The sequence below is a fragment of the Genypterus blacodes genome, unplaced genomic scaffold (assembly GCF_046128005.1).
Source record: "Genypterus blacodes isolate CSIRO-AG114 ecotype Tasmania unplaced genomic scaffold, CSIRO-AGI_Gbla_v1 ptg000110l_1, whole genome shotgun sequence".
NCBI lineage: Eukaryota > Metazoa > Chordata > Actinopteri > Ophidiiformes > Ophidiidae > Genypterus > Genypterus blacodes.
This window is the reverse complement of record NW_027466914.1, coordinates 1-238614: the sequence shown is the minus strand read 5'-3', so window position 1 is coordinate 238614 and position 238614 is coordinate 1. Positions and strand designations below refer to the sequence as shown.

Sequence of the window (238614 nt, the reverse complement as noted above, 5' to 3'; positions counted from 1 at the left end):
TACACACAAACACGTAGGAGTCCCAACTGTCTCTTTTTTGTGCACTTGTTGAAAAGTTTGCTTTATTTCTCACACACGAAGAGGGGGTGTATGACTTTTAAAATGCTTTGCTGTCTTGATTGACTTTGATGTGCTCAGTCAGAATCAGTGAAAACAGATGGCCGAGGAGAGGGCTAACGGTGAGGTCTGTCAATCCGGGGAGTCCTCTAAGAAAACAAAGTGAAGACCTGGCTCTGGGAGAGGAGGAAACCCCTGGGCTTCTCAAGAGGCTGCTGCATTCTTGAGATTAGGGCAAGAAAAACGCAGACCACTGCTGGTAATGCCCCAGACAAAGGCGTGGAACAATTTATTAGTTAAGAATTCAAGCTCAGAGCTCAATCAAAGGGCTGTCGTCCACAATGCCAGACTCGGGGCTTTGGTTTGTTTTTTTAAGTAAATAATCACGCTTAAAAGATACGGCAAAGATGGGGCTCAAGTCCCTCATAAAGCCTGCATTCTTCCAACTGTCATCAGAATGGATTTCAGCGTGCACTTTTATTTTCAACAGGGACACTGTTTGTCTTTTTCTTTATGAATACCATTTTAAAGAGCTTTTTATTTAACTTTCTTCCCCCCGGACCTCTTTACCTGCTCTGTGGTATTTTTGAAAAGACAACTCACATTGACGTGCAAAGAGCTGATGACTTAAGCGAAGGGTAAAAAAAAAAAAAAAGGAAAGAAGAAAAAGAAAGGCAATGCGATGGAACTTTGCAACAAAACCTTTTGCTGAACTGAATTTGCACCCAAAACAGATTGGAAAAGAGGAATAATCCCACAATTCCATAGTGCATATTGACATAAGAGGATAAAACATCCGGGAGGATCAGAAATGTGATTTTATGTAACGTAAACATGGTGAATGAGATCATACTTCCAATACTTTCATCACTATGATTCATCTTAATGCACCTGCAGATCATATGAGGCAAATGCTGCACGATCATAATCCTATTTGATACAACAGAGCATCTAGACATGTGAGTAAACACGTAACATGTTCACAATACTGAGTCAGTTGGTACTCATGAACCTGGTCCGTGTTCATACATCATACACAGTGAAATATTGCGTTGTTGTCAAATGAGTAATTGCCCCGAGATATGGATGAGAGAGGGCAGCTCATAACGGTTAATTAACAATTATGTCAGCCGGTGAGATGACCAGGAGACCAATCACTTTGATAGGAGACAGTGGAGGGGACAGAAATCTAATTATTTTATGACTTGACCCATAATGCATTGCTAACAAGACTTTAATCGCTCCGTGGTGAATAGTCCCCCCCCCAATGGCTCTCTGGGATTGGACCTGTCAGGGGCAGAGGACAGTGAGGCCAGACTGTTTGCTGTTAGATCCTGCATCAATGCTGAGTAAGTAAACTATAAGAGAACACAGGCGTCATTACAGCCGTTTGGTTGCTTTTCAGAGAGATGGAGCTCCTAATGATTAGACATGTCCTTTGTAAATGAAATACAAATCACCCCAGGCTTTTGGTTTTACTTCATTTACTAAGTGCTACATTACCTCATACTTTGGACCTAACAATGGATTTCCTATAAATCTCCGGTAGTCGAAATGATGAAGGGGCTCACATATCACGAAATGTGCCAGTGCTTATTAGCACTTGAGAAGTTATTGATCGGGCATTTTGATTAATGTCCGCCGGGGGCTCCGGTGGTATTCAGAGGCCTGTGGAGGCCCCCCAGTGCAACTGGCTGGGACTTCTAAATTACCTCGACTTTGTGCTGACTGCCAGCCTGAACTCTGGCGACGCGGCAGCCACTGCAGTGTCCCCATGCCAGGAATGAGAAGAACTCTCCCCCCCGTTTCTCCATTTTTCCCATTATTCATGCATAAACATATTCAAAGGAAGAGGATATGGAGAGGGCTTGCTTATTAGATAAAGTGTACGGGTCAGCACCTGTGTGGGAAAACCACATTTAGCAATTTTATGAAGACAGTTTATGGCCAAAAAACAAATACAGAGCAGTGCTGGCCCTACATATTAAGTGACATAAGCAGCTGCCTGGGGGCCACATGGTAGTTCAGCCATATGAAACACCTCTAAAGCATTTAGAAACATTCAAATTCTCAAATATAATTTTTGTACAAAAGGTATGAATCGTTTTGGTAAACAATTTAAAATGTATTGCAAGATTTTCTGTGGTTTCACAATAATCATCATTGATTGAGGCTGATAACAAGCTTATGACACTCTGTAAACAATGTAAACAACATGCATGACTCACTACAAAACACTTCATGTATATTTTGTGTTCCGATTAGTAGGATTGTGATCATTTTCTCAATTTTCTGGTTTGAATTTATTTCAAAATATCTTATTATTGAGGTACATATTTTTTGATGTGTTCAGTTATATGTGATATGTTTAGAACATTTCACTTGCACTAAATGTCTGATAAATTCATATCAAAGTACAATGTTGCTGGCAATAATTTGGTTGTGACTGGGTTTTGACAAAGTAAGAGGATCAATAATGGCTGTAGCTTATTCAACTGTCAGTGTGAACATCTTTATAACTGCAACTTTGAAGAGTTTGTAAGAAGATCTACAAAATATTCACTCCAAAACTGAGATACAAGGTTTACCATGCTGTCTGGTGCGATGACCTCATATCTACAGTTTTGGCGATATTCATTTAGTAAGTAGTCGAGTGGAGTGAAAGTATTTAAATTAAATTAAAAAACCCTCAAAACTATACATAAGTAAAGTAAATGTACTAAGTTACATACCATCCCTGAAGATGGAATTTTAAATAAGATAATAGTCACACTAATCACAATTACTACAGCAGCAGCATCCAGGCGGACAATTAACCTCGCAGCAAGACACGAGTGGCACTCAGTGATTTCCACAGTATGCTAATGAGATAAACCACTTGCCAAACTCGATCAATCAGCAAATATAACAGGATGGAGAGTCCATAGAAGTGTCTGAGATGATATTTTCAACACTTATCAGAAAGATGGAGAGCTCAGGCAATCACTCAAAATCACAACCGTAGAGGGAATTAGCCACGTCTCAGTCTTCTGCGGAGGTAGAGGGCCAGAGATATGGAGGAAAATCGATTCTACTTTATTCTACCTCAGCTTTTACCTACCCTGTGACTACCCTTGCATCTACCGCACCACCATCACAAATTGCCCCCCTAAATATGTGAATGAATGCGTGTCAGCTGTTGGTGAACGCACAGCAAGGATTTCAATGTCACTGCAGCAAGAGCCGATCATTTCTGGTGTGGTTGCGCGGCCATCTTTCTCCATAATGGACAATAATTGAGCTGAATCCATCACTATGGCTAGAAATAGACCTTCATAATGGCCATAAATTGTGCCCTGTGAAGGCACGAGCACTGAAAACCCAACCGCCCCCGCTGTGTCTGAGAGGCAATGCAACTTCCACATCCTTACATTCTGACTCCATGCTGATTACATACAATGCACACCCAGTAGAGTCAAATCACAGCTTTTATTCACAGAGTGGGTTGACCTTTGGAGGATGTTACAGTGGCAACTCCACCAGGGCCGGATGTAGGGATTTGAGGGGGCTCAAGTCAAACCCAGGTATCAGGCCCTTTTCTCTCAGCCTTTATCTGAATCTAAGGTGTAGACGTGAATAGAAAGAGCTTCACCACAACCAAAATTAAAAGGATCAGAACCTGCTATCCCAAACTGATTTACGAGTCTTAAATGATACTATTATAAGGACTAACAGTGCATCTGGACGATATTGCTGAGACGAACACAATAAACGCCTTGTTGTCACGTCTGAGGAGAGTTACAGATGCATTCATGAACCTTGTCAAAGAAAGGTAAAAGTAATTAAATGATTTCAGTTTGCTTTATATAAAGGAGCACCTGAATTAAATACGCAGGGCAGGAGACTTCCTTCCAAACGCCGCCATAAATCAGCTGCAGCTATTTCATCTGATTGAAGAAGAGCGAGAGCCTGAAGTTTGCCTGTGCTGTGGGGAATGTGTTTGTGGTGAGTCTCATAAATGCCAAGTTCTTTGGGCAATAAGAATAAATATCACAACCACTCTCTAGAATTACCACATAATTGGGGACTTTCCGCTGTCTCCTCCCACCGTGCGGATGAATCCACGCTCAGGTGCTGAGGGGGTGGGGACCTGGTGGGCCCAGATCACATTTAGCATCAGAGAGCTAAAGCGGCCGTCTGGAAGGTTGAAGGGGACTCCACAACTCCTCCCACTCCACAATGTTAGACATGATTGACAACCAAGGTAGCGATCCCCCTTGTGGTAAATGTTGGTATTTTTTGGGCTCAAAGAATCAGAATTCCGAAGCACTAGCAATAGGTAGCGCTGCAGAGATTTTCCACTCAATTGATAATGGATTCGTACGAGGTTGTAATGAGGACTTGAACATATCCTACAAAAAATGTTTCCACGTAAGTTTCATAATTTACATGACGTGGCATTAAAACAGCTGACAAAGGTTCAGGCCCATTACAATGCTGGGCCCTGATTGGCTGAGTAAAGTCCAGGTTGGGGGATGGAGGGTGACAGTGGATGGTGTCAATCAAGACAACAACCAGAATGGATGGTTCACTTTTACAAGATTTCATGATTTACAGGTTATTTATGGTGATGACTCTGGAGATGTTTAGTGTTCTGTTGGCCTTTGATTGGACCCTTATGGATTCTGACAAAAAAGAATGTCCTAGTTTGGACGTAAATCTCCTGCAAGTCAAACATACCTATGCAACGTATAGCTTCTGTAACACCTTACACAACATCCTACTTGGCACGGGTCACGTCTCACTGTCGGCCCCGGCGTTCCACATTAAGCTCTCAAACATTTCTCCTATGAAAACAACCCCAAATGATTTGATTGTCAAAAGCCGAGCCAATCTTTAAAACAACACGCGGCCCCTCCAGCCTGAACGACACGTTGCTTCACCAGTCAGAGGGCGAGTCATTCGCCGTGGCTCGCACACTTCAAAGCGCATTGTGATGGTGCCAAACAAGAAGTCGTCTCTCGGTTTCTTGTTGTAATTTTAGCGCGCGATGAAAGCTAAAGTAGCAACACTTATTTACCTGTTACTCCGTGTGCCAAAGGTGCAGCCGCAGATGTTTTCCTTTCCACTATGCGCCTCAGCAAATCTGTTCCTCCGATCATATGGTGGATGCACATACCTAAAATAACTAACAGTACAATGACTTATAAGCAAGATGTTTTTCTGTTAATGAGAGATTATGGTTAATTTGAGGGTTTTTCCTGCGGCACAGAATCAATTTGTAACTCAGAACGCTGTTGTGATATTTGAGTGTCATCGAGTAATTGAATTTCCCATGATGCATGCAGAGCACAGGCCTTAGAAAGATGGAGAAAGGAAGAAAACAATGATGGAATGTTGTGCGTCAGGAACACAATCTGAGCCATAGCAATATCTACTGGTCTTTCATTGATCAGTCAGAATTGAAGTTTGATCAGCTGATGTCAGTAATCAATATACTATTTCATTTACATAACCAGGTGGGACCGACCCCGTGATGTTCCCTCCCTCCCCCGGTAACATTTCTTCATGAGTTCCATTGATTTACTCACATGTGAGGGGACATTACGGCAGGATGCAGCGGGAGACGTGACAGGCTACTGGCTGTTTGCCTGCTCAGTCTGCGGTGCCAAAGTAAACAGGTGAGCTTCTCATCTTTTCACACCTCTGCCTACTCCTGCTCCTCTGACAGCCTGCTGGAGAATCACATGGAACGAGACCAAGACCAAGCACATCAGACGCTTTCTGCATATCCCGGACGGACAATAGTTTGGCCTACTTACAGGATTGGAAGCTGTTGTGATTGCATGCATTATCAAGCTGGATCTGTTAGATTAATATGTCGCTTTCATGTTGATTTTGAAGGAAAAAGGGCCGGAGAGCAAATTTACTCATTTACTTGAATACCACTGAAGTTTCTTACTTGCATTTTTTAAGTACTTGCATTGCCACTTTGCACTTTACGACATCCGATGAGTGGATTTGTCATCATAGAGGCGTTGCAGACTAAAGACTTTAAATTCAACATGCCTCAAATTCTCAAGATGTTACTGTCGTTCCATGAAACTCTCCTATCTGAACTTTGTTTTGGCTTAATGACAAAAACGACTTTCAACCCGCAGAAGTTCATGAATTCCTTTAAGTGATCGCATGAAAACAAAAACAGGTTTACAGTTTTTTCAGAAACCTTGTATCTCCAATTTCGTCAATTTCAGTGATTCAGAATGAACAGAAAGTACTTCTTCTTGATATAAAGTTTGATATTTTTATATTGTTGTTATTGCTTTTACTCTGGTAAGGGATTTGATTACTTCATCGAGTAATCGGAGTAAAAGAATCCCGAAGTTGCAGCTTGCTGGTTGCATTTCTCCTTTGTTGCTGTAAATGTAAGGATGTGTCCCTCTGCAGAAGAGCTGAAATGGAAGATCAAGGCGGGCGCGGCACGGCAGCGGCTTGTTTACATTCCTACCTGATGCCCCACTCAACATATCTCATTTGACACCACAAATCAATATTAAGGAGAGATGAAGTGGGGAGGAACTCGTGAAATTCAAACACTTCTCTGATGCATATTCCAAATCGCTTGACCTTTTGATAGGGTCAATAGTGCCATGTCAGTCAGGACGAGGCGGCTTTGTGTTTATTTTCCCCCCCGTTTGTCACGTACTTGTGCTGAAAACAGGCCCACCACAGCTGGCTGCTGGGAACCCAAGATGTCTGACAAGCCGCACAATACCAGGACTGACAACCTTTGAACTGTCACTCCACCAAACGACCGAATCTGCTGAGGCTAAACAAGACGAGTCAGCCCAAACAAGCTGGCGTGTAAGCAGACATCCTCAAGGTCATGCAACATGGGAACTACAGGCTTAGACGCTCTGTGACCACATACAACCACACTCACATGCACACACACACACACACACTCACACCTTCCCCGTGCAGCAGCGACTTCAAAAGGAACATGGAGATAAAACAAAATGAATTGCAGACACATCAAGCCTCCCGTGCCCTTTAAAGCTTAATTATACCTGTTGGGGCGATGAGAGACACATCACAGAACCTAGTGATTAATAAACAAACGGCGCATCCCATAAAGCGTCCGACAAGTCCCTGCTCATCGCCCTTCACACTCACAGTCTGGGCTCAGGTGGAGTGTACATATCAAAGTGTATCAAACAGGCATGAAGATGGCCCAACCCTGGCCGAGGCTTAACCCCCCTTCCTGCCTCTCTCCCTCCCTGCCTGCCCTCGTCTCTCGGCCCGGTCGCCGCGCCCGCTTCCTTCCACCTGTCCCATTGAAGGCCGATGAGAGCATCACCCAGACACGTGCTGCGGAGCGCGAGTCCCGGTCTGAGCTTTCATCTGTCATTGCCAGGCCCGGATCACTCGACCGAAGGGGCTTTGTACCCGCCGACTTGGTTAAGTGTCGCGTTCGCCCGGGGTTTTGTAAACAAGACACACCTTTTGTGAAAGACGGCATGTGAACGAGATGAAGTTACTCGCTGCTGGAGCTGAGGGAAGAGGCTGACCCCGGGGCTGAGGGCGTATTAGATTGCCCCTTTGAAAGGGGCCGAGTGTCGAGTGAGATTCAAAATTAGAGCGACCGGCGAGCACTTCAAGGAACGGCCAGAAAGTGTGCAACATGGCCGCTGTCATCCTTCATTCCTCCACTGTCAACATGCACTTTGAAAAACTTTGATTATAAGGCGACTAAGGCAAGAAATCAGCATTTTCAAACATCAGGTAGAAAGAAATTGGTAGATATCAAAGTATGCTTATGTCCATGATGTGAGATTAAGTACTCGGAATGCTTGGAATACTCGGAATCTGCTGACGTTTACGTTTAGCGTGGAGAGTCGAAGAAGAAGAAGAGAGCAATTTTCAACTGGGGAAATTCTCACGTCTGCCTACGAATGGAACGCAGCACAAGACTTCCGTTAGTGCAGCAGTTTTTAGCCACACTCCATTTTCAAAACAGAGCGCTAATTATCACTGTAAAATGTCTGGGAGCCCTCCAGCTTCATTACAGTTTGGAAAATGTCATCTCAAATGTCACTCAAGCTAAATCGGGAAACAAATTGCTCGTAATATTATAGAACGTAGCTTCCAAACTGCCTGGAAGAGGAAGATCTGCTCTGTGCATAAACACACAAACACACATCTCACTTGAACTCGCTGGTTCTACTGAAGCCGTCACAGAGAGAATAAAGCAGCTGCAGCTTTGTTTTTGCTGTTTTGTCAGACTTTTGGCATTTCTTAAGCCCCTTTCCACTCACTGTTGCTTTTAAGCCGCTTTAGCCTAACAAATGTGATTCAGCCTAATCATTTCGCTCAAACAAGTCGGTATTGTTTGAGGTGTTTTTCCACTCGACGCCCCCCCGCCCCCCAATTTGCGTGACACACCGTTGATACCCACCTCATTAAAGTAGAGACGGGTCGACCTTGAGACCGGAACAGGAACGTGTGATACAGATATGATGGTTGGAGCGTGACAGCAGAGTTCTGACTCTGCAGGTGTTTAACACTTTCTCTCATTGATGAGGCTGAATGTGGGCGGAGCTATCGGGGAATATTTGGTGCATTCAAGTTGCAGGTCAGAGGTCGGTTGTTGCAAGTTAGTGTGTCCCACCTAAGGGACTGTTGTGTTGCACTTTTCCATGTAGAAGTTGGATTTTCTTGAGTTCTTACTGCAATTGAAGGCAGCGTTTGTCCCACTCTGACAGGTGCAGCAGCAGGCCAGTCGGGGAGCTGTCAGACAAACAAACACACACAATAAAGTGACAATAAAGGACATTATATTCTTCTGGATGTATATTTTGAAGAAATATGTATCTTAGACGTGCATTCGTCCTGGTTGACCCCTGTGCAGATACTTTAATCTATGAAATCCAGATCAATATCTAATCACCTGTTGATTGTCTATCATAAAATACAGTTGAGGAAATGCTGTACAGGACGAAATGATGGTTACAAATGTACTGCGGTGCATTAATTTGCATTCTCCATACATTCTCTGATACGCAGCACGTGCTTCAGTCTACGAGGCGTTGGGTGACAGCTGATGTTATAACTGAACCTATTAGGAGAGTGTGTGTGTACCTGCTGATAGACCGAGGCCAAATGAAAGGGCTGACAGAGACACTGGAAGTGTGGTGGAGTATAAATGATCCTTACCTTACTATTGATTTAACTAATGATGAGTGCTCCCAGTGCAACAATAGTAATTTTGCCATAAAACTGTCAGCAGTTAATCAATCTGTTTAAGGGTTTTCCTCCTTCAATGTAAGATTTATTAAATGTCGGTGCAGGCCTGTCCGGGCTTGCTCCGCTCTGTCTGCGTCAAAAGCTTTGATGTTCATATTTGTCACAGTCTCCATCATTATTTCATACTACTACTTATATCACAGAATTAAGGTGACATAATTGTGCAGTCTTTACATGCCTCATGGGCTGACAAGACAATTTATGTATCCTCTGTAACCGTGAGTGAGTGATGACTTATTTTGTATCTGCGTTCCGTATGTTTTGTCTGAGCTCCTGAGGCTCTGTCTCGCGTAGCCAGGACTTGCACGTTAAGATGCCTAAAGGACTTTGTAGGCCTGCTGGTACATCTGCCAACAATAGGAATTTCCCCAGTTTACACAACTGCAGCACAAAGTGAGTGAGTGAGGTTATCTCCCCAAAGGTTTAACCTCATTGTTTCCTCTTTGAAGGGTTCATGCCACTGAAGTGTTTGGCTGCCGTTGCTCAGTATCCATTAACCGAGCCAAACTTAATCCTGACTGATTAATGTAATGAAGATAATTCACAGGGCTGCTTTGTAATTACCTCCCCTCCCATATATATATAAAAAACAAAACAGCGTAAATCTCTCTCAGGTTTAAAAATAACCGACAGGGGTAAAAACACAGAAAAGGTTAACGTGTTTGTTCTCGACCTATTTTGTCTGATCAAAAGGAAAAATACCGTCTGGTTGTTACATCTACTGAAAGAAATGTGTATAATTTGCAGATAATATGACTCAAAAAATTGCAAGTCTCAGATGGAATGCCTCGTCTGAATCTGGATAAGGGCGAGACCCGGCGTGCTGGGGTCACATCCTTTCCTCTACTGCCTTGTATATGATCATCAGTCACTCTGCTGAAGTCGCATCTCCCACTCAAATAACTGTGTCTGTGAGTAAAAGCCTCTGATTTGATGATTGAATGCCTCCCTGATGCCTCATTGCATTCACACATGCTACCTTTAACAGAGATCCAGATGGATTTGGATCGATACCCTCACATACTACATTTCCTAAGTCAAGGTGTGAATAGGTCAGAATGTTATGATTCTTTTTGCAGCTTTGAGCTTATTTCTACTTGGCACAAATCCGCCAACTCAACCACATGAACCGATACGACAATTAACAAACTCTCCAATCTGAACTGAATATCAATCCCCCTTCTCTCCCCCCACATCCATCACCTGAACCTCTTATAACACACAGTAAACATAATAAAAACCCACTTAAAAGCAGATTTGAATTTTAACTAATATTTATCATGATGTGTTAAATTATTGTTTTTGCTGGCTGTCTCTGCCTCTTTGAAGTCAAATATTAAAGTGCTGTTTAATGTGGTCGTGGGCTGCTCATGTTGCCCTGTGACTGCGTTCAGCTTCACTTAAATACACAGTCAGGGCTGTAATTTTTACAAGTTAAGGCAAAATGCACTCTAAGTACAGTATCGTTGTTTCAAATGGCTGAGATAAGCGTCTCATTTCGTATATATCACCACTTGATATTCGGTGAGGAGCTGGAGGAGCAGCCATCCTTTCTCCGCTGCAGTGGCACAGTATCATTAAAACCTCTAATCATAGATTTTGTGAATGAAACGACTCGCTGTGGAGTCAAAATGGCAGGTATGGAGGCTCACTTATGGCAGGCCGGCGAGCCTCCAGGTATGTATGCGTCGTTTTATAGGCACGGGGTCGTTTGGCTTCTGTTCCGACTCGGGTACACGACACACACACACACACACACACACACACACACACACACGCACAGGTCTGATTCTACCAGCAGCACTGATACTCTGCAGGGTTAATCCTCCTCTGGTACTGATGTTTGTCTGTATGCAGTACCTTTGCAGAGTACACACACACACACACACACACACACACACACACACACACACACACACACACACACACACACACACACACACACACACACACACACACACGCTCTAGCTCTGTTTACTGGGATTAGTGTTGAAGTTTTCTTGTGTTGCTTCGTGTTTTACATTACATTACATTACGATCATTTGGCAGACGCTTTTATCCAAAGCGACTTACAATACATTACATTACCACCCTTCGCAGAGGGGGGAGCAATTGAGGGTTCGGTGCCTTGCTCAGGGGCACCTCGGCAGGGGCTCAAACCGGCGACCCTCCGGTTCCCAAGCGGAAGCACTACCAACTGAGCTACTGCCTCCATGTTTACAGTTCTCCTGCTTGTACTTTCCATTTTGTGAGACCAGTTTACTCCACACTGTATATTTGATGAGTGAAGTTACTATACAGATTAATATTCTATACTTTTATTTACACCTTTTTCCCTTCCTTTCCTCAAATTATTACTTTCCTGTTATTCATCAACTTTTTTCCGACTGAAACTTTACCTGTGATACTCTCCTCTATTACCTTGTTTACGTTTGCGTTGCGTCTGTTATGATATTGCAGTATTGATTTTGTGACGTCACTTCATTCACTCCTGGTTGCTTTTATTTCATTCTTTCAGTTAAATGTTTGTAGTATGTAAATTGATGCGAACACTTGATTTGACTTGAAATACTTTCAGCTTCAGGTCTTCAAATTCCTTGTAAAGTATTTCAGGCCTGCGTCTGGAGTATCTGGCTGCACTGGGACCTCCAAAATAAAGTCCCTCTTGAGTCGCGAGGCCTTTCTGTCTCCTCTGAGGTTTTGTCTGGGGGTCTTGTTGTCCGAGCGGACGCTGAATAGGACGCCGTCTCTCCTCCTGCAGCATGAAGTGCCGTGGTGTTGTGAGAACAGGATCTCCGCTCTCCAGCCGCTCGCCTTTCACTCCCGAGATGGTGCGTAAACAGAACGGGGGGCCGACAGATGGGCCTCCGCAAACTGGTCCCGTTGACCTCTCAACCCCACTGTCCAGCACTCCCTCGTCCCCTCTATAAGAAGACGCAGTGGAATTCCAGGGAGATTATCATCCTTTATCCTTTATGTCCCTTGGTTTCCTACTCACTGCGAGCGGTAAACACGGGAAACTCGGCTCCCATTCCCAGGATCCAAACACTGGGAACACTGTGTTCTAAGTTGAGGCGCAGGGTAACATAAGGTAACAAAGTGTAAATCCAAAATAATGCAATCTAATGTATAGATAAGTGCTTCACTTATTATTCTTAAACTGAAAATGCACATTTTGCTCTGTCTGAGTGCTGGTTTTAAGTGATGTTTTACACACACACACACACACACACACACACACACACACACACACGCCCAGTCATACACTGGCCCGGCCTCATCCGCCGCTTTTGTTATATTACACACAGCCGCTCACTTTTTGACGTTCACATACAGTCTCACTGCTGCACCGCTACTGTTTACCTGTTCACACCACACGCACAAACACTCACACACACACACACACACACACACACACACACACACACACACACACACACACAGAGGTAATAAGAGAGCTCGTCTGTCTGAGCGAGGGATTTCAACTCGTACGCTGAGACAGAAGAAAGAGGAGACTAGCAATTTGGAAAATTATCGCCTGAGATGGCCTGGAGCTATACTTTTGTATATTCTTGTTCTTATTCTCAACTGATTTCCTGGTATAAGCAGGACCTGCCCACGATTTAAGATGGAGGAAGAAGCTTCATTCATCACTTCCTCTGCGCTTCTTCTTCTTCTTCTTCTTCTTTATGGAGATGCATCCACTTCGTTATGTCTTCTCTACATGTCATCTACAGGACACACACCATAACAAACACCACTAATTCCCTGAGTTGAACAGGAGAGAAGGCTGGTGGCTAAACCTCTTACTGCATACCTGACATAGATTTGGGGTTTTACTGTGTGTGCTCTGTATTTCTGATGCGGTAACGTGGCCTTAAATCAGCGATTACTGTGTTTTAATAACTTTTCCTGGTACATGTTGAGTCTGGTGTTTGGTGTTTTGTTTCAATGATTGATCGGTTTGTTGTGATTCATTGTGCGTCAATACACCTGAATCATCGTTCTCTCTATCTCTCCATATTTTAGGTAAGAAGATGCCAGATGAGGAAGACTGCGGCCGCATTCCAACTCTGATTGCTGCCTGCGACGATATTAAATCGACGCAAACACTCAAGAACAACTCAGGAACACAAAAGTCCATATTTGTGATTTCTTAGCTCAGGTTTTGTGGTTTTGGCTTTGGATTGTGAGTTTGGAACAGATCTGTGCACCTGTAACTTTGGCTTTTACTACTTGGCATCTCGGGATTGACGTCAGTCATTTGTCTTTGGACACACACACACACACACACACACACACACACACACACACAACCACACACACACACACACACACACACACATATACACACACATATTAACTGACACATTTGGCGTTCAAATCAAACGCACTTGTCAAATAAAGTCTCCACTCTCTCCCTCAGTGTGTCTGCCCTCTGTGTGTGTGTGTTGTGTTGTGAAACAAACACACAACGTTTAGACTGTAGCTGATCCTCGCAAAGTAGCATTTTTTACATTCCTCCTCCAATTTTAATCTGCTTTGCATTTGTTAGAGGTAGAGGGAAACAATTTAGTATAAGCTGGTCAGCTCAGTGCCGCGGTTTGTTTTCCATGCCAACTGCAGGGAATTAAACTGCCGTCTGAAACGACTAATTGATCCAGTTACACACACACACACACACGGTGAGTGACAGAAACGGGCAGACGGATGAAGAAATGTCATATTTGCCCCCGCGAGTTCACACACGTTCCCTTTCCCAACCTAGATTACTTCCAATATTCCCTCCTTCAGCATCAATATTTTCCATCCGGCTCCGTGTGAGGATCCTTCAATCAGGCGGAGTTTTGAAGGAAAGCACACTTACTTAAACAACAATGCTGATTAACAGAACATTTCCCTTTTGTGGACGGCCACAAAGAGCAACTCTTAGCGTCTCCGCGGCTGAGTCACCGCGCTGTTGGGACCCATTCATGTTTTTCCCATGTTGCAATTTACTCACTGAATTAGGCCCGGACCAGGAAAAAAAGTGTTTCAGTCCCAATTACCATCGGGCGAGGAGGAGAGGCGGCCTGACGGGGGCGGGGGGGGGGTTGGGGGTGAGATACTTAAGCCTTTTCACTGGTGCTGCCTTGTTTCCCCTGTTCCTCTCCTTGAGCGAGTAATGTGTTTCCTCACACAAAAGGAGGATCTTCAGAGATATGCCAAGAGTCTGGAGAGTGTGTTTGCCGGACCTGTGAAGAGACCTCTTTAGGAGGCTTTGGGGACAATGGAGCATGGGCACCGGCCATGGTTTACTTTGTCCACGCCAAGCATTTCACACGCACCCGGGGCAACAGCCGGTCTGAGCAAAGGGACAACATTAGTCTGAGTTATTGAAAAGGCCTTTTTCATCTTTGTCACCCAATCAGGGCAATGATCGCACCCAGGGAGTTACGTATGTTTGGCCAACAACTTTCTCTCCGCTTCTTCACACTCCCTGAATTCCTCACACAAGAGCTGTTTATTGTGATTTCCCGCCTCGGTTGCATTCAGAAGTGAACGTCATATTTATGTTTTCAGCTTCTGTAGCCGCTCGGTCCGTTTACGAGATCCAGGCAGTAAATCGATTTGTACAAATGTCACATTAATAGAAGCATCAGTTTTATATCGCATTTCTTTCTACAACCGATGAATCAATCAATCATGTGCAGTAAACACAGCAGACATCTACATGCATGTCTGCCTTAATCTTGTTCTGCCTGTGTTCATCTGGATATCAAAAGTAATAAACTAATACACATTCAATCAAACCTGACTGCAAATATCTACGAGTGATTGATGTGACGATCAATCAAATCGTTCCCTTTGCAGTTTGGTGAACATTTGAAGGATCTGCTGCAGAACGGAGAGGGAAACACAATACATCTTCATTACAGCTGAAGTTTCCTCTCTCTCCTCTGTCTCTGCCTGTCACATTGTTCATATCTCAATGGCTGGCGGTTGCTATAGCGATACGTGCATCAGACGAGGGCCCGCGGTCGCTCTGAGGTACCTGGCGAGTAGATTTTCTGCCTTTTGTGTCTGCAGATTTCATCACATTGTGGTCCATCTACTGAATTATGACGTAAACATAAGGATATAAGTTGAATCTGTCTTTCCGTTCTCTCCTTATTGTTTGTGTGAGCAGGATCTATTACTGTACATCTAGTTAAGACTCGTGACTGAACAGTTACAGCTTTGTTTTTTTTTATTGTGGTTATTTTGCTGAACATACTAAACATAAAAGAATTGACAGAGCTCTCATAAAGCTCAGTATCTGCCTGTGCCCAGACATATATGAGCACACTGGGAAACCGTGGCTGTGTTTGTTTTACCTGTCTGAGGAACAACACACCCACCTGTGCATCAATCATTGGAGCCAACCCATAAATACTTTGTTATGAACATGACCCTGATAACAGCAGCAGCAGAGCTCTTAAGAAAACACCACCATACAAATCGCAGACCGCGTGCAGCATTTCCAACCAATATCGTGTTAAATATTAATCTCACACACTTTGAGAGCAGCATTCCTGTGAGATCACAGTCGAGGCAACTGGTGGAATGCAACGCTAAGCCCTGAAACTGTACTTCCTGGCTGCGAACTGAGGCATGCTGGGTAGGCCACAGATACCTTTTAACCTGTATCTCTCAACAAGCGGCTCTCCCGGCTGATCCCTAAATTACGGCTCTTCGGCGAGACCCTCCATAAGGGATGGATCTGACAAATATGATGGTTGTTGTGTTCTCCCCCTTTCATTCAGCGCAACAAAGGCGTCGTGACAGCTCGCTCTGACATTTGGACTTTAGCTTTTGAAGACCATTAAGTTCACAGGGTGAAGGTGTGACTGTATCCCCAAACAAATAATATCCTGAGCAGTCACATGGTCTGAGTCCTGACTGAGCATGTGCAGGCAGATCTGTGGTAGTCCTTGTGAAATATCTTGATATAAGCCGCACTTGCCAGACCACATAATTAGCTTTTGACCTACATTTCTGCTTAAGCTTTCTGTGCACAAGCTACAGGTCAGTTTCCCTGGGAGGGCAAGGACACCATTAGTGTCTGGACGGCTGCTGATGGATTATAATTCAGCTGTATATGAAATGTAATGATTATTTTTGCTTTAACTGTTTTAACAACTTACAGGTTTAAGGACAAACAGAGCCGCTGTCAGATCAGTGTGACAATGGGACATAATAATATATGAGATCACATAAATGCGATAACGTGATAGACAGTTGAGCAGCGATGCCCCTTGTGATGAATGGTGGTATAGCTTGTGCTTGAAGGATTTTCCCAAACATCATAATTGTCACAGATATTTAAGAATTCCTGCAGAAAAGTGCACATATTGTACCTTTGATGCTCAGACAACAGCTTCACACAGCTATACACACCTTTTCACCCCGTGTTTTCTTATTGTGTAAAGTCAGAATCTAAATCTAAATGATTCATCTGGTCGTGTTTCTAAGACATGAGACAGAGGAACATGTGTAAATTTCATTTAGACGATAACAATGATGTCACTGGAGTTCATTTAAATCACCAGGCTCCACTTAAATTGAATTAATTGCACACTAACTCTTGTCTAAACCATTTTAATATTCAAAATGACTGACGCAGCTTTTCTCGTGTTAAATTTGATACGAAACGACGACAAAACTTCGACCTTTGAACCGCCCGGTTGATGCAAAATTCAATATTACCTCAACCCCGCTTGGAGAACAGGATTGGCTGGCTGCGTTTCTGTGATTGATTTATAAATTCATGATGACACCGGAGTATCCGCGCTCAGAGTTCATGCAGTAATCTATTCACGCAAACCAACGCTGATCGTGTGTGTAATCCCTGCCCGAAATTCTTCCCGCTGAAAGAGGCTGCGGGGCCTTACAGCAGATTAACGCCACGACAATGTGTTCCGCTGGCGATGAGAGAGAGAGAGAGAGAAGGGGGGGTGTGTGTTGGGGTTCCCTGCTCGGGCAGAACGAAGGAGAGGGGCGGTAGAGAGGAAGGTTGGACATGCACTGCAGAATTTATAGTGTTTCTTAATGTTCTCACCACAGAAAGTAAAGGATTTGAAAAAGAAAAGACAAAGTAATTGAAGCTTCTTTTTTTCCTGTGTGTATAAAATCCTCCCGAGAGCTCCTCAGACCGTGATTTCATTATCAGGCCGCCTTACGCTAATCCTCCCAGAGTGGAGTTGGCCCTTGTTAGGTCTGATACTCGGGCATCAGAAAACCCCGGGTGTGGATGAGTAAGAGGGAGGGAGGGAGGGAAGGAGGGAGGGAGGGAGGGAGAGAAGGAGAGAGAGAGGGAGTGTCCAGCGTGCCCGAGCTCTTACATGTGCGTGCATGACATGGTGTGTTTGAGCGCAGGTGTGTGATTCCGTGTGGGTGTGGGTTTGGGTGTGTAAGTGCGTGCGCGCCTGTGTGTGTACGTGTGCGTGTGAGGGGAACACGGAATGCTTGAGATCATCCCGGCTGTTTTGGTTTCCCACTTCACGGAGAACGTGAGGGTAATCCCCTCAGGATTCCCCCTCTAGAGGTCTTTAGCTGCCATAAGCCACCATTCAACAGGCAAAACCCCAACATGGGCTCTATACAGCCTGATGGTATTACCGCATGATTTGGGGAGGGGAGAAGGTTTAATCTGCCCCGGTGGCTAACCTCTGCCTGAAAGGAAACCTGCAGGGAAGCCAGACTGGGATTGGTGATCTGACAAAGTGTGTTTTCAATCCTCCGTCTGCAGCCAATGAAACGCTGTACCACACCGCAGCTCACCAAGGAAGGATTTGTAAATTGGGTATTGAGCTATAAATGACGTAATTAATTATAAATTGAGCTTTTTTTTATCACCCGGAACAAAGAAATGTGCAACTACCACGGGAGTCTTTGTGTGTGTAATCGTATTTCAAATCTCATATTCAAAATTCAAACTGTGTCCAATCAAGTCTGTTAAATGACCCAGAGTGAACATGATTACATTAAAAATACATTTGGACACTGGCAATGAGGATAAAGGCTCAATCCTGTGTAATTTAAACTCCATTATCTGGGGGAGTCGTCCATCTTGAACGCAGTCCAGTCAAAGTTGTGGGCCTGTTGGACACAATCCAGGGAAGGACCTGGTCAAAAACTTCAAAAGCTTCCTTGGGTGATCATGGTCTAATCAATAACCTGATACATGGACAGAAGCCTCTTACTCCCTCCACTAAGCCTCAAAGAGTACCTGAAGGACCTGGTTGCTGTAGGATCTCCATATTCAGGTGTGATTGTAGGCATTTCTCCACATTCTGGCCTGACACCTGCACCCTAAACACAGAAATTCAGCTTGGATTGAGGAAGATTATTGGCTAAAGAACAACCAGTGAACCAGGGTGTGATACATTAACACCAACACCTGGTGATCTCACTACAGAGATTAGGGAAACTGTGGATTGACTGACTGACATTTCTGTTCATATCAAACGGGGGGAATTAGTCAGGAGAGAGAAAGGCCAATGATTCACACTCTGCTCCTCTCTAAAGGTGCTAGGAGGAGAATATGATGCAATCGGCGGCAAAACTAAATAAAAATGTCGCTGTCAAAATATTTTCAGAGTTCTTTCTGGCAATGTGCACGTTGATATATTTGCCAAATTCTTCTGCCATTCAAGTAAATCCAGATGATACACACACTCTCCCTTTCAAGTGGCTGATCTGAAAGCCAGTATTGTTGGGAATAATAACATGGATGTGGGATGGATAACGCTGACAAGGAATTAGGTGACCTGAATGCGATGCACGCCCTTCTTTCCATCCAAAAGATTCATGTCACACCGCACATATTGGTGGATTACTGGCGAGTTTAAAGAGCTTAAGACGAGTTCCTCCGCTGTGCAATCAAGTCTGAGCAGTGTGCGTTATGGGAAGAAAAGGCCCTGTCACACTGGCTCTCCTTCCGTCTGCTCTCAAGGTCTCTCGTCATTCGACCGCCTGAATGGCTTTGTACCACAGCCGCAGCTACGCCGCACTGATTGCAGACAAGCCAAATGGCGTTACCATGGAAATGGCACTCAGGTTACTTCTTTTGTACAACGCTTTGAGGCTGAATCTATAGCAGCCATACCTGAAATAAATAATTCATATCTGTCGGTTCCAACACAGTAACACAGCCGGGGTGTGAAGATATGAAGGAGCGCTGCTTTCTGATAACACACTTTGTAGATTTACTCATTTATAAATCGTATAGATAAGTAATGAGCCCTAAGGAATAACTTTCGGGTTGCCAGGTTGTGATTAAGCTTTATTAATATACTTGATCTACATTTCATTATAGCAGAGGAACCTTTTTTCTTTTTTTTTATAACTGCTGATTATTATAATTGGATCCATTACAGATGGATTTTTCACAACCTGGCAACCCAAAAGGTGTTTTACAATGATTTTTACTGAATACTTGCATGTCATTAAGTCCTGACTGTGTGCTGTAGGTTTATTGTGATGAACATTTTCTCAGGCAAAATGATTAGTTAGAACACATGACGGCGTCTGCAGGTCTTAAGTTCACACGTTTGTGTGTGTAATCCCCATATTAATCATTTGCATTCCAGACAGTGTGAATATTTGCCTTTGGTCTGAGCGATGCGTCACCCAGGCGGCCACTCACAAACACAACAAGGTGTCATCGTTCAGAGCCTCGTAAGTCGTCGCGAAACACAACATCGAATTTGCCGCGTTTGAAGTTGCCTGTGTGCGAGACGAAACGCTGAGGGACAATTATCTTGTATGTCCTCGAGAGGTCTGGAACGGCAGAGGAAAGGCTGAGTAAAGGAGATCAGAGGACGGTACACACAGAATTACATCTGAGGGCGCCGTAGATCCCAGGTATTACCAACTGTCTGAATTAACAGGATACACATACTTGACTAAACAGTCAACATGTCACGTCTTAACAGCGTTTGGCTTCACCTATGAGCCAAAATTCTTACATGAAGCCCCATGAGCCCCTTGCTGTTTCGCAAGCTTAGACGAGGTCTTAAGCTTCAACAGAAGATGAATGCCGAGTGCTAAATTAATTTGAGGCATTTTCTTTTGTGCGCTGACAAAAGCGACCGGGTTGGTGCTGGTTTCCATAGCTGATGACAGATCATTGGGCTGCAGTGTTTGCCCAGGTGTCAGGCCTCCCCGCTGCAGACAGCAGAGGGTTTGTCCAGGTCTTCCAACTCCACGCTTTGCGAAGCTTCCCCCGTGCACTAATTGTACAGATCGCTTCATTCAATATCCTCCACCCCCCCTTCACCCCCCCTCCCTGTGAAAGACCTCGAAAAAATAAAGGTGACCGTGCGCGTGTGACAAAAAAACAGCCGAACGTTGGAACACGCCCTCTATTCAAGAGGTTTCAAGCTGCAGGAAATAGGAAGAAGTCTGTTCAAGGTGTCGTCTTAAGCAAATGCGGCAACACTGAACTCTCACAAACTGAAACGTGTTGAGATTCCACTTTCTGTGTCGTATCTGTGCTACTTTTATTTACATATCACATTACATTACATATCTATAAACAACATTAATAAAAGGACACCAGCGTTGTTAATCTGGACTTTAATTGCTCAGTGTTTAAAGAGCGACGGATGCCCTCAGGTCTTTGGCAGATCGCTGGAGTGTTTGGTGCGGTCAGGAATTTCTTAATATATAAATATACCTGGAGAGGCATATTAGTGATTATACGTTTTGATCTGCGAGTCATTGAAGTAGCGAGTGTTTGGTTAAGGTTAAGCTCGGTGTGTCAGGAATACAGAGGCCGGTCCAAAACCTGTATCCCATCACTCAGGAAGCTTGTTATGTCTGCATTTGGAGGATTGGGGCGGAGTGATCGCTGCACAGCTGGCAGGTTCAGCACGTCTGGATCTATAAATTACCGCCGGCTGCCACGCATGGAACACAGCCGCGGACGTCCCCTCGGCTCACTGTTGGGATTTTTCATGCCGGGATTTTCAATGTTTTGCTACGAAAGGGTCAAAATTGGAGATACGGGGTTTGTGGAAAACCTTGTATCCCCAATTTTGTGGATTTTGTATTTGAAAATCTTTGGCTATACAGCAATTAAGGCAGTAAATCGACTCAATAGATAAATTAAAGTGCTTTTGACCAGATTTATGGATCTCACAACAAAATCAATTGTTGCCCCACCACTACTTCTTCTTAAATGAAGGATTTGAGTTCTTGTGGTACAGTGTGAGTGATCGCTGATGGCCTTTGAAAGCCTTGCTGAGCTCCTCTGTAGTGGAATCACAGGTGCTCTAAATCAGACTCAGCTCCTGGTTTGAGGGAGTGTCACTGCTCCCACAGTCGGTCTCTCCTATGAAGTGTTCAACCTTTTGAAAAACACTCACCCTGGACCCGATCATGTGCTCACACGCTGCGGCTGCAAGTTTATATTTGTCCCTCGTTTCCCTCTCAGAAGTTGATATAAGAGGTGGGGGGAAGAAAAAGAAGAAGAAATTGACAAAGTTGAGAAAGAGCAATAGTTTCTCCACATTGACGCGGCTTTACCGGACAAAAGAGAAAGGGGGGGGATTCCTTTTTTCCACGGGGCGAGCGGCGAAGAATTAGAAGCCTCCGCCACTTAATTTGGCTGCCGAGACTTAGCCTGCAAAGTTTTGTTTTTCTAAGCCTCCAACATAACAGAGTGTGCCCTGCCGTCAGCACCTTAAGCAAGTAAAAGCGCTTCCTTTATGAGCTAAACCCGCCAGATATTTGCTTTGCGAAGCCCAGCGAGAAGAAAAGAGAAGAGGGCTCGCAGTGAATAACTTTTAAAACACTATGTGTTCGAAGGGGAAAGCAGCAGGAGACATGAAAGAGCAGGAGAAATGAATTGAATGTTGTTTTTTTCCCCACTCTATGAAAAAGAGGGAGATGGGATCTGAAGGCTTCTTTTCCAAAGGCCTTAGCCAGGTGATTCATCACAGCGCTCTGTCAAAGGAGCTTTCCACAACATGAGGCGAACAATGACACTGTGATTGCAAGGACGGGAGAGCTCTTGATTGAAAGATATCGGCTATACGTTTGGGCTTCCCGGGGAGGAGGAAGAGTGCACGAGGTGGGGCGAAGAGGGGGGAGGGAGGGGGTGTGAGGGTGAGGCAGAGCTCGCAGAGGAACACGGAGGATCTTAACCCCTCGACATGGGTGTCAAGAGAGATTCTGCGTAAACGACAGCTTCCAGATCGAAATTACCCCAAACAATTTAACAGCTGCTTAAACGCGAACAGAGGAGCTGCCAGGCAGATTGATTGGCGATGTAGCAAAGTGAGGCGATGTTCAGATGGGGTTGCGCTCCTCCGTGACGCCGTGGAGCCGAGCTGAACCGATGGTGGAGCTCTGCCAGAGCGACTGATCGCTTGGTCAGATTCACAAGCAAACTGCAGAAAACTACTGAAACAAACAAACAAACAAACTATCCAGGAATTTACCTTTAAAAACATAAAAAATTATGAAGACAACACATTTACATGCATGTTAGCACTTAGATTCTAATCTGATTAAGTCAACCAACCACCATAATCAGATTGAAATCAACAACAGATTGTAACATGAATAATTCAATCAGGTGAACGCTCCATCGTCTTATAATCACGCACAACAAACCAACACAATCCTTTTAATTAATTTATACGCACTTCTGCATTAATCAACTAGAGACAAGAACTGAAGAATAGTACAAAGTTAAACATAATAGGAGAAAATAAGACCTAAAACTAGGATTCAAACAAAATATGAGCTGATTTTTCCTGTTTAGTTAAATACTGAATAAGAACAAAAACAATAACAAGGCTCAAACTAGCATCTTAGAAACTCAAGATTAAGATGTAATATGTGTTTTCTCTCTTAATCACATTTTAATCTTGTATTTTCAGAGTAACAAACCTTGATGATGCCGCTGTAAATCAATTTATTCCGGCATGTCGACGTCTCAATCAGAGTAAATCTCCTCAGGCTGTGATTACGCAACACCTTCATATTCAGGAAACCACGGAATTCTGTCCTAACGTGGATTTTTGCCTTAAAGAAATAAAACAAATAATGAAAATACTGAGTTTGTTTGGTTCATAAATGCCTAAAAATATATGATAACTGTGTACATTTAGTTCTTTGTACTATAATATAACCTCATCTTTGTATACGTTACATACTGAAGGTTTGGACAGACAAGAGTCCCACATGGTCTCAAATATTCCAGTCTCTTTCCCAAGCCACTTGCCTCCCCAGGTTCTTTCCCCTTCGCAAGATAAACGAGTAATCACCTTAGATACTATTTACACTCGGGGCCGAGAACTACCATTACCCTTCCATCAATATCAGCACTTAAAGTTCATAAAACTGGGAAGCAGACCTCCAGCCTGTAATTTTCATAGTCCTTAATTCATGGTGAGAAGAAATAATATTACAGGGTGCTCAGCTAAACAGTGATGACACCCGCACGTAATTGTGAGAATTCCCAAAGCGCAAATACATTAACGCCAATCAGGAAGTCTATGCGTCATGGCGATGTAGATATGAAATTCATTCTGTGGGTGGAGACACACACAAACAAACGCCGCAAACAAACTTTTCCCCACTTTTGTATTTACACTGTGGCTGCGATTAGGCGCATCTTCCTGTTGACACACTGGCGTTAATCCTCCAGACATCCAGTCAGCACTCGCAGCAAACGCAGACAAGTTTGAGAGGTTTAGTTAGTATTGTTTTTAAATGTTACAAACACCAGGGGGGAAAGTTGTCATTTGGGCAACTTGGGACACGACTGCTGATGCCAGACGCGTCCATTTCCAGCCAGTGAGCGGCGGCGGTGGCTGCGGCGGGGGTTTTCTGAGGCTACGCTGCCCAGAGATGGTACGTCCAATCCCAGGGGTCATCTTAGGACACAGAGCTGGGAAAGAGAACTCACGCCGGCTGGAGACACACTCAGGTGAGAAATGAGCTCCAACACCACCGATCCATACAACCAATCAACAGTGCGGGCCATGCAAGTGGATGAACGGCGTGAAAACGTATTAGAACCAATTGAGAAGCATTTACCTCCGTGACCTTCACATCGATGCTGACTGCATTCATCCCTCACGGCTGCAGGCAAACTGTTTTCTAATCGATATTCACCGAATTAACACGGTTCTGTTTCTAGGCAATTTGCTCACAGTGGAATTCAGGCTCAATATGCTGACGCCACACACACACTACAACCCATATATACCATAAACACAACACACACACACTTTTATAAGGGACACACCAGAAACTTGAAACTTCAAACTACCAACAACAACGATGACAACAACTAAAATCTTCATCCATTCATCCAAACTGCAAAGGAACACGAAAGTGGTCCAATCATTTAGAAAGCACAGTTTCATCCCAGGGACAAACTCCATCTCCTCTCACAAAAATGACTTTTGTTCTTTCCTCCTGCACTGAATAAGAAATGATGTTCCGCCTTCAGTCAAAGAGGAAAGGAGTAGAAAGGTGTTGTTGTTATTTATGTGTGTATGAAAGTCCTTCCTGGCTGTAATGCATCAGAGTGGTCAAATCAATGAGGGAGCAACAACGACTTTGTACGACAGGTGAAAGCAAAACAATAACATCTTCATCCTCGACCTTGTGTGTTAATGATTATTACTCAGTGGAAGCGCCGATAAACTCCAGGCGGCCCTAATGAATGCGTATCAGTGTGTGTCTGTGTGTGTGAAGCTACTCCAGACGGACGCAGGCGAGTGTGTCTGGGCTCCGAGTGTGTGAGCCGCGGATATGAAACTATGCTGCAGGCTCGGACAAAGATCCCAGGAATGTCTTATTGATCCCAAATCCTAACCTTCTCGATTGATAACATCTTAAATTACACAGTAGGAATTTAGATTGTGATTTAGGTGTTTGACTGTCTGTGTTTCTTTTCCAAGGATGTAACTTTAACGGACTCCAGTGTGTGTGCGTGTGTGTGAGTGTGTGTGTGACCCTAAGGCGACTCACCGTGTCAGGAAATACTATTTACTGATTGAGCCAAATGAGTCTGACAGCCAACTGAACGCCACAACAGCCCCTGAAACATTCAAGCAATAAAAAAAAGCGATATATAATACTCAGGCTATGACATGAACTCAACAAGCACATCACAGCTTCGGTTACAGCCCGAGACAAATGGTGCAGATATATGACTGTAGACTTTCATGAGAGGTCGAACTTTAAGGACCTTAAGAGAAACAGCAGAGGAGAGAATCGCTATCAGTTTTACCTCTGAAGTCTTTTAATTAAATGAGTTACTGACTGAACTAAGTGTAATAATGCTAAAAGAGTGAGATCACAAACAAATATAGTGAGGAAGCAGCATTACGTCATAAGACTCATCAGTCAATATTTGCTGTTCCTGTCTCCTATGTGGAAAATTCTCCTTATCCCTGTGTAACCCTACGTTCATGTCCTCCTTCAGAGTCTGGAAAGATACATAAAACAAGACGCTTCATTTTAAATTTGAGCAAAGAAATCAGCTGACAGTGTTTAAAATAAACTACAGATGCCATTAATTACATTTATTTGTGCCTAAATCTTATTTTAAATTGATGAAAACTCCCTCCCCTACTGCCACAACTCCTCCCGACCGTGATTGACAGCTGAGCTAATGAGCCCCCTTGTGGTAAGTTGTGGTATTTTTATGTGCACGCTCAAAGGTTTTCCCAGGAGGTTATTACTTCACACTTGGAATCCTGGATCACAGAAACAAGAATCCCAGCTTATCCCAAGTTACGTAATGCAGCTTTAAACGTTTCACCCAAAGTCGTATTAAAAACAATGAAACAACGACAACATTTCCATCCACGATATTCCCCGATTTCCAAAGCATAACATCAATTAGTGAGATACGTTTCAGAGGAACTAATGGCTCTCTTTTCCCTCAGACAGATGTCGATATGCAGGATAGAGAAACTAGACGTTGCACTATAAAACAGTCAAACAACTCTTCAGGGGATGTAATTGCTCCTTCCTGCACCCTGGTCTTGTCATTCCCACCCTGAGTGGAGACACATTGAAAGCTTCCCTCATTTCCCCCCAAAATCCACCAACTTACCAAACTCCTCTAGACTATCCTGAGACTCTCATTTTCCTCGCAGCGTTACACATGATTGAAAAGCATCTGCGACATGATAAAAGGCGCCGGCGTTGCCAAATTAGCACCACATTCAAAAGTTCTGAAAGGCTGCTGAATGTCAACAATGGAGGCTGAGCAGCAAAAGCTTAATTATCCGAAATATGTGTGTGGGTGCGTGTGCGTGTGCGTGTGTGTGTGTGTGTGTGTGTGTGTGTGTGTGTGCGCGCGCCCTACCCAGGTTGAGTAGCGATGATGTAATATCGTATATCTGCGTTTGTCCCTGGATGAGCATTACATCACCGGTACCTCTGGCTGGAGGCAGACGGAGGCAGAGGCGAGACGCTCAGGCTGCATCAGCAGGCAGACAGAGAATCCATTTGCTCTGTAAATCTGCCACTTACACACACCCGCCGGTTACCAAAGTGGGGATCGGGGGCCGTTACAGGGTCTTGAGAGGATTCATGGGGGTCCGACAAGAAAAATGAGGATTTGTTGAAGGAAAATGAAAAAAATGTTATTTATAAAGATTGAGTTGTTTGGATGTTATATATGTTTCCTCGGATCATCATTACTTCCAGAGAAGAAGAAGAAGACGATACTCCTATACTTGCAAAATATAGGAACCCACTGATTTGAGCAGAAACCCATCGGACACACTGAGGGAAAACAAACCGAATGAAATGAACCCTAAACTATATTGAAATCATAACTTGATCTATTATGTCGTATTTTGTGATGGCAGCTAGTGGATCATTCCTGTAACCGGGGGAACATTGTGAGCTCACACAGGCGTCGCTATGACTTCATCTGTCAGGATGTTATAAACGACACTGACAGGCGAGTCGCTGCTGCAGACAGTGACTAAGTTGGAAATACGCGGATGTCAAATCTCTCACATCTCTATTTCTGTGATTTAACATCGGTGTATCTGGAAAGCAGACTGACAGTTTTATGACATTGTTGGTTATCTTGTGTGCTCATCATACAAACACACACACACGTACAAATCCTGAGTCACTTTGGTGGTAGATTGCAGCTGTCACTCGCTTTTATAACCAAACTGCAGCGTAAACGTCAAAATGCCAACGAGAGAGAGAGAGAGAGAGAGAGATGCCGAAAAAGAGAGGAAACACGACCCCTGTGACATATTACACAACACACACACACACACACGCTCTCTGCAAACGTCTGCATCACACCCTCAGTGCAAAATCAAACAAAAAAGAGATGCGACAAGTTCAGATCTCACCGCATCGCTACAAGGCAGATGCTTGATAACTACATAAATACACAACTAAAGATCAGACACACACACACAAACACACACACACACAGAGAGACACACACCCAGACTAAACTGAGCCGCGCACAAACTTTTGCTTTGTCATTTATTATTTCGGCAATTTATTATCCTTAATATACTTTCCTCTTTGGGAAATACAGAGCGATGGGGTTTAACGGAGGCGTGGCTGAATTATGAGCCGAGGCAGAAGCGGCATCAGAACTTGGCTCGGGTCGAGTTCACTTCGATGACCTCATTACGCAATTTAAGTAATCACTGCAACCGAGCACATTCGCAATAATGCAGGAGGGGGGGGCTGTATCGATCGTTTCCGTGCGTTTTCATCCTTTTGCAACTTTGCTCAGACAGACACTCAGGAGGAGGAAGAGGAGGAGGAGGAGGAGGAAGAGGAGGAGGGGGAGGAGGCCGATGAAAACGTCCGTGGCTCGGGTTTTAATTGCGCCGCTTGGAAACACATCCTGTGTTCAAAGGTTGCAGCAAAAGGACATAAAAAAAATCAGGCATGATCATGTATGTAAAACTTCACAGGGGCCCTTCATCTCCGACAGCAGCCAGCTCTACTTAGTCAGCCACAAGAAAGTGTGGCTGACAGTGTGCAGCAGCCCTCCTGTAATTCCTCCTGATACCTGTGCATTAAGCTCCCCTCTGCTGCGTGGAGGAAGACATCAAAAGAAGATTAAAATTAAAACTAACAACAAGGCCATCCAGCGTCTGGTTAAGTCTGGGCAGATGAGAAGCTCTCACCCGGAAACTCAAAACACACAACTGAAGACTTGAGACACGGCTCCATTACCACAATGGAAACGAGGCCCGAAACTCTTTGTGATCTGCGGCGTTGGCGTTCTGTGCCGTGCAGGTGCTGGGGCGGTGATGTCATGCGGGACGACCACGAAATATCAAGTCGCCTTATTATCGCCGGGGCGGATAATAATAGCGGCGATACGGGATTTAGAGATGATGCCTCGTTGTTGTGTAATGTCAGGAGATCAGAGAGAGGGTGAGGAGAGAGAGGGGGGGAGGAGGGGGGAGGAGGGGGGGTCAGCAACAACATGTTTGTCTGCTGTGGTAAATTGATCACGGTGTGGATGTCAGAAAGCGGGCGTCACACCACAGAGGGGGTCATTGTTACACGCCGCATACATGAATACAGATGTAAAAGCTTCTTCCTCAGACCCTCTGTGCAGCCTTGGCGACGTGCGACGTGCCCGGTCCTGCTGCAGCGCCGCAGCTCAGACAAGCGGAGAGTTATGAACGGGGGCAAAAGTTAAGATGTGCCTGCCACGCTGATACCCCAGACGCAGCGCGACCGCACCGCCATAATGAATACGCTACTCCTCAGCTGGGGAGAGAGAGGGAGGGAGAGAGAGAGAGAGAGAAGATGACCTGAGATCGGGGGAAACCACATGTGAGGAAGCAGCATGGAGGCACCATATCGTGTTTACTGTCATAAATATGGCAATCTCCCCCCCCTCCACCTCCACACACACACACACACACACACACACACACCCTCCACACCCACTCCCCACCTAGCAATTACACCCTGTTACAGATTCCGTGAGTCCCGGTCTTCACAGGATACTCAACCTCCAGCCATGGACCGATAATAACTATGGTCTGCAAGCGTTTCAGCCATTCATTTCATAAAGTCAGTTTCACCTTGTAGCTTTCATTATGTTTGTGTGTGTGTGTGTGTGTGTGTGTGTGTGTGTGTGTGTGTGTCGTCTGCACGCTCTCACCTCACACGTTTCATGTTTTCAGTTCTTCAATTATGATTTTGACTCAACGTTGAACTCGGAGCGGCACAGAGGGTGAGCAGGAGGAGAGAGAGAGCAGGAGGAGAGAGAGAGAGAGGGAGAGAGAGAGAGGGAGAGGGAGAGAGGTTTGTCTCTGCGTTTCATGGCTCCTGTTGACTGAGATGACCTTGGTTCATAACCCGCCGTGTCTGCTAGCAACAGCTTAGCTGCTCGGCTGAGGCGTCCGTCCACACGTCTTTTGGGAGATCTTTAAAGGAGGTGACTAAAGCAGAAAGAAGGAGGGGAAAAATGTTTATTGTGATGACCTGGCTTGACACGGCGCGGCTGCTTGGATGGCAGGAAAACACGCTACTCTGCGGCTAAACTTCCAGGTGACCTGCGACCTCTGAAACGCCACAGGAAGCAGAACCGCCGGCTCCTCCGTTTGAAACTTATCGATCTGAGCTCACGGGCGGGAAGCAGAGCTGAAAAGAGTCGAGCTGAGTCTGAACAAAACAAGCTGCTACCTTTCATTCATGATCACAGAAAACCTTTGACTCACTGAAAGAACCAAATCTAAAAATAAGACTCTATTATAAAACTACACACACACACACACACAAAACTTCAAATTTTAAGAGATTTTTCCTGTACACGTAACATGCACACACACACACACACACACACGCACACACACAATAACACGGTTCAGTGACTTGGTAGTGACCTTTTCCTAACCAGCTATCACTATGGCAACCAAATTGATTTATAGGTCAAACATATCAACATTTGCGGAAATTCAAGGATGGTTAGTTTTTGGACTCACACACACTAAAGTAAAGTAAGAAATCAACATTTTGTGTGACATCGTCTCAATCATTTGGGACAGATTATTGGGTTAGAGCCCAAAATTTGAAAGAGCTGTAAAGGGTCAAGCACATATTAGCAAATAACCTGTAATATTGTCACTATTAACGCTAATAGGCCCCACACATACACACACACACACACACACACACAAGCTGCTCATACATATTCACCTCACACATTCCCTTCACACACACACACACACACACACAGAGGACGTATTTCTCCCGAGACATATTGCACACTGTACAGGCATGAGTTAGCAAATAATTGCCAGTCAGGGGAGGAGGCAGCTTATAATATGCATAGGGAATTTTAATCTTGACTTTTAATAAGCTTTTGACCTTCTTGCGTCTGCGGCCTATAATTAGAAATTGTGGCTGGTCTAGATTGACAGACTGCTGCGTCTTAAGGGAGGTAAAACCCTGCGCCACTGTGGTCAGCAGACCTCACGGGTCACGTGACCGCATGAGAAATGTTTAATCTAACAAATTGGTTTCTGTTTCCGTCTCCTTTTCTTCCGTTCGTTCCGTGCAGTCGGTATTCTGAATGTGGAGGTGATGTCATCGTCTCATCCTTGTAAGAGTGACTGTGCACCGTATATTGTGAGGGGAGGCAGAGAGACTCAGGACCTTAATGCTCTGTCCTCCTCCAGCCAAATCTAATTGTGCCCTTATCTCTCTCCAAGTTTAACTGCCACAGTGAGGAGGAGAGAGTGCTCAGTATGTGTGTGTGTGTGTGTGTGTGTGTGTGTGTGTGTATGTGTGTATGTGTGTGACCTTTTCTGTTGGGATACGCAGGGGCTGAATGGAGAGGAGACACATCTGCTGCAGGAACACCTCCAACTACCTGCAGCAGCAGCACACAAACTGCCTCGCTAACAGCTATATGTAAGCATCAAACATACAGTGTGTGTGTGTGTGTGTGTGTGTGTGTGTGTGTGTGTGTGTGTGTGTGTGTGTGTGTGTATGTTTGTGACCTTTTCAGGTGGTAAATGTTGGTTTATGCAGGGTCTGCATATAAAGACCAGCAGGTAAAATGCAGGAGTCAGCTCTGCGTAAACACAGGTTTGCTATCAAGGAGCAGCAGAGAGAGAGAGAGAGAGAGAGAGAGAGAGAGAGAGAGAGAGAGAGAGAGAGAGAGAGAGAGAGAGAGAGAGATAGAGAGAGAGAGAGAGGGGTCTTGCGTAGTCAAAGAATGCATGTCCCTATGCCTGTGTCTTCCTGTCCTTATCTTTCCAGTTGGAGTCATGTGCCGCACACAAACAGCCTCACTGAACATCGCACATCTTGAACTGTCACAAAACATTACACATATGTCGACCTGATGGTGGCGCTCTGACAACTACTGTCATAAGTGTAGGACTACTCTGACTTGGAGGAGGTGTGTGCTCTCTGCGACCTCCACCTCCACCAAACATGTGCCTATATGTGCGTGTGTGATCATATTGCTGCTATAGAAACAACGTAGGCAACCTGGTTTGAACCTCCAGAGAGCCGCAGCAGCAGCAGGGTGATGTCTTGTGGTATCTGAGCTGAGGCGGTGGACTCTCTCTCTCTCTCTCTCTCTCTCTCTCTCTCTCTCTCTCTCTCTCTCTCTCTCTCTCTCTCTCTCTCTCTCTCTCTCTCTCTCTCTCTCTCTCTCTCTCTCTCTCTCTCTCTCTCTCTCTCTCTCTCTCTCTCTCTCTCTCTCTCCCTCCCTCTCCTCCTCGCCCAGCAGTCGGCCGCTGCATCTGTCAGGCAGCACTAAATTTAGCGGCCGGCGTTTATTTACTTTATGTCCTTGCTCGTGTGTCCTTGCTAAATGAAGGCGAACGGGACTGTCACCATCCAGAGGACAGCGCTGCCCGGCCCCTCGGGAGTTGATGGATAACGTGGGGATGCGTACACGTGTGTGTGTGAGTGTGTGTGTGTGTGTGCCAGCGCGCGTGCTCACATACTAACAGAAACAAGAATATACATGCGCCTATGTCTGCAAATAAGTTATGCATGCATGCACACATAAACACGTCTCTTTGCACAATTGCTGGTTGCAGTAATCCGCTCGGATAACACGGCACAGACCCACAGAGGCAGACAGGAAGCTGCTGTGTGAGCCGCCATCGTAGATCTGCTTTGAACAACAGGCCCGTGTGTGTGTGTGTGTGTGTTTAAGTCTGCAGCCCGTGGAGGTATTTGGGGGTTCCTGTAGTGCATAGTGGTATTTGCACCTTAGCAGTTTCGGTGTGTGTGTGTGTGTGTGTGTGTTGAGTCGTATGGATCAGTGCCTCTGTATGCAGCCGCCTCTTGTTCCTTTAACATTCCAGGTACGTCCTCGCCAGCTCCTTCCTGTCGCTCCCCCTTTGCACGGCCGCTGACTGACAAGCGTCCGCTCCTCTCAGGCGCGTAATCAATCTGCTAATTGGTGTCGGAGGGTCGGCGGCTGCTGAGGCGTCCGAGCGCTCCGCCTGAGGATAATTCATCTCTGTCACGGCCGCACACTCGCCAGATACATTAGTGAGGAAAGTTCAGGCTTTGCAGTGCTCGCTCTCTCGCTCTCGCTCTCTCTCTCTCTCTCTCTCTCTCTCTCTCTCTCTCTCTCTCTTTCCCTTCACCCCTCACTCTGTCCCCCCTCCCTCTGCCCCATGTCTCCCTGTCTATCTCTCTTTCTCCCCCACTTTCTTGCTCTCTCTCTCACTCTCTCTCTCACACACACACACACACATTATGCTCCTGTGCTTTGTTCATTTCTCTTTTTTTTTCATCACATGTAAGAGTGAGGGAGGACAAACGATAGCCTTGCACCGTTTCCATTGGTAACCACTGCTCAGGAGGCAGAGAGGGAGAACGGGTCACACACAGCTTCTCTCCCAACCGGTGACGCCGACGTTCCTCCTCGTCATTCACCACGGCAACTTGGAATAAATCACCAAAAGCAGAGTGATTACGTTCAGCGGCGGGCTGTTAAAATGGAGCGTGGAGACATTAATGCAGATCTAATGCACAGATTTCCCTGCATGTGATTTCTGTGTGTATGTGTGCGTGTGTGTGTGTGTGTGTGTGTGTGCGTGTGTGTGCGCGTGTGTGTGTGACGGAGCCCTTGAAAGCAGCACTTCACCTCTGATTGATTCACAGGCCGCCTGCACCCCGGGGTGCCAATCACGCTCTGATTAGACAACAGTGACTCGCGTGTGGAATCTGACTCGTGCCATCAGACGGGGGCGCCGAAGATTGATTGCACTCGGGCCATTCTAACCCAGATTCCACTCTGCACATGACACACACACACACATACACACACACCGCGTCAAAAGTGTCTCATCTTCCGCGGTATAGACGTGTCGTCATATCAGAGGGAGAGTAATACGTGTGTGTGTGTGTGTGTGTGTGTGTGTGTGTGTGTGTGTGTCACTTTAACCACTGCTGCTCACTCCTAAACTTGTGGATTAGGCCCCCAGTGCCCCCTGTTGGCCCCCAAATCATCTGTTGATCCTCTCACACACTCTGTGCTCTGAACAAACCTCCACATTCAACCAGACTCAGTGAGAAAGTGAAAGTAAAGCCACTAAGAATCTGATTTCATCCTATTTAATGAACATCATATACATGTATTTGTACTAATAAGAAGCTTTTCATGCATTCCTGCCTCTCTTGTTCCTCTCTCTCTCTCCTCCTCTGATTTATGGAGGTGCAGACGTGTGCCTAGGTGTTCTGATGACAGGGAATTATGGAAACCAGCATGAGGAGAATAATCCATACTCCTCCTCTGCCTGCCTGCTCGCTCGCCCGCTTGCTCGCTCGCTTGCATTACAAGAACAGCCGCTCCACGCTGATCACACCCTCATTAAAGTTGTTCGCTCTCCCTTTTCTTGCTCTCATTCTTCCTCTGATGGAGTCGCCGCTCTGTAAGTGCTTTGCAGCGCGGCGGCGGTCGCCTGTGTGAAAGTCTAAAGAGCTTTTAACGGCCACCTTTTCAACAACGTCTATCAGAAAAAAACAATTTCACGCAGACGTCTTATTCTGCGTCAATTACTTCCACTTTGAGTCATTTGCTAGTTTTGCATTCGGGGGCCTGATGAGTCATTTCATGAAAAATGTGGCTCTTCACATAGTTTAGGGCTCTGAGTCGAGCTGAGGAACGCAACAGATCTTCAGTTTGAGGGATTTTGGAGTGTTCAGCTTTGAGTTTATCAGAGAATTGAAGTTAAAGTGTACAAACCATTCATTTCCATTCTTGAGCACAAATTTTGAGGTATTTTGGTTTGAAAGTCCATCATTTTATTCCATTTTTACTCGGGTAGATATTGAGTGTTTTGGTTTTTTTATAGCAAAAGCTAAAGGTGCAGAGTTCCATCAGATGGGATTGATAAAGGTGTATCTAATCTAATCTAATCTAATCTAATCTCATTTGATCTAATCTAAGGTCTCAGACATCGACCCGCGTGTGTGTGGCAGAGAGCCGGTGTCATTTTAATGAGAATGGATGTCAGAGGGAAGTCAAGGTGCTTCTTGTTCCACATCAAAGGGACGAGACACACACTCGCTCGCTCAGACCCCCGACAGGTCAGCGCCCACGTCACCGGGCCAGATCAGTGTGTGCGATCGGCCCGTGTGCAGCATCGCTTCCCGTATCGGCCTGCTGTGCGTCACGCCGCACGTTGTTTTAACCCTGACCCTCAACACACGCACAACCAGACACACACACACAAGCCATGTACAAGCTGGAAACAAATCAGGAAAATCACAGTTTTGCCTCCAGTATTTATATCACTGATTGTACTTTAAAGAGGTCTTGTAGTTTGTGTTTATGGTATATATGGGCTATAAAACATGTCCTGACTGTGCTATCCAGCTCCCAGAGAGTCTGAGCGGCCGTGGGGACAGCGAGTCGTCCCTCTGTGCCTCCCGCTTTTCTATATTTGAAGAAGAAAAGCATTCAGGGCAGTAAATTCAACACATTTCTGAGCGGCGAGTTCCAGTCTGCCCGGGCGCTTACTCGACAATGTAGCGGCTGGGTGAGTTTTTACACACTCCCGTGTCAGTTTTCGGGGAGCTACGCAAGCAGAGGATGTGGGGAAGTCTCACGCCGGCCCCCCCGACCTTCCCAAGCGGTGGGCGATGACCTCTGAGAGTTTGGTGAGAGCGCTGGAACAGAGATAGGTTGGAACTTTGAACGCCGATTGTATGAGGAGAGCGATGTTGACTTTGTAGGAGAAATTATAAACAATGGAGGATCTGAGACAAACACGTCTTCCAATCCAGAGATAATAAGTGTTAGAATTACAAAATAAGAGCCCTGAGTAGAGTGAGATCGTCTGTGTAACCGCTTCCTGCACTTTTTGATCTGCACGACGCCACATCGCCAACGCGTCGCACCTGCACGTCCTCCCCTGTGATCCCACTCACCTGTGTGATCTTCACCTTTTATAAGCCTCACCTCCGCCCTGCAGCAGCCCTCCACGCTCCAAACTCCTCCCTCCGTCTCGCCGGCCTCAGCTTTCCCCGTTTCCAGGCAGTAAACATAAAGGATGAGGTGTTTCCCACCTGCACACAGGAAGAGGGGAAGTTCACCACAGATGTCGTCTAGCGTCTAAAACAATGTCCAGCTCAACTTGAACTTTAAAGGGATTTTACTAAATGTCATGATTTTGATGGAATTTACCTCCAAACTTGGTCACTGACGTTGCTTTTTGGGATTTTAACACTGGAAATCATGAAGTTTGGTGAAATCGCCCCTGTAAGTTCAGCTGGTGCTCAGGCTGATACACTCTGACCCCCTGTGATCACAGCAGACATGTCCTGACACGTTGCCTCCTCTCCTCTAACAGGACCCAAAGCAAAGCCCCACCAGGTACTTTGACTCTAGTAGCATCATTGCAGGTCGGATTCAACGTGAGAGAACTTATTAAATACTATCAGTGTCAGATATCACGTTCTTTAAACAGGAATTTGGGGGATTTTGACTCACATATCCATCACTTTTGTTCACATTTTGAGAAATTAGATTGGACAGTGGAAGGTTTTCAGAGGACTTTAAGGACCTTAACCTATGATTGAGTATTATGCTTTTATACTTTTTACTCAAGTACTTCTTCTACCTACCTACCTATCAACCTACCTATCAACCTATCTATCTACCTACCTACCTACCTACCTACCTATCTACCTACCTACCTACCTATCAACCTACCTACCTACCTACCTATCTCTCTACCTACCTACCTATCTACCTACCTACTTACCTATCTTCCATCCATCCGTCTCTTTTGTGTGTCTGTCAGTTTAATCTGTCTGTCTCTGAGCCGACATCAAAGGAGTGTTTAATGCAGGTCAATGCTCCATATTTTCTCTGGGGGGACGTAAACAGAAGCCTCCTCACAGCCACGCCGGCTTAAACAAATAATAAAAACAGGGATGAGAGCCCAGCGGCTGATTGTTTGGCAGCTTTTTATGAAGAACCATAAAGGGATTCTTCTCTTTTTTCCCTCAGTCGAGCCGATGATTCATTTGAACTTTTCTGAGGGACTTTCTGTCTTCAGAGCTCGTTAAGGTGAGGTGAAGCTTTGCCCTGGGCTCCTCTGTGTTGTTTGCAGCGCTGCCGTGCGGTTATACGAGTGGCGGGGGGTCACCGGCGAGGTGCGAGCTCATATCAGACTCAGTCCTCCAGAGCGCAGTTTTGACATTTCCCATCATCGCCGGCTCTCCTCACCTGGGCTCTATACGCTCGACTCCCAGCCAGACTGTGTTCCATACGGTGTTGACACAGGCGAGCCGCTCCCGTCACTCACTCGCCTCATTAACTCCTGTTTAGCTGATATTCTTCGCTATAGTCACACTCTCACACTCTCTCACAGACACACACACACACACACACAAATACTCAAGTCTCAAGATCTTATTTGAAGCCACTTAGAACATTTGCAGTATTTCTTGTTCAACAAAGCTCATTCTGACAGTCAGCATCTCATATAATACATCTTTTTTGCTTAAGAAAGCCGCCGTAACAAATCACAGTGAAGATTGATTTAACAGGCGAAAACTGAGATTGAAAACTGAAATTAACTGAGTTTAGCATGGCTGAAATGGTAGGGAGGGTCGGGACATAGCTCTGGGTAAGGAGAGTAACTATCCCCCGTCCTATCCTTTCCATTTGCCTGATGCCAGAGCGCCTCGTTATGGACGGTTGGGGTTAGGATCTCCACGTAAAGGAACCTGGAAGTCCTGGGGAGTTTCATTGCTCATATGAAGCCAAACATCAAAGTATTGATTACCAATTGTAAGTAAATGTCAACATATTATGAAATGACTTGTTTCTCTAGCACGGTAAAACAATAACGGACCTCTGAAAGCTGCGAGGACAAAGTTTTATTAGCATCATTTGTTCTCATCTCTACTCAGGCTGCATAATCTTCACACATCACAATTTGGTCTGACGCTCAGATGCTCAGATTCATTCCTGACAAAGATCTGCGTCCATCCAAATCCATAATCCCTAATAAAATATGATGGCGTGTCACTTTTGTTCGAGCTTCCTTGTTCCTTTCAGGCAATGACTTCTGTGATCTGTGGCGGTAATTTCCTGGACTAATCAAGTACAAATGATCGCACAAAGCGGGAAGGATATTGGAACCGATCGCTATCAACACAAACTGTGACACCAGAACTTCCTGTTTGTCACATCTGCAGCAAATGAACTGAAAATATGGCCAAATGTGAAGGTTTCGGTTCAAAAGAATGAGTTGATAGAGGAGAGGTGGGTTGCGTTGTCGCCCCCTAATGGCGAGCGATGAAGCTTTCCCCGACGTTTGTGCGTTCCCAGGTCTGGTTTTGGTAGCCTGAGGTGAAATGGCTCCCACCTTTAACCACTCGGGGCTCATTAGAGCGATACAATCAGAGTCCTCCGTTTAATGAAAACATCCTTCAAACTTTTCACATCAAAGCAGCAACAACACAACTGAGAAGATCCCGTTTTTACGCCAATGTGTCAAATTGTGGCCGAAACAGTTTGTTGCTCTCCTCAACTTGATCAAACTTGAGACGCAACTTTCAAAATGCATTTTCCAACATCCCCAAAAAAAGAGAAATAATGAGCTAAGTAGGTCATTTGAATCACATTCAGACATCTAGACCACAAATAAAGGACCTGGGGTGAAACCTTGCACCTTTCTTGAGTCTCCCTCCTCCAAAAACATGCAGCTCAGATGAATGAAGAAACTCTAAACTTATGATAGAGCGCAGACAAAATAAATGTTTCACTTATTCATTCATTGCCTTCTTCCTGTCCCACCGCCTCATTCTGCTGATGGCTTTGCATGCCTCTGATTCACCTGGTGAAATCTCACACTCACTCACACTCACACACACACACACACACACACACACACACACACACACACACACACACACACACACACACACACACACACACCCCCTCCCTGTGCTCTCCACTCCACTCCGCACTCTCGCCTCCTCCTTCCCCTCCCGCCGAGTTCACCCCGCGCCACAGTTCAAAGGGGTTTTGCCTGTCTAGCCTCGGCGTTTAATGTTTAAGTATTGGGAGCGGCTGGAGAGTGCAAATAAAATGCCTTTACAGACTGCGGGGCACGCTGAGGGCTGCGACTCCTCCGCGTACTGTATTGTGAAACCTCCATTGTGCGTTCGCCGAGCGGCCCGGAGGCGTGTGAATCTGTTCAGCCCCGTCTTGCTCTTTGCCTCGTCGCTATGTTTGATGCGTGCGGCTTAGATAAACATTTAGACGGACATAACTCAAAAAGTTTACAACGCCGACAAAAGGGTGGGACATGCGTTCGCCCAGGATGCACGGCGGCCGCGTCTGCTGCTCCAAACAAAGTGTTTGTCAGGCGTTCAGAGGAGGATAAAGGTTTGAATGTGGACCCCACCTGCAAACAACACAATGTCTTGCGGTAGGGCCTGCGTTCCTATTGGCCGCCAGAGAGGAAACGGGGAAGGAAAACAACACAGAGCCTGACACCGCTTCTATGTTTGTGCGTGATTATTCTGTAGTCCTAATCCGTCCAACAATGTTACAAAACATTCAGACAGGAGGAGGCATTAAAGCCGTAATTGAGGGACTTAAACCTGGCAGAACTCCGCTCAGCCGCTTCTAGTCGCGTCTCGCTCGTGCTTGATCGAGGCCGCGGTGCGAGAAATCAAACATGGGCGTGGATTCTATAAGTGTATCTTTTAATTCCGCACGTCAGCACGAAGAGTGAACTCTTTAGACAAAAAAAATAAGGGGGGGGAAGGTGAAAACTGATGACTCACTGGCCGTTTTTCACGCCTCACGCCAGGATTAGCCGTCACATGCAACAGGCTTTCTGATTGTGTGTGTATGTGTGTGTGTTTGTGTGTGTGTTTGTGTGTGAATTGAGCAATGCCCTCAATCCCCTCGGAACGGTTTCCTAAAATCAGACGTGTGTGTTTTTCTGCTGCGTCATCGTCGAGGCCACGTGGGGCTGAAAGTACAGAATGGAACGGCGTTAGATTGGGATCTGGGGCAGGTGTTTAGAGTCGTAAAATGCCTGAAATAATCTACTTCCTGTTTGAAATTATGAACTTTAAAGGGTTATTACACCACAGAGGTTCATAACAAATGCAACTGTATCATGTTGCCAGGTGAGAACACACAGTTTTAAGGCTAAAACGGTGTGAAACATTGAACTCGGCGCTTTGTTTTGATCTGACAAACACACACTTCCTCGCATTCAAACGTAGCCTGCAGTTGATTTCTTGGCCCAGCTTGTATCAGATCTAGGTCCGTGTGTGTGTGTGTTGTGTTCCTCTGCTGGGTGGGGTGTTACCACATCAGGGCGATTCACACAAGTTTGAACCACAAATAGCTAACAGAAACGTGTCCCCGGGTGCTTTTATCAGTTGTATAAAACTGTCTGCTGCTTTAATTCGCCTTACGTGCAAAGCTCCGCCCCCTCTGGCACCCAAGCAGGCCAACAATGAAATGTAATATCTGCTGCAGGTCTGATAGAAGGCTGCAAGTTCAAATCCACTCCTATTTGTGTTATTGTTGTCGTGCCACAGATGAGGACTGAGGGCTCGGAGGTCCCTCACCTCCTCCTCCCCCCGCCCGCTCGCCGTGGTTTTGAGGCGTCCGTGTTGCATGCCAAGGTTTTATCTCAGAGCTGTGATAGCTGAACCTGAAGGTACCCGTGACCTCGGGGCCAAACCGGAGCCTCCCGGGGTCCCGCGGCCGCTGTCAAACCCCGTGTTTGAACAACACCTCTGCAGAGAACGACGGCGGCTGAGGGAAGACAGCTTGCGAACGGCCAAGACATTTAGCAAAGGGAGAAAGAATTCAAGTGCGACGGAGATGTCCGGCGAGCGTCTGAGCCCCGGCATCTTTGTTTGGCCCAGACTGGATGTTCGCAGTGTCAGCGAGCGGCGGGGGAGCCTCACCTGCCCGGTTGAGGTGCTAGAAGCTTGGCACGGAGCCAACGCCGGGCTGGAGGTCAGCCAGGATGAGCCCTGATGAACCCAAACACACAGGTCGGCCCCTCAGCTCAGAGCGGCTGAGCCTCACTGTCAGTCTGAGACGAGCTGGAAGGCTGGAATCATTCAAAGAGGCGATTTGTTATCGCATGGGACATTTGCTTATGGTTTTCCTGTTTCCTGGATCATTTTAGACTGCCTGTAACTGGTGTGTGTGTGTGTGTGTGTGTGTGTGTGTGTGTGTGTGTGTGTGTGTGTGTGTGTGTGTGTGTGTGTGTGTGTGTGTGTGTGTGTGGCGTTTATGTGAGTCATGTGTGATGGTTCTATCCGTTTGTAATCGACATCAAATCACTTCTGAACAAACTTTGATCACTTCAATATAAATGTGGGAATCAAAGGAGGCTAAAGGAGACAGACACACACACACACACACACACACACACACACACACACACACACACACACGCGCACACACACACACACACACACACACACACACACACACACACACAGGTTTACAGTGGTTACCATGGCTTAATCTGCTGAGTGGACTTTGGAAGGGTGGATGTGATCCTTGGCTCGTTACACACTCACACACACTTCGCTTGTTTACGCTAAACAGGCCGAGGCGCTGTGGGAAGATTCGGTGAAAGGGGACTGGAACACATCGCCACCTGAAAGAGGCGCAGCCTGCCGAGTCCTGTGAGCCAAACACTCCTACAGTTAAACTCATCGACTCGTACTGGGCTGCAAGTGTTCTTAGAATACAAAACGGGACGGAGCCGTGACGCACGAAACGCGCAACGAGGGCGCACAAACAAAGACAGATTCGAACGTTTGGCTTAAGCGACATACTGTGATTCACTCCAAATGAGGAATTCTGTTCAAACTATAACACTTTAATTCATTTTATAGACTTTTGCGTGCGTTTATGAGTCACGTGTTGGTTTTGTAGAAGAGTGAAGTGTCTTAGAGTGACGTGACGGGAATTCACCTCCACCAGTCTTGATATAAAGTTTAGATTCTCTGGTTGGGGACTTATTTTGCATGTTATACGGTCACTACCCGGCACAGCTTTGCGCACTGCGCGTCCTCCCTCCGCGTCTGTGTGCGGAAAAGTTCACACACATGTCCACACATACACACGTCCACACGTCCACACACAGACACACAGACACACAGACACACACAGACACACACACACGCAGGGGAAAATCACTTCACCTAACTAGCCGAGCTCCTCCGCACTCACTGCCGCTCTCGTGTGAGCTCTGGAAGCCGGGAGTGAGGGAGGGAAAGACGGCGTATAATTGATGTTTTCCCATGGAGCGGCCCCGCCTCCCCGCGACACAGGCGAACCCTCAGGTGGAAGAAATCTCTTAAGATTTGGTGTGTGTGTGTGAGTGTGTGTGCGTGCGCGCGCGTGTGTGCGTCAGAGAGTGTGTGTGTGTGTGTGTGCGTCAGAGAGAGAGTGTGTGTGTGTGTGTGTGTGTGTGTGTGTGTGTGTGTGTGGGATAACATCAGGAGGTTTGTCTAGGCGAGCCAATGAAGACCCACCCCTGCTATAGATCGCTGCTATAATACCAAAGCAGAATAAGCGGTCGGCTCACACAGGCGGCAGCAGCTTCGGTGCTCTTGAGACCCCGTGGCTCCTTTTTTTTTTTGAATCCCCCCGCTGTACTTTTGGTTTTCCCGGGGTAACCGCTCCTCCTTTTCGATGCGCCCCGCAACCGGCGTCTGTCCGAGGCGATCATTTCCGCACCTGCCGCGGTAGAGGGAGAAGAGCGAGAGAGAGAGAGAGGGGAGAGAGAGAGACCACAGGCAGCAGGGCGAAGCAGAGGAGGAGACAAGGACGTATAGAGAGAGAGAGAGAGGGAGAGAGAGAGAGAGTGAGCCGGGAGAGAGAGAGAGGCGCAGGCGGCGGAGATTACACACAGCAGCGACCGACTCGGCTCAGACACACACACACACATACACACACACACTCACACACACAGACACATATATATATATATATAAATATATATAAATTACAACAACAAACAACAACAATAACAAGAATGTCGCTGTGGACCCGAATCGCGTTGGTCAGCCTCGTCTGCTTGTCCTTGGCGTCCTCCGGGATGGGATGCGGGCCGGGCCGGGGCTACGGCCGGAGGAGGCACCCGAAGAAGCTGACACCTCTCGCGTACAAGCAGTTCATCCCCAACGTGGCGGAGAAGACCCTCGGGGCGAGCGGCCGCTACGAGGGCAAGATCACCCGCAACTCCGAGCGATTTAAAGAACTGACGCCCAATTATAACACTGACATCATCTTCAAGGATGAGGAGAACACCGGCGCGGACCGGCTCATGACTCAGGTAAGGAGGCGGAATCACCCCGCTTTCTCTTACGCCGCTCGTCTCCTTTAACGCACCATCACTGCGCACCGCAACAGCCTCCTCTCCGGGGCTGATTGCGCACCTTGTTTTATGAAGTAAAGTCTTGTTTTAAGCTGCTGTCAAACTCCCTTATACACTAAGAAACTTCCCTGGGTTATGTTTAAGGGTTTTGTTGCGTTCTAAGCGGATGTAGAGATCCTTGTGGAGACGCAGGACAGTCAGGACACTCGGCCTTCATGATTGTGACAGTCTGTGTGAAATATTAATGTGCTCCTCTGCTCATATCTATATTTGTATCCGCGTTGAGGCTGTTTGTTGTTCGACAGGCGCACATGCAGGAGGATCTCGTTGCGTTTGCGCTATTTCGCCTCTTTTAAGCGCGTTTTTCTTCATCCCAAAGCCGGGGGATGCGCACCGCTTCAACCCAGACCTTCAGATTTAAAACACTGACATTTATCTGAGAGTGTTTCCCCCCCCTTTTTCCGTTATTTTGTATTATTATTATTATTATTTACAAATGGCCGGGACTCGAGCCTGCATGGCGCACAGGACTGAGCGTAACACCTTTTGCATGAAAGATGGCATCGTCTTCTATACGCTCCATCCTCGCGTGGTCGCTGGGTTAGTGATGCCTATAGGATGATGCACACACTCCGGAGAGACGCCTCGATTCCTCTCGGTCTCCTTCCCCGGGCAGGCAGGCAGCGTGACTTTTAGCACCGAGGATGCTGGTGAATTATTAATGGCGCTTGGGTGATATTGGCTCAGGAAGACTAAAATGCCGCGGTGGTGGAGGTGATGGTGGAGGTGATGGAGGAGGTGATGGAGGTGGAGGCGCGCAACCCACCGGAGCCCCTGAACCCTCGGAGGCACCGTGCATGAGCTCGGATCAAATATTCACTGTGCGTGCGGGTCTCTGCGTCCCTCCAGCCCCGCTCCCCTCCTCCTCCTCCTCCTCTTCCTCCTCTGCTCCACCACACCGATGGGCTCCTCCGCCAGACACAAAACGAGTGGCTAGGGGCTGCGATCGAGCAAATCAGAGAGGGTTCACTCGAGGAGGCTCCAGTTTAGAGTCATTTCACTGTGAATTCTCTCCTTCCTCTCTGCACCAACACGCTGCTGGGGATCAAACCTGATCACAGAACCAAGATGGGAGTTAGAGTGGACGCGGGCGTCTGTGGCCTATTTATGGGCTCTAATAAAATATTTAGGAGTATTTCTATAATCTTTCTCTGCTTTTTGTTTGTCCGCGTTTATAAGAACTCGGATTGTTGTGGCTCATTGTGCACGATAGGCTTCTCATGCAGCGTAATGTACACGGAGGCGCTTTAAGGGAATCTCTCACTGCGAGCCATGGACCGCAGTTTGAACTTATGACCTTTAGCCAGCGGGAGTCGATGTTAAATTAAAACACGGCAGATTGCTTTGGACATATGTGAGGTTTGTCTTTTGGCGTTATTTTAAAGCTGAATTCGTGTTTGTATATGTGGGCAAACGTGAAGGCTGGAGCCGGTGTAAGTGTCGCCACATGGGGGGTTCACGCTGTGCCAAAAACGGCTTTACGCACACGCTTCCAACTGACTTTTACGCACGGATGTTGTGGGGTTTTACGCACGGATTTAACACGCCTCATTAGAAACCCTGCTGATCAAAATATACAAAACAAAACGACTTGATATGTGTCTAGTCTAGACTGAGCGGATTTGAACGAACGAGCGCGTAAAGCATTTGAACGAACGAGCGCGTAAAGCAGGGGGAAAGTTACCACACACCTGACGTGAAAATGTGACGGTTTGGAGGCGCAAACATGTCCAATATGACCCAAATTCATCCCTGAAACATATATGTTTTAAGCAGAAAGTTTTCGATGAAGTCTCACTTTGTTTCAGAGATGTATATCATGGCGTTTAAGGAGTTAAAAGGTGATGAATTATGTAGAATTGCACCTGGGATTCTTAGAAGTGGCAGTAAGAAAATACGACCGAGCCTCAGGACTCTTTAACTGGCTCGTCATAGTGTTGTGAGGATGTGTTTTGGGGGGAGAGCAGACGAGCTTTGGGGGTGCTTGTTTGTGCTGACAGGTAGCTGAGAAGTGGTTTCCTCCGACTCGCTCGTTTGTGTTGGAGATTAAGAGGGAGGCTGTCGAACAACTTCACCCCGTGAGCGCACTGATCTCCCGCTGGGCTTCACGGTGGCTGAGCAGAATTTGGCTTGATTTGCGGCACACGACCTAATGAATTAATAAATAGGTTCAAGCAGCTTTACGGCTCCCGGCTCCCACACAGTCGCACTCGGCAATGAGGGAGGTTTGTGTGTGGGTTTCTTCTTTTTTTTGGAAGGGGGTCGTTTTTATTCATCGCAAGTGTGAGATCTTTATTCTTATTAAATACGCGCTTATCCTGCGGGTTTTTACGCGCCAGAATGCGTAAAAACCTATGTTTGTGGCGTAGGAATAGAAGCTTTCTGTGTGTCCGTGGATGTTTCACAAGTCACTCAAGTCAGCGGGCAGATCACCTCCACTTAGGGAGGCGCGTCACGTCCCCGAGACTTTGAAGGGGGGGTGGGGGGAGAAGAATAATGAAAGTTTCCCTCCGCGGTCGCGCTGAAAAGACTCTTTGTGATGTTTTATTTGACATATTGGTGGAGTTGCTGAGAATAGTTGTCGTGGAGAAGGCCAAGCATCTTCCCCGGGAGCGCGCGGGAGGTTGTTGGTGCGAGGATTTATTCGCATGAGGACAAACTCCAGATTATCTTCCTATCATCTGCATATCAATTATATATTGAAAGAAAGCAGACTAAGTGCAAACACAAACTATACACCCCGTTAATTCAAACTCATTCATTGATTATGTATGTATTTAATGTGCGCAGCTTGTATAGTAAAGGACGCTGCAGGTCGCACCTTTCCAGGACCGAAGACTCCCATATGTTATAGACCAGTGAAGCGAATGCGGCCCCTTATCAATATTTCATTAGCAGCTCTCTGATCCGAGATGCGCTCTGACGCCGCTGCTTTCACACACACACACACACACACATACACAAACACACACACACATACAGCCCCATGCGAGCTCATATGCACCTCGCTCACCGTGCGTGTGCAGGGGGGGTCAGGTGCGTCAGGTGGGGATGGGAAGGTGCCCGGATGTGTATAAGGGTTCGGATGTGTTAGGTTTGATGAAAACACTCACATGTATGTCTTTGATGGCGCCATGTGGCTGATCGATTCCCCTCCCGCTTTGTTCCGTCCGCAGAGATGTAAGGACAAGCTGAACTCGCTCGCCATCTCGGTGATGAACCAGTGGCCCGGGGTGAAGCTGCGGGTCACGGAGGGCTGGGACGAGGACGGGCACCACTTCGAGGAGTCTCTGCACTACGAGGGCAGAGCCGTGGACATCACCACCTCGGACCGGGACAAGAGCAAGTACGGCACCCTGTCCAGGCTGGCGGTGGAGGCCGGGTTCGACTGGGTCTACTACGAGTCCAAAGCCCACATCCACTGCTCTGTCAAAGCAGGTAAGGAGAACCAGAGGGAGTCTAAAGGAAACTCAAAAGGGGCAACACAGTGTAGATTAAAAGTGAAGTAATTCCTGCATTGATCACAGAAACACTGGGAGCAAGTCAGGAGATCAAAGCGAAAATTACAAATTGCGTTTCTGACACATATGTGGGTCAATCATCTAATCATCACCAGTGAGGAGAGAATGAATCATCGACTAATCGCAGCGATTAATCGAGCGTCACCATCATCGGGGGACAGAATGTTTGGAGTGAGTTTGGAATCAATATGAAACCCCTGGCGTGTGTGTGTGTGTGTGTGTGTGTGTATGAATGATGTATGGGAGCATCCCTTCCTCCCTGTGAGCGTCTCCCTCCCTGCATGCAGCTCGTTTCCTGATCTTACATCGCCCCACACTGTCTCCTGGTGGGAACCACGACCGTCATCTATGAAGGCTCCTCCGCTTGTGACCTAGAAACACAAATGATCTCCTATAATGTGGCGGGAGTTGAACTAAACGGCACAGATGCTCCAGAAGACTCAGACTCCGTTTTTAAACCTAAAGAAACAACATTTAGTTTCTCTCATCAGACAGAATGAGGCAATGAATCAGAATCAGAATTTGAAATTATTCCTCCAATACTGATAAATTAACCATAGCAGATTTTTCCTTCTACTTCTTCATCTGGCCTTATTGATAAAATCCCTTATTTCAAATTCAACACACACTCCTTGAGATCACATGTAAGCCCGCGAGTCTGCGTGTCATTAGGGGTCACGCGCCTTTACCGAGAGGATTTGGCCGAACAATGTTGACTCTCTCGGGCTAAATCTGGTTCGCAGTTGTCACCTTATTTCATGCTCGGGAATCTTAAAAGAAGATTAAAGGGGGGGAAAAGCCTCAAATTCGGAGTAGGAGGAAGCCCCCCCACGATCCCCTCCCCTCCTCTTCCTCCCTCCTCCCCGCCTCCCTCCACCCCACCGGGACAGTGCCGAGCCTGGAGACCGGTATGTGAAGAGCTCCACACCAAGGCCAAAATTATTGTCATCCAGGCGGGCAACAAAGCAAGGGGAGAAGGTGGAGGAAAGAGGGGACATTGATGTTGCACAACACGGAGCATTTAAGAGTCCCGGGGCCCTCATTTAAATTCAAATCTACAACTTGGAGAGGCTTGGAAAAGTGGCTCCGCTGGGTAAATAGTAGTTGTGAGTCGCCTATTTGTGTGAATTGTCACATGGAGGTTTGTGCACCTGAGTAAATATGGAGAGAGGAGAGGAGCTGGGAAAAGGGGTAAGTGTTCTTTACCGAGAGGGACTCGATCCACAGGCTGATTTAGAATAACAATGCGAGCTCTTTATTGGGTTTTTTAATTAAGAATAGATGAGCCGAGGCTTTCAGACACGCAGGGCCGAGCCAATACGCATTTGGCACCGGGGAGGCAGGAGGCAGGAGACGGGCAGCATTATGTTAAATGCATATGGCCCCGCCGCGGTGCAGAGGCAGGGAGGAACACAAACACTGGGGGGAGAAAGAGTGTGTGTTTGTGTGTGAATGGGGCCTGAAAGGGGCCACACACACACATACCATCTGACATCAAGGGGGGAATAAATGTTGTTGTTGTTGTGGCGCTTTTTTGTGCGTTTTAACACATTTCTGTCTCTGTTCAGTTCACTAAGCATCTTCATCTTATTTCTACAGAAAACTCAGTGGCGGCTAAATCAGGCGGTTGCTTCCCGGGATCCTCCACTATCACTCTGCAGGGCGGGAGTAAGAAGCTCGTTAAAGACCTCCAGCCTGGAGATAAGGTCCTGGCCGCGGACCATGAGGGGAGACCAGTCTACACGGACTTCATGATGTTCATAGATCGAGACTCGGCGACCAGAAGGCTCTTCTACGTGATCGAGACCCTGGCGGGGGAGAAGATCACCCTGACGGCCGCGCACCTCCTCTTCGTCCGCCACAACTCCACGCTGGACCGGATGAGCGCGATCTTCGCCAGCCAGGCACGACCCGGACAGGAAGTGTTCGTGTTCGACCAGGACTCACGCCGCCTGCAGCCCGCGGGGGTCAAACGGATTTACACGCAAGAGCTCCAGGGCTCCTTTGCCCCCGTGACCGCGCAGGGGACCATCGTGGTGGACGAGGTCCTCGCGTCCTGTTACGCGGTGATCGAAGACCACGACCTGGCGCACTGGGCCCTGGCGCCGGTCAGGCTCGCCCACTGGGTGTCCTCGTTGTTTTTCCGCTCCCAGCGTGACGTCAGTGCGCAGCAGGACGGGGTGCACTGGTACTCCAAGATCCTTTACCAGTTAGGAACGTGGCTCTTGGACAGCCACTCGATCCATCCACTGGGGATGTCGGTATACCCGAGTTGAAAACTCAACTCCAGGAGACAGAATGAGACTAAATGTAGGACACACGAACAATCCAGTAGATTAAAAAAAGGTTAAATAATAATAATAATAAAAAAAATGAACGAACAAACACGACAAAGGCCCCCAGCGGAGTTGGGATATTTATTTCAGTGACTTTTCCATGATGTGTCCCCTTTCAAAGAATGAACGGAGCCTTAAAAAAAAAGTTTCTCTTTGAATAATTTATTCTCATGTGAACTCGCTGCTGCTGAGACGGTGCGCGCGGCAGAATTGTGCATAATCTATTTTTGTATATCTCAAATATAAAAAAGAAAAAAAAAGGAAAAGAGGAAAAAAATGTCAAGAGTGAGCGAAGACCGTGTAGAGGAGCTGAGTGACGTCATGTTCATATCCAGTATATGTGCAGCTGACTGGTCTATTTTGGGGGAGTTCAAGCTTCGTGGGGTTCCATAAATTATATTTTTATACACAGAATTGTAAATTAGATTTTGACAGATCGCTACCGAATCACATTTCGTTATTTGAAATAGTGTAAGATATGAGAATATATTTTAATTTAAATACAGTAGTTGGGAAAGTATTGGAAATCTTGTACTGCTTTTTGGTTTGATTCAGATTTTGTATTATTTCGGAGCCAGTCATGGTTCCAGTTGTCGGAGAGGGGCAGATATTCTGCCTCGTGTCTGCATTTCTCTGCTTTTTTCGTTGCGTTGTGTTTTCTATTTTGTGTGTTTTCTCCTGAGGAAATATCAAATGCAGATTCTGACAATTCAGTATAACAGTTAAAGAGTAGTACTGAAACCGTTTTTCGTTAAATAAATTAATAAGTAACTCCTGTAAATGTACTAAAAAATGTATTTTTCTTTTCATATTTTGTAATAGGGAAATAGTTTTATAGAGATGACTTGCGGCAGATGCACAGTTTGGATAGTAGGCCTATATAAATATGGATGTATATATACAGTATATACATGCATAGCCAGACCGTAACTTTCATAACAGGGCGATGTGTCAAAAATGTCTAGAGTTTATTATTTATATGTTTATTACAAAATGAGATAAAGAAACTCTTCAAACTTGCAGTTGTTACATGTCTTTGTCTCAGTTAGACCCACACGTGACCGAGAACACACAACACCAACAACACGCCAGCCAAATCTGCTGCTTAAGTGCATTTTAACGTCTTGTAATCTTATTTTATTTGTAGTATTTTAATGTTAGGACATATTCAGTGGGAGCAGATGACTTGGTTTGAGTAGAGCGGGAGATCTGAGGGATGTTTGGGCCTGTTTGGGGGAGAATATTGCGCTTTGAACTGCCTATTGCGTGCTTGCGAAATGTTGAGAGCTCATGTCAAATTTAACGAGGTTTGCCCACCGCAAATAACTTCCAAACCTGCAGACAAATTAAACAGAAGTGTGTTTGTTGGCCTCTAAATGTGCTTCCCGGTGTCTACTGCTGCCTCTGCCTCATGCTGCTGCTGCTGAGGTCACATTGCTCCGTCAGTCCTTTCACACGCCGCTACAAGAAAACGCACTTTTGATATTCTGCCCACACACACACACACACATTATATAATCCAGACATGTTAAATGTTCAAATACTTTCACCGAGACTCGACATCAACTATTTCTCACCTTGTGTGGTTTCATTTGGGACTGTTCTCCAAACGTGCCCTTTTCCCCACTTTAGTGATACAAGGGCGACATCTAGCGGTCAATAAGCGGTACCGCAGATCAAAACCTACAACGGCAGCTGTGCATGAGTGGATTACTACTGATCAAATCTATATTCATTGATACATTGGGAGGAGTAGGGGTTAGATTGAGAGATTGGGGGCTTTTATTTTGAAAGGTATTCAGCATTTGAAGTTCCATACTACACTGGTTGATACACTAATCAACTGCAGAGTGAGGAAGAAAAGAAGTTGCAGAGTGAAGAGTGTACTAACCTCTCCATGGTAGTCTCGGCGAAACGATAGAGCTGCCCGTCTCCCAGTTATCAAAGGCAGGACGAGGCGTTGAACGTGGCTTTCTGAAGTGTTGCAACACGAGCAGGAATTCCATTTCCTTCTCCCAGGTCACCCACATTGTGTTTAGCTGTTGATATTGCGAGGTGGAAACTAGGGAGGGACAAAGCGGCCCATCTCTCCCAGCGCTGTGACCTTGGGTCCCTGACAGATACAAAGGCGTCCGTGCGGGGCAGCATTCCTCAGAGCAGGTAAACAGAGCCTCCGCTAATCCCTCCAGGGGCCCTCAGTCTGCTGGAGCTCAACAACGGCTTTTACAAATGTTGACATTTGCAAACACGGCACAGTCTGGCATTCTGGAAAACAAAAAAACTCTGTTTCTATGCGAGCTCTGCAAATGGCAGCCGCCGGGGCCTTTCTGGGCTGTTCCACCATGAGAGCGCTCCAAGCTGAGAGTGGTGAGAACATGAAAACACACGAGGGGTCAGAAGACACAATGACGACACAATCACAACAACACATCCTCAGACTGGACGACAAAGACAAGACAAGATATTCAGATTTTACAAAGACTCACAATGGACAGAGACTAGACAGACATGAGAGAGACAGGTGGACAGACAGCAGACAGGTTTACTTCACACAAGCGTAATGCCAGAAAAATCCGAATGCAACATAAATGCAGATTGTAACACACACTATGGTATGAGAGATCCCACCAACCTTCCCATTTGTTGCTTTGGATGAGACTGTGACTGCATAAGTGTACATGGCCACAATGCGGAAGATCAATGATGGCCTCTTGTACTTATTCTTTTAAGCGGTTCTGTGTATCTGTCTCCACTTTTAAGTCGAGACATAAAACATAAATGTCTTTATAAACCTGTCAGCAGACTTCAGCTAACGGTCAAACTTCACCTTTACTCTAGAATCAAAGGATAATAAAGAGTCAAACATGTTTCAACACGACACACTAACAGTTTCTACCATTGACAATGAAAAAAATAACAACTCAATGTCATTGTGTAGATCAAAGTTTATTTCCAATTCACTTCTGGCATCACTTTAGGAAACATTCCATCTCTTTGAGACGTTACATCATAAACAGCATCAAAACAAATGAGGCACAATGCTTTCAGATTTTTCCAACACAACACAGATGACTTCATGTCACACAGCAAACTGGCAGCTACCGCACACAAAGATCCGTCAACAGTTTCAGTCAAAACTCAAGCGGTTGGATTTTCAGCGATCTGAGTCACTTTATGGCCGCAGCGTACTGGAAACCCCGCGGCTGCGTCTGTTTCAAAATCCAACCAAACAATGAAAAGTCAAGAAGCCGGAGTGACCTTTGGGCGGAGTGAAAGCCGTAAAAAAAGCGACTTTGGAGTTACACGTGTGTGCGCGTATGAGCTCAGTGAACCCGGCTGTCGTCACAGAGATGGAAACCTCCATCCACCGGGTTAACAAACAACGGCGGTCCAGGTAAGGCCACCCTGCTCGATACAGAAGCTTTCAGTTCATTCAACAACGGCAGCATCAAAGGGGGGAAAGATGAGGAGCCGTCAAACAATCAGCGACGGCAAGAAAAGCAGTAATGAAAAGGCAACATGGCCGCCGCTCTGCTCCCCTGCTGAAGCTAAGACATTAAAGGAAGCAAACACAGGTTAAAGCACGGCTGCACTCCGGGGTCACGCGTCTCTGAAAGAGGACCACAACTGTTACACCAATCACACCCAAATCTGAGGGACGACTCTCACAACACACACCAGCATGTGGAGGAAGAGTTCAACCAGAAGTTTGTCTATTTTAGTAGTTTGGAGGATCACAAGCACATTTTATTTACTATCAAACCCAAACGATTGAATCAACAAGACAACTCAATGAGCCCAGAGGTGAAGTGTTTTGGATTGAGAAACCAAAATCAAATCAAATCAAAACCCCAAAACCAAACCAGTGCTTCCAGTGAAGACAAACCAGCCTGTGACAAACACTGAACTGTGCACGTGTGTGTGCACGTTAATCTGGAATACTGAACGCTCCAAACAAAAATGGGAAAAGGGAAACAGAGAGGAAATCACAATAAATGCAGAGGGTAGAAAAATCAAGAAAACAAGATAAACAGTTTACACACATTTAGTACTTTCATCCTAAAGGACCATAACAGTGACTTTACATGTTTAACCTCAATGAACCAGCAACTGCAAACACAAAGCTCGCCAATCAATCAGTTTCAAACGTCAGGATGCCAGTAAACAGTTTGGAGTTTGATCCTAAGTGTAGTCAGCTGTGAGGTAAATGTGACATGTAGCTATCAGCCAATACATGCAAAATCTACGGTATGGTCCTTTAAAGGATAACAAGTATTAAGTTAGGCAGCTGGGTGAAGTCTGCAGTGAGACGCCGCTCTGGATTCAACCTAAGAGACGGAGAGAGGGACGTTATTCCTTCAGCCATCAAAGGGACCTGCTCAATAGAGAAGAAGGTGGCAGTTAGTGTGAAGGGGGGGTGGCGGGGGGGGGGCAATGATTAACCAAGGGCTGGAGTGACCACCGTCACATTAGGAAGGATGAAAGTCTCCACAGATCACTTTGAATCAAGTACACCAATAACCTCCTGAGGCTATGTCAAAGAGAGAACTTTAAAGTGCATTAGTGGTTTGTTACTCATAGAGAAGCTACTCCAAGACACAGAGCAGCATGTTGCAGATGTACAGTAAGTATGTACGTCTTAAAGTTAAGGTACAGAGAGATCCAATGTGGATCTGTTCAGGTATTATAAAACTTTTATGTCTTATAAGTCATTAAACTAGCATAGCAGATACTTTATCAAAATCCATAGGATTTACTTTAGAGCACTAAACTCCAATAGGAAGTGCAGCAGCAGTGGATACACACGGTCAGGCAACACACACCTCCACATTAGAGCTCAGTACTGAACAAAAAAAGTACAAAAACAAACAAAAAGTCAATAGAGAACAACTGTACAACATACAAAGACCCACACAACCTCAGAATGTACAAAGAGTTTAGAGGCACCAGGGAACATAGAGGGAACACTTTGACACATCTGTGCTCAAACCTTTGGTACAAACCCAGACTCTCCTCAAGAGCGAGTGCAGCTCTCAAACCCTTCTTTTACTTTGCTAATTTCAAGTAATTTTAAAAAGGAAATACCACTAAATTTCAAGTTTTTAGGTCAAATTAAAGCCAAATGTGACTATGGACAACTGTATCCCAAAGCTCCGAGCCAAGAGAACCAACAACCCAACCCATGATGTCATCCAGACGCACAGCCAGAGTCAGGACACATGGTCAACTCCTCCACGGTCACTATAAACATTATCCTGCATTATAGGGGGTGGGGTTAGCTGTTAAGGGTGCTGTTGCGATTAATATACACTATACTGTATATTGGAAGCGGTACATTGGTATGACATCACAGTTTCATGGACAGGACCAAACGTCTCTGCTTCCTGACTGTGGGAGACAGTTGTGAACGTTAACTCAATTTATACAAAACAAAACTTGAAGACAGAAACACCAAAATTCAGTGGCAGTCCTCTCAGAATCGTAACCGGGCAGCGAGAGAAACCCTTCAAGAGCTACGAGGTGTTAAGATCAAGTCAAGTCAATACCCAGGAACTTTAAAAATACTGGTATCAAAAGCATTAAAACCTGGCACAAATAAAAAAAGGACCCTTTGCCTTAAAAGCACCACACACACGGACATGACACACAACCACACACACATCTTTGGACTAGAAAGTTTAACCGGCTTCACATACCTGAGAGGTTCACGGTATATTCGCCATTTTTTATTTTTCTCATTTCCCCTTGGATTTTTCTCAAACGTCTTTATAAACAGAAAAAATGTGATCCGGACATTGGCTTCCATTTTGGTTCTATGTTACAAGTGATTCATGTCTGGACACGTCAACAGGTTCTTACACATTAAAATGTTGAATACAACACGAGTTAACTCAAAAAACATCTAACAAGGATAAATATAGAAGTGAAGGTTCTGTTGTTAGGTACACATTTGCTAGAGATAATGGTTGCCCCCTCGCCTCGCTACGCCTCCTACTGAGTGATAACGTACAGCAGCCGCAGCTCTGGATGGGAGTTAATAATAAACACGAATAAAACCAGAACTTTTCTCTTTTTAACAGATCTGAAAGCTGCTATGGATTAATATGTCATGTTTGAGGGAGAAAAACAAAAAACGTCACCCCTTGTCGGTCGTCTAAAGAGCTTGTTTGTTACGTCTCTCAATAACACAAAATACTATGAGGCGTCAAAGAAAAGGTGACTGTTCCTCCCTCGATGTTTAAACTTTGATGATGCTTCACCAAATCAAAACTGACACTCATGCACATCAAGTACTTTAGTAAGTCATAAAGTATTGGGCAGTGCGATAAGACTTCCCTAACGAGTGTGTGTGCAAGGAGAAAAAGAAACGGGAGTCATTAGACAGTAGTAACGACAAACAGCCCAAACACTGGACGTCTGAACCATCAGAAGGGGGCGACACGGGGGGACGAAGCATTTAGAGAACGTTTCCCTTTCTCATCGTAAAGCCGAACACCTACAACACCAGCTTATTGTTTGCAATTAAAAGTGCCATGTCAGCTGAAATCGACTGGGTGATAAAGGCACCGCTTCAACTTATAGTAACACAAACTCAGATGGATTATTAAGGATGGGACTACATACGACGTTTATAGCAACTCTGAAAATGTCACGGAAACGTGGGCGTGAACCCTGAGAGGAATTTGGGAGCCGATCTCACCGATCTATCGCTAACAGGAAACAGTTTGGTGTGTTCAATTCCCCCAACAACAATACATATCCTTGACGCGATTATAAAAAAAGCCACAAAACACACACACACACACACCAACATACACACACACACACACACACACCCTCAAAGCACACTCGGCACAGATTAGAAACCTAAACTACTTCTTAAATCAGATACAAACTAAAAAACATGCGTCAAAAACACCTGAAATATTTTAACCCAGAATTCACTTCAGGTGACAGTTAAAAGACCTAATGACCTTTAGGACACGGGGCTTTTTAAATGACTCTACGAACTACAACCAAAGATACTCTGACCAATTTGTCAGAAAAGCACCACTTTAACTGACAGCACTGTGAAACTCAGGGACGTTTACATTTCCAAACCCTTCTGGAAGTATAGAATAACCTTAAATGTGTCGCGGCCTGATCAGGCTCTCTCTGGAATGTGTCAGATGTTTAACCATCACACTGAGTTGACAGCGTGTAGCCAAGTTCTCCACGGGTTTGTGCCGTTCAACCCAAACTCCTGATCCGATGGACTGGGGCTCTATCTGAAAGTGGCCAGACGGAAACGATGTTAAGTGCCAAAAGTGAGGAAATGCTGCCATCTACAGGCCAAAGACGGGAAGAGCAGCGCCACGACCGCAAGCACAACCTGCATTCACACCATGCAGCCAAACACCAACACTAAAAAGAATGACTACACTACAAATGTGAACTTTCAATCTTTTTCATGGCATTGTATATCTGACTGTAGAGGGGAGCAACCATTATCCTACAATAACGGTGGCTTTAGTGTCCAGGTAAGATGCACAAAACATTCTTCACAAACTACACCAGGGTTAATTGTTCCATTAAGCCCCCCCGGTGCCATTTAACGCCACCGGTCAGTGGTACGGCGACTTCAACCACAGGCATGATTGCAGGTAAAAATCGATGTGTTCAGTGTTCCACGGTGATGGGCGATGAATGAAGATTGACGCTTCATGTGCAGAGACGGCGGCTGTCAGCGAACCCCAAAGAGACGAGGAGACGCTCCCGTGCGCAGGATGTGGGCGGTGCCTCCCGCATCACCAGAACGTGACGTCTTGTGAGAGGACTCTCCCTTTGTTTTGCGCACTCCTCATCCGTCGATCAGTGACACATCAATGTGGGACAAATCAATCATGTGCCTGTGTGGGGTTTGCAATGACAACGTTTGAGCTGCTGCATCGGTGGGGCCAAGGTACAAATTTGTCAAAGACTTTCAATTCAATGGCAAAATGCAGAGGGCTACCGCGGCCGTTTAAGTGAGATAAGAACCTAATGGATAGAAAGAGGTATTGATTACCTGTGGAAGCTCATTTGAAAACTTGCCGCATGCTGGGGAGTGGAAAATTTGGCAACAGCTTTCCTCTGCTGGGGCATCATTTTGAACATCTGCAATGAGAGACACATATAAAGATAAGACACAAATACAACCTCTACTCCTTCCACAAGAGGGAGAGGGGGTGGGGAAGATGATTCCATTTCAATCATGTTTGTCTACCTACACAATGCCTACAGTAGAGGGCGCTGTAGGATCACAGGAAAATGCTACTACTCAGTGCACAGAATTATCTAGTAATTTAGTATTATTACATATAAATAGATGTGGTAGTACATATACATGCTTACTGTTTAAACACTTGACAATGGGGTTATTGTTATTACAAAGTGAAATTTAAAAATAAGTGTTTAAAAGAGTTCTTCATGCAATAAGCTGAATCTCAATGTGACGTACCTCGATGGGGCCGATGGACTTGAGCAGGTTCTGCAGCTGAGCGTCGGTGGTCGATGTGGAGAGACCCTCGATGGACACGGTGCAGCGTTCCCTCTCGGCGCTTCGTGGGCTCTGTCTGGTGGCCATCGCACGACCTCTGCCCATCTGCCCACCCCCTGGCCCAGCAACCCCTCTGCCGCGGCCCCGGGCCGAAACGACAACCTGCACCAAAAGGCATGTGCGGGAAAAATGAACCCACATGCGGGGAAAATGGGGCGGGATGGGAAGAGAGATGAGAACGCAGATTGAGCCTTTTTCCTGCTTGAACAGGCGTGTTGATGTTTTAATCCTGCATTGAGCCGTGAGGAGGGGAGCCATTTTCTCAGCAAAAACAAAAATATACACAGACGTTTTTTAGTCTTTTACCTCTCATACACGGCATGCTTTGACTTGATTGACTTATCATATCGCTACATAGAACATCAATGTCAGTCCATGAAGCATACGTGGCATGTGCATAGGTTGCATCTTCATGTGAGCTTGCGACTGATGTTTCTACAGCTGCAGACGAAGTGGAGGGGGGAGAGGGAGCATGGAGGAAGCAGTGGGAGAGATTTTGTGTGTGTGTGTGTGTGTGTGTGTGTTGGGGGCGGGGGAGCATAAAGGGAGAGGAGCCAAGCAAGCGTTATGGTGGCTGCCTTACCCTGTCAGCGTCAGTGAATATGGTAACTGTGACAGCAGCCTGGTGGTGACAGGCGTGCAGAGAGGCCAAGGGACCCTGTGTAGCCTCCCGTGTTACACTGCTTTCAGCTTGTCAATACTCCTGCACCTGGCACACTGTCCTGTCTTATTACCACCACTGCTCGATTGGTATGTCTAGTGAATGCCAGGGCAGGACGACTCTACAGGAGGCGTTTCAGCTGCTTTTATTTCTGAACTGCCTTTACCGCATGGTGTTATTACACTCTTTAGGTGCAGGCATCTACTGCACCGACAAGTCGGCCTCAAATTTATTATGTACCCTGTTCTGCTGCGCGTTGCCCACGCCTCCTCGGCCAGCCTGGGGTGTCGCACCGAGGGCCTGTGGCTGCTGTCCGGTCAGGGTGTGCGGCATGGTGACCTTCCTCTGGATGCCGTGGTTGGCCTGGTTGGTTGGCCATGGACCCTGCTGCTGCTGCACTGGTTCACTGGTGGCCTCAGGCCCGATTCCACTCTGGACAGGGAAGATTGAGAAAAAAACATTTTAAACCTCAAACTACATTTCAGCTCTTAGCTCTGCTCACATGCATCACAAACCTCTATTCAAATGAAGCAATTAGGGAAAAAAAACCATCAAATTCATAGACATCAGGGAGACAAAGCAAAATGAAAACGTGCCAGCCTGGGAGCCGGATCCCCCTCCAGAGAGGCTGTGGGGAATAAAGAACAACCCAACAAGGTGATGGTCTCATTATCAAATAAAGTCACAGCTCAACTGTGTTGACGTGCGGGGAGGAATTGAAGGTCGTCTCTTCTCCCACTCTACAGAGAGATGTGACAGATCAATACAGGGGAAGAAAAGCAGCGCTATCTCCGACCTGTCCCCAGTCGAGAGTAAATGGATTAATCCCTGCTATAGAAATCACAGCTCCTGATTGCATCCCTCAAATGCTAAGCTGCATTACACTGGAACGACAGCTTCTCGATGTGTACCCAATCCCCCCTGCTCCCCCCACAAGCTTTTGTGTCTTGCGCTGCTTTGTATTATCCCTGATGAAAATATAATTTGCCTCTTATCTGTGTGCCTAAGCCATACAAATCCAAATCCTCAAAAGTGGTAACTTTCTTACACAGGTATTATTGTGCCCCTCCCGACCAAGAAAGATTAATTACAAGGGTCTTGGATTGGCATTCTTTTGTTGCCGCACACCTGAGAGATGGGTTGATGGAAAGACAGATGGGGGAGACAACACGCGGGGGAGAGAAGACAACACTGTCAAGCACCCGTTGATAAGAGAACAATGTGGAAGAGGGTACGACTAGATAATCTTCTTTTCAATGCATCTACAAGCCAAAGCCATTCCTCTCAGTTTCTATCTCTCTCTCTCTCTCTCTACCTCGCTGCCATTTTTTCCCTCTGACACATCAGGTAGGTCTGCACAGGTTTTCTAATAGTACACTGACACCTAGTTATCTTCATCTGCAGCTAGCCTGCAATTTTGGCTCTGTAGCACGATCCTCCGGGATGGAAAGCAGCTTATTTCAAATACTATTACATCTTACCAACTCGGCAAGTATGATTGTTTCAGCTGCACGTCTTTGTAATTTTTGTGGTTCATTTGAAATTAAGGCTGCAACAGTTACTTGTCAAATAAGACTAAAATTGCATGACAGTGTAAAAGAAAAATCCCGTCCAGACTTTGTTATGCAGCATGAAAACAATGTGTTTAGCTCCATCAATGCTACTAAATTAGTACTTTAATAATCTTTATAGGATTCTAACTATCACAAACCATCAAAATTAACCAAAATCGTACCACTTACAGCGAAATTAACTAATAACTTTTTCCTCTCGTCAAAACAGCTTAAATATACTGTAATGCTTAGGTTTTTCCAAAAAAGAAACAAACTATGTATCAATCCAATGCAGCCACAAGGGGGCACTAACCCATTACTGTCCATCATTCACCCTACATAGGAAGAATCATTCCAACTCTCTGCTCATCTGACATTACATGAAGTTGTGCACGTAGCATTTGTCACTCTTGTTCCACCCTCTTCAAGACCTCCATCTCTGAAGCAATTCTTTGTTGCTCTTAAATGAGGATGTCAACCTTTAAGAGCACTGATAAGGTATCCAACACTACAGATAAATGTCATACTGTCCCGCTCTAAAGGTAGATGTACCTGAAGGCATCGTGGCTTAAATACCAGTTCCCAAAGCTTAAGAGAGGCAAACTCTACACAGATCAATTTGCCAAAATGACACAGACATCAGCGTGTCATTCCCATAGGTTAGACATGTTTTAGATTACAAAACAGATACTCTGGGGGAAATCAGTGGCATTTAAAAAAGGTGCAAAAGAATCTCTAGTTTTAAGTCATTTCACTTGTGGGTGAATAAGCTGTGGAGTATCAAATGCATGCCGACACAAAAACAAAAGAAGAAACAGAAACACACTCACTGCTCCTGAAAGTTTGACGACTCTGACTTTTTGCGGCACCTGTGGACCCGCTTGGCCACTAGAACTTCTGGTCCGCTGCATCACAGTTCTTTTGACGCCGGGTTTGGGTGTTTGAGGATGGGTCTGGAAAGAGCCCACTGTGGGGATGTTTTTTTGGGGGACTGGCACGGACTGATTCTGAGGGCCGGGCCTGTTTTGGTTCTGCAAAGCAATGTTCCTTCGCTGTTGCAGGGGATTTTGTTGTTGTTGTGGTGGTGGTGGTAGTTGGTGCTGCTGCTGCTGCTGCTGCTGCTGCTGCTGCTGTTGCTGCTGCTGTTGCTGGTTTGGACCAGGCCCGAGCAGCTGTTGCTGCTGGCCACTTCCCCTGCCCATTTGCAGGCGTGTTTTGACATTGGGACGTAGCGTTGGGGTCTGTTCCATGCCGTTAGGAGGAATTTGCATTCCTTGATTAGGAGTCTTTAATATTTGGTGAGTTTTGGGAGTAAACTGTCTCTGCTGTTGCTGCTGTGGTGGTGGCTGCTGTGGTGGTGGTTGCTGTTTTTGTTCTTGTTGCTGTTGTTGTAGGGGTTGTGGCGTTAGCGGATGCTGCTGTGGAGGTGAAATGTTTGGTGGAGCCGGGCCTGGGCTCTGAGTGTTTGTCTGAGCATTCAGCCTATCGAGCAGCTCTTTCTTTCTGACGCCCGCCTGCATCTGCCGTCTCATCTCCTTCCTCTTCAGGATCTCCTCTCTCATACGCTTCTGCTCCTCGATCTTTTTACGGTACTGCCGCGTCTCCTCGTCCTCATCAGGGTCCTGTGCACAAAACACAAATTGATAAATCACTGTCTACACAGATTGGAAGGGGAGTTGTTAGCCACTGCTCCTTTGAACCACATTGGTTGGTATGACAGCTGTAATGAAAGTCAAAACCCTAGAGAAATAGGTGATGGAATTGATCTTTTCAATGGACTGCGACTGCTGTCATTACAACCCTATAACGGTGAGATTAATAAATGCGAGTCCTTTTCAGCACACTAATATGCTTGACTGAGCTCTACCATTTCTGCGTCACTGACTTTGACAAGGATAATGGGGGAAAAAAATAGAAAATGTAAAAGTAACATACACTCTGAAGTACGAATTTTGATTACGATAACAAAAAATAAAAAATACAGGCACATTTGCTCTGGTAACATGTCAGTACACAAAATACATTTTCATTGTTATTTTTAGTGTGAGGGCTAAGAGCGGACCTGTGGTACCGTGCTGGACTGTGGGGTTTCCTTGTGAACCACTGTCCTCCCTGCTCCTCCAGGCTGCGGCGCCGCCTTGGCAGCAACTTGGCCTCTTCCTCTGCCACCGCCAAGCACCGGCTGAATGTTCTGCCCGGGTCGCACCCCCTGCGTTGCCCTGGCAACAGGCCTGACATTGGAGGCAGGGGTGGCAGTGGGGCGGGGACTGTGCATGTTTGCATTGCCAGGTGCTACAGGGAGCTCCCGGAGGTTGCTGTTGCGCTGAGGAAGGATTTGCTTTGAGGCAGGTGAGTTCTAACAAACGGGCAAAACAGAAGCATTTGATGAAGTCACAATAATCAGGAGCATCTTAACAGGGATCAATGGATCAATTTGATAATATGCTTTAATTGATGAGCTCATTGAGCAACCTGTAGTAAATGAAGTCAGTCGAATGCAGCTTGTATATTACTACTAAATTAATCAGCGTGAGCAGAAAATAGATCCGTCTATCAGCTCACCATCCTCTGTCTGTTGCTAGCGTTCCGCAGTAGGGAATTCTGAGGGCGGGGAGTCATCTGCCTTGGGCTACCATGCGTCTGTTGATGGAAGGGATTCTGGCCATGGTGCATCATGGGGTGCGGCTCATTGAGATTTAAATGTTGCTGCTGATGATGTTGTGGCAAGTCCTGCCTATGATGTTGCTGATGTTGGTGCATGGGCTGATGAGGGGGCAGCGGTTCGTGGCGTGGCAGCTGGGAGACAGGAGGGCCGTGCATTAAACCCTATAATATTAGAAAATGACAAATTAACAATTTATTACCACAGATATGCCACACAGTGCAAAGTGTTCAAGACCTCAATATATTAGTCCTTATGTGCCCTTTCACAACACTGCATGGCACGTGTTTGATATTATTAACCTCTCATTGGTGTGCTTGTGTTTCCACGCAACACAATAATGACTCCATCACTAGGGGGAGCTCTTGTCTATGTCTCTTGACAAAATGTGGAGGTTCATCACAGTCTCTCTCCTTCAGGCTTCACTAGCAGAAAACGTGGGTTTTCATATGTATACAAGTCTAGTTATTACTGTAGTAAGAATCTAATCATCAAGAGGAAACCCAGGAAAATTGATACATTTGTGGTAGCACAAAAAAACGAGACCAATTTGACAAGAACTGTGTCAGGTATGAAATATGTTAAGTAAAAATATAAAATATTTATCAGGCAAATATGGGCATCCTTTGGGAGGAAACACACATTTGCACAGAACATACAGGCACAAAGGCAAACATCTATTAGTTGAAATTATCACTTACTCTAAGTCGTACCTGCATCCCAAACTGGACTTGAGAGGGAAAACCCTGCTGCTGGCCATAGGGCTGACGGGGGCCCATGAAGGGCCTGGGCTGGTTGGGGGGACCACCTTGCTGATTCAAGCCAAGCATTCCCTGGTGGCCTTGGTGGGGTGGGAGGTTTTGTCTTGGAGGTTCTCTCGGAAAAAGCCCCATCGGCCCCTGGCCGGGCTGGTTGAAGGCCGGCCCTGGTGGGCCAAAGCCCATGTGCCCCTGGCCGGGCATCTGCTGCTGCTGCTGCTGCTGCTGCTGCTGCTGCTGTTGGTGGTGCGGGGGGTGGTGGTGGTGGTGGTGGAGGTTGTTGTTGTTGTTCATCAGAGGACTGGGGCCCTGGTGGTCAAACATGTGCTGCCCAGAAAACCGTGCCGATTCCCCACGCTCTGTGCCCACAGGAGAAAAGAGCAAACAACAAGGAGTGAGATGTGAACTTCTTGTTTGTTGCCTTGAAGAAATATTCCACATGTGTAACAATCTGACAAGGGACAAGGAAGACACAAGTTTATATCTCTATCTGTGTAAGAGGATAAACTACCAACTGGATCGTATTTAATTCTGCATTAAATCAGTAAATGAAAAAAAAAAACTCAGGATATAAATCTTGAATGTAGTTTCCAAGGCTCATTCAGATGTATGTATGTACACATACATATAACATGAGTGTTGCTAATAGAGCAGCACCAGAACGCTGGCAGCATACCCTGTAGGTATACTGCCAGAGGTGATGCCGAGTCGGGTTAAGTATGCTAAGAGAGCTTTTTAACAATTGTAAAGGCTGTGTGTGACACTCACCTCCCATAAAGAGGGGCTCTCTGTCTTGAGGGCCTTGAGGTGGCTGGTTCCTAAAGGGCTCCATATGATGAGGGGGCCGCTGGGGCTGACCAAAATTACCCGGCATGTGCTGCTGGAAGTCTCCTGGACCCTGGAGACAGACAAAAAATAAAATAAACAACAAAACAAAAACACACAACTCATGAATTATTAGACATACTGGGAACTCAATAATCACAAACTAACTAATAAATTGGGAATTTGAGGTTGGGTATTGTATCAGATGCAAAGTGCGAGCAACATACAGGCTAGGATGACTAAAAAGAATCTTTACCTGTAATATATGAAAGCTATTATTTAAGAAAGCCTTCAGCATGAATTTCAGAGAATACCTGTATTAACCATCGTGGAGGCATTGTTGATAAATCGTCTAAAAGCCTAAGTCTCTAACAAGGAAAGGGCATTTCAGAGGGGAATGAAGTGCCCTCATCTTTGTTTCACCCATTTTGCATGTTCGACAGCTTTCAACTCATTGCATTCGCGCCACCTGCTCATCTACCTTCCAAGGAAAACTAGATAACCCCATAATCCCTTTGTGGAATTCAAACCCGCCCTCATAACCGTCTCCTTTATTCTTTTAAACATCCATCTCTGTTGAAAAATTAACCTGCTATTCAACACATGGCACTTACACAAATAGGCTGCTTGCCTCCTCCGAGCCTATTGTAAATTACTTAAGATGCTATCAAGGTTTAATCCATCTTTATTCCACCGCTGCGTGGTGGTATTTAGAGAGGAGAGCTGTTTGAAAGCTAGAGGGCCAGAGTCTCGAAAAGTTGCTTAACAGAAAGTTAATCAAAGGGGCTTGCAAAGACAGGGGATCACATTGTTATTGGGGGTGCCATCATGCTGCTCTAAAGGTCAGGCCGACAGGTTTGCACAATGAGGATTCTGGTGTCCATATAATACCTCTCAAATCACAGAGCTCATCCTCTCGCCGTTAATCCTTGATTACCAAGCTGCGGCTTCCCAAGATGTAACAGATGTTCAGATAGTTCTCAGCACAGTGAATAACACAGACAATTGTCATTTAATGGCGAGGAGCTAAATGCCAAACTATTAAATAAAGAATAGAATTGTGGGTTTAATGAGATGTTTTTGTTTCTGAGTTTCAACAGCTTTTTTTTTTTACAGGCTGTATCAATACAGACTTGTAGTTTATACATATCCTGTCTTTTGAGGTCAAAGCACAATGAACCGCTTGAGATCTGCCATTATGGCTGGTGGCATCTTCATCTATTTTGCGGTGAAGACAGAATGTCATTATCAAATCTGATCAAATATTCTGAACTTTAATTGGCAGCCAGATTAATATTTCAAAACCAGTCCCCACCAAAATGCAGTAATGAAATGCAGTGATACTAGAGGCTATGACCCCCATTCACCCGGTCTTTTTAACAATTAAATTTGATGGGATGATAATGTATGATAATCACGAGTAATCAGGTGCCCAATGGTAAATGGAATGTTGCCGGCTGGTATGTCACCTGCATTTCAAATTGTGTCCTTGGCAACAGTAGCCTAAATGTGAGTGACAGCGGGAGAATCCAACACTATGCTGTTGAGCAGCCGCTTGTCTGGATACCTTTCCAACCCCACCGCCCACTTTCAGATAAGAGCTGAACCAGCTCTCTGCAACCGTGCTATCAATATCTACCACAATGACAGACTTCAGGGAACAGGAATTGCATGACACAGACATTGATTGGACAGGTTGAACGAGATATGAATAAAAATGTTCTTTTTTTTTTATTGAGATGGACTCAAATATAAATGCTGTATCTCATTTGTCAACAGGGTTTGTAAATCCATATGAATGCAATTGGATGCAGCTATTTTTCAACAGCTGATTTGCATAAATCCATATAAAACACACTTGACAGGAACATGCCAGTGAGCATCAGCAACACCTGATGCCTCGGCATCCTCAATTAGGAGGATGAAGTTACTTAATGCATCTGGCTGAATGGCTATCAAGTAATTATGAACCATTTATTAATTACCTTAAAGGAACTTGTCAACTATTGGTTCTCTGTGACTGAAATGAAGGACCTTCTTTCTTACACGGATTAGAGATCTTTTTTCTCTGATGAGCAATTCAGCCTTCAGAATACACCATGCAAAAAAGGAGAAACCAGCCCCATCCAACCACCGTGTTCCATCCACTTATTCAAAATGTGTATAAAAAAGGTTTCCATGCCTTTGGGACATAAACTTGTGGAAAGTGAATTTTAACTCTCAGTGTATCCTGGTTTCACAATTCCATTATGTGCCAAGCTGGCTGGTCTGAGCTTCAGCCCATCCATGAAGAGTTGCTAACTAAGTCCCGCTACTGCAGCCCCTTCCTCCAAACGTCTATTGCCTAAAGCCCCTATCTAGCATTTCCAGTTGTGCAGCCAGACTCGTATCAGTGTTTACAGATTTGCTCGAAAAGTATTTGACCAGGGCAGGCAGTCTAATTGCCGTAATAATATTGCCCTTGCATAAGGGACGCCAACCGTGCGGAGAGAGGGAGAGAGATTGAGGGGAAGGGGAGGGAGAGAGGAGCAGCTGCTACTCACAGGGAACCTCTGAGGACCCACAGCAGGTCTGGCCTGGCTCTGAGCAGGAGGCATCAAGGGCACTGCAATGAGAGAGAGAGAGAAAAGGAGGTGGAGGAAGGTGGAGAAAGATTAAAATAAGAGGTAGTAGGCAGAAAGGGTGGTAAGTAGAATGGGAGGAGACCATTAGTCACCTCAGCGCTTAAAGCCGTTACTCAGGCATTAAGTAAAATTTTACACTACATGGGAACAGGACAGAAGCGTAATAGAATATAAAATGTATGGGGATCATTTCTCAAATTCTAGCAATGAAATTAAAAAAAAACATTTGTTGTGTGATGTCATTTGGCACTGTATGTTTCAGTTACAAGGACTTTCAGGCATGCTACCACAGAATTGGTTAAATACACCTCTGTGTCGACGCCTATACCTGGAAAACCTTCAACTGAAACAGCCACTAAAATAAACAAAGAACAGGAGACACATGCACACATTTAATCATAACCACAGGCAATCCCTGATCCTTCAGTACACATCTTCCTCTCAAAACCCAAACCCCCACCACTGGCAGTGCAATCCCATAACACACTTACACACGCGTGCGCACACGCCTCGCTAACAAAATTTCAATCTCAGCCTGGACAGACAGGCCAGATAAACCCATCTCAGGGAATGAAATGGTGATGCCACCAGAAAAAATATGGAAGATAAACCCATTACTGGCTGAGAGGGCTATTCACTTGTCATTCAAGCAAACAACAAAATGACATTCTAATCCAGACACCTTTCAGGAGAGTGTAAGGATACCCGCCAAAACATTGATCATTTACATCTTCATAAATTCTACTGATGGTGAAAATTCTGGACGATAGGGGAAATGCTTCTAGAGACATAAAGATGTATTCTGTGTTAAATGATTAAGTCAATCTGAGCGTACCTTGTACTGAGGACGATGCCGGGCCTCTAAAGTGGGGGTTGATGTGGATATTTTTGGACTGTGGCGGCTGCTGCTGGTGATGCTGAGGGAAGTTGGGCGGTGGGGGGCTCATCATGCGCGGTGGCGGCTCCATCTGGGGCCGCAACGGTGGCGAACGGTGAGCCATGTGAGGGGGGATCAGGGGCTGAAGAGGCTGCTGGGCCAGCGGGCTCCCGTGCTCTTGGAACGGAGGGGGTCCTCTTGGACGCGCCGAGTGGTGCTGCTGCTGGGACTGCAGGAGCTGCTGATGGGCCTGATGAGGAGGAGGCATTCGGGAGGATGGCTGCTAATTGGAGAGAGAAGAGGAAAGAGAGGAGGGAAAACCCAAACAACCTGTCAAGACACATTGCTTTCTGGGAGGAATCTGCCATCCTAGCTTGCAGCCATACACTGACAAACAAACATGTCAATTCATGGGAGGGATGATCGTGTCTTTAAGTAATTAAGTGAAGCCCTGGCTGAAGATTAAACACACAGATTCTTCACAGTTGTGACAAAAAAGCGGAGACCATTTTACATTTAATAAGTAATTCTGGTAGGATCACAATGTATCCCATTTAAGTAAGCAATAGCTACTATCAGCTATAGAATATTGCTATAATTTATAATTAATGAGGAAATAATTGAAAGAAATCAAGATGAACTGGGCCCAAAGAACGGCACAAAGCAGATCACCATTTTTGAAAAAAATCATCCAGCTTGAACAAGGAGCACAACCTTCGAGACAGTTAGGAGAAGCAGCAGCAGAATGTCGGTTTTGTTGGCACTTCATTGCCTATTATCAAAGATTAAAGCAAGTCCAAAATATCAATATTGTCTTTCCTCTCGATCTTCAGGCTCTGTATGAACTGATGAACTATGTAAGCTGAAGGATTACATGCTTGGAGCGACACTAATAAAAGTTAAATAAATCCAAGGCCAATAAACAAGTTTTGTCTAACACCGTTGAAAAGGACTCGTGCAAATGCTGAGCTATGATCCATTCATCAACACTGATAAGTAATAGCAGAATGTTGGCATGGATGGTAGTGAGAGACAGCAACTAAACAAGTACAATTACAAGAGGCCGGGTCATAAGTTATTTTAAATGATTTGATCCAGTGGCGATTTATGCTCCCTTCATGTCATCTTAAAGAGCTGCTCGTCTCTGTTAGCACATACCACATCTGGTGAATGCCTGTGTTGTTTACCTGCATGCCCATGTTTGTCATCATTGGTTGCCTGTGATCATTCATTCGTCCCCGGTTTCCTCCAACACCTCTGAAATCTCCCATTCCAAATGACTGAAAACCTCTTCCTCTACCACGCCCTCCTCCTCCTCCTCTCCCTCTGCCTCCATAACGGTTTTGTCTTTTCTGCCGTTCCTGTTCCTCGAACTCCATCAGGTCTGCCTTGGCCTGCTCGGAAAGTTCTGAAAGGTGAGCAGAAAAAAAAAATCTTAAAGTTTAAACTGGGAAACATACTCAAGTCCATGTTAAGTAGTGTGACCCTATTGTAGTTTGGAGAGCCTTTCTACTGGCCAGCTGCACTCCTGTTCCATCCTCCAGGAATGGGCCTGCAGAGCTCAGCCAGGTCGTTTAGCAAAACGATCTTCACCTGTGGTCTGATTGACTGAGCTTTCTAATACGGTGTCAGACTGTCTTTTAATCCGTTTTGTATTTTTGCAGTATGAGACAAACATTTAACCTAAACCATGACATAATGTACAGAGGGGCATAAGGCTCAGAACAATGTTTCATCAGCTTCATAGTATGAATGGCAGGAATAAATTGTACCTAGTGTTTCAGGGATGTTCCTCCTTTTAGTGCAGGCATCGGACAACCGCACGACGGCGCCGTCCTTTCTCTCCGATTTGAATCGCAAACGACCAGACTCTTCATCGTCATCATCCTCTTCATCAGATTCTTCCTTTGTTTCTTCATCACGCAGAGCATCATTCTCAACCTAAAGACAAGTGTTAAGGTTGAACACCGCACTCTACAACAGGCATTTCTCACAGCGACCAACACAAAAATTAAAATATGAACAGTTGAAGGAAAATATATGATCTATATATGATATGTGTGATATATGTAATGTATGATCAGCCGCCTACAGCACCTATATTAGTTTTCTACAGCTGCCCTTCGAAATGTATCCAATCAATGCATCACTGCAACAGAATGTGTCAATTAGGTGTCTGAGTCTGTGCTCACCTCGTCTTTGTCAAAGATCCGAGAGCCCCCGGCACCGTCCTCCTCCTCCTGCTGCTCTTCTCCCCCAACCTCCTCCTCCTCTGGGGCCTCCTCCTGTTCCCCTCCATGTTCATTCTGTGGCTCATCAGCATAGGTTGTTGAGTAGTCATCATCCTTCAAAGAACACATAGTTAATCCATATTGATTCATGGCACAACGTCGTAATAAAAAAAGAAATAGCTGACTCTATATAAATATCTTGACTGGATTATGCCGTTATGCATTCAAAACATTTTTTTTACACTGTCTTAGAAATCCTATTTGGTTAATAGCTACAACTGTGTCTAACCATAATAAACTTAATAGTATTTTGGATTGAGGCAGCAGGAAATTTAAGATTGTTTATGGGAAAAAAAGGAGAAATACAAAGAACAGAGACAAATATTAAAATATTACGAAGAGGATTTTGGGGCGGCACCATGGAACCTCCCAAATTAGCATAACAGTGGGAGCAAGGCTTCATTACTATTCCTGACAGCATTTGAAATTCAATGAGATGTAAATGTTTGACATGATATACAGAAATGCAGGCACAGATAAAAACACTCCTCCTCGGTTCACTGATGGTGAAAATATCATCGACTAACTCCTCACAAATCACTCCTTCATTGGCCTCGCCAGTGCCTTCATGACTCTGTTCCAAACGCACCATGGACTCCAACATTCTGGGAGACGGCGAATCAGTTTCTGCTACGCCATAACAACATTTCAAACTAACTCGTGATTAATTTGCTACCTCCAAATCTTGAATACAACTGCCTAGGTTTTCTTGCTTAAATTTGCTCTGGCGAACAAAACAAATGTGCCACATAAGTAGTGCAAGAGTTCCTGGTAAGTCAAACGTGCAGCTAGTGCATAACAAAACGCATCGCTAAATAAGGTCAGACTGGAGGTCAGGCAATGGTGTTTGGTGTAACGCTCCATTAACCTGCCAAACAACCACACATATTAATGCAGAAAAGAAAAAACTCGGCAAAGCAGATGGATGGACAGGGTGCCCCAAGGGAACACAACAGCTTAATCCTTTAAACTGTTCCACATAGAATACCATGGAAATCACAAATGTCAAGCCCAAGCAGTTTAGTGACCTTGTAAACAGTTAAACATAAGAATACAAATGCACACCAGCACCTGCAGACCGTTTTCCAAAATAGGCCTCTCACTACTGTTGTGCACCCTCAGTAAGAAGGTCAACATCTTATCTTGGTCTGGAAAAGGGAGGTTGGCTAATGCATCTCTGTCAGCTACCAAACACCATCACACCTTGGTAAATGGACCATAACGGACATTTGCACATGGATCTGGTCTTATCTTTGATCCTCTTAGTCCAGGGTAAGAGGGAAGGGAAACAAATGAAAGGGAAACTCACATCAATCATTAGAAAACTGTATGGGGTGTCCTCGGGAAGGTCAATAATCTTTTCACCTGCGTGAGACTTTATCAGATCCAGTCGAAAGCCCGAGATAAAAGCCCCCCCACATTAACCTCCCCCGATTGGCAGCACATCTCCCCGACACAAAGCAGCCTCTTACACCCCCAAAGATACAGGGCCCAAGGTCACAATGGCACGGGGCTTTGGAAGTGACAGCAGAGCATTACCTCGTGCCAAACAAGCTGTCAATACAAACTTTGTCAGCAAGATGGAGAAATTAACTGCAGGGAAGTGATAATGAATCTAATCCTCTCCTGTCTCACAACGTCAAGCTACATCTCCTTCTTGTGAATGGATTTTCAATCTTTGCCGCCCCTATACCATGACAAGAAAACTGACACTATCTCTTGGATACAAAAGAGTCAGACAGAAAGAGAGAGAGGGTGTGTGTGTGTGTGTGTGTATGTGTGTGTGTTTTGTACACATACTCGCGAGTAAGCAAATGTGAGCACTCACTTGAAATTCACCATCTAATGGCTCATTGATTTGGATATCTAACACTTCATCCTGGTAGACGTCCCCCTCATCGAGCTCTTTGCTGTAATCCATTTGGTCTTCAGGCATCTCTGTGTTGTCTCCCTGGTTGTATTCCTCTGTGTACTCCTCTTCATCCTGGTACCCCTCCTCTACTTCCCCTTGTTCATAGGCCTCTGTATCGAGGTTCACAACATCATCCGTGTACACTGCTCCCTCCAAGTCGTCCTGCTGCTCATAGGATGTGCCCAAGTTGTACGTGGCATTGAGGCTCAAATTCTGACCGCTGAAACCAAAAGAAGAAAATCATACCAAAAAAACTGTATTAGGTGCAAAAGTGAAAAATATTAAAAGGGACCGAAACTTTAACACTTAACACGGGCATACCTCATATCCTGCTCAAAATCATCATCACTTTGTAGAAGGTCATCATTCAGCTCTTCATCTGACGCCTCGGAGGGATTCTGACATGAAAACAAACACATCACATCAGCCTACAAAGGAACATTTTATTCAATTCATCTAAAATTGTATGTCACACTTTATCAGATGTGTGTGTGTGTGTGTTTGTATGCATATGTGTTAGGGATGGGGGCAGGGGACCTCCTCTAAACCCAGAGGAGGCTTTATTCCCATGTGGTGAAGGCAATCTGGGCAGGTCAAGACAGTTCTTTTTTGTCCACTGTACTTCCTCCTGGATCACATCAATAATTCCCCCTGTGGAGGAGCCACCTGCTACAAGTCGACTGTATCTAAATGTTCTACCATTGCAAACAGCCATGGTTTGGATTTTATTTAGTTTCCTAAACAATAAACCATACTCATAAGACAGATGCTGCTTTGATAACAAGTGAGAAATAAAGAGAAACTTAGGAATTATTTGTTCTTACCTTTTTACCTGCCAGCCAATCTTCCCCCAACAGATTCTCTTCCAAATCACTTTGTAAAGAAAGACACAACAAGGTAAGCACAGCTAGATAATCAGACAGTATTATAAACATGTACACACCAGATTACACAGGCCTTATGTGATAGTCATCTCCTTGTAACTAGGATTTTAGGAAAAATTATTACTTTAATTATTAATGTCTATTTCTGATGTATTGAGAGCAGGACGAAGAGGATGAATTAACAAGATTGGAGTGCAGCAGGGAAACATTTCAGCTCTTTTAGGCAATTTCTTTGGAGGAAGGCATTTACTGCAATGTCATCTTTCCAAGATTAATAACCACACCATTCTGAATAATGAAGGGCAGAAGTGCCAGTGTGTTTCCTGTTCAAATCACCAATCACAACCTTTGTGCAAAATGAGCTAATGTAGCCAAAACAAAACAAAGACTGAGCCTACAGGCATAAAAAAATGACAGTGTATCATTAAGAAAGAAATAGCAAAAAGGAATAAACAATCGATTGTGGCAACACTGTTTGAGTGACTTAAGAAATATAAACCGTACAGATTCCATGAAACATTAACCGTTGGCTTCATTCATCTGAATCACATGAATACCAGCAAAACAGAAATTTAGTGAACATTGACACTTTTCTGTATCTGCTGAGTTAAGACATAAAAACAATTAAAATTATACAAACAGTAGTGAATATACTTGTGATAATATACTGAATCCAGTAAATTCTCCTTATTTTTTTTAAGTGAGGCCACAGCACAGCAAAGACATTACACACTGAAATTGGTGATGAGAAAGTCAACGTGTACGGTCTCTACTCAGTGGTGAAAATGATTTTAGAATTGCTCCCTCTCCCACAGGACCTCCAGTGCATGTGCCTTTGAGCAAGCAAAACATTTTAACTCCTCAGTGGTGAACAGAACACTGGGTACAACTGGGCAAATCCCAGCATGGTGCTGCTCAAAGAGAGCATGCATGCGGCAAATGTTTAAAGGCAATGTTTTGGCTCAGTCCTGGCGGCTCACTATGAAATTCTCCTGAGCATAATAGTGACTTATTTATCACCGTTTGCCGAAAGTCATTCTGTCACTCAAACAACATTGCATTAGAGTGTCTTTTTTTTCTGTCCTGCTTCATTCAATTCCTGTGTGAAGCTAAAGTTAACGCATAAAGCACATTTGATACCAACTTAAACCTTTCTGTATGATTCACAATACATGTGTTAAATGTGAACATGCGGGTGACTTGACCTTAACAGTATGGTAGTGTTTTACCACAATATTATGACTTTTGACCTGATAGTGATTATTCAATAGCAAGATGCTCAACATGCATTTGTTTATGGCTTCCAGCAGGTTTTCTCTCCTGCCCTTAAATGAATGGCTTGCACCTCATATCCTAAGTGCCTGAGAGCACATCTGAGAACTTGAAATACAAGGTACAAGCCATCTATGTAACAGCAGAATAGAACACCTGCTGGATCGCTGTCTTTCTAGACCTGGGTTGGAGAGTACTGTTCTACTGGATACGTCTGTGAGAGATTGATGATGACACATTGACATACCTGTCCAGATCGTCGTCATCTTCACCCCTTCTTCTGCGCAACCTCTCAGCACCTGGTTTGTTATATTCAAGGCCATCATCTGCAACAGAAAGCAAGTTTGTTTTCACGTACCGTCTCTGATGAGCACAATGGCAGATGTTCATTAAGTATGCAACACTCGTGGTTCACTTCATCCTGCCTGTTAAGCAAGTTTAAAATGAGCAACCACAGGACAACATATGGATTGGACTGTAGATAAATGGGTTCATGCAGCCCCAAAGACCCTCTATGTCAAAAATACCCATAACAACACAGGAATAACAAGAACACACTTCATCATACAGTGTTCTAAATAAGTATTTACTGCTATTGTTGGAGACAAACTGAAATTTTTAAGACAGCTGCTTCATGACTGAGTACACATCCAGAGTCAGGTTACCAAGTTAAAAACTGGAAGTAGAAAATAAATAAAACCACTAACATAGCGATATGGGCCTTAGATAAATGAACCGACCAAAATTTGTGTAATTGTCTTCAAAGGGAAATGAATGGAGGGAGATTTACATCGGTATTGTTGATGCTGCGTTGCCCTCATAACAGACATCTGTTGTTATGAGGGCTAAGTTCATTTTAACATCTCACTTCGGATTGTAACTGTTACTTTGGGGTATAATAGAGCAAATAGCCCGCCATTTTAAATACATTACTTATTCTATCGTTTAGGATTACAACCCTTATTACTCGCTCCAACTGCTACTCTCCAGTTCGGTCACCAGTAAACAGAGGCGCTGACGGATTTGGGCCTCAAAATAAAATATTTCTGTATCAGCGGAAGGTAGATTCGTTCAGAAAAGCACACCGCCCATAAAAGTAACACATATGACCCGACTCGTCGCAAAATATACAATTATATTATTATTTACGCGCTCGCGACAAACCGAGCTAAAGCTAACGTTAGCCATGGCTGCGGTGCGGTTTGTGGCCTGACGTCTATTATAGCCTGTTAGCATTAGCCATCCATTTCAAGCTAATAAACTTAGCATTATCGATAATTTCAGTAAACTCGACTTACCCTGGGTGTTGACCGACATCGTAAAAGGCGCTTTTCCGATAAGCTTGCGTACAAATTCTAAAAGTGCATTTCAATCAGTACTGTATCACCATTATCTGAACTTAGCGCTGCATCTAAGCTAGCTATCGACTTCTGTACGGCAGTAATATCAATCCGCGAGGCGAATCCCACAGAACTTGTTGGGAAGACCCGCCCCGCGTAGCGTTCGAGCGCTCTGATTGGTCAGATGTCACAGCTCGCGCGAGGCGATGCAAGGGTTGTTGAGCATGGGCGCGCGGCCAATCCTAACACGTGAAGGGCGGGGTTTGCCAACAAGTACGGTGGGATTTGCAAGAACGCGCCTGCAAGTAGGGCACAAACATGGCAGAGCTGCGTTTCAGTGATGGTGCATTGTGGGAGAAAAACACCAAGCTGAAGCTCTCCCGCTGGGATAAACACACTCCTGTCTCTCAGAGCGATGGGTACAAACTGTTTTCCCATTGTGGTGAGATTCATATCTGTAACACGTTAACACACACTTTTTGTGACCACTTAATCCTGTAAAGCTTTACATTAGAAACTGTAGGCCCCGCTCAAATTCTGTTTGTCCTGTGAGATGCTGTGTTGGATCCTTTACCAGTGCAATTAATAAATACATTAGTTTGTCTTTATTATAATGTATGTAAGGGTAATTTTGTCAGTACAAATCTTACTACACTTAAAAAACCAATTGCTTACCGCCACTATGATTATGTCACTCTACTACATTCAACAGGAGCCAAACAATTAACTAGATGTACTGTTGTACTGTACAGTACATGTATGACATCATTGTTGTAACTGTTAGTTTGGATGACATCCCTGAAACTTTGTTAGTTAAGTAGCTTTACAATCTGACGCTGTTGTAAGCAACATTTGAAGCAGCACAAACACAGTCTGCCTGACTCACCATTGAAAGTGTTTACATGCCATTTTAACAGTTGTTTAATCTTCTTGTTCAGCGTAACAATTTGCTGTTTTAACTATTTCATATGACTCGAAATCAAATCTGTCTCCTAACTGTTATTTAGATGTAACAACAACTGTCATTATTTTGGATTCTGTACATTAGTACAGATGTTTAATTAATGAGATGATTAATGAATGAGAGTAACAAATTGGCTGCAGCCCTAGCAGACCATTTGCAGACCAATATGCCATTATTGTAACATAGATGACCATGACCATGACCAAAGAGAATGTAATGTGAACTGTAATTGCTCTTAGAGGACTAACAGAGATTCAAATTAAACATTTGATGATGCATGCCATAACTTTGTCACATCAGAATAACAAATGTTTTACATTATCAACATTTCCTAACTGATATTGGTTGATTCTGTTCAAGATGGTTCAACTTTCTAAAATCTAAGCAAATGAAGCTAATCACCACCATATGCCGTTGCATACTGTAGGTTGATTAGCACGAGTTGGGGTTCCCTGTGGAGGCTGGATGGTGAGATTTATAGACCCCCTCCCTTTGTGTATTTGGAGGGAGCTATGAAATGATCACGGCTTACACCAGGGTTTAAACAGAGATGACAAGAGGGAATTTGTCTCATCATGGTTCAGTAATTCATCTCACAACTAAGCTTGCAGTAATATTAAATTATATGAAGGCATATAAAGTGGGCAGCATGATCCCCAGCTTGTGGTGTGATTCTTCTGAGACAATTCCATTTAACTTTGTGAACTTTTTGAGCTTTGAGAACTGCTAAGCTGACAGTGAAGTTTCTGAATGGTTGATCAGGTGGTTACAGGTCATTAGGGTGAACTACAACAATGGCCTATACTGTAGTGTTGTTAAAGTGTTTCACTTTCGTGCTTCTTTAAGATCTGTGGCAGGCACTGGGTTAACAGTGCAATGAATTGTTAGATCTATCCGATCCTAGATTTAAGTTAAAGCTTCAAAATGTGATCACTCTTGCTTTAAAATGTTGGTGCTCTAGCCAAGTTTCCATTTGTATAAATCCTTGCCTCTTGAAATCCTGGTTACTTTGGATGGTTGATCTGTATTCAAGTCACTCCTTTGATTTTCGTCCCTGTAAGGTCAGTGCCTTTTTATCTCTGACCAAAATTTTTCCACCTTTGTGCTTAAGTCTGAGAGTCAAAGTTGTTGTCTGACTCTACAGCCAGACTACAGCAGAATTCTAACCCCCAAATTCCTCTTGGGCTGACAAACGTCAACAAAGACCCCGAGAGACACCAAAGAGAGGTGGGCAGTGAACTGAAGCCTCATTGTACTGGCTCATTATGGGGTCCCGCAGTGAGGAAGAAGCTATTTTGTAGCACCACAAGGTCAATATCTGAAAGCCAGAGCGATGGAGGGGATCAGCCGTGAGATTTTTAATTTGAGAAAGCGTAAAGGGACTTTCCTAGTGAAAGACAGTCTGTGAATTCTAATGGACTGTGGGAATTGTACGGACAAGATGTCGAGTTGGCAAATGTTTCCCTGCTCTTGCTCTAAAGAAGCGATATGAAATACAATGTATTCACATTTAGACCATTTACATTTTAAGCAGACACTTGTATGCCAGATGCTGCTATGTTGTTTTTGCATACGTAATTGAAAACTGCATTCACTGTTGTTAGTCCAACATGGAATAGCCGGCAACAAATTACATATGCATCATCTTTGAAATCCAACCCATACTGTAAATCTAATGAATATTTCAGTTTTATGTAATGCATTTGCTTCTTCCTACACAATCTGTATAAACTATTGATGGGAATTATAAATCTTTAGGGGTTTGAAAAAATTAGTGCTCTGTATCCTTATAGCCTTTCAAATATTGTAAGTTGTCATAAAAAATGTAAATAAATGAATGTTATAGAATCTTTTGGAAATATTTGCTGTATTTTATACTCAATACTTTTTCTCCAAGATAGTCTAATAACATCTCTGAATTGTGATATTTCATTAAAAACAAACACAAACATACACAGTCATTTGTTATGTTGCAATTTGTGACATGCACAAACTGTATAATTCCTATATAATCCATACATATCTGTATACCTTTAATAATATTGGCTATGAACGGCTATTGTCAATTCTGTACTGGATATTTCTATGCTCATGGATTCACTTTCCCAAGAATTTTGATTTTACTTCCAAACAGAAGTGAAAAGGGAAGCTGTCACATTATATTATGGTGACCTCAATGATTGTGTGCCCTATTCCAAATCCAGCAGTTTTCCATAACAATGCAAATTAAAGGGTGCAAAGCTGAAGGAGACAAGACTTGTTTTTTTCTTCCAGTTAAAGGACAAGAGACCCTTTACAACAAACTTGTCTGTATGCCTTGTGTAGACAGAATTTAGATGGCAAATTGGTAGTTGTTTTGTAGGAAACAATCAGTTTCTGCTTCAAGAAGGATCAGTAACTGTCCTGAGAAAGTGATACTGGAGCCGTGAAGTGAAAGTAGGTTTGTCTGTAAAATGAAATATTCAATAATTCATTCAACATGTATTATGTTTAGGTGCAGACTAGCACTGTCTGGGATCCTCAAAATATGCTGTTTCGTCTGGGGTTTTTCAATGAGGACAGTTTAGGGAATCTGTAACCATGTTCTCATCCGTGACCTTAGCTTTATATACCCCAGCTGCAAGGTTTGTGGCAGATTTGGAGATGTTTGCCTCAGTCCCACAGGAGAGACTGGAGTTTGATTCAAATATATTTCAATGGTCAATACTGTATTAGTTTTTATGTGACTGTATTATTGCATTATACTGGTAAGTGAAATTAAATGAGGTCAAAAGGTGACCTGACTCATTACTTTTCAAGGCTGCATGTATGGTGTGTAAGCAGGTTATTGATGCTGATAATTTTGCATTCATTATACCATTAACCCTTACATATCTCTACTGTTCATATTCTCCGCATTGACATAATTATTCTTAGACCCCCACAATGAGTCTCCACTATGTATTTTGCATGCTTCAGCAGTCAGTCAAAAGCAAATGATTAGTGCCCAGCAGTTCTTAATGAATGTGTCAGAGAGTTGGGAGGGTGTATCTTTAGGTTTTGTATTTGTACTATTTAGTATTTCCACTGTTGTCCTCATTTGGCAAAGCATGTTAGGGACAAATGTAAAGAAATCAAATCAAATGTAGTAGTATAGCTCAATACCACATGCAATGACTTATGGATTTATACAACATAAATCATCAACACTGACCTCATTTCTATATTATAAGGCAACATAATTTCAATAAACACAGGCCAGCACAACCCGTACAGTCAAATATTTAAAGCTGTCGCTGTACAACAATCTAAGATTTGAAACTGTTTCCATATGTGTATATCTTTGGTTAGTGCGGGTAAAGATTCTGGCTCAAACAATGTAATATAGGCTAGTTTTGCAGCTCTCAAGTGTCCAAATGAGTCGAATAAATCAGAGATCATGATATTCGATTTAATCCCTCTAACACTGTGCATCTCTGGCAGAGTGAATAGGCTGCAGTCAGTGACCCACATCTGTGAGTGCAAAGAGCTGCTTGACTCAGACTGTTGTTTTATTCAGAGAGCTGTCAACAGACTGAGGACGAGGGGGGCGGGCCGACAACTTATCGACTGTTTCTGATTGGATACCAGACTCATCCTCGCTCTCCTATTGGCCGCCAGAGCTGTCAATCGCGTGGGGACACGGTTCTCACCGCTTCCCGCGCCATTCGCCGTGCACGCGCAGGACGAGCAGGCACGTAACCGCTCGGCGACTGTCTGGAGTCTGTCTGAAATTGATAAAATTCTAGATGGAGTTTTTTAATCTCTCCTTGCGTCCACAAGGGAAGCCGCGGGTAGAAGTGGCGGATTTATCCCCCACACCGCGTCCTCCTCAGACGCCCTCGCCAATGACTCACCGAGCTCAGCCTATATTTTGATATAAGATAAACGCCATGAAAGTTTCTTCCTCGTCCTACAGTCTGTCAGCACTCACTTCTTTACGGACAGGTAGGTGAGACAGGCGCCAGAGTGCAAGAAGGGACAAATACAGCGGATACTGCAGTACTACACGACTGCCAGCTAAGGTATTTATTACTCCACAATACCGCTGTGTTTTGGGTTAAAACTGTTAAAAATTTACCATATTCTACTATAACAACCCGTGTGCGGCGTTATATGTATTTTGTTGCTAAAATAAAGCGTGTAGTGTGTTATTATACCGTGTTGAGTAGCATACGTTAGCTATTATTGTGTTTTGTAGACTTGACCCCATTCGCATAGTTCAGGAGGCTGCGCAGGTGACGCACCTTTGCTGACGTGACGTCGTTTATTAATTCCACGCAAAGCTGCTCGTAACAAAGCTGAGGGGGGGAAACTGCGTCACCACTTTTCATTTGGTAGCATTGTGACTTGTATGTTGTGATATACAACACTAACCATAACTTGGTGAGGTCTGACTCTGTATGAATCAAATTTTGTTAATTAATTGGACGTATTTTTGCTGTTTCTTTTCTTATTTAGGCTCTGTAGGAGGACCCAGCACCCAGAAGGCACTGCTGCAGGACAACGACCATCTTAGAAAGGTTGGTTTCTGTCTACATTTGTGACTTACGCTGCGTTTGAGTTGGGGAAATACCAAATTTGACTGAGTTGGCAAAGTTAGTTAAGGTAAAGTTGTATTTACAAGTCATACACTCTGGATACTTGATGCTACACTAGTTTACCAGTTGTGATGTACAACGCGACCTTTTCACCTCTTCGGTCGGAGAAAATGACATCCACAGTCATAAATGGTAAATTAATGTGAAAACACCCCAACCTAACCTGCACTGATATTTTCGTCATCATGAAAGAGACAATGCTTGAAGCAATCCTACGAATTTCTCTACATTAAGGAACAAAAGCAGTTGTCTAATAGTCTGCACCTCCTTTGTTTTGGTAGTTTCCTCCTCTGTGCCACTTTACCTTGAATATGGTTTATACCACCTCCCAATGAGCACCCAAATGCATCAAACAATGTTTGTTAACGGCTACACGGGCCTTGAACACAACAGCAAAGTTAAAAACGTGTTAAAACTCAACGAAAGTGGGGATGTGCGGATCCAATGGAGGGGTTTTACCGAACAATGCTGTCTGGGGTTTGTGGTCCTTTCTGACTGCAGACACAGGGTGATGTCTGCTGCATAAAGGCTATGGAGTAGATCAGATCATGTGTCCCAAGAACTTCATTTTTGTTATTTACCTTCATTTCCCTCTTATGGACCACTGCGATTGCTCCATTTCACATCTATAGCTACCACAGATGCACTGTGTCATCAAACGGAAAATTGAGAATGACTTTGTTTCCATACGATGCCCTATAATTTGGCTGAGGTGTGTTGTATCTTGGTGAGCAGGAGTTTGCCCACACAGTTGGATGAGGTGGATACCTTTTATGATTTTGCCTTCGTAAGCAACTTGGAAGTGCACCTGCGTGTGTCAGCCCGACCTGCTGCTGCCTCAGACTCATCCAGTCTAGACGCCTCTGCTCTGTCACTGCAGACAGTGCAGTCATATGACTAAGCTGGGACGCCTTCCTCCCTCCTCCCTGTGTCTGTCTGCTCTTTTGGGGCAAGATGTCTGCTGGTAGCATTGTTGTTGTTACCCATGACTTATTGTTATGGGATTAATGGAATGGAGGAGGAAAAAAAAAGGGAAGGATGGTGATACATTGTACTGAAATGGAACAGATCATAGCTGCCCAGCCTCATGTTGTAGCACACAGAAGGGTAAATGCTAACTCTAAACATGTTCTTCTTCTTCTTTTCTTGTTAATTTGTGCTTTTACGTCGAATAGATGATCCACGTTTTCTTGTCACGGCTTCTCATTTTAGTAGTTTGGATATTTGATGTAATTCTCGGCTTCTTTGGAACTGTTGTCCATAGTTGTTTCTCAGGAGCGGCGGCTGTTATTTGGTGATACTTTTTCAGCCATTTTGTCTGATCATTGCTGCCAAAGCCCTCCACTGTATCTGACTGTGCCATGAACAACCAAAATGTCACCTCGTGGTATAAAATGCAAGCAGCGACTTCTGTTTTCAAACTATTTCACAGTTTTTATTGTTACGCTTGAACCGACCCGGACGTAAACCAGATTTAGGTTTGTCCACATCCAAGATTAGACCGTAAATTAATTCTTGGAGACACTGTGAAAAGCACATGCTGATGACCACAGTACCCACACGAATATATTTTAATGTCCATTAATACCACAATGTTTATTTGCGGTTGAAAATTATTATAACATTATTGTGTAATAGTTCATCGTCTATTATATAATTTATCTTAACGATCAGATTCGGTGGATTACGCACAACAGAAAGTCTCTGAATATAAGCCGATCCCTCGCCTAAATACCATAAATTCATTGTGTTCTATTACTCATCATTTAGGAGGAGAAAGTAATCTGACACAGATGAGTATTAATACCATTTATTCTAGCTGTCTGGCTGTTGTAAAGTCACTGAATCTTAGTGTAATACCCTTATTTCCAATATAAAGTGTAGTACGAGATGATAGCAGACGAAATCTCTGTTTTTACCGAACGGGATCGTATCACACACAGCAACCTGCCAGTCCCAGCGTTGGGTGAATCAGCGAAACTTTGCCTATTTATTGATTTCCCCCCAAGGTTTCTCTGTAAAATATCACACTTATAAATAAGGTGTGTGTAAACCTGTCAAACAGCTGCTTAATCCTTCCCACAGAGGGCAGAGGCCATATTGTTTGGTCTTAAAACCGCTGCGAGCTTCAGTGCAGTTACTTTCAGTCAGTGAGTCTGTGATGTTTATCTGTTTGTCCTATCAGTGACCAGCCTGGACAGATCACTTCATTATCACCGACTTAGTGCATACTTGTCTCCTGTCAGACAGCTCCTTTAGCCCCGTCCTGTCATATTCCTTAATGGTTTCTGAGTGCTGGTTGATTATGTTTTCACTGGGTGGTGGTAGACGCCCACTTAAACACGCAAATTCTTTTGTCTTTGTAGGCCTGCAAACACGAGACAGGGTGTGATTAAAAAATGAATGGTATAGATAGGAGAAAGGTGAGAACGATGCAGGAAGGACAGTTTCAGCGTCGTAAATGTCTCTTATTTACTTATTTTACGATCGTACTGCAAAACAGACAATTTTGTATATTATTGGAATGTGAAAGTAAAAAATGGAAATGATTGTGCATGATAAGAGCGTTCAGGTGTGTATTTATTGTGTCGGTTGACTTTTTGGTTGTGATTGCTTGTTTTTTGCTGTGTTTTTGAAGTGTTTGGAAATAAGTAACGCTGATGCAATACTTATTTCTTCTTCTACTCAGAATTCACTTGAGCCACATTGCAGCACTTACTGCATTGTAGACATTTTTACAGAGTAGAAAGTACTTGACGACAGTACTCGGGACCTTTGCAATATTTTATTTATTGCAGCACTTTATTTACTATGCAAATGTCAGCAGGAAGCCCAGTATTTTAAAGCAGAATATGTACTTTATTACAGAACGATATGAAATCTGTACTTCGATGTCTACGTCTATGTGTTTATGACAAGATCAGGTCTGTTTACGATGACAAAGCTGCATGTTGGTTCAACTCTGCCTGTCCTCGTCTTTCACAGGACATCCGTGGTTCCTTGCAGGCCTTGGCGTCGTCGTCACATCTTTGGCGTTGGGAGTGTGTCCGCCCCGAATGGTAAGATCTGTGTTAACCTGTTTCGTTAAAGCGCATATGGGCACGCTTCAAGTTGAGAAAAGCAATTTTAGGAATGCTTTAAGGCTAACTGCAGTTAAGTGAGTGTTGTTGCCTGGGGGAAAGATGAGTCGGCTGCACAGGCCAGTGTTTACAGAGAATGAGCTCCGGCTCCTAGCGCTAATTCTGGATGATATGATGCTGAGAAATGGTGCATCATTCACACTTTGGCAGTCGTTCTTTATTATGAGTGATTTTTGATCTCTTCATAAGATAATCATGGATATGGATAACTTTCACTAGAGGCTTGGCGAGAAAATGCTGATGCAAGAAGGGCTCCGAATATTGATGCTGTAATTCTATTGGCTGGTTGTCTCCAGCCAGAGTGCAGTCACGAGGTCTAGCATCATAATGATGTCTGGAGAAAACAGGCTTTCATCTTGGCTCTAATGCCGCTGGAGCTCTAATGAAAAGATTTGCTGGTTATTTCTGTGCACATACAGGATAAATATGAGCGCGTTTCAAAGCATTTCTCTGTAAACCAGCAGCACCTGCTCTTGTCTGTTGTTTAAAGTGGCAGCCTCCGTGTGACGCAGCTTCCTTCGACGCTGCGCTGCCATATTTTTAATCAAGGCCCGCTCTGGATTTTAAGGGGTCTCCTGGCGGCCTGCCAAAGCGTGGACCCATTTTCCGGCTCGCTCGCAAGATCACAACTGCACAGCTGTGACCCTTAGCTGCTTGTAGCCTTTGCTAACACAAAACCCAGCAGCGTCCATTTTAGGTTTCAGCCAGGAAGACGAAAACCTGTAATGTAGCTCGTAGAAAGCAAAATCTGAATCCTCAGCACAGCGCCTGTGAGGAAGGTCGAGAGAAGCTAGTGGAGGAAATGAAGTTTACGGCGCAATATTTATTAAGATTATATTGAACGGGTAACATGCTGCTTTTTTGTGAGATTGCGATTTTAATAATTTTCTTTGCGATTCATTTCTTACACGGTGCTTCAGATTTTACGATGTTTCGTATTTTTTGATATTTTAAAATTATATTACAAATATTTCGGAGGAAATATTTTTTATGATTTATGTAAAATGTACGTCATTAAATAAAAAAAAAATCAGTAACAATTCAATCACACATAACAAAGTAAATGATGCGCTTAATGCAACATTTAGTTCATATGAACATTACAATCTGAAATACAGTCAAATGCACAGCTATGAATGTTGTGCGTTATCGAGTGTTTGTGCTGTTGTGGTTGTGTTTTGGATCGTAGGATTCACCTTAACTAGAAGTTGAATAGAAATAGGAGCCTAAGAAAAAATTTGAAAAAAAATTAAAATACAATGAAACGTATCATATGTTATAAATTACACTTTGTATTATGCGAATATAAGAATTATTCATTGTAATTGTAATTCTTATGAAAACATTGTTAAATGTTAAATAAACAAGTAGTACCGATGTGCTTATTAAATAAAATAAAGATAGGATCACAGATCGTGAATATTATCAAACACAAAAATATTACTTCTTTTGTGTTTCACCCTGACAATAAAGTTAAGTGTGAAATAAAAATACACCAAGGTTTTAATTGGATAGATATTCTGTTTTGTGTGCTCATAATAAGGAATTGAATTTGGAAATATAACACTTGGCTTATGAAGCTGAATTATGTGGGATAGTAATGACGCTAAGTTTGTTCCTTAAGGTTTACATTTTAGAAACTACTCGACACTTTCCTCCTCCACAAGCTTCCAAATGACTTTGACTTGATTGTTAAGCTGAATTAACCCTTTATTTAATCAACTTGCTTACTTAACATCAGAGGTGTAGTAATTTTTTTTATTTTTTTTTACGAATTTTGTACTTATTGAGAAATCAAATTTTCATAGCGATAAAATGTTGCATTTAAAAATATATAACATTAAAGGGAAAATACAGTAAGAAAAGTGACTTATACATCTTTATAATGAAGTTGAATTTTGATTCAGCCCATTGCAAGCCTCAGCTCAGAGTACTGTACATTGTGATGCTTAACTGCAAACTTTGCCTACATACCAGCGAAAGCTTTAACTGACCTTTAACCCTTTAATACTGGTTTTTGTCCACTGCTGGAAGCTCATAAGAAAGCCAGACTGTGTCCTGATGCCATAAACACAACAGTGGCTGTCAGTAAGATATTAAGCCGGGCCACTACTCTCTCTCCTCCCAAAACAGAGAGAGAAAAGACACTCTGGGTTCATGCATGTGGTCGGATTTGCCAAACCTGTAGATTAACGTCAGGTCGCCTGCACTCCAGTTTTGTGAGTTCCCCCCCCGCATGTAAACTTGTTGACCTTTGCAGATGGGACAAGTACAAAGTATGCTCTCATCACTGCACTACAACTTTCACTTATACCTTTCCCAATGTTACGTTTACTGTAATTGTACACATCTGGACGCCTCTGTCATGACGACACCAGTGAGTTGTTTATCGATTGGATTTTTGTTGCAGCAAACTATCTCGTCTATAGCAGAGAGAGGATTTCAGAGATATGAAATAGATACTGGATGAGTGGCGAGGAAGCTCTCAGCGCCCGGAGATAGCAGACCTTTGTGTTTATCCACCACACCACTTAACTGCAGATTTAGCACTTAGCAGGGATTTGGAGTTCCAGGGGCAGCCAGCAACCTCAGTGTCAACATCAAAATGAACATTGCGTACATCCTCATTAGACAGACGGCGGCGGCGTCTTGAAATTGTGCCGCGTCTATAGTGTAAATGTCAAGCACGCCACTGTTGCGACATCATTATTTTGCGCTCCATGAAAGGTAAGTAAATAACCTGCTTTCAGCCTGAACGTTGTTGTTTGCCTGTGCTGTTTCTGATCCAGCCGGTAAGATGCACACGCAGCATGTCCGTTCCCACTCAGCTGCGTTGCGTTGACAGCTACAGCGATTCCCCCCTGTTTTTTCATTTGACTGCAAATCCGTCAACCACTGCCTTTTAAATGGGGTGTGCTCATCTATAACACCCTCATAAGCGCTACAAAGGGGGCTGTAGGCCCGGGTGACCACTGTTTGACTGCAGTGCAGCGCCGCACGCCTGCTTAAACCAAACCAAACCTGAGCCTGAGCGAGTCGCTCACTTTCTGCCAGGAAAGTTTGGCCCGAGTTGAACTTTTTACTCTTTTTTTAACCCTCTAACTTCCGCCACTATTTTAGCTCAGGCAAGTGAGCGCAGTGCTGGTTTGATGAATTGTTAATAAAAACTAGAGTAGTTTGACACAGAAGGCTTTGGATGGAGATATTTTATATTAGAATCATGTATGATAACAGATCCAAGTTCATGTGTGTGGCTCAGTATTGCATACAATGTCTCAAAGGGCTAAACGGGCCCACACAACCAGGGGCACCGACCCGGCCCAAAGCTCTCTACTGTAGGAAGACAAGGAAAAACTCCCAACTCCATTTTGAAGTAGATTATTTGAAGATTTTCTCATTTTATTAACTTTTACACAAAAGCAGCAGCCTAGCAGACGGGATCGACACAGCACGACTTTGTTACAAAAGACTGAACATCACTATAGCAACCCTCTTGATTTTATATTGATAAACTCTGATAAATGCAGTATATCACAGAATAAGGGAGCAAAAACGGTAAAGATAAATGATCAATATTTGTGTTAGCTCATATTTTTGTTGAGGATTTAGTGGCGACTCTTCATTAACACACACTCCACTCCACATAAGTTACTCCTCTATTCACATATTACAAAGAACAGAATGTAATTGCGATTTGCCAATATCTGCTGATTCCTTTCTATTGATCAAGCTGGTAACATATAATGTTGTATCAGAATATACTTGAACCCACAGAGTGAAGATACTATTGCAGCACCCATGTTTAATTATGCAACAACCCAGTTTAGCAGCAGCACGTGCAGAACTGCAGCCTTGGATTCTGTGTTGTGTGTGTGTGTGTGTGAACAGTGATGGCTCAGTATTTAGCCGTGCCCAATTGTAAGGTATAAAAATCCTGAGTCATACAAACTAATTCTGTGTAATCCTGTCATTCTGGTCTCTACCCAGCTGTATGTCAAAAACTGACAAATTAAACTCAAATCCCCCACATTCAGGAGCTTTCCTGAAGTGGGATATGTGAGACTTTAGGGTGTGTTTGCATTTTTCCCTAATTGGGGCTTACTTAAACACACCTGGAGTACCTGCTTTCAATTTGCCATTTGACCTTTAGTGAATGAAGATGGCGAGGCAGCGTTAGATCCTCTCCACCCTGCGGTACAGCAGAGCGAAGGGAGGCTGCGCCATGACTAATTAGCAAATCTCACCTCTCCTGAAGGTAGAAAAAAAAGATCCTTGTGCAGCAGTCGTGGGTGTTTGATGAGTAAATACTCACCTGCACCAAGTTGCAGTAACCTAATAAGTCTCCCTGGATTTTGAAAGTGAATATTTCATATTTCACTGATCTCTAACAGCTTCTCTGCTTGCCTCATACTTGACTCTCCATAAGTCATCTCAGATGGGTAGAGAGGAAATTCAGACTGCAGGGTCTCTTTCCTGTCACACAATGGTGTGGAAAGGTCAGGCCTAATGAAGTCGGGGGTGTGACCTGTAGTATTCAGTGACTTTGCATGGGCCCCCATCCCACTGCTGCAACCATGCCGCTTAATCCCCTTTTGATCCTAATTGATAGGCATTAACATGATCCTTATCCAGGAGCTGTGTTTTGTCTTCCACAGCCCTTCTCTCTGGGTGTCAGTGACACAAAGTGTGAAAGCGTTAAACCAAATGTGAAATTGATATTTTTCATGTTTGTGTGCTTAAAACCGGCCGGTGTTCTAAACACTCACACAAAAGTGCTGCGTGTTCAGCGTTTGCCCTCTGCGGCTCTTAACAGGACTTAGCACATGACCCCTAGAATCCCACTGTGATGTGAATGGTACCAGCCCATTTCAAGTTTGTTTTCCTACCCCTGCTTTTATCTTAATCACTAGGCGATTACTGACTTTAACTGTTGACTAATTACGCACTTTAAAATGTCTTTAATGAGGTCAACTAAGTGCCTGTGTCACTTTTATGTAAGTGCAGAGAGAGTTACTAAAGTGCAGGTGGTGTTCAAGGTCCCAAGGGTTTTTTTTCCTCACAGCTACTTTGGCCTTTTCCTGAAAAATATTGAAGAAATTGGAAAATACTTGAGGCTTAAGTTGTATAATAATTATCACAGCCTTTTTGCTATACCATTACTGACATCAATCATCACCGTCTGTTGATAATACAAACTGAAATAGTGGATTTGTAATGATAGCGGTTTCTTTAGGTAGCGTTTGTGTGAGAAGTTAAGGGTGAATTTGAATGAATACTGGTTTCTATAATAAAATGTGCTTCTTTTAGGATCGACATGAAATCCTTAAGGTTTAATCCCAGAACCTTTTCCCCTCATATACATGGGAAATCCCTATCAGTTCCTCGAGAACCTGCAGGACTTTGATCAACAGATGGTTGCAATTTGTGACACCCAAACACTTTATACTAAGCTTTTTCTAAACATGTCTATGGTAAGAATACGATTAAAAGACAAACCTGATTACGGCTTAGAGAGGAAAGAGAAAGGCGGAGGATAAAGTTAGGAGTTACATTGTATGTCGCAAAAAGTACGAATTTAGTTTTCGTTTTAAGAACAAATATCATTTTGCGACAACTTGCGACTGTTTAGTTTTGTATGATCGATAAATTTCCTATCTTCATAAACATTTACCTCCCCTCTTCATGCTGTGTGTGATATTCAAGCCAAATCTTTGAATCATTACCTCATTTTGGTTATTACCTACTCCATTATTTAGAAATATTGAATGCCATTGAATCCCGAGTAATTAGCATGCTAAGCCACAGTTTTTGGTAAATTTAGTCCGTTCATTCAATGATGAAGATGTATTTTTATCGGAAAGAAGCTGCAGGTTGTCATGCTCTTCAAGGATAACCGCTTTCATTTGTTTTCTCTCAATACACTGAGACCTGCACAGCTAAGAATCGACGTCTCTGCATCGTGCTCAGCAGTGTGCAACAGCCCACTTTAGCTGGGAAATGCCAGGTGTCGTGTTGGTTCTTGTTGGTTTCACACGGTGACTCGCGTCCCTCAACGGAACGCAGTCCTCGGGTCTCCATAGGATTGATTGTTATTTCCAGCTTGTTTGTTTGCTGTAAATAATGAGACTTCTGTAAGGCCTGATGACATAATTTGGAGATTGTGGGGGGAAAAACGGCTAATTACGGAGCTGAAAACCTACAGAGTGGGACTGCGCTTGTGTACTTCACATGAGTGGCGCCACCTGCCCTCTATATGTCACAGTCACTTCACTTATCCCACAGTTAAAACACCGAGCTGCCTGCCAGTTATCAAACCCCAACAGACCCCATCGCATTGAATCAGCGGTGGGTTCAACTCTGTAATTTTTTTTGTTTGTTATTTAGATTTGTTTAGCGCGGAAACAAGTAAATAAACACGATATACCATATCCAGAGTGGATGTGGGTAGGATTGAGTGATACCCCTCTCCCTCCCACCCCCCTCCCTTTGTGCTCTTTTCATCATTGTAGACAGTAGAAGAGTTGAGAGGGTCACAGCGTTGGAGAGAAAGTTGTAGAAATAATGCCAAGGCCAACGGTGGTATGCATTGTTCCAGGAGCGGGACATCATCCCTGGGTAGACATTTTGAGTTTTACCTGCAGGCGGTGAAGCTTTTGCATCTTTGCCTTTGTGCGGCTGGACGAACATTTAGGAGGAGGTCAAGAAGCGTCACGGTTGATGGTTGAACAGATACTCTATGTGGTTTTGGCTTCCTCCTCTTTTGTTTGTTTTTTTTGTAGTTTTGTTTTACGGATTGAGAAATTGCCAAAGTAGTTCAAATGCGTAAAGTAGCATTCAGTCTGTTAGAGTTCAGTTTGTGTACGATAGCCTTGTAAGTAAATGGTAAAGGAAAGTTTTAACATTTAAACCGCGCATGGATTCAGATGCGTGGCTGGCTTTAACCCATACTGCGCCAACACCGACACCGCACCTTTGAAAAGCAACACCTTGGCACCGTTCACCATCTCGTACACGATATATATTTTTATCTCCCGACCCGACTCACTGCAACTTAACTCCACAGACAGTTTGGTTGGAGCTGCACTGGAACATTCCGATCATTTTTTTTTCTTTCCAAACAAAAGCTCTAAAGGCCAAAAACTTCTTCTTGAAACAGAAAGGAGGACAAAGGAACAAATCAGCCACCTCATCAGTTCGTGCATAAGTTTAGACTTCCATTCTGACAAACTGGGACGATGAACTTGGTTGACAATTAACTCTCCAAGCGACGTTTAAAGTCGGTGTTTGGATCCAAGGGATACAGCAGTGATTTGTGCAAATGCTCCATCTTTGAACTTTGGTTCAGAGAATTAAAATTGATTCCTGTAATACATATTTAGATTATATTGCCGCTTAGGTGAGTGAGGTGCCATGTGTGAAGTCGTTTTAAAGCTCCAAGGGTTATTGGACTTTTTCTTCATTTTATTTCCCCTCTATTTTGAAGGTATTTAAATATTTGGCTTATTTATCGGTGCCATCTTGGCCTTTGTGGCAGCAGAAATGTTGGTTGGGCTCCTTCCATTTTTATATCTTAATACAGAATGTTCCCTGCTTAAATCCGTGCGAGATGAAAAGTAATGAAAAAAACCCCCAGAAACAGTGAGTGAAGTTGGAAAAAGCAAGAAACAGCAGGGAAGACAAAAGTTAGAGGGCGCCGTGAAGCTACAGTCTGCATGTATAAGCCAACTTTAAGCCATGAGATAAATGTGGTCTAGTTTTCAATTTAGTTCAGTAGCCAGTAGGTTCAAGTGCATAGGGAAAGAAGCTGATGAACTTACACTTTTGCTGTTGATATTTAAGTTTCTTGGCACCGGATTGGCCGGAAGATTTTTCAGCCGTCTCTCAGGAATAATGTGTAGGCTGGAGCCTTTGCTGGAAAAACTGTTTTGGATTGGAAAGATGTCTTGAAGGCTGGAGAGGCAGAGTGCTTATCAAAGATGAATGAGTCTGATGTTGTAGCAGTCAGTGATGAGCCCAGGGGGAGAGCTTAGTGTAGAAACACAAACTTCATTGTTAACAGCAATATTCTAATGTGTCCTGGTGTACTTAAACACCCATAACCTTAACGCTTTAACGCTATACATTTGCTACAAAAGTGTTGGACAATACTGTGTGTTTGTGCCACCACACTTTACTCACATGTCTGAGGATTTACGTCAGTGTGTGGAGGTTTACTGATGACACACCGACATCCTGCTGAGTGGAAGAAAATAGATGATGTGAAGTCGTATAGCAGAGTTTAAATACTTAAATGGAGATAATTTACTTAATTCCCCTCGACAAGAAGACAAACGACTAACTAGAATATCAATTATTCCTTCTCATTTCCTAATTTTACTAACAAACCCTCCTCTCGAGTGGTTCATTCAAATCTTAGTGCCTTTTTGTTCAATCAGTCCCATCTCAAATTACTTTCTTTGGAGTAAGAATAACTATTACATCATTAAACTCCATATATGGACATGTGCTATAGGTGCTGACGAATATTAGAGACGGCTGTGAATTCGGACAGTTCTTTACTACTAAAACTAAAGTCCTATTTTTGCAGTTGAAGCAGTGTGTGTGTGTGTACCATACTGTGTTTAAGTTGTGGAGTTGTGTGTTTAAATACAGTTCTTCCCGCGGAACTTTCTCGGCGTCGCACACATTCACCTTTTTCTCCTGACAAAAGCGTTTAAAGATCAAGGGCAGCTTCACCTTTGCCAGTAATGAGGCTGTTTATTTACCGAATTTCCTGGTGGACTTAACGCGGGAGGAGAAACGAGCCATGCATAGCCGAGCTCATAATCTGCATTAGCAAAACAGAACTCGCAAACGCCCCCAAGTTATGCTTCCTGTGACATTATAGCGTGGTGTAGTCGACTCCCATTTTGTTCACACCTGAACAAAGTCAAATCTGATTTAATCATCATCTTTAAATGAGAGCAATGAGGAAGACGACGAATAGAGAAGCGGCACTGAATTGACTTTAACTCTGAAATAAGTCAATAAATATAAAAAAGAATCTTCCAAACATTTGTCAAATTAGGTTTAAATAGATGAGAAGCATTTTCGCGATCATATAATTTTCCCCGGTCTAAAAAGAACTCGTCTGCCTAAATGCTTGTTAAAAGCTTCAAAATTCACAATTTAAACACACCCACTGAGACGGAGACATATATGCAGTATACGTTCTAATGCTCGTGTGTGTCCACGTGTTCCTTTGTGATATACCATGGATTAGTTTGAAGCGACAAAGAGCCCCTTGGCACAGATATTTTGCAGTAATAATGATGTATGTGGCAGAGTTGAGGGTGTGTTCTCCATTTGGTGCAGAGCAGAATTGCTTAAATCCATCCAACGCTTCTGCAGCCTTGCTCATCAGCGCCCGTGTACACTTGCTTTATTTGCTAATGCAGATTGGTTTCCAATCTCTGCGTAAATGTGCGAGGCTTTACTGTATGTTTGCTTATCTGTCCAGCCGTCCCATCTATTCAAACAGCATTCCTTTCATTTAAGTGCTGTGTGCTGGCTGGGCTTATTCTTTTCCTGGGACCTTTTCTGTTATTTCGGGACCAGATGGCGAGGGGCACGGAAGCGCCTCTTTTGTCTGGGTGCCCCTGTGAAAAGAGGCTGTCCTCCTTAATGTAATCAGTGGCACCGGAAGGGTCCATTTTGGGCTGTGAAAGGAGACAATCGGGCCTGGACACGTTTAGGTTACAGAAACGCAGAGTTCATCTCCCGACCCTGCCCCCTTTGACCAGGGCCCTGGCATGGAAGATGCTCATCTTTGATCAGTGGAGGGTGGAGGCGCTGATCCGACCTCACGGGGGCCAAAGGCCAGCCCCCCCGCTCTGTTTACCCTGCACTTGGCTGCTGCTGACACCTCCTTCCGGAAAGAGCCCGGGGGGGCGGTGGGTTGGCGTGGGCATTGGGCAGGCGGGGGTTGATACCATGACCTGTCTAGACACCGTTGCTTGTTGCTCTGGTGTTGCCAAGGGGACATAATGAACTTTGACCTGAAATGTAGTTGGTTAGGAGCCACTCTGGTCATCCAAGGAAGATTTTTTTTTTTTTGTAATTTTGGAGGTTGGGGGTGGGGAAAGAAGACGGTGGTTTGGTTCTAACCTACAGAATGCGCAATCGGCCGGACGGGACCACGAGCATGAATATTTTGCCCAAACTTCCAATTTTGATTGTTTGATATTTTCATCTGTTAGGAAACCAAACCAAAGTTGGATATTGCAGAATATTGCTGACTAATGACTTCCAACTGTTACTTAATGGATTTATTTTATATCACTTTGCTTTATACAGATTCTATTCTCATGTAGAGACTCTTGGAAACCAAAGCTTTCATTATATTTTTGTTGATTATTGTTGATTTTTTTTAACTTGACACACTTTGGGACATTTTAATTGGCATAGTAAGTATTTTATAATCTTTTTATCTTTAAAATTTGTAGACAAAATGTTGTGACTTTGACTTTATTGTTTTCCCTCTGACTTTGATGTGTTTCTGTGCTGATCCCACATTTTCCACCATGTGTTCACTTCTTTTCTGGTTTATTTTTGGCAAAGTACATGATTCTATATTATGATGGATAAGAAGTAGATGCAGCACACTGATCATTTAACTTTGTCTTATACAGAACATACACAGTACATTCAGTGTGCAGGTATTTCAGATTTAAAATGAAGTAGAACCTTTAGTAAGCGTGACATGATAATGTGAAGGGCCTGTTTGTCTGCTGAGTCTCACACAGATGCAGAGACTCAAACACTGCACCAAAATGATTCATGTTAGTCTAGGATTACTGCCTGATTCTGTGGGATTTGCTTGTAATGAGTCTACAAATCCTTGAAGGTCATGAACAGAATGTGCTTTTTTAAAATAAAGTAATTTAAATGAATACGTTGATGCTGTTGTGTTTGTATGAAATGTTTCCTACTGAGTCGTCCTGTTCTGTCCTCAACCAACACACAGCCTAATGTGTGCGTTGGCTTTGATGTTGTGGCTGTTCCTGTAGAAAGGGTGTAGCGATTCCATCATGGCCGCCGCTACCGCTGCCGCCAACCCCGCCCTCTTGCCTGCCACTCAGGAACAGTTAAAATGGCAGCATGCAGCAAAATGAGCGAGCGAGACACAGAATGAGACGCCCACCACTGCCAGCTAAAGCACGAGCGACAGATTTATAGGACGGGACAGGTAGATGAGGCTGAAATCGGCCAGAGTTTGGTCTCTGTTACCACCATTTTATCTATATTTCAACAAAACCCGTAGCTGATGGTTGTTCTCTTCCGCTACAGCCCGTCTCTTACTGTATCTTGGTTATAAAACTGAATATTCTCTCCCATGAATTAAAAAAGGAAATCTGTGAAATTCATGAAGCCATCATCGGCGAAACATCGAATCCAATAGTTTCCAAACACAAATGCAGAGAAATTGAAGGCATCCATGCTAAAACATGCTTTCAGGGATTGAACGTGACCCTTATCACGCTGAAGCGGAGAGCGTTAACATTTCACCAACTCTTCACGCGGGTCTTTGGCCGGCTGCCATTTTGTTTTCCAAATTATTGCTTGGAGCGTCCATGGAGATGAACACTTATCTTTATTATTGTAAAAGAATTAACTCCTACGCTGTGATTATATATATGTATGTGTCGAAGATGTAATATGTTCTGCATCATTTAAAGTATTGTATTTCGGTGGCTGTATTCTTTATTTACTGTATGCAAACAGAGGGAAATCTTCATTGATCAACCTTATATGCAGTTTGTCAAAGAATCTCTTATGAGCCTGTTTTTTGCTCTAATACCCATTAAAGGCTGAGCCCGTCCGCTGCTCTTTGTAAAGAGCTAAACACACACTTTGGCCTATGAAGCGTTCCTGTGTGAATCCGCTCTCATTAAAACATCTAAAATTAGGCATCGCAACCAATCACTTTCCACCTTCGCAGGGTCTGACTGCCACCTCACAACAACTCAATCCCACCGCCTACCCAAGCTGCAAGTGTGAGGGAATTGTAAGGTAAATGTCCAAATCTTCTATTTTTAGGCTTTTCCTTTCTCTCTGGATGACATTTTGTTATTGGCTCTTCTTGTGAATGTGTTTCTTTTTTTATTATTCCTCCACAGAGTACGAGATCTGCTGCTGCTGCTGCTTCTGCCGCTGCTGCCGGACCAGGAGGAAGATGTCACGCTAAGGATGAATTTTGGCGATGATGTTGCCGCTGTTGGCGCAGTGTCGAGCGCTCTCACTTTGTGCCTCTGTCAGCTATGATGCGTAACCGCCGAGTGAGTGACAGGCCGGTCCCCCGAGAGAGCAAGGGGGCCTGAGGTGAGTCAGATGTACCCTTGACCCTGTCTAGCTGTGTGTCAGCAAGCAACACAACACTCAGTGAAAAAAGGGCCAGAAGCAGCATGACTGTACAATGTACGTCTTCATTTAGCGGTTTAGAAATAGCAGCTTTAAAAAACCTCCGCAGAGAGTCTCTCCCTTCAAGAGATCTGAAACCTGAGTGAGTGAAGGATGTTATTAAGTTCAAATGTAACCTATAACTGGTTTCCGTATCTCTAATAGAGTGAGATCTTCCTCTTAGGGGTGTGAAGCTGTGGACGAGCCAGAAAAGGGAATCTTGGTACGGAGTAAATGTTTGCTCAGGTGCAACACACACGGTTTCATGTTTGGACTTTAAATGATGTTTGTTTTGCAGCTTGTTTTTGAGAAAAGTGTGTAAGTAGTGGTCAAACTGGCTGAAGAATTAACAAAGGGTTATAAATGAGTCAAACTTAAAAGTATGTTAAAGTCTTATGCATGCCCAAGCATTGTTTGTATGCATTCATTAAGACTGAAATACATATAAATTAAAATTCTGAAGTTAAGTCATTGAACATAAGTTGGCAAAATAACAAAATTTCCAAAGACAAAATGTCACCTTTTTTCTTTGACCTGTACGTTACGCTATGAAGTTAAAATTTACAAAATGTGTGAAGTTTTGTAGCTAAATCGAGTTTGGGTGAAAGAAAAGTTGCTTCCTCTCGTCAAAAAATAATTCCAGTGTTTGTAGCTGGCAGCCATTTTCAACACAAAACCAGAAACTTGTAGTTTCAGAGTTCCGTGTGTCAGAAACGGCACAGACACACTGCAATGTAACAAACCTGTAATCAGTGCTACATGGGAATCACAAAGTGGAGTAAAGAGTGCGACTGAAACACGGTGCAACACGTGTGAAGCTTTGTTGTGGATGTAACCAAATTCTTTAAGACTTTAAGATTTCACATTACATGGAACCGGTTTTGTCATTTTTTGTGATGCCTCCGTCATTCCACCGACATAGAGCGGCAGTAACGCCACTCAAAACTCCTTTATACACAAATTTGATGCAATTTGATGCAATGTCACATTTTAATTCATTCCAACCCGGAGAGAAGTGGGGGAAAGAGAGAAGGCAGACGTGATGGAGAAAAGGAATATGGGAGCTTTTTCTCCTCCAAGTCAACCAAAAGAATCTTTAGTTTGGTGTGTGGTTTTTTTTTCTTCTTCTTCTTCTTCTTCTCTCCTTCCAAGGGTCACTCAAACACGGTGTGTGAAATGAGAGTTGCCTGGGTGTGACTTTTCCAGAAAGCATCCGCTCGCCATTGTCTGGCCAGTCAACTTCTGCAGGCCCCAGCGCCCCGACTTCCATACATGAGAGATCAAGGGTTACCAAGGTGCTTTAGAGGAGAGGGGCTCAGTGTGAGAGGAGACAAACCAGTCCACAAAATACTCATTTCCTCTGCGTGTTAGGTGCCTTGCTGGGGTTTTGGGACGGGGGTCGCTGACACCGACACACTGGGGTTCGGGCCCTTTTTATTTTTCCACCTCTCCTCTTTATGAAAACTGTTGCTTTCCCTCTTTTCCAACCCCGGCTTGTGTCTGGTTTCTGCTCCGTCATACCGAGCGAGAGGCGAGTTGGGCCCCTGGAGGGAAGTTGAGTTGGACTCCGGCTCTGTGCGCTCGGTGCCAGACGGGGGAACACCTCGTGTAGAAAAAAGGTAATAGTGGGTTCTGTCCACCTCGCTTTTCTCGCCAAAAAAAGTTCAGTCACTGAGCCACGGCATTAACTTGTATTCTAACAAGATTAAAATATATTCGTCCTGGGGATTAGCATAGTTAGGTGTCCTTTTGCTCCTTTTTTGCCTGCGCTGGTGCAGTGACAGTGGGCTTTGATCTGTGTTGCGAGGCAAAGGTCCTGGCTTGGGCCGAGCCATTCGAGTGCCAAGTGTGAAATTGGCCTGATGTCATCCCCATTCTTCACCTTTTACATCTTTCACCACTTTAATTATGTTTCCGCCACAAAAGCCCGGGCACCTCCGAGCAGATTCCACTCCGGCTGTAGGAAGCATTTAGGAGCCGAGGGTAAATGACACAGTAGGGGAGGGGGAGGATGGTAGGAGAGGTCATGGCAGGATGGGGCCCTTTTGTGTGTCGGAGGTAGACATCGATACTCTCCTGATGTGTCCGACCGCTCGCTTCCACTCCCATTTTTTACAGCAAGGATGAAAAAACAAATGGCGGCTTCTCATTCAAAGCTTCTTTCCCCAGGTTTCTGCTTCCTGTTCCACCTCACACCGCTCCATGTTTTGCTCGTGAAATCTATGCAAATGAGCGATTAGGCACGTAGATTCTGCTGTATTACTGCAGCAGAGCATCAAGAAAGTATAAGAACTGGAGCCTGTTTGAGTTTACGTTTAGCTGCGTCTGCTTTCAGGTTTCTAATGGTATTCAAGCGCGTATTTACAGTAAAGCTTTCCAGGAAGAAAACCTGAATTAGAACGCATTTCTACCTGCAGTGTACAAGAAAATAATCCTCTGGCAACTTTGAAAATACGATAGACGAGGATTACAATCGCGTTGTCGAAGGTAATGACATTACATCCTTTATTTTACAGCTCAACTCCACTTTTCTGCCTCTAACGCTGCCTCACTCTTCTGTTTACTCCTTAAAATAGTCCTCAGCTTGTCGTGCCCTTTCCTCAACGTCTCAGCCTTTAGTTCCCGGCAAATGAAGCCATCCTGCTGCTGTTTACCGTCCAATATTACAGTTACGTTCCCGAGCAAAAGTTTGGATTGTGTCTTCAGGTGGTTGATGCCTTTTTTATACCTTTTTTGCGTCGCAGCTACGCCTGATGGTTGGAAACAACTGGGACACGACGCCAGCGCACAAACTTTTTCTTACCGAGCCTTAATTTGTTATTTGTCGTTTCCATCAAGCATTTTTCTCTTTTCCCACATGTCAAAATTCCCGTAACAGTCATTGGCTGTAAACGTGGCTAGTGACCAACTAAATCAATCTCAAGGAATGGAGATGTTTGTAGATAAACCCAGGAGAATGTGTCCATGCAGCCATTGTTCCTCCTGGTGTCCCAAACTTCAGGGAGCTCCTCTGCCTGTGAATATTTTGATGAAGCTTCCTATTGATGCACTGAATGAAGGAACAAAACAACAGGGGTGTGTGTGTGTGTGTGTGTGTGCGTGTGTGAGGGTGTGTGTTTGTGTGTGTGTGTGTGTGTGTGGGTTTGTGAAGAAGAGGAGTGAAAATTAATGAAGTGTGTAGGTGTGGATGTGTGCATGCCAGGAAAAAATAAAACCGAGTGATAGTGAGGGAGCGTGTGTGGATGTCTCTCTCTCTCTCCCTCTGTGTTTGTTTGTGTGTGTGTGTGTGTGCGCGTGTGTGTGTCTAAGGGAGCGAGCATGAGTTTGTGAGGGAGAAAGCTCTGTGTGGAGAATGGGTTACCGAGGGGCGGGAGGGGGAAAGCAGCCACCTGCAGCCATGACAGGCTTTGACCTTCATTGCTCTCTCTCTCTCTCTCCCTCTCCCTCTCTCTCTTTCCCTCTCCCCCCTTCTCTCTCCCTCTCTCTGCCTTTGCGATAGAGGCTCAGGCTCCTTTCAGAATCGGTGAGGAAGACCGGCCGCCGTGAAGGACGCCGCCTCAAGACGGTGCGATCTGCTGTAATTCTGGTCACTGGCCGTCACATTGGGGGCTCGTGGCCTAGTGGTGCAAGTATGGAAATGCACACGGGGCCTGGGAATTGTCCAAGGTTTTCCCGTGAATAATCTTTGGATGCTTTTTGCAAATGATTTCCTCTCAAACGTATAAGTGTGACTCTCAATGGGCCGGCTCCTTAGCTTGAGTGTGTGTTTGCATGGGCAGGATTGTCACGCTTTGCAGATTTCTGCTTCAAACCAATGAATTTACATGAAACCCCAGTTATGTATTTCTCTCTTCTATACATTGTGATTCTTATTTTCTCTTTTACAAGCAGCTCTGTGTTCAGGTTCATCACAGGAAACAGCCATGGACCTCCTTGTGTATAATCTTCAAGGTTTATTTACTTTTCTTTTGCAGTTTTTTCAGGTGGCAGTTAATTACACAATTAATACATGATACAAATTATGTACATTTATACCAAAGAATACTTCCAACATAAAATAAAAAATAGCATTGTATTCTACAACTCTGTGTTGTAATTTCATTTAAACATGTTCATATATAGATAGATATACGCTGATGAGTAAATTCATAATGTCGTACCAGCAGTTTCCATAAAGGCAATAAACTTGAATAGTCTGCATTTGAAGTAATACTGCTTCTCTGATTCGGCACAGTTCTGTTTCATCAAAAGTTCACACTTGAACTTTAAGGCAAAGTGTGTTTCTGTTTGGTGGATTTTAATTCACACACACTTTTTGTTCAGATACACAACAAAACACTTTGAAAGGCAAAAAAGTCCACATTTTGGTATGGATACAGTCTGAAACTTAGCTCGGTCACACTTTGAGTCGATAAGGACCAAAAGTTTAAAAACACAGTTATTTGCCCAAGTACAACAAATTGCAGCTTTCATGCAAAGGCCCCATAAACTATTTTCATTCACAAAAAAAGAAAACAAAAGAAGTTATTGCAAGATAAACAAGCAGTGTAAACACCTCAGATATCTACTCTAAAGCAACACTGGTCATTGGATAGATTTTTTTCTCAATATAATCTATATAAATACACATATGAAGTCCTTTCAACAACAATAAGAGATTTCCAACATTTGCAATACAGTCACTGATGGATTTGCCTTCTTTTATGATAAATGGATATGTAATAAAAATGTATATAGAGAAAGATTTAACAAGAACATCCAATAACCTGCATTTAAAGTCTCTACTCAGTGCGCAAGATGGTGTCATCAATCAATCATTGTCTTAATGCTACAGAGTTGTTTCTGTCACTTCACAGGCAGCATCATAGCCTTCATTCATTTAGCTACAAAAAGGATTTATATTGCTATTTTAAAAACTATAATAGCTGCACTGATGCATTGGTATAAAGAAGGAAATCCGCACATTGTATTTGTTTCAAGGCTAAGAGACGACCACATACATATAAGCAAAGGCCTAAACTTAGCTTTTTATTTAAGTGGCGTGTTAGGAAAGAAAAAGCACTATAGTCCTCTCAATCACTCCGGCCTGTACATTAAAAGGAACCCTGTGAGTTTTACAGGAACACATCAGGATTCCGCCCCAAATTAGGTCTGAAACTGACACATCCAACAACAACAACAAAAAAGCACCTTGCTCCGTCCATTTTACACCAAACACAACCAAGGGAAGCCAACGAGCGCGTGGAAAAAACAATACAAATCCTCTTCTGGCGTTTTATTTAAATTCACAGTTGCCTGGATGCAGCAGAAAATATTCTTTGGACTTAAGCAAGTTTGTTTGTTTACCTCACTGACAGATGGAAAAATGTCAAGTGCCAGTTCAGTGTAAAAATGGGAATCATGGGAGAGCAAGAGGAGGCCTAAGAAAATGAAAGGTGTAAGCATTTGTACTTCCCAGGGAGGGAGGAGGGGTGGAGGGAGGGGAGGAAGGGGAGAGGGGCGAGAAAATACATACATACAATGAAAACAAACCTTTATACAACATCTTTTATAGACATGATATTGCAGAAATATCTCTATTTATTTTTTAAACAATTTATGCTGGTATACTCTATACACTGGCCCTTGATTTGATGAAATTATTGCATTGTAGGCTTGATTAAACCTCCCCTATAACGAAAAAATCACTATAATACTCCTATAGGGTCTAGACCTATTCCTGTAGGGACACCAGTGACCTTTACTCTGAGCCTATCATGTTATGTTCTGTGGTTGGACTATAATATGAAGTATATCTGCAGTAGGTCAGTATTGTGTGGTGGCTGATAATAATAATAGTACTTTGTGGTATTTGTATCTGTTATAGTATCATTAAATAGAGTTTTGCTGTGGAATCTCTGCAGTGCCCTTCATAAACATCTATCATAGGATTACTATAGGATCTCTGTTCGTCAGGAGGATGCTGGGGATCTCGCTTGAAAATCAATCGCTGTCTGATTTCTCGTCCTTGGACGTGACGGTGGCGTGATTGTACAGTCCCTGGGCCATCAGGTGCAAGGCCAAGCCGTTTTTAGGGCCGGTGGCCTTCTTGATTTTGGCCCTCTTGTTCTGAAACCAGATCTTGATCTGGGACTCGTTGAGGCCCAGCTCCTGCGCCAGGTTCTGCCGCCTCTGCTCGGTCAGATACCGGTTTGTCTGAAACTCCGATTTGAGTCTTTGCAGCTGCTCTGCGGTGAAGGCCGTCCGTGGTCGCTTGTCCTCTTTGCTGGTCGTTTTCTTCTTTGGTTTGCGGGATCTGGGCCCTGCAGTGGAGGTCACACATACACACACACACACACATACGGGTCGTCAGTATCAGAAGCGTGGTTGTGGATTTAGGTTTTAAACGGTGCGTAAAAAGATGCGTAAACACAGGCGATCACTATACGGGAATATCAAGGAGTGTGTGTGTGTTTCCTCCTTAAAATACAGGCCACGTGTGTGTATGTGTAGGTTGTTTGTTTTCTTTAAATGATACAGGACGCGAGAGAGCGATCTATGAGTGTGTTGTATAAGTAAACCTGCTCTGCTGCCTCATGCACACACTAATCATTCCTTCGCGTTATTGGCTTTGCTTTCATTCCCAAAAATCGGAGTAAAAAACGGGAGAAATGAAGAAGGAATCACTGAAAAATATTGACACATCCACTGAAAAAAACACAATCCTCCCCTCCCTCCCTGCGTCTCCCTTCTCTCGCTCTCTCTCTCTCTCTCTCCCAGCTCTCCCTCTCTCTCACACACACACACGCATGCACATGCACACACACACACACTCTGGCACTGCGAATAAGGAATTATTATCCTGTAGGGCAACGGTGGAAAAACATCTCTGGCACATCTCGACCGGTGTTTTTGCAAAAACACAACACATTTGGACGCTTAGTTAGTTAGTTTGCATTTTTTGTTCGTGTGTGTGTGTGAGAGAGAGTGTGTGTGTGTGTGTTTTCCTCAATGGGGCGGACGTGAGCGGAATTGGAGCAGCGCACATTGGGCACACACACACACACACACACACACACACACATTAATGTTCATTCTGGATCGAGGCCTGCTCCTGGAGCTCTGCTGAGGCGTTTGGTTGAGTGCAAAAACAAACACACACACACACTCATATGGCTCCTCATCATAAACATGACGAATCGGTGTGTTCTCCTCCACCAAGCAAGCACGCAGCTCGTATCCAACCTGCACGTATAGCTCCACAACTCGTAGTAGTACTCGCTTTACGCTCTCCATACTACTAACGTTACATAATGCATGAGAACAAGCTGTACTCACACAGACATTTCTAATGCAGCCAAACGGAAGCATCCTACACATTATCCTGCATCTATGGAAGCTTTTGTTGTCTTTATTAGAAATGAAGATGCAGTCCAGCAGCTACAGGAGCCTCCATTGTCAAAACATGAATATTTAATTCCTCCCAAACTAAACTCGCCTCCCACCTATCGAGCAAAACAACTCGTAGAAGTCAGAGGGAATATTATTTTACGCACAAGTTTGCAGAGTAATATGAAGATAAACGCGGAGTAATTTGACTTTTCTTTGCTTTTTCATAACAAAGAGGGAAACTGAAGCAAAGGGAAAAACTTGGGGTGGAAAAAGTAGAATCGATATATCTCCGTTTTCGATAGTTTTATTTTTTTTAAACGAAGCCAAATAAAAATACAAATATTATAGTCACGTTTTATTGTTAATTTATTCTTTCTAATTAGTTTCAGAGCTTTATTCTGTATTTTTGCCTCACTTTACACTCTCATCTGCGTCGAATCTGCCTATGTTTCCCTACCTGGCTTCTTGTTTTCTATATTATAATAACAACGGAAAAATAATTTGAAAATTCCTATTTCAAAGCACGAATATGTGATTTAATTTTTAAATTTTCTAATTCGCACTTTGCTCCGCGCAGCCCCGCTTCACTCCGCCGCTGCTCGCAGAGGAGAGAGAAGTCGGTCATGGCATCCCGGGTCAGTGTTACGGGGTATTTCAGGTTACAGACAAATACTACGACGTAGTAAAAAAAAAAAAAAAAGGAAAGAATACACACAAACCAACCTGAAGAAGGCCTGTCCGAGTATCTGGTGCAGTAGACCCAGGCGGGCCACAACATGGGCTGGGACGAGCCTGAGTTCGAGTTGGCTTGGGAACTGTCTGAGTCTGAGCTTAGGCACTGGTCTCCGCTCTCCCCGCGGGGTTTCAGGGGCTCCTCGGCGGATATCGGGGGCTTCTTCGCCTCGGTGACCGCGTGCGGAGTGGACGTCCCCTCCGCCGGCACCGTGCTCTCCGCCGGCTCGGTCTGAGGAGCGGCGGGGCTGCTGCGGTTCTCCCGCGACGCGTGCAGGCTGCTGTTCTGCTCATCCCGGTTGGCGCTCCCGTCCTTTTTACGCCCGAAATCCGGCCGCAGGATGTTGTCGATGAAGAAATTGGTGACCCGGTGAGGGATCTGCGGGTTCCCGGGCGGCTGTAAGAGGGGTAGGATGCCTCTGTTGGATTCATCCGCCGACTCCTGCCGCTCCGCGTCTCTGTTGCCGTGATCATTTTCTTCCATACTGATTCACTTTCCCCGCTTTACGCTCTTTTAACCCCTTTGTCGCTCTCTCCCCTCTGCAATAAAAATTCGCAAAGAACTTCGGCGGGGACGGAGGGGTGGGGTAGGGGGGGGAATTGTACAAAACTGCACTAGAAAAATAAATAAATAAAAAAAACTCAAATACTACTGAGAGCGTCGGACACCATGCAAAGCCTTGCGATAGTGTCCTCTGAGAAAAGCATACTTTTGCACATATATTCCCCCCAATCTCGGTTTATAACTGACACCGCAGACCTACACCGCTTGCCATGTGCGCGCCATCCGATTTTTTAGCGTTATTATCCGTTTTTCTGCGTGCTCGGCAAAGCCTAAACCTAAACTAAACTAAGGGTAAATAAAGAGGCTCCTAAACTGATGCTCTAATACTCTCACTCTGGAGTTTTGTTCTTATTTTCAATACGAGCCCCCCGAGTGACGTTTTCCCACCGTCCTCCCAGACACGTGCCTTGGACCAATCAGATGGCAGAAACTAGGCCACGTGACTCAGACTCCGGAGCTGTCCACAAACGCCCAGCCTCGCCTTAGTAAAGGGGAAGAGTCCTGGACCAACGGAGGAGAGGAGGAGGAGGAGAAGGAAGGGAGGAGGGGAGGAAGAGGAGGAGGAGGGAGGGAGGGAGGGGGGGGGGGGAAACCTATTTTAAATCCACAACATGCATTCTCCAAATTCACCAGGGTTTACATACCTGAAACCGCATTTATTTACGTTTGCCGTTGTGCCAAATCACCTGCTGTGCGTTTAGAATAAAACAATAGCGCACTGGAGCGTCCGGGTTGCCAACGTGGGTCCGCGTGGAACCCCGTGGATCCATACAGCAGGGAGGGAACCCCAATAAAATCAGAAGATTTCACTTTTTAATTCATATATTGCACGATACTATCACCCGGAGTAGATGATGATAAATTACACCTCCACTTTTATCTTTACAATTGGTGTTTTTACAGTTTATACAAAAACACCAACAAACTCAATCTGCCCACGTTGAGACAAAATCCTAAATGAAAAATCCTAAAATATCCTGCTGCGAGTTTTTTTCCTCACAGATCCGTGACGCGGAAGGGGTTAAAACAGCTAAAATGGAGAAAATATTCCATATAAAGGAAATATTTGTTGGAAATATCTGCACTGAAGGTTATAAGAACACCTGTGAGGTCAAATTGACTTATAGGCTATAAGTTAAAACTACTTTGTACCGGATAAGGTTACGTGCGTAAAGAGTGTCCATATGCGCGCGTTATATTGATAAAGATGACGTTATTTCTCCTCCTACATCATATAGTAACACTTTCCTTGGATATATCTTAAAACCTCACCCGCCTGTTTTGTATTTCAGACTATCTTAACGTGCGCGATGCGTTCAAATGCCTCAAAATGGCACCAAAACGCGTCAAAACAAAGATACACGAAGCAAGAAAAAGTGATTCCTGTCTGATTTCAAACGCGTAAACGGGTTTGTGGTTTGTTGGCTGTTCGGACTGACGGTGACTCCGGTGCGTCCTCGTCGTGACGCTGCGGGTCGACCGACAAACTGGGTCCGTATCCCTTTAACAGAAGTCAGTGATGCAAACAAACTGTTTTGTGCTCGCTGCTCACCACACCGAGTCGCGCCAAAGACAAAACTTTGACTAAACTTTGCTGACCGGCCGCTATAAGTTGCAGTTTCCTCCTCCGGGGTTCCGCCGCCATGCAGCAGCTGCGGCTCTGGCCCGCCTCTCCGCGCTGCTGTGGACCGGTGGCCGTGTGCGTGAAGCCGGCGTGGGCAGCGAGGAGAACCAGGAGGAGCAGCGAGACCTGAGTGAGTCGCTTGTTTATCACTATAGAGGCAAGTTTGCAGCACTTTTCACTCTTAAAACTATCACTTATTCACCTAATTTGCCAATTTCTTGACTGTTTAGATTCATTTTTGCATGACGGGCCTTCTTATCTCTGTGCCATCAGTAGATTCATCTGCTTTCTGTGACTTTTATCCATATTTGCGATGAGAATTTGAGCATTTTGTGGACATTTAAAAAGCTTAATTTGCTGTAATTAACCCCTTAACGTGCAGAAAACAACATATCTTTGACTTTTCACTGGACAAACACGCGCTTTTATGCAAAACAGCAGCATACAAATGAAGTCTTACGCCCTAAATTACTAATTTAGCGTTAATCGTAGGTGTGTACAGGGATACATTCCAATTCAACCTGATTTCTCCTCCTAATCTGCTTCATATTTGGAAAATCCTTCCCAGCCAAAACTCCCAGCATCACATCCATGGATCTGTCCGTCACAAAGCGTCAGTCTGGGCGCTCATATGTGCGTTTAGGAGTGAAAGGTGTAATTAGACAGGCCACTCTCACGCTGGGATTGTTTCTCTGCTTGTGAGAGGAAGCTCAGATTAATGTTGAGCGCTAAATAAGAGCCAGACAATAGCAGCGCAGACAGGCCGCTGCCGCCTGGGTTTGGCCTCTAACCTCCCAGCAAAACAGGGCCGTCTGGAGGAAATGACACCGATTCACATTCACCATCACAATAAGGGAGCAGAAACACACACAGCAGCGTGCAAACAAGCGCCATTTCCCCTCTAAATTCACATTATTGCAGCAGTTTCCACTCAAATTCAGCTCCAATAAATCGTATTTTTGTCAAGAAATCGGTCCAGAATGCATTTTTAAAGGCGAACTCTGACTCTGATGGCCCTTAAGTAGAACATTAGACCTTAAAAACCGTCATTGGTCATAATTGTGGGTGTATATTCTTTATTTCCGGTTCAGTTTTCTTGATTTCTGTGTTTTGGCGTGTAGGAGACACACATGCAGAGATTCAAGTTGTTAATTATAATATCAGTTTGTTGTGGTCACGTAAGGGTTAAAAGATTCATAAATCCAATATGTCGATTTGCATATTACTATAATATTTATATATATAACTTATGTTTTCCCTTACGTTGAGTAGATGAGCTCAAACTGTTGCTTATTATATTTGTGTCTCGTTGTGTCTCGTGTTGTCTGAATGCTCGCTGTTGTATATTGTTGCGATATTTATTACTCATTTCAGGTCGATTTCTTCAGTATTTAACACATAAATTCAGCCTTAGATTATTGTTTTATACAGGGGAAATGAAAATAGTTAGTTTATAATAGCAGCTCTAATGCTTCTGTGGCCTATTTGGAGACCAGAAGCGGTGGGATTTGTAAATATCTCACTGCAGTATCATATAATATCCACATATATGAGCGTGTTTGTGTTTTCCTGGCAGCCCTTGAATCATCCTGTAGGCGTGTATGGTCTTTAAGTTGCCTCTTGTGAGCTTTAAAGCCTCCAAATCTGTATTTTCCCCTACATTTTGACTATAAACGTTTACGTGAAAGTCCAACAGAAATCCACGCAAAGAGGAACATTTTCTACTCATTTCTGGCGACTCAGGTGTGTGTGTGTGTGTGTGTGTGTGTGTGTGTGTGTGTGTGTGTGTGTGTGTGTGTTACACAAGAGGGACTGAAACGAACACTTTTCATATTCAGGACTTATTAACTGTGATTTGCTCAATTTGGCTCTGACACACAACCTCCAACTACAGCTCACACACACTCACACACTCACACACACACTTACGGCCCACGTCAAACTAACCACTCTGTCATATTAGCTGAGAATATTCTTGTACCCATTTTCCAGCACACACTGTCACCAATCAGCCATTTAACAAGGATTTAGTATTATAAAGTGATCTGTGTGCATAAATGGGTTTGGGATTGTTTTCTATATTTAAGGGAGCAGGAATGATTGATTACTTATAAATGGCGGGTGTAGTATCATGTGTGGTTGTGTGTCTCTAACGCACAGATTCCACGTCACGTCACTGTTACGTTTACGTCGAGGGGTTAATCATCAGATTTTGCATCATGCAGCCTGCAAATTGAAGAGCACAGTCGATTTGTAGCCCCCCCCCCTCTCACTCACACACACTCACACACACACACACACACACACGCACACACACGTAAACACACGCAAACACACATCCTATTATCATAAATGTATTGCATGTAAAGTGTGCACGTGCTCTGTCCTCGAGCACCTATATAACATATTTTTCAATTTTTATTTTATTTTTTTTATTTTATTGCATCTCTTCAGCCTATACATGTACAGTGGTTTCTCTATTCACTTATAGCTCGATACCCCTCTCTCTCTCCAATTCACTCTCTCTCTCTCTCACACACACATAAATACATATACGCATACTACACACACACACACACACACACACACAGATCTCCTGCTACTACGCTCCCCGGCGCGTCCGTCAGTGCGCATGTGCCCTGTCCTTGAGTTCCTGTAACCCGTCCTCCCCTCTCTGTCTCCTCCTTGGTAGGATTGTCTCACACGTCACCGGCGCTCGGCACCGCGGAGCTACTACAAAAGGTGACGCGCAGGAGGAGGATTTTGTGAATGGAGGCCGTGATGTGTGCCAGCTCACAGATCAGAGGGCGGTGGGACCTCTGCAGATGCACCCTGAGACCCCCCCCCCTCCCCCCCCTGCAGATGAATGGGGGTCTCCAGATATCAGCCCTGTCACCGTGCAGGGTCCAGCTTCCTGTGCTTTTCACTGCCTGAAAGACGCGTCTCTCCTGTTTGATGATCCTGTATGATTTTCCCCTTTTTTGTGTCCCGCCTTTGTGGGACATGGAAGCTCTCTGCCCCCCCTCCCCTTCCCCTCCCACCTCCTGTTTTCATCCCGGGTCAGCCGGGAGCACGGCGGACGTGTTTGAGGACAGATTATAGGAGCGAGGCCTAATTACGCACACTGCACTAAAAAGACACAAAGTCACATTAGAGTTTAAAACTTAACCTTTACACGAGGGGAGAGAATTCCACGTGTTGTTGTTTTCCAAGGAATATTCCAGAACTGGGAATGATCCACTGCAAGGAATTCTCTATAAAAATGGGACGCAGCAAGAGGAAACTGACACTTTATTTGTTACGTTTTGCTTCGTCAGCTCTCTTTTATATCCAATTAGACTCAAAAAGTGGGAACCAGTACAAAGCAGCAAACCAGTGAACCGTTATACGCGCCATTCAAACTGGGAAAACTGGGATGCAAATGGAAAAACTGTGATTTAAATGGGAACATTAGGGTCATATGTCTAATTATCTTTATTTTTTTAATTAGTTAATCGCCCTTTAGAGATCTTAACCTCCCAATATATTCGATCGATCACGCATCATCACGCATCCATGACGTCTTTGCTTGTGTTAAATGTTTGCGGACGTGTTTGCAGAGATCCTCTGCTGTTGCCATGCAGACTTTGAAAACATCCCACTCGCCCTTTTTCGCCCTTTTTAAAATAAATCTTAATCCGTCTGATCGCTCTTGCGTGGATAAATCTCGCGTGGAAGCGGTTTGTTCTCAGGGTTTTGTTCGCTTTCCTCCGCGGAGTCTCCAACACTAAACAGGGGCCTGAGCGGAATGAGACGGAGGGTAATTGAACGCAGCAGAGCTCAGACTTGTTTCATGTTAATCAACGAGAAAACGTTTCAATTTATAAACCAGACTCAGGATTTAAAAGAGTTTTAGGATTTGTTTTAGTAATTTCCCATTAAATATAAACTCTCTCAAACACAAAGCAGCTGTTTATTATTTTAAATGTAAAGTTAAATGTAGTCTCCAAACCTTTTTATTGCACTTATCCAATGCAAACTAAGGAGGAAGTGTTGAATATTGATCTGTTTTCCTCTAAAATGGAGAGAATTTACAGTTATATTTCAAAATCTATAAACTGCAGCTATTTATGATAATTTAATTTGGCTTAGTGTAATTTAGGGGGTGGAAAATACACTTACATACAGTGAAAGGCTGATCAATCCCATGGATGATTTGCATTATAAGTACAGGAGGATTTGGGTTTAATTCTCAGTGCCTAAATAAGTTGTAAAATTGTTATTTAAAAAAAAAAAATCAATCAGTTATCGCTTTGAAATTCACACAGACCAGAATTTTAATATCAAAAGACGTTAAAAAACAACAATCTAAACTTAAATTAATAGAGTTTTGGAAGTTTTTGTCAGTTTGATTCCACAGGCTCTTAAACAGTCTTTAGGTTGAGGTGAAGCTGAATCACGTTTCCACCCTAAAGTTCCTTCTTCTACCTGACAAAACGCGTTTAATTGCAGCTTTAAACTCTTTACTGTGGCCGTCACTCAACCCCAAAGTTTCTAAAGCCTCTAAGTTTCCTCTATAAATCTTCTAGAACCTTCTTCTTCGTTGACCCGCTGACAGACACGCACGGTGGCTATTTCCGGAAGGTTCACGGCTTTACATTCTCAGCCCGATACGACAAATAACTACGGTGAGCGGCGGGTTAAGAAGAAGAGGAGGGTAGGCAGGGTGGGGACGAAGATGAAGGTGCGGGGGTCACTTATAATGAATCAAAGCTTCTCATCTCGGTGCGTAAAAGCGCAGCTGCGGCGCGGCACCTGCGTGTACCTGCGCCACGCAACACGGACCCCCGCGCGCTGCAGCGTGACCCCCCTCCCTCTCTCTCTCCCTCCTTTGCTCACCCTGTGCGGGGTTACCCAGGGTGCTTTTCGGGTCTTTGGGGTCACGCGCCCGCATGCCTCGCGCACCTGTCCGCGAGCTCCATGCGTGTTTATGGGGAGGGAAGGAACAAGTGTGTGTGTGAGAGAGAAACAGGTGGATCGCACTTGCTGCAACGTAAACACGGCGCTGCAGGTTCCATCTGCTCTGCGGTGAACTTGTATCGCGTCTCGTTTCCATTTTAAAACGCCGTGTTTCAGATGTTGAAACACATTCGCTTCAAAGAGGTAACAGGGTTTGTAATCGTCACGTTGCTGCACGGCGCATTTAAACTCGCGATAACAGAGGGCGAGATTACGATTCAGATTTAACTTCTTTATCTCCATCTATCTCGTCAGTTTGAAGCTCATTCTGATGGATTATCAGAAAAACGAGAAGCTTTTAAAGTGACTCAGTTACTCCAGGGCTGCCTGATTGTTATGTTTTATTATTATTATTATGATTATGTGTTGGTCTATCTCCTTCTAAATGGAACAAACCATTAGGTGCAGCCTGCTACTTTAATCACAGGTCACGGGGGTCATCAGTCATAGGCGGTCATCTGAGCTCTTCTCCCTGTGTGGCATCGTTGCTTACCTCGCCAAAATAGTGCCGGACTCCCTGAAAGCACCATGTGCTCCGGAGTACCTTTCACCCCTGCGCACCTGAGTTGTTTTTACCCTCAGCAGAGGATATGTAGTGAATTTGTCACTTATCCGCGAGGCTCACGTGCCATTTTAGGAGCAATAACTTTCCCAGATGGATTTAGCTGCCAACTTTACTGGTGCAGCCTCTGTGGGTTACTGATGGAAACTAATTAAAACATGACTAAACGTCCACAAGCACAAGAGGAGATAAGGTCTGCCTCAATATCTGACAGTGTGATAAACATTTGTAAACCAGTTTTTATTCATATTATTGCTGCTTTGATTCAATTTGAACCCTTAGGCTTTGTTCACATGCTATTCTTTCATGGGCTAGACCGTTTCTATGCCAATAGTGTGTGTGTGTGTGTGTGTGTGTGTGTGTGTGTGTGTGTGTGTGAGAGAGAGAGACTGTTTTAATAAGCTGTGTATTTTGTGCATGTTGTTAACTTGCTAATCTTCATACTTTGCCGCCTATTTTGTAATATTTTAATAATTTTGTGTATTTAACTCTCACACTCTTTGGTATCTGTTCATTAGACATGTGGAGACACACACATTATCTGTTAAATTGTCTGTTTAGCTGTAGTTTCTGCTCTGGCGCAGCACAACAGGTGTCAGGATTTTGCGTTTTTTTTGGGAGACTTAACTCAATTTTCTTCAGATTTCATCGCCTGCATGTAGGATTTTGACAAACGGATGTAATTACAGCTTTAGTGCTCCTTGTTTGCATCTTTTAATGCGATCACATGGACGTGCAGTGATGTTCCACACACTATAAAATACATTTCCACACACATATAACATGTTGTTGTCCTGCGCCCTGATTTATTCCCTCGGTTTGGTTTGTTACAGCCCTGGTCGGTTTACAGATTCTGATCTGAGCTTTATGACGTGTTGGCTGTGTTTAATTTACACAGGGAAGGATTTGTTTGGATGGGCTGCATAATGTGCCATCGCCTGAGGTTGGGGCTGTCATTGTGTGATTGCCCTGCCGCTGGAAAACAAGGAATCAACACGAAACGGCACACAAGGCTGAGCACGACGACGGAACTGCTCAGTGTGAGACGTGAACATGTGTTTGTGTATGTTGTTATGCAGATAGTCTGATTTTATACACAGGTGTTTCTCAAAGTGAGGTTCAGGGCCTCTTAGAGGGTCACACAAACCCATCTGAATGTAACCTTGGCATTATTTTTAAGCCAAAATCTCATCATGTTTTGATTCTCCTCTCTCACACTCACACACACACACACACACATAGTTATTTAACCCTACAGGAGCATCATATGCACATATCGGTGACCAATAAGCCCTAACTGCCACTGAATGAGCAAATGAAGAAGGGCTCAGCTCACACACTGACAGGGATACACACAGGGAGGCTGGAGAGCCGCCCGCACTGCCATTTGAATGGGGATCTGAGAGGTAATTTGAGCTAAAATGGAGTCCATTTCTGAGCCACTCACCCTCAGCCCCCCCATGGCACCCAGTGTAATTCATTATTCCTGGCCGGGAACTGGGAGCGGCAATGAGCGAGGGCAGAGGACAGGACTGGACCCAGCTCTGGTGTAATGAAGACTCAGTAGACCTAATCGAGACACACACGCACGCCCGCACACACACACATGCTAAGACTCTCCCTCAAACACACACACACACACACAATCTTTCATTATATATCAGGGGGAGCAGGACATTAATGCCACTGAAGGACCTTTTGGCAGAGAAATAAGAGTGCGCACTGATTTTCTCGGCGCTCAATTCATTTGGTTGACCTTTTCTATCATGCATGCAACTCCGCTGCTCCCTGAAATGTGAGATAAATATTCCACGAATCGTATTTTTCTCACTGTTGAATACATTATTCCTTTAAAAAGAAGTTTTTATGTGGCTATAAGAGACATTATGAAGGAGCTTAAGCAGGAATGAGGCTTTGTTTTCCATCGCGTTTATACAATCTTTGCATACATGAACAAACAAATCAAGTAAACACACTTAGTATTGTTATTATGTGGTGTTTTATTATCTCATTCGATCTAATCTCCTTATTTTCTTCTCATTAAGCATCTGCATGGTCAAATCAGGCCCTGTGAGGCGGTGTAGTTTCCTGTCCCGCCACTAGGGGTCCACAGATGTCACAGTTATAATGTCCACACAGGCTGAGAGGATAAACACTGTCATCTGCTGGTAACAGAAACCATCACCGCCGAGCAGACAGCACCACCTCTGCAATCTGCTGCTAATGCTGCCTGATTCACTCTCCACTCTTCCCATCTTCATCTTCTTCACTCCTCCGCCACTTTCAGTCCCGGAGCACAAATGTGAAGCTGCGTAGGCCCGCATTTCACTTTGCAACATCAAAACAAGTAGTTTAGATTCAAGTCGATCCCCGGCCGGAAGGACCGAATGATCAGTTTAGAGTGGGAGGAAGAATCAAAGCGAACATTTGTGGAGATGTGAGTGTGTGTGTGTGTGTGTGTGTGTGTATAACATCGCCTGAGAGACTTCGTGGCGACGCAGCAGAAGACATAATCTGTCAAATCCAGACAATTCTTCTGCTAAATGGATCAACAATGAATCAATTATTTCTAGAGCTTTCCACATGCTTGATTTGTCAAAATGTCAGATTGAAGTGTGAGATAAAAACGCAGCGACCACTTTATTAGGTACACCTGTATTCCAATATAACAGCTTTGAATTGTGTTGTATTGTGTTGTAAAGGTGTTTCTAATATTCTGGCCGCCTCGTGTGTGTGTCAAAATATTAGAAACACCTTTCAACACATAAAGGAAAGCTGATTGGATCGGATGTCTGGGTGAATCTAATTAAGTGGACACTGTGTGAATATTCACTAAATTAAGCACGTTTGTGTATTGTCTATTGATAAGTGATTGATTGACTGATGTGTGCTTAACTCAAGTTTCGGCGTTTCGATTTGAGGCACAATAAGAGAAATTTCAAAGGAATAATCAAAGCTCTATAGAGGGCAGAAGTCAATAGAGCTGATTTGGCCAGACTCGCCCAGAGGAGGGAGGGAGAGAGAGAGAGAGAGAGAGAGAGAGAGAGAGAGAGAGAGAGAGAGAGAGAGAGAGAGAGAGAGAGAGAGAGAGAGAGAGAGAGAGAGAGAGAGAGAGAGAGAGAGAGAGAGAGAGAGAGAGAGAGAGAGAGAGAGAGAGAGAGAGAGAGAGAGAGAGAGAGAGAGAGAGAGATCTCTGGCAACAGGGAGGCGCTCTAATGGAGTCTTTCAGTTTGCCATGGCTGGAAATGAAAGGAGGTTGAAGTCTGGCCAATTATTCTGCAGGAGGAGCGAGGGGGAGACGCAAAGACAGGGAGCGGAGTGGCGTGTGGCGCTGGATCACTGCCCTGTCACGGAGACGAAGGGGATGGAAAACCATACATAGATAGATGGATGGATAGATGGATAGAAGAGGGGGGGATACACAGACATTGGCCCCTCTCCCAGAAATGTCCCCCAGTGCAAAAGGTTAACTGTCAGTCCCCCGCTAGGTATAAATAGAAGTCTGCTCCAGAAAGACGTGTAAGCAGAGGGGAAGAGAGACGGAGCAGGGACGGGCAGGGGAGGGGGGGCGGGGGGGCAGTTCCTCATGATCCCTATGAAACACAGGGGATGAGAGGGGAGTGTGTGTGTGTGCGTGCTGAGGTTTAGGGGGAGGGACACCCGCAGACCTGGAGTAAGGGGAAGAAGCAGCCAAAGACATTATAATGGCCCCCCGAGACTGACAGGGACGGCGAGACAAAAGGAGCGTCCTCGCCTATTCAGAGCAGCCGTGACAAGCAGACACAACAAACGCCGTCGTCATCGGCAGCAGCACCCCGGAAAGCCCCAGGAACCTCGGGGATTGAGCCGCCCGTGCATTTGACATCCAAATAAATAGCAAGGGCCCTTTTGTTTTCACTCAATCTGCTCAAGTCGAGCAATTAGGCATCTGCTTTGTAAGCGTAATTAAGAGACGAATAAAGGGATCTAACAGAGGTTTGTGTCTCTGCGAGGGAAGATAAGGAGGTGCAGGACCTGATATCAGCCCTTTGCAGCATCCGTATGTCCCTTCTCCCCCCCCTTGTCCTTCTCCTCTCAGGCCATATGAGGTTAACGATCACTCCCTCGTGTTCTGGGTCCGGCACCATCCCAGCAGGACCAGTCATCCTGATTCGATGACCCGAACCACCTCAGCTGACCAAGATCTTCCCTTCCTCTCCGAGCTCCATCCAGTCACCAACCACATCTCACGAACGTCCTGGAGATCCACCTGCAAATCAGGAGCTTCACCTTCACATAAAGGTGAGACAATCAAGAGACACACGTGCGTCCTTATCAGGTCTTTTTTTTTTTATTTCTCACTTAAATCCAAAGTAGCAAAATTGATACATAGCTGAAATATCAGAGACACAAACTCTAAACATTGAAACAAAAAGGTGCTTCACCACCTCAAAAATAAAGCTTCCTCTTCAGTTTTGCACACCTGAATGTAAGCAGATTCACCAGCAGGCGGCGCTCCGGCCCCAGTGTGATCCGTCGGAAAGAAAGAGCATTAAAAAAATAAATCAGGTTTCCTTCTATAATGCTACTAAATGAGATCTTACAACAGTTTGACACAAAGTGTTTCTCATGATGTCATTGGTATCGAGTCCACGCCGACTCTGACTCGCTCGCAAAAAAACAAAGATGTTATTGCTTTGTTTTAAAGTATCCACACTGCATAAACTTACAAGTTATACTGTATATATTTAAGCCATCGTCAGAAATAATAAATAAGAAAAGAATCGGCTCATGTTTATGCTGATTGCACTTAAATCCTCTAGACCCCCACACGCTAACTAACACACTGTAGGTCTAGCAGGGTAATACCTGTCTGATTACATAGGCAAGCCATTATACATACAAGCAAGAATGTCATTATGTTTGTACAAATGGTCAAACTAAACTGTTATAGTGACAAAAGCACTACATTCTATAATACAACAGGCAATCACAGATTGCAAATCTTCAAAGTGAAGTAATAATGTCCCCTCCCTCCCCCTCCCCCTCCCCCTCCTTCAGCCCGCTGCACGCTCCCACGCCAGCGTTACCAGTTTACAGACAAAAGTCAAAGTGGGAAATCATTAGACATGGGAATCTAATGGGAATCACGGGGGCCGCAGTGGAACTCAATCTTTGGTTGAACGCTCGGTACGTTGACATGCACGCAATACTGCTGCTAAAGATACAGTACGGGATTTTGTTTGCAGTTTTTTTTGGACGATCCATAAATTGAGGTGCTGTGTGAGAAAAACATCACATCTCTGTCCTGCTTCCAACTGAGACAATATGAAATGGGAAAACCAGGAAGGGAATGGATTTGAGGTGCATGTAAACGTAGCGAGGAACCACAGACGCTTGGCCGAGTCCTATTATATTTCTGGTACATTCTGTCAAAACCTTGGTGTCTTTCTTTAAAGTCTAAACACACTGAGCAGCTGGCTGGTGGTGATGTGGTGATACAATCATCAGATGCAGACTAAACACACTGCAGGGGAGGAGCACGTCTCATACTCTCCCTGTGTATCCATACTACATATTGGTACTTGGCACTCCTCTGGCCATTTCCTGTCTCCATTCTATTCTTCAGAAAACTAAATATATCCTCCAGGATGTTCAGTATACTTTTTTTTAAATCATACACATATTTGGTTTGGGGGGTAATTCAAAATAAATACTCGATTTGGTTTACCTGGGAACATACAGTACGTTTCTCTGAGGGAGTGAACATGTGTGTGAACATGTGTGTGAACACTCCTGCAACATTTCCCTTTATCATCATAGAATATTCAGGTTAAAAACAAACCAAAACACACACACATCCTAAATCCACCTACGCGCTCTTCAGATATAAAAATTTGTGAAATAAAAATAGAAGAGAAGGAGAACACACACACACACGCTGTCCTTGTGCGAGGGAGTTCTTCCTGCTAATGGAGCACGACAGAGTTGGGAGGGATGAGTCGTTTGGCCGTGAGGAGGTGAAGACAATGTGTGGCACGTTAAATTGAGTCTTTTTTCTCTCGCCTTGCCTTCTTCTCGTTCTGTGAACTTCTGTGTCCGCGTTTCCTCTCCGCAGCAGCAGCAGCAGTCAGTCGTTGTGGGGTTTCTCCACGCCGCCCTGAGGGAAGATGGAACAAACCAACGTCAGAGTCTGTCATCACAAAGCTCATCTGTCCTGCTAGTATAGAGAGATTGTCTGATAGAGTGCTGAGTCCCTGTACACTTAGTGACTGATATCTACATCAGTGCTGACACCTTCACACAGACCAGTCAATAGATTATTTAGATCCTTTTCCAATTCAAAACCGGAGCTAATAAGTATAAATAAAACGCTAATCTGTGAGGCTGGAGCTGCCAAACTGTTTTTTTTTGGCTTGAACCCAAAACAGAATACAAAAAGCCACTCAGTCTTCTGCTCCTGATCCCTCACACACACACACACTGCAGTGAAAAGGGCGCGAGAGAGTGAGCGAGAGAGAGCGCGGAGAAGGACGACACAAGTAGCGACTCGTGCCAACATTCCAGTCCTCGTCGCAAACAAAAACAACGAGGAGGCAAATGACCCTCCGGTCAGCCGAGTCCTGACTGGCTTGGCGTCGGGGGGGCCGCGACTGAGAGAAACAACCGACGCTTAATCTGCTTTCACGCTTTCGCTGAGTCAAACTGAGGGAGTGACGGGATTCTTACTTTACAGACAGAATGAGGTGAAGCTTCTGGGCAGAGGCTTAATGAAGACATTAAAGCCGCGACGTGATGGGATAATTATGGCGGGGGGGAGGAGCTTCAAAGTGCTTTGCAGCAATCGGAGAGCTTTGAATGCCTTTTGGACGCAGTTCAGCAGATGCCGGTATACCTGCAGTGATACTTTGAGCTGATATTAAGCGCCAAACTTCTCCGAATACAAGCGACACATTAGATAATGGGAGTGTGCGGAGCTGACTGAGTATTTGGCCGTTTACATGAGAAATGTTGAGCTAAATATTAGACTTTAGTCCTAAACTCAAATATCTGGGCTTCAGAATATTCGGCTACATTGCATAAGATTTTCAGATTTATTTTGTCAGTTTTCTTTGTCACATTTAAACCTGCAGACTGAGCTTCCTGTCAGAGCAGAGTGACCCACTTATCGCTTTCTCATCCACAGTTACGAGGAAGAGTGAAGGCGACATCGTCAACTCCACTAAGGCCGACTGAGGACTGATTTTCACCCTAAAGAAAATATCCCTGACAGTAAGTTAGATGGGTTGAAATCAGACGTTACCATGGCGAGCTGGCGTCCGATGTTTCCCACGGTCACCCCGCCTGAGAAGAATATGCACGGCAGCCAGGAGCGGACGTACAGGAAGTCTGGAGACGTGTACCTGAAGAACGACAACAAAAACAGACATGATGTTACCTTACGATCATTAATCTGGGCAAAGCATGAGATAATCACAAGCCTCAAAGTTGGAGCCTTTTTAAGCGTTCCAACTTTGCTGGAGGGCATCAACTGAAAACCAGGTTCACCTCATTGTTATGCAATAATGATCACAATATCAATCACTTAACAGCCTTAAACTAACCCGATCCTACACAGAGATAAAGCAGCTTGAAGAAGAAAAGGCAGCACTGGTGGTTCAGTACTAACTAAAATACAATCTGTCAGGCTGGAAAATGTAATTATCTCAGTTCGATCTTCCCGCTTCTTTCCCTCCTTTCAAAGTCGGCATCCACTGCTTACCGGCCTTTGAACCTGAGCTCATAACGCGAGCGGCTGTCCCTCCTCTCAGCTGTGTGTTTTTGATGATCTACCATTAAGGCTAGTGGGAGGGCAGAGTAATTGGCCTCCCAGAGATCCGAGGCTCCCAACTAGGGGGGAAAATGTAAGCGCCTACTTCAAGTGTTATCTGCCATGTCGGGTTTTGTTTTATGGAATCGGAATCATTCCAGATATTCACCCACAAAGGGGAGGCGGTTTTGATCTCACAGCTGCATAACAACAAACAAAGTCTTCATTCAGAGCACGAGTGTAATTTGAAACCAGAATGTAAACGACGACAAACCGGCAATCAGTGTTACAACACGCTCAGTCACCGAGTTTTGTTTCCTCAAATGTCAAAACCTGGACACTCCCTGTTCCGCATTGACTCTGTTATTACAGATTGCTGCAGACTTACTGGTAGACGCCGTTGTAGACTAGCAGCTGAGTGATCACCGTGGCCAAGAAGGCTGTAGTGATGCCCAGGCCGAAGCCACTTCTGGACCGGTCGAAGGTCCACCACAAACCCAGAGACAAGGCGGCCAGCGTGAGAGAGAGCTGCACGTTGTTGTCAAAGTCGAGTTTCTGTCGCGGAGGAGTTAAGGGAAAAGTCAAACAGAACAAGACGGGTTCTTAATCAAATATTTGAGAGACCTGTAACTGTGAATCAGCCTGTGCCAGGTTAAATTAAAAGCACATCACTATTCCTAAGTCCACTACGGAGTTTGTGAAAGGATACAGCGCTGGCGTGGTTGATGCCGACGAAAACGGCGATGCATCTCATGACGCTGGCCCACTCCCTCTTGAACTTGTGCGGCTCGCCCAGGTGGCTGTCGATGCAGGGATACAGCAGACCCACCACGGCTGCACAAGGGGGGAAAAGAAGGACATGATTATACTCCGGATCAGCAGAAACTCTGGAAAAATGCCAGGTTGCACATCCTGCTGTGGAGTGGCAGCGTGGGATTAAAAGCACATGAACACCAGTTTCCATATTTAGTGTCTAATTTGCATTGGATGAAAAAAAGAAAGAAATATGGACTTGAAAGTAAAAATTATGTAATCCAACTTCAGTTTCGGACTTGTTTTTACTGAGTCAGGTTGAAGGAACAAATGAAAGGAATGAGCAAAGAACACAGGGAAGGATGAAGTCAAAACCTGAGAGAGCAAGGGGCCTGAAGTTATGCAACGAATGAAGGAAAGGAACATTAATGAGGAAGGAGGCGAGGAGCAGGGAGGAAGTAGGAAGAAGGATGTGTTGAGAAGACGAGAAGTGATCACTTTGTTTCATCCTGAATGTAGAATCAAAGCCTGTAAAGTAACTTCAAACTACAGCCTCTAGATATTTGAAGTAAACTGTGTATTGTTGTTACACTTCTCAGTGAAGGAACAAAGGAGGATCTAAACTACTGTATCTAAGCACAATACTCGAGTTAATTAGTCACTTAACGCACATAAACGGAGTGTTTTGTGAGTTATTACGTGACAAGGTGATTATTGTTAAGACTTTAAGTACCACGAGACACTTCAAAGTACCACGAGGAACTACAAAGGAAGAAAACGAGCAGCCGTTCCTTCACTTTCGTTTACTTGCTAAGGAGGAGCCGACATGGGCGCGTTTCTTTCTTCCTCCCACTTCCTGGTTGCTGACCACAAAGCCCCGCCCCCTCAGCTCACCCGTTATGAAATAAACCAATGGGCGAGCGGCTCCTTTTCCGTGTCGTGTGTCGCAACCAATGAGCAGCCGCGAATCATTACCATATGTCTTAATGTGTTTTCTTTTCCTCAGAATGTGATGCCAGCGTTATTAAAGCCTGGAATAATCTTACATAATCATAACATAAACACACCTGACATATGATTTATGACACATGACTGATAGATGTGTGACTCACTCAGAATGAAACATTTACAGAATAACATCCGGCTGCTCAAACTTACACAACAACACTAAATTAATGGTCCATATTTCAATACAATCAACTATTACGTTTTGCTAGGTTTACTTTCAACTATGTCTATATATAAAACACACAGACAGCACTAACCCCTCCCCTCCCTGCATTCTTTGTCCCAAACTTAGCAGCAAACTCCGGATAACCCCGGGTCAAGCTGCTCCCGGAACCGAAGCTCGTCTATCTGCGGCATTCTAACCCGTATCCCCGTCCACTCACCGGCTCCGGTTCCGCAGCACGGCGGGATCCACCAGGCAGAGGAGAACAAAGTTGCCATCACCTCCTCGGGGAACAAGGTGACGTTCCTTTGTATCTGCAGCAAGTTGAGCACCAAGGCGAGGAAGACTCCGACCGTGAAGAGGACCAGACCCCGGCGGATCAGGTTGGCGGCCCGGCCGCGGTGCATGGAGCAGTACGCGTTGCTGATCACCGATGTGATGATGGTCATCATTTCTTCGGCTTTAGATGCCACCCAGTTCGCCCCAGATGGTGAATGTTCAGTCGGTGCGCAGGAGCAGGTCCAGCAGTGGTCCTCTAGTCTGGGCATTTGGCACTTCAGAGCTAAAGGACACACACAAACGATGCATTAAACACACACATACATGCAGCTTTAGAGAGAGCAGGAGATAGAGAGAGATACAGCTCTGCACGACGAACAGATAAACCCAGAAACGTGTGTGCTGGGATCTTTACCTCGCTCTCCAGACGCGTTCGGTGTCTGGTCCACAGAGAATCCTTCACTCCTGCTGAAGAAACCCGGGGACGCTGCTGTTGTCTTTCCTTGTTGTTATCACGTTTGTCTCGCTCACATCATCACACACACGGAGAGGGGGAGAGATAGAGAGAGAGAGAGAGAGAGAGAGACACTAACTCGAGCCTGGCTGTCCACACCAGAGACGAGAGGTTCCCAATGCAGAAAACAATCACAGCTGTGTCGGGTGAGACGCGGCAGCCAATCAGAACGCGGCGGATGATATGACGTAGTAGCGCCACCCCAGCCACCCCTCCGGTCCGGCAGACTCACACGCACAACACGCCACGCTGAGCTGGACTGGAAGTGGGGTAGGTGTGGGGGAGAGAAGGAGAAGGAGAACAAAGTGGGTGTCAAGTGACAGAAAAACACGCGAAGTGGGGAAGAGCTGCGGTCATTCTGGCAAGGATTTCATAACAAGGTCTCAGCGGGATAGAAGAAGAAGCTGGAAAATAGGGATAGCATGGTGAAAATGACTTCAAACACACTCGAATCACTACTGAGACCCACATATTAGAGCCAGGAGAGACTATTATAAGCTTATATTCATGTTGAAGTGAAAATATTTAGCAAAATAATGATTTTTCAGGTCATTTTTGTTTGATTTACACGTTAAAAAAGCCTCATAAATCACAAATTTGGTCACATACAGTAAATCAGAATGTTTTGCCTATGACACGTCACCCTCAGATGCCTGCATTGTTACCACGAACCAGCTGAGAGGATGTGGAAGAGATAAACATGCATACATACAGAGACCTGCGTGCAAATGTAGGATTGCGGCTATGCAAGCTGTAATAAAATGTAAACAAATCGTCTGCTTCTCCAAACAGAGCTGTGTTAGGCAGTAACACCCTGTGAACTCTATTTACTTTGGGTACTATCTTTGTATTTGTATCTAAACTAAACTTTTAACTTGCATGCAGAGGAGCTTTTCTGTGTGTAAAGATCCACGCAAGGGCCTCAGTGACCATAAAAGCAAAACACCTTAACTATTGAAGAAGTTTATCTAATGTTGCAAGGCGATCTTACAGTGTAAACACCATAAACTAGTCAAATAGAGTGAGATCAGCACTATAATCCACACATGTGACATTCTGTGGCTCCCTGCTGGAATAGTACAGGCTTTTACATGTTTTTATGCTAAAACACTTACGCTCAAATTCTGCAGGATAAGCGCTGCAACTTCCTCCAAAAGTTGCAAAGTTGCAGGCCAGCACAGCAGAGCTACACTCCTCACACTCCTAAATTCCAATCCCCTGAACCGGTTCCTTTATATACTCAGGCATGTTGGGGGAAAATGGGGTTAGTGGCACAACATGTTGTGTTTTTTTGCACATTGGCTGAACTGTAGCTCAGGTTAGGGGAGGTGTGTCTTGCAGGGGAGGAGTGTGTAGGGTGCAAGTAGGGCCCCTGCATGTCAGTCAGAGATAAAGCAAATGGAAAGGTTCAGTGCCCGGATGACAGACAGTTTCAAGGACTAACAACAACGTGGAAATGTGTTTTGCAAGAAGCTGTGTGACCCTAGCTGCCTGTTCACCCCCGCCGTATGATAAGAGAGCTGCACCTACTGTATAGCTGACATGTAAAAACACACGTAAGCGCGTGTTGTGACTGTGGACATACGCTTGCATAACACACTCCAGACTGAATCGAAGATCAGATTGAAGCCGAGCACAAAGCACTTTGCGTTTTAGCAAGGTGAAAGTGAGATGAACACAAATGTACAACTGAGATTGACCCAAAAAGTTCAGAATAAGATGGATTTACTTGCTATACTGCCACTTTGTTAGGAAAGTAACACAGTGGGTAAATCGTCCTTTAGTCCCCATGCAAATTGGTTCACGAAATCAAACGATGTTCATGACCCGGAGCGAATCTGGCACACAAAAACAAGAGAGATCAGATATCATTGCTTTTCAATTAACTTTAATTAAAATCACTTTTTTTGGAGTAATTAATGTGTCATGGGCGTCTCAGGGTATTGTATTCATTGTGTTGTTTTATTGAGGTGGTTTGGATATGCAGAGGAGGAACTGAAGGCGCCATGTGGGGATTGATTTTTGGTCGTCATCCAGTGTTCAGCTTCAAAGCTTTAAAACAGACCGGGGTTTATCTCCTTTGTACGGCTGATTTGTCGTGCCACGCCGAGACAAACAATACCCCAATTACCGAGGGCGATATTAATTAACACAAAGTCAATAACTGTATTTATGAAAGTAGATGTGGCAACACACCAGTGACTTTTCTGTGTGTTCAAACGCTGAGCCGAAGCTGCTCTGCTATTCACAGGAGATCAGTCACTTACCAGTCATTTGAAAGTTAATGTGTGCCCTATCAAAACTGCTTTAGAATGCATCTCCTGCATGTTAGTGACACATAAGTCACTGTATAAATGTTTTTAAACTGGCACCATTCCTCAATCCTGCCATGAAAACTGAATGGTAAATATAAATGTCATCGCTGTACTTCTTCGGAGCTCTTTTCCTATTTCTTTTCGCCAAATATGTCGGGCGTGAAAGCATATTGAGGGTTGAAAATGTCACATTTGTCCCCTCATTCCATCTGTGAATGTCTGCCGTTGTGCCAATGTTGTGTGTGTGTGTCTTACAGGATAAGAAGTGTGTCAAAAGCAAGGTTCCTCTGCTTCTTCCTCCTCCATTCTGGTCCCCGCGGCTCATTCGTGACCCTTTCATAAACGCGCTGTCGTGGCTCTCAAACCAACAATTCAGACGCATTCACGGCGCGGCGACCAGCACAAAACACCATTAGATTTGCTCAATCCTGACTTTCAGCTCGGCCATGTGTTTAACCCTGATAAATCGCCAGAGCCTCACAGTTTGACAAAAGCGAAAGGAGGTCAAAGAGGGAAGGGTGCACCTACAGGGAGCTCCCAGAGGCCCCCAACTACTACTCCATTCCAGTAATCCAACAATAATATTCTTTTCTGCCTCAGGACAAAATGAATATGTTGAAGGCTCGACTCTCCAAGTGTGTGTATGTTCCCCAAATGAATAAGTTTCTCTCTATGTAATTCTTGCCAATCCATGTGCCTGAGGATAAAAGCCTACAGCAGAGAGAGAGAGAGTGAGTGTGTGTGTGTGTCTGTGTGTGTCTGAGGGGGTGAATGTGTGTCAGTGTCTTTCTGTTTGAGGGTGTACGTGTGTGTTAATCTATGAATGGCCACACATTGCGAAACATTGTGTATGGTTGAGTATGGGTGAGCTGAGACGCTTCACACACAAGCTATCACTATTGAAACAATCAGAATATATGAGAAATCAATATTATAAATGTTTAAAACCTGTTCAGGCAGCAATGTTAAATCCTGCCTGTATATTCTTTGCTTGTTTCTCATGCTTGTAACTCTTTATAAACACATCACAGAAACAGAAAGTAAGACACCCTCACCATGAGATTCCATGGGTTGAATCACAAAAACTATCATTATAAATGAATGCAGGTAAAAACCCACACGGTTTTTCAATGAACAATGACATTGGTGTCCTTTTACATCAATAACCTTCCGCAGGAGTCACATTTCACCATAGAAACAATGTATTTGTCCTCGAATGCTCCTGTCTGACTCTGTACCAAATGTGAGCCATGTAAGGCCATGGGGAAGCTACACAAGCACTTGGCACTTTTCTTTGTGGTGAATGCTGTTCAAGAAGGCTAAAATTAGTTTTATAAGTCATTAAATTACCGAAACAAAGCTCTAAACCTTCTATTATAACTTCCTTTTTACGGCAGAACTGTCTCTGCTCTGTGACCTACTTTACTCAGGCTGCACAGGCCGACTGAAACGCTGCCTGATGTCATATCACCTGGAAACAAGGTCCAATTGGACAACCAAGATGTCAATCGAGAGCTTAGAAGCTCTACTATTGGATGAAACCACCGTCGATCAATGTAGGCGGGACAGAGTAATGTTAACTCAAGGTGATTGGTTGGTTTTTCGGCTGTTAGAAGCCATTGCTATTGGCGGCCATTACATGGTGGAACCTCCAGCCTGCTGTGGGTCTTCACAGGACATTACAAGCTTCAAAATGACGGTTAGTTTGCAAATGTATTCCATATTTTGGCAGTGTTATGGTTATAATGTTTAAATGCTGCTGTTGGCTGTTGTTGTTGTTGTTGTTGTTGTGCCTGGGCAGCTACTGTGTCATTGTCTGATGCTAAACGCTATGTAGCCTGCTTGGCTAACTATGTTGCTGCTTGGAAATATAATGTTCAAAAACTTTCTTTATAGGTTCTTTTCAACAGAACCACACAGGTAGAAGCTTGTTGTGTGTGTTTGTAGCATTGTTCTGCTCGTTCTGAGAGAAACCCCTGTAAGGAGGCAGTAGCCCAGTGGGAAGAGCTTCCGCTTGGGAACTGGAGGGTGGTTGGTTCGAGCCCCTGCCGAGGTGCCCCTGAGCAAGACACCGAACCCTCAATTGCTCCCCCCTCTGCGAAGGGTGGTAATGTAATGTAAGTCGCTTTGGATAAAAGCGTCTGCCAAAATAACCGTAATGTAATGTAATTGTTTCCATGTGGATAATTTAGCATTATTGATCCGATTGTGGGGATTGACACTGATTTGGGGGCAGGACTGACTAAAAAGGGGCGGGGCCTATATTAAGAGAGTTACAATAATTTTTCTTTCAATGCATGGAATCTCATGGTGACTGTATTGTAACAATTTGCTGTGTTTCTGTGATGTGTTTGAGTTATAAACATGAAAACAAGCCAGAAACACAAGCGAGACTTAACATTTCCCCCTCAACAAGCTAAACCATTAATATTACATTACATCATGTTAACGAGGGAGGTTTATGGTAGAAATGGAGATTATGTGTGATAGAGAGCGAGAGGGGAATTAGACTCCTTCTTTGGCTCTGACAGTTACATGTGCATTAATGCGCCGGCTGAAATCAAAAGTTGTATGTTGGCTAATGCGGCGGCATAACAAGCATGAAAATGATTCGGCATATAGCAAATAGCTCCTAGCAACCGGCGGGTTGCTGGCTCCTGCTCCTGCTCCTGTTCCTGCGTTGAGGAGGTCTCAGCCTACATCAGAAGATAAAGCAGGATGCTGCGACACTTCAAATGAATAGCAGATCAAGCGTGTCGTATATTACGCTGTTAGACGGGGAGGGATTGAATTATAGCTAAAGGAGAAGAGAAGCTTGGCGCATCAGAAGCTAAATTGATCTATCAAACTCCAAAGCTTGACAATCCCCCCCTCCTCCCCTCAGCCCGATCCCGTGCGAGGGAAACGTTCTAATCTGTCCTCTCTGATTGATTTGATTGAGATGGAAACAGATTTTGCTTATTCGCCTCCAATTCAGGTGCGTTTCTTCCTCTACTGTGTATTTAGAGAAGCTCTTCTCGCAGCGTCGCTCCCTTTTCATACGTCCTTACTCATTCTGCTCTAATCCACCACCGCCTCTGTGTGTGCTGGCCGCTCTGGATACGCTACCAGTGGCTCTATCTCTCTTCTCTGGTGCGGTGAGAGATGAAAGGGGCTTTCTCGGGTACGGAGCGTATCAAGCTGCTTAACAAAGGCTGCCGTAAAGGCCCCGGGTCTCCAGCCTGAGGGCGTGGCACCACAATCCACTCGCCGGGGCCCCTTTGTTCTTCAGCGTTTGGGCTGTCGGCCGCTCACCTTGATTCATTCCTTCATGTGACGCCCGAAAGGGATGAAGGATTGTACACACACACACACAAACAGAATCACTTTCCCTTTCCTGTTCTGCAGCCGCTCGATTGTTTACTTGGCGACGCCGCATTCCGACATGGCTGATATTTATATAACCTTCATCATAACCGCTCATGATAAGCTCCCTCCTTCTCCTTATCAGCGCTGAGCTTCTGAGAGCTTGGGCTTGGCCTTTTGCACGCTCAAACCTTTTACCAGAGATTCTGTTTGGACGGCGTGCTTTTGTATGCAGAAGTGTCCATGTGTGTGTTTGTTTTGTTCCATTTTACATTATCCAGCCTGGTCTTTATACATGACACGCTCTTCCACACAAAAGCTCTATTCATGTCTGCAGTTACAGCACAAGTGCCTGTGAAACAGCGCGGCCTCAGCAGCCAATCCACGTCCTGTGTTATCCCCCGGCTGTCCGCTCAGGTGTCGCTCCTGACCAATCAGGGCCGCTCCCTCAGTGGGTCCAGTTCAGTCATGTGTGTATGTATGCGTGAGTGTGTGAGGGAGAGAGAGAGATTTTACAGGAATATGGGGACATTCTCAAAAATAGCAATGTGATGATGTCATTAAGTCATAATGGTCTAATGCTCACTCTAAGGAGACTATTGATTATTGATTTTGCGCCTCAGGGTGGATTTTTGAAGGAAATCATAAACAGTTTCCATTTCCAGCCTCTGTGCGATGTGACATGATTTCTTACCTGAGGCGACCTCTCGCTGATCCTTACTCAGCTTAATGTTTAACACAGCAGCCTCATGGGTGTGTGTGTATGTGTGTGTGTGCTGAACAGTGTGTTGCCAAAGCGGATTAGTGAGGGAAGAAGCACGTAAAAGTTAAAAAGTAAACGTGGCGTGTTTGCTGCTCTCAGACTTTTTCCACTCTACTCATCAGATGGATTGCGACACAAATTTTTCCACCAGAGAAGGAGAGAGAAAATAGCTCCAATCATACAATCGTAGAAGAAAAACATCAATTTAAATGAGAATCACAGAGGGAAATCAAGTATAGGGGCTTAAATGTCTCTCCTGCTGTTTCAGGGCTCAAAGCCTGGAGGGTCAGGGTTTGTTTGCCGCCCAGCTGACGTCCAGAGACCTCATGTGATGCTGGAGTGTGTGTGTGTGTGTGTGGTGGGAGGGGGGGTGTCTTCAGAGCTGGACAGTGTGTACTGACTCACAGCTCTTCCTTTGTCCTCGCTGGTCAGACAGGAAGCCAACATTTCTCCTTTTTATATTTGATGGCTTCTGTAATTTTTGCATCACAGCTCTGCTTTCATACGAGCTCAGGCTGAGGATCAGGAGTTTAACTGTTAACTAGCAACCGAGTAAGGATTGAATAATGAATTTACGCCTGTGTTTGTTTTATTTCATGTTTTATATTATCTCTTTATTAAGATTTGCCAGAGTGAAATGAAAACGTCCGTCTCTAAAAGCCTTCCATGTAATCAGACGCTGCATCATGACGTCTGCAATCATTATAAACTGAACATCTTTACTTTAAGGAGTTAGATCATTAATTACAGAGGGCATGTGAAGTCCTAATCACTGGTTTATGTTTGCTTATGTGTTATATTGTTTTATATCCAGGACCTTGTAGGCTTTATTATGCAGAAACCGTTCAGAGGAGCTTTTGTTATCACTTTCTCCAGCTTCTTCAGTTGTTTGTGTTTTTTTTATTGCTGCTCAAGGGGCGTGGGGCAGTGCAAAGTCACCATTGGACCAGAGTGCCCCGATTATCATCTGAGATAAGACCGAGCAGAGCAGCCACTTTTATCTGTGAGGTCAAAAGAGACAAAACATCCTGTGAGAAGGTTAGAAACTCTGTATGGTCTGAAGCTTCATGCTGGACTTCACTTCCAGACATGCAAAGTGTCTGTCTGTCTCCATTAGACACAGCAGTGCGGCGGCCCCCTAGTGGTAGAAGCCGGTATGGCGCGGAGAGCTGTTGTTTAGCCCAGGAATGAACAGCAGGTGGCAGCAACATAACAGGAAATAAAGACGGAGATGAACTCTAACGCTTCTACTATTCCTCCCTTCCTTCCGTCCTTTCTCCTTCCATCCTTTCCTTCCATGGTGTGTGTGAGTTCATGTAGCTGCAGGGCGTCTCAGGACACTTTCCCGACTGAGCCGGTGGTCTCATTGGAGAAACAAGTCACACGACGTTCTCCCACCTCATTATCTCCACCACAGACCCTCAGAGTGTGTTGCTATGGTACCGGGACAAAGACACCCTCTGCCTTCTGTTTTAGTTTGTGTGTAACCTTTTGTTAATAAAAGGAAGAACTTCCCAGAGTAATAAATGTGTTTGTTGTGCCCACAGATGAACCCTGAACTTGAATTTGACCCCTTAACAAACTTTCTGGTACTCGCAGACGCCCGAGACATAAGATATGCAGATGAGATGAGCTCGCTGCTGTTGCATAAATTGTAAATGATGTCGCAGGCTGTCGGCGTGTTCAACAAGCCCGGGCGCCTCGGTTCATTATCAGAAAGTGTTTTCATGTAAGGTCAAGCACAACTCTGCAGTCAGGAGTGAATTCCTACTTTCACCGTATTTGAAAAGTGAAAAGATTCCCTCAAGGAGGTTTAATACTTCAAGGACTCATTGGAGGAAACTTAAGAGCTCAGTTTGACAGTAATTTATAGCTTTTTTTTTTATTGTTTACCTCTTCGCCATTTCAGCATTTCCAGCGCTTGTACTCTCTGGATGTCACACCCCTTCTGTAAAGCTAGAATGGAAGTTAAATATGGAGGAAATATTGGATTTCCTCTCTGTTCTTCCTCATTTACACAGGTTGCTTATGCTCTTGGGCTTGTTTTTTGTCGTGTGCTCTTTGGTAACACTGGAAAAACAAGGCGTTTGTCCTCTTTTCCTCCCACACGCTCAATAACAACAACAACAACAACCGCCGGCCTTTTTGTCCCAAGCAGCAGGTAAATTGTTTCCTAGTTAGTCCGTCATTATCCTCCCTTTAAAGGTAATTGTTCATCATTGATCTGATACAGTTTAGCGCTTTACAGGGCACTTTTAAAATCATGAAACGCACCCAAATGCTAATGAATGCGCGGGGCCGGCTCAATAATGGGTCGGGCAATTACAGCTAAAGTTCTCGTGTGATCTAATTTGCAGATGATGAGACGGTGATAAACAAAGGTGATAATTTCAGCCCATATCCATATCAAAAACAGCGCTTTGACTGCTTTGACGTCAGCGGGACTGTGAGGAGGGAAACAACATCCACGTCTCGCCCACCAGGATTTCATTATTCTATCGCTTCTGCACTTAAATGCCTTCTTTGCATTTTATAGTTCCCTGGAAAAGAGAGGGAAGTTTCACGATTGGAAGCTTTGGCGTCATCGATAATTCAATTCAGCCACACTTCCACGCTCTCAAAGGGGCCGCTGCTCGCATCGATAGCTCAGCGCCTGTTTACTTGAGGACAAACGCTTTGGTTAGTAAAGCCAGGAGGAGGAATTAAATCCAGCAGTCACAGAACAGAATCTATAGTGAGAAATATTTGCAATATGCAGGGGAGACTCTTAATGTGTGTGTGTGTGTGTGTGTGTGTGTGTGTCTGGAACAGCGGCATGTGTGAGAGACAGATTTGACTGAAGTGCTTGAGATGAATTATACTGATTAAAGCACTTTAATCAGCTGAGAAGAACAGATCTGAGAGATTAGACGTGTTAATGAACTGTTAGGCTGAAGTCGAAACTCAAAACGTTCGAGACGGAAGGATCCTCGTGCGTCGTCTCTCAGAATCCTATGAGCTTCTAGATGACAATAAAACCAATCTGCTGTTATTTATGATGAAGACGAGAGATGATGGCCAGGCTGTTTGTTGAGGGAACACACACACACACACACACACACACACACACACACACACACACACACACACGCACTTAAAGATCTGCTGCACACACACACACACACACACCAGTTATGCACCCGCGTCATTCTTTTTCAGACGTCACGCTGACCTTTTGCTCATGAAGCAGTCAGGTCTTGTAGCTCCGCCCCTGCCACACCAAATGGAACAATAATGAATACAAATCATGGAATCTTTATATTGATTGCTTTGAGGATAAACTGAATCGGCTTCCTGCTTGGTTGAGCTGGAAAATGAAGAAACTCCTCTTCTTCATCTTCTCTTTCCTTTACTTGTATCAATTCAGTGAAAAGTGATTTTTTGATTACATCGTGTCTAACCTGAAGCAAATGTGAGTCTAAAAAATCTGTATGATGATGATGATGATGATGATGCTGCAGGTTATCTGCCCATTTAAAGCACTCTAAAGCTCATTGTCTTCCCGCTCGCCCTCCTCATTTCTTTTGTCTCCTTTTTTCTGTCATTTGCCAGCAGATTACAGCCACCAATCGCACGTCGCCCGACTCCACAATGGGACGCGATCCTTCTTCTCCTTCTCGGCCTCGAACAATCAGTCAGCGGTCCATGCAGGTGGAAGATGATGAAAGAGAGAAGACGGGGTAAGCGGGAAGTAGTACAGAAAAATGCACAGATGTGTGTGTGTGTGTGTGTGGAGCACGGGGGATGTGTGTGTCAATACATCACTTTACCCAAACAAGACATTGATCCTGGTATCTGCAGAGATCACGTGACTTAAAGCAAATGCGGCCCTCTGATTTGGCGTTTAGGATGTAAGGTGTTGCTCTGGCAGGATGGAACACGTCCACGCATCACCACGGAAAATAATATTGCACGTTTCCCCCGCGTCATTTCCCCTCTGCGGCTCGATCCCACCGTAAACCTCGTGAGTTAGACAGAGTGAGCGTCAGAGTGTCATCGGTCACGCCGCGTTGGCTCATGGCCCCTTTAGAATGAGATGGTGCAGCCGGCGTGCTGCAGGTGCACAGACGCTCTACTTTTGATCTCTCCTCAGAGTGCCTCCCCGTGATTCTCTCCGGTTCGCTGGCTTTGATTCGTTTGTGGCCACGGCGGGTTGTGGAATCCATTTCTCTCAGCTTCTTCTGGTGTTTCGCAGGCCAGGCCGCCTTAGGACAGAGCAATGAGGAACATGAGGAGCTTACAAGCCGAAATACAAATGTTTCAGGGGTTAAATGTCTAAAAGGAAAACACTGTCTATGGGAACGCTTGTCCATATGGCAAAGTGCAACGTTTTGGCAGAATATGATGAAATCCAGATTCCATAAATTGATTAACATCTGGACACGTCTCTGTGGAACCTAAGCTAACTTAATGTTGATGTTTTAGTAAAGTACAAAATGCAAATTAGTTTGGTGTGTGTGTGCAGATAAAACCCTCCTGTGGCCTTAGGTGAAACTTACCACACACACACACACACACACACACACACACACACACACACACACACACACACACACACAGGCATGTACTGTAACTTTCTAACTTTCTTGCACCATCCTGGCACTCTGCAAACTTCAATCAAGCTCTTAACTTGAATTTGCGAACCGTCAGGGACGTCGCCACGCTTTTCCTCTCAAGTGTCTAATGAATGGAAACGACAAAATGTGACCTTTGCGCTGCTTGTGGGGGGCAGAAGGCAGTAAAAAGAGCAGACTGCCTGTGACTCGGGCGTGAAGCAAATAAACATTTGGTCGTCAACTTTGGTCGAGCGTGGTGATGTGATGGAGCAGATGCAGCCAAACAAACCTGACTCATCCGTAGACGAGGCACCGTGTGTGTGTGTGTGTGTGTGTGTGTGTGTGTGTGTGTGTGTGTGTGTGTGTGTGTGTGTGTGTGTGTGTGTGTGTGTGTGTGTGTGTGTGTGTGTGTGTGTGTGTGTGTGTGTGTGTGTGTGTGTGTGTGTGTGTGCGCGCACGTTAAGCCCCTGAATCACAACCCACAGAAGTCGTACTGTCACACAGATGGGATTTCCAGTCTCAGAGCCGTCAGAATGAGCACAAAGAGCCACAGAACAAACCAATCTGTTTACCGACCCCTCATCTCTTGACGCTGAATAACAATCGCAAACACACGCTGACAAGAATAGATTTCCCCGGCAAAGCTGCGATCACGATTCGATGTTTTCTGCAACAAGCAAACAAATCTGAATCTGAATGGAGCCCAGCTGGAAAGCGTTTGAACCACAAACGCAGCAGTGTTACGTTTTACGTGCATCGTCAGGTTCTTTGCTTCTCGGATGTCTGAATTGTTGAAAGTAATTACATCACAAAGATACACTGAATGGATTAGATTTATGGCTGACAAATATGTTAGACTGACAGTCGGGAGCCAAAGATGAGCTGTATTTAGTAACGTATTATGCCAGCACTGTTGTATTTCATTAGTTCTGATGACACCAACGTTGTAAAGCAGTCAGTTCGGATGACATCACTTGTAATTTGTTCACTCGGATGATATCACGTTGTAGTAATGTCAGTTCAAATGACATCACTTTTGTAATATTGATCATTTGGGTGACGTCAATGTTGTAAATTTGCTAGTTTGGATGACGTCACTGTTGTTTATTTAAGTAGCTTTAGAGTTTCTGAGAGAGAAACACTGTTGTAAGTAACATTGGGAGCAGCACAGGTTTTGTCTGAATTTGTATTTTTCTAATTAAACAAAGTGACACATCTTTGCTGAAGAGAGAGCAAGACGAGCCACTAGCATAAGAAGATACGGACAGTCCCTTGAGGTATTCTCCGATACGAGCTACGGGAAATCTTCCTCCCATAGACAAGATGGTGGATGAAAAGGAAGATGATTGCACGGGAGATTTTGATAAGGGAAGATCACACAAACCGCCAATGAAAGCAGAAGAATTGAAATTGCAAAAATACCTTACGTTGAGGCAACTTAAATTAGCAGCTCTAAAAGGTAAAATGGTTGAAGTAGAGACGTTGATGAGTGACAGTCCAAATATCCAAATTGTGAGAAATATGATGGAGAATGATTTTGCACCTGCTCGAAACAAGTTTATTCATCTCAACAATGAAGTGGCAAGACTTCTGTCTGAAGAAGGAGAAATATCTGAGCAAGAGAACTGGTTTGCACATGAAATGGCCTCCATCAGGGGCTTTATGAAAACAACTAAGGACTGGATTGCAGCTGTGCGAGAATCGGCAACAGCAGAAGTGGAGGCGTTACCAGAGGAGTGCGACCTGCAAGATATAGTTAGACCAGGTGACAGTATGTCGCAGGTTGGATCCAGCTGCAGTGGACACACCCTATACGGATGTCAAAAGAGTTTTGCATTGCAAGCCTTGGTAGAGCGTGCTAAACTAGAGGCGGAACGCGCGGCCCTGCTTGAACGTGCCGCAGCAATGCAGGCAAAGCAGAGGCTGGAGCTGCAAGAATCTGTATTTAGGCAAGAGTGGAGTCGTGAAGAAGCCAGAATCAAGGCCAAGAAAGAAGAACTGGAGTTGATGACTGCATTAGCTGAAAGCATCGCAAGATTAAAAGTGTTTCAAAAATACGAGAAATCTGAAGATGAAGAAATTCAGAAGCTACTGGTCAAACAGTACAACACTGATTTTTCAGAGCGCATCTATGACGACAAAGTGGAGATGTCTCAAGAAGACAAACAGTTCATGATGTTTGTGCAGAAAACAACGATTCTTAAGAATGGACAATACAGAATTGGATTACCGCTCAGGAATGAGAAGCTCCAAATGCCTAATAACCGTTTTGTGGCAGAACAGCGCATAGCCAGTTTGCATAGAAAGCTCAAGAAGAATCACAAGTTCTTTGAAGATTACAAGGCCTTCATGGACACTATCATTAGCAGAGGCTATGCTGTCCAGGTTCCAGCAGAACAGCTGAACCGGGATGACAACAGGGTGTCTTACATACCGCACCAAGGGGTGTATGACCCGAAGAACAAAAAGACACAGGTGGTCTTTGACTGTACAGCCTCGTTTCGAGAACAGTCCCTGAACAGAGAGTTACTACAAGGTCCCGACTTGACTAACACGCTAGTTGGCGTCCTCTCAAGATTTCGTGAGGAGCCAGTAGCCATGATGGCAGACATCGAGTCAATGTTTTATCAAGTGAAAGTGCCAGAGCAAGACGCAGATCTCCAGCGTTTTCTTTGGTGGCCGAACGGCAAGCTGAACGAGCCTGTAGAAGAATATAGAATGACAGTCCACCTCTTCGGGGCTTCCTCATCCCCAAGCGTTGCCTCATATGCGCTGAGAAGAACCGCTGAGGATCACCAAGACATGGCATCCCCTGAGGCTGTCCAAGCTGTCCTGCGCAACTTCAATGTAGATTACTTCCTGAAGAGCGTAGCGACAGAGGACGATGCAGTGACCCTAGCCAGTGAGCTGCGGATCCTGTGTGCCAGAGGAGGTTTCAATTTAACAAAATGGACTACTCAGAGCAGAAAGGTGTTAGAGTCCATCCCTGAAGTACACAGAGCCTGTGAAGTAAAAGACCTGGATCTGAACCTTGAGGCTCTACCAGTGGAGAGGGCTCTCAGTGTGCAGTGGGATACAGAAACAGATACTTTCACCTACAGCGTAAAACTGCCAGACAAGCCAATGACCAGAAGAGGCATTCTGTCGGTAGTCAACTCAATGAATGACCCGCTTGGCTTCGTGGCACCGGTGGTCTTGACCGCTAAACTCCTGCTGAAAGATCTCTGTACAGAGCAACATGGTTGGGATGACTGCATTGATGAAAGGCATGCTGATGGTTGGAAAAGTTGGGTGGATGATGTTCAGCACCTCTCCAACTTCCATGTGAACAGGTGTTTAAGACCTTCAGACTTTGGATGCATCGCCACAGCACGGTTACATCATTTTTCCGATGCCTCAGAGTACGCGTATGGAACCGTGTCCTATCTACTGCTTGAAAACAAACGAGGCAGGAAACATTGTGCTTTTCTGATGGGGAAGTCAAGAGTTGCCCCACTCAACCAAATCACAATCCCCAGACTGGAGTTGACAGCAGCATCCGTCGCAGTGAAGGTGGACAAGATGTTACGTCAAGAACTTCAACTTCCACTGCAAAAGTCTATCTTCTGGACAGACAGCACCACAGTACTCGGGTACATTGATAGTAAAACTGCTCGTTTCAGAACTTTTGTTGCAAACAGAATCACACAGATCCGTGAGGCCACCAAGCCATCTCAATGGAAGTATGTAAGAACATCAGAAAATCCTGCAGATCGTTCCAGCAGGGGCCTGAATGCCAAGGATTTGGTGGAAGGGGGAACATGGATTGATGGACCGAATTTCTTATTGGACAATGAATGTTATTGGCCAAAACAACCTCTTCGAGGAGTGAAAGAAAGTCTTCAAGACGATCCAGAGGTCAAGAACATAGCTACAGTCTCCATTATGGGTAAGGACTCAAAGACACAGAAAGCTCCATCAGGGAAAAAAAGTGAAGTCTACAGAAAACAAAGTGGAGTCTCCAGAGAAAGTCATGGAAGCACCTTCACTACCGTTTCTGCTGGAAATAAAAAGCCTCAAGAAACAGAGCCAAGCGAAGCAGAGTGCCCGAGTGCCTTTGAGCAGCCGTGTTTGTACTGCCAGCAAGATCACAGCCTGGTCTCATGCAGCACCATCAAGACTCAGACACTCAAACAACGTGTGGGGTTCTTGAGGTTGAAAGGTTTATGTTATGGATGCTTAACTTATGGACACCGCAACAGGTTCTGTGAAAGAAGAACTGTATGTATACAATGTGGGTTAAAGCATCCAGACATTCTACACATTGTGAAAGAGGAAGTTTCTGTCTCATCTGAGAGGAATGATGGTGCTCACGGGGGTCGTGTGCTGAGGTTTCTCTCCCACAGGAGTCCTGCCGCCTCAAGCGGCCTGGAGGATTTGAAACTGCTTCAATAGAAGAAGCAACATCACAGCTGGAGATGTTGTGCGACTAGTGGAGAGTTATTCTCCTCACAATTCCTTGCTCATGGGAAGAGTAAACACATTACTGGGCTTCCTGTAGAAGCGAGCTAGGATTATAACCAAGACCAGCGTTCTGGATCGAAGAACCAAAGAAGTAGATTTAGAAATGTATAAGTATGACATCATTGTTGTGACTTTAAGTTTAGACACTGGTGTCAGCAACATAGTTTGTTGATCGTGACTTGACTTTGTAATTTAGTGATTTCTAATAAAATATTCAGAGGAAAGTTGGAGTCTTGTGGCAAACAGTCTTCCGTGTGAAGTGACACATCTACGCTGATGATGTCGCCGTATTCTCAACCGTACTCCTGCAGAGTTTTTGTTACTAATCGATCGCCGCAAATTGTTGCATCTTTTCATTTTCATTTTTGACATTTTATCCTTTTAAGTTGCTTCTCTTTCCGTGCTGGGGCCATTTCAAGCTGCAGAGAGGCGCTTGATTCTCTTTTGTTTTTAGAGCTTTTCTTATTCATTTTTAATACAACATATTCTGTTTTCATTCCTGATGAGATGCGAGTCGGAGCACAACGATTGTGTTATCAAATATTCATCGATTTGTTTTTTTTGACAAGAAGGTGAAATTGATTTTCTTTGCACCGAAAATGTGACGGTTCTTCTACTTTATGCCGCAAGCCCTCTTCTCCATCTTCAAATATAATATAATGACCTTAAACAGTGCTTCTCAAAGTTTGTGAACAGAAACACCACAATGAAATTTAATTCTATTCCAATACTTTAGACTTTTTACAGCCCATATAAATCATCTCTTGTTCTTTCCTGAGTAATTGCGAACACTTCCAGAATAGCATTAAAGCTTAATAATAATAAAGATCAGTTTCAGTAATGCTTCTCATTTCCTCCACGGTGCCATTTTCACCGTGAGCCTGTACATCTTCATTACCGGAGCTCACTGCGTACGCCGCATCGCTGTAATTGTATGCTGAACCTTTGAATCCAGACTGCAGCGAACACGCCACCGTCTCATTTTGGCTCCCAACACCTGACGTGACTTTTATAGGATGCGGTCCGCAGGTTGCCAAACAAATTACGAGTCTGAGCGCGAGTTATTACAAGTATAAAGCCCATTTTAATAGAGGAGTTGGAGCGCCGGATGCAGCGTTTATTGGGTACAGTGCAGTGCAGTGGGATGCTAATTGAGACGGCAGCCTGCAGAGGAGCTGGAAATGCGGGGAAACCGTAAAGAGTAACGTGAGATGGAACAAGAAATGGTGCCAAGACATATCTATCTATCCATCCATCCATCCATCCATCCGCTCTCCCACAGAGCACTGCAGCAAATCGAATTTGATCGCTCTTGGCCAGATGTGCTCCCAGGACCTGCTGAGTGCCGTGATATACAAGGTTACGAGCATCTCAAGTCATTACTCAAACTTAATAAGTGATTGAGGACCTCCAAGGGCCTGGGTTCACATAAATAAGTTTACAACTCGCCTACACGAGGTCATTCGGAAGCGAACCGTGAAGGAAAACTTAGAATTAATCTTGAATCTCACTTGTTATGGCTTCCTCTGCTGTTCTGAGAGTCTGACATTGAGATTTATGAATCATTTACATCCCTGACTGCTGACTGAGATATTCATCAGGGGGTCAGCTGAGGTGAAAGAGCCACAGACTACAGACACACAGGATAAGTTTACTTTGGAGGGTCGGAGGGAGAGAGAACTCTGGGAGCTCGGCTGTATCGTCACGGGGCAGACGTGAGATGTTTTGCGATGGAAACAAATGAGACACCTGCAGCAAAAGTGTGGATCCGGAGGTCGCTGAGGTGTGTGATGTGCGAGTGTGTGAGTGTGTGGATGTTCCAGAGGGAGAGAAGTGCACACCTGAAGTGAGGCTTTCAGACGGTCCACCTGCTGACAAGCTTGTTAACAGAGAGGAAGACACAGAGGATGGCGCGCCTCTGATTGTGTTGTTTTTAAACGTTGTCAGCGGGAAAGACCGCCGTCGGTTTCGGAAGTGAAAAGGCACAGCGGGGTGACAGGATGTGTGAGGGATTAATGGTCATTAGGCCCCAGTCACTCCCATCACACACAAGAACTCATCAGAGAAACGTTGGTGTGTTGCATCAGCAGGATCGATCCAGGCAACAGAGAACGGAATTTACGTGGGTGAGGCCTGAACTGGGATTCACACATTGTCACACACACACACACACACACACACAAAGCAGCTGATCTAAGACCCCCCCCCCACACACACCCCAGCTTTGAAGATGATTATATTCTTGTGTGTCCTCCTGCATACATTTCCTGTGAATCATGGAGCCGCAGTGACGCTTTGATTGGCTCCTTCCTGTCTTAATGAGCAAACCACACACATGTGAGCACACTTGCACACACATTCACACACACACACACACACACACAGTTGAAGAGGTTGGTTTGGTTATTTACATCTCAGTTTCCTACTGAATCAACGTCTTTAATGTTTACGTTCCCTTTGATGAACGCTGTGTTTCCATGCGTGCAGGTAGAAACGTATAGAGGTGAGTCAACGTTCGTCTCTCGTCTTTAACGTTCGCCAACGCGTTTTTCAGAGGCTCATCTGGAAATAGGGAAACGCATTAATCTGGCTCGCGCCTATGTGAAATGTCAGGCTCGGCATCATCAAACACACACACACACACACACACACACACACACACACACACACACACACACACACACTCCAGTGTCATTAACCTGCAGTCCCTCCTTAAGGCTTCAACACCGACGAACAAAGTGAAAATCATACATAAACAAATACTAATTAAAGCGACTGGATGTTTCTATTTATAACTGTTGAATTATATCAACCCTAAACCTTTAACGAGGAACGTATCAATGTCCTTGCTGGATTGATGATCCTGCGTTGATTTGAGACAATGCGTTGCCAAGCGCCGAGTCGCCAGAGGATGTTTGAAGTGTGAAGTGGGCTGAGTGGAGTGGAGCTGGCGCCGACCGACTGTGGCTAAATCAGAATCCAAAGCAGGCAGACAATTGGTGCTAAATATTGCGGTGATATAAATACTTCCAGTGTGTGTGTGTGTGTGTGTTCAGGCAACGGGATGCAGATTACACAAGGATAATTAGATTCCAAGGTTTGTCAATGGTGATGTCCAACTTGTCCAACTTGGAAATCTGCCCAGCATCCGGTGTGTGTGTGTGTGTCGCCTCCATGGGTGAACGGCAGCCAATCAGGTTGTCCGTTTGTTGACAAGAATCAACTCTCGGGTGATTCCAGGCTGCCGAGTTTCAGTCTTGTAGTGAACGCTCGTCCTTAGAGCCGCTCACCTTAGCAAACCTTTCCTTGTCATCCATTATGCATACTGTACGTGTGTGTGTGTGTGTGTGTCTACAAACTGCTTCCTTGCAAACCCACGGCGCTCACAGCAGCTACAGCAGAACTCTCTTATAGCTTTTAAATCAAAGGCAGCATTGTATTGGATGATGCTTTATTTTTGTCTGATGTTTACTCAAACGGTGGTGTACAGATGTGTTCCCACTCTGAAATACCATAGCAACCGGCTCGGCTAAACTTTGCTCTATTCCAGCAGCGCTCATCGCGGGAAAACGCCACAAATTCATGATTTTACCGTCTGAAAATGAGACTGCGGAACGAAACCAGCGGCGCTTTGTGAAAACGAAGCAGGAATGGAAAGGAAAACAAAGCTCAGTATCTCCGGGGATGTGTTGCAGTGTGTGTGTGTGTGTGTGTGTGTGAGAGGTGTAATGCAGATTCCTCCAGCTGCAGAGCTCTGGGTCAGTGTGTTCTGACGGAGCCCTGAACCCTCGCTAGGTTACATAACTACCAAGCCCGCCGGTTACCTCTGAAGCTCGCCGTCTCTGTTCACCGTCCTTTTGATGCGGCCCAACAGATCTGGGTTCATTCATATTCTAATGCACGGGAATCTGAAGGTACGCGCTGTTAAATCATCAAACATCAAACGTGACGCGTTCAAACATCCGGCGCGGCTGATTGAGGTTGAGGTAGAACGGTTTGGATTCAATCAGATGGAAAAACGAGCATCAGCGAAGGCGGCGTCCTTTTTTCATAGCGTCACTCTTCTCCAAGCACTGCCTTGTCTCAATCACGTCGCCACGCCAACGAGCCCGACGACAGAAGTGTTTCTGAGAGCTTTTCACAACTCCTTTGACAATTTTGCATCTAAAATAACTGTTACTAATTTGCTGATCGATGTCTCAAATGAAATTCCAAACAGTAGGAGGCGCCAGAGAGTCCTGATCCTGATTTTACACCGATAATCCAAAGTCAAACACGTGTGAAAGCCTCTGCAGAACTACATTTTAACATACTACATACATCAACTGCTACATTTCCTGTCTTTGCATTTTTAATTCCACATATTCCTAAAGAGCGCCGAGGCCCAGACGTCACGTCGAGCTGCACGGCTGAACGCCCCAATGTCTACTAACCTGGACGACAGAGAGTCTTCATATTCATGGAGAGGAGACATTTCTTTCACTGCCTTGGTGCCATAGCAACAGAGCGTGAGGCGGTGTGTTGGTTTATCTTTACTATTATGTGTAAATGTTGAGGAGGGGAATCACATTCAGACACCAGAGAAGAGCTGAATACACAGAAAACAAACACTAATCTGCCTGTTTGTGTCGTGTGTATGTGTGTGTGTGTGTATATGTGCATTGAGCATCCTCTTCCCTGCGTTCCCCTCGCTTGTGTGTCCTCATATCTACCTGTTTGTCTTGATGATCGTGCGACTCCCCGCTGGGCGCCTCTCGCCCACTCTCGGCAATCGCTTCCTGAAATAGTTTCGATCCTGATTTGGAGCAATCTGACGTTGCAGCGCCACCTGCGTTATCCCACCGGGCGCCGGGCCTCCGCTAACGACGCTCAGCCTCATCAGCCCGAGCCCAAAGTCTCTCTCCCATCTCACCCCCCCTGGTTTTTTTTACACCAAACCGACTCGGGTGTAAAATTGGAATGCAGACAGCCGGATAACGACACTTCTTCCTCTTCTTCTTCTTCTTCTCCTTTTTTTTTTTTTTACCTTTCACTCTACCTCAACTAAATAAGAAATGAACTTCTTTGTGGCGCTGAATCTAGACGCCTGCTTCAGCATGTTAACAGTTTCAGGAAGGCTTCAGACTGATAGACGCTTTCATTCATCCTCTTCCTCACAGGGGCGTATACAGTAACAACGCCAAGGCTTCTTAACATTCCTCCCACATACTGTACATGGCATTAACTATTCATGGCCTGGGAGAGAGGTGGTAGCCAGGATGGAGGTCCAGGAGTGGAGACGAACACAACATGAAAGAAGGAAGCTCACACAGGAACGTCGCTAATTTCTCCGCGTCGCTACGTTCATTAGAATCTTAATGAAACCTCACAAACAAGGCAAATTAGTTGTTATACAGGTAAATATGAGATGCTGGCTGTGTTTCCCTCCTTTCCCTCTGCTTCAGTCCCTTAAAGCTGAATGTTAATGTACAAGTAAGTTATGTCTTTAATATTTTCTGCAGCTAATTTGCCGCGGCCATGCGATTAAAGTAATATTTTCCACACACAAGCCTCCTCCACTATCTCTACCAGCCGAGTGTTAAGCTCTCCCTCTGACGCTCATGTGCTCAGGTTATCAAGCCCGTCCAGTCCACTTCAACCTCACCACACATACTTACTGCTTTATTCTGGATAAATGTTGTAGAAATCTCGTTTTTGTCCATAAAATCCAATTCTACAGGCTTTTTTGTTCGACTCATTCAAAGTGGAGCTGCCTTTGACTTTCTTCTCCTTTTTATATTTTCTGTTATTTATTCGCACGTGTGCCGCTTTCACGGACAAAGTTCCCGTTGGAGAACTCTGTTTTAAAAGTGAAATGATGCAGCAGCTTCACATTCCGCAGCGTCTGTCTTGCACAAACGTTGGTTTAGAGCCGAGAATTATGTATTTATATCTGACGGCACGACTTGGCAGAGACGTCTCGTATCAGATGTTTCTCAATGAATTTCCATTTGTTAGAGCGATCTGGCTGGATTTAAACTCACGGAGTGCACGAGTCAAACTGTATAAGGACAAGGAAAGGAAAAAAAGAAGGAAAGGAAAATATCCGGGAAGCATTTGACCATTCCACCGCCGTCCTGAGGGAAGCAGAGGTTTTTCTCACAGTGAATCCCCAGCGTATCTTCTCAAAATCCCCAATGTTCTCTTCCCAGAGAGTCGGCCTGTGTTTTGCCCGGAGAACATGGAGAGAGAGAGAGAGATAGGAGGAGAGAGAGAGAGAGAGAGCTTTAGATCACTCATACATATGCTCACTCTGATTCCCCTCTCCGCGGTCCTGCTGTGCAGTTTCTGTTTGGATGGAACTGAGCTGTCACAGAATGACAAGAGGAACAGAGAGCAGAGCCACTGAGGCCGGGTCCACTTTGATGTCAAGGATACCAGGGAGTTTGCAAAAAGGGCTGACTGTGTGTGTGTGTGTGTCTCTGTTCATTCTGCTGAACAAAGAGTACAAAGTCTAATTACACATGTTCTTATTTTAACACCAAGCCAATGTCTCCCACGTTCACATTTACTGTGAATTGAGCCGTTAGGATTTAATGAATCCTGCTGATCTTTAAACCGGAGGAGATCAGGGCCAGCCGCAGAAGAGACAAAAGCTCTGCTAGATAGTTTCTGATGGACTAAAAAAGTACTTCAAATACAACATAAAACAGGTTTAGACAAGTTTAGGTGGTTTTGGTTCTTGGTGGACCCGTAACGGTTTCATTTCTGGCTCTAGATCTTGGAGAGCGTTTCCTGTTTCAAGTCCTTCATTTAGGATTTTAATGGAGACAAACATGGAGGTTGAGTCTAGGGTCAGATTTGACTTCTCATGTCTTTGTCTTTCATTTGTTGATTGCTTTTCCCCTTTTTTTTTTTCTTTTCCAAATGAGATAAAGGAGTGTGTACAAACGCTGTGGCAGCCCTTGATGTGTGCCCTTGCATTTATTAAATCGAAGACAAACAGGAAGTGGGAGAAAGTCGGCAGCTCGTCAAGTTTCAAGTGGCGCCATTAGCCGCTCAAACCCAGGAGAAGTTTCTTTCATTAAGCTTTTCTAAAGAATCCTGTCAAAGTGCCAAGTGGGACGCCAGTTTATCACAAATTCATGTTTATTATCAGCTTCGTCATCCAAGGCTTCAGTGGAGAGAAACATGCACACACTGAGACGACACCGGCAGCATCCTGCCTGAACTCCAGCCGCTCCTGCCTCTCTGCTCATCTGGCAGATATAAAAACACAGTCATGCTCGTAACGGAGATAAACGTCCCCCTGCTTTAACTCGCCGAAGACACTGAAACCTGAAACACTGACGGGAGCAGAGCAACCCTCGATGTCCTCCTCTTCCTCCTTCCTCCTTCCTCTCCCTCCTCCTCCCCCTTACATTGCTTCACATTCTGGGTCAACACACAGAGGAGTTAAGAGGAGCGAGGGTGAATAATCAGCCGTCCTCTGGCAATGTCAAGAGCACTGAGAAGTGATTAAAACAAAGTGAATCCTGCACTCAGCCGCCGGCTCCTTCATTTACATCAGCAGCCAACCAGCAGTGATTAACACAGCGGAGAAGAATGGAACTTTGAAGATCAGCACGCGTTACATTGACGGGGTTACGCTCACGGCTCCAAATGTCTGTTCTGTCAGTATGATTCTGATTTCTGCCAATACTTAATCAATCAATAATGGCAGCTCGAATACTTCATTTGAGAAGGAAGTATGAGGCATTCTTAAGGTCTTCGTGCAAAAGAAACTCAATCTTATTATTATTGATGCATTCTGTCTGTAATGAGAGGGAGAGAGAGGAACAAGATGACTTTGGCTCATTCTTTATGAAACAGGTTGGAACGATCTCTGCCAAATATCTACAAATATGCTTCAGTGACCTACTTTGGGTGTCATTCCTGCGTGAATCATTCAGTTTTCGGTGTAAAAACAAGGAGCGGAGCAGGACTCAAATTTCAGCCCCTTTTGTGTCGCTTATGCTTCATATTTCTGCACAAAATCCCATCTGCTACAAATCTCATCAGGCCTCTGGAGTGACGCACTTCACCTATTTGCAGATGTGCAGACAGGTTGTGATGCTTGAGGAAGATAAATGTTTTAGGAGACGGTGAAAGCTTCTAAACGAAGCCCACAGAGTGTTTTGAACGAGTCCATTAAAATTGGTAAACACTGGTTAACTCTATTAGTCATACTTTAAAAAGTCTTATCGCAACACTTTCCTCCCGTAATTTCCTCCTTTCATCTTTCATCGTGGTAGTTAATGATGTTGTGAGCTGCTGGATCTGTTGCCACGGCGATGCTTTATACGGCACCATAGGTCCGCGCGTCATCGGCTGCGTCTGAAGAGTTAATTTGCAAAACTGAAAGAACCAATTTGATGACATTTTGAGGTTGTATTTTTAATCTGCATCCAAGGTGGAATCCATCAAACCTCATGTCGCTCCTGTTCGTTTTCATTTAGTTTCGTTATTTTGAGTCTGTTTTTGCAAATGAGCTTCATTTCTCTTCTTGCTGTTGTCAGGCAAAGTGTGTGTGTATGTGTGTGTGTGTGTGTTATCCTGCAGGACTCTCTGTATGAAGCTCTATTCTGGAGCTCCAAGTATGGGCAGTTTATCAAAGTGGTTTTAATGTCGCTTCAGTGTTTCATTCCATCACATGTCACAAAGTTTGTGGCGGGAAAAATCTCATTCCGTTCGACGATTCCCGAAGCTTCACGCTCGGTAATGAAACTGTTTACGAGGGAGTTCACATGCGTCTCTGTTTGCGACTCCAGGCAGGATTTACACCTTTAGTCGTCGCTCTATCTGCTCCTGCTACAGCGTGGCCCCGCCTCATCCCTCATTCTGTCCCTCACTCCCTCATGTTCTGAGAGGAAACTCATCTCGCCGCGTCTGTGAGGTTACAAAGAGCCTCAGGATCTGACGCCGCAGCTCCTTCCCCCTGGAGAGACGCAGACGGATCAGACGCAGACAGGTCAGACGTAGACGGGTCAGTCTCTGTCTGTCTGCAGGGTGAGGACGTTGTCTACTCAGCGCTGTCTGGAGAAGAGGTTCCTCAGGGCGTTGTTGTAGTTCTTGTTGAAGGCGGTGTAGATGAGCGGGTTAAAGAAGGAGTTGGAGTAGCCCAGCCAGAGGAAGATGCTCTTCCAGATGGGCGGGATGTCGCAGGAGCACAGCGGGATGACGAGCTCTGTGATGAAGAAGGGAATCCAGCAGAGGACAAACACGCCAATCAGGATCCCGACCATCAGCGCCGCCTTCTTCTCCTTCTGCTCGCGCCACGTGTCCCCGTCTGTCTGGAAGGTCACGGTGGCGTGACGCACGGTGAACACCATCTGCGGCTGCTGTGCGTCCTCCTTCACCTGCGAGACGGGCGGATCAGTGAAAGAAGGCAAGTCAGCACAAATCAGACGCTCCATCGATCAATCAGTTGCAGAGACTCAGAATTAGAATAATCGATGAACAATGAGCCGGCAATTAATGGGGTGAAAATGAGAGAAGAAGCAGGAATCAACAAGTGGAGGAGTGATGTCACCTAATGCACAAATATGAACACACGCTGACGCACACACACACACACACACACTGTATGGAAGATAAGCCAGCGCTGTGCCTTAATCTGCGTTCTCCACCTGCTCACGTGCCATTTAGCAAACATATCGTGAGGAAAACAGAAAATGTCATGGCGTTAATCTGCTGACGTTCTGCTTTCAGCTTTGTTGCTCGTCGACTTTTAACTTTTTTGGTTTTATGGTGTGTGAGCCCAGCGGGGGGTCAATCCAGAGACGAAAACCGCTACCGTCGCTTCTTTTTGAACGCAAAGTCTCGATTGATTGAAACCGGGGGTTGGATCCTCGGCCGCTCCGGAGTAAATTTAGTCGGGATCGATCCGGGTCAGCGGGGCCTTGAGCCGACGGGGATAAAAGCACAGCGGTTCAATGGACGTTTAACAAGCAGTAAACACACTCACACTGGATACCGACGCTGCTTAAATGTGCATTTAAAGCCGCCACAAGCCATTAGCCACTTTTGAGTTTGGGTGAAATCTAACATACAGAGACTCTGCGTTATTGTCACAGTGTTTGAACATCAGCCAAGAGTCACTTTTCATCAATTTTCACTGTTTGTGCGACTCCACCAGGAATCTGCCCATCTAATCTGTCAATTTACTCTATTTCTGGCCCCGGCGCGTGTTTGTGTTTGTGTGTCCTAATGTGTTTGAGTGGGTGCTGCTGATGGATGAGCGCTGGAGGTTTATTATCTTGGCGGCTGGAATCATAACTCGGCGCTGAGCTCGGCCGCCGCGGCCCTCCCGTGTCGGCGGTTAGAGGGAGGGAATAAATTCCATCTGGATAATGAGATTGGCATTACTGTATAATTTAGACATAACCCGCATGTGTGTGTGTGTGCGTCTTTGGAAAGCAAAGTGAGTATTCAACTGTATTTCTCCTCGTTTCCAAAGCTGCAGGAGTGATTGCGTATGAAATTAAAAGTGACATAAAACTCAGTGGAGCGTGGCAGGGGGAGGCAGGTCTGCTTTTAGCCCACGTGCCTCTAATTTTACGCCTATTAATGCCAAACTACACAATTAAAGGGTGCGTTGAGGATTTCAAAGAACATGGACTTAAGTATGCGTGTGTGTGTGTGCTTTGCTTTGCTCCGGGCGCCGCGTGAATGCGAGAGGGGAAAAAAAAACAGAAAAAATACGACAACTCAATCTTTTCTGCAAAATGTGTTTCGCTGCCGTGGATGTTTGCCAAGAACACAGAATGTTCAGGCGCCGAGTGGTTTTTCATATCCAGCTTTTCATGAAGGTGAAAGGGAGAAGAAAGGTGTTTGAAAACGTCTGGCAGAGATAGCTTTATCTTTATCGCAGAGCAGTTTGCCTCTCTCGCCTCAAGGGGGGGGCGGAGAGTACATAGGGTATTGACTCTATTTGTTATGGCGGGGGAAATACGACCTGATGAGGTTCTGCAGAGTTCTGAACAATAAAAGCTGATCAGCTCATCAGACGGATCCAGAATAAAGGCCACAACAGTCACATATCAGTGGATCAAGCAGAGGGGAAGGAGACGTCTGAGACTGAAGAATGAAGCATAATCATGTCTGACTCAGACCGACATGCAATCACTGGTACACTCTGCAGGATCATTACACCTCATTTGATCTATTTATGTATTTTTGGTGAAAAATGCTGGTATTTCTTTTCAATCTTCTGAGACCTGGACATTTATTTTGCAGGCATTTCTAATTTCCTTGCTATTTGGGATTAGTGGGACCGAATGAGTGTGAGTATTTCTAATGACCTAAGATTGTGTTTATACGACTAGGGGGCAGTGTAAAAAGGCCGTACATGAGGACAACATGTTTACGTTAAGCACAATGATGTATAAAGTGTAGGGATATCATGTCCCCATATGAGGACGTCGGGTCTCAGGGGGTTAATATACCCCAAGTATGTCCCTGCCCCAGTAAACCGTGTACGTCTGTGTGCCTGCACTCTGCAAATGACAAATCAGTGTGGTGACCAGCAGCCAATATCTCTAACTGTGGGTCTAAAAATGAGTTTCTTAGAAGAAGTAAAAAATAAATCTACCAGTGCAGTGAGATGAACTCAGCCCATTGCTACAAAAACCCTGAAACCAATAGTGAAAGTTATTGATTGTTTAGCATCGAGCTGCCTGAGTCTCTGCTGTCTCGACACAGAGCTGCTCCCAATACAGATCTATACACCCAATCGTTAAGAACTCAACATTTTGAATAAATAACTATATGGTAATAGTTATAAGAATGATAGTAAGAAAGCCTGCTTGAGTAAAAATAGCATGTGGCCACAAGTTGTTACTAAAGTGCAGGAAAGAGAATATCATTGGTCATGTTTGAACTATAACTCAAAGTATTCTAAGTCTCTCCAGCCTGAACGCACTGCGAAAACCCACAGTTTGTTTGACTCCAAGTGAAGTGGGCGTTTTCTTCCCAGACTTAGTGGATTTGGTGTGAATGTGTGTTTATTGTTGAGCAGAGAGTTGCGTGTGGGCTTTGTTGCCGGATCCAGCACACTACACAGCTGTTACACAGAGACAGAAGGCACTGGAGGACAAATATTAGCCACGCGGTTCGGCACATGCGGCGTGCGGAGGACGTCGGGGTGAAGGTTGCGGAGTTTAACGGCGCTACAGAGGAAACGCTTAATGGCAAAGCACTGAGAGGAGGGATTACAGGAATCGATACGTCAGATACGGGCAGTAAGTGTTATATGGAGACATAAAGATCGAACCGTGTCCTCTGCAGCCAACTAAAAGCTTGATAATCACCTCAGCCATTGGCGTGATTGTGTTGTTCTTACGAGAGCCGATCCGGAACTTGGCGGCCTTGTAGATCTTCCAGTAGACGAACAGCACCACGCAGAGGGGCAGGTAGAACGCCCCGAAGGTGGAGAAGATGGTGTAGGACGGATCCTGGCTCACCTGGCACTTCATCCCCTCCGAGTAAGTCTCCCCCCAGCCAAACAGAGGCGACAGGGAGATGATGGAGGACAGCACCCAGGTGAGCGCTATCATCACGTTGGAGATCTTTTTTCTCGTCTTGAGCGTGTACTCCAAGTGCCTGGTGATGGACCAGTAGCGATCCAGGGCGATGGCCGTCACGTTCCAGATGCTGGCCGTGCAGCAGAGCACGTCGAAGGAGATCCACACCTGGCACAGCACGCTGCCCAGCTTCCACAGCCGGCCGTTCAGCTCGTGCACCAGGCTGAGGGGCATGACCAGGGCGGCCACCATCACGTCCGAGATGGCCATGGACGCCACCAGGTTGTGGGGCACGCGGTGGAATGTCCTCACCCGCAGGATGGTTACCAGCACCAGCAGGTTCCACACGAAGGTGGCCGCCACCAGCATGGCGAGCAAGGTGAGAGTCAGCACGCTGAAAACAGAGAAGGGCCTGTAGATGTTGCCGCCTGAGTCGTGGCCATCAGGTGCGGCGGTGAAGTTGGCTGTCAGCGCAGTGGTGTTGGGGTGCGTCATGGTAACCACTCAGGGGCCCACGCCCGCGGCCCCCGCAACGCAGCGAGACGATTCTGAGATAGCTAGTGCAGAGAGGAGGCACATGCTGCAGCAGGGACACAGCAGAGAAGATTCCAAATTAGTACATTCAAACCTGCAGCATGAATAGATCTCAAAAATAGGGATCCTCTGATGGATTTGCATGGAGAGGTAGTTTAGTGATTTGCTCGCTGTAGTAAAAAGCACTCGAATTTCTCATTTCATCTGTCAAGCAACCTGCCTACAACTTTCAAGTGCAATTTCATCTGCTGTTAATAAGGCTCAACCGCACTCTGGGGCATCTCTGCGCCCAGGAAGAGCATAAATATTCATTTTCATCAGCCCACATCTGTCCTTTGATTTGCATCAAAGTCAGGCCTCTGTCACGGAACAAGTCTTTGTTGTAATCTTTTGTTTGGGTATAACTCCATGTGTGTGTGAGCGTTGTTAAGCGTTGTAGTTTGACACGCTTTCAGAGGCTTTAGAAAGCTGCTGAATGAACACAGAGCGGCCACTGTTTCCGTTTTAACAAAGGAAAGAGTTCACACCGTCTCCGTCAGGACACTCACAAGTGAAATCCAGCCACGCCGCTAAAGTTTAAGTTGTTCCCCAATAATAAAGCTGTTTTATTTCCATGGGTCTGATGGGAACGATCCCTCGGCCCTCTGAGGACAGATCGATGTATGTTAGAGCTGTCATGATTCATCGTATAAAATCACCTATTCCATTTAAAAATAATCAAATAAGAGTGCATTTTATTCATACATTTAAAACGTTTATTAGTTGGTATGGGGAATTTGCGATTGCATGATTTTTCTCGTCTGTCTTGCATTAACAAGCTGACTCTGGTGGACACACACTGAGATTACACACGCTCACAAAATAAGCAGTAGATTAATGGATTATGAAAAATAATCAATGGTGACAGCCCGGGTCTAAGTGGAAACAAAACATCATCAACACTTCCATTTGAACACAAAGTCTGAAAACATCAAACAGACATTATTGGTTATGTTTGATCAGAAGGGCTTGTGGAAAATACAAGGCTAGAAAGGACACGATTATGATGTAAGTGGCCTTCAGATTCCACCTTCAAAGGACACATCAGAGTCTCCCGTCACGAACCTCAGGACATTTTCCTCGTCCAGAATCCTTAACCTGATTAGAATTGTACCCATGATCCCGCATATTAAACAGGATTCATACATTTTACATGTCTCCTCCCGTGAGACCGTCACGGGAGGAACTAGACGACTCTCTCCCAAAGCTCCCGAGGTGTTGAGGCTCCCTAATGAGAGCAGCTGATGCATATAATTCACTTAAAATAATTGTCCTTAATTGAGTTTGATTTAAACTGCAGCATTTAATCGATAGGATCGCATTCATCCGATTCTTCTCCTTGCGTAACAGCAGCACGGCCCTCTGGGTAAACAAGCCAGCGACAATTCATCTGCAGGTTTCAAAATGTTCAAGGCCACGTTGGATCCGCTGGTCAGGAGGAAATGAAGGCTCGGCTCACGCTGAGGATGCTTCCACTCACGGCACGGTTGCGTATCTGTCAGATTGATCTCGCCTGTTATAACTCATTGCCTCATCAATAATCCTAGAGCCGTGTTCCCGTCAGCCAATGTATTTATGTGACGCATGAGCCTGAAATCAAAAGGTCCGAGCGGCCCTCTTGCTCTCTCCTCTCTCCCTCTCATCCGCTGCCATTAAGAAGCCTAATAGCCGTGAAATTGGACCACCGTTATGAAGGCGAACAGGCAATCGAACAGACGCCGTTCGACAAAGCAAGACTCAAGAGCCGCCTAATCACAAACGACAAGCCGGGCGATGTCACTCTGCTGACGTCACAGGCCGGGCGTCTCAATCAAGCTCGTGCCATCCGCTCACTGGAAGGGGAACGCAGAAACACTGGAGGTTTGGGTTTGTAGAAAGTCTGCATTTCTACTCTTTTCACAGATTTGGTTAAACTGATTGTTTCCATTTCTCACTTCCTATCATACAATCTGCTCCCACTTTAACTTTCCCCATCTTCACCCCGGGGACAGAGGTGACGGTGATGGATTCTGATGTTCCTCCGTCAGCTTATAGCGACACACAGCTGCAGCAAGTCACATACACACACACACACACACACACACACACACACACAAATCAAATTTCAATATTACTACACCAAACACACAACAAACAAGATGGAAGAAACGAAAACAGTCATTCACAAGCTGAGGTTGATAGCTTTGACCTCGGCCTCTCCCCTCTGCTGTGTGTTTGTGATCCACACCTTTGAGTTTGTTGCGGGCGTAATCAGCTGCGTTCTTTGGGATATAAAGGCGCTCCGACAATCTCAATTTCACTCCATCTTTGTGTCCAAACGAGGTAGTCATGACCTGGTTGAGCATGAATGGCAGCAGCAGTGTCTTTGTGTGTTTGAGCTCTCTCTCTCTCTCTCTCTCTCTCTCTCTCTCTCTCTCTCTCTCTCTCTCTCTCTCTCTCTCTCTCTCTCTCTCTCTCTCTCTCTGCACACATAAGATCACCACCAATTATTTCCCCTCGGGGCTGATGTGTGCAGAATGTAAGGGATGAAAGGTGATATTAAAAGCCACATGACCACACACACACACACACACACACCTCATTCAGCTCAGGCTGGAGTGATTTCTTGTTTCTTGCTCTCTGTCTGCAGTTTAAAAACCTCAAACCTCAAACCTGGAAACACCACGCACACGCACGCGCTTTATTTACCCGGAATCAACACTTTTCTTAAACATCAACAACGCAACTTTTCCCGTCCTGCCCCTTGATGCTTCTGTATTGTGATATGAATGTGAGCTGGTTTGAGGAGCTGTCCGTGGTGCTGACGGCTGCAGAGCGCGTGGTCGCACTTGTTACGCGCTGTCATCTCTAAACGCGATTTCATCTTCGTCTCTGCTACAATGAAAAGTCGCGTTTCGCTCCGTTTCCCGCCCCGATATAACTCACCTCGTTAGCCGCTCAGATTAACACACACGGGGAAGCTCTCCATCCAAATTCACTTTGTTGTTCGTGCATGTGTGTGTGTGTGTGTGTGTGAAAGAGAGAGAGCGCCGATGTGTGTGTGTGTGTGGGTGCGTGTGTGTGAGCGGAGTGGAGCGCCTGCATGGCTCAGTCAGTTTTTGAAGGCAGAACAAACGCACCTCGCACTGAAGGATACGGAGGCGCTGGAATGAACCAAAGCGCGTGGGAAAGGGGGAGTTAAGCCCGGCGCGCGGGATGTGAACCGCGCGGTTGCGTGCGCGCGTGCATGCGTGCGTGAGTGCGTGAGTTAGTCCGGCGTGTGTGTGCTTTCTCGGCGTGGATGTTAATGTTGCTGCGACCCTGATGTCCAACACAGAGACGGGATTTTGCAGATCTACGCTGCTTGTGTGTTTGTCTCTTTGTGTGTGTGTGTGTGTGTGTGTGTGTATGTGTGTTGCCGGGGGAATCACTCCCCCCTCCTTCTCTCTATTTGATTGTTGTGATTCTGCAGCGATCGCAGGTTACTCGAGGAGACACGGACCCTGCTGCTTTATGGTGGATGGACCCTCCTCCCCTCCTCCTCCCCTCCCCCTCCCTCCATCTCTTCTTTCTTCTGTGTCATTAATTCACATTTCTTTTCCTCCCATGCGATGAAATTTCAAATCTAATTTGTTAGGAGGCACAGACTTCCACATAAATTCTAATCAAGTTCCTCCAGACTGCAGCTCGTCCCGGACTCTCCGGTGGGACGGCTTCCTTTGTCCCCCGCAAACCGTCCTGGGAACATGTCCCCGGGTCGGCCTCTCTAATTAAATCATCACAAGCGTGCTTCATCAAAGAAGACTCTGATTTACAAGACGGAACACGTCCTCTTTTTTATCCACATATTAGTGTGAAATTGGGTCCCAAAGCTAAATTATGACACACAAGAAGAGCCGGACCCTCCTGGAAAACTAGTTCATCACGTTTGTAGTCGAGTAAAAACGTTTTGTCCTCTGCTAACTTATCACAGTTTGTCTTTTTATGGGGATGAAAAATGTAAACAGGCCTCATCTGTTGTATAAAACTTTCATCAAATAGCAGAGAATTAAAGGGGAGCTGAACTCTCTCAAGTCCCAGCACATAAATGAACGCCCCGAGCAGAAGGGAGTTGATTTCTAACACCATCAAAGTCTGTTTTTGGATCATTAACAGAAGCCGAGCAGCCCCCGTGTTGCTGAATATCACTGCCGGACCCCAGGAATGAACCTTCATCAACAACAGGCGCACAACAAAGGCCATTCACAGAAATGAGTCCATACAGGAAACCTGAGGGCTCGATACATAAAAGACAAATTTGTTGTTCTCCTGTTGGCTCCTTTCGATCCTTCATTTAGTTGAAATTGGATTATTACTCCGCTGCTGCCGTGCGCTTACTTGTCCACGCTTGAGTTCTTCCTCTCTCTTTTGTATGCACGTTGCTGTAAATCACACACTGGCCTCGGCCTGCCAGACTGGTCTCGTCCCAGTAAACAACTGCTCACGAATGCACCTGAACACCGTCGCCTGCCAAGGAAAAGGGACACAGCAGAGGAAGGTTAGGAGCTATTTTCTACCTAATCTAATGGAAATATTGTGTTTTAATACCCTACATGGATGTGACAGCTGTAGTTGCTCATGTTTCTGCCTTAGTTGCCCATGTTCTGCCTTAGTTGCTCATGTTTCTGCCTTAGTTGCTCATGTTTCTGCCTTGTTTGTGTCTTTGTATTCTCATTATTTTCTTCCAAACCCTCAGAAATGTTATTTCGGCGTAGTAGCTTCGTTTAGGTCTTCGATGCGACTCCACTATAGCTTTGTTTTGCTGTCAGACAGAGAGGAGCGTGAAGAAGAATGTGCAGCCAGGCTCGGATCTTTAATCCAACACCTGCCTCGTAGCTTTACCGCCTCTTAACTCAACCTGACTTGTGTTGTGCAGCTTCCAGATCAATCAAACTGTCTTTAAGTTACAGATCTGGGATGCTACGCCGAATGCCACCTGCACGCCATGTTGTTTTCACACCTTCTTGGCAATATAGCATAATGCCTTGCCACTATTTTCACACACACACACACAGACATGCAGAGTTTGAAAGCGATGCATGTGTAGAGGTTAGTAGAAGTACAATAGCAAGGTAGCAAACAGCTGTAACATCAATCCGAGACGCTCCTGTAGGCGAGGTAAACGACATGTCCCGCCGCTTCTCGCTAAAAGTTAATGATATCTGTCTGCAGCGTACCACCCACACCTAATGACAGCATTAGATTGTGTCAGTAGAGCTGGAGAGCCGGAGAGCAGGTTCACGCGGAGAAAAAGGTGTTAAGCTGCCATGTGCCGAGCAGTGTCCGTGGGTAAAGAGGCGACCGGGCGGCGGGGGGAATAAATTGCGGAGGTGGAGGAAGGTGTGACACTGGCAGAAGAGCACAGGCAGGATTCATGAGGGATGGTCAGAGTTTCAAGGTTGACACGCGTGGACGGCTGCAGCGTGAGGGGAGGAGCGGTCTGTCTCAATGTGCAGGAGGTGAAGAATAGCACATAAAACACACAACGCTACAAAGCAAACCGACACAAAAGGTGTTAGAGTTAGGTGTTAGGGTTTCATTACATTATGTAACATGCTCCCAGATGTTGTTGTTTATGTATTTATTCACTTATCTACTTGTGTATTCTGGTGTTTGATACACATTGTGCTTTTCTTCTCTGTAAATATGACAAATTCTTTACTTTTGTGCGTATTCCGTAACTGGCTGTGATGTTTACGATGTGGCTTGTAACGTACTGAGATCATTTTGTGGAACTGCTCCGGCCCCTGGGCTGCATGGTGACCTCGCCCCGTAAACAACGCCGCTGTAAAAGAACGAAAAAAGAAAAACGAGGGCTCGGATAGTTTTTCTAAGAGAACAACGTCCTTATTCTGATAGCGTGCGGCGGTGTGTGATGTGTTTCTGTCAACAGCGCTGTGAGCGGGCAAGCCCACTTATTTATGACTTCTCACACAAGCTCACACACTGCAGCCAGTGTGTGACTCAGATGTTTTTACAAAATAACCTCTCAGTGGATTAAGTACGTCTCCAAATTGCTATTTTGTGCCAACAGTTGCAGCTACTTTTTTTCTGTAGCATCTTTGGGCTTCTCTGAATCTGATTTGATTTTAAAACTCACCCTCGCAAAGTTGTGGCAGTGATACTGAATGTAATAGTTAGTATGAGACCAGAGATGCGAAGGGACAACTCTGTCAAGCCTACAGTGTGAGGCCTCGATTGCTAATTAGCTGCAGCTGCCTTTGAACTTTCTTCTCTGGCAAACTTCTGGCTGCTCCCTCCAGGATCTTAGCAGCTGGGATTTGAACATGTGCCTGCTTCTCTTCAGCCTGGGTTTGGAACCTTTAACAGTCAGTAGGAAAAGACAGCTGACTTGCGGAGCTGAATCTTTATATTCCACTTCCTGTGCTGAGGTCATGATCAGGGCCAGATTCATCAGTCATAGATCGCCTGTGGATTGTAGGGAAAACTTAGCTCAATTAATTAGTTCTTGGGGAATATTGGAAAGAATTAATATTTATAACTCACTCATTCTATTTGTCCAACAGTAATATTGATTAGTCAGCATTAGCTCATTCATGGTGGCCGGCCAGGGAAGGTTTCCAAGGGAGGATTTATTTGAATGGCAGTAACGATCTGACACTTTATTCCATTTTCCATTTCATTTATAAGGCACCGCTCATAGCCAGTGTAACTCAAAGTGCTCTACTGATGTACACTGTATTGCGTAACCGAGGGGCAAACACACTAAAAGCAGCATTTTCCCATTTCCTTTGCTGTGACCTTGGGAACATCGACGCAGGGCCTCAGAGGACCGACAGGGGATATAAAACTGTAAACAGGTCCGTGATAAAAACATGAAAAATGAATAAGTTGTAGCCTCCATATTGCATGGAAATGGCTTTGGTGGAGGAAAATACTGTATATCTATGAAACGCATTGTATTTAATAGATATTTCCGTCGTAGTCCGGCTTCCAGTCGTATTCATATCGATCACCCTGGTCCAGATCGATTCGCTCCACGCCGGCGGGCAGGGAAGCAGATGGAATCACAGAGGTGCGTTCACTCTAGCTCACACCTCTGTTTGTTTGTGTGTATGTGTTTGTGTGTGTGGTTGTGTGTGTGTGTGTGTGTGTGCGACGCTCGGAGCCAAACACATCGCACAGACACAATGAGGCCGCCAGATGAAAGAGTCCATCACTGTCACTTATCTGTGGGTCTATACGGCATTACAGATGACAAGTCTGTGTAATACAACATCACTCTAATTCAGCCGCCTGAAAGGAACTCCAGTTAGAATGGAGGCACTTCAGCTGCAGCGAGGTGGAGGGAAGCTAATTTCCCCTATGAGTTTATTATCCTGGTGAATACGGCTTTTAATTGAAAAGTATTAAATTAGAATCAATGTCGTGTTTGGACTCTCATAATAGAGCAACAATCTCACAACAGCGTTCTTTTCAAAGTCTTCTCGACACCAAAAGATGTAATTTTATTATAAACTATTATGGTGGTGTAATGCAGTATAATCCTATAAGAATAGAATGATCCTGACATGATTCAACATTAGTAAATACCACGGAAACTTCTCATCCTTTGCTTAATTGAAAATCTTAACTTACACATGAATCTAAAGGAGCCAATTTGTCGCTTTTGATTTAATTATTCAACGCATTTTTTTTAATTGAAAGCGCTAATGATTTGTTTGAGATCTGTGGCCGGCGATCCCCCGGCTCATCTTCTAGGTGAACATCGCCCGAGGTGTCGCCCTCAAAACGTAATAAGAAAAAATGTAATAAAGCACTCAAGGTCATATTGGAAACTAAGCGAGGAAGCCGTCCGTCTTATCGTCTTACAGTTTCATCTCAGCTGAAGTGATGAAAAGGAAACTTGCAGCATCTCGTCTCCTATCCCTCAAATCGCTCCATCTTTAAATCTTTAGCTTTCTCGTCGTTTCCACGTTTGTATTCACATGCGTGTACAGTCGGCAGGCTGCACGTGTGGATATGCTTCCTTTTCCATGTGTCTGCCCTCCTTCAATCCCTCCGGATGAGAATAAACAGGGGGAGCAGTGAAGCGCTCAGTCATCTCTGCAGACAGCGGCCACTGGGTTTGGGAACACTTGTGTAACAGCCTGGAGGGCCCTTTCATCTCTAATTTGCTGCAATCAAAGACCCTGGACCTGTGGGTTACACAGAGTCAGATACTCGAAATTGATCCCAGACGCTACAAAATGATGCTCTACTGTCAGAGATGACACGGCGAGCTGGCTCTTATGAATGAGACACTACGCCCTGTCGGCCATCAGTCCTAGCATCGGTTTCAGGTAATTTGGTGTAATTTCCTCTGAGGGAAGTCTATATTTTCACCAGACACTGCTGCTTTTATTCCCATTCTTATTTCACTGAACACAGTTACATAAACAATGTTCCATTTCAAAATAATATGTGAACACAAAGGGCAATTTACTGCATCTGCACCGCATAAACAGATGCTTCTCTTCTCTCTGGTTGTAGTTATAGTTCCCCTGGCGTCAACAACCACTTGCTTTACCACAAACAAACATATAGTCATTGAAATGCATTCTTCTCTTACTTCCAATAACAATTTTAGTTCAGTCACAAACAATCTTGTCACTATTTATTGTGGAAAACGTATTTTCATAAGGTTATACGGCCGCTTTTTGAAAGTTTCCCAATTGAAAATCTATCTTGTAACATACGGCGGAGAAACACAAACCCCCAGGGAGCCGAGTGAGCAATATGTTACATGGATACCCACGCTTGGCTGAACCAGAGATGAGACCAAATTCCTGTTGACCACCAGTTTCAAGCTCGGGCTTGTTAGTGCACCTCTGTTGACGTCTCAAGTCTGCACCTCTAGTCTCGGCTCACACCTGTCTAACAGACATGAGCCTTGGCTGCCTTGATGTGGGATTCAACTTGGGGACCTGTTTGTCTTGATTTGGGACCTGCTAGTCCTGACCTGTGACTTGACAGGAGACTTAATTGTCTTTAGTGTGAGAGTTGACTTAAGACTGACCTGTTTTGACTTCAGACTGAGAGACTTGAGACTCACTTGTGGCTGTTCAAACATTGGCTTGTCCCACCTCTGGGTGAGACACACGTCAAACAGATTTCTAGCAGTAAATAGTTGCAGCTCATGAAATAACGGCATGAAATAATTGTGATATGTGATGAAAAGTTCATTTTTTCACTTAATGTTGCAGTGCAGGAGAGTGATCATGTCCAGGTGAAGGTCAGAGTGGACGTGAGCCCATGAGCTGGATCATAGATGAAGATGGATACTCCCTGTGTTTTGATAGGATTTTGAGAGTTTGCTGCCTGGTGACCGCTGACACGATGAAACATTTACAAAGGCCATCCTTCAAATTCTGCTCCCTTCACCTGTCACAGCAGCTCCTTCTGCGGTTCACTAACATTTTAGGTCTACTTGCTGCTGCTGCTGTGCATCTTGACACATTGTCAAGATCACAGACTGACTGGAAGCACTTATTCAGGCTGAGCACCAGGTGTGCCTGTATTTCCACATCATTTCACCAAGGGAAGCTCAGACTCAGAATGTTCCCTTTGTTATTTTACGCAGAGCCATTTCAGGAAAACAGGAGGACTTTTAAGACGTTACAGACCTTAAACACGGAGCAGGTGATATCAGTGACAGCTGTCATGACGCACGGCTAACAGCTCAGAACTAGCAGTCGTAGTAGTCGGTAAAGAAATCATTTACCACTGTGGAACCAGCATTGAAGAAAATCATTACAATGAGGTAACGACACATAATTACCATAGCAACCATAGGCTAAAGACAGAGACCTCAGGAGCTTGTAGTGTAGCTAAGTACCTCATTAAGAGAGTAACTTGGCTGCAGCTTAACTACTCTAAATCATGAGCTGCTACCGTTTCAAAGTAGCTTCGCTAGCACTGTTCATATTCCATGTGAGAAAGGACAGAGAGGATGTAGAAGCTCTTTTAATTAAGTTTAGTACAAGATGACGGGCTTAATGTAAACATGCTGTAGGTGAACATCTGCAGAATGGAGCCAGCACAGCAGTTTTAGAGGTAATTGGTGTCAGCGGCTCAGTAGCAAAGGGTCACAGCCACGACGCAGAGAGACTCTGGGAGGTCGACAGCAGCTGACAGACAGCGGTCAAGATCGTCCTCTGACAGAAACGCGGCGCCAGGAGAGGGATGAAAACAAAGCGAGCGGAAATCACAGATGTGACGGACAGTTTGTTTATTCCAGAGTCTGAAAACCTCACATCAGCCGTTCAGCTCCTCCGGCTGCGGTTTCAACAGGTTCCGCCGGAATCACATGTCTGCCCGTACCAGCGTGAAGACAGTTTAGCCATCTGCACTCTCTTATTTACAGACAGCCAGAGAAGCTATAATTATTACCTCTCCTAATTAGGAGTATAAATTAAACTCTAAATCTTTTGATTAACATTAACAAGTTCCTTGTTGGTTTGCCCGCGTCCTAGAAGACTAAACCCGTCAATGCTCATCAGACAGTTATCGGGAAAAGTACCTTCTAATTAAAGAAAAAGTCTATTTAAAGTCATAATTATTCCTACAGATTTCACTCTTTGGTGCCTGCTGTCCTCAAATCTGGACGGAGTGAGATGGTGTTAAATATGGAGGAAAAGAGGAGTTGGGGACAACCCGCTAATTAGTGCGACTGTGCCAGGGGATTCATTAATTCTCAACATTTACATATATTTTTAATTGTTTTACCGAGTTAATTGGTGTCGCTGCACCACGTTACAAGTTTGTTTGCTGCCAGTGAAGTCGATCTGTTTCTGGGTTTGCAGGTTGTTAGAAAGGGAAACCGTCACGTGAAACACTTGAATACTCTGCAGAAACACATTAGAATACACGCTCAGCGGTCACAGATGTATTTATAATAATGAAAGAAGTGTGTTGAGAGTAATGTGAATAGTAACACAGCAGTGAAATATTCAAAGATGTTTGTTTTACATAATATGCAGGGAGATCAAATCGGGGGTTGAGTCACAGCCACAGTTCAAAATACAGAATTTGCTTCATTAGTTTGGAGAGGAAAATTTGAAGCAACATCTCCTGAGTGTATCTCAAGTTCATCAGGTCTTAACAAGGATAAACAAGAGGATGAGGACGGTGAATGCGAGTGTGAGACTTTCATCATCTAGTTCACGTCCCCGTAATGAATCCCCGGCTCATCGTCCTTATTTTTTTAAACTCCTCCTGAAGCTCTCTCCTTTAATGACTCGAATCTGAGAACTCCATGTAAAATCATGCAAATGCTTTTCCCATGGAAGTGACAAGGAAAGGTGAATGAATAAGAGGAGGATTATCGACACCAAGAGGGACTTAAGCTTTGTTTTCAGCAAGATCAATCACAAACTTGATGATTTTCAGTAAACATGCAGTAAGGGAGGGGGGAAGCAAACTAAAATAAAGTAAATTAAACCCATACATGTCGATCAATAGGTGCAATTTGGTTCATATTCAGGTTTTGTGAACTAAAATAAGTGTTCAGACAGGATGCACATGAATGTAAACAAGGCGATTAGCTCCTTGTTGGAGGTATGAACTGTCTCTGTTATGATAACCAGCTGTAATTCCTTTTTATTTTTGATTGAACTGTTAATAAAGACGCGTGGCATTATGCACAACAGCTGAAATTAGAACAGGTTTAAAGGTCAGGTTAGCGTTATTAATCATCCCCCTTTCTGAACCTGGGCTGTGAGTATTGATTATCGCCACCACCTCCACATTTGTTTCTTCAAAAAAGCCGAAGCCTCATTAAAATGTTCCACTATTACAGATAATTGATGCTCGTCTGTCTAGCCGAGCACGCCTTAATATTTCCTGACAATCAGACGAGCTAATTCAGCTTGAACCCTGCAGAGTGTGTATGTGTGTGTGTGTGTGTGTGTGTGTGTGTGTGCGTGGGTGTGTGTGTGTGTGTAGACGCCTTGGCATAAGACTCCTTACCAAACCAATCTTTTCTTTGCATAATTATATAAAATTAATTGAGAATGCACATTTGCATAATAGGTTATTGCTCTTATGGAAAAAGGTCTTTGGAGAGTTTTGAAACAATTAACAGACTGCCAGACAGAAAAACGCCTCAATTCCTTTCTACATTTAAGCGATTTTCCCCAACGTTTCATCTCCCGGGAGGATTTGTCCTCAGAGCCGGGGGGGAGATGTGATAACTCGCATCCATAAGGCAATTTAAGGTCCATTTGGGCTCTGATAAAGCAAACCAATGCCTTTAAATTAGACACTTACCGAAGAAATCTGTTTTGCTGGCAAACTGCAAGAAAAGCTCTCTTAGGGACAAGCTGAATGTTTGGTAATGGAGTGAAATATGTTATATTTAATGTAATTTTCCCACAAACGAGAGCGCCGAATAAAAGAATGCCACAGTGGTTTAACAGTTGTTGTCACGGAAAATCCACCCACAGAGAGTCAGTTTACACAAACAGGAAGAAGCGACATGAGGCCTCCGTGTTCTGTGTAACTGAAAATAAGAGAAAGCATAACAGATTTCATGATTAATTAGTCTTTCTGTCTCATTGATGTGCGTCTGGAGACCAGTTTGCCGTGGCCGTGTCTCTTGTCTGTCTGTGGTCTCGCTCTCATTGGCGGCCTGCTTTTCATTTCCACCCCACCTCGCGTGCGTGTCCTCATCAAAGCTCGTGAGGCTCATCCACGCGTTTGATATTCCGATTCTTTAGGCCACATCGAGAAAGAGGGGCACTCGTAAAATGGAGCACGAGTGATTATCAGAGAGGGAGAAAGAGAGAGAGAAAGAGAGAGAGTATAGTCGTGGACTAGATTAATTAAATCTCACGGTTTTCTTTATTTCTGTGTGGTTTGGTTTCATAATTAATTGATGCTGTTGGAGAAGTGGGGCAGATTGATTGTTGATTGACCTGACTTTACTTGACCCTCCCATTCTTCCCTTTTGCTCCTTTTGAATCAATTGCAAACTCACAATCTGGTTTAATTTCCCCCCTTTAACAGTTGAGCCACTGTGCCATCTCCTGGTCTAAACGCAGCACTGCCGGTTATATCATTCTCTCAGTGTGGAGTAAATATGTGCTGCCCCCCTTTGGTGATTCCTGTGAGGTGCACAGGGTGTGTGTAAATGATCACAGCACTCACACGCCCAAGGGAAAGGAAAGAACAATCAGCCTGTTGTGTTGATTTGTTTGTGAAGTCTCATCTTGGTGACGTCATCTCTACACTTTGATGCTCTTTTCCTCAGGTCTGGACACGGTCTGGCAGTGCTGGACGTTCTCCCTGACAGACTGGCTCGAGCTGTCCACGTAACAACACGAGGAGATCAGGTGGATCAAGCTCAGGATGGTCACCAGGATCATAGCAAACCCTGCAGGTGAGAGAAATCAGGTTCAACCATCAGAGATTGAAACCCGGGCTCTTAGTCGTTACAAGTCGGGGTGAAGTGAAGTGAAGTCGTTACCGCAGTAGGCTGTGTTTGAAGAGAAGTTTTGGACACAATAGCTGTTGGTGAACATGGCGCCCAGGCCTATTATGAGCGCGGGGTAAACTGTGAACGTGTACTGTGTGTACCTGGGGAAGATGTAGGTGTGCAGGAGAAACCTGAGGGGGGCAGAAGGCATTTACATCAAATCCTTTCAGCCTTTTTGGTGAATAAACCCACAAATTCCAGTTATTCACATTGTTATCTCATTGATTTCCTTACCAGAATACTGCACAGGAGATGATTGTGAGAAGGACCACAGTGCTGGCAAGAGGGTCCTTTAAGGTACCTGAGTTATCGAGCATGAGTCCCAAATCCCCCACGAATTCGATAAGAACCCACCAGGCAAACAAGGCCAGGCCGTTCTGGGTCTGTCAGGGATTTCAGACAATTGAATTTATAATGATCAGTGTGTGTGAACAGTGTGTACTGGTCTGTTCTCTGACTCACCACAATACGTGTAAACCACATGTTACTGCGGCTGTTGATGTTCATCCAGGCTGTGTGCTTGTCGAGGTTGTAATAGGACATGAAGAGCATGGTAAAGCCGGGAACCGGAAGTGTCCAGCTGACGATGGTGGGTCCCGAGGTGTAAGCACAAGTTCTAATGACGTTCACATAGCTCAACATCAGGTAGAAACAAGGACTGTGGATCTCTGGATTGCAAGAGACAGGGCCCCGATTGTTCCTGCAGGTGGAACAGCAACAGTTGGAGAATCACAGTGCGGTGTTGCGTCATAAAGACAGAGGGTTTGGTACCTTATAAAAAGGTTGAACACTGCATTCGTGACCGAAGACAACAGCAGAAAATCGATCAGCATCCAGGTGTTATCTGCCCACTTGTCCATGGAGAGCTCAATGGAAAGCTGGGAATTGTTCCAAGTAGGGGAAGCATGTGGACCTGCAAGCCAGGAGAACATGGCCCATATACAGTGAGGAGAGTCCACACATGTGATGATCCAGACAGGTAACCAGCATGTAGATTACATACACACAGCCTAAACCAGTTCCCCTGGGCGCTATGAGCTGTACCATACAGGGCAATGAAGCAGGAGATAAGCTCTATTGGCCTCCACCCATGGTGAGATGTTACAAATATTGATATCACGTACGATCAAAGGCCAGGGAACGATGAGAAGGTCAATCCTTTGTATAGGAAAGGATCTGTAATGTTGATTTTTACTTAAGTATCAAATGTATTTTCTTTCATTTTAGCTGTACTCAAGGTGTTTCTCAATTTCTCAGCGAAGGTGTGTGTAGATGTCCGATTACTCACTTTGCTGCATTAAACCGCTGTCTGCATACAGACGAAAAACGAGCGCGCATATCTGAGCGGTGACGGCGCAGACGATGGTTCCGCTGTGCAGCACGAAATGCATCATGTTTCCCTCTGGGTGATCAACCTGCTGGGTCCTCGGAGAAGCTTAGAAGACTTAGAACGGACACTCTCCACCTGCCTTTAATATGTTGGACTTTGGATGATCTCGAGCACAGCTTTATGGCATCTTAATGATTACACAACTTTAATGCCCTGTGATGATATGATACTGTATGATAAGTCGGGTGGCGTGACCGCAATGTGATACTGACAGTCCAAACATCACTAGGAGGTGTTAATATTTGGACAGATTGTTCAGATTGTGTTGGTCTGGAGGGTTCTAGGTCCTGAATCTTCATGATATTCTGTGTAATCAGGTGTGTTAGGAGAAGATTCTGCTGCTCCATGTGTATATTGGACAAGTGTATATTGGACAAGTTTCTCACCTTCTCTGACTCTTCCTCCCCTGGTGCTGCTCAGTCTGGCTGATTTGGCTCAGGCTCAGCTTCTTTTGTTTGGCCCGATCCGCCCCTCATGTTTGCCTCTTCTCATATTCTCCTCTTGTTTGTTTGCTTGGTTTCTAATTGGTTGATTTTGCTCTGGTTTGTCCTTTCTGACCCTTGCTTAGCCCCTTACAATCTCCATTTCCCATTTGAACTCTTGCCCCAACAGCTGATCCGGTATTTTCAGGTTGTATCTTCAACAACAGACCACATCACATGGAAATCATGGACCAAAGTAGGTCAGTGGGAAAATCTCACTTTATTGCAGCATTAAACAAAAAGTCGAGGGACAGTAAAATCCTCTGCAGGCAGTGAATATCCATTTCAAGTTAATTGCATTGCCATTCTCTTTGTCATTGTAGACACAGCAAATAACCACTTATAAAATATGGAGTGTTACAGGACCATTTACAGCAATGACGATGAATGATGACAACAATTAAGAATACAAAGCTGACTCAAGAGCAAGTGGAACAACTAAACAGTTGAAGCAGTGTGAAGAACTCAGGAGTCTACAGAATACAGAATACAGAATACAGAACCAGACTGACAAAGAATAGAAACAGGTTAAGGACAATGACACAGGTGAGAACAATCAGATAACACAAGACAGGTAAGGCAGGAAGTAAAGCAAGATACACAACCAGAACAGGAAATACTATAACAGGGAATAAAACAGGATATCATAGCAATAAAGTTCATAAAAACATTTTCCTCTGTGTCAAGGCGATTTCCACCGGTGACAAATTTGGTTCACTGTCTTTGTAAAATGGGTGTTTGCGATGCCTCCATGTGACCAGGGCGAGGCGCGCCACGAACATGACGCAGGCCAGAGCTAGGATTAGAACTGCAACCAGAAAGATACAAATCAGAAATTAAATAATTCAGTAACAAGAGATTCACTCAATGAACGTCAAATAGTCAAACACCAACCAGAAAAGACGTAAATGTTTGTTTCTGATGTGCCAGAGTTGCTCAGAATGCCTGCAAACCACAGAATGACCACAGGGTAGATGGTGACAATGTAGCGCACGTGCTCGTCCAAGTAAAAGTTCTCCAGTAAAAACCTACGAGGGAAGACGGAAGAAGACAAATGGTTGGGCTTTGCTGGGGGACAGGTCTTTAGAGAGGACAGCAGGGAGGCCCACTCACCAGACGGACAGCTCCATCGCCAGCAGCAGCAGCGTCAGCATGGCGCAGTCGCATTTAGCCACCTTGGTCTGATGCTGCAGGTGGATGGTCAGGTTCAGTAGACTGCACATGGTTCCCCATGTGGCGTAGACCGCTATTCCATTCTGCACCTGAAGCAACACATTTAACTTAATATTACCTTTTAAAACTAGAATCCATAAACAGCAGTGAGCAGTTCCACCATTCACCACAAGGGAAATCACTTGGGAATGGAAGGAAGTAAGGGGTGGGTGTTAATTAGATTTGCCACAACCTCCTAAACTCACTGCACAAACTCAGATCGATCACCTGAGACGCTGGGTGGCAGCTAGGGTGCAGACTTTAGATACGGGCCAAGGAGCAGCCAGCACCTTTGGGACACAGTGGGTCAGAAGGTGCAATGGGACTTGAGAAATGAAGTGTTATTGACTATAGAGAGACAAAGGGGGCAAGAATATGGGAAATGGATATTCAATAGGTTCCATTGTTCCCCATTCTATGAAAACCAGACTTTTGAGTTATAGATTGCTGGTAATCTACAGGATCTAAAGTTTGATGTCGGTCTTATATATTGAGTTGAATGAACACGCAACAGCAATTTTTTGCCGTGTTGGTCTGGCAGACTAGCAATGTTATAAATTCACATGAGCTCTAAGGACCTGCAGCTCTTAAGTCCAGATATGGATCATTAGTTTTGCTTTAAATGTGGATCAGGGTTGTGTGTTTGCATTTTGGATACAACATCATACTCAAACAGAACCTTAAACCTTTGCGGATATGTGTGTCTACATTTGAGTGTGTGTGTGTGTGTGTGTATGCATCTACTCCATCTCTTTGCATATATCTCCTGTTAGGGATGAATCATCTTACCCACCACACACACACACACACACTCACAGGTGAAGTAGCTTTCTTGATTGAGTATATTGGCAGTGAGCTTGCTTGACTCACGCTTTGTGGGCCCTGAAGAGGAAGAGGAGGCCTGAGGCTCTATAAGCACATGGGCACAAAGCAGACTCAGTAAGAGAACCAGGTCGCTCTCTCTGAACTGTTCTACGCTCTGTGCTCTTCTATAATTCCGATGACCGAGCTTCAGTTCAGCCTTCTCTCTTTATCTCTGTTTATTAGTATTTATCCCACTGGCAGAGGGTTGTGACCACACATTCAGATTATATTAACCAGTGAGTTCATAAAAGCATAAACAGAAGAACAATCCAAAGAGGCAAAGTGTTGAGCAAACTTTCCGATTTTTCCGAGATACAAGATGTATTTATTTATTCTGCTTTTGTATCCTAGGCATTGAATGGCCGTGACAAGCTGGTTTACCAACACCCTGAAGAGCCAGAGGTCTATGGTGTGATGTTTGTTCAGCCAGGCTCCGTAGATCTTCAGCCCGTGACAGGAAAAGAAGAGACTCAGGTAATCCAGAGCAGTCATTAGAACAGAAGTTATCAGGGCCAGCAGCGACAACCTGTGACTCACACACACACACAAAATACAAAATAATAGATTCAGTGATTATATATAATAGATAAATCAGATTGAAATGGCAGTGTAGGGAGTCAGTCAACGTAAAAGCAAAACTAATGTTTAGGGGAGAGAAATGTGTTAAACTGCAGACTCACTCTCTGTCAAACAGAAAGAGCCAGGCCGTGTCCATAGATATATTGATTAACATAGCGATGTGAAACCCGTACGGCAGCACTGCAGGTGTGGTGTACATCCAGACATAAGCATTCCTGCGTAAGAGGTGGAGGGAAATTAAGAAAATACTTCATGCACAGGGAAGCAGAAAAGAGAATGATTAGACACTCAACAGTAAATGACAATAATAGAGGAAACACATAATAATCCTACCTTCTGCAGAGTGCCACTAAGAAATAGATAAACATGGCCAAAACCCAAATGTAGCTGAAATCCCAGACGAAAAAGGTCCATTGAGCCGGTGTTATGGGTGTGGTATACTTCAGTATCACCTCCTCTGTCGTCTGCCTGAAAATAACTGAATCAAGACGGACACAGTTTGTTTAGTTCCCCATTCCACATCTGCAGCCGAGTCGCTTCAATTTAGTCAATTGGACAAACATTCACCTGATATGCTGCCAACTCCTGACAGCGAGTTGAAGATTATTGCAGCTAAGAGTGTGAGAAATCCCAAAAGCATTAGCACGACGCGGGCTGGACTGTGATTCCCCATCATGGATGATCTGAGGGTTAAAGTCCGGCAAGATGATACAGCCAGACAGAAAGCAAGACAGATAACAACAAAAGACTAAATTTGAAGGGTCGTCCCACCTCCTCACATGTCTGCGTACATACGGTGCTTTCAGGGTCTTTCTGCTTTCCCGCAAACAAATCTAGTCCACAGAGCTTTCACCTGCTAGCCAGACAGAGAGAAGACACTTCCTGTCATGTCCTCTACCTGCAGTGTACGCTCTATACTGTGTCATTCACGTTTATGGTCCTGAACATGAATCTGTTATCTCTGCACGCCATAAACAACGAGCTGCTCAGTGGTTGAGATCAGGGTAAAGATTAAAGAGCAGGTCACCGAGGATGAGACATCAAAAGGGATTTTTTAGGACGGGACAGAAAGTTTGGGCCTCGTTAAGATGTTGACACACTGGGCTGTAAATACCGAGCGTCGGGTTCTCAAACTGTGCAGGAACGGAGAAGGAGTTACAAAGGTTGGCCTACAATGTCAAATTCATTGTTCTAATCCATAAGAGGAAACAGAAACAGGCTGTGACATTTGCATTCCGGCTCTGACATGGGATTGATTGAATACATTTTTAAACCCTCTGACATTTGAATTAATCCCTAGATTATGAGGCCATGTTTGGTCATGTTGGGGTTGAACTTTAGAGTGGATGTAAACAGTATGAAACATGCCTGTGTGTTCAGCTTCCTTCCACACGGTGGCACTGTTGTATTGTCATGTCAGGTATCTGTCTGCCTTAAAAGGAAAAGTGAAACAGTGTCTATGATGAAAGATGTTTCTCTGACGAAGATACTGAAGATTACACACATCTGCTTAGACAAGTAGAGACACTATATATTTAGATTTATGTCATATATCTTTTCCTGTCTCCTCTCTTTACAAAGCTAAATGATATGGATGAGCACAAGAATAGTGTTCGAACAAGATTTTGAAGGATTTGAATATGGAAAGTTATCGGCTTATTGGCAGCTAGAAACCCAAAGATTGGTATTCAAAAAATGGATGAGTAAATGTGTCCATGTGGTCCAATTATTCTGGGAGCTACAGAGGTTGAACGTTCTCTGAGAGACCCAGGATGCCCCCCCCCCCCCCATATGTTACCTTGTGTCTGCACTTCAAACACTCTGCAATAATTAATGCGCAGCTCCCCCAAGAGAGCCTGGATTAAGAGCTTTATGGACTCTTACTCTCTTGCATTTATACACTAATATTCTGACACAAACACACACACACACACACACACACACATACACATACACACAAACACACACACACACACACACACACACACACACACACACACACACACAACCACCCGTTTTGCTGTGACCCTCTCTGCAGTTGAAGGACGAGGCCCGGTTGGCTCTCCTCATCTAATTGTTCTCCTCAACTAATGAAAGGATTCATACTGGATTACATGCATGCCATCTTCCATCACTTGCCATACGATGATGGATTTGTGCGTGATGGAGTTGTAAACGATGAGTTGTCACCGCCGTTTTAAATTCACATTATGACTCATGTACTTCTTGGCAACAACAAATCCTCATTAGCTTGCTGCAGCACAGTGATTACATCCAAACACTGCAGAATATTAAGATACTGTTTGTTATGAGCGGCAGGAAGGAACATAATTACCTTGAAGTGGTAAATAACAAGTAAAGATCTGGATCAATACCAAAAATACTAACAAATGCCAACTTGCTGCCCTTGTTTACACTCAGGGGAAGATTGAACAATCGGGGCATCGCTACGTGAACCACTTAGTAATTAGAGTCCATGACTAACAAGCTCGGTGGGTTTGGGCCGCTTATCTCCCAGCAGCCCGCCGCTGTGACTTTCACGCTGTATTTGCCGAAGACATTTTTTGCGTCCCACTGGAACCGGGCCGCTCGCCTAATGGCACAATTACACCGCCGTGACCAATAGAGGCGGCGGCGCCAACTAGATTACAAATGAGGAAAGGCAACGGACAGTAAAGGTGAGCGAGGAGGACGTTATCCCTAAATGAAATTAACACACACACACCGGCTCCCAGGCGTGTGCTTCGTCAAGTCGCAAAGGTGCGTCCAAGCTGCACACTCTGCATATTCTGCCGTATTCTCAGCTTTAAATCAAACTTTTGTGCTCGTGTTCTTGCAGAAACACGCTGGATTCCACCACCAGTGTTATTCAGCAAATATAAACACTCTCAGCTTTGTTTCACAGCAGTCGCATCCAGCCTGACTCCCACACGTTCCCCCTTCTATTTCCCTGAGATTTCCCACCAGAAGTGATGAATCTGCAGACATGAAACCTCTTTTGGTCTGTGACAGGCTGTCAGAATAACATTCTCGTTCCTTGGAGGGGCCTGGATAAGCGCTGCTGTCTACAGCTGAGCTGGAGGTTAACATCCACTTTGGACACATTGCCAGTGTACAGTACAGACTTGTGCGCTGGTTGGTGCCGTGTCTTTGTGTCACTCCGATCCCCAGGTGCTTTTGTGGAGTGTGAGGGGGAGTTGAGGACCCTTCAGGCGGGTGAGGTGATGTTCTACCAAATCAGACTTAATGCGGAGGCCTGGAGTCACCAGTTGTCGACCAAGAATACAACGCAGCAGCTTAGACGTCGCTGTGACAAAAAGGTACGACAGAGTGAACATTTTACTCTATTAATGATTTCAGAGTGAAAACAGTGAATTGTTCACCAATGGAACATGAAACACATCATTTGAGCCTTTCAGGAGAGCTGCAGCAACAAATCTGGAGCAGCAACAGAGGAGAGTGTTCAGTACGTCTTGATTGAGCTGTAGAGACAATCTTGTTCACACCTATGGGCGATGTCGTGCTTCCATCTCGCTTCATCTGCTTTAGGAAGGAGGACACACATACACAGGTCTGGCAGGGACCGGAGGGATTCAAACCCTGAACCTTCAAAGCCACCGTGCCACTAGAGTGAAGCCCGAGTGCTGCGGGTGGTCGGTGGGTTAATGACGACTCGGAGCTTCAGAGCGTCTCTCTCCTTCCTCACCAGCTTTCCTTCCCTCTCCTCCTCCATCCTCTCCTCTCGCATGCAGTGCCCCTCCCCCGCTCTTTCATCTCTGAATCCTGCTGCTGTCAGAAGCTATGAAGTCTCAGCAGCTGAACCCACGGTTGGTTAGTGGCTTTGTTAGACGGCCTCAGACGTGTGAATGGTTTGATTCCGTGTGAGGTTTGTGTGATTTCATTTCTCACAAAGGCTTTTTTATTTCCCGCAAAATGCTTTTAGAACTCAAAGGGAAACTCCAATTTCAGGTGTTGTTATTATTATTATGCCTCTATTTTGGAATGACATCACCTCGGCCTACCCATTTCCCAGAATCCATTTCCCCAGGTGTGTTTTTCCTGCACTTCTTACATTACGAGGCTAAAAAAACGAGATATAACGAATATCTCTGGGGTCTAGGCGAGAGCGGAGCCGCTTGGAAACACATCCACGAGCTGCATTGCATCATGGTCTACCGAGGACGCCGTCAGCCGATTAACTGGTGCTTCTTCCCCCCAAGTGCGAATGGTGAAAATTGTTGCAAAATGATGAGACTACATGGGGACTGACACCAAAAATGTGACCGGAAAGGAACAAATTATAGACCACATGATTGATTTGTAGAGGTTATGGTCTCATTTTATTCATCCCTTTAATCTGAATAAGGATGAAGTTGAAGCTGAATAACAACTTCATCGCCTTATCTCAGAATATAAGAGAAGGAGACAATTTATAATCACTTTGACCTCATTCTTTAAACCCTACAACAGGCGTTTAAATGGTTGCGACTCCATTGAAGCCGTTTCTTTTGGGCCCAGTTAGGAAAGTAAAGAGACACCGTGATGAAAGTGACAGCAGCCGACTCGTTGCCGGGGTCAGAGTCTTTACGGTCAATATGAGAGGAACCCTTCTGACACCTGTCACTTCGACTGAGACAAAGAGGAGTAAGCATCCGGAGAAAGAGAGAAAGAGAGGGAGAGAGTCGGGCAAAGAGAGAGAGAGGGCGGAGTGCAGCGGAGCGAGGATAATGTAGTCGATGTTCGGCTCTCTCAGCACCTTCTACCTGTCAGTTGGAGCCTGGACTGCTCCCTCTCGTCTCTAACGAAAGGACATTAAGAGGACAGGATGGCGATTCGGTGACGAGAGGATGAAAACGCTGATGATCTGATGTAGAGAATGTCAAATTTGAGACTCGGGAGTAATGAAGGAATGCAGATAACTAAGATACGCAGCATCTCAGGTGCGGCGATGAGGAAGAACGATCCCAAAGTGCCACATGTTTGGCGGGTTGAGACCTCATTAAGGGGGAACCTTTAACCACGCCCACTCCCTTCACTATGTTTACATTTATGCAAATGTCCTCGTTTCAGTCCTGTCTAAGTAATGCTAATTTTGCGGTGCTATTCCAGGTAAATCCGGTTGAAGACTCCAACTTGGGCTTTATTATTCAATATTCTCCTCCACCATACAGGAAGTTGACCCCTCACTCGTGCTCTTTAATAATTAATGCTCGGCCGTGCATTTCTTTAGTGCAGTTTAGGTGAAGTGTGAAAAGTTCCCTCAGTGGGAAATGGGAGGTGGGGGGGTCAGCGATGAAGAGCGATCCCATTAATGTGGGCGAATAGAAATGGGCGAGTGCTGCCCGACTTAACCGCCCCAATTGGGAGTACGGGCCCACACGCCCTTCGCTTTACGGACCGAAGCGGCACTGCACAACAATCGAGGAACGTGGCTTTACACTCGATGTCGTGCGGTGGCTTTTCCTGTCACTCATCAGTCATTCAGCTGTACTGTAAACGCGGCAAAGTGCGTCCCAATGAACACGATGGACGACGGAGGGACGCCGCTATAAGTTAATTCTTGTGTAAAGTGTCTTCCGCTGCTCTGCATCCACACTGGGGGCATTTCACGGAACATTCAGCATCTCCAAGTCCTGTGGTTTTTGAAGTTGTGCATTCCACCCCTGCATCTGAATTATTCAGCTCGGACGCCATCGGTATTTTTAGTTCTTCTTCTAGTGTTTGGAAGAGCTGCGGAGGACACAGAAGCACGATCAAGCTCGGACGATCTAAATACTGTACGTGCATATTTGGAGAGTGAGTAAGTCATACAGCATGTTACTCATTCTGCCCACGAGCTCGTCTGTTGGTTGAGTAGAGGCAGATCAGTGCATCAACACTCCTAATGAATTGTAATTTTCTCAAGATAAAAGATGTGGAACATTAACCGAACAATTACTAAACACCATAATGTTTGAGTTCCTCCTCAGCCTCTAACACCAGCATGCATAACTCATAAAACATAAACCCCTGCACTCAAATGCTGCAGGAGTAATGGAAACACCCACGCACAATCAAAAGGAGATGATGAGAAATGAAACGCTGATGTACACGCGTCACTTTTTACGACTGGAATTAATTTGCTTTCAAGACAAAGAGGCCTGAATTAGATTAAGCGGGAAAGCAATAGAGTCTGCTGGGGAACAAGAAAGGCTTGTAGCCGCCCCTCTGGGCCGCTTCACGAGCATCGATCGGGCAGAGCATGGTGGGAATGAACCAGCGCCCTGATCTCATCCTGCCACGCCCCCACAGCTGAGACGTGTCAATTTAATTTAATTTAATTTAATTTTATTTAATTTTACAGTTTTACATAGTTAGACACATCCAAACATTTAATTTGTCATTGTTTTAATCCAGTTTTTCCATTAATATCTGTACAAACACAGGCAGCTTGTTTTCATCTTTGACAGCTTCTGCCCTTCATCTTCCTGATCATTAATCCATCATTTTACACACTTAATTCAATTTCTAGATGTATTTATTAAGCTTCACACTGTCACCAGGCTTTCACTTGCTGTGGCAGCTTCAATAGAATTATTAATGATGCAGAATGTTTAATAATTTACACGAATGTGGGTCGGGGTTCTGTCTGCATTTCAATTTGAGTCATCAAATAGATTGCAATGTAATTATAAACCACAATATTACTCAGCTGATATGATCAATAATATGTATAGAAAGTAAAAGAAGTATTAAGTAGAACAAAAAGACACACGTTAAAACACATATCAGGAATTTTAAAGTAATATAATATGATGCTACTGCCTTTTGTTTTAATTCTTCCCAATTTATCTTTATGGATTTCCGGACAAAATATCAGCCTAACAGTTACTTTGCTTTCATATGTTTCCTGCCTCCTCCTTCATTATGAATTATTGATAAAAAGCAGGCTGTTGCACGCTGAACCAGAGTGAGAGGTAAAACACGGAGCGGATCCTGCTACACACTGGCTCCACTCCAGTACCTCACTGTACAGCAAGACTAATGTCCTCTGGAATGGAACAAGCGCACATTAATTACCAATTTGCCATTACACCCTTTTTTAGAATTGTCTCACTTATTACATTTGTTACAACGTCATCATTTTCTATTCATTGATTTAAAGGATTTAAAGGACTATCAGTGTTTCTCAGGTCAGTCAGTCATAGTCGTTCCCGTCGGTGTGTTTGCTGGCACCCTGGATGTTCTGTACTTGTGATTTCCTGATGCAAACGACATCACACATTGCCCGAATGAATTCACGTCCCCTTCGCCACACTCACACATAAACCTGCCAATCCTTATACATTTTTACAGTATAAACAAACCAAACGGCAGCGTCCGAACTCCTGCCTATTAACCGCAGGGAGCTGTTGTCCTGTTGCTCTGCGAGGACAGCTGGGTGAAGATTTACTGCAGTCACCCTGAGCTTCACGGTGACAATTTAGTTTCCCCACTAGAAGAATCAGTCAAGCATACTGGGATCAGGCAGGATCGGGTCATTACTCAACCAGCCAGAGAGAGAGAGAGAGAGAGACAGAGAGAGAGAGAGAGGGTGAAAGTGAAAGGGTGAGAAAAAAATCTAATTAAGTTTGATTCACACGAGCGCCGGCTGACAGGAGGGGATTGTTTACATTCATTTCACCTTCGTTCATTCATACTGGGGACATTCTTCCTCTTCCTTTTTTGCATATTGTGCAAGCGTAGCCCCTCACGTTTCTCTCTCTCTCTCCTTCTCTCTCTGTTTCCCCCTCTCACTCTTCCTGCGGTGTGTTTTGTCACGGGGGAATATTGATTGCACCGACACTTTCAGCCTCTATTGATGGACTGCCACCAATAAATAGTTGATTGCCGGTTGATGAAAAGGCCTGGGGACACAGTAAATCCAGTAATAACCTCACAATACAGACATTTTCCAACCCGAATCCGACCTTTTACTGTACATACTGTACACTCGTCCTCTCTAAACCAACCTGCAATACGCTCTAATCACATCGCAGCAGCCCCACGGCGTGTTCACCCCTCGTCGCTGCTGTTGCCAGGGTTATGCCACTGAAGTATGTAACCTTGTTATTAAATCCAGGCAGCCTGTTTCTACTGAGCGGAGGCAGAACGGCTTTGCTGCTTGGTCTCTCACAGAGCAAAGTGGCCTCCGGTTCTTCATTAGTCTTGCTGCTAGAGATAAGGAGGGATGGCAGAAGTCTGTGCTGAACGCCGGCGTGTAAGACGTCGATACAGAAACGACACGTTGGGGTGATAGTTCCTCCTTGCTGTTGTAGCCAAACATGCGTGAAGGATCTCAGTCTCCATTACACCCATCATTCCTCATTATGTCTAAATGATCAATCATTAGACTGTTAAAGGAGCGACATGAAGATTAAACTGCTTTAACCTGAAGACAAATGTGGATTACAGATTACGTCACTCCTTCAGTGAATGAGACAAAAAGGCTTTGGCTTTAGGGGGAAACGTTCTCCTATGAGAAGCGAACGACTTGTAGATTGCCCTGAATGTTCACAAACCAAACAATCCCAACAGTCAGACGGGGATTTGTAGCACGTTGTAATAACTTCATTCTAATTAACGATCACATTGAATTGGACGATCAAAGTGCCGACACTGCATGAAGTAACGGCGAGAGTAAATCTGGATTTGGTGCCATAATTGGTTTTCGGCCACTAGGGGAGGAAAAAGAAATCACCAAAATAAGATGACAGACGTGAGGCCCTGAGCTCTCCCTGTGTTTACACGCATGATGTAACCATGTGTACATGTAGGGAAGCAACAGAACTCCATGATTTGCAACGAATATTGGATTAGGAGGAAAGAAAAGCAGGCAGAGTTGACGTTTATCTGCCTAAATGCATCAATTTTGGACCTCACGCACACACACACATGCACACACACGCACACACACACACACACACACACACACACACACACAGCTCACAAATTGCCCGCCCCCCCTAAAAAAAATGGAAGACTGGATCGGTGCGAATCCCAAACCCCTCAGACTCCATGCCGGACTTTGCGAGCGGCCGCTCTCATGTGAAGGCTCCGTGTTTCATGCGTCCAGTCCGGTGATTCCTCCGCAGCCCGCAGACGGAGAGATACAGGAAAAGACTCAACACACAGCAAACCCGGGACCTCTCGTCTGAACCCGTGTGTGTGTGTGTGTGTGTGAGAGAGAGAGAAGGAGTGTGTGTCTCTGTGTGTGATCCTATCTGACTCCTGCACGTCTTGAGAAGCCAAACACCAAACATCCATTTGTGTCGCACTGTGAGGATTTACGCTCTGGGGCTGAATTGTTCGGAGGATCCTTGGAGCTTCAGCGGTGTCAAAGGTAAATGCGCCAATTGTTTCCTTCCTTTCATTCATTCTGCTTCATCACATCAACTTGGCGTCAATTAACAATCGCTGCTTGTCTGTTGACAAAACGCGGCCACTTTGTTGTTTTAATGTCTCTTTTGCCGTCACGCTGCTTTTTTTTTTTTTGCGTGATTATAGCGTAAGAAAAGCTCCTCTGCGCACTCGTTTTACCGCAAAATTCGCAAGTTTCTGAGGAAATCTGGACAGAAATGACATTTTGTGTTTTAGTTTTTGGTAAAAGTTGTTACGACATTTTTAACGCTGGACGGTCACTTTCACCGATGCGCGAGCGGTAATGAGGCAATGATAACACGAGCAATATCAACCTCTGAACGTGTGTGTGTGTGTGGGTGGTTGGTTAACCCGGCCACATCCTCCATTATTGCCTTGTAGCTTGCAGACACTCCACTGATTGGTCGTGGTGGCCACACACAAACACACGTACACACACACTAACATACACACACACACACACACCTCCAGCACATCCATCATCTCTGGCCGTGTCAGGGGTTCGTCCAGATTGCTTTGCTGTTGTGTGGGCAGATGTGATTCCAGCTGTGTGAACCCTTCTTTAGCCCAAGCATGGATCCAGCAGCATCGTGTGTGTGTGTGTGTGTGTGTGTGTGTGTGTGTGTATATATATATGAGTGTCACTCTCACTCCAGATGCAGCATGAATGATCCACTTCACTCATGTAAACGCCCAAACTGATCTGTTACCGGAGTAACACAGCGCTAACGGCCCTCACGGTGTAGATGGAAATGATAGGTTATTTGAAAACACTCACTGTGATTATTGCTCTGTGTGTGTGTGTGTGTGTGTGTGTGTGTGTGTGTGTGTGTGTGTGTGTGTGTGGAGGGCTGTTGAACTGATTGGCAATGAGGATATTGTTCCTCGGCTCCTTGTTGGGAGTCGGAGCAACGTCGAGGAATGACAGGCAGGATCTAGGCCAAGAGGTCAGGCTACACAAGCAGCATGCAAAACAGTACACACACACACACACACACACACAAATGGGCTTTACCGAAGCTGCAGAAGCGGCGCGTGCGATGTGTTTTCCATTTTTGCTGACTGCAAGTGAAGTCTTATCAGCCGGCCTTCCTGCGGTGCTGCTGTCACTTCCTAAAGCCGCAAACGTGCTCGCTTCCCTTCTTAGAGACTTGGACCCCACAACCCCCGTGCACGTGCTCCCACCCACGCCCCCTCTCTACCCCCTCTCCCCGAATCAAACACGCTCTGCATATCGCTGGCATCGGCACAGTGGAAGCGTCGTGGGAGCTCAGGGTGCAGACGGAGCGACGGTGCGATCGTTAGCTGCCTCTTCCTCTCTGCCTGTTGCCAGATAACGACTGGGCCCTCACACTGAACCTTCAACTGTGCTGCACCCCTGGGTGGCCTGGGTGCTGCCTGAGAGTATGAAGGTCGCTCTCAGAGGGAGATGAGGCCTGTTGAATTTTTAAATCTCTATTATTTTTGGCGGCTGAGGCTCATTCTGCTGTGTAACCATGCAGGACTCTGATTGTTAGAGGGATGTGATTGCAGTTCTCTGGACAGAAACACAGACGTCTTATCTTCCAATGTTTATGGACGATTATGAAATCGACTCCTGTCTCCGTCCCCGGGTTCAGATGGAGACCAGAATGTCCTCAAAATCAAGGATGGAACCTCTCAGCCAACAGACAGAGGCGAACACACACACACTCTGATGTGCTGTTGATCCGGGCTACGCTCTGGTTTCTCTCTCTCTCTCTCTCTCTCTCTCTCTCTCTCTCTCTCTCTCTCTCTCTCTCTCTCTCTCTCTCTCTCTCTCTCTCTCTCTCTCTCTCTCTCTCTCTCTCTCTCTCTCTCTCTCTCTCTCTCTCTCTCTCTCTCTCTCTCTCTCTCTCTCTCTCTCTCTCTCTCTCTCTCTCTCTCTCTCTCTCTCTCTCTCTCTCTCTCTCTCTCTCTCCCTCGTCTCTTCCAGCACTCCTGTAGTCGTCCGTCGCCCTGCACGCTTAGCTGCTCGTATAGGGACTCTGTACTGTCAGCCGCCCACTCTAACTTCTTCAGTTTCCCCTTCTGTGCCTCCATCTTCTTGGCTCTTCCCCCCTTACATGCTGGCGGAACAATCCAGCAGAGAGCGGAGAGCGTTATCTGTGTGTGTGTTCCAGCCCGAGCTGCTTGGAGAGAGCTTGAACTTTCATCCAACTGCAATAAAAAAGCCTGTATTCCCCGAAGACCGCATGTGCTCATGATGAGCAACAATCTCACACACACACACACGCTCTCACACACACTCCGCTCACCACTATATTGGCTAATCCCTCTCCTCTGAGATTATCTGTCTTTTGAGGAGTTTCCTGATGAAAGAAAATCATGTTTCTGCTCTTTGGGGTTTATCTTTTGTCCGCCTCGCCGTGTTTGCTGTGAAATAATCTCATCTCAGTTTGTCCAAAAATCTTCATTTCATAACTCTAAGCCGGCGGGCTGATGGGCGGTCGGCAGCGGCAGGCGAAGCGCGTCAGAGCGAGCGAACAAGCAGAGTCGCCGCTGAGGGATTTGTGTGCGTGCAGCAGCAGCTTTTAAGTCCAACGTCTGGCGGGCAGCGTTTGTTTGGCGCTACAGAAGGCGTTGCTGACAGTGAGAAGGAAGTCTGCTCCAGCCTGCGGGTCCTCGCTGTTCACGCACAAAGACGTCCCAATGTGTGCGTGTGTGTCCGTCTCATCCCTCTCATACTTCTATCTCAGGCGCGTGTGTCTTCTTTCTTTGGCGCTTGGTGGTCCGGCGTGGTCCGTTTGTCCACGTGCGAGGCCATTAACGCCGCGGCACGCTCCAGCGCCGTAACCCGCTCTTTATCTGCCTTTCACTCGAATCTAGGCCGGCCATTTGTACATGCGAAGACGGCAGCGTGGACCCGCGTCTGCCAGGAGACAATGTGTGAAACCTAGTGGGAGAGAGAGATAGAGAGAGATGGAGAGAGAGAGAGAGAAAGGAAGGTATGTTTGTGTGCCTCCTGGCTGTTTGAACACCGGCTGTGAAAGGCCTCTGCTACTGTTGGGTAACGTAATCCACCAGGGAGGCCGTCAGCCTTCAGCCTCCAGCCTCCAGCCTCACACCGCATTATCTCACCCCCCTCGCCCGTCTCTCAGCCCGGGGACGTACAGCGGCTCGCCCTGCACGCATCAGACCAGAACTCTGCCGGCGTGTTTAAACAGTCGCACGCTTCTGATGTGGGAGAGGAGCTGAATGGAGAGATACGGCCACGCAAACGCCGGGGGGAACTCTCACTGGATCGTTTAAATGAAGTATTGAGATCTGTGTGTCTGTGTGTGTGTGTGTGTGTGTGTGTGTGTGGTCACCTGAAGGCACAAAGCCGAGTCCATTGCGTCTGGAAGTAGATGATCTGCGGTGTAACGGTGTCTCACATTGGATTATGGGCAGACAAACGCTCCACTATCACATTGCTGGAAATCTAATAACTATAAACGTTATCCCAGCATGCACCGGGCAAGAGGCGGGGCTACAACCTGCATAGCTGGTGCCGATAGCTAACAGATCTCCAACCTTTTTCACGGGCAATCGTCCCAAATTCCAAATACTCTTGACTATCAGCTGTCGTCAGGATTCTCACTGCTGCCAAACGCTTTTTATGCGTTTTTATTTCTCCCTGTGAAAGGTTCAAACTTCGTCTGACTCACACTTTAATATTTAATGTGTGTGAACAGCCACTCGGCTGAATGAGCGACCCTGACTGCCTCCGCTGTGCCCATCCCGCATGTGTGTGTGGGCAGCAGACGTTCTGCTCTGATTGCTAAGCCACTTTATACTTTAACATCACAGTGTGTATCTGTGTCACACTCAATCATCATGATGTTTGTGTTTATAGAGTTTAATCACACACATCACTCCTGGTCTAATCTATGAGCTGGGACGCAGCGTGTACACACACAGCAAAGAAAAACATGCAGAATGGAGGAGATGGAAGGATCAGTTAAGCATACAGAAGCTGCGGTGGAGCGATGATGATGATGATGGCTTCGTTTGAAGAAGAATATTTACCGTCGCGATCCTCGGCACGCTGAGCCGTGATGGAACAGAATTCTTGGAACAGACTCTTCCCGTCTAGGTTCTGTTCTGTTATCACCCCAGCATGTGTGTGTCCTCTTCCATGATGTCAGGATGAATTATGTGCGACGGATGATGATGTATCGCCGCCGTCGTCAAACCTTCGCCACCACCAGAATGGATGATGAGCTCGACAGGGAAAAGGCCACAACTCGTGTCGTCCTACTTAACCTGGACGAGGGAAAGGTGTCGCGTCCCGTAACGACAAATTATCCTGACATTCTCACTTTTCCGTAGAGCAATAAGGTCAGAGCCAGACGACCCCCGACAGGAAGACGCCTCGTTATATCAGATTTCAATTAGGAGCCGTTTTGGATTAATGAATGTGTTGAAGTATTCATTTGGATTAATGGGCAGATTTGGAAACGATGAGGAATGAGAGAAGCGATGAAGACGTCGACGGCTACTTATTATCTGTTGTCAGCCAATCAGAGTTCAATGCAATCCAGGTAGAAGAAGGAGCAGTGAGTAAACATGCATCCATCTGAAACGACAAAATTGGTAATAATCGGAAATCGAGGGAAACAAATACAACAAATTCCTTAAAACAAACTCCTACATTGAAATCCTATATTCTTCGTACTTCAGTGACCCCTGCTGGTCGTCCTTGCGCCTACACGGTGCGTTTAAAGCCCGTTTAGACGAGATAAGCGGCGAAGGTTGAGCTCTAAACGGAATAGAGGAGTCTGTTCGTAAAGCGTCCACCAGTGCGCCGGCTTTAAGTGGCAGCCCGCGAGATGAATGGAGGCGATAAGCGAGAGAGGATCAGTCTGACAAAGGACGTTCTAAAGGAGAGATAATTTGTAATGACGGCCTTTGAGTGATGCCTTCACGTTCTGAATAGAGTCTAATATGGGTTTTTGACTGAGCTCCTCCAAAGGCTGTCGCCGCTCTGTCAGATCAGAGCGAGATACTGGCAGGAAACGTGACCCCCGCCCGAGACTTCCTGCGTTCTGATCCCGGTACCTTGGCGGGCTGAGGCCTGAGTGTCATCGGCGCACTTGAGAGCTTCTTCTTCTGCGTTGTCGTGGTTTGAGCGAGCCGGCTGCCAATCCTCCCCCAGTAAACCCTGCAGCCATCTTCCCCGCGGCGAAACACTGAAGTACCCGCACAGTCCTTGTCGTCTCCCTTCGGCTGCGAGAGCGTAATTGACTCCCGAGTGTGTGGGGAGTTGCAGTGTTAGTGGTTTCCCTGTGTGTGGGTGTGTGTGTGTGTGTGTACGGTTAGGATCTGCCAGATTAAATTGGATCAGCTGAATTTTAATTGAATTACAGCATCGGGCACGTGCGGGGACGAGGCCGGATCACTTGTAAATAAAGGAGGCGGCGGTCCTGATGTAACGGTGGCGCAGGCAGGAGTGAAACACGAGGCCCCCGTGCTGTGGATCGTCCCTGTGAGTGGAGGCAAGGGGCCCGAAAACGCTGCCACATTTCATTTCATGCTCGGCGGAGCGTGGGCCTCAGAGACGGTGACATTTACATGGCCCTCTATACCGCCGCCCGGCCGCCGCAGGCCCAAGGCGCCGGCTAAATCGGGCACAAGGGCCAAAGGACGAGGAGGCAATGCGAGAGGGAGAACGCGTAGGAGGAGGAGGAGGAGAGATGATGAAGCTCGTTAGGAACACAAACTACTGTTCCTATATGTCACCGACCGTATACGCTGCCAGGTTGAGAGGAGCCGGAGCAGACAGAAGTTGCAGGCCGTATGATTTGGTTGCAGCCAATCACGTACCGTTTCCAACAAGTCAGTGTCGCTGCCCTGGAAGCACATGCAGAGAAAAGCGTAGAGAACGAAACAAATCATTCCGTACTGTAACATCCATAACAATCAAGTATCTGAACCCTTGGCCCGTTGCCATGGCGCTTAACGTGTGTGTCTGTGTGTGTGTGTGTAACCAGCTTTTCCAGGGATTATCTGCTCTTGAGGACTAACTGGTCACCTGTTAACTAAAGGTCACCGGCGGTGGTTTGAATGCTAGTTAACTCCACGCCGTGACCCGGACACAGCCGCTCTAATCTGCTCTGTAATCTGATTGGCTCTACACCTCCGAGAGCCTCAGCCTGCAGACGAAAGATCAGGCCAGAGTGAACCCTTTTAAATGTTTCCCTGCCGCTTTAAACATATTCAAATAAGCTCCAGAAAGGTTGTAAAGGCAACGGCGGTTTGCTGTCTGTCACAGTTCCATGTTGGCCGGTGATTCCAGCTGTCGGAGTATAAATTGGCCCCACAGTCAGTTTGGCTCCAGGCGTGCTTCCATTTTGCTTTTATTTTTTTTTTCCTTTTGCTTTTGTTTTGGTTCCAATAGCTCTCGTGTTTTCCCTCCCAGGTGCGCCAAAACCAAAGAGCTCACATCCGTCACTGCGCGGCGACACCAGAGCACGTTTCACTGAGAAAGCTCGCCGAGTTCTGAGCGGCAGCCACAGGAACGCCAACAATTAGATGTGATTACGTTTGTCAAGGAAATTAAGGATAATTAAGATTTTGGGTTTTGATTTCTCAGTATTTGTTGCCGGCGGAGACCTCGCTGATTTCAAATCGTCTATATGAAACGTGTTCAGCAGTCAGATTCAGGAGTTCAGAGAGGAAGCCTGTCAACGTGAGAAAGCCCGAATGGCAAATTAGGACTCACACTGATGAAGAGGCTGTCATACATACATACACCCACACACACATAAGTCATCCATCATCTTTGTTTACTCCAAAGTCACGTTTGATCTGAGCTTGATTTTCCGAGATTTCCATTTGTGAGACTCTGTAGGTCTGTAGGTGGTGAATGAAATCTGTTGTCTCCCACACACACACACACACACACACTCATTCAAACGCTGTAATCAATCGTTTCTGAGTCCTGAGGTGTGTGTGTTTGCTTCGTGTGATGATCTGACGAGACTTGCGAAGGAGTGAATATGAGCCAGACTGCAGGGTTACTGCTGTATGGGCAGATGTCGAGGGGGCAGAGGCAGATGGACGGCATGACGACGGCGGCGGCCTTGAGAGGCGGTGGAGGTCAAGTTTGAGGTCGCCCGTAGCGCGGAGAATCGACCCGGGCGGCCGCGCTGACGAGCCTTCACTTATCGAGGCAACGCAAAGTGGATAATCTGGTTACGCCGCTTCCTAACTCAGCATAATGAGGTGGTAACAAAGTTATGGAATCGTTGGCGAGCATGTGTCTCAGCAGGACGGCGAGGGAAAACTAGCTGAGGGAGTGACAGATGGCGACTGTGTGCACGTGTGCGGGCGCGTGTGTGTGTGTGTGTGAATGAGTGAATGCTTGCTGCTGCTGCTGCTTATGTTGTTTATGAACAGAAAATGCTGCATTGAAGTCCCTGAACGCAAACAGATCTATGTCAAATGTCCTGACATCATTTTCCATCTATGCCATTTGAAATCATTTACCTTTGATTCAGCTTCCCTAGATTTAAAGTGGATTTAAGGTGGATTAATACACGTGATACAATAACTCAAATGGAACTAAACCGGATGTCGTGTTTGTATTAATTCAGGGATTATCTGTGGGCTTATAGGAACGATCATTTGTCAAATGAATTCAGTACGGATCACAGAGACTACAGGCAGATAAATTAACTGTTATGAGGCGTTGCTCTAACGTGCCTCCGTCCTCACACGGCGGGCCGAGAGCAAGAGTCTGTAAAACGACGGAGAGGCGGCAAATAAACGCTTCTCCTTGTGCGGCGCTTTTAAGTTCGGTTGTAAATCACGCCGTGGCATGTTGGCTGCAGGATGGGAGGAAGAGGAGGAGGAGGAGGAGAGGGGGGAGGGGCGGACACTGTTACAAAGCCAAAACACGGGCGATGCCAAGGTGGCAGGCGAGGAAGAGGAGGAGGAGGATGAGTGTGTTATCTAATCTAAAAATTTGTATACATATTAGCCAAAATGAATTCATGTAACAATAACAACATGAGTCCGACTTAAGCGGTTGCAGCAGGGGGCGCTATGCTGATCAAACTCTACCTTAGTGACGAGCTTGGAGAGGATTTCTCTGCTGCCAACTGAGTGACGACGAATATTGTCCAGTTTCCAATTTTCCACCTGCGGGTTGGGGGTGTGGATGAATGAATCAGCAGATTGTCCCGTCTGCGCCTCGTCTTGATTTTCGGCCTCCTCTCTCTTCCCGACCTCGACGCTGCTCGCTCCTTCCTTTCGTGGCGGCGTCAGATTTATCGGGGATTTCATTTGCGGCGAAGGGGGGGGGAAAAGGTCAGGAGCGGCCGGGCGAGGTCTTTGCACACATGTGTGAGAGAGAGAGAGAGACGGAGGGAGGGAGAGGCGGAGAGAGGGGAGGGAAAGTGAGAGACAGATTTCTTTACTAATTTAGGACAAAATGGACAAACAGCTGGAGGACAGGCATCATTGTGACCCCGCCGGCTGAGGGGTTGGCTTCTCTTCTTCTTGATGGTCACTATCACCCACTCAGCCAGTCACCCACTCAGCCAATCACCCACTTAGCCAGTCAACCACTCGGGCCTTCTCAGGAAGGTGCCATTTTTAGTTTAGATAATCTAGATGAAAGTGATAAATGTGCTTTTGGAGTGAATTCAGAATAGCGGATTACAGCGAGAGAGAGAGAGAGAGAAAGAGAGACGGGGACTTCAGCACCATGGACAGCTCTATGTCTTCAACGTTTCACTCTACTTCATCTGTTCTCTCTCCCTCTCTTACACAGATATACACACACACTCACACACAAGGTCAGCACCATACAGTATGTAAATTCACAGGTTGTGAATGTGGCGGCGGGGATGACAAATCCCTGACGGGCGAGCAAACACACGTCGTCTGTCGGCTGCTGAAGGAGCCGAGTCTGATTTTAGATCTTTCATTCTATTTCGCAGAGCAAACACAGGAAGTGGAGCAATCGAATAATCTAAACACACGCCTGAGCCACGATTCAAATATAGACGCGTGTGTGTGTGTGTGTGTGTGTGTGTGTGTGTGTCCGTTATCAGTTAATGGCATCGCCCCATTTGGAGTCAGATCTATCAGAAGCTCTCATACCTTTGTTGTTTAATTAGCGAGTGTTGGAGGAGAGGTTGCTTTTGTGTTTAGGTTCATCCCAAATGCTTCCTGTGCTGCTGGGTGCTCAGCCAGTTAAAGCCTTGGCATCAAAAGCATGAAATTCAGGCATCTGTGAGGACGCCCAAATATCTGTGGCAGCACTGGCATCGGGAGAAATGAGAGGCATGAGCATAGGCAGCAGGAAACGGCTCAGTCAGGGTCAGAGCAGAGCCAGAGCAGCTCCGCAGAGCCAGAGCAGAGCCAGAGCAGCTCCACAGAGCCAGAGCAGAACCAGAGCAGCTCCACAGGGTTTTAATTATCTGAGCTTTCATGTGGAATTTGACCTAAAACTTGTGTGACTCTCACCCTCTGAAGTTTTAATTAATACCAACAGTGGTTCTCTCATCACATCTGTGAACAACGGTAACTTTACAAAATGAGGCAAAGATGAGGAAACCTGAGTAAATGTAGAATTCCAGTACAATTCATTTTAATATTATAGACTCCACACATTTCAATTCAATTTATTATATTTAAATATGACAGAAATTCATATGGATGTTGTCCTTCACCTTGTTATCATATAGGAAAGAGTCACAGCAGGAGGCAGCACCTGGGTCACACTGAGTCACGATTCCACGTTGTTCGCGTGTGAAATGCGGTGCAGGGTCTTCTTCTCGGCGAGTCTTTCCGCTGGAGACGCATCGGAGCACGTGTGACTGTTTGAGCTCGCTGGCTCTGCAGAAGAAGAACAGATGTTCCACACGTGTTGACAGGCACGCGACGAGCCAAGCTCTCTCCCAGGCACAGTGTTCAGCCGTGACCTCGCTCCATGATTCTCTGTGAAGCGAGGAAGCTTTGTGTTATAGCAGAACTTTTTTTTTTGGGCCTTGAAATGCATACACACACACACAGAGCAACTCTTTACCCTCTTACTTTCTCCTGCCACACAATGAATCACGATGACAGTGACTGCTCATCCCGCCGGCTGCCTCCTCATCTACTCTGGCCCAGATTTCAGATTACACAAATGACATCACCGCTTTGTGTTTATGTGTGTAATGAGGAGAGTGTGTGTGTGTGTGTGTGCGGCGGGGGTCACCAAACAGACGCATTTCCCTCGCTCGTCTGACGCTTTTCCGCTTTTAGGTGCAGACCTTAATGGACAAAATGTGCCGGTATGTGACTCATTATACAATGAGACGTTTTAATTACATTCAGTCTCTGTAATTGAAACACACACGCCGCTGCTCTACACACACACACACAATTAATCCATTAGTCATTTACATTGAGCTTAACAGGAAAAGTGAGGCTTTGTGGTTTGCTATATGAATCATCACAAAGCCAGTTTGATCAGGTAAAGGTTTGGATTTAGTTTAGCACAAATTCTTGAAATGGATTCCGTTTACGTTTGAGCTTTTAATTAAGCTTCTTGCTCGCCGCCGCAGATTAATTACAGCTGCTTTGTTTTCCCATGACATTTGTTTGTTGTTTCGGCAAATGAGCACCTTTACACGTGGAGGAAGTATTAATAATAATTAGCTCCAAAAAATGAACCATATATAAGTTTTTCTTTCTTTCCTCTGACCTGTGGAAAGTTGGCCTAAAGCAATATGGCCGCTGTAATAGGAGAGCTCAGAATCAATGTGTCTATTGATTTATACGCAGGCCCAATACAAACTAGACCACACGGTAGTGATGTGTCAACATCCTCTGATTGCCCCAAAGCAAACGTCAATACGAATGATTAACAGACTGCAGTGTAGGTGTGTGTGTGTGTGTGTGTGTGTGTGAGAGAGGGATGGTAGGTGTGTTACAGTTTGTGCTACAAAAGCTCTGCTGCTGCTGCTTGATGTTGTTGTTGTTGTTGTTGTTGTGTCTCTACATCCCATCTACATCATTGCTGCTCCCTCACTTCCTACCAAGTACGTTTGATACATTCTGTGCCAATCGGTGTAATATTATTGTTCGGAAATGTGTTTGTTTGATCCGCAAGCGTCCGGACGTCCACATGTGTGGTAGACGTGGTGGTACACGTGTTTCCCCTCCTCTTCATTCTGCTCCAGTCAGGTGTTTGTGCTCCTCTGTGCTCTGGTGTGAATCAGGCCCTGTTTTTGTTGTTGAGTCGTTTACATGCTGGCCGTGTTTGTGTTCAGGCGGTCATTATGCTCGCCCGAGTGTGTTCCTGTACATATTTACAGTGCCGGATGTTTGTGCGTGGGCGTGCAGGCATCGTTTGCGCCTGATTTAGCTCGGCACGGCTCTCGCTGTCTAAGGCAGCAGCAGCGTGGCGGTGGGGGAGGGGGAGTGTGGGGAGTGTAGGGGGAAGGGAGGGAGGGAGAGAGTGAGTCTTGGAGACTTGGCACGGCCGCCGGCGTGGCCTCACAATCAACCAGAAGCTCCTCAGGTGGTGACGCAGAGTTTCCCGGCCTGTGACGGAGAGTAAACGCCTCCTCGTGGTCGTGACGTCGTAATGGAATAATATTGGAAAGCTGTCATAACATCTAAATTAAACTCAAATGTTTCACTTTTAGTTGCCAGATTCCAATGCAAATGAACTTGTTGAGTGTTTTCTTCATCAATATTAACGATGACATTGATAGAAGTGAGACATCAAATCTATCCTGCACTTCTAAATATTAATTATCACATCACATCATATAATCAATCAGTGTGTACCGCGTTAGGATGCATCAATCTAGAGAAAGAGAGAGGGCTCTGTGTGTGTGTGTGTGTGTGTGTGTGTGTGTGTGTGTGTGTGTGTGTGTGTGTGTGTGTGTGTGTGTGTGTGTGTGTGTGTGTGTGTGTGTGTGTGTGTGTGTGTGTGTGTGTGTGTGTGTGTGTGTGTGTGTGTGTGTGTGTGTGTGTGTGTGTGTGTGTGTGTGTGTGTGTGTGTGTGTGTGTGTGTGTGTGTGGCGTTGCGTCTAAGCCTTATTTTCTCCAGCATGTGTAATCCCCTTATTGCTCCTATGATAGGCCAACTACCTCCACCTCAGATTAGCCGAGGCTGAGATCAAGGAGTCTTCTTTCCAATATGTAGGCCAACAGAGGATCAGTTACTCAAATGTTACAAATTGTGTGTTTATGACCTTCATCTTCGAGTCACATCATGGACACAGCATGGGCAGTGAAGCCTCAGGTCATCCAGGTCATAGTTCAAGGTGGAGGTTGTCACAGATGCACTGGGTTCCCGACCCACATGATAAGAGAAGCTGCTGGTTACGTGTTGATGTCCTCTTTAGTGTGTTGGTGTCCACTCCTCGGCTCAGATGGAACATCTCACACTCACGTAAGCACCTGTAGCGTGTTCATGCTCGCCTTCGCTGCCATAAGCCTCCACGTTATGAAAAAGGAAGGAATCCATATCATCACGCCGACCGTTCCATCGATCTGTCTGATGAGTTTCTCTCCGCTTCTTACATAAGAGTGATGGGATCCCCCCCCCGCTGCATTAATAATATAACTCACAGTCTGTTGTGGACAATTACACACTACATAACGAGTTAATGGTAGATGTGTGCGCGTGCTGATTTAACGACTTCATACGCGCCGCATGTGCCCGGCGCCTAGAGAGGAAGCTACTGTCAGACAGATGGAAGGACGACTAAATGAAAGCTTCATATATCTTTGCTCGTATCTCTGCGACCGTCTGTGTGTGTGCGTGCGTGCGTGTGTGTTTGTTATGTATCAGATTAGCAGGTATGTGGAAACACTGGTGTGTGCTGTGAATGAGAACAGGGAGGGATCGGAGCTTATTGGAGCATTAACGATAATGTACCGTTGCAATGTAAGTGTTGCAAACTCATTTCCCACGTCTCCTTGCATATCTTAAAATCCATCATTACGCCCGATGCAATATCGCCGAAACACATTACAAGTGAGTGTTTTAGCAGCAATAGACACTTTTAGCAGGTGGATTATACACCTGTGCTTCACTCACAATTTAAATCTCAATCCTTAACCATAAAATCAGCTTTTATAGTGGGCGGTGTGAAATTGCGGAGAAGGGATCCGGATCAGGCGCGGCTACGCTCAGCACGTTTCCTCCAAGTCAAAGTGGGAGATGAAAGGTACGGCGCGTGCGTGATACGCGCCGGAACATGCCGCCCGAGGGCGTACACGCATTTGTGCAGAGTAGCGAGAAAATTATGCAAATGGTTATGTAAGGTGATCTTGCATAAGGATGGCGGCTCGTCACTACGGGAGGATGGATTTATTGATGCACATGCTTCATCTTTACGCCCCTTTTATCCTCCAAAAGTTGCTTTGTATTAAGTCATTTACCATCATTATACTTTTATCTGCAGTTCTGTAACAAAACCTTTTCTCCGGGTTGCCTTGACCTTCTTCACCTCCTTACTTTTCAAAACTAATAATGATCTTGTGCTTTATGTTTTATTCCCCTATTATTATACAGCAGCACTTTTAGTCCATTCCACCGGGGCGGATGAAGACGAAAAATGGTGTGTGTAGGTGTGTGTGCGTGTGTGTGTGTGTGTGTGTATAGGGTTTTTTACACTCACAGAATGTTTGAGGCTATTAATTAAAAGTCGTGTTAGGTTCAAGTCTTGATGAATGTAATATGTAGCCTGAGGCGGCGTCGTGTTTCGTGCCTGGCAGTTGTTCAGCGATGAAGAGAAATGGGACGCACTCTATATTGGTATTTGGTATACAATGGGACGCAGCCAAACTGAGCTTTTTAGTCGCAGCAGTCCGTGGAGAGAACGCAAATCTGCAGCCTCTCATCGATTCTTCTGTCATTGTGATATTTGGTTTGTTGTCAGGGGTCCATTGTTCCAAATGACAGCAGGTCCGAACCCAAACAATGCACTAAATATATACAGAAACACATCAATAATGGCCGACGCGATTGTGCCAAATGCATTGTAAACGTATCCCCATGTTTTATGCAGCCAGTCGCTGATGCTGGTGTCGGCTTTTATGGCGCTATGTGACTGCACCGGCGGCGGAGTCAAGCGTGTTTCAGCTTTAAAGGTTAATTCTGTGTGATGAGGGAGAGATCGACTCTGTAACCAGCAGGCCGTTGGAGAAACAATGAGGGTTCAGCGTCGGAACGTTTCCCTCGTCTGACATTTCTACTTTATTAAACCGTCTGCAGCCAGCAGAAGCGGCGGCGGCGCAGGAAGTCGCCTCTGAGAAATGCGATCACATGCAACGCAGCGCTCCAATCTGGGCCTCGCACAAAATAACTGCATGTGTGTATGAGTTTGAGATTAGTGTGTTTTTTCGCATTTCTGCCCTGGTGACACCTAGAGAAGAAATGTCTGTGAGCACCCGAGGGTCCGGTCCATCCCTCGCTATATTTCCCTCCACGCTTAATCAAACTATTCGTACTATTCAGACCATTTTAAATCGGTTTATTCAGGGTGTGAGCGTGCATTTCCTCCACTTCAATGATGTCAACATGTTGTGTATTTGCAGAGCAGCAGAATCCCATCAGCTCTGTCCATGTAGCTTACTCACATTTTTGACTTGTATAGCTGTTTGTTCTCGATTAATCGAGTATAATTGACTAATCGATTTTCAAAAAAGCAGCGAATGCAGGGACGGCATGTGATCGCATGCTACTGGACTTTCATCTCGCTGTAAAGATTCCTATGGACACACACACACACACTCTCAGAGTATGTACTTATGCATGTATAGATTACTTGATTAATAATCAGCAGATCAATCAGCTGCGTTATCCGCCTGATTCATCTTGCGTTCATTCAAATTAAGATGGTAGACAGTCAGGATTATTAATAAATCTGGATTTAATACAACGGCGTGACCTCATGATGCATTCGTCTCGCGTCTCCAACTTGTCCAAGTCGCCACCTGTCTCTCTCTCCCTCTCGCTCTCTCTCTCTCCATCTCCATCCTCTCCCCACGAGGCTCTGACAGTGTGTGTCATGATAGATTCCGCTCAGTAATGGGATATCTTCGTCCTTCACTTTGGCTGATTTGTGCCAGCCTTCTTAATCTTTGTCTTTCTCTCTCCCCCCCCCCCCCCCCGGCCTTTCAACGTCTTCTTCTTCTTCTTCTTCTTCTCCTACTACGAGCTGTAGTAAATAAATATTGACTGATGATCTAACTCGGCACATGTTGGAATATTCTAATCTAAATGGTGAAGTAATGTAAATGTTAGGCCAAAGTCAGATCTCATTTTATTGGTGATGATTGGGTTTAATCTCCTCATTCCAACAGTAAAGTGAAAGGAAGTCTGCAGCATTATACAACCAGCTCACACACCCTACATGATAACATCTACCACACTATGAGCTCTATTTGGGGGGGGGGGGGGGGGGTGGGACATGTGTGTGTGTGTGTGCATATGTGGTCTCTATCTCATCCTTTTCATCATTGTCAGGCTTCGAGCTTCATCTTCCCCTTCTGTTGTGGAGCTCTGGGGGGATGAGACGTCACATAGAAGCTCCTTACGCCTGACCCGCTATCTCTATCTATCTACCAATCTTCTCTGTTAAAAGGAAAAAACACAAATTCCACCACTTCCCTTCAATCAATCCCTTCACAGTGAGATCGCAGCAAGAAATTGAATTAGGTCTCGGGCGTTGAACCGCCGTTTCCTAATTGGCACAGGATTAGCTGCCATTGATTGGGACTTGATTGGAGTCCCGAGCTTGTGTTTCCTCTTAATCAGTGTGCACGCCCTTTTCTTGAACCAGCATTTGCATACGCTCTTCCCTTCCCTTCACCCCCCCTGCCAGTCATTCACCGCCCCATGGCAACCTTATGGATTTGCATGAAAACCAGCAGCCTGCACTGAGCTGCAGGGTGCTGCTGCTTTCACTATCACCGCTTCTGCTCCAGCTTCTGTTTCTTCTGCCGCCGCAGCACACAAACTGTAGTCGCCCGCCACGTTAATCAGATTTCCGTTTTGCCGATATTACTACGGTATCTCGGTACTCTGTAGCAAAGGCTGATGCATCGGCGGGTCTTGAAAATTGCCCCCGCGGTTACAGCAAATCGCCTGATAGATCACAGCCGTTATTCTGACTGAGCAGTAGAGAGCGATGGAGTGAGAGGAGGGAGATGGAGAGAGATTGTCTCGAGGGGGGGCGAAGGAGAGCGGAAGACAGAAAGTAGACAGATTATGCATGAGAGAGAACAAAAGAGGAGGGGAGCGGGGAAAAGATCACAAATAAGGTAGCGGGCGCGATATAGCATGAAAGAGAAGAGATAAGAGGAGGAGAGACGTTTATGAATGGAGAGGTGGAGAGGGACGCGAGTGATGGAACAAGCTGAGCTACATGGGACTCATATTTTACTGTAGTTAAGCTACAGCTAAGCTACTCTCTCAAAAAAGGAATCAGCTTAACTACTCTTACAGCACATTGTCTGGATGTGTTTGTAAAGATAACATCTCCCATAGGACCAAGCCAGGTGTCCAGGATGAGTGATGCATGCTGGGATATGCTTCAGGGACTTGCTGCGCCTGTGGGGGTGTGTTTGAGTGTGTGTGTGTATGTGTTTTGCATCAAGTTTAGTTGTTAACAGTGCCAGTACACTTTCCACAGACGCCCTCTGGCCTGACAAGTAGCAGTGTAGCTTATGGGGGAAAGAAAAAAGCTACATTGGTTTAGAAGTAGCTGGAAAAAGAGTAGCTTAGTTAGTAGCTTCACCATTTGCTGTTAGCTATTAATCTCCAGCCCTATTTACTAAACTAACAAAAGTTTTCTAAGCTTCTATCTCCAGTAGTTTTGCAGTTTCAGCCTCTTTCCAGGACCGTGTGGGCGTGTCAACACAATGACCTGACAGCTTGTACTCAGGATTCTATGTATATCCCGCAATGTTCCGTCTGGTTCAGTTAAATATAACGCCAATCAAAAAGCCTGATTACTGGAGAGCGCCTGTGCGGGCATACAGGCGTGCGGCCGTGCGGGGCCCCTTATTTCCCCGCCGCCATTGACCACTTGTTGTTTCTCCTGGAGACCAGAGCGAGCGTGAGGAGCAGAGTGGAGGAGGAGTGGAGCGGTGGAAAGGTCCATCTGTGGACTCAGGCGTCCTGTGCGGGCGATCGTGTAGAGACGGCTCTTATATAGATATCACATTTGTATTCACATCACTCTGCGGCCCGGTCAGACAGAATGCACCATATGTCTGCTTTACTCTGCTACATCCACAGCACGGGCGTCCTCGCTCGCTGGCAGGCCCGACGCTCATATGCGATTGTTTTGGCTGACTGCTAATGCATTCTGGGACGGATGCCGTGACTTATGCTAATGCCGGGCAGACAGCGGCGTGGGGAGGGACAAGTGTGCGACATCAGATCTGTTTTTTTTGCTCCCTCTATCCTTTACAAACACTATCATTTGGCCGGGATGAGAGTGAAACCAATACGGGCTCTTTTGATCCGGCTGAATAACGCCGCAACCGGCCAAATAACCAGCATGCTGCTGCTGCTTTTCTCTTTCTATTGTTCGCCGGCAGGATGGCAAGGGGGGCAGGGAGGTCGCACATCCTTTCAACGCCCCCCCCCGCCCCCCTTCTCCCCCGCCAGCCGAACGCGGTGGACAACAGCAACAAAAACGCTAGAAAGTGACTTCTTTGTCTCTTTGCCAACATCTGAAAATTGGCGGTATCGGAATTGATTTTTCCCAGCTTGTGCCTTTGAACCTGAATGCACCGCTCTGACTTTTCAGATTGATCCGTAGCTCGTAGTGTTGCTCCGGATCAGAACTGATAACAGGATGATTACGGGTTTCTATTCTTTTATCATAAAGAATAACAGATTTAATTTTTTGAATCGATCCTTAAACATCAACAGAACTCTCTAAAGGAACGAGACCAAATAATCCTCTGGTTCCACCTCATTCAACCTACTTTCCTCTGCTCACACACACACACATAGCTGTCATGAGTGTGTGTGTCACGTGGGTGTGTTTGTGTGTGTGTGAATTCATTAAGCGTGCCCTTTGGAAGTCTAACCTGCCAGGTGGGGCGCCGTCAACCCCCCTCGCCTCTCCAATCACGCCCTGCATTTCAATTGCAAATACTGTACACACACAAAACACACACACAGGTGGAAGTACACACACGCATGATGAAACACACTCACACATACACACTGCTCAACTTTGTTTCTCAGCCGTGCAGCGAGTAGAGCAGAGCGTTGTCTGTCTCTCTGTCTCTCTCTCTCGCCCTCAGGCTTACAGATGGGTTCAACCTGTCTGTCTGCTCGTTGAGACACACCAGATGTTTTCTGGGTAACCTCCGGACTCATCGTCTTCGTCGTCTTCATCTTTTACGCCGTAGTAGCTAATTTGAGAATGCGGCCTCTGCCTGCTCTCCCTGTTAGTTTAATCAGCGCCTCGCTCCAAATCTGGACTCATCTTCATCACACGTTTCCCAATCAGGCTCTTTTAGATGAGATTCTGCAAGTTCAGGTTTTTGGCATCGACGTCTGCGCTCGCCGTTATCCATTATGTATCACGGCGCTCAGGCTCCCGTGATTACTGGGGGAGTTGGTTGCCTGATAGGAACGCTCAGGTCAGGGTGGACCGAGGCTCAGACTCATCGCTTCTCCAGCAATTATCATCCAAAGCGACCTGAGACAGACCTACTGACTCATCGCCAGTTTCTGTGGGTGTGTGTGTGTGTGTTGTGGGGGGGGGATGATGGAGGCTCTTGTGGACTGGCAGAGTTCAATCTAAATCCTCCTCTTTCCCGTCAATAATTCTCTGCTTTTTCACAGCCGCTCTAATCCTCTTTCTGATGTGACTCACCTATTTATCACCGGCACCAAACGATCACGACAAAGTGTGTGCGTGCGCATGTTCGTCCGCCTGCACCGATCTCCATCTTCAGATAGATTTAAGTCCTGGCCTGTGTGTGTGTGTGTTTCTCTGTGTGTGTTTCTTCTGGATAAGGAGAGAAGAAGCATCATCACATCTCCCTATTGATGACGCGACTTTTCCCGCTCCACATATTCCGTCTTTATCCCCCAAAATAAGCCCTCTCGCATCGCGGTCGAGGGTCGCCCCGGCCTGAAAGCTCCCCCGCCTTCGTCGCCGCACCGTCGCCGCTGACGTTTGGAATAAGAGCTTTTGGTGTAATGGATAACAGAGAGGACATTATGCATCGTGCTGGCCGGGCGGTGCGGTCTGCTAGTCCCGCTGCTGCTGATGCTGCTGACTCAGTGCGAGCGGCGCCGCGGGCCACGGGGGGGGGTTTGATGCAGCAGGGGGCCGCGGGTTGATCCACGGGCACGTCTTCATCTGCCAAGGCTTCAAAGCGGAACCCTGACAAAGTCTAAATTGCCCCCACCGCAGGTCAAACCTCATCCGCTATGCATCTCCTCCCTCGCTGTTTGAGCCCTTAGAGGTCCACGCACACGGACCGGCTCTTTTCCTGTACGGCGGTTTCTTCTTCTTCGTCTTCTTTCTATTCGTTGACAGCAGCGATGCCTTACCCTCGTTTGGGCAAAACTCATTTCTCTCCCCCGTCCCCCCTCCCCTCCTCCCCCCTCCCTTCCATTGTTTACACCATCCCTCTCCCTGTTATCGCTCTTCCTCCTCCTCCTCCTCCTCTGCCTCGTTTGCATACAAGGTCACAGTCGTTTCCCCTTTTGCCAGACCTCTTTTCTCTCCTTTTTTTTTTTCTCCCCGGTCTTTCTATTTTCTGTGCCGCTGATGAATTATTCAGTTCCGCTCTCTGTGAATATGAGAGCCACAGTTGACTTTACAGGAAGAAGCCGGGCGGCGATGGGGGCAGTGCGGGGGGGCACAGGGTTGGGGGGGCAGTGCGGGGCTCCATGACACCGTAAATCGCTCCGTTTCATTCAAACAACAAGAATAGGAGGCAGTGGCTCAGTGGGTAGTGCTTCCGCTTGGGAACCGGAGGGTCGCTGGTTCGAGCCCCTGCCGAGGTGCCCCTGAGCAAGGCACCGAACCCTCAATTGCTCCCCCCTCTGCGAAGGGTGGTAATGTAATGTAAGTCGCTTTGGATAAAAGCGTCAGCCAAATGATCGTAATGTAATGTAATGTAATGTAATGAATATTTACTCACACTGAGAGACGACGGCAAAACACTCAACTGTCTGTCGACGCGTTTGTGAAAATACGCCGCCGGGGCAAACGACACTTGTAGCGGCGCGCCAACGTTTTGTGTCTTGATTCATTCGTTTATGTTTACGCCTCCGCCAAGCCCCCCCCCCCCCCCCCCGCCCCCCCCCCTCGCTTCCACCGCCCCATCTGTTCCCTGTACCCGTGTTGAAGTGATGTGTGTGTTTTGTGCCCCAGCAGAGTGTGAAATTGAAATCGTCTCCCACAGAGGTGCGATGATTGACGGAGAGCGGCGGCCAGCACACGTGAGATGAGACGCTTCATCCTGCCTGTCGTCGCTCTACACTGAAGCCATTTAGCACTTTTCACAGTAATAAAAGCTATAAATCATAATTGAATCCTGATATAATTACTCCAGGAACGAAATCTGAAATCCTAAACCGCAATTTGATTATTTTTAATGCTTGTTACTTCAATGAATATAGGAATATGACCATGGGAGCCTCGTTAGCAGAGACTTAAGATGATCAAAACTTCAGATCTCTTCCATTATAAAGCGTTTCCACATCCAGCTAAAGGAAAATCTGGCTGCTAATGGACTAATTAGGGACGATGGAGCTCCAAAACCAAACTCAACCGAAGTTTTTAAGCTAAGAAACTAAATATTAGCACGCGGCAGCGATCCGTCTCCTAGGTAACATCAAGAATTCTATAAATCTTGAAAGCTTTTGTGGCTTTTACCGTTTTGTTCTTCCCTGCTTGTCGTATTTTAAGGAGCCTTTGGAGTATCGGTGTCCTCTCTGTCCTGTGTGAGTGTGTGTGTGTGTGTGTGTCCCCCACCTGCCGAGCATTGGACAGACCTTCATCTGCTTCTTGCCCCCACGCTGAACTACCCCCCTCCTCTCCCTCCCTGCCTCTTCCTCCTCCTCCTCATCCTCCTCGTGGGATCCAGGCTGCTGGACTCTTCCTCCCGCAGCAGAGAGATGAAGGTGCAGGTGTTAGGTGGTTACAGGGCGCCATCCTGTCTCTAGGAATAAGGATTTGTCTTTGCGTCTCAGTGAAAATCCTCAGCGTGTTGCCGTGCCTCAGCCGTGACGGGCGGCGGTGGCGGCGGCGTGCTGGTGATCGTCTTAGCAAAGTCGTTCCCGTAGAAACAAAGGCCCGGTTTCATGCGGCCTCTCAGCTCCTGGAGGATTTCAGACTTGAGGAGCACAAACAGGCTCAACATGAAGTATTTCCTCATCTGGTCTCTTCTTCTTGCCAGGAACAAATTCGGCACACATCCCCTCCCTCAAACTCTGCTTCCCAAAAGGCCGCTGGATCAAAGCGGGATGTTGGCTGGCCGCCGCTGTGATTTCTATTTTTTTTCCCCACAATAAAACAGCAGTTCCTCACTGAATATGCACACACACACTCACACACACACACACATGAGCACTTCGAATGCCTTTTAAAGATCAATTTGATTTCTGCCATTCCACCTTAAATGCAAGGCAGAGGTGAGCGTGGGGGAGCGTCGGCGGGGCGTTGATGTGTGTCGACAAACACTCATACACGGATTGTGTCTTTGCTCTCTTCAGGGGAGGAAGATGAGCAAGTGGCGAGGACGAGGAGGCCGGACTTAAGCCAGCGAGAGAGGAGAGGATGCCGAAGAGGAGACAGTAAAGAAGGTGAGTTACACTTTCCATTACGCTGTTTGTCCCCGGCCGGATCGTTGCGGAGCTGCGGCCGATAGATTCTTCAGGCTCCTGCTACTTTTATTGATCAGTGAACGCCGATCACACCAAGGTTATATGCTGCATAAATACAGATCTGACACAGGCGGGAAGAGATGCCAGCGATTTGACAAAATGTAGTAACATAATTGTATTGGAGTCTGAACCTATGACCTCATGGAGAGCAGCCGGGTCCTGACCTCCTAAACTCCAAAAACATAAACAAATGGTTAAATCTTATAAAATCGTCTCTGTATCGCTGTTAGTTTCCTCTGGAATGGGATCATTATTCCCACCAGCAAGGTCCTGCTTCCAGAAATTCAACTTTGACCTTTTGAACGGAGCCTCCTTTGTGTCGGCCCCGCCCCTTTTTACCTCCCTGACTCCCTTCACGGACGTTTGACGGCGAATCATCAAAGGGTATGAAAATAGGATGGAGGTTTCAGACAGGCTGTCAGGTTTCCCTGCTCGTGTGTGTGTGAGTCAGTGTGTGTGTGTGTGTGTGTGTCAGGGTGAGTGGTGATGGAGCAGATGGCAGCAGTGAGATAAACACTTTTAAAGCTGAGCCGAAATTCTCGACGTTCTCCCGTGAAACAAACACTGCGGGCTCGTCCTTTTCGTCGTCTAGCAGTTTTGGGCGGTGTGTGTTTATGGAGATTAGGCAGTGAGAAAGTGAGCAAGTGTGTGTGTGTGTGTGTGTGTGTGTGTTAAGAGGGGCCCGGATCAGGATGAGGTAACGCTCGGGCCAGTGGGAGGGGAACCAAGGCGCCGGTGTTGGCAGAACAGAGATGACACCTGCGGAAACGGGAGGGAAAGAAGAAGAAGAATTGTGATGAGGGATACAGAGAGAGGAGAAAGGAAAGAGGGGGAAGTGTGAACAGACGAGAGGGAAGGAGGTCTGACGAGTGACTGGACGGCCAGCTGGACATCACATCTGCTACTGACCAAGTGGAAAAGTGCGAGTTACTCACGCTTGAGTCAGATTAACGCCGAGCTCATTTACGGACGAGCGGCGGTCACGGCGGCCGATCCCGTCCAGCAGGTTGGCGTGAGACATCACAAAGCGCCTGCTGGTACCAAACCAGTGTTATGTGTATGTATTCTAATTAAAGTGTTGTTTAAGTTGTCGTCACCAAACCGCCCTCGGCAGGTCGACCCAAACTCTTTAACTCCTCATTAACTTTGATTAAATCCCTTTCCTTTGTCCTACCTGGTTTGACCTTAACTTTAACGTTAACCATCATCCGTGTTATTTACCGTCACGTATGCGGCGCTCCAGATTGTTCTCCTCTGCCTCCCCCGGAGCAAATTATGAAATGGCGAGCTAATTGAACTCGCTCGCCGTGCCGCACATTTCACGCTTGGTTTGTTTTTTTTCCCCGACGAATCGACCGTTTCGCCCTTGAAAGCTTTTTGTTTCTAATTCCTAAAGCTTAGAAATGTGCAGCGGAGGAAAGAAGGATTCACGTTCACGCCCCGCAAACAACACACGCCTCCGTTAAGTCACGTTACAATTATGTCAGTGTAATTAGCGGCGGTGAAACGACACGCGAGAGGCAACAACACAGCGGCCACATTAACAGCAATGAAGTCATTACCAGAAGATTAGAAACAATATTGCTGCTCGTGTGTCTATAAAGATGCAAAATGCTCTTCTTCAAACCCAGCAGAGACACTTACTGACTTTAAAAACGCAAAAGACTTCCAATTACATTCTTATTCACTGGGGAAAGGATGTTGGGGTGTTTTCTGTGCTTGAAAAGTTTGTGAATAAACAGAATATAAAGGGGAAGAAGGAGCGGGGGAGAGGCGGTCTTCCAATAAGACACGCCCCCCGTAGCCGACCTTCGATGGAGCCTTCTGGATGACTTTTCTCTAATCTTGTTGAGACGTTATGGGATCATTGCGGAACATGGCGTGTTCGGGTTTTCATATGCAGACGTATTGATTAGTTTGGCCTCGGGCGCAGGAACGACGCGTCAAAGTGTAAAGTCTTTCTGATTGGTCGGTGAGAATCACTCACACACGCACACAGGCGAGTTAATGAGGCCTTGATCCGATCCCTCGCTGTACTTCCTGCGATTACCGCGGCGACCGGGCATGCCAGCGGTAAAAAATGGCTGCCGGATTTCTGCTGAGGGAAACGCTCTCGTGGTAATCCTTCAATTTAGATACGGCGCCTCAGCCTCCGCTTCAGCCAAACCCTGATTTGGTGACCCGTGAGGAAACGCGCGCGTTCAGACGATTCCATTTTTAGTCGAGGATTTCCGAGCTTTCTCTACATCCCACAGTTTTGATCTGAGGTCAGCCGGGAGGTCGACGCCAACCGCCTGGCACCTGGTTGAGGCACTTTTGTTGAGGCTCGGGTCTGCGTTTGCTGGAAATATGCCTCCGAGCATGTGTGTGTGTGTGTGTGTTAGAGAGAGAGGGGGGATGTATGTGTGCCTTATAGTACGAGTGTGTCACGTTGGATACGCGTCCAGCAGTGCTCATGCGGGAAGACAACCAAACCCCCCCTCCCCCTCCCCCTCCCCCCCTGGGTCGTCATCAGCTGACATGTCCGCAAAGCGACAGGACGCCCACAGAGACGGCGTGCGCTTCCACCCGTACACCCTGTGAACTTTGACCCCCAGGATGAAGCAGGTTGAGCAGAGTGGTGATGTAATGAACTTTTTTTTCCCGGTGTACAAATTAGCACTTTTCCGTTAGCTGCCAGTTTAATAGTTTTCTGAGCTTTGGGGAGTTGTGTTATTATTCTAAGACAGAATCACCGCTCATCGTTTGTCCTTTAGCTTCACTCTCACTTTATTAAAACAATGTTTCATCTTTTCTCAGCCTCAGTTCGGTTTGACACATTGTTACAGCACATTAGCACATTAGCTGAGCGCTGTTAAGGTCACATCCTAAATTATTAACTCTCTCTTGCTCTTTCACTTTCTTTCCCTCTCTCTTTCTTTCTCTCTCTTTCCAGCTCTCTCTCTCTCTCTCTCTCTCTCTCTCTCTCTCTCTCTCTCCCCCTCTCCTTGTCTTTCACGTCTTCTCTCTCAGCTTCTCTCTCCCCCCCTCCCTCTCCCTCCCTCTCTCTCGTCTTCATCACATTAATGCTAATGCTTCCTGACAGTGGCAAGTGACTGTACTGTGTGTACTGTACAAAGCGGGTACACACACACACACACAAACACACACACACTGTGTTTGTACTCGTGTATCTGTGCTGTTGCATAAAACAAACAAAGATTCCGTCGGTGTGATGAATCCCATCGTAGCGTCTGGAGCTTTGATAAACCGCCGCACAGCCATGCAGCTGAATTCGCATGTTTGTTTATAAATCGAGCTCGCTTGTGCAACTGCATGATGGGAAATCCTCTCCCTCTTGCTTCCGTTATCGGCTGCGAATAGAAACGGCACTAGAAAGGAAAAAGTCGTGAGCGTAACATCGGAATTAAGGGGATTAGCAACTTTCCCCACATGTGGGTCGCGGCTGTTTGATGAAACCTCAGCCTGTTATGTAGGACGTATAGAAAAGAGGCACACAAAGGCTCTGACTCACCGCCGGCTGATTTACTTTGCACGCTGCTGCGTCGAGTCGGGATTAGGTGACACAGATTTCACCCAGAAGATCATGAGGTTCATACGGAAACACAAACCAGAGCTTTTGGGCTTTCTGCTAGTTTTGCGCAATCACAGACTCAACTGAAGAGCGGCTACAGTTGACTGCAAATTTCAGCTTTGAATTTGGCTCCCAGGTGTTGGGAATCAATGAACATATTGGCGTAGATTAGTCTGATTATTTGAATGGGAGACTTTGAGCTGATCTCACTGACAGTCTAGAGCCTGGGTCACTAACAGGCGGACCGCGGTCCGGATCCGGACCCAGACGCCATCCCATACGGACCCGGACCTATAGTCAACAAATTATTAAATTATTTTTAATTCTGACGGGGCGCTTCTATTTTCTAGAGGGTCGAAGCCTCTTCCTCAAGTGTCAAACCCCTGCTCCCTTGCTCTCTCCCTCTCTACACTTCACTGCAAAGATCGATTTGTTTGATAAACGGGAGCGTCTGACAATCCGACGCAGAGACAGTGAACAGGATAAGTGTGCACAGATGGATGGAACAGCAACCGGGACGTGAGGGGATCTCATAAACGCGTCCCTGTGATGAAGACGTGAAGCTGGAGGAGCTCCGACTTGTGTTCTGATCCTCCAGCGTTTTGGAGCACATGCACACACACACACCCACAGTCACACACACACACAGTCACACACTCGCACACTATGACGACGACAACTCCTCACAACTGCACATTAGCCGGGGTGAAAACACATCATTTCCCCCCCAGAAAATCCATTTGTTTCCATGGAGATGCCACCCTCCCTCCTCCAATTCTCTTTGCTGCTATTTATGGATGGCTTTATTGAACTTTATTAAAATAGAGGGAGAGAGGGAAGGAAGAGAAGGAGGGCTGTTGCCGTTTCTCATCTGCTGTTTTGGGGGGAAGTTGATGATTTTGAAAGGCTCCGTGTAAAAACCCATACAAGGTTATTATCCTGTTAAAACGCTCCGGTTTGCCTCCTGGGCAATCAAGCAGCATCCATAATGAGTTACCCCTGGTGTGTGTGTGTGTGTGTGTGTGTGTGTGTGTGTGTGTGTGTGTGTGTGTGTGTGTGTGTGTGTGTGTGTGTGTGTGTGTGTGTGTGTGTGTGTGTGTGTGTGTGTGTGTGTGTGTGTGTGTGTGTGTGTGTGTGTGTGTGTGTGTGTGTGTGTGTGTGTGTGTGTGTGTGTGTGCGTGCGTGTGCGCGCCCTTTTGTTGTTTTTTACCTAGTTTGCTTTATCTATAATTGAAAACGGGCAAATTTACTTTGACAAAAATGAGCTTGAACTCAGGAAAGAAAAATGCTGAGTCTCTTTATTTGCGATGGAACACAAACAAAACAATCAAAAATCACCAAATATCAAACAAAAATGACAAAGGGCTTGGGTTTGATTAAGATACCAGCCTCTCCCCTCTGAAATGACTTTTTCAGATCAAATGAACGAGTTGATCCAAAGTGATTTAAAGAGGAGCTGAGGTCTTTATCTTCACTTCCTGTTTGCTGCCCCTGATAGGTTTCGACCTCGAGCCGCGCGGCAGGGATCTCGGCGACATCGTGGCCTTTTGCTGCACGTCGTCCGAGTGAAATGTCACAGCCAATCAGTGGAATCTCTTTCATTTGAAGATGAAGGGATTCCCGAGACGGATTCCGGCTAAAGATGATGATTGGCGGTCGGAACCTTTTGAAATACATTAAAGAAAATCCCTAATGTGAGTCTGTTTGGTAAATGCAGTGAAGTTCTAGGGGAATAAAACGTTTACAAAGCGGCTCATTGGCCTCCACTGCTGTATGTTCATCCCGCCAGCTCGCTGAAGTTCCTCAGACAGGAAGCGGGAGCGTGTGTGACAGCTGTGACAGCCGCGCTTCCTCCAGACTTAATGCTTCCGCTAATTTGTTTACCTTGATCAAATAGTCCCCCGTCACCGGAGGAATTTGTCTCCGGGAAGCGCTTCGGCGGGCACGGCGAGCTATAAGTCAACACGGCGGCTCCATTTGTCAGGCAGGAGTCCTGACAGTCGGCCTAATTAGTTAGGAGGTGACAAAGGAGCTGCCGGAGAGGAAGCGGGGACATCAATCTATCCACCAACAACTGCCTTTTCATAATAAAAAACGATAAAGCGAGGCAGGAATGAGACCGTTAGACACCTAAAACTACACGCGTGTCGAGCGTTAAGTGCTGTTAGTGCGTGGAAGCCTTTTTGTAAATATCTGTTGTCCCTGTCAGGTTGTGCAGCTGTTTGCTAACGCCTTTATTTTCCATCCATTCTTTAAATGTAGTCTGTCTCTAAGCTGTCATTTTATGAAGTTCGTCTTCATTTCTGTCAATTTTTCCGTGTTTGGGATGAAATATACGCCCCATTATGAGAGACGGAATGCCGAAAGCTTTTTATTTCCCTCAATTTCCTATTTTTATATAACTGTATCACGTTGGATGGATGTTTGTGCGTCATATAAACGAGCGTTTCGTACAAAGCAGCAGGCAGGATGTGACGTTTCTCCTAAACAGACGCCAATCCGTCTTTCTAGAGTCGTTTTAACAGCGAGACATTAAAGTCGCTCAGTGTTCAGCCTCTCCTCACGTCGGGGAAAAAGCAACAAAAAAGGCAGAAACGTACAAATTATTCCTGGCAGGCTTTCACGCCGCTGATTGTGTTTAAATCAGTGCGACAATCCGACTCTGAGTGTTCTCACCGCTCTGGTCGTCTGCAGAGGAAAGACAAATCTGGAAAAAATACCTAAGAGTTCTTCTGCATGAGCAAAAAAACCCCTAAAATAAGCATAATTAATATTATCTGACGGTTTGCCTGCCCAATATGAAGCTAAAATAAAGTTAACTTTTGCCGACTCATCACAGTGAAGCATCCAATGTACTTCAGTGTTCTGTGATGGTTCCAGGTGGAATAATGCAATTTCCTGCACTTATTTGCATGTAAATGTGCAGGTGCAGAGCCTGTGTGTGTGTGTGTGTGTGTATATATGCGTGTGTGTGTGTTCACCATTACCTACTTTAGTCACAGGCAGTATACTAGCTACTAGCACTCCACACACTCCCGGGATTAAAGCTACGACTTCACATGACCTGAAAACCTGCAGATAAAATGCTCTGCTCAGCCTCCCTACACACACACACACACACACACACACACACACACACACACACACACACACACACACACACACACACACACACACACACACACACACACACACACACACACACACACACACACACACACATTCCACAGGCCTGATACAATCCCCCGTGGAGAGGAGATTGGGAAGGTTCTCAACCTTTGGATTCGCTGGCCGGAGTGAGAAGCAGAGGAACCTAAAGTCGCTCTGTGAGCCCTGAGCTTCTTTCCAGCCAGCAGCGTTTGATGTCCTTTGCAGGGAACAGAAGCTGCTCTGGTCTCCTCTCCTCACACTCCCGCCGTATCGATTCCATTACCTCGCACAGAGATGCTTTTCACAGTAAGCCGGGAGTTGCTTTGCATTTTCACACCGACGCCGCCACCGCTGCTTATTTGCTGCGGCGAGATTCCAAGCGAGGCGTGCAGCAAATAGAAAATTAAGATTAGATCGTGCCGCCACTGTGAGGCTGCGTCCAGAGAGGGAAAACCTATTCTCCATTTATCTCCACGCGGTGTCGAAGCGGGATTTAGCCGGCCATGCTGATGTGGCACAGATGTGAATGGACATTAACATGCAGAGCTGCGCCGGCGTTATCTGCTGCGCTGTGTTTGCACACCTTGCTGCTCAGGATGTGGTGGGTTTGGATGTAATGAAGCCTGCGTGATTACGGAGGCGGAATGTCAAAGCAGGGAGACGTCCACACTGTGTTGGACGTCTGGAGTGTGTGGAGTGTGTGTCAGAGGAAGCAAGGCAGGCACACGGTGGAGAACATGGGTGGGACATGATCCAGGGAAGAAACCATCACTTTTCTCTGCTCTAATTTGCTGTCATAGAAGAGTGGGCGTGGCTCCTTCGTCACAAAGTGGCTGTACCTCATAAATGAATGAATCGGCTGCAACCAATCATTGTTTAAGTCATAATAGGAGTACTGATGGGCCTTGGTGGAGGTATGAATGAGGTCTGATCGGACAGGAAGTCGCAGAACTGGTTGAAGTCAGTCTGAACACACAGCCGCCTCAGAGCGTCGCCTCATGTCGCCGTCACTTAAACGTGAGGAGATGAACTGAAGCAGCAGATCCTCTTATAGCTTCTGATAACATGTAAATATTGACTTTACACTTTACAAGGGAGCCCAGGTGGAATTCTGCTTGGATGTGCAGCCTGTCAGATCCACTGTGTGACTCTGTGTGTGTGTGTGTGTGTGTGTGTGTGTGTGTGTGTGTGTGTGTGTGTGTGTGTGTGTGTGTGTGTGTGTGTGTGTGTGTGTGTGTGTGTGTGTGTGTGTTCTAACTTCAGCTCTGCAGCGTCGCAGACAGCTGTCCCGCCACAGATCACCACCAGGGCCTTTTTGTTTGTTAATGTAGGTCGCGTTCTGTTTCCTCGCCCGGCTGACAGAAGGGATCTCTGCCCTGCCGCCATGAATACCTTCAGCCCTGGATGCGCTCCACGTTTTAAATGCCCGGATGCAGTGTGTGTCGATGTGTGTGTGTGTGTGTCAGTGTGTGTACAAATGCGTCTGGGCCAGTTTGCGTGTAGGACAGTGTATTGCAGATGGCAGTTTGGGGTTCTGGCTCTATAAATAGAGGAGTAACACGTCGTAAACAAGCTTAATCCTGCGGCTTTGTGCAGACGTGGAAATTGCATTAACAATTTCTCCAATTCCCAACGACCCTGACTCTCTGTATCTGCACATACATCTGCTCCTCATGCACAGATTGGACATATTTCATACCTCTGTCTCCCTTCTCTCCCTCTGTGCCGTCCTCCTCCTCCTCTGTCTCTCCTCTTTGTTTACCCCGGTGCCCTTCTGTGGTGCATTATAAATCGCAGTAATGAATTCCCCGCGCTTGACTCTGCCACATGGCTGTCACGGCGCTGCGGCGGCGGCGTGCGTTTATCTCTTATTATGGTCTCGTTAGCCTCACCTCCAGTCACTTGGAAGCAGGCGGCGGCTCTATACGGGGCTCTGATGGCCGCCGCTGGGAAAGGTCACTTATTGCATGAAGGGTTGACCAGACAAGACCATTAGTCTGTGTTTGTGTGAGGAGGATCTACATCTGCAGTCAATGTGCTGAGCGAGCGCCACGCTGCCTTCGTTCTGTAAAACCATCATGTAAACAAACCACAGTGGACAGTTTGGTGAAATCAGCTGAGGGGATTTTATGCGATGATGTCGTTTGATTTGTGCTTTATCTCCATTTCAAATACCCTTCTAACAAACATAACACACTTTTGAGTTAGAAATAGATCTGAACTCTTCTTGATACTCTCCTTCCTTTGTGCCTCTGTGTATCAGAGAACCTCTGTCTTATTTCCAGGGCTTCAAACCGACGGAGACGTAGGGGGAAAGGGAAGCTTTAGTGAAGATCTGGCAGTCGGCCGCTGCATGCCAAGCAGATGCTATATTTAGAGAACCTTGTTTGGTGTTTTTGAAGGGCAAAATTGAAAATGTTTGATGGAGATGAACGGGCCCGACTCCTGTCAGCATCAGGAAGTTCTCCCATCTGTGCCTTTGTGCCAAAAGAGTTGTTCTAATTAAAGCAGATGAAACGTTTCACTGCACTCTGACAGAATGCAGATATGAGGTATTTATAACTCTTTTCCCTCTCTCTCTCTCTCTCTCTCTCTCCCTCTCTTTTGTTTCGTTTGTTTGTCTCTTCCTCTTCCTCGCGGCTCTACCTTTCTGCTCACTTCAGGGCCTGTGCAGACTTCCTTTGGATGTGCTCGTCAACCCGGCTGCCATGACGATGAAAGGCCTCTCGAGCAGCCGCAGTCACCACCAGGCGGTGACCTGCGACCCCTCCTACGACTGCATGACGCTGGGCCACACCGATCGCCGGTCCTACTACCTGAACCACGGGGAGCCTCACCCGGCCGAGCACCCCTGCTACACCCAGCGCAACTCCTTCCAGTCCGAGTGCGGCGGCGGCGGCGGCGGCGGCGGCTACCCCGACCTGGCCAGCTGCACCTTCCCTCGCAGACACTACAGCTCTCACCACGAGCTGAAGGATGAGTGCGGCGCCCTGGTGCCGTACACCGGCGGCCAGATGCTGAGCGGCAAAGGAAACGGAGCAGGTGGCTGCAGCGGAGGAAATAATAACCGCGTCCCATCCAACCTGCTGGAGCAGTTTGACCGCCAGGCGCCAGTGCGGCGTGAAGGCTACCACACGCTGCAGTACAAGCGCACGGCGGTGGAGCACCAGCGCAGCGATAGCCCGGGCCGCATCCGCCACCTCGTTCACTCGGTGCAGAAGCTTTTCGCCAAGTCGCACTCCCTCGAGGGGCCGTCAGGTTCTGGCGGAGGGGCGAACGGGAAGATGAACGGCGGCAAAGCCAGCCCAGACGACCCGCCCTCCTCCTCCGGCACCCTGAAGCACAGCAAGCGCAGCAAGAGCAAAGACCGATCAAAGTCCGAGCCCAAGATGCAATCCGCCATCTCGGGGTACTGGAGTTCCGATGACATGCTGGACCGGGAAATGTGCCTCTACCACCATCACCACGGCAGCACCGGCAGAGCCCCGCCCTCCGGGGTCATGACCATGGGGCGCCACCCGGAAAAATCCCAGTCTCAGTACTTCATGGAGTCGTACAACACCATCAGCGCCCACACGCTCAAGACCTCGCGCAGCAACAACGACGTGAAGTGCTCCACGTGCACGGGGAGCGGCGGCGGTCCCATGCTGCCTCTCGCAGCGCTGGACGGCCAGGTGCAGCTGAAGAAGAGCTCGTGGTCTTCAACTCTGACGGTGAGCAGGGCGAGAGAGGTCTACCAGAAGGCCTCGGTCAACCTAGATAAAGCTCTAGTGAAAGCCGAGCAGGGACGCACCTGCCACTTCCTACAGGTAGGACTGTTACAGCAGCGCCGCCTCTGGCATGTCCTGACTCATGCATCCTCTGGTCCCTGTCACGCCGCCATGCTTGTTTGCATGCATGTACGTACTCTATGTGTGTGTGTGTGCGTGTGTGTGGAGTGGGATGTACAGTAGGCTGCCTGCTCGTAGATTGGAGTTGATTGCAGTGGCATGAGACTTCATCCTGTCCCGTCTTTGTACTCGTGTCCGTCCATGCCAGCCTCCACACATGACCGCCGTGTTTGTTGATGCTGTCACTGCATGTAGGGGAACGTGTGACCAGTTGAAAGAGTTCATTTACAGTCTGTGTGTTTCCCCATTAATCAATCAAAAGATAATGACACATGTCAGAGCCCTAGGTGGTGAATTGATTAGTTTGTCAGTCAAAACACCAAAACAATTCAATGTTCAATGATGAGAGGCTGTCCATGCTGTAAGAGTCATCAATACCTGAAATAGTATTGAGATGTGATGGATTTGTGGTTTATGCTTCATTACATCCTGAGAAAAATATCCTACCGATACACAAACAATACCGCCGTTCACCACAAGGGGAGCCGCCACCTCATGTGTCAATCACTTCTCGGGGTCTCCGGTGGATCGAGTACAAACCGAGCCGCCTTTGATCTCCGGAAAACTCACCCAGTCGGTTTCTGAAGAGAGAAACGGAGAAATGAGGCACAAGAGAGCGACGGCATGGAGGCGAGAAGAGCCAAGCTAGAGAATGAAAGCAGAGAATGAAAGCCTGCGCACACAAAAGCCGGGGAGAGGAAGTCCTGCGTGGCGCTGCATTTTAAAGCGGATCTCCTACCTCACATCAAATGAGGGATGTTGTCGCCCGCCGTTGCTTTAACGGCGACTTTTCTCACACGGAAGGAAAGAGGACAACAGACCTGACAAGTTAGTCTGCGGTCGCCTGCTGAATCCTTAAAGCCCCAGAAAGTTCACTCGCTGTTTGTTTCCCTTACTGCGACGGGAGTCGATATTCCCCTCACACACACACAAACACATTTTTAAATATTCAAACTCACACACACATTAAATGAGGTAATAGGATACATCTATCAACTTAACCATAGCACCTTCTCGCTTTCCTTCCCTAATGACTCTAAACTCAACATCCTCCTCATCGCCCGCACTTCCTTTCCTTTCTCGCAAACGGCGTCTCCGCTCGGTCGCCCCTGACATCGGGGTTAGTCGTCTCCCAGCGACCGGTCTGTAGAATGATTCTCACACACTTTTTTCTCCTCTCTCTCTCTCTCTCTCTCTCTCTCTCTCTCTCTCTCTCTTGCTCTCTGTATCTCGTTTCTTTCAATTCAGAGCCTGACAGCCTCTCTCATTGGGACCACAACCAACAAAAGTTCCTTTGTTTTCCTCTCCGTCTCTCTCTCTCTGCCCAATACCTCTGCTCTCTTTTATTCCTGCGTTCATTAGTGTGTGTGAGTGTGTGAAAAGTCAGAGGAGCAGACGGGGCAGCAACGTTTTGTCAAAACAGTTAATGACCTGTGTTTGATATGCTGCATGCATCACAGCACAGACAAATGAAGGCTCGTTACGCCTGCAGGTCCACGGTACGATCGCTGCCTCGCTCTGTTACGATTGGTTGATGATGTGTTTCTATACTGCGACACACTGGGATGTCAGAGGTCTGTGTTCCGCCCCCCCTTACCTGGTCTGCCCTCTGACCCCCCCTCAGGTGCCTCAGGACGACTGGAGCGGCTTCTCTCCTCTGGGGAAGGACGACGAGATCCCGTGCCGGCGGATGCGCAGCGGCAGCTACATCAAGGCCATGGCGGACGACGACAGCGGCGGCGACTCGGACGGCAGCCCCAAGCCGTCGCCCAAAGTGCAGGCGCGGCGGGCGAGCTACCTGAAGGCCACGCAGCCGTCCCTCACGGAGATGACCACGCTCAAGTGAGTGTGTGTGTGTGTGTATGACATGCAGCTTATTGCCAATGGAGCACTGTAGGTTGTGTGAAACTGATGGAGGTCAGAGTTAGAAATGAAATGAAAGGTAGAGTTCCTTTGGTCCCCGTTAATCGCCGACCACGCCACGCTCACTTCCTGTCCCAGGTGATGACAGCAGATGCCACTACAGATGAAGAACAACATATCCACCAATATGAGAAGCTAACAAGCTCAGTCAAAAGCACATTCTTCCCTCTATTTCGCAAATATTCTTCTTCTTCTTTAAAGATCTGAGGTTAAGAAACTCTTGACACGTAAGTGAATGTGGAGTGTGTGTGTGAAAGCGTGTTGCAAAAAGGCACTTTTGGCAGAAGTGTGTTTGTTCACAGCGTGAGCTCATCAAGTATTTAGCAGCATTAGAGCAGCGTTTTGAATCACATCAGCTTCACCACATCTCTTCCCTCGGCTAGCAAAGCTAAGCAGACGTTAGAGCTCAACAGGAAGACGGTGGGGCCGAGCGTTCCCGTTGGGCGCCATCATCGCTCTGATACAGGATTCTAAACTCTGCCGGTTCTGACGAAGAGGTCAAACGCTCGCTGTTTTCAGGTCCGGCCGGGTTCAGAACTTCCGATTCAGACTCTTAAACATGACTGATCACTTTGCGTTCTCATTACATCTCACTTGTTGTGTTGAGTAGAGGATCTGACAGATTCACTTTTATCCAATATATTCTCTTTCCATTTTAGTGACTGAACGTAACGGCTCATCTAACTGATGCTGTGTGTCTGAACGGGGACTCAAGCCATTTGACAGCATGCAGACAGATCACATGGATAAATAATCCCCTCGCACACACATACACACACACACACACACAGCTATTCTCACTTGTTTATTCTGCAACTACAGCATCAAACTTGAGGCGCCTTCAGACAAGCTGTCCATACTCAACTGGTTTAAATCCAACATGTGTCCCCAAATGTGCTCAGGGCAGACACACACACACATACACACACACACACACACACACACACACACTTACACACACAGATAGATGGACATTAAAACTGCACCACAGGGCTTGTGAGTGATTAGCTCTGTAATATAGAGAGATGAGCAGAACGCTGGCATCTGTAATCCCTGGATGCTCGGTCGTTGTTGCTGTTTACACACACACACACACACACACACACACACACACACACACACACACCCTTATGTAAGAACAAATGACGCAGCTTGGGGCCCCAGTAATGACTTGGATTTGGCCTGGGGAGCACCATCATCATCTGATGGAGCCCGACGCAACAAAGCAGAGCCGCAGTGCTGCGCGGCTGAGATAGAGCAGCAGCAGCAGCAGCGAGCGGCTCCGGCAGCTGACGTGCAGCTCTCCCCGCTGCGCGTTTGGGAGCTGGCACAAGTCTGCGTTTACACTCTGCAGCGATTAAATAATCAGCTTTGTTGTTCCATATGTTTTCAGAGCTCATTTCGCCACCATTGTGTCCTCGCCTGGTGAAGAATCGCTCCTGACAAGATGTGGGGATTTGTTTACACGCCGCCAATGTGAACCTGACTCCTTCTTAAACGCACGTTGAGATTAAGAAGCGTCTTTAAACGGCGGAGCTATTCCTGCCAAACACAAACAGGCTCGGGGGAGGGGTGAAATGACTTCCTTTCTTGTTTCCTTCCCTTCGCCAACAGTCACATCACCATTTGCTTGCCAATACTTATTTCTGACCCAGATTAATTTGTTTATGTCTCACGAAAACAGACTTTCTTATCAAAGGTTTGCAGTAATCACTTCTCCATTCCCCCCCCCCTGCACACACACACACACACACACACACACACACGCACGAGTCACTCCCAGGGAAACTGCAGCCTGAGAAGTTGGCAAATAGGAAAGAGGAGACGGAGGAAGATGGTGGAGAACAAAAACATCTTGATTTCGGGTGACACAAACATCCGGTGAGGTAGAATCAGCAGGCAGCTTGGACGGGTTCATTAATGTCACTTGTTCGGCTGAGGCTGAGTGGCACCTTGGGAAATGCTGACCTCACCCCCCCCTCCCCTCTCCCCTGCACCTTTGGGTGGCGCTGATTACCGGCCAGCTCTGCCATTCGACTTGGCACAATAGACGCCATTCTTCTCCTAATCAGGCTCATGAGGGCAAAATCCAGATATCGGAGAGGAAGACGATGGAGAAGGTGCGGCAGGATCTTCGGCACGTCGCCCACAATCACAGACCCCCAGGCGGCTGATTCTTCTTCTTCTTCTTTTTCCGCTCGAATGATTGTATGTCGGGATTTCTGACGTGGAGCGACCCACCCGAGTGTGTATAATCAGTGTGTGTCTGGAGGATTTGTCCAAGGCAGGGTGAGGGATTTTGGAAAAATGACCAAAACTCATATTTGACTTCTGAGGCCAAACGGCGGCTTAAAAAGTTCTCAAATATGCAGTAAGCTCCCGACGAAAGGACGCGACAAGGACGGAGCGTGTCGACGGAAATCGCCCGTTAATGGAGAGGAGCGGAGGAGCTGAGTCAGCGTTGACATTTGGCAGCGTGGTGATGCTCTTTCTGTCGTGACTCGTCTCCGCGACCAACATTAACCCCCCAACCCCCCAACATCACAAATCTCCATCCGTCCTGACATTTTGCTCTGCGCTCCAGCGTCTCAAATGCAAACCTGCTGCTTTATTATCATTCAGAATCGAATTGCTTCGTCCTTTCTCCAGGTCAAACTCATCGCTTCGGACCGGTTGGCGTTTTGCAATGATGACAAATTGATTTGTGTAGAAGTTAAGATTGAACACGATGTCTTCACCTGCCATCTTCACGCTCGCTGTCGACGCCCCGCCGGCCTCCATCGCTTCCCATTCTTCCATCCAGGAATGAGTAATCCATGTTCCTGTGCTCTATTTTGAGGAGGGCATGCATAATTAAAGCAGGCTGGACCTAGAGGCAGAGTCAAACAAGTGTGTGTGTGTCTCTCTCTCTCTCTCTCTCTCTCTCTCTCTCTCTCTCTCTCTCTCTCTCTCTCTCTCTCTACATACTGTATATGTGTGTGTCGTGCATACACAGTGAGTGAAATAAAGGGATTATTGGGCGGATCGGCATGTAAACTTTCTGTTTTTCTGCCATTCCTTCCCGTTAAATCACGTTTGTAGGCCGCAGAGTTCATCGAAGAACAAACCGAGTCAGCTTTATGGTTTTCATTCCCCCTGATTAATGAATCGTGAAGCTGCACCTTACGCAAACATACACACACATACAGGCGGGCGGGTGTGAACAAGCCCAACGACAACGGCGGCGATGGCGTCCCACCTGCTCGCTTGGAGGCAGGTGAGGGTCTAATCAGGCTTCTTGTTCAGAGTGTGTGTGTGTGTGTGTGTGTGTGTGTGTTAGAGCGTGTCAGCATTTGTACGTGTCTCGTACGTGGCCGGTGTTTTACGCCGTTAAAGTGCTTACAAGGTGCTTCAAGGACAGACGGCTGAACTCCTGTGAGTGTTCCTCAATAGAACAGTGCTGGTTGATTAGATAAGGGCGTCGCCTGAAGCAACTGTGGATTGATCTGTATCTTTTGGGTTTATACACTCTGCCAAGTACTTTGCAATTACCCTCTCGCTCTCTCTCTCTCTCTCTCTCTCTCTCTCTCTCTCTCTCTCTCTCTCTATCACTTTATCACTCCCTCCGTTCCACTTCCTTTGTTTAAGCTTCACTTTGACCCTTTTGTTTTCTCCCCGCTTTATCTCCCGCTCCGTTTCTCGCCTTTTCTTCTTCTCTGATTCTCTTTTCTTTGTGTATTTCCCCGCCGGCAGGATTTCCACGGAGCACTCGCCCAAACTGCAGATCCGGAGTCACAGCTACCTGCGGGCGGTGAGTGAAGTTTCCATCAATAGGAGTCTGGACAGCTTGGACCCTGCAGGGCTGCTGGCCTCGCCCAAATTCCGCTCGCGAAACGAGAGCTACATGAGAGCCATGAGCACCATCAGTCAGGTCAGTGGCACCCAGGGGCCCGCGTCGGCCCCCGTCGGCCCCCCAGGTCACCCTGCCACCCCGCTGCTCCGTCCCCATGCGGCTGTGCAGGGGGGAGGAAACCCCTTAATAAAGACGCCAACACGGCAAAGTATGAACAGCGTGACATCTCCCAATTAGTGTGAATGTGTTTGGTGCTGTTCTGATAATTACACTCACATTCATACGGGCTAATTAACCCGGGAGCTCACACAGACGCCATCGCCCCCATTCTGCTGTAATCCACTTCTCTTACTTCTGTATATTTAGTGAGGAAAAGGCCCAAAAAACTCCACTCTTCAGTTTGACATCTGCTGCATTAGTGACAGAAACAAGCAGGCGGGTGTAAAAAATAATTAAAAAGCGGATTGATGCCAACTGATGACGGCTTCTCCTCTGATTTGGCCGCAATCATTGAAACTATTGGATAAATAAATGGCCAAGAAACTGGAAACAGTGACAGGAGCTGCAGCCGCAGGAAGTCTGTTTGTTATTGTGAACGCAGGCTTAAAATAACTCAGTAATCATCTTGGATCCGGAGCACAGCTTCATATTCCACCTTATTATTATTGTTATTGTTATTGTTATTATTATTAGTGACAGGAGAGCTCGGCTCACCTTTTTTGCCTGTAGCCCATGAGCAAAACACCTTGCCTCAGAGGCTGAAGGACCCTGGAGACGCACATGGAGCAGATGAGACAAACACTGGAACTGTAATGTGCCACAGTAAGAGGCTCTCTCTCTCTCTCTCTCTCTCTCTCTCTCTCTCTCTCTCTCTCTCTCTCTCTCTCTCTCTCTCTCTCTCTCTCTCTCTCTCTCTCTCTCTCTCTCTCTCTCTCTCTCTCTCTCTCTCTCTCTCTCTCTCTCTCTCTCTCTCTCTCTCTCTCTCTCTCTCTCTCTCTCTCTCTCTCTCTCTCTCTCTCTCTCTCTCTCTCTCTCTCTCTCTCGCGTGTATATATAGATATACAATAAGCCGAAGCGTCACATCATTGGATTGAATCGAGGCTCATGAACCTTTCTGACTCCAAGCTCTCCTCAGCCACCTTACCCCGACCCTCACGCTCTGACCTCCTCTCCCCGGGGCCGCATCCCATTCCAAACATTTGGCTCCCTGCATGTTGAATGTGGACCTTTTGCCAGTTAAATCAAGATTCATCAAGAGCACTTTTTTGGAATAGAATGAAGTCTCGTGTTATCTTCCCACACACACACACACACACACACCCACCACCAATCTCCTCACAATACAAGTCTGTCAAACTGCTTCTTCTTCTTCTTCTACACTTTGTGCCTGCTTTGAAGCCTGCTTGGTTCGTTTCCCCTGAAACCTCAAACTCCACTTTGTTGATGACGTAGAATCTAGATCTTAGTTTGATTCCGATCCGATTTCCTCATAGTCGCCTCCTCATTCTCACCGCACTGATAGATCTCCACTCTGGGACTTAAACCCTGCAGTGCTTCCTCCCCTCTGCACTCCTTTGCTGTTGTGTTTCCTTGACACATCGCTGTTCTGCCCCCTTCATTGTGTTCCTTTATTAAAGCTACACCAGAATTACTATACAGATGATTTGTGGGTCCAAATATAGTTGAGCTCCATAGTTTCCTTTGTTGTGCAGCTCCAGTTTGTGATTTAAGTCTGCATACTTCATATAAAACGTTGGCCTGGTGAAGCTTTAATCAGTAGAATAGCTTTGTAACATTAAATCTAGCAGCACTAAGTCATAGAGTGCCGGTGTTTGCTTCTCTGCTCCTCTAATATATTGTCCATTTTTCTTCGCCGGGCACTGCTCTGGTGTGTGCCTGCGCATTTCTATTTCTTCTCTCTGCACCGGTGTGTGTGTGTGTGCGTGTTTGTGTGTGTGTGGCGGCCCTCATAGGTGAGCGAGGTGGAGGTTAACGGGCAGATCGAGGCGGTGTGCGAGTCGGTCTTCAGCGAGATGGAGTCGCAGGCGGTGGACGCTCTGGACCTGCCCGTGGCCGGCTGCTTCCGCATGCGGAGCCACAGCTACGTGCGCGCCATCGAGAAGGGCTGCTCGCAGGAGGAGGAGGAAGCCGGCGGCGTCGGCGGTTGCGGCATCATGCTTGGCGGCAGGCGGGCCATCTCGCCGCCGCGCACCACCACCACCGTCAGAACCATCCAGAGCAGCACAGGTCAGTGCAAACACACTCACACAGACTCACACAGACACACACAGAAGCGCTTGTGAACATGTGTGTACATACATAATCCATGGCTCATTATAAATTCATACACATGCATAGAAATCATGTATAATAGATGTGCGGCATGTTTAAGTTATACATTATATAAGATGTGTCCAGTGTCGACACAGTGTTACACACACATTCATATTAGTTACTGTAAAGGGGCGGTTAGAGAGAGAGAGAGAGATCTTGCGTAGTCAGGGAGTGTGTTTCCCTGTCGCTGTCTCTCTTCATCTTCATCTTCATCTCCCTCCTTCCTCTTGTCTCTTTCTCTCTCTTTCGCCGTCACGTTCGGTTCTGTAACAGTTTTAAGTGAGTCGGTGTGTGTTGGTGTGTGTTCCTCTGAGCGTTGGATGAAAGTAATTAAAGCGTTGCATTGAGTTCGGGAGGTTCTGTGGTTTCGCCGTCCTCACACACTCGACACAGCACGTCGATTATTAGATGTTTACTCTGCGTCTGGTCCTTCTTCAGGAGGAGGAGGAGGAGGAGCTGATAAAGACGTGCAGCTCACTTGGCATTCGAGTCCAATCCTCCCCTCTTCTTCACTTCTGTTGTGATTCTGTGTGTTTGTAGAGGAGGAAGTCGCCTCAGTTTGCTGACTCAGGAGCTGTTTCACTTTGCAAAGACGGGGGCATAAAGCAGCTGCCTTGTAATCGGCCTGACCCACTTTCCCTCCTCAGACCCCCCCTGTATGAGAAACTCACAGCACTTTCCTCCCTAAAGCGGGTCGCTGAACCTTCTCCCCAGCTCGTCCCGTTCACCTTCTGGTCTCCCGTTCTCTGCCTCACCATCTTCTTCTGCGTCCTTGTGTTTAATTATAACAATTAAATAACGCAGCTTTTTCCCCAAACCCAGCCAGCGAGGTTACAGCCGGCTAATTAAAGCCATTTAAAGTGAATCGTAGGAATAGCAAAAGGAGTTCCATCAGTGTAAAGAAGCCTGCTTTCACTCCGGGCCAACATTTATTTCACGCCATTTAGTATTTAGCTTCCTCTGAAGTTCTCCAAGGCCACCATTTCCTCCTCCACAGCTGATATAAAGACGGGTCAAACGTGAATTATTAACTCCTGAAGGATAGCCGAGGCTTAAAAAAACAACAATTTGCCGTTTTTGTTTGTTGTTTACAGGATTTTTATGGGACAAATAAAACACAACATTCAATGACAACTCAAATATTAAATATGAGGGAAAGACTCCAGAGGGTTTAAGGGAATCAGTCAAAGTGTGAAGTTCTCTCTCTCACACACACACACACACACACGCACACACGCACGCACGCACACACGCACGCACGCACGCACGCACGCACGCACGCACGCACGCACGCACGCACGCACGCACGCACGCACGCACGCACGAGCACGCTGCAGTGTAAAGACCGAGGGGCCGAGCTTTGATTGTTCCATTGTGTGGCCGTGGTTATTGATCTATAAAAGGAGATTGATAAGATCAGCAGGGGGACATTCGGAGCTCGTTCCCCCCCGAGAAAGGGCGAGATAATGAAGACCATCTATCAGGTGAAGAGTGTGAGGAGCCAGATCACCGACTCAGAGCAGACAGCTGCACTGCTGCTACCAGTAATAAAAGCTCTCTCTCTCCCTCTCTACCGCTCCTTCTCTCTCTCTCTCTATCGCTCCTTCTCTCTCTCTATCCCTCTCTCTCTCTCTTCCCCTCTCTGTCATTCTCTCGCTCTCTCCATCAGCTGTCTGTGCAGATAAAACTTTCTTGTTCAGCAGCAATAATGTAAAGATAACAAAGTGCCTGAGGGTGACAGAGCTGTGTGTGTGCTTGTGCGCGTTTCTGTGTGTGTGTCGGAGCCTCTGTGTGTGTGTGTGTGTGTGTGTGTGTGTGTGTGTGTGTGTGTGTGTGTGTGTGTGTGTGTGTGCAGCAGTATCGCCTCACAGCTGTTGGCAATTTAATGAACATCCATTTCTGGCACCTGAGTTGCTGGCATGATGAATGGCGGCGGTGGCGGTCAGAGATATTAGTCTGCTGTGTGGTCAGCGGCGATCCGACATCACGCCGTCGTATCCAGTCGAGGGCTCTACTCTCCGCGTGATTGGCTGTAGTTCCCTCTGACATCTGACCTCATTCCCTCTGCCGGCCTTATTATATCCGGGATTCAGCTGCGATAGAAGCTCGAGAGGGAGATGGAGATGGCGTGGGGGAGCGAGGAGTTGCGGTGGAGAGGTTTACATGGTTGTTACTAATCGCGGGGGAATGCTTTAGATTACTGTCATAGTCGCACCGCCGAGCAATTCATCACCTCCTCTAGATCTTCGCCGCTGAGTCGTCAATCACTGCAATTAATTAGCTCCTTCTCCTTCTTCTTCTCTACCTGGGGAGAGACGCACAGACGGAGGGAAGTCTGGAACGAGAGGGAAAGAAAAAAGTTATTACATTATTTTTCCCCCACACCTTGTCGCTCTCCATTTGTTTCCTGTTATTCGCCTCTCAGAGGAGTGGGACAGACACACACACACACAACTCTAATATACAAGTTTGCACAGAGATATTACTCCTAACTTTCAAGTTTGGAGCCAATCTGATACAATTTGTCTAAAGTCTGAGTGGTTGTCTATGGCATCAAGTTTAAAAGAGATGCTATAACAATGAAACTATTATCTAGATCTGCCTCAGAGTTGAATAAAATGTTCCTTGACCTTGATTTTAGAAAAAAAAACCTCACGACTCCAACAACTGTTCTGCTGTACTGCAACACACACACGCACACCAGACACACACAGGCAAAAACAGAACGTCCTTGGTGGAGATGATATCGTGACATCTCACCAGGTATTCATACAGTATGTATCTGTTAGACACTCGCATGCACACACACTTAACACCCACACCCACACACCCACACACTCACACACACATTTGTAGATTTCGCAGGAAAGCTGCAGGGAGGCCAAAGTGAGAAATGAAGACGGTGTTGTGGTGAATATTGCACCAACACCTCTGAAGAATGGTCTCAGCAGCGATTCCAGGAAAAAGATTCTGAGCTTATGCTTTCTGCTCCCATTTGTCTGCAGGCAAGCCGCCAAAATTTCTCACACACACACACACACACAGAAGAAAGCGATCAGCATCCACTCACGCCTCGCTTCCCGGTTCGCCCATTATTATTGATGATCTTTTTAATCCCGGGGAAGGAGAGTGAAGTAAGCGGCCGTTCCTTTGATCTCCTTCTCTTTGAACATCAAGTGGGCTGTGGCTGTTACTGCCCACCTCCCTGCCACACACACACACACACACACACACACACACACACACAGGCACCTCTGTCAGACACGTCGTCACAGACTTCCTCTCTCCCGCCCTTGGATTTCGCTTTTAACAAAATCTGGAGCGGGTCCTCTTTTGGAAAGCTCGGGGAAAATCCTCAGCAATCGCTTAATGTGAGGATTTTGCTCCTCTAAGCCGTTCGGCTCCTCCGCCCTCACGTCATCTCCAGTTAACATATTCGTCACCTCGTCACGCCGCTCTGTCTCTCTCATTTCTTGGCCTCGTCGCAACTGCAGTCCAGTGTGAGGAGGAAGCAACCTGTTGTCTCGCCGACCAGGAGATTTGACCTTAAATTAGAAAGAGCACGGCACATCTCAAATCTGGGCAACGCGCCACGCTTTCTCTCCCTTTTTTCTGCTCGCAGCCCTGCTGTCAATTACCCAGACTCATTTTCCCAGCATCTATATTTCAAAGGTGCCGAGGGGATCGGCTGCGCACAGTTTCCTTCACTCCCCCGGCTCCAGTAATAAGCTGCAGAACAATGTTTAATTTAATGGTTGTGAGTTTCCCGCGGCCCAGTGAAGAGGCGCGTTGCACTCAATAAAGCATGACTTAAGTAAGTGTTGGAGGCAAGCTGATGGCGGTGTAGCAACGCCACCTCGGGTTTTTTTTTTTATATGGCCAGCAGTCTCTGGGCGCTTTTCGTCTTCACTGTGCTGTTTGGAGAATTCACTCGAATCTGAAAAGTCTGAAAAGAACAAAAGAAGAAAGAGCTGGATGAGTTTTGAGCAAGAAAGATGTGAAAAGTGGTGCCTGGGTAATGAATGAAGAGTTCATTTGTAAAAAGGGATAAGTTGGTTGGTTTTAATTGTTTAACCTCACGAGTTCATCTCACATGTCAGTCTCATTTCATCACAGGCATAATGTGGAGCACTGAACCCTGTGTGAGCTGCTGTGTGTGTGTTTGTGTGTTCAAATGATTCAAGAGTGAATCAAAACCTGTGCAACACTGCCCCCAGTGGTGGTTTCCTAGCACCGCATCCAACTTTTGCCTCCTTTTCTGCAGCGGTTGTGTAAGTGTAAGTGTGTGGATGAAAAGTAGCAGACAGCTTGACCCACTTAATGACAATAACTATCATGAGTGGCATCTTTACAAGGTCGTTGCTCTGAGAGAATAAATAGCTTTGATTCTCTCAGTATTCTACATGTAAGAGGGAGGGAAATGTTGAATGGAGATCAGGCACTAACACACACTTCCACCAGCCCAGGCAGATTTGGGAAAAGAGGTCTGAGTTTTGTCTTCCAGGGCCACCGTGTGTGTGTGTGTGTGTGTGTGTGTGTGTGTGTGTGTGGTTATGGTTATGGATTAAGTGTTCCTCTCTGCTTGGAGTGGCTCCTTAGGTGAGAGGCCCCCCATGGCAGCAGTATATAATGACTTATTGGTCCTGCTGACACTGACCTGAGTGTGTTTCTCTCCGCTTGGACTGTGGGCTCGGCCATCTGTAGCCTGCTGTGTGTGTGGGTGTGTAGAGACTGATCAGTGCAGCGCAAGGTCAGGGCTGAAGGTAAACACAGGTCCATTTATACTAAAAGGCCTGCACACTGACTGAAGTTAGTGGTGTGTAGTCATTCCATGCATGAGTAACAAGTGAACTGTGCTGACTGATCACCAACCACCATTATAAACAAATACCTATGATCACATCAGATTAATACATGTTTCACTTATGTTAGGAGCAATTAATCATACAGCAGTTTGAAGGTTTATTCCATAATGATTTGTAGGTTAAGTGGAGTTTGTTGTGTTTCTGCTGCAGTAGATTCATACAGTTTGGGTGTGAGACTGCACTTCCCCCTGTTTACCACAAGGTGGCAGTCATGGGACGTCTTCTGTGCAGCTGAATATTTAATAGTTTCAAACTCGGTTAATGCATCACTCAGGCTCAACTTTTATGCGATTCATATTGCAACATCAATGAATTATGAGTATATATTATATGAGCACATTCACACACACATCCGCAGTACTTTATAAAAGAATAAATGCAAGTGAAAATACTAATGTAATGTATTGTGTGAATATTAAACGATATTGTATAGAATGGAACAGGTTATAATATCAATATAAACATCTGACATAGACAAAATAATGAAGGAACGTATTGGCTTTCATAATAACACTGTATAATGTAATATGATTATACAAAAACATGGATTTTGAAAGAGATACAGCATCAATAACAAAGCTAAACAACACCACAGTAGGAAAGTTACAGGGACGGGACAGCAAAGTTTTTAGGGTTTGTGTGGATGAGATTGTCCCACCCAGTGCAGAATGAGTCAGGATGTGTGTGTGTGTGTGTGTGAGTGTGTTGGAGAGTCGAAGAGAGAGAGAGTGAGAGTTGGGGGGGCTGAGGCGCGGCGTCTACATCCTGACATAAGATCCAGTATCATCGGACTGAGAGAGTGAAAGAGAGAGAGAGAGGACTCCTGCTGTCATCACGCTCCACAGACTCACACACGCCGTTAATGACGCTGTCGCAGGGTTTGTACAGCGTTCTGTTCAGCATGTGCGACTTCTGGATTCGCCTCCGTGAGTACAAGCCGCTGTTGTGTGTTCGTGTTGTTTGTGTCCGAGCAGAGTGAGCCGAGCCAAGATGCGCACCGCCAGTCAGGAAGTGTGGCGCTGTAGCCTTCAAAATAAAAGCGGATTTGTCAAAGAACGCGCTTAGCTGACAAATAATGTGTCACAGTGCGAAAAAGTGACGCTGCATTACATCATAATTAGCGAGGGAAGTATGTAATTGCAAAACGTCCTGGGTTATGACGCTTGTATCGCTGGGAGTAAAGATTTGATTGTGTATATGGTGTTTTGAGCTGCGCGGTGGGACTTCCTTTATCTGCTGTCAAGAAAACACACCCTTCAAATACTTTTTTTTATCACAATTTTCCGCTTTTTTACTGCATATTTCTGACGGTTCAAAATCAGTTGCGGCTCGTTTTATTTTTGAGACTTTAACTTTGATAGCACTGACCGGATATTGCGGTTTCACTGCGACGAACTTGTCGACAATGCATGCCCGAACCCATCCCAGTGTTTCTGCTTATTCACGCTTCAGATGAAAATGGACGAAACCTCTTGAGTTTCTCACAAATAAAATTACACAAAAATGACAATGAAGGCATCATGACAAGATTAAGTTTGTGGAATTATTCGACATGAAATATACAAAATAAGTAGCATAAGAGTGATTGTGATAGTTCAAAATGAAAAAGAAATTGATTATAAACTATTTAAAGTAAGAATTGTCTTAGCTGGTTGCTGTTAAATAACAGTTTTGCTGCTTTTCAGACCAACTTCAGCTTGTTTTCACTCCTAAACTGGACGTCATGTGAGCATACGTACTGCAGATTAACCTACATACCGCTTCCTCCCACTTAAAGTGAGTCGTCATGACCGCTCGCGTCTATTTTAGCGTCTTATCGTTTGATGGGCGGACGACAGGTGTGGCCTGCATCACGCGGCTGGCACAGCATCGCCGTGCCGATCTCAGTTATGTGTGTGGGATAGAGGACCAGCGTTCAGAGTGGAGTTCAGACAGGGCATGTGGGCATCAAGGAGAGAGAGAGAGAGAGATTTGCCAGGCCCTGGAGCATTATGGGAAGTCAGATCGTTGGTGCCAGGCATGAAAGCGTAGATTGAGGGTCCCTGACGCCCCAGTGTGTGACAGACAGGCAGACGAGCAGTGTGTTGGCCCCCCCGCGTCCCTGTCCCACCATCTGTGTTTGAGTGAATCATCAGCAACATTCAGTCCGTGCACGCCACTGATGCCAGTCCTGCTTCCCGTTTTCTATTTACAGACAAGGACACACACACTCGTACACACACACACACACGTCTCTGGTGGTCCAACCAGGCTGTAGTCATATGTCATTCTGTCTGTCTCATACTGTATGTATGACATGTCACCATATGTTTAACAGAAGCTCTTATCTCACTTCACAGCACTGAGTTGTAAACACACTTACCACACACTTCCCAGATACATATGTGTGTGATAGCCATCCATAGTTACAACCAATACTTTACCATGATATCATCTTCTGTGTATTTTCACATTTATTGTTTCTTTAAGTCTCTGCTGGATTCTCTCACTTCGATTTGTTGTGGCTGATTCACATTGGTGTGTGTGTGTGTGTGTGTGTGTGTGAGAGAGGGAGAGATTTGAGTGTATCGAATTTAGTTATGGAATATTTCCCTCTGCGTGAGGTTTGTTGTACCTCTGTGTTACTATGGGGAGCAACAGTGTTAGTCATAGCTCGCCCTAATAGCTCCTCTGTGTGTGTGTGCGTGCGTGTGTGTGCGTGTGTGTGCGTGTGTGTGTGTGTGTGTGTGTGTGTGTGTGTGTGTGTGTGTGTGTGTGTGTGTCAGTTTTATTTTGGTTAAGGTATTATCAGCACAGGTCAGTCCTGCCAAAACAGCATTCCGGAGGGTTTCTCTCTCCTCCTCTCTCTCTCTACCCCTCTCGCCACATCCAGGATTTGACTTTAAACGGGTGCTAAGACCATTAAAATGTCTTCTTATCAGCTCAGATGATGCAGTGCTTGCCTTGCCTTTAGATAACAGAGATGTGATGACAGGCAGCTCCATAACACAAACACACACACACACACACAAACACACACTGTCTTTGGTCAAGCGATGCAAGAAGGAAATAGTACCTTGCTCACTCCCCAGCTCATACTCTTACACACTTTAACTCATCATTCAGATTGGAGGCATAAAACATTTGCCTTTTTATGTATTTGCTTTGTTTTCTAAATTTTTCATAAATTATGTTACAATATAAGAGCGTAATTCCCTCTCGATGGCTTGAATGAAGATACTTTCATAGGAAATCAAGCCATCAAAGTTAGAGTTCTCGCTTATCACCACAGGAGGGCGCTGGATCCTCTCTTTTAGAGTCACAGCCCTGGTGGCTTTGTTGTGTTTTGCTGTTGTAGAAGTTCTGAAGAACAGAAGTTGGATTTTGTGTTCTGTGTGTGTGTGTGTGTGTGACATACTGTACTCTTGAAGCTTGACTGACATCTATGCATTTCTTCATGTTTATATCCGAGACAGAGAGACATGGAGATCAAACGTCTCGTGCTCAAAACGTTGCCCCGGAATGTTCCTTTGAGCTCCATTAACCCCACATGTCATGTCTGTTTCCCTGTCACGCACACGCACGCACACACACACACACACACACACACACACACACACACACACACACACACACACACACACACACACACTTAGCTCTCCATTTCCTGCCGTGGTGTTAATTACAGGGGCAGATAAAGTCCTGCCTTAGCAGTGTGTGTGCCTCTGCATGTGAGATCCACCTGTGTGTCAGGGGATCAAAGGGGGGATCCACCGAGGCGGAATTATTATTCAAGGAGGGGATGTAAATTAAATAGCACTCTGCTGTCATCTCTCTCCCTGTCTCCCTCTCTCTCCCCCCTGCACACACACCTGCATAATGCTGTCATTCCCCATGCTTTGATGGTGCGAGGAGGTGTGTTTGACAGGAAACAAGGGCTTGGTCCAGGCATGTGGTGACACACTCGCACACGCAGCGCATACATACAGCATAAGAGAAGAAGAAGAAGAGGAAGAGTGTTCTCTGTTGTGGTAGCTTATGTGCGTGTTTGTGTGTGTGTGTGTGTGTGTGTGTGTGTGTGTGTGTGACTGTAAATGTGCACCAGTGTCAGCCTTCACTGCCTGACTGCCTTGCGCGTGTGTGTGTGTGTGTGTGTGTGTGTGTGTGTGTGGCTTCTCGGTTGCAGCTGTGGGATCAAGCCCGAACTGGGAGTGCGATGTGGGTAAACTGTGATTTTGGCTTTATCTCCCTTCCTGGAGGAGATAAATCCTCCGAGCCATGCCGGTGTGTCAGCCGCTCAGTAATTACGCCGTCCTGTCACGACCGTCTGAGAATGCAAGCCAGTGGGAACTTGCACTGTCGCTCTCTCTCTCTCTCTCTCTCCCTCTCCGGGGGAAAAGGAGAGAGTCAGCATCTTCCTCTCTCCTCCTTCCTGCTGAAGTTCTAACCTGGATTTATGTGCCTCACTGATGTCTTTCTGCATCTAAATTCAATCACCTGATGTAGATTCTGACCTGTCAAACTGTAAAATCATCAGTGGATTCTTGACCTGTGTTATAAAGCTCGCCACCAGGTGTCATCATAGCCCCAGGCTGCTTTGATCCGCACACACACACACAGAGACACACACACACACACACTTGCTGATTGAATGTGTGTAGACTGGCCAGACGTGTGTGGAACATGGCACAGATTATGAGCTACATGACATTGTGATGCAGTGTGATTGAAAGTGCGTCTGTGGGGGAATTTCACCTCATTCTGCTTGGGTGTGCAGAATATTAAACACACCGTTTCCTGATTTCTGTGACCTGATTTTGTTCCTGCACGCGCTCCAGAATAGGAGTGGTTGTGTTAAGCTGCGGGACTTAAAGCTTTGGTGTGTGTGGCCGCTCACCCTGTTTATGTTTACTTACGACTTAATTGGCCCCAGCTTGTTGGGACCTGGAATGCTTTGATTGTGGCCGTTTAGTGGGGAAGAGCGGCGTTTGGATATCTCTTGACACAGGAAGGGCAGAGAGGAGAATGTCATTCATTCCTCTCCTCCTTTTCTCTGCTGCAAAAGATGGGAGCGAGGGAGGGGGGGGGGGGGGAGGAGCTGACGGGTCTGTGGCAAATGCGGTGCTGACACAAAGAATGGCTGCGGCAGCGCTCCCCCGCCGTCTCTGCTCCCTCTGCTCCTCCGCTCAGACGAGGACATGCGCGCTGTTCAACCAAACCTGTTTCCTGTTGAAGCAGAGCAGCGCCGCCTTTGAAATTTCCTGCGAGGATTCATACAAATGTGGAGATCCCAGCAGCAGGCCGGGCCAGGTAGACTGTGGCGGCGTGTGGCGTGCGGCGGCTCTGTCAGGTAGCTGCCGGGCCTCGCTCGCCTCCCCTTTGCTCTTCCTGTCTGTGTTTTGGCATCAGACAGCGAGAGGAAAGGCAAAGCCCCTGAAGGATTTCCTCAGTGTTGACTGTGGCTGATCCTCGCTGGCTGAGGCCGGGCTGGGCCGAGCAGAGCCGGCGAGCTCATCAAAGCCCTGAGGGAACGAAAAACACAACAGAGGGCTCTAGGATGCAGGGGGAAGCCTCTTCCTCCTCCTCCTCCTCAGCACAAAAATGTATAGACAAACACACTCTTTTCACCCGTCCCTTCTTATACTCCAGCTTCAGTTAAGCTCAGGCTGACAGCTAAATTGCAAGTTTGAGTTTGTCCATGTTGCTGTGAGTTTCCCGGGAGAGGACGGAGGGAGGGAGGGAGGGAGGGAGGGAGGACGTTAGAGGAGAAGTCAGATGTGTCTTCCTCCCGCTCGGGCGCAGGAAGGGCGCACGGCGGTGGCTGTAAGTGGGTGGTTTGGGCTGTGCAGTGTGGGAGGCCAGGCCCCGCTGCAAATTAAAGACTTCTCTGTGAAAGTCCCAGACTGGGCTACAGCGGTGTGTGTGTGTGTGTGTGTGTGTGTGTGTGTGTGACTGAGCCTCTGTGTGTGCGAGCGGCTGGCGGGGGAGAGAGAGAGAGAGACTCAGCCCTCCCTTTTTTCTTCTTCTTCTTCTTTTTTTTTTAAACCAGTCATTAAAAATAAGCCGCAACTCACCCCCAGTACACACTGAGCGAGCGAGCGAGAGAGAGCGAGAGGGAGGGAGAGAAAGAATGCATCTCATCTTTCTCCTCCTTTTCTTTCGGCTTTGCTGCTTCACTAACCAAGTAAAACAGGGAGGAAAGGGTGGAGAGGAGCGGAGGGGGCTCAGACACACTCAGGCCCCTCCCCCGCCTGTAAAGAGAAGCAGGCGTTTTGTGTGTGTGTGTGTGTGTGTGTGTGTGTTTTCTGACCAGGAGGGGAGATGGAGAAAGAGAGATGAATGGGGAAAGGAATGCGGGAGACAAACGAGTGCTCTCGGCAGGAGAGTGGGAATGCTGGAGGGGGCCATTGTTCCTCCACTGCCCCCCCCCCTCTCCCCCTCCCCTCCACACACCCCCGCAAGATTATGCAGGGGAGTGGATGTAAACACACGGAGGGGGGAAAAAAGAGGGGAAGTGGTGTGTGAAGAATCACACCTGAGAGACAAGATGGAGCTTTGCAGCATCTACACACACACACACACACACACACACACACACACACACACACACACACACACACACACACACACATTTACCCCAACTGATGTGCAGTCTGTGTTGCATGCATTGCTTTGGATGCACACACACACACACACACACACACACATGTAGGCCCGACTCTGAGCTGCCATCTCGTCTTTCCAGCAGCCCCCCCTGCACCCTCCAACCCTTCCACAGGATGTAAAAGGTCAGGAGGTCGAGCCTGGAGACCACAAAGACGCCGTACGTCAGCGCCGCCTGGTTCTTGTTCCAAATCCCTTCCAGCCCCGTTTGCACCTCTTACCTCTCCGTCTCTCCTCCGCTTCTCCCTCCTTCAATTTCTCCGTCCCTCTGCTTCAACTTTCCATCTACCCCTCTCTCTCTCTCTCTCTCTCTCTCTCGTCCCCCCCTCCTCTCTTTCTCTCTCTCGCCTCTCCTATAAGCCTGACGTTTGGTTTTGGGCCCAGATGGCTTTAGCATGCCTCTGGCGGAGGATTAAGCCGCCAGTGTCTCCTTTTACCCTCCTCCTCCTCCTCCTCCATGTGCAAGTGGTCAGGACAAAGAACGTCAAGCAGGGGTGGTGGGTGGGGGGTGGGGGGGGGGGGGGGGGGGGGGGTTGTGGATGTGGGGTGAGGTTGGAGGGGGGGAGAGGGGAAGGAATGCGAGGAAAAACCCGGCTCTGTGAAACGACACCCGACACGGACGTTCCGCGGCATTCCTGAAAGAGTAAACTTCCACGGCTTGTAAAGACGCTGCGAGCCAGCCTCAGCTTTCCTGCTTCTCTGCGTTCCCGGCGACTTTTATGAATCGAGTTATGACTTTTCGTCTGGGCGGAGGGGAAAACCAATGGGTGAAGGGGCGAGGGGGGGGGGGCGGTGAACTTTTGACCACAAACCGACGCATTTATATGTAAATGGCGGCCGCAGCGAGCAGTGATTTCTCATGTAATGACACGACACGGGCATTGTGTTTCATATGTGTGTGTCATTCTGTCAGTGTGTGTGTGCTTGTTGTTGTGTTCCGTCCTCCCTAACCCTTGCGGTTTGTTTGCCTCGACTCAGCTGGAACTCCAGAGACGTTCAGTTCTTGCAAGTATCTGTCACGTTCGCGTTTATCTGCGACCTCGGGGTTCAACCGCGTTGGGAGATAGTGGTGTTGACGCTGTCGCTGCTGCTGTCGCCGTGTGTATTTTTGGGCGACCGCACGCCTGCCTGAGTGGTCTGCATCTGCCACTTCAGACAAAACACCGCAGTGACTCTTCCTCTCGTCATCGCTTTTGCATGACGAGTAGTTTCTCTCCCCTCGCTTCATGACCTGCGCCTTTTGTCCACGCCATCAAAGGAATGAATCAAGAACGTTTCCCCACCTGTAACCCCGCCAACGAGGACCTGATTGGTCCTTTTTGTATCGACGTAACCTTAAAAACATCTAAACTCTGAGCCTTGGTGCTTGGTAGAAGTGGTTTCCTTCACCACATGCCGGCGGCCCGTTGGCTCTGAAGTTTCCATACTCACATATTCTGGGATGGCCGAGTCACCGCGGCACCAGGCAGTTAACACTCTAAACCCCCCCTCGGCTCTTTGGAGTGACTAGTCTCCCCCCCTGCTGTGATTGTGTCTGGAGGTATGTGGGACAGTTTACGGTCACAGTCGACCCGTGCCGTCATCGCCGACACATGCGGTGCGTCACTCCTTAAAGTCCTCGACCCCCGTGTGTGTGTGTGTGTGTGTGTGAGAGCAACACTGTGGGAAATGAGTGCAGTGAAAGCATGCGTGAGATGCGTGGGCGTGTTAGCTTCGGTGTCGGGGCCTAAAGCTCAGGTTTATGCCCCGCGAAGCAGCTGGAATGTTAATACAGGAGCGGCAGGAAATGGCATCGCAAACTTATCCTCCGTCTTATCCCCTGTCTTTCCTCCTTTCTATCCTCCATTATTCTCTCTCTCCCTCTCTCCCCGTCTCTCTCTCTACCTTCTTACCTCGCCGAGTCACTTTCTCCCCTCCCCCCCCCTCTAACCCGCCTGCAGGCAGGTCTTTTTGGACAAAAGCAAAGGGGGCTGACGTGTCTTTGCTTCTTCTTCTTCATGTGGTTTGCAGACTAGTCAGTTTAAAGCCCCGTGGCAAAGAAAGCAGCAGAGAACAATGGAAACAGCCTAGAGCCATCACAGGGCCGGTCTAAAGTCTGATGAGAAAGCCTCAACCCCCCCTCACCTCAACCTCTTCAACCGAGCTCCTTCAAAGTCCTCCTGAGATGAGCCCACATGTTTCAGAGGCGTGCGAGGCGTTGCGTAGTTCTGCCACGTTTCTGAGGATTAGACCCTGAGAGTAGCGCTTCTGTCATCATCCACGTGGTGTTTACAGCGTCGGAGGGGGGCAATTACACGCCGGCGTCGGTAAACGGTGGTAATTTAAAGTTTTGCGCAGATGCAAAACAATCAGGACAGGAGGTGGTGGAGTTTTAAAACACTGAAGGTGAAGAGTTTGTGTTCAAAATTACCAAAAAATCTTAAATATAAATGATTGCTGATTAAGGGGATTTCCGGGTGCCGTGTCTTTAACCACTGGTGGTGCTGTTGTACTGGGCAACTCCCTTCAGCAGGGGGCGATGACGTTCATGCCTGTATGGAGCTTTGTTAAACGTTATGTGTCATAGCGATCGACTCTTAGGCACTAATAGAGCGTCATATTAACAGAGCAGAGTTGGAGAGGGCGCTCTACTCTCTAAATCAACATGCATTCAATGATCTTCAACATTCCAGATTGATTAGTTGCGAATGTTCCCAAAGAAAGGATGTATTATATGCGATGCTGAGAGTAAAAGCAACATTTATCCTTCCTGGATTAAGTGTCACTGCTGGATTACGTCACCGTCATTTCCCTGAAATACACTCTGGGTCCTCTCTCCTCCCTCCCGTCGGAGTCGGGGCTCTCGCCGCGTCTCTCTCTCTCTCTCGCTGCGTCTCTCTCTCTCTCTCGCTGCGTCTCTCTCTCTCTCTCGCCGCCTGTCACTGATTGACAGGTGGAGCGTTGCGTCGGGGCAATAAGAGGAGGAATGCAGGTAACCGGGTTGTCCTATTTGAACTTGGAACAGAGGAAAGTGGGTTAAGTGGATTGAGTCTTGTTGCCTAACAGGGAGCAGCTGCCTGCCAGATTTAGCGCTGGCTGACAGTTGTAAACACGCTCTTATCAAGCCGTGCAGGGGACACAAAGCCCGGGAGAGAGCTGCTACACACTGTTGACACACTGCTGCTCTGTCAGCCTCAACCCCGCGGCTCTGTGCTGAGTCTGAGCCGACCCCGGAGCATGTTTCACACACACATATGCATGTTTGACTCTGATTCATCTTTGTTGTGTTGTTGTGCGAGAAAAAGCCACTTTGATTGGAATGCGAGTGCAACATTCAGGACAGGATGTTTGTAATACTGGAGCCATTTGGACTGGAAGCGTTCACACATGCTAAATATACTCTCACACACACACACACACACACACACACACACACACACACACACACACACACACACACATCTATAAGTGCAAACAGGGAACTATTGTGTCTGAGGGAGATCTGGCATCTGGAGAGCAGAAACCCTCTGAGGTGACCTCTGACCCCTGTTGGCTGAGAGCTGCAGACTGACAGGAGGGCCTCTGAGAGACGTTCAGGTGACTCACAGAGCTGTCAGACGGCTTTTAAGCACTATTGTGTGCAACAGAAGCCGCCGCCATGTTGTGATGTTTATGTGTGTGTGTGTGTGTGTGTGTGTGTGTGTGTAGCAGCGTGGCTTTGTGTGGCCGTTGTGGTTGAACTCGTCGTGCTGGTGCAGTGTGATACACAAAAACACTCTGCTGTTGTGTTATTGTTCACAACAGCCGTGTCACCTCACACACGCGTTATTGTGACGAGGCGACATCGATCCAAACACAAACTGGTTAGAGGAGTTTCTGCTGCGCACACACAGAACAACATAAGGAGAGCGACTGTGTGTGTGTGTGTGTGTGTGTGTGTGTGTGTGTGTGTGTGTGTGTGTGTGTGTGTTGTAGTTGGCTGTTGTTCAGGTGAGAGTCAGTGCAGCTGTGATAAAAGAAACAAAACAACGGCCATCAGACTCTGTTAGCTGCTGGTTGAAAGCCAAGCCTCTGAGCAAACTTTATGTTGCCATGGGTCGCCATGGTGACGGTATCACAAAGGGAGCTCCAGCTGGTTCTGTGTGTGTGTGTGAGAGAGAGGACGAGATGGACAAACAGACAGAGAGAGAGAGAGATGGGGGGCAGAGAGGACATAGAGTCTCTCTCTCTCTCTCTCTCTTCTCCTCCTCCTCCTCCTCGGCGCTCTTCCTCCGCCCTTCTCGTCTGTCTGCCATTCTCTGCCCTCGTCCCAAACACGCTGCAGCTGCGCTCAGCTGTCCATGTTCCCCTCCGTCCTCCCCGCCCCCTTTCCTGGCCTTTGTATTTGTTTGGACAGTGGTTGACGTTGCCCTCGGCCCCCGCTCGGGGGAGCAGAGGAGCTCGGTCCTGTCGGCCCAGCGCCTCCTTAAGCTCCGGCCGTCTGCTCTTTGAAGTGGCCTCCTCTGTATCGCTCACATCCACAGATTGGAGATTACAGGGCCGCTGCCTGCCTCCAATCTGTCCAGCCGGTAACATGAACTTGCTGATTAAATAAAGGAAGCAGGAGCGTTCACCTCCGAGACACTCAGGGGACGAGGAGATGAGCTCTGAAAGATCCGGCATTGAATGGAGAGTTTGCTTTGTTTCAGGAGAGCAGAGAGGTTTCTTTGATATGATCAAGGCCAGCGGTTTGGTGTGTGTGTGTGTGTGTGTGTGTGTGTGTGGGGGGGGGGGGGGTGCTGCTATTCACACCAACGTGTCGGCGTGGGACTTTTGAAGCGTTCTCTAAAGAAGGCTTTGGCTGAGTGCCATCAGAGTTTTGTCATAACTGGTCTCTTCTTCAGAGGGACAAAGCAGCAGGCTGGAGGTCTGCAGGTCCATGTAGGGGAGGGAGATGGGATCTGTTATCTTTGAAGCTCTGGGATCAAAGCCCCGTTAACTCCGCGTTACCGAGACGCAGAGAAACTTTGAGCCGGCGTGTATCTGCGGCGGGGAAGAGTGTGTTTTCCACATTCACATTCCTGCTTCTGTCAAACACTGCGTCCTTGACTCTCTCTGTGTGTGTGTGTGTGTGCTTGTCTCTGTGTGTGTGTGGGAGGTCCAGGGTGGTGCAGTATAATGGTTTCATGGCTGCGAGAAGATCAAACTATTTCCTCTCATGTGGAAACTTGGATTCTCTCCTATCACCACTCTTCTCCCTCAACGCTGTTATGAGTTAATGCAGCCAAGTTTCACCGCCATATTGGACTTCTTTCCTCTCCTTTTTCTTCTTAGTCTTCTTCTTTCATTTCATGTTTGATGTCGTATCGTTCAAGCAGTCGGGCCGGGTCGTGGTTTCTGATAACCGGCGAGCGTATCAGGGGACAGGCAGGAAGTCAGTGGTCTCGACTCATCATGCAGGCCGCGACAAGCGCATGTGCGTGTGTGCGCGTGTGTGTGAGTGTGTGTGTGTGTGCGGCCTGCGGGGGCATGCTGCGACTCCCAGGCGTGTTTATTTAACCCGTCTCAGGCATTCAGAACCCCCTGTCATTCTCCGGAGCGTCTGTGCTCTCTCGCCGGTGACAGCTAGGTGGGACACGGAGAGCGGCGTCTCCTGTTTCAGGCAGGCAGCGCTTTATTGAACGCATGAAAACCCTCTGTTCGCTCTCTCACACACACACACACACACACACACACACACACACACACACACTTTCAGATGACTTCAGGGGATAGAAGCTCTGAAAGGGCTGACATTCTATCCTTTGAACCTCCATGTCTGATAGGGGCAGGACCTCACCCTCTCCCTCTGTGTGTGTGTGTGTGTGTTCTCTCTGTGTGTGTGTGTGTGTTCTGTGTGTGTTTTGTTCTCTGGTGGGTCTATACTCTGTGACCTTTGTCAAGATTAGCCCTGGGTGTCGATCATGTTCCTGCCACCTTTTTTCTTTTCCCGCCCTTTGAAGGCTTCAACGCCGCTCGCTTAAGAATTCCACCCGCGTCTCTTTTTTAAAGAAGCAGAAGAAGAAGAAGTCGATCCCTTTTGTCTTCCTCGCTCATTTGTCAAAGTCTCACATTAGCGATTGTGATCTAATCTCAACACAATCTCCCTCGATCTGAGAGCCCGGCGACGTGTCACAACCTGACAGAGATCGCCGCCTCAGATCGTCCAATCACATCGCGCGGGGACGGAGGTGTCAGGAGGAGGAGGAGGAGGAGGAGGAAGAGGACTCTGACAGGTCCAAGAGGATGATGAAGTCAGCCCCTCCGCTCAACCCCAAACACGTTAAGGCCTAATAGTTTTTAGATGCGCCTGCTCGTGCTGGGTGTGGTCCACAACACACACACACACATGCACACACACACGGGAGGCAGCAGTGATCTCCGGTGGAGGATGTTTGTCTTTTGTAGGGATTAAAGGGATCCAGGAAAGCTGCCGTCCTACTTTTAGAGAGAGAGAGAGAAAATAGAGGGGGAGAGAGAGGGGGAGAGAGAGAGAGAGAGAGAGAGAGAGAGAGAGAGAGAGAGAGAGAGAGAGAGACCGACCTAGTTTTCCTGATAGCAAACGGGATCCCAAGGCGTCATGTGGTGAAGGAGGTTCTCTTCTTTCTGTAGCTCCGGCTGTGCTTTTCTGTCTGCTGGTATGTTCCTATACACAGGGCCTTCTGATTCACTCTGTGTGTGTGTGTGTGTGTCTGTGTGAGAGAGAGAGAGCGAGAGAGAGAGAGGCTCCATTGTCTGGGCAGAGCTGGCTAACCTGTAGTTGTAACTTGAGAAGGAGAGTAGAGAGAGAGAGAGAGAGTAAGTAGAGAGAGAGGGAAAGAGACTGAGCCGCTCTGTTGTGTCTGTGTCGCTCTGTGATGCTTCTACCGTTTCCTCTAACCGTCTCGATTACCCTCAATTAATGCCGACGCTCAGACACGCCGCGTCACGTTTCAGCTCCGTCCAGCCGTTTGACAGGAAACACGGCGAGCCTGCGAGCGGTCAGGCCGGGGCCGCCGTGTTAATCTGGTTACTGAGGCTCAAATTAAAGCTCTAGTCTGATCTAATCTACTGTCCAGCACAAACATCAGACACCACAAAGCTCTCACACATCATCATCATCCTCTTCCTCAGTCAGAAGGGGGATTAGACGGCGAGGTCGCTCTTACATAACAACGAGTCTGTCTCCCTCGTCATCATCATCATCACGTCACTGTGCAGCTTCTACATGTACAGATCTATAGATCCTCTCTTTCCTCTTCCTCCCCAGTGTCATCATGCATCACCACCTACAAGAAGACGCCGCCACCCGTCCCGCCGCGCACCACGCCGTCCAAACCCTTCATCTCCATCACGGCGCAGAGCAGCACCGAGTCGGCCCAGGACGCCTACATGGACGGCGGTGGCGGCGGGGGCGGGGGCTCGGGCCCCCGGGCGGGTATGGGCTCGCAGCCGGGCCTGTCTAACTCCACGGAGAGCATCGACAGCATGAAGGCGCTGACGGCGGCCATCGAGGCGGCCAACGCTCAGGTGCACGGGCCGGCCAGTCAGCACGTCACCAACAGCACCAGCACCATCACCAT

The 238614-nt window shown here is 46.0% G+C and overlaps 6 protein-coding genes and 2 long non-coding RNA genes across 12 annotated transcripts; 4 read left to right on the top strand and 4 right to left on the bottom strand.

Moving 5' to 3' along the window:
* Positions 1 to 42434: 42434 nt before the first annotated feature.
* Positions 42435 to 50160, top strand: shha (sonic hedgehog signaling molecule a). Its single transcript, XM_076161045.1, has 3 exons — positions 42435 to 43181; positions 46460 to 46721; positions 48404 to 50160. Exons 1-3 carry the CDS (start codon positions 42882 to 42884, stop codon positions 49078 to 49080), a joined length of 1239 nt encoding a protein of 412 aa, XP_076017160.1. The 5' UTR covers positions 42435 to 42881; the 3' UTR covers positions 49081 to 50160.
* A 1910-nt stretch (positions 50161 to 52070) lies between these two features.
* rbm33a (RNA binding motif protein 33a) lies at positions 52071 to 75492 on the bottom strand. Of its 3 annotated transcripts, none has more exons than XM_076161064.1 (19): positions 75336 to 75492; positions 74285 to 74363; positions 72706 to 72754; positions 72203 to 72279; positions 71798 to 72101; positions 69871 to 70023; positions 69451 to 69619; positions 68866 to 69086; positions 67637 to 67961; positions 66721 to 66782; positions 64121 to 64250; positions 63296 to 63711; positions 62495 to 62758; positions 61995 to 62288; positions 60763 to 61554; positions 58620 to 58811; positions 57620 to 57820; positions 57188 to 57276; positions 52071 to 57029 (listed from the first exon to the last, which is right to left on the bottom strand). In XM_076161064.1, the coding sequence occupies exons 1-19, from the start codon at positions 75352 to 75354 to the stop codon at positions 56981 to 56983; spliced, it is 3885 nt and encodes a 1294-aa protein (XP_076017179.1). In that variant the 5' UTR covers positions 75355 to 75492; the 3' UTR covers positions 52071 to 56980. The 3 variants fall into 3 exon arrangements, with proteins under 3 accessions (XP_076017179.1, XP_076017181.1, XP_076017180.1); XM_076161066.1 differs by having other exon boundaries at positions 63308 to 63711; XM_076161065.1 differs by having other exon boundaries at positions 67637 to 67958.
* A 4542-nt stretch (positions 75493 to 80034) lies between these two features.
* Positions 80035 to 113171, top strand: LOC143009075 (uncharacterized). Of its 3 annotated transcripts, none has more exons than XR_012964659.1 (6): positions 80035 to 80384; positions 80821 to 80882; positions 83946 to 84019; positions 96081 to 96151; positions 96259 to 96460; positions 109523 to 113171. It is a non-coding gene; the product is annotated as an uncharacterized LOC143009075 (long non-coding RNA). The 3 variants fall into 3 exon arrangements; XR_012964658.1 differs by lacking the exon at positions 109523 to 113171 and adding an exon at positions 100038 to 100601; XR_012964657.1 differs by lacking the exon at positions 109523 to 113171 and having other exon boundaries at positions 96259 to 100601.
* en2a (engrailed homeobox 2a) lies at positions 102521 to 105125 on the bottom strand. Its single transcript, XM_076161138.1, has 2 exons — positions 104633 to 105125; positions 102521 to 102840 (listed from the first exon to the last, which is right to left on the bottom strand). Exons 1-2 carry the CDS (start codon positions 105123 to 105125, stop codon positions 102521 to 102523), a joined length of 813 nt encoding a protein of 270 aa, XP_076017253.1.
* Positions 113172 to 116908: 3737 nt separating the features above from the next.
* insig1 (insulin induced gene 1) lies at positions 116909 to 124162 on the bottom strand. Its single transcript, XM_076161102.1, has 7 exons — positions 124012 to 124162; positions 122798 to 123155; positions 122324 to 122665; positions 120889 to 121013; positions 120568 to 120734; positions 119673 to 119772; positions 116909 to 118529 (listed from the first exon to the last, which is right to left on the bottom strand). The coding sequence occupies exons 3-7, from the start codon at positions 122649 to 122651 to the stop codon at positions 118500 to 118502; spliced, it is 750 nt and encodes a 249-aa protein (XP_076017217.1). The 5' UTR covers positions 122652 to 122665; positions 122798 to 123155; positions 124012 to 124162; the 3' UTR covers positions 116909 to 118499.
* Positions 124163 to 126832: 2670 nt separating this feature from the next.
* Positions 126833 to 158583, top strand: LOC143009073 (uncharacterized). The gene is made up of 3 exons (XR_012964655.1): positions 126833 to 126910; positions 132914 to 133038; positions 158497 to 158583. It is a non-coding gene; the product is annotated as an uncharacterized LOC143009073 (long non-coding RNA).
* htr5ab (5-hydroxytryptamine (serotonin) receptor 5A, genome duplicate b) lies at positions 147462 to 151454 on the bottom strand. Its single transcript, XM_076161130.1, has 2 exons — positions 150747 to 151454; positions 147462 to 147794 (listed from the first exon to the last, which is right to left on the bottom strand). The coding sequence occupies exons 1-2, from the start codon at positions 151452 to 151454 to the stop codon at positions 147462 to 147464; spliced, it is 1041 nt and encodes a 346-aa protein (XP_076017245.1).
* A 20037-nt stretch (positions 158584 to 178620) lies between the features above and the next one.
* LOC143009079 (disks large-associated protein 1-like) lies at positions 178621 to 238609 on the top strand (the record flags this gene model as incomplete). The annotated part of the gene is made up of 7 exons (XM_076161087.1): positions 178621 to 178915; positions 200675 to 200764; positions 210233 to 211378; positions 213084 to 213301; positions 217115 to 217172; positions 219188 to 219461; positions 238302 to 238609. Coding segments are annotated over exons 3-7 (1959 nt in total), but the record flags the coding sequence as incomplete, so codon positions are not given.
* Between the last annotated feature and the right edge of the window lie 5 nt (positions 238610 to 238614).

What these genes read in the sequence shown, in the direction of transcription:
- shha (XM_076161045.1), top strand. Translation starts at nt 42,882, where the DNA reads ATGTCGCTGTGGACCCGAATCGCGTTGGTCAGCCTCGTCTGCTTGTCC. An exon ending in CGGACCGGCTCATGACTCAG is followed by an intron (nt 43,182 to 46,459) that starts GTAAGGAGGCGG and finishes TTCCGTCCGCAG; the next exon opens with AGATGTAAGGACAAGCTGAA. An exon ending in CCACTGCTCTGTCAAAGCAG is followed by an intron (nt 46,722 to 48,403) that starts GTAAGGAGAACC and finishes TTATTTCTACAG; the next exon opens with AAAACTCAGTGGCGGCTAAA.
- rbm33a (XM_076161064.1), bottom strand. An exon ending in TGACAAACATGGGCATGCAG is followed by an intron (nt 67,962 to 68,865) that starts GTAAACAACACA and finishes CTCTCCAATTAG; the next exon opens with CAGCCATCCTCCCGAATGCC. An exon ending in AGTCCAGCACGGTACCACAG is followed by an intron (nt 61,555 to 61,994) that starts GTCCGCTCTTAG and finishes TTTTGTGCACAG; the next exon opens with GACCCTGATGAGGACGAGGA.
- htr5ab (XM_076161130.1), bottom strand. Translation starts at nt 151,454, where the DNA reads ATGACGCACCCCAACACCACTGCGCTGACAGCCAACTTCACCGCCGCA. An exon ending in CAATCACGCCAATGGCTGAG is followed by an intron (nt 147,795 to 150,746) that starts GTGATTATCAAG and finishes CCCGTCTCGCAG; the next exon opens with GTGAAGGAGGACGCACAGCA.
- insig1 (XM_076161102.1), bottom strand. Translation starts at nt 122,651, where the DNA reads ATGCCCAGACTAGAGGACCACTGCTGGACCTGCTCCTGCGCACCGACT. An exon ending in GTGCTGCGGAACCGGAGCCG is followed by an intron (nt 121,014 to 122,323) that starts GTGAGTGGACGG and finishes CCCCTTGTGCAG; the next exon opens with CCGTGGTGGGTCTGCTGTAT. An exon ending in GTCTACAACGGCGTCTACCA is followed by an intron (nt 119,773 to 120,567) that starts GTAAGTCTGCAG and finishes GTCGTTCTTCAG; the next exon opens with GTACACGTCTCCAGACTTCC.
- en2a (XM_076161138.1), bottom strand. Translation starts at nt 105,125, where the DNA reads ATGGAAGAAAATGATCACGGCAACAGAGACGCGGAGCGGCAGGAGTCG. An exon ending in CTCGGACAGGCCTTCTTCAG is followed by an intron (nt 102,841 to 104,632) that starts GTTGGTTTGTGT and finishes CCTCCACTGCAG; the next exon opens with GGCCCAGATCCCGCAAACCA.